The 288358-nt window shown below is 38.6% G+C and overlaps 3 protein-coding genes and 1 non-coding gene across 7 annotated transcripts; 1 reads left to right on the top strand and 3 right to left on the bottom strand.

Annotated features, from left to right (window-relative positions):
- Positions 1-42104: 42104 nt before the first annotated feature.
- On the bottom strand, positions 42105-42211 carry LOC123581741. Its single transcript, XR_006703978.1, has one exon. It is a non-coding gene; the product is annotated as a U6 spliceosomal RNA (small nuclear RNA).
- A 7263-nt stretch (positions 42212-49474) lies between these two features.
- Positions 49475-76066, bottom strand: CA3H2orf73 (chromosome A3 C2orf73 homolog). The gene is given in 5 exon segments (XM_045446056.1): positions 49475-49856; positions 50644-50759; positions 64051-64204; positions 70786-70999; positions 75065-76066. Coding segments are annotated over 5 exon segments (879 nt in total). The 5' UTR covers positions 75091-76066; the 3' UTR covers positions 49475-49487.
- Positions 76067-98776: 22710 nt separating this feature from the next.
- Positions 98777-288080, bottom strand: ACYP2 (acylphosphatase 2). 4 transcript variants are annotated; one of them, XM_045446055.1, is made up of 4 exons: positions 288062-288080; positions 254497-254513; positions 252974-253083; positions 98777-99366 (listed from the first exon to the last, which is right to left on the bottom strand). In XM_045446055.1, the coding sequence occupies exons 2-4, from the start codon at positions 254497-254499 to the stop codon at positions 99252-99254; spliced, it is 228 nt and encodes a 75-aa protein (XP_045302011.1). In that variant the 5' UTR covers positions 254500-254513; positions 288062-288080; the 3' UTR covers positions 98777-99251. The 4 variants fall into 4 exon arrangements, with proteins under 4 accessions (XP_045302011.1, XP_045302007.1, XP_045302009.1 ...); XM_045446051.1 differs by lacking the exon at positions 288062-288080 and adding an exon at positions 273829-274090; XM_045446053.1 differs by lacking the exons at positions 98777-99366; positions 288062-288080 and adding exons at positions 243077-243140; positions 273829-274112.
- TSPYL6 (TSPY like 6) lies at positions 143237-150225 on the top strand. The gene is given in 6 exon segments (XM_045443804.1): positions 143237-143417; positions 146554-146725; positions 146727-146887; positions 146890-146970; positions 146973-147060; positions 147062-150225. Coding segments are annotated over 6 exon segments (999 nt in total). The 3' UTR covers positions 147378-150225.
- Positions 288081-288358: the final 278 nt, after the last annotated feature.

Genomic DNA, 288358 nt, shown 5'->3' with positions numbered 1-288358 from the left:
CTTTCTGCTCCAGTGACATGCTGTTCCTTATTCTGGTCTCAGTGGACTCCCCAGGCCCAGGCTGTATATCTATCTCTCCACCTCTGGCTTCCCGTTTTAGGTTTTCCAGGTCCTGGTGACCTGTGGGGACACTTTTCTTTATTTTCACACCTATGCCAGCACTATCAAAGTTCAACTCATTAGTAAAATAATACATTGTAATTGCTTTACACTCATCATCACAACAATACATATTCAATTTATAATGAGAAAAAAGGTAGAGAATAAAAATCGTACAAAATCTCTCATACGTACTCTTCAGAGCTCCCTTTCAAAAGACTATTAGCATTTTGCTTTAACTTAGCTCTGTGTGGTGCGTCTGGGCGGCTCATGTTAAGCTTCCAACTCGGCTCAGGTTGCGATCTCAAGGTTTGTGAGTTCAAGCCCTGCATTGGGTGAGCTTGAGCCCTGCTTCGGGTGAGCCCCACTTCCCTCTCTCTCTTCCTCTCTCTCTGTCCCTTGGGGCATTCTCTCTCTCTCTCCCTTTCTCTACCCCTCACTCACTTGCGCGCGCTCTCTCTCTCAATACAAAACAAATAAAACTTAGCTCTGGGTAGGAAGCTATCTTGCCCCAACTATGGTCATGTAAGATCTGCCCTGGCTGGTTTAGTCTTCTGGTCTCCTTGCCAGAAAAAATGGAAATAATGTAACATTTTGTCAGTTGGTGAATCAGCAAAAAACAAAACAAAACAAACACATCTAAATAATGATAGTACCATGCTGGTAAGGTTGTGATTAAATTTACAAATGTATACGTATACAAATATATGTAATATATACATATATATATGTAAAATATATACATATCACTAGAAAATTTTAAGCTAAAACAGTCATTCTGCATGAGAGTTTGACAATATCTTATAAGTCATAAAAATATCCATTGCTTTTTTTGAGGTATATTTGACATATTATATTCATTACAGATATATAGTATAACAATTTGATATTTATATATATTGTAAAATTACCAGCACAGTAAGCCTAGTTAACATCTGTCACCATACATAGTTTAAAAAATTTTTTCTTGTGCTGAGAATTTTTGAGATTTACTCTCTTAGCAATTTTAAAATATGCGATACAGTATTATTAACTACAGTCATCATGCTATACATTACATCCATATGACTTTAGAGGTTATTTTGCACTTAAAATAATCTGCTAGTTGGGGCACCTGGGTGGCTCAGTGGGTTAAGCGTCTGACTTCGGCTCAGGTCATGATCTCGCGGTCCTTGAGTTCGAGCCCCGTGTCAGGCTCTGTGCTGACTGCTCAGAGCCTGAAGCCTGTTTCAGATTCTGTGTCTCCCTCTCTCTCTGACCCTCCCCCATTCATGCTCTGTCTCTCTCTGTCTCAAAAATAAATAAATGTTAAAAAAAAAATTAAAAAAAAATCTGCTAGCAGAAAAACTTACAAAGATGTTATTAGTATATCTATTTTAGCCAAAATATAATATTATAATCTATTTTAGCCAAAAAACATAAAATCATCTGAGTTCAATAATGAGGAAAGGGTTAGGTTGTGATATATCTTAAAGAAAAAACTTTCCATTAAAATTATAATTGTAAACAATATATAGAAAAATAGGAAAATTATTACAGTGTAATATTAAATGAAAAAAATATAAAAATAGATTGTAAACAGGTAAAAATATTTAAGAATATGGACTACGGACAGGGAGTGGAAGACAAAACATGTAAGAGAAATCTTTATAACAGGAGGATGGAATGATGAGTGATTTTTTCTTTTTTCAAAGTATTATTTGAATATATTTACCGCAATTACAGTTTTGATGTATTTTTTGTTTTATTACAAAACACAGAGAGCAAATAAACATATGCAATTGCTGATCCCTAGAAGTTTATACTCTGTGTTAGATGTTTGTGGCCTACTCAGCAGCTGCTCCCAGCCCCCTTTGAGCCAGTGCTCATCATGACCCACTCCTGGCCAGTGCAATCCAAAGGGAAGCCTGTTGGACTATAGCTGCAAAAAAGTTTCCTCCCTGATAAAGTCCAACCCACTAAGAAAATCCTTTTCTGCCTTTGTCTTTTTGCTCTGCCTTTTCCCTCTGGAAGTTGTGGCAGCCATCTTGAAACCTCACCAACTCTTTGAGGAGGGCAGGGTAGAATGACTAGACAATACCACTGAGTTACTGAATAAACTCAAGGACAGACCGCCTCAAGACTTTTTGATAACTACATAATAAATGTCTTTGCGGTCTGAACCACTATTAGGTTTTCTATTACTTGAAGCGCAGTGCATTTTAACTGATATAGACTGACAAAAATAAGACTCTGGCACACGGAGCTATCTAAGTATATGGAAACCACAAAGTGACAGGGAACATTGCAATAAATATACAGAATAATATAGAGGAATGTTATACTCCTACAGAAGAAAGCAAAAAAAACAAAAAACAAAAAAACAAAGCAAAACCAATAACCCAATAAGCACTTTTTTTTGTTGCCAGTTTCCCTGGATCTGTCAATATTTCCTGGTAGAAAAAAATATTAATTTATACTTCCGATTAAAATAAAACAAGCACCTAGATACTTTTTTTGGCTTGTAATCTTTTTCAAGCGCGTATATCTCAGGGAACAGTCTTTTAAGGAGTGATATGGTAGTGTTTTTTTCTCCCTCCCTCCATCCTCTGACTTCTTTTATTATTATAGAATACTACTAAATTATGTAAGATGGAGCTCCCTGGGATTCGAGAATGCACTGCCTGGTGGGGCTGGGGGAAGAATGTGATTTCTTTATTGATCTAGTATTGGGAGTCTCTTCAACTCAGGCTCTGTGTCTACTCAATACAAATCTGTTTTTGAAGATGATAATGAGTAATTGAGTTTGCTGAGAAGGAAATTGATTGCTTGAAGCTGGAGAAGTGGGTGACGAAATAGCTTATTAAAAACAGACTTTAGAAACACAATTCTAACTTATCCAACTTTTTCTAAATGGTAGGTGACCCTTAGCTTAAACAAAAAGCCAGGAGACTGGATTCTGTGATTATTTTCAGCGAGGTAGTGAATCCTTGGCTTGGTATAGACACTGAAATGGGATTTAAATAGCACATAAGTGATGAAAGTGAAGACATTCGCTCTGCCCTACAGTGCTCTTAAATGATGATGGGTTGGGGGTGAAATGGCCACAACGTGTTTCATCCCTGCATTGGTGTTGGTTTGGATGCTCTGGCTGTCAGGGGGCAGTGGGAGGAGAGAGGTAAAGGGCCTCCTTCATCCCTTGCTTCTTCATGATGTTCCCTCTTGAAGCTGTTTCAGGAGACAGGGATGCTCTCAGTTCAGATGGCAGTTATCTGCAAGTAACAGAAAACCTGTCTTAGAGTGTCTTATACAGATATCTATTTACTTTTTGTTTTTCCACATAACAAGAAACCCAGAAGTAGGCTGATGCTCATTTAATTCAGCTGATCAAGAGTAGCACCAGGCACCTAGTCTCTTTCTATATATCAGCTGCACCATCGTTAATGTTACAGTTTTCACTTTCATCCTTGACTCCTGATGATGGCCAGATGGCTATACTCTGTAATTGGAATCCAAGGCAGGAAGAAGGGAATGGCAGAGGAGGATGATATTAACTATATCTATATCTATATCTATATCTATCTATCTATCTATATATATATATATATATATATATCTGGAAAGCAAAATATTTTGCAGAAAAATTCAGGAGACTTCTGTTTATGTGTCATTGGTCCAAACTGTGTCACAGGGCCATCCCATGATGCAAGGGGTAGGGGAAAAAATAGCCTGTTACATTGCCAGCCAGAGCAAAATTGGGATTCTGTTAACAAGATGATTCCACAAAAATATAGAAAGAATAGAAACATTCTCTCCTGCTTTGCTAAAGATCATTGGACAGCTTTGGGTTCTTCAAGGGCTCCAGAAGCCATGGTAGAACCTGGTTGGAGACAGTGGCAGAGCCCAGGAAGGAGAGCAGTGTTCATGAAGAGGACACCCTGAGAACAATAACATGACCTCTCTCCTCACCTTTTACTCTCTTCTCCCAATGAAAGCAGTAATGACTCCTCTGATGGCAGATTTTGGAGGAAGGAACTGGGCATACCCTGGTCATTCCTTTGCTTCCTCCTCTCCTTTGGGACTTCCTGATTCTTCTGCTCTTAATCATACAGGAAGCTTAGTGCACAGCCCTTGACCCTGTGGATGAGGAGTAAGATTGTCCAGCTGTGCCTGTGACCGGGGGCAGTGTGGAATAATTGTTGTACAATACAACGATACAGTATTGTTGTACAACTAGCTATGTCCTCTAATTTAGCATTTCTCAGTAAGAAAGCCCATAATTTTCATTTTCAGTTATCTGACACTTATGTCTGTCTCTTAATTAGTATTGAACTCAGATGAGTGAAATATAGGTACTATGTATGAACTCCCTAATACCCCCACATGCATGAGCCTCTAGGTGTTCTCAGACTGGTATGCCGCTGGGACACTGAAAGCTCTAATGATCCACACTGATAACCTGAAAATGGAAGGTACCCTCCAAAGATGTGGTCTCCTTTATTTGAGTAATGTTTGGCTTCCATTTCTGAGACTTTCTTTTCTGCCAGGATCAGGTAGTTGGCCACTTTTAGACCCAGCTGGACTGATAACTCATACAAAGTGAATCCAACATAAGTTAGCTGAGGTTTAAAGATGATTAAGGCAGTAAGACTGCCTCCAAATTACTTCAAGGATGGATATTTAGAGTTAACAAAAAATAAGTCTTCATTCTTGGATTGAATGAAAAACAAACTCCAGAGGAAAGAAAACAGATTTCTGAAAATATCTTTTTCTTCCCCTCATAAAAAGAACATTGGCAATTCTTCATTGTCAAGCAGCTGTGTTTGGAAACTTCTTATTCATCTAGATTTGGGGTTACTTAAGATCCTGTACAAGTCATGACCCGTATACCTAAATCTGATCCAAAAGAAACTCTCATGTAAAAAAAAAAAAAAAAAAAAGAAAGAAAAGAAAAAGAAAAAGAGAAGGCATTATATTCAGGAAAGTTCAGCCATGAGAACAATAGTGAGAATTTCCTGAAGTGTTTTCTAGATCTTACCAGCTCTCTGTGCCTAAACATGCATGTAACCAAAATGTAGTTTTGTGGCTTCTGGGCAACTCTCATAATTTAAAGCAAAACCATTAAACATCAACAGACCCACCCATGTAGAAGAGTTAAATACATTTTCGCTGCTTGGCTGCCCAACAGGATTACTATTTGCCCTGAAAAGACTTCTTTCCAGGATGTATTAGTCCTGTAATGTGGTAGGGAGGCTAACTGAGCAGATCAGAGGGCCCTGGGGTGCCCTGACCTTCCCAGTTCTGATGGAAGACTGGCAGTAGGGCATTTCCAAAGGTGTACCCTGGCCACTCAGGGCTCCAGTAGCCCTTCCTCAAGTTGTTCATGTAAGAGAACCTAAAGCAAAGTTGTTGAAAAATCCTTAAACTGCTCTGAGCAATAGGCTGGAAGCTGATTGCATGGAATGCTATTGGTTTAAATTCCAGATATTGGGGCGCCTGGGTGGCGCAGTCGGTTAGGCGTCCGACTTCAGCCAGGTCACGATCTCGCGGTCCGGGAGTTGGAGCCCCGCGTCAGGCTCTGGGCTGATGGCTCAGAGCCTGGAGCCTGTTTCCGATTCTGTGTCTCCCTCTCTCTCTGCCCCTCCCCCGTTCATGCTCTGTCTCTCTCTGTCCCAAAAATGAATAAACGTTGAAAAAAAAAATTAAAAAAAAAAAAATAAAATAAATAAATTCCAGATATTTAGGGCCGTCTGGATGGCTCAGTCGGTTGAGCGTCAGACTTCAGCTCAGGTTGTGATCTCATGGTTTGTAAATTTGAGCCCTGCGTCAGGCTCTATGCTGACAGCTCAGAGCCTGGAGCTGTTTCAGATTCTGTGTCTCCCTCTCTCTCTGCCCCTCCCCACTCGTGCTCTGTCTCTGTCTCAAAAATATATAAACATTTAAAAAAGTTGAAACTAAAAAGTTGAAAGATGTTTGTCCCAAATAAAAATGTTAAAATTTAACTGCAGATTTCCCACCCAGGTGAGGCTAATGGACAAGTAACCTTGACCTTAACAGTGGTAGCCTAAGTCCTTTTTTCCTTTATTCACCAAAGTGCACCCAACCGAGTAAAATTAGTGTATCCATCAAGGTTTTATCAGAGGAGCACAATCACTAGGGGTGACCTAATAACAAGGGATTTATTTTCAGGGTTTGACCTTATGCAGTGTGGGAGCTGGTTAAAGAGTCTCTGTGAGGCTTTGCTTCTGCCTCTGGCACTGGAACTTGAAGTTAGCAGACAAGCAGTTGAGAAGAAAAGATGGGCGTGAAGGGGGGAAACATAGACACACCAGAATAGGTGGGAATGAGGCAGAGGCTGCAAGGATGGCTGGACCTCAAATGGCACTCTCCACTACCTTCAAGGCTCCAAGTCTGCATAGTGCAGGTACCCTGCAGAAAAAGCCGGCAGCTTCTCTCCCACAGAGAAGAGTGCAGCTGGCCATGGAGCCCCAGAAGCTGATGCAGGACAGCTGGAAGCACTATGGCCAGGCCGCAACAGTGGCCTATGCCAACCAGCGGAGCCACTGAATCTGTAAAGACACACGTGAGTGGCACCAGCGCCCCGTGCAGGCACCAACCTTCCAAGCACCAAAAGAAAATGGCTATTTCATTTCTGTCTTCTGAATCTCAAACAAAATTTCTCTTCTGACCCAAGCCAGCTGTGCAAAGAGAACTCTGGGAAATGTAGTTCTAGCTTAGCTAAATTGACATAATACACATGCATCCCAGAGAGGAATAAGGCATCCGAGTAAACTGTAGAAATAGTAGTATCTTGATTATGTTGCTGGATGGAAAGTTGAATATGCTTTATAATCAAGTAGGTCAACTGAGGGCAGGAAAATGGGGCATTTTCACTTTACACGACAAAAGAATCGGAGATGGAGCATATAAAAGCTAAAAGCCCAGCATAAATTACTCAAAATATAAAAAGATACAGAGAAAACAAATAGACACCTTGAATAGAATCAAAGTGTTGGAGGCGTACAAACTGCCCTAGGGAAACAAGATTCCTTGAGAGGGCTCTAGTAGCAACAGCAGTAGAAGCACCAGCTGAACAGACATTTAGGTCTTCGCTGACATCCGTTTGAATGAGGAGCAGGAATGTGCCAGAGAGTAAATTGGGGGATTTCTGTGCTTATAAAAATCCCAATGAAGGAAAGAGGTCCAGCTCTCCCTGTCAATTCCCAACATCTCTAGAGAAAGCATCTCTGCTAAATCATCCAAAAGGACAAAGTGAGGTAATGTACCATAATCCATGACCTGCCAACATCATCACATCCTTAGTTGTTTGGGGGGTCCCAAAGATGGATTACTGACTGGGTTCCTGGAATTCTTGACACACACGTGCTTGCACACTCTCTCATCCTCTCTCCTCTCTTTCTGTCACATTTTTCAACCCTCATACTTTTCTCTAGTGGGAAACTGGAACCTTGAGTCATACCAGGTGGATAGAAGGAACCAGCCACTTACTTGTGCAAAGGGACATGGCAGCCTTTAAAATGATCACTGTGATAACTGTTAATGACAGACATTCTGAAATGTTTCAGAGACATTTGGAAGATGTGATTTATCTAGAGAGGCTTATGTTATTTGGAACTGTCACTTTTTCTATATATCATTAGGCAGTGCCTCCTGCTAATTGCATGCATACAGTTGCCCTCAAGTGCACTTATCCTTGACCTGCCCACATTATAAATATTTTAGATCTATGTGCTTCTAGTCTGAGAAGATGACTGTGATTCATCCTTTCCTCTCTGGGTTGCAAACCAGGTTGCTCTATACAACTAGAACAGGAAGCCAAGACTCATTATATTTTGGTTTTTATAATAATATTTTAAAGGGAGAAGAATTTTTACTAGCATGAATGCCATAAAGTGTAAATAATGACTGTATATTTGAAAGGGAAATTAATGCCATCAAAACATAAATTATGAGGAAAATAAATACATTGTTTAATTGGTAAAAAGATAGGCTTCTGGGTGACCCTACAAAGAAACTAAATGTTTCCCTGGATATCCCACAGTACCCTCAGAATGTTGTTTCTAGAAGTCAACAGAAACTGGGCCTCTACATTTAGAAAGTATGAGTGCAATTTATATCGACTATTTCAGTTAGCTTCTGATTGATCGGAACTGGAAACATTTTCAGAGCACAGAACATGTATCAACTATTGAACATCTCAGCAACATAAAAAAATATTGACATAACATTAGTACATGATTTCTATTACTTACCCAAAGTATTTCATGGATTATTTTAAGATATATGTAGTTCAAGTCAATTTCCCAGAGATCTACATGATGACCCTCCAAAGGTTTGAAAGTTTTGACACTAAAGACAGAATTTTAAATAAGAACCCATAAGGAATGAAGCCTTAGTTGCTTAAGGCTCTAAATTGAAAGGGATTAAGTTATTTCCAGTTCCATCTGAAATGATGGTTTCTGACAAGTTCCAAAGAGCCGAACAAACCTGCCATTTTGTCTGAATGATGCTCTCTTTGAGGACAGCTTCCTTCCAGGGGTAGATTGCTCACAGCTCTCTTAGTAGGGGGAGCCTAAAAACATAGGCTAGCTTCAGACAGAATCACTACCTAAAGCCTTAATAAGAGTAATTCAGACCAGCTAACGGCTGCAGCGTGTGGATGTGGTCAGATGAGGGGACCACCCTGTCTCCAGAGGTAACTTCCTAGTGACCTTCTTTCTTACCAAAAAAAAAAAAAAAAAAAAAAAAAAAAAGTTTATTAAAACAGGCATGTCTTCCTTCCCCCTCCACGTTCTTCCTTCCTCCCTACAACCAAACAGGACAAAACGGCTGTGTGAATGAATGCTTTGAATGCTTCCTCCACAACCTTTGACATTACCACCTGGATGGGTGAGGCCTATTGTTTCTTTTCCTCCTTCCCCAGCTTGGCTCTGAAAGGACACTGATGCAGTTACTGATAAATTATTCACTGGGACTCAATGACCAGTCCTTAGTTTAATAGAATGGAACGGATTCCTCTCAGAGTGAAAGCAGGGCCTTTACCACGTTTGTGAGGGATTCAGCCTCTTTCTGGCTGCTACACTGGATCAGGGAAGGCACTCCGGTGCCTCTGTATGCTGGGAGGGCATCGGAGCCTGGAAAAGCCACAAGCGTGTTGTGCGTGTTCTCCCACAGCCTGCTCTCTGGGGTACTCTTGGCCTTGAAGGCTTGACTGGAGAGTTCTTCCTATTCCTATGGTTGCCTTAGGAAAGAGCAGGACAAGGTATAAAGCATTTCCAGCACTGCAGAAGGTTTCCTGGATGCACCGGTTTCTAATAGACTCTGGGACCATAACAGACTCTTGATTAACAGAGGCCTCCAGTTTCAGAGAAAATCACAAACCCGTGTGACACCGGTGACCTCCCCTCATCCCCAAGAGAGAACCACCAGCCATTAAGCCCCCATTAAGTGAGCTAGCCCCCCTGCCCCTCACCACCAAAAAGAGAGAGGTAGCCCCTGAGAAGGGGCTGGCAGTGTGAGGGCAGGTGTCATCCCCCACACTAAATACACAAACCCATTTCCAAGTCCACTCTGGAGAAGGAAAGAAGAGCTTTGAATCGCTTATGACATTATGAGCTTGGACAAATTTTAATAACTAAAAGTGACGTGAAAGATATCAGATCTGCCTAAAATAACACTAGGGGATGAAATGGACAATTTGAAAGGACATGGTTGAAAGCAGTGATTAAAAAAATATAAAGCCATTTCTGTGGCGCCTGCATGACTCCGTCAGTTGAGCGTCCAACTTTGGCTCAGGTCATGATCTCACGGTTTGCAAGTTCAAGCCCCACATCGGGCTCTGTGCTGACAGTGCGGAGCCTGCTTGGGATTCTGTCTCTCCTCCTCTCTGTCCCTCCCCTGCTTGCATTTGTGTGCCCTCTCTCAAAAATAAATAAGCATTAAGTATCTATCTATATCTATACCTATACCTATATCTATATCTATCTATAAAGAGCCATTTCCTTCTTCAAGGTAAGGCTCCTCAAATAAACTGGTTACCTAAAATGCATAATAATCTGGTTTCTGCAAATTTTAAGTATAGAGCTAAAGCAACACCACGGAGAAAAAGAGAATGGCCAAAAACCTCGAATATTTCTAGTTTTCTCTCTCCTGAAGATGTTTCACCTGTCCATGAAAAAGAACACCTTGACAGCCTGAGGTTTGAGCACTGGGCAAGGAGTCAAGAGACCAGAGCTCTGGGTCCTGCAAAGGCAAACAAAGCTGCAGGCTTGGACAAGCCCCACTGCCTCTCGAGTGTCGGTTTTCTCATCCATCAGACGCCCTGCAGCACCGGCTCCCCAGCTGTTTCCAATTTCCCCTCAACTTGCTCATGAATGACTCATAACCTGGTCTTTTATAGGGGCCAGAGCATTTGAAACACATCAAATATAGGTTAAATACAATTCAAACAGTTAATCCACATAAAACACCAATTATGTAAGTAAAGAGGTTCCTTCACTCCAGGGTTTGTGTGTTGCTCTGGAGGTCGGATTAAATCTTGTGCACATTCCAAAGCAGAGTTACTAAGTGGACATTGATGATGCAGCAGGAGCCTGATACTGTGGCTGTGAGATGGATCACCTGGGACCCTCAAGTCTCCGCCCCTATCAGCAAGTGGATGCAGGCAGCCAGCCCTCATGCTTCTCTAGCACAGCTGTTTTGCCATCGCAGTATTAAAGGGAGAGAAGAACTACATCAAAGCTCCAAGCAAACGATGTAGTTGTGGCTTTTTTTCCCCAGAAAAAGTTTTTAAAAAGTTAGTTATTAAATATTTCAAATGTATAATAAGATACAGATAAAAGTATAACAGTACACATTTACCTTATCCAGGTTTTAAGATCATTAACATGTGGCTACATGTCCTTAGATTTAAAAAACGGAAGGAAGGAAGGAAGGAAAGAAGGAAGGAAGGAAGGAAGGAAGGAAGGAAGGAAAACATTTTAGTTGGAGTCAGAGATGCCTCCCCAACCTTGGCTGAGGAGATCCTGCCTCTTCCCAAAGGTAATAACATTTTTATTCATGTGCCTTTTTCCTGCTCATGTCTTTATACTTTTTCTACATGTATGTTCATAAATATATGCACATATATAATTGTGTGTTGTCACATTTTACATAAAGGGTATCCTACGGAACGTGACATTTTGTAATTTTCACTTTCATTTAGCATTACATTTTAATCTGTGCTGAAATATGTAGATGTTTATTCATTGTAACTGGGTATACTATTTCATCATATCATGAATCGTATGATGATGAAACCACAACCTGCTGTTCCCCCATCAGAGGATATTAGCCCTTCTAATCCTCACATGACATTCACATTACAAACAGTGCTGCAGCGGACACCCTTGTATATCTGTCTGTCTTCTTCTGTACCTATCTGAGTGGCCAGTACCTGAAGGGGAAATTGATTCCTAGAAGGGTGTTAGCATCTTGTACATCAGTAGATACTGCAAAACTGCTCTTCTAAGTGGCTGTGTAAATGGACACCCCATCAGTAAGATAGGAACTCTCATTGCTCAACATTCTTGCTAACATTTGGTATTACCAAGCTTGGATTTTAGTCGTTCTGTTAAGTGTGAAATGGTATCTGTCTCATTTGTGATTATAACCAGCATTTCCCTGATTACTAGAGATGTGGAAGATTTTTTTCATGTTTATGGGGCTTTAGAGGCTTGTCCTTTATTTATTTTTAAAAGTTTATTATTTTGAGAGAGCAAGAAAGCACAAGTGGGGGAGGGGCAGAGTGAGAGAGAGAGAGAGAGAGAGAGAGAGAATCCCAGGCAGGCTCCCTGCTGCCAGTGCAGAACCTGATGTGGGGCTTGAACTCACAAACCGTGAGATCATGACCTGAGCCAAAACCAAGTGCCGGAGGCTTAACAAGCTGAGCCACCCAGGCACCCCAAGTTTTCTCTTTTACTAACTTTCTATTTGCTCATTTTTCCATTGGGTTGTTGCCTTTTTTCTTACAGGTTTGTATTTCCTTCTGTTGAGATACTAATCCTTTCTTGGTTGAAAATAGGAGTTGCAAAATATGCAAAATGCCTGCTTTTGCTGGTGGATGTGCCTGTCTCTCTTGATAAGAGTGTAACAACTGACACTTGAGCTTGGACTTGGGGATGGAGAGGAGGAATCAGCTTTTCATTTGACTCTGCTTTGTGGCTCTTAATTGCAGGCAAAAGTATGCCTTAGGCCCAGCCTAGCTTACTACAGTAGTGCAGTGAGATTGGGGGCTGAAGCTCCTGAGAAAGTTACTTGTTTTGTTTTCTTCTCTGAGTACCTCGTAGGAACCGATGGCTATCTAGGAAGGGCTTAGGATCCTAATGATCCTAGACCTGTGTTTCTCATGGCTACCTGCACATTCAAATCTCCTGGGGAACTTGCAAAAATAATATGGATAATATGAAGGAGAGAGAGAGACAGTGTGAGTGGTGAGGGGCAGAGGGAGAGGGAGACACAGAATCCAAAGTAGGCTCCAGACTCCAAGCTATCAGCACAGAGCCTGACATGGGGCTTGAACTCACAAACTGCAAGATCATGAGCTGAGCTGAAGTCAGAAGCCCAAGCGACTGAGCCACCCAGGTGCCTCCAGGCAGTAACCTTTTAAAACTTTCCAAGTGATTGTAATGGGCAGCCAGGGTACCGAACCACTGCCTTCAACAAATACCATCTTAACCACGGCCTGTTTTTACTTTCAACACTTTGAAGTTTAAGTCAAGACACCTATCCTCATTAAGAATTATTAATTAGCTCTGGGGAGAGGTTAAGAGTTCTGTAAGCAGATAGGAAATAACTATTAACACATGTATTTTTAAAAGGCCAAGAGACTGATTACTATGTGACACAAAAAGCTTTTAAATCACATGCAGTGCTGAGGTCAGTAAGCTAGGGAGTTCTGTACTCTGCCTTCCTACCCCGTGTATTATTTGATCTCTATTTTGGTCTCCTTGGAAGACAAAGATGTTCAGTTTGTAACATTTTTGCAGCTGGAACAGTGGTCCCTGGAGCCTGAAGCCTTCATTTTATTCTGAGGGTTTTGACGGTGACCCTGCAGGATTTATAGTATTTTTCTGTCCTGACTATCCTTTCTCTATTTTCCAGTTATTCCCTCTACTCAGAATCTTCTCTGCTATGTTGTGCTGAATTTTAGTTTTACAAAGGATCCCTTCAGCGTTGATTACCTTAGATCCTATTCTCCAGGGCACCTGGGAGCTTCCCTCGGCTGCAAAGCCTTCTTTAGGGCCAAACATCTCTAGCACACATAACAGGGAAGAACAGAGGTTCTTGGAAGATGCTGGGTCTCTGTGGACAAATTTTCCAGGTTTCCCTTTGAGGTTGCTTTGTTCCTCTCTCCAGGGAAGAAGGACAAGATTTCCTTTGGGCATTGACAGACTGTTCAGATGCAATCCCAGGGATCTTTGAGGTAAATGAGCAGAAGGTAACTGGGCTGTTTTCAAAAGGGCATGTGTCTAAACTCAAAAGGAAATGTCTGCTGAAAGGAAACACTAGATGCTTATTTTCTCTAATGATTAGAAACTACTGATGAATTATGGAAGGCCCAAAATTTCACATCGTTCCTTCCCTCTATGCCCCCAGGGTGACACTGACTTATGGTTCATTCTTCACCACTCTTACCTCGACATTCAATGACAACCATGCTTTTTAGTCTCTTTCCTTGCAACTGAGGGCATGAGTCTTTTCCTTCATCTTGTTTTCCACTTCATCTCTTAATTTTTTCTTGAAAGAAGGTTACTCTTTTTCTCATGCTAATTGTTTGCTTTGAAACTCGGTTTCTTTTAAAACCTTTTGTGAGGGGTGCCTGGGTGGCCTAGTCAGTTGGGCATCCGACTTGAGCTCAGGTCATGATCTCTGGTTCTTGAGTTCAAGCCCCGCATGGGGCTCTGTGCTGACAGCTCAGAGCCTGGAAGGCGTGTTTCAGATTCTGTGTCTCCCTCTCTCTCTGCCCCTCTCCCACTTGCACTCTGTCTCTCAAAAATAAATAAACGTAAAAAAATTTTTTTAAGTATTTAAAGCCATTTTTTAGTACTCCCATCAAAAGGTTTACCCTCACTCTCTAACCTTCAGTGTTCACTCAGGAGGGCAGATCTGGAAGGGGACAACAAGGCAATTTACTTTGTCTTTATAAAACTTCCTTATCTTTACTTTCTTAAAATGGGCACATATGACTTCTGTTAAAAATCTTAGAAAGTACATTTAGTCACAAGTAAAACAGAAAAAAGTGCACCCTTTGTCAGAATTTATGCAACCCCATAATATTCACATTATGTGATAAATTTATATATTCTACATACACACAAATGTAGATGCATAAATATAAATATGTTAGCATTTATAAAGCAGGGAAGACACCATCCAGACCATAGTCAATAAACTAAAACAAATAGATGTGCCATCATTCAGCAAAACGAAAGATTTGTGTCAGGTCTCTAAGTGAAAGGAAATTCCGAGTTAAGGGTGAAAACACAGTGCTTGGCCCAGCGTGGAGTGCCTTGCTCTGCTGATGGGTAACTGCTGAGGTTTCCTTTGTTCTCATCTGAGAAACTGGAATGAGTTAAAGGCAAGGAGCATGCTGAGCTTGAACTCCTTCCATAGTTTCAAAGTGACACAAGGCATGATTTAAAGCCAGACAGCCTGCCCAGGTTTTTAGTTCTTAGTGGAAGCTGTCTGTCTTTGATGGATTACATGGGACTGGGGGTTCTGAACACCTATTGTGACTGACCCAGGGCTGAATGCAGCCAGGCAGATGGTTTGCTGCATTCCCATAGGTTTTTCGGTTCCAGTCAAAGCCCTTGGATTTGAGTAGCCATGGGATTGACCTAGGACTTGTTGGCTGGTCCTGGACCCCATATCCACAGATAGGGCCCCAAAGTGTTTAGGCTGTTTCCATACCAGACCAGGGCACCTGAACCTTGAGTCTGATAGTCGGCTCTGGGTACTGACTAGGACTTTTGTCCTCCATAGAACTAGGGTTGGGATCTAAGCTAAGTTCCATTGGGAGGAGGAGGCAAGGTCAACCAGGAGTTCTCATAGCCCAGATAGCCTGAGACAGATAGAATCCTAGTCAAACTCCTGTACAGCAGGTAGGTCAAGCTGGACCTGTTCTGACTGTAGCACTAAAGGTTTAGCCAACCCTGGGTCCGCTTTGGTTTTGGCCCAGTTGAGTTGGTGTCAATGCTGCTCTTCCAACTCAAAGTTTTCTTTGAAAGCAACCAAAAATAAGAGAGAATTACGCTTGGAATATATTTTTTACACGTATGTATTTTTGATCATAGTACTTTGTAGCCGCATTTCTTTTTTAGTTGTTAGAAAAAAGAAAAAAGTCTAAATCCTGAACAAACAGGGGTGCCTGGGTCACTCAGTCAGTTAAGCGTCCAACTTTGGCTCAAGTCATGATCTTAGGGCATCCAACACCACATCAGGCTCTCTGCTGTCAGGGCAGAATCTGCTTTGCATCCTCTCCCCCCACCCCTTCGTTGCTTATGTGCACGTGCTCTCCCTCTCCTTCTCTCTCAAAAACAACAACAACAATAATAATAACAATAAGAGAACATTTAAACCCTAAACAGACAACTGCATTAAGTGGTTACATTGGTGGTTTGAAATGATGCTTTCGGTAATTTTTTTTTTTTAAGTGTAACTTGTTTTCTTTGGCATAGAAAATTCCACAGGGACTTGTGAAAAATTATAGGGGCTTCTTTGTGTTCTTAGGCATTAATTCAAAGAATTGTTGATGGATCAATAATGATACAACTAAACTTCTATGAGAATTCATCCTACTGGGGTTTCTTTAAGTTTAAAGGAAAATATTTTGTGAGGCTTACTTGGATGGGGGAGAATTAAGTGTGGATTCATGATTGTTTAGGGAGGGATAGTTTGGGAACTTTCCTAATGACCCCATTCCAAGTGAGGAGCCAAGTCCAGCCCCTGGGACCACACACTCACATCCTTCCGGCTATTCTAGCTGTGGGGGGAAGTCCAGAAGCACCTCCTGTCCTGGGACAACTGGTTAGGGTGGAGACCAGTCAGAAATATAAAGCGAAAGTACCAGAAGCTCTTGCTGTTCATGTCCTAAGCCTAAATTCTTACTTGACTCATTTAACCTCCTTTAGCCCCCTGAATTGATGCCCTTGGAGAACCTGACTTTCCCAAAAGGATAGGGGTTTATTTATAATTATCATATGACCAAATCCACCGTACTGGAAATTCATCATATGCATGCTTAATGTATAAAATAGCTCAACGGTTCAGGTTCATTCCCATTTCATTTCAGCTTTCCCCAAACCTATCCTGGCCAAAATACTGTAATATTTAGAAATGGCCTGGGCACTTCTGTTTTTATTAAGAACAGACGTGCTTATAGTTGGAAAGTCTTTTCTCTCACTGTCTGTGTCCCCCTGATAGCATAGCAGAGATTCAACAAATACTAAATAAATGGATAAAGAACAAAAGCTAGTTTGGTTCCATTTCGAAGCATTTATCAGGTACCTTATATGTCCAGGAAGAATGAATACAAATACCTGCTCCCAAATCTGGCCAATCCCAACCTCACACTTGGTGTGTCATCCAAATAACTAAGAGATGATACCCCTCCTATTGAATCACATGTTCTCTGTGCACAACTTGACGGTGAATGTCTATGTATTCAATGGGGTCAACATATCTATAGCAGGGTTTCTCAACCTGGACACTATTGGCATTTTTGACTAGAAAATTCTTTGTGGTGGGGACTGCCCTGTGCCCTGTGGGGTATTTAGCAACTTCTCTGGAGGCTGGTAGGACCCACCCACCACCAAAAATGTTTCTAGGCATTGCCAAATTTCCTGTGGGGGAAACAAATCACCCTGGGTTAGAAACCATGAATCTCTGTAAAAGAGTAGTATGTGGTTATGCCATCTTAAACAATACTAAAATTACAGAAAAACCCAACAACCCGTTTTTTTGGTGTCGCTCAGTGAAGGTGTTTTGTAATATTCTGCTCTAAGGAACACATGCTGAGTGGACTATTCTCTGAGAAACAAGTCTTTTGTTTATGGGAACAATAAGTGTTGTTTTAGGGCAGAGATTTATAGTTAAAAAACCAAACTAAAAATAGTATTTTATTTCTTTGAACCAGAATAATAGAAAAATGAAGACCCAAATAGTCAAATCCTCACCCTCGTGGACTCTGACACTTACAAAAGTAAAATAAATAAGTACACACAACAAAAAGTTAATATAAGAAGTAAAAGTGGAAAGCAAATGTCTCCCCCTTCCCCAATGCCCCTAACTCTCCCCAGAGCTAGCCACTTTAAACATTTTTTATTTCAGAAAAAAAAAAAAATTACAATAAGGAGGGTTTAAGCTCACCTTTGGGAGGTTAGAATAGATACAGGTATAAACTTGGAAACAGGGCAGTGACTTGAAGCTAATACCAATTCTGAACAAATCAGAAAGGAAGACCTGGGCTTTGAGACTATTCATTATTTATCTACCCTCCCTAGGAAGGGATAGTCTTCTTTTTCCCAGGCTGCACTGGCTGTGTGCTTTAGAAATTAAGCTGTTTTAGTTTAAATCTGATAGGGTTTTCACTCCTAGGGCAAGCTCGCTGAGACTGGTTTCTGGCAGGGAGTTGTGTCCCCATCTTTGTTAAGGCTGACCTGCTGTGATTGTGCCAGGGACTCATTTACGGCCTTTTTCCCTCAGTACACAGGGCACCCACTCTTTCACTGCATTAGCGTGTTGTTCTGAACAGAACAATTCAGCCTTTGTCATCGTGCTGAGGTTCCCCCGCCAGGCCTCGTGAATGGACACAGGTTTCTAGAGAAATGGGCACCCATCGGTACAGTAGTTCCTGTCTTCTCCTTAAAGGTGCCTGTGGATTCCAGTAACTTTCTCTGAGTCGGCTCTTCAGAAAGTCCTGAATTTGTTTGATGTTCTGAAACACTTTGGGCTCTTTATCTAAAAATGTAGACATGATGAAGAATTTCCTAGTATTCTCTAAGCACGCTTTTCATCCAGTGAATGAATCTCTTTATGTGTTCTAGCCACTAACACCCTAAAGTTCAGATGCATACAAGTAAAAGGAGGCATTTGTATGAGGACAAGATTTCAGGACAACAGATTTTTTTTTGACTATTTGTGAACTTTTGTGACATTTCCTCTCTTAATATATTACCAATTGTTCATTCACATTTTCATGCAGTCATAGACATTAATTAAACAATGACTGTATGCAGGAAGACTGTGTTGGGCACTGTGTGGGATACAGGGGTACATGGGAGGGAGCAGAGAAGAGTGGTCCAGAGCTCTGAGTTTGGGAATCAGAACACTCTTTGGCTTTTCCTCTTCTGGGCCATGTGATCTTGAGCAAGTCACTTAACCTCTCTGTGTCAGATTCCACATCTGAAAAATTATTATAAGAATTAATTAATACATGCTTGCAAAGCACATACTGCCAAGCATCTTCCAACTGCTTGTTTGTTCATGGGAAAAAAAACATTTATGTCAATAATTATAGCCTGTGTGGTAAGGAACAATAAATGCTATGAGAAGGCAAAAGGAGGGTGTATTCACACAGTAAGCAGCATTAGCTACTGTAATTAACAAGCTGTGCACCTGTGGTTTAGCACAGTAGGCATGGTTTTTCCAGGCTACCTCTGTTCCAAGTGACTCAAAGGCCCTGGATCCTTCCATCTGTGGCCTTCTAGAGCCTCATAATCATTCACTTCAAGGTACACAAGTAGAAAAAGGAGAGTATGTGTGAAATACTGCTTGGGATGTATTGTAGCGAGGCCTGCCTATTAGTTACCTACTGTTGTGAAACACAGGGCCCCAAACCTAGCAATTTAAAAGAAGCCCTAGTTTCTGCAGGTCAGGAATTCTATAGCAGCTTAGTTGGGTGGTTCTAGCTTTGGGGTCTCATGAGGGTGGAGTTAAGATTTGCCTGGGCTGCAGTCATCTGAGGGCTTGAATGAGATAGGAGAATCCTCTTCCAAGAGGGCTTATTCACATGCCTGTTGGCAGAAGGTCTCCCTTCTTGGCTGGCTGTTGGCAGGATGCCATGTGGACCTCCCCACTGGGCTGTTTGAGTGTTATTACAACATGGTAGCTGGCTTCCCCCAGAGCCAGCGATCTGAGAGGGAGAGCAAGGAGAAAGCTCTAATGCCTTTCTATGATCCAGTCCCAGAAGCCATGTGCTGCTATTCCTGCTATATTTGCTCATTAGAAGAGGGTCGCTAAAGCGTGCCTGGGTGGCTCAGTTGGTTGAGCGTCTGACTCCGGCCCAGGTCATGATCTCACGGTTGATGAGTTTAAGCCCCGTGTTGGGCTCTGTGCTGACAGCTCAGAGCCTGGAGCCTGCTTCGGATTCTGTGTCATCCCCTCTCTCTGCCCCTCTCCTGCTTATGCTCTGTCTCAAAAATAAATAAAAATTTAAAAAAAAAATTTAAGAAGAGGGTCACTAAATCCAATCCACATCATGAGAAGTAGAGTTAAGCTCCAATTCTAGAAAGGAGGGGTATCAAATGTATATTGAGCCCAGAGCTCCAAAAGCCCTTGGAGTGTTCTAAATGGTAAGAGTAGATAAGAGTGTCTTTGGTTATTTAACAGAAGGCTCTTTCAACCATACCTCAGTTGATTTGAATGAGGTGACTTTTGGAAAGACCTGAGGGTAAGGAGAATCAGCCTGTGGTCAGAGGGCTGGCATTTTCAGCCCCACTGCCTACAGCTTTCAGTGAGAGACTAGAGGTTGAGTTCATTGCCAATCATGCCTAAAATGATAAAGCTTCCATAAAAATCCTCAAAATTGTCAGTACAGAGAGCTTCCTGGCTGGTGAACGCATCCATTGGGTAGGAGGGCGGTGCACCCCAGCTCCATAGGGAGAGAAGACCCTTCTGGATCCCACCCTATGTATCTCTTCATCTGGCTGTTTGTCTCTGTCCTTTACCATATCCTTTATAATATGATAAACTGGTAAATGTAAGCAGATGTTTGCCCGAGTTCCGTGAGTCATTCTAGCAAATTACCAAACCTTTGGAGGGGATTGTGGGAATCCCAGTTTATAGCCAGTTGGTTATATGTGCAAGTGATAACCTGGGATGTGCTATCGGTCTGGACTGAGAAGACAGTCTTGTGGAACAGAGCCTTTAACTTGTGGGAGCTGAATGCTAATAACTGGATAGTGTCAGAACTGGGTTGGACAGGATGCCCAGCTCATGTTGGAGAATCAGTTGGTGTAGGGTACAAAACCACACACATACCTGGTCACATAAGTGAGTAGAGCAGTGGAGGAAAACACCACTGGAAAAGAAAAAGAGGTTTCCTCTCATAGCTTCTAATTCCTTCATGGATCCTCATTAGCTGTGTACCTTTGGGCAGTTTGTCTCTATCAGCCTTGGTTTCTTCATTTGTACATGGGAACAATAATATCTCTTTTCATGGGTGTTAAGAGGATTTTAGAAAATGTGTAAAATACTTAGGGCAGTAAATGGTGGCTCCAATGATCAATGGAGCTTCTTCATGGTGAATAAAGAAATAGTCATAGAAAGTTTTAACAACACGCTCAAAATCAGATAGGGGCTTAATTAGAAACTGGACTAGAACCAGTATGAACATAGGCGTAGAGATCTAAAAATAAGACCTGGGTCTGGAATAGAGGTAGCAGAAGAAGCCACCTGAGCACAGAGGGACAGGGCAACACCAGCCCTTGAAGCAGGAGAGGAACTTGAGCTGATCTAGTAAAGAGAAGGATAGGGTCATAAATTCTTGGGCAAGGAGGCGTTTTATGCAAACATATTCTGAGATTCAGTTACAAATAGATGAATGATATAATTAATACAATAGACTTTGAATCAGGAATAGGAATACACTCATTCAGCCACCAAACTCAGTGGTGAAATATCTACTAAAAAGCACCCAGAGACTTTCATCATTCTCAGCTTGTAGTCAGGGAAACAGGGAGACTAAAAAAGATATCACCAAAGAAACACTGTTTTGAAAATATCTGTACAAGAAAGAGGAGAACCAGCTGTGTATTCTGTGCCCATGTTCCCATGGTAGCATGTATCTGTTTGGAGCACCTGTCCCATAAAGCACATGTGTAATTGTGTGTGTGTGTGTGTGTGTGTGTGTGTGTGTGTGTGTATGTGTATCAAGGACAGGTGTGGAGAATTCATACCAAACTCATGTGATGTTGCAGTTGTGGGAGAGATATAAGCACATGGTCCCCCTGTGGCATCCACAGGTGGATGAGAAATTCCCAGGAGCTTTTTGAGCTTTTAGCTTTTATGGAAAATGATCTGTGGAATAGCGTCTCAGAAGTCATTTTGATCAATATAGAAAATATCACCTGGGGGTGCCTGGGTGGCTCAGTTAGTTAAGTTTCCAACTTCAGCTCAGGTCGTGGACTCATGGTTTGTGGGTTCGAGCCCCATGTCAGGCTCTGTGCAGACAGCTCAGAGCCTGGAGCCTGCTTTGGATTCTGTGTCTCCCTCTCTCTGCCCCTCCCCTGCTCTCTCTCTCTCTCTTTCTCTATCTCTCTCTCAAAAATAAGGTAAAAGGCAACCAACAGAATGGGAAAAGATATTTGCAAATGACATATCAGATAAAGGGTATCCAAAATCTATAAAGAACTTATTAAACTCAACACCCAAAAAACAAATAATCCAGTGAAGAAATGGGCAAAAGACATGAATAGACACTTCTCCAAAGAAGACATCCAGATGGCCAACCGACACATGAAAAAATGCTCCACATCACTCATCATCAGGGAAGTACAAATCAAAACCACCATGAGATACCACCTTACACCTGTCAGAATGGCTAACAGTAACATCTCAGGCAACAACAGATGTTGGCAAGGATGCGGAGAAAGAGGATCTCTTTTGCATCGTTGGTAGGGAATGCAAGCTGGTACAGCCACTCTGGAAAACAGTATGGAGGTTCCTCAAAAAATTAAAAATAGAACTACTCTATGACCCAGCAATTGCACGACTAGGCATTTATCCAAGGGATACAGGTGTGCTGTTTCAAAGGCACATGCACCCCAATGTTTATAGCAGCACAATCAACAATAGCCAAAGTATGGAAAGAGCCCAAATGTCCATCGATGGATGAATGGATAAAGAAGCTGTGGTATATATATATATATATATATATATATATATATATATATATACCCACACACAACGGAGTATTCCTCGGCAATCAAAAACAATGAAATCTCACCATTTGCAACAATGTGGATGGAACTGGAGGGTATTATGCTAAGTGAAATTTGTCAGAGAAAGACAAAAATAATATGACTTAACTCACGAGGACTTTGAGACAAAACAGATGAACATGAGGGAAGGGAAACAAAAATAATATAAAAACAGGGAGGGGGACAAAACAGAAGAGACTCATAAATATGGAGAACAAACTGAGGGTTACTGGAGGGGTTGTGGGAGGGGGGATGGCCTAAATGGGTAAGGGGCACTAAGAAATCTACTCCTGAAAACATTGTTGCACTATATGCTAACTAATTTAGATGTAAATTTTAAAAAAATAAAATAAAATTAAAATAATAATAAACAAACAAACATTAAAAAAAGAAAAAAAAAGAAAGTATCACCTGGAACTTGGGATCTCAACTTTGTGCCTCCTGCAAATAGAGAGGCACCCTGTGTAGTAGTGGGGTAGTCAGTGTAATGTTGTGGAAAGAACTGAAGACATGTGGCCAGATGGACTTGGATCAGAATTCACCCTTAGTACTAACTCGTTGTGGGGCCTTTGGCAATTTGTATCTGAGACTCTCCTCTGAAAGAAAATGGTGTGAGAATCAAAGGAGCCATCTTAAATTAAAGGAGCTGGTACCTGGCCTGTAGGAACCACCTAACACACTCCTTTCTCATGTCTCTCTCCTCTTCTGAATAAGAGACTCTTAAACTTCAGAGTACATAAAAGTCACCCAGGAAATGCAGGCCTTGCCTCCCACCTAAGAATCTGATCCAACACCTTTAGAGGGGGGCCAGGAATCTGCATGTTTACCTGGGGCCACAGGGGATATGATGAGGTGATCCAACAACCATATCCTAGAAGAGAAAAGAACTAGAGAAACATAAGAAACAAAGGATAAACTGTCAAGTGAACACCAAGGATTCCTTCCTGGCTATTTTTATTAACCAGGGGATGAGGAGGGGATTGTTGGGGGAAAGCCACATCACTTTCCAGAAAAGCCTGTCACTCAGACCCCCGGGCAACAAGCCACATTTATAGAAAAAGCTTGTCATTTAAAGAAAATGCTTATTTATTTATTTTTGAGAGAAGGGGGGGGGGGGGCGGAGAACGTGTGCATGTGCCTGTTGGGGAGAGGTAGAGCGAGAGAATCCCAAGCAGGCTCCGCGCTGTCAGCCCAGAGCCTGATGCAGGGCTTAATCCCACAGAACTGTGAGGTCATGACCTAAGCAGAAACCAAGAGTTGGACGCTTAACCAATTGCACCACACAGGTGCCCTGCAAGAGCTTCATTTTTAAATTGAATCAATGCTATCTCCTTGTGTAAGGCTAGATAAGGAGATGGGATCACAGAAGCCATGCTTTGCCCAAATCCATAGCTTCTGTTCATTTATTGCTTTATTGTTTCACTTATTCTTCATGAATTGACTGCCTGTTATATGAAGCTTGCATGAAAGTACAGGACCTGCTCTCTGCCCTCAAAAACAGGAGACGTTAAAAAAGGACAATTTGAGTATCTACCAAGACAACAGTACAGAATGTGACAAAAGTACAGACTGAGCGGTAGAGATAACATGTTCTGTAGCTGTGGGAATTCAGGGGATGGGGATCCAAGAATGGTTTACTGGAGCCTTTGGGAACTGGGCTGGGGCTTGAAAAGAGAGTTTGATTTGGACAGAGAGTGAGTGGAAGGCATTCCAGCTTTCCCCCTTCATTGAGTACTTCTTTTTAATTTATTGTGTGGGAAATCATTACATATCCTTCACATACCCTCCTGCATACCCTCTGTTTGTAAATGTGTTACTAAGTTTTGTCGTTGTTGTTCAAACTAGTAACTCTTCCCTTTACTGTTGATGATACTGTTTTCTGGGAAAACTGAATGTTCTTTTCTTCTACCCTAGACAAGAATTTTGGTAAATTCACTTGCATATTTCCTGAAATACATTAATTTTTTTAATGTTTATTTATTTTTGAGAGGGGGGCAGGGGCAGAAAGAGAAAGGGAGACACAGAATCCAAAGCAGGCTGTCAGCACAGACCCCAACACAGGGCTTGAACTCGCAAACCGCGAGATCATGACCTGAGCCAAAGTCTGACGCTTAACCAACTGAGCCACCTAGGTGCCCCTTCCTGAAATATATTTTATAATAAATTTCTGATGTTCTAAAAAAAAAATCTATTAACACGTATAAAACATGTGATTTGATCAGTTAATTAGGGAAGAATTCAAATTGCTTTAATACAGAGTTTTTCTGTTGAAAATCTGTTGACAAACTCTGTTCAGGCTCATCTAGGTGCAGGCCTAGAACCCTGGATAAGTTCACGTGGCTGCAGAGCCGTATGAGGCTGAGATTGTCATCAAGAATGAAGAGCACTGGTTATACATCCAACCCGGATGACCCAGAGGAATATTTTCAACACAAACCCAGGACGATTCTATCTGTAGAACCTGCCACACAGTGGCAACCTGAATTAGTGGACTAAACTACAGACCATTGCCAGGCACCAGGATGATAAAGTCAGTGTTTCTTCCAACCTGATTTCCAAATCAGGTGAAAAGAAAAGGAGTCAGGTTCAGCCTGCTGTGTCCTGAAGGTGCCTGGTTCTGCAGGTCTCTCTAAATAGCTCCAATCGATTACCTGGGATCTGTGGAGATGCTCGTTAAAGAGAAAGCGTCCTAATATGTATTAAGCTCCTGTTAGATGCCGAGTGCTGTATATGTCAGTCCTTAAGCCTCACATCTGCTTTATGTTTAAATACGTTCTCTACCTGCTTGATCTTTTTATACCATAGGTAATATTATTAAATCATTAAATTAAGATCCAAAGATTAATTAAATGGTACATTGATGCAGAACACTAGTGGTTTATTTGACTCGATTGTCCATGCCTTTCTTCTTCTGTACTGTCCAGCCCCAACACCAAGCCCAAGGAGCTGTGAAAACAGACACATGCATCAACAGAGCACTGCCTGTCAACATACTGACACATGGGTTGTTGATAACACAGGGAGATCTGGGTATCCATTAAGGAAATAATGACTGTGATTTTTCCAGGAAAAAGAATATCCATAACATCTTGCACTGTGGTAGTCTCAGGGGTGGGCTGGAGCCAGTTTGTATTGGCTTAAAAGAGCCAGTTGTTAAATTTTCAGGAATTTTGTGAGTTGTTAAACTTGGCCATTATTAGATACTAAACTACATAAATTTTTGATTAAATAAGATATTAAAAATGAATGCCATAAAAACAACTCACTTCCTCGTTATTTTATTACACTTTACCATTATTACCTCTGCTCTAAGGTAAAAATGGTATATGATGGTATGCTATTGTGTGCATGTCTTCTCAGTGCTTAGCAACATTTTGATGGGATCTTGAGCTCCATCTTGGACATTGTAACTACATTAAGAAAATTAATAAATTTTACAAACCAGGGTGTAGTTTCTCCAAGAGAGCTGGTTGTTCAACATTTACCAACCCACCACCGGGCAGTATCCATACAAGTGGTGTCATGAATTCCCTTTATAAGAAAATAAACAGTCCACAAGGACTAATGAATACCTTCTGTAAGCCCAAAGTGCTATCCACACAATAGAGAGTTGTCCAGGAGAGTGGAAGTCAGGAAAACAAAGTCTGTTGGAGTGTTAGTAAAGTGAGTAGTATAGATTCCTTACATCAAAAGAATGCTTGGCCATTCACAAAATTGTGACACAAACTCTAGTGTGAGCTTCACACTGATCCTGTGGTCGAAAAAAAAAAAATCTAATTTGTTGAGCTTACAATGCTCAGCTAATAGAAGCCCTGCAGTGGCCTAACGCTTTTTCCAGAATGCTCAGCTTCTTGGGCTTCAGTGCTATTGGCCAAGCAGTGGCAGCCCTAGCTGGTGAAGTGCGTGAACACACGTTCACAGCAGGTTTCAGGATGTGGTTTCTAGATGGCTTGTTTTCACTAGGTTAGTAGGACTCCTGATTCTGGGTACTGCCAGCCCATTGCCCCAGTGAGTGTCCAGTGGTTTATTCCAGGTGACCTTCACCAAAGGTTAGATTTACCTCCATGGGAATAAGATGTCTGGAAATGAGTAAGACAGAATAATTGGTAGAGGGTCAGAAATGAAAATCATGGCCTTACATGTAAAATCATATACATCTATTTTAGTGCCAAGAGAAGGGGCCATAAAATAAACTCGAAATTTTATGGTAAATATGGTCTTTCAGGTATCTTCAAAGCTTAGTGGGTTGATACTCATGACAGAAACATAGTTAAGATTTAATTGGATATGATTTCTTTTCTTCCATCATCTTCCCTAAAAATTTAGAAACTGATTTATGTTACTGTAAAAATTTTAAACAATATGCAGGGGCACCTGGGTGGCTCAGTTGGTTAAGTGTCCAACTCTTGATTTGGGCTCAGGTCATGATCTCGTGGTTTGTGTGTTCGAGCCCCACATGGGGCTCTGTGCTGGCAGTGTGCAGTCTGCTTGGGATTCTCTGTCTCTCCCTTTCTCCCTCTTCTTCCCCTGCTTGTGCTCTCTCTCTCTCTCCCTCAAAATAAATAAACTTAAAAAAATTTAAACAATATGCAAGGATGTAAAGCCAAAATGGGAGTTGCTTCTTTATCCCTGCTCTCCAGGGATAATCACGCTATGGTTCATATTCTTCTAGAATTGTATCTACACACACACACTCCTCTACATGATTTGAAAATTTTTAGTTAAAAAATTGAATCATACCATGTGTAAGTAGTCTTGTGACTTGCTGTGTTCATAATATATCTTAGAGAAGATCTAGACCATATTTTGAATGTATAATAAAGAATTCCATTGTGCAGGTATACCATAATGTATTTAAAAAGTTCCCCATTGAAGAACATAGAGATGTTCTTCAATTACTTACAACTAAAATAATGCAGTAAATAAACATTCATATAAATATGTTCTTGCTTAATCGTACAGTTGTTTCTGTAGGATAGATATCAAGGAATAAAATTATAGGGTAAAAATATATGTGCATTTACAATTTGGTAAGTTTTGTCAAATTGCCTTTCAAAAGAGTTGTACTTCTTTGTACTCCCACAGTGTTAGAGTAAAGTACCTGTTTCCCCACTGATTCTTTCTAACATTTTATGTGAACAACCTTAAATTTTAGTCCATCTCAAGTGAATAGTTGTATCCTTTTATTTTGCAATTATGTGACATAATTGTGCTTGTTTTTTTTAATTTAATTTTTTAAATGCTTTATTTATTTTGGGGGGAGAGAGAGACAGAGCGTGAGCAGGGGAGGGGCAAAAAGAGAGGGAGTCACGGAATCCGAAGCAGGCTCCAGGCTCTGAGCTGTCAGCACAGAGACCAATGCAGGGCATGAACCCATGAACCGTGAGATCGTGACCTGAGCCGAAGTCAGACGTTTAACAGACTGAGCCACAGGCGCCCTTGCTTGTTTTTGTATTTTTTCTTTGAATTGTCTATTCATGCCCTTTGCCCATTTTCCTATTTTTATTGACTTAATTTGATTTATGTAAGCTCTTTATACAGAACATTTGATATCTTTATGTATTAAGGCTATTAATATTTGTAGCACTAAAATATTTTCTTGTATTTATTTTTTAACTTGACCAAAGCTCTATTTTGGGCCACATTTATATTTTGCATTCTTGTGTAGATAATTCTGATCTGTTCCTTCATAGCTGCTCTTTGGGGTGTTGTTTTGGATATTCAGAGATGTTGACAAGGTAACTAGAAAGCCTTAAGAATAAGCCTTGAAAATTTGACTAAATGTCATAAAAGACAGCATTTTAAAAATACTAGATATTCTATTATATGTGGAAGGAAAGCAAAAATACTTTTCCAGTAAGTTTAATAAATTGTTTTTACAGGCCAGGGAAGTAAATGCAAGTACAAAGCTGTCCTGAGCCTTCTTTCTGTGAGTGGCAAACACACATGCACTGGAGTAAGGGAGCCCGACAGGAAATGGGAAAGGTGTCTTGACATGTACTTTTCGTCATTTGCTCTGGATCTGAAATTTAACACTTGATCATTCTGTTCTTATTTTCCGTGTAAAAAGAAAAGAAAGGATTAGAAATCTGTCAAGTGCCCTGTGTTTGAAAGTGACCACTATTTTCAAGCTCAGGCCTATCTAACCTGCTCTTTGGAATACATATTTTGGAAAACGTGTATAAGAATATTCCTAAAAAGGGACCAAAATGCGAACCACTGGTTGATGTTTAAGTTCTTTAAATAGAGACCAATTGCGCTGTAATTTTGGAAGGAATTAGTTATTCCCTAAGAAACTTAGGGTATACTTACTGGTTTTCTAAGCATTATTTTACCTTTACTTTAAATATCAAAATCTTTACACTCCTTTTGCCCTGAGACAGTTTTTCTTTTTACTTTAAATTCCATCAGTAGCCAAAGGAACTATGAATGTCCAACCAATTATTAAATATCATTCCTCAACCAGATAACTCAAATTTAATTACTCAGGATAACTTGTTTTCAGTAGGACTTCCCAGTGCATTGGTATATGATGGCTTAAAATAGCTCATAATAGAGTGAGAGAAAAGAAAAAAAGACTTCCATAGAAGAATAACAGTGTAGAGCAAAGAGTGCTCAGCTAAACCAGTCACTTTGGAGAACACTGAGTATAAGAGAGAAAAAAACCTTGCGGGAGGATGTTGCACAGTAAAACACAGGCTACAGTGATTGGGAAGGAGGCAAGAAACTCTATCTCTGATCTTCAGTGTCGCCCTGCTATTGCCTTGGCAATGGCAATAAAGAAAGTGAACTTGCTATCTAACACGCAGAAATAAACATGACCTCCTGGCCATTCATGAGACTTAATGTGGAGACTCACAAGAAAAATGGAAGAATAAATTTTGCCCAACAGGAAGAGACTCTGAGGGAGATAAATATATGAGTAGAAATCCAAAAAATTGGACCATGCATGCTGGAGAATATCTGAGTACAGAAAAGAGGAAAGAGGATCACAAGCAGCACAGAGATGGGTAGTACCCTAGTCCATTTAACTTACTGGGTGACTTCATCTATTTGATCCTTACTCCAGGTCTCCTTCAGTCCAAAGGCATAGATCACATGCTGTGCTAAGCTCTGTCTTCATTCATTGGGGAGACACCTACATTTTTGAGGGGGGCGGTGACCTGTTGGCAGCTGTATTTTTTAAAACAAATTTTAAGACACAACCTCCGAGCATTAAATCCCAAGAGGAGCATCCTTCTTTTTAGAAAATATTTATTTATTTTTGAGAGAGAGAGAGAATGAATGCAAGAACAGGGGACGGGCAGAGAGAGAAGGGGATAGAATCCCAAGCAGGCTCCATTCTGTCACCATGGAGCCAGATAAGGGGCTTGATCCCATGGATCATGAGATCATGACCTGAGCCAAAATCAAGAGTCAGACGCTCAACCGACTGAGCCATCCAGGCACCCTGGCAGCTGTATTTTCAGAAGACAAATTATATTAGGGTGAAGATTATTCTCTGAATTAAGGTAGCAGCAGTATAAATCCTAAAAACATCGACAGAGTACATCTTGTGTTCCAGGCAGGCTACACAGTAGACCCTAGAGATGCAGAGTATAGAGACAGACAAGTACATGCTGTAAAAGTGACATGCAAACAGGGTAACAATGGGATATTCAGCTAGGAACAATTTGTTCTGCTTGGGGTTGGTGGAGGTGGACCTTCACAAAATGTGAAATGGGGGAGGTGTGAAGGTGTGGGCCGTCCAGACAGAGGGAACCACATAGATAAAGACCCAGCAGCACTAATGTGTTTGGAATGTTCTGGAAAGAGCAAGTGTCTCCAGGTGTGAGCACAGGGTATTGGGCTGGAGGCATGGCTGGCTGGAAGGAGGCTGCCAGACTGGGGAGTAAGTCCTTCTGACAGCAGTGAGAGGTCTTTAGAGAGTTTTCCACAGGGTTGAGCTGCATGAGACTGAGGTGAAACTGCAGAGACCAGTGCCAACAGTGAATGAACAGGATATGAGAAGCGAAGGCTGACAGGCCAGTTAGGAGACCATTGCTTGTAGATGAGTGGAGTGGTGTGGTCTTGAACCAAGGAAGGCAGAGGCAGTGGAAATAGGAAACAGGAAACAGATGGAAGAACTAGAATTTGGTGACTGATTGGAGATAGGACACGAAAGTTTTTAACCCATTGGGTGACCTATGATGCCATTAACTTAAAGGCAGAAATATGCAAGGGGGAACATAGGAGGCAGGCAGGAGTCTCATTTGGGACATAATGAGTGTTCCAGTTATCTATTGCAAGACAATAAACAACACCAAACTTAGTGGCAAACAACAATAACCATTTTGTGATGGAATGGGTATGGCTCAACTCTACTCCTCAGTCTGGGGCCTCTGCTGAAAGAAAGACAAATGCTGACCATAGAATAGCCGGAGCTGCAGGAGCCTCTTCTGAGTTGACTTTTTCACTCATGAATCTAGCACCTTGGTGGAGAAAACTAGAAGGCTGGGCTCAGCCAGGACCGCTGGTTGGAATGTCTACCTGTGGCCTTCTCTGTATGGTAGCGTTGGGGAAGTCCAACTTCTTACATGCTGGCTTCATGTACCAGTAAACCATGGCCTTTTATGACCTAGCCTTGGAAGTCTGATGTCATCGCTTCTGCCTTGGTCTACTGGTCCTAACAGTCACAAGGTCATGCAGATTCAAGGGGAGGGGACACAGACTCCTCCTCTCAGTGGGAGAGAAAGTTTGAAGTCATGTTTCGAACCACCAAAATCAGTTAGAATAAAAACAAGAGAACGAATTGAGACACAAATAAATGATACAGATCTCAGCAACTGATTGGATATTAGGTCAGGGAGGAAGGAAACCTCAAGGATGAATATACACATGGAAATTTCCCACATTATAATTTTATTACTAGGTGTCAGAGGGCAGACTTGGAATCAGACTACGTGAGTTTCAATACCAGCTCCACTGCTTATTAACAGTTTGGTCATAGGCAAGTTACTTAATATCTCTGCCCCTTTTTCCTTAGCTGTTACCCCATTTTAATGGGTATGGTGATAGTAACCTACTTCAAAGTGTTGATGAGGATCATAGTTAAGAAACATGAACTCGATTTAACAGTACCAGCCAAACAGCACTCTCAATACATATTAGCAGCCATTACTGTTTGCAAAGCATTCCACATGCATTACCTCATGTATTCCTCACTAGGACCTTGTGATGAAGCTGTTTGCATTATCTTCATTTCACAGATGAAGAACCGTGACCCTGAGAGGTTAGGTAACATTCTCACGGTCACACAGCCCGGAAGTGGCAGAGATGGGAAACATGCCTTCCTGCTTCCCTAGACTGAGCTCTTCCCAGAGCAGCTCTGCAGCTCCCAAGGCAGACGCATGCATAGGCCCCTCCTGCGCTCACCCACACCGTGGGATTAGCTTCCTGGCAAGCTGCTGTGTTTCTGGCACTGGTGTCGTCCTCCAGGGAGATGCCTCTGAGGCGGCCTCGGCCCTCGCCCACTATCGGCATGTCTGAAATTTACTAGAAGCAAGATTCCTACAACTGTGACAGCAGGTGTGACTCCCGTAGGCACCCGCCTCCCTGCTTGAAATCTGCAGACTGTTGCATTTGCTCTGGGATGGGCATGGGGTGGGGTGGGGTATGGTCTTTTCCCTAAAGCTGATTGGAACCCAGGATTGGACAGGTTAGGGCAACCTCTGCTCCCCAGGGACTGAGCAGATGCCAGGCCCAGATGTTCCTGTCCCCCTTCCTGGCCAGAAGGAGAGGCCCACAGGGCTGTGGGGGGAGTGTTGAATAAGGACAGGCTTGCCTTTCCTGGAAAAATCCAAGGCAAGCCAGCTGCCTGGTGAAGGCTGTCAGGTCCCCAGCAGTGGTACCTGCAGGGTGGCGTCTCAGCCCCTGGGTGCTCTGGCCGAGCGCAGTACTTTCCCCAATCTCACCCTGCCCCGTCTTTGCATTTGGGGGCCTCAAAATCAAATCAGAAAAAATTCAGAATAGCGACAGATTTTTCTCTTCCTCCTTGAACAACCTACAACATTGGCACATCTGTGAGAAAATGAATCTATCAACTCATCAGAGACCCTGAAACTGGCTGGAAAAGCATAACCATGTCCGCTGCTTTCTGTTAAAGGGCACCCTCTGGGCCCTGAGGAATTGTTCCTGAATTGCAAAGGAGGAACAGATCAAATGCTTGTCATAACACACTGTAGAAAATAAGGACTAACCAGAAGTTCCCATTCATCTAAGGAATCTTTGAAAATCCTGTCTTGGGTGGAGTGACATTTGGTAACAATAAAAACAGTTCAGTAAGGGCGGCAGCCCTGTTACGGCTAAAGCTGACTGGCAGACTATCCCTCCAGGGATCGTGTCTCACCTCTCAAAGCTTCCAGGAAGTTCCCAAGAATGTCAGGAACCCTGTCTGGCCTTGGTGGGTCCCAGCCCACCCCCCATCCAGGCTTGCTCTCCACCCACATCACAAGAGAAGGGGCCTCCTTCATAGAATTTTCTTCTTAAGACCAGGTGACTCCTTCTGCTTTTCCCACAGTTGAAGCTGACCAGGGTCAGCGTGGGGAGAGTCACCAGGCAGAACTACCCACAAATTTGTGTGCGTCCAACAAGTTACCTGGTTCCTGCCTGGATCGGATTCTATGGCTAGAATCCTGGATGGTAAAACCTAAAAACATCACATCAGCTCTGCAGTGACAGATCTGAGTTAACACACTTGCTACTCTTCTTTACATCGGTTTTCTAAAAAAGCCCTAAAATAGGGGTGCTTGGGCAGCTCAGTGGGTTGAGCATCTGACTTTGGCTCAGGTCATGATCTCACAGTTCACGAGTTTGAGCCCCAAATCAGGCTCTCTGCTGTTAGCACAGAGCCCTCTTCAGATCCTCTGCCCCCTCTTTCCCTCTCCCTCTGCCCCTCATGCTCTCTCTCAAAAATGAATAACCATTAAAAAAATTTTTTTTAATAAAAAGCACTAAAATAACAGCTAATATTTGTAATGTGCTGTTAAAGGATATATGTAAAGTACGCTTTATAATTAACATCTCATGATTTCCATAACATCCTTGTAGACATGGTAGGGAATTTTATTTCCTTTCCTTCTTCTTTCTCTGGAAATGTAATTTTCACTCCTTTTTTTTTTTTTTTTAAGATAGCTGGCAGCCCTGAAATATAACATAGGATTTTTTTTAATGTTTATTTTATTTTTGAGAGAGAGACAGACAGAGTGTGAATGGGGGAGGGGCAGAGAGAGAGGGAAACACAGGATCCGAAGCAGGCTCTGGGCTCTGAGCTGTTAGCACAGAGACCAGCACAGGCTGAGATCATGACCTGAGCCCAAGTCAACCCTTAACCAGCCAAGCCACCCAGGTGCCCTTAATATAGGATTAAAGTAGGATAGGATTACTCAGTGTTTTGTACTGTGTGAATGTACTGACAACTGTGTTAGAAGCAAGATGAAGAAGAGAAAACCCCACCAGACTGCCCTGCAGTGGGATGCCCTTCATTGCCATCTATTAATGAATTGTTTTAACAACTCTGGCAACTTTGGTGTTGTTAAAAAAACAAAATTCATCTGTGTAAGTTTAAAGATCAAATTTGGCTTTCTTCAATAATTTATGAATCGAGCATCATTCCATCCAGCAGATAGAAAGGAGCAATTTTGAGCTACAGAAAAGGTTTTTAAAAGCAGAGAGGGAACAGGAGAAATGAAATTAATAGCAAAGAGTGTATTGTTTGAGGCAAAGTCACCCTAGTAGGGGGAACAGACAGGGTCTCTCAGTGGGTTACCTCCTCCAGGTTGGCTGGTTAAAGGTCACATTCCTTAGAGGATTGAAACCGTAGTTATGTTAGATAGTGAGTCTTGGTTTGCTGACATGGGCCTTAACATAAGTGACTCCATCTTGGGCCTGTGGTTTTCTTTTTAACACTGTGATTAGAAATGCCAGCACCATACTGATTTGCTTAGCAAGGAAATTTTTAATATATATATATATATATATATATATATATATATATGAGCAAATAAATGCATTCAGTAGTATTGTTTTTCCTCCCTTCAGAACAGTGCTTCACTGTAACCCAAGAAATTGTCCTAGTTATTGAAACAACCATTTTTATTGGCCTATTAAAATTTTCACAGGTGGTGCTTCTGGGTCATTGTTGGTTAAGTATCTGACTTCAGCTCACATCATGATCTCACAGTCCATGGGTTCAAGCCCTGCATCGGGCTTTGCGCTGACAGCTCAGAGCCTGGAGCCTGCTTTAGAATCTGTGTCTCCCTCTCTCTCTGCCCCTCCCCTGCTCATGCTCTGTCTCTCTGCATCTCTCAAAAATAAATAAACGTTAAAAATTTTTTTTTCAATAAAAACATTTTTTTCACAGGATCAGGACTTCAAAGAAAAGAAACTCCACGTCTTGTCACTTCAACACATTTTAAAGCACTTTCAAATAAATTTTTGTTTCTAGTTTGATCCTTAAAATCACTGGTGACTTAGAGTGAGTGTAATTGTTCTTGGATTACAAAGCTGATATTTATGTGGATGAGGTGACCTGTTCCAAGACCTATCTTGGAGTTAGAAACCAGATTTTCCAGCATTTGGCTCAGGTTTGATCCAAGCTGCCTCCTAGAGATTTTCAGGATTTTTTTTTTTTTTTTGTCTCCTGAGTAGGGATTACTTATAGGTGTAGGAGTCAAAATGTCTGTATATCTTGGATCATTTCGCTTCAGACAGTAATACGGACACAAACCCTATGCAAATTTTTGAAAGTTTTATCTATGTCAGTTTCATCTTACTTTTTGGTAAACTACAGATATAAGTTCTTATTATGAGAGGAATATTATACTGTGACCCAGAATGGTGGTTAAAGTTCTTGTGGCCAGATGGGTGCCATATGCATAAGGTGCACAGCACCATAGGTGAACAAGGGCCGTTAGAGCAAGTGGGGAGCTCCTGGGGAAGCTGGGACATTGTTTGAGAGGTTTTGGACAATCCAAATCCAAGATTTGGAAATCTTGGATTCAAGATGTCCTAAAAGTTGGGCTGGACTTGATTGAACTGCCCTACTGGGCAGAGTTGCAATCAGATTCCCAAGTGAGGCAAGGGTGCACCAGAGAAGGGTGTACCACAGCTAAGGAAACACCCAGGCTGGATCTTGGTGCTCTCCTGACCAGGTTCTGCATGTGGGACACAAAAGATGTGATAGCCATGAAGTGATAACCCACTTCAGGGGAAATCCCCTTGCCCTGGTCTCCTTCTTGGTCTGGAGGACAATGTCTCTAAGAGGGCTGTTATGAACAGATGGAGATCTTCTTAAGAGGACACACACACTTGGGGCCTAAGGTCTGGATCTGGCAGCCGTGTATTTAAAATATTTCCGGGGTGCCTGGCTGGCCCAGTCAGTGGAGCGGGCGGCTCTCTATCACAGGGTTGTAAGATCGAGCCCCATAATGGGTGTAGAGATTACTTAAACATAAAATATTTAATACAATAAAAGGTTTCTGAATTATATCTTTTAAAAAATTTTTTTTTAACGTTTATTTATTTTTGAGACAGAGAGAGACAGAGCATGAACGGGGGAGGGGCAGAGAGAGAGGGAGACACAGAATAGGAAGCAGGCTCCAGGCTCTGAGCCATCAGCCCAGAGCTGGACGCGGGGCTCGAACTCACAGACCGTGAGATCGTGACCTGAGCTGAAGTCGGACGCTTAACCAACTGAGCCACCCAGGTGCCCCTGGATTATGATATCTTTAGAAGGGGCCTGGACTCCATAGTTTTCTATAGGTTCAAGTACTGCCTATTGTCTTATTTTTAATTACTTTATTGAGATATACAGTTGGCCCTTGAACAACATGGGTCAGTACTGCGTGGGTCTACATATATGCAGGTTTTTTGGATAAATATGGTACGGTACTGTAAATCTTTTCCTTATGACTTTCTTAATAACATTTACTTTTCTCTAGCTTACTTTATGGTAAGAATACAATATATAATACATAACATACTAAATATGTGTTAATCTACTGTCTGTTATCAGTAAGGTTTCTATCAACAGTATGCTATTGGTTAAGATTTGGGGGAGTCAAGGGGAGCTTGGGTGGCTCAGCTGGTTAGGTGTCCGACGTCAGCTCAGGTCATCATCTTGTGGTTCATGGGTTTGAGCTCCACTTCGGGGTCTGTGCAGATAGCTCAGAGCCTGGAGCCTGCTTTGGATCCTGTGTCTCTCTGTCTGTCTCTGTCTATGTCTCTCCCTCTCTCTCTCTCTCTCTCTCTCTCTCAAAAATAAATAAACCTTAAAAAAGATTTGGGGGAGTCAAAAGTACACATGGATTTTAGACTGTGTGGGGGGGTTCAGCATCCCAATCCCCTGCATTGTTCAAAAGCCAAGTGTAATCGACATGCAATAAAAATTTGCTATTTTATTTTATTTTATTTATTTATTTATTTAAAAAAAAATTTTTTTCAACGTTTATTTATTTTTGGGACAGAGAGAGATAGAGCATGAATGGGGGAGGGGCAGAAAGAGAGAGGGAGACACAGAATCGGAAACAGGCTCCAGGCTCTGAGCCATCAGCCCAGAGCCCGACGCAGGGCTTGAACTCACGGACCGCGAGATCGTGACCTGGCTGAAGTCGGACGCTTAACCGACTGCGCCACCCAGGCGCCCAAAAATTTGCTATTTTAAAGCGTAGAATTTGGTGGTTCTTATTATTAGGGTGTATGTTGTCACCACTACCTAATTGCAGAATGCTTTCATCACCTCAGAAAGAAACCTTGTACCCATTATCACTCCTCATTCTCCCTCTGCCACTCCTAGCCCCTGACAACCACTAATCTGCATGGGTTTCTGTGGATTTGCCTATTTTGGACATTTTCTATACCTGGAATCATACAACTTGTCTTTTGTGTCTGGCTTCTTTTACTTGGCATAATAGAGTTTCAATGTCCATACTGCTGCATAATCTTCCATTGTATGGGTACACTGCATTTTGTTGATTCATATATAAACTGGGGGGCATTTGGGTTGTATCTGCTTTCTGCCTGTTATAAATAATGCTGCTATGATTATTTGTGTATACATTTTTGTGTGGACACATGTTTTCTGTTTTCTTGGGTGTCTTCCTACAAGTGGGATTACTGGGTTGTATGGTATCCCACATACAATTTGATTTTGATTTTGCCATCCTAATGGGTATGAAGTCATTTTTCATTGTAGTTTTCATTTGCATTACCCTAACACCCCTTGATGTTGAGAATTGTTCATGTGTTTATTGACCATTTGTATAGTTTCTTTTGAGAAAAGTTTATTCAAATCCTTTTCCATCTTTAATGTGGTATCTTTTTTTTAATTGTCGAGTTTCTGAGTTGTTTATGTTTTGGATACAAGTCTCTTAAGTGATTTGCAAATATTTTCTCCAGTGGGTTGACTGTTAACTTTTTTAATGGTGCTTTCTGAAGCACAAATTTTGAAGTTTTGATAAAGCCCAAATTTACCTATGTTTTCTTTAGTTTCTTGTGGTTTTGTCATTATGCAAATCATTGCCTAATCCCAGGTGATAAAAATTTATGCCTACATTTTATTTTTAAGAGTTTTTTGTTTGTTTGTTTGTTTGTTTGTTTTAGTTTACACTCTGACGTTTAGATTGGTGATTCATTTTGAGTTAATTTTTGTTAAAAGTAAAGAAGGGTCCATCTTTATTCTTTTGCATGTACTTATCCAGTTGTCTAGTGCCATTTGTTGAAAAGACTATTCTTTCCCCCATTGAATTGTCTTGGCACCCTTGTTGAAAATCAGTTGACCACAGGTGAATGAGTTTATTTCTGGACTCTCCAATCTCCACTGATCTTCATGTCTATTTTTATGCCAGTACCATTCTACCTTGATTCACGGTAGCCTTGTAGTAAATTTTGAAACCAGGAAGTGTTAGTCCTCCAACTTTGTTCTCCTTGAAGCATGTTTGGCTATTTAGGGCCCCTTGCATTTCAGTATGAATTGTAGGATCAGCTTCAATTTCTGCAAAAAAGGCACCTGGGATTTTGAAAGATATTGTGTTGATTCTGTCAATCAGTTTAGGGAGTATCGCCAATTTAACATTATTTGTTCCAATTCATGAACATGCTCTGTCTTTTGATTCATTTAGATCTTCTTTACTTTCTTTCAACAATACTTTGTAGTTTTCAGTACAAAAGTCTGACACTTTTTGCCTTACTTATTCCTAAGCATTTTATCCTTTTGGGGAGTGGGATGGAAATAGGGCAAGTTAAAATACCACGAAGCTTACTGTTCTAACAGAGATTCAGTCATTTTTAGTGAATAAATGCTCTTCCAATTGTTGTAAGCCTTTGGTTAACTTCCAGAATTTTAAAGTTGATTTCAACAATATTTGTCAGTGTTCTCATTTGTTTTATGGAGGAGTAGATTTTTGGAAGTCTTTATTCTGATGTGACAGAAATCAGAACTCCTCATTGTTTATAACACTGCCTTTCTTAGGTTACCTTCTGGTCTCTGAGGACATTTGAGATATATAGGCAAGTGACTGGCAAACAAAGAGGTATGACACAGAAGTTCATTGGGCTACAGGGCATCCTGGTGGATGTCATATATTAACAGATATATTGGGCCAAAATTCCCATCACTGAGGTCACAGGCAGAGTCGTAAAACTGAGGTGTTGTAAGTTGTTCCTCAGTGAATTAGAAGTGAGACAGCAATGAAGTGTCTAATAATAAGGCACATTTTTCATGTTTCTTGGTGGAAGCTCAAACAAAGAGGTATATTGTGAAATCCCAAATCTAGGAATGACAAATGCATTTTAAGTGTCAACTTTAATCAATCATAATAGCCTGGAGCTCAGTGTAAAGAAGATTCTGTGATCATGGGGCATCTGGGTGGCTCAGTTAGTTGAGCATCTGGCTCTTGATTTCAGCTCAGGTCATGATCTCATGGTTTGTGGGTTCCAGCCCTGTGTTGGGTTCTGCATTAATAGCACAGGGCCTGCTTGGAATTCTCTCTCTCCCTTTCTTTATGCTCCTCCCCCATGTACATGTGTTTGCTCTCTTTCTCAAAAATAAATAAACATTTAAAAAATATATATTTAAAAACAGAAAATTCTGTGATCACATGTAGCCTTAGTGCCAATCACTGCATTGGTCAGTTTCAGCCAGGAAATAGTGGCCACTCAAATGGGGTGAATGAGGAGTTTTAATAAAGGGATTATTTAAGACTCTGTGGCAAAGTTAAAGGAAGTCTGTGAGGGAGGCTGCTGTACACAGGCCAGAAATTGTGATTTCCACTCCAAGGCCTACAGGATGTTCCAAAGGATTGATTGAAGAAATGAGAGTTTCAGTGATTGATCTAGAGTTCTTCTTTTGGCCATTTTTTTAGTACCATATATGAGATTACTTGTTGTAAAATCAATACTCTGTCCTTAAAAATTTCAGAAGTTGTAATTTAAAATGCTTGGGAACATTTTTATAGCAAAATGAATATAACTTATTACTAACTTTTATCAAATATTTAAACTTTCTCTAATACAGTGAGAGATTCCACACTACTAAGGATTTTCACTGTAGACATCATTATCTTGCTTAATTCTCACAGCAGATGAATCCATCCAAGGTTTGAGAGTCCCCAAGACCACCCTGACTTCTGACATCAAATTTGAGGGTTGTCAAGACCACCCTCATATTCAATAATTTGCTGGAAGGACTCCTAGAACTCACTAAAAGCTCTTATACTCACAGTTATGGTTTATTACAGTGAGAGGACACATGATAAAATCAGTAGAGAAAAAAGGCACATGAGGCAGTGTCCAGGGGAATTCCAAGCAAGAACTTCCATTTGTCCTCTCCCAAAGTTGTGGAGTTGTGAGCAGTACTAACTTCTCTGAGTAATGTGTGATGATACACATGGATTATTGCCACTAGGATGTTTTGCTGAGTTTTGGTATCCATAGTTTTTATTGAGTTTGGTCATATAGTCATGGTTAACTGCCTACCTGGCTGACCTTAGTCTCTAGCCCCTCCAAAGGTCCAAGTGATATTGTGTGGCCCAAGATCACTCCCCCCCAGCAAAAATTACATCGTTAGCATAGACCTTCTGACATGGCCCAGGGTCCCAGGTAAACAAAGACACTCTTGTCAAGCAGAATATTCCAAGGTCTTAGAAGCTACTTCACAGGGGTCAAGGGCAAAAGCCAGACCTCTCTTTGGGCAAGGTTCATCCTTTACTACATAAGCATGTACTAAGGTTATAGAAGCCTAATATAAAAACAGAATGCCTATAGACAGGCAGACATCTGATAGGGATTTTCCTTTTGTCTTCATAGCTCAGTGATATTTTTAAGTGTATATAAGAATTACTGTGTACAGAATTTTATATACTGGACATCATGGGCTGTATAGGGGACTTTCATGGGAACTTTGGCTTTATAGGCTGCCTCTTAAAAATACCTTCTCATTATCCCCAACTCCTTCCACAGAAACACATAAGCTCTTGCTGCTATAAAAAAAGAAAAGCAAAAGCAAACAAACAATAGCACCCTAAAAAAATGGTTTTTACAGAAGAACTTAATCTAGAAATTTGGTTTCTGTTAGTGCTACAATTAAGATTCTAGACAAGAGGGGTACAGGGTGGCTCACTTGGTTAAGTGTCCAACCCTTGGGTTTGGCTCAGGTCATGATCTCTCGGTTTTGTGAGTTTAAGCCCCGTGTTGGACTCTGCACTGGTAGCATGAAGCCTGCTTGGGATCCTCTCTCTCTCTCTTTCTCTGCCCATCCCCTACTTGTGCTATCTCTGTCTCTTTCAAAATAAATAAATAAACTTAAAAAAAAAAGATTCTAGCCATGAAAACTGTGCTAGGTCATACATTTTTTCCAATTCATTTGCTTAGGATTGTGAAACCAATTACTGGGAACTCCGGGGACCATTTTGGGGGTATCTCTTTCTGATGCAAAGTTGACTAAAGAATGAGGAAATTGTATGAAATTGGCATTCTCAATCTACAGAATCAACAAGTTAACAGAGCAATTTGAAGAAAATTTTTATAATAGTTATTATTACAAGTAAGTAAAATGTAACATGTTTTTTCTATTTCTCCCAAAATTCACTCCTTCAGAATTGTTCAGTATGGTTATCCATCTTTGATTTTGGTGGGCATGTAACAGTACTGGGCTCTGCCTTCTTGGCTGAAATACTGTAGATGACCTTGATATAATTTATCAACAAAAAGCATTCTCTCCAGAAACCTTAATAAGTTAGCAATGAGTTTCTGTGGTGGGGTTTTTTTTCTTCCTTTTTGACATTTTGACTTACAGTATTTCCTTCACAGGAGCCATGTTTGAGGAAAACAGTGATTCTCACTAATGGCTACATGCAGCCTGTCCTTACAGCATGAATCCAGATAACCAACAAAATATCCTAATACCAATAAATATTTTTTTTTGCATGACACACTAGTAATTAACTCTGCAAATTTGCTTTTTTGAAAAAAAAAATCTTTGTTGCACAATAGATCACTAGTTGCCAGACTATGATTTCACACACTAGGAAAATTACCAAAATTTGGGGGGAATTGACATAAAGTCATCAGATATTTTCTCTTGCAAAATACAGACACTACAAGGGGAGAAAATCCCCTAGAATCTATTGTCACAATTATTTCATGAAAGCATGTTTTTGTGTTAATAAGTAAGTTAATCAATATTATTTGCTGATTTAGTTTCCTTGTTTTTCTGCTTATATCCTACTTTTTCTGTCCAAGTTCCATACCAAGCTTTTGTGTGTCATCCTTGTGCACAGGCCATGCAAACCTTCTCTGGATCATTCCAATTTTAGTAGATGTGCTGCTGAAGTGAACACTGTATCGATCTTTTAAAGGACATCTTTCAGGGGCGCCTGGGTGGCTCAGTGGGTTGAGCATCCAAATCTTGGTTTCGGCTCAGGTCATGATCTCACAGCTTCATGGGTTAGAACCCCCATGTCGGGCTCTGTGCTGGCAGCTTGGGGCCTGCTTGGGATTCTCTTTCTCTCTCTGTGTCTCTCTCCCTCCCTCCTCCCTTTGCCCCTCCCCCACTCACACTTACTTCTCTCTCAAAATAAATAAACTTAAAAAGAAAGACATCTTTAAAAACAAAATAAAATAAATGACATCTTTCAGTAGTAATTTCATTGAAGATGAGCAATTAAAACCATGGCATCTGAAGCAGAATGCCTGTGCTTGAATCCAAGTTTGGTCGGATACTAGCTGTGTGACCTTGGGCATGTTACTTAGCCTCCCTGTATCTTAGTTACATCATCTCTAATATAGCAATATTAATAGTATCTACCTCAGAGGGCTGTTGCAAAGATTATGAGTTAAAATATATAAAGTGCTTAGAACAGTGCCTTGTAAAGTTGTGTTATATAAGTACTTGCTATTATTGCCAAACTGCGTATGTCTTACAATGTCCATATTTTGTCCTCATTCTTGAATTATAGTTCATTTAAGCATGGGATTCTATGTTGAGCAGTATTGCCTTCCACCATTTTCAAGATATTAATTACTTCATTTTCTTCTTGCGTCTCTCATTGTGGATGAGAAGTTTGTCTTTTCTTATGGGTAACAATCACTTTTCTCTCTGATTTGCTTTTAAAGTTTTTCTCTGTACATTTGTGGTTTTATTATTCTATGTCCATGTGTGGATTTAATTTCATTTTTTCTAGCTCAAAATTCATTTTGCCTCTTCACATTGAAGATTCACATCTTTCTTTAATTGTAGAAAATTCTCAACCATTGATTGCATTAGTTATGAATAGATTCTGCCATAAGTGACCTTAAAAAACAACTCTAAATCAAAGTGGTTCATACGAGATGGAAATTTATTTCTTTTTCACACATATTAGGCTATCCAGGTGGTATTTGATGGTGTCAGGAGCTCAGGGACTCTTCTGTTTTATTCTACCATTCATTCTCAGTAAGTAGATTCTCTAATCAAACTTAAACAATACCATTAGTTTTAGCTACTAAGAAGGAAAAGGTGGAGAGAAAAATCTTACCTCCTCCCTTTAAGGACATTTCTGGAAGTTGTACATGCTGTTTTGGCTACATCCCAGAACAGAGTCATATGGCTAATCTAGGTATAGGGGAAACTGGGAAATATTGTCTTTATACTGGACAGCCAAGTTCTCAGCTAAAAGTTGGTGATTCAATGAAAAAGGCAGAGAGGCAGATTGGTTACTGAGAACAGTAACAGTCTCTATCATAGCCATTTTTATTGCAGATTTCTCTCATATTCCCTCTATTGTGTCCTTCTGGAACACTTAGTAATGTTCTATTCTCTGTGCCTCTTTCTTTTTAATATTTCTTTTTATCTTTTTGTGTTTCATTCTGTGAGATTTCTTCAACTGTCTTCCAACTTTGTTTTAAGCTATGTTTAGTCTACTGAGCTTTTTGTTTTTTATCTACTGAGTTAAGTTTTAAAAAATGATATATACTTTTTATCTTTAGAATTTTTATAGCTTTTTTCCCCTGAAATATGCCTCTTATTTTTTGTGCTGTTCTGGTTTTTCTGTATAGTTTTTATTTTTTATGTCCTAAATCATTTAAGCTTAGTAATTTTATAGTCTCTTTGCTCTCTTGTCTGTAATCCTTGGGGGATGAATTCTGCTGACTCCCTCCCCTGGAAGATGGGTACATTTTTTCCATCTTATCTTAGGTATTGCTTTCCATCCTGTACCCGGGATTGTAAAGTGTGACAATGGGCAGTATTATGTTTGTCTGTTGTCTATACTTGGGTCCTTCACGTTTCTCTGATTCTTCTGGTTCTTTGGTTCTCAGGTTTTCTGTTGCAACCTTGGTTTGGGTTTTCTGCGCTATTACTCATGAATACACGCTTGGCTCCCATTTTTTGCACGACTTAGTTTAGGAGGTGTGTTGTCTGGATGATAATCAGTTTGTTTTACCCCCTACCTTGCAGTCTAATCAGAAAGAGAGATTCTAGAGTCTTTTTCACAGCAGCAAAACTCTTCTGGAATCCTGGCTCTATGCTCAACTCCAGTTCCACTGCATGTGGGGCCTTAACCCCCATTGCAACTCCTAAGGTCAAATTTGATTCCACCTCTCTGGTTGCCTTACTTCTTGATCACCACTTTTTAGCATTCTCTTTATTTCTGGAACTTGAGGATTTCTATGTCTTGTTTTAGTGCTTAGTTATGTACTTCAAAGCTTTTTGTAATACCTTATCAAGGCTTTGTCTATGCAGGAATAATGAAGCCTTCCCGCATCAACTTAGTCCATCCTAGTGATAAGAAGTCTAATAAAGAGCATTTTAAATCCCAAAAAGCAATAAAGTGATGATCTCTTAATAAAAATTTTGAAATATTTTCTTTGATACTCCTTAAACTGTCCTTGTTTTTCCATTTGTAATGGGCCAGCACCGCTCTGTGCATTGACATTTGGGGATGAATGGACAGAGCACTGGGAGGCTTAGGTTCTGGCCCTGGCTTTGCTGCTTGTTAACTGCAAACTGGGGGAAACTCCTTCAGTTCTCTGAACCTATTATTAGCTGTAAGATTGATATACATGTTATCATTTGCCCTGTTTCCATCTGATTATTATAAAGATCCAATGAGATAATAGATTGGAAAATGCTTTAAACCTTGAAATACATATAATTAATAGCAATGTTAAGGACTGAAAGCCTTTGGCACATTCACTAAGATATTTAAAAAATAGTAAATTTTATGAAGAACCATGTTTGTTTGTTTTTTTCCTCTCTTTGGTAAACAGAAAAAACAACCCTCTATCCTGATAAAAGCTTTAATTCCATGAAAATACCTAATAAAAGAACTATTTGAAAGCTTTCAAATATTCTTGTGAAATTTAAGAGCACTATTTGTAGCAACAGGCACTTATAACTTTAATAGACTATGGAATTCATTGTGGAGAGACACACCCCAGCGGTTAAAAAAAAAGAGAGAGAGAGAACTGAACCTGGGAATCATCAGTGCATTTTGTTGTTATATGTTTTCTCAAACAATGGATACTAAAAGTTCAATTATGATTTTGTAAAGAACCATAAGCTTTTTGAAATGCAGAAACATGTCCCTATACTTGAAAACATTGAGAACCACTAATCTAGCCTATGATAGTAGTCCACTAACTGGGCTATTTGACCCCAGACCCTCAATCTCGCACTAAAACACATTCCCTAAGACAGAAGTACTATATCGGTCCTCAGTGATGTCTGCCAGTCAATTGTGAGGTCTATTGCAGAGAATTTATAATTTCTTACTGATTAAAGTACCAAGTTTGCAAATGATTTACTTAATATCAGAGACTGATTCAAGATGGCAGACTGATCATACACATCTACCACTTACTGCTCACTAAATCTCATAAAACATATGTAAATAGATACTGATAATAAAATACAGTCTAATATCATTGGAAACCAGGGAAACCTATTATCAGAAGAAATATGTTTGTGTTAAATTCTGAAAGAAATTACCAGAGAACAAATGCTTGGAGGAATAAAACTAAATGCAAGAAAAACCCAACACATGTGGAGATGACTGAGGTCGAGGTAGGTTGGACAGAACTACACACTTAGAGCCATTGGATATTAAGAAGTGGAAGGAGCTCAGGAGCATTTATCAATTTGAAAAATTAGGAACTGCACGTGGAGCAGCAAATCAGTAACCCTTACCTGTTCTGCATGCACAAAGCGCTGGGCTGCTGTGGATGAATTGAATCATACGCTGGGGCTGGAAAAGCAGACCAGTGCTCAAGTAGCTACTGACCTCCAGGAGGATCAAAGATGCTGTCACACAAATCATCCTCAGATCCTGTCTGACTGCAATATCCCAACCCTGTCTTAAAGTCAGACTGCAGTAGACAAAAAGAGTTGACACTGACAGAGATCTGGGAGTCACATAATCAAAGAAGAGTATACAAGCAAAAATCACCAAACATTTGAGAAAAAAAAAACAAACAAACTACAATACAAAGAAGGTGAGGCATCATGCTTAACAAAAATTAACAGAAATAAGAGAACAGAAAAAGACGTTAAGCTTAATTACAATATTTTAAGAGTATCATATTCATAATATAGGAAGAGTCTTATGTATTCAGGAGGCATTTCTAGATATTGGAAATTAAAAAATAAAATACTTATTAAAAAGTGTTTTTCAGTAGATGGCCTGATATAACAATTGACATGGCTGAAAAGCAATTTATTTCGTATACGGTTAGTGTCAAGGGATGCTTGCATTCTTAGTGGTAAAGTACCATGAAAAGGATAATGAGAGGGGTGCCTGGGTAGCTCAGTCAGTTAGGCATCCGATTTTGGCTCAGGTCATGATCTCGCAGTTTGTGAGTTCGAGCCTAGCTTCGGGCTCTATGCTGACAGCTCAGAGCCAGGAACCTGCTTTGGATTCCGTGTCTCCCCTTCTTTCTGCCCCTCCCCCGCTCACATTCTGTCTCTCTCTGTTTCTCAATAATAAATAAAGGTTAAAGAGTTAAAAAAAAAAAAAAAGAAGGATAATGAGAGAAAAGATAAAAGGGATAGAAGATAAATCCAAGTGTTCCATCATTCGGCTAGTAGCTGTTCTAGAAGGAGAGAAGAGAGAAAATGGAGGGGATGGAAATAACAGAAAAGGCTACAGAGTAAAATTTTCCAGAGTGAAAGAAAGACAAGTATCTTCAAATTGAAAGTGTTTTACCCCAATGTTTATAGCAGCACTCTCAACAATAGCCAAATTGTGGAAAGAGCCTAAATGTCCATCAACTGACGAATGGATAAAGAAATTGTGGTTTATATACACAATGGAGTACTACGTGGCAATGAGAAAGAATGAAATATGGCCCTTTGTAGCAACGTGGATGGAACTGGAGAGTGTGATGCTAAGTGAAATAAGCCATACAGAGAAAGACAGATACCATATGGTTTCACTCTTATGTGGATCCTGAGAAACTTAACAGAAACCCATGGGGGAGGGAAAGGAAAAAAAAAAAAGAGGTTAAAGTGGGAGAGAGCCAAAGCATAAGACACTCTCAAAAACTGAGAACAAACTGAGGGTTGATGGGGGGGTGGGAGGGAGGGGAGGGTAGGTGATGGGCATTGAAGAGGGCATCTTTTGGGATGAGCACTGGGTGTTGAATGGAAACCAATTTGACAATAAATTTCATATATTAAAAAAAAAATTGAAAGTGTCTTAATTCTATTACCTCTAGTTTTGTTTTAACCATTCTCTTTGTTTTACTGCAGACGCTTACTCAGTTGGGTTTCCTTTTTGTGTGTGATTTGCAATTTTCGTTTGTGACCTTACCTTCAGTGGGGACTGTTTCATCTGTGGTTTGTAGAAATATCTCTCCAGGAGGGTTTTGCATTTACTTTAGTCAGACAGCTCAGTGGTAGCACCAGCAGGACTAATTTTTATGTAAATTTGGTGTCCTATGAAAGGTACTGTATGTGAATTCATATTCCATACTGGAATATGGTACACATGAGGTTTTACTTTCTCACAAAGATTTTAACTATCTATAGCCGTAGGAAGAGGCAAACTTTCTTGCATCTGCTTGGTCATATGAGTGAAATTCTTCCAGTCTGTCTTGTACCAGTTGGTCAGCTGTTTGAGGGCTGTAGCTTTATGTGGGTTTCAATCTCAGCGCTGTACTTTGGAGGCCATACGTTCCATCTCTGTTCCAATATGAATTAAAATTCAAGTGCCTAGCATTTAACACCTCTCTCTCCATCTTTGCTATCAAACCCCACCCCTGCCCTTTCCCTACACATATACTTAAGCTTATATTCTTTTTGCTCCAGTTCTGCGGTATATCTATACTATTGAAGTCTATTAATCTATTAAAATAATGACATACTCTACACGTGTTGACAAAAGATCTTCAAGAAATATATTGATACACAAATAAGCAAGTTCTCTATTTTGGAACATGAGGGTTTCTCTGTTTTGTGCACTTGGCTACATATGTGTTTGTTTCATTTTATTTAGCATTTCAAGGTGTTTGTAATGAAAGGGGTTCACTATTACCCTTAATCTGCTATATTGCAAGAACAGAAAGTCCCCAATACACAAATACAGAATAATGGCATCCATTCATTTGCAGTCTATTAAAATTTCTTTAGTGGAGGAGAAATGGATAAAGATACACCTATATTTTTTTTTTGTCAACACTACAGATAACAGTGTGAAGCTGATATATTGCCAGGGAAATTTGCTGGGCATATAAATACTCCTTTGGCACAGATATTCCACCTACTTCCACTTGTGTGCAATAGAACATAGCTTCTGATAGACACATTTTGGCACACCAAATGTGCCAAATACAAGAGCTGGTAGAATTAACTACGCCAAACTCATCTAAAAAGCAAAGATTGAGTTAGTGCTAGAAATGTTCTAAGTAAAATAGAAAACAATGTAAGAAATATTTTTATATTCTAGGTAGCCAAATGTCTTTGAATTAATTGTGTGTGTGTGTGTGTGTGTGTATGTGTAACTAGTACCAGGAGAAATGTTTTTAGATTTTTCACACTCTTAATTGTATATAGAGGGACTAAAAGTTTAAGAATAAAGAGGAAAATTTAAGGTTATAGGAGAACATTATCCTTAAACGGAAATTTTAATTATAGTAATAGTGATGATGTAATTACATTGGTCACTTACCGATCAGTGTGCATAATCTCATGCTCACTAACCCTTGAGAAGTTGCTATTATCCTGATTTTACAGACAAGGAAACTGAAGTCTAGAGAGGTTAAGTAATTCACCCAAGGTCACACAAGTCATACATGGTGGAACCAAAATCCAACCCTGCTTTGATCCCAGAGAATGACTATCTCATAGGGCCTCTCCTCTAAAAGTATTATATTTGTCAGTTATGTTCATTTTTATGCAAAACAAAATTGTTTTGTTTATAAATAATATAACACAAAAATATGTCTCATAGCCCACCACTCATTAGAGACCACTCTTAAATTTCTGGTGTATTTTAATTGTCTTTTTTTTCATTTTCCCATTTATGTAAATTGAATTTCTTTAGTTTATTGATAACAGAACAAGCAACTGTGAGGGCTTGTATGGTGATTCTGAAATTTGTCTACATTCCAAGGATTAGATTTTCATCTGAAGAAGGTAATTTATCCTGATTTATTCTGGCTTTTTATTGGTGGATTTAAAGGATCATGCCTGGGGAGAAGAGCATTTACTGCAGTTATTTGGAAGGTGTCTGCAGCCTTCTCTCTTCTCTCAGGACTTCTGGGGCATGCCTTGGCTGCCCCTCTGACGTCTGTTTCTGATAAGTGAGTTTCAGTCTCTAACAGCTCTGGGGAATTTTGTCAGCAGAGACCTGGTGAGATCATTTTGCTTTCCGCTGAGTTTCCTTTCTCTGTTTTTTTGGACTGTTCTGATGAGCATGACCCCGCAGCGTTCCGTAATACCTCTGTTCCCGTAGGAACTATTGGCCTACTCCCTGGTTTTATCTCTGTCTGCACAAAAGCTCCATGTCGCTGGAAAGGAAAACAAAGTTGACATTAACCAGGGCACGCAAGTTGCTGGAAGATGCAGCTGGGAACTCAGTTCATGTGTTAGCTCAAGTCCTGGCAAGGCAGGTACTTCTTTCTCTGCCTCTTCATTGGCTGTCACTTGACTCCAAACCCAAGACAGCGGCATAATCATTATTAGTGAAACTTTTAAATCACTTATAACATAGGGTATGACAGAAAATAAACGAGAAAGGAAACGCAGAAAGTCAAAGAAGCAGAATCTCATTTCTCATTCTCAACAGTTCTATCAGTTGGATTGTTTAAGACTAATCATATCAAATTCATTTCTTGCTCTATAGGGCGACTTGTGGTTCATAGACCTAAGGGTTTGTGACTGTATCCCAAACGCCTGTTAGTTTTCAACAAAATACTTAAGGTGAAATATGAAAACAAACATTTGCAGTTGGAAAAAAATCCAGCAACTATTACATTGCCGTTTGGCTTTGTAAATCTTACATGCATTCCCCTGCCACACCCACATGAGCATATCCAAAAGCTTATCAAACTGCTTTGATATTACCTCAAGTGAATGATTACAATAATTTAAACCAAACTCCAAAGACTGTGATCCAAAATTCTGACATCATTCCTTAGTTTTAACCATGGCATGTTGTTGAGATCTTATCCTATCAGCCATGCTAGTTTGTTTAACTAGACTTTTAGAAAGATGGTTATGACTTGAGAAGGCTTAACGTTCTGCCATAAATCTGTCCCATCCTAAAATATTAAATAATTGATTCTGAATACTCACCTTTCCCCGGATGGGCTCATTGGGACTTTTCCTAGCATCGTATTGATGTAAATAAGAGATGTGTTCTATAAAATTCTTTTGAAGTTCTGCTGATGCTTCAGGAGAGGCAAGTGGAACTGAGCGAAAAAAAAGATTGTGTGAAGTCAGGACAAAAATTAGATTTGTATGTGGAAATATAATCAATATTCATAATCATGCTTTATCAACAATTGTAATAAGAGTAAATTCTTTTAGGTATGGATAAGTATAATGGATGCATCATCCTTTCTCCATGAAAAGAACCAAATCAAAACAATCAACTTAGCCCCATATGTGAATTATTAAATTCTAAAACTAATATTAAATATTACTAAAATTCTAAAACTAATATTAATGCAGTAATGGCTTTGAAAGTCTGTTAGAGGGGCCCTTGGGTGACTCAGTCAGTTAAGCATCTGACTTCAGCTCAGGTCATGATCTCATGGTTTGTGAGTTCAAGCCCCACATTTGGATCTGCGCTGAAGTTCAGAACCTGACTGGAATTCTCTCTCTCCCTTGCTCTCTGCCCCTCCCCCGCCAAAGTAAATAAATAAAACTTTAAAAAAAAAGTCTTTTAGATATGCTTCTTGCCCAGATACTAACCAAAATTTTAGGAAAAGTGTAAGTACAAATCATTTGTCAACTTATATTTTTACTACTGGAAAGGCTATGAGAAATTTATGCAGGAGTTGTTCCCAACTTAGCACTAACAGAATGAACTGGAAAACCCCAGGGCTGCTGTAGTGGTAGCTGAACACGTGATTCTTTTCATTTCCCATTGACAGACATTCTGAAAACTTGTAAGAGTGTTAAACCTTTTAAAAATCACTTTTAAATAATCTTTCTAGCTGGGTGAATGGTATATAGGGGGTTCATTATATTGGTCTCTCTCTATTTTACATAACTCTTAAAATTCATTTTATTTTTACTTTTAGCACACAAGGTTATACAAGGGTCACAGCAACTCTCAGTTTAGTGAGGTAAAATTATGTCAAGGAAAAATTAAAAATTTCTCCCTTTTATAAAAAATTGATACATAAGAGTCTATGTACACCTACCATATCTCTGGAATAACATTCAAGAAACTGATAAAGTGATAGCTACAGGGGGAGGGAATTAGGTGACTTGGGGACAGATAGGGATTCACTTTCACTGTATATACTTTTGTGCTATTTGAATTTTGTATCATATGCATGTGTGTTAACTGTTAAAAAAATGAAATTTAATTTTTTAAAAATCCTGTCTTTAAAATTAGGGAGAATATATAAGAAGGAGAAATATGTTAGTAAATTCATACTTATTAAGCTTTCATGAATTCAATTCAGAATTCAGACATTGATATAAACTAACTTTACTAGCAGGAATGAGGAGTCTTTAAGTATTTACATATTACATTATATGAAATGGCAATCTTTCCTCATTACCAGGGAAAAACTGCTAACTGATAATATTTTCTTGATTTCTTTTTTTTTTTTAAGTTTATTTTTGAGAGAGAGAGAGAGAGAGAGTGAGCATGAATGGGGAGGAGCAGAGAGTGAGGGAGAGAAAGAATCCCAAGCAGGCTCCCCACTGTCAGCATGGAGCCCAACGCAGGGCTTAATCCCATGAACCATGAAATCACATCTTGAGCTGAAATCAAAAGTCAGATGCTCAACCCACTGAGCCAGCCAGGTGCCCCAATTTTCTTTATTTTTAATTGCGGTAAGTTACTCGAAATGCATTTCTTCTTAATCATTACCTTTTTTTTTAGGATTTGTTAGTGCACTAAGGAACAGCAGGTGCCAAAGAGTTATTAAAAATGTGTGGGCAACTATGACATTGAGAAAATTCTAACCATAACTTATACATATTTTTTTCTACCAGTTGGGAAAAGACTACCAGGTTTTGGGTGAATGCCATGGTCCAGCTCACAGAACATTAGTGTTTTTAGAAACATAGTTTGATAACTTCTTGAAAAAAATGAAACAGCTCTAAATTCAGTGATTCATCGGGTGGGGTTAATGGAGTGTCCAAAGCATGGGCTTTGGGATATGATAGACATGTTCTTAAATTCTAGCCCTACCACATTTCCTAGTGGTGTACAAATCACTTCCTTCACTGAAATTCAATTCCCTCCTCTCTAAAATGCAGATAATTATATGATTCCAGAACTGAAAGATGCTGGATCAAATTAGAGAGGGTCTTGTATCTTGATGAAAGAGGAAACCATGAAAGGGAGAAGAAGCAGGACTGATGAACTATCAACTCTGAGAAACCCAAAGGCTTTAGTGGACTGGTGTGAAGGGTTGGTGGCAACTTGGGCTGGATGGTAGGAAGGTCAGGTTTGGGCAAGAGAGAATAAGTGGGGAAGATGTCTCAAAACCTGCTCTTGACTTCCCCCCACATTGCCTTGGGAAGATCATTGCTTGCCTCAGGGGCAAGAAACTGGTGGCAACTACCTAGCCATCTGTTGTCAACTTAGTAACATTCGAACAGGACAGAAATCCCTCCAGGTAAGGAGCTGACGAAAATGGGTGCATGCTGTCCTCTTAGGCATTTGTTCTGCTACCATTCCCCAGAAACCATCAGTACTGGTAGGGTTGAAAACATTAAGAGATTATCTTTTCTTGTGATGCCTCTTTATAAGAGTTTAAAGTAAGGGGGGGAGGTGTGGTGTTCTAACTAGAGAACTGGCCTAGTACAGGGACAGCAAATGGAAATGGTCAAAATTGGTTTTATGGGGTCTGACACTCTCCAGCTTCACCCTCATTTTCTTTCCTTTAAATTCACTGGGAGACACACAAAGCCAGACCCTAGTCCTTAGACTTTTCCCCCACAGGGCTGTTGACCCCTTGAGGAACATGACCTAAGATAAACTAGACTGACACTATAAAGAAAGACAACAAAATTTAAAACATATATTATGTGAGGCAGAGTAATTGGAACTAGTTCTCCAAGAATTTAAAATAAGCATAAAAAATATCCTCAAAGACACAGAAGGTATTATTAATATGAAGCAAGAAGAAGAGGTCAATAAAAAAAAAGAATCATGTAAATATCAGAAATCAAAGAAAATGTAATAACTAAATTAAAAAAGATGCGATCAATAAAGACTCATGAACTGGAAAGACAAACTCTCCCAAAGGTAGCAGCAAAGGATAAAGAAATTAAAATATAAAAGAATGGATAGTAGAATTCAGGAGACCTAAGTAAAGAAACAGAGGGAAGGAAACGGTTAAAGAAATAATGATGATAGGGGTACCTGGATGGCTCAGTCGGTGCAGCATGTGACTCTTGATCTCAGGTCATGAGTTCAAGCCCCACATTGGAGCCTATTTTTAAAACATGATAAATATGCAAGAATTAAAGAAAGACCAAAGACCTCAGGTTGAAAGGGCTCACAAATTACCAAGCAGGGTGGCAGGTCCAGGAGTAAGTTGAGGCAAGTGAGACCCATGGGATGTAAAACTGAAGGAGGCATTTGCATAGTCCTGGGACTGAGTCCCTCATCAAGTTTTGCTCCCTGGGTCTCTCGTTTGCCTCACTCTCCTCCCAATCCTGTAGGGTACATAAGGAAAAACTCACATCCAAGACCCTTTATAGAGAAATATAAGGTTATCTGGAGCAAAGAAAACTCTAAATGCTTTGAAAAAGAGAAGGTAGATTACTTACAAAGGAGGAAAAAGCAGATCTATATTAAAATTCACAGCAACAATCTTGGACACAAGATAATAATTAATATTTGTAAAATGTTAAAGGGAAAAGAATTTCAAGCCTAGAATTTTTATATCCAACCAACCAGTCATTCAACTGTGAAGCCAAAATAAAAAAATATTGGGAGGCAAGTAAGTCCTCAGACTATTTCCCCATAAAACAGATCAACCTCAAAAAATTCCAAGAGGAAGAACTCAAATAAGAATAGAAATAAATCAAGGAGAGTACATAAGATAGAAGAAAATAACAATTTTTTTTTTATTTCTTTAAAAAGACATGGACTAAATAACAAAAAAAAATAAGTATACCCATAACAACTCAGAACTAAAATTCTACTGTTTATTAACATATTAATGGAGATACTGGAGAATATTATATATATATATATATATATATATATATATATATATATATATATATATATGAAAAAAGTAGTAAAATGATTGCAAAAGTAGAGTAAAAACTGTCATTATTTGTAGGTAACATGATTACCTGAATGGATAAACCACTAGAATCAACAAAGTATGAGAGTAAGAATATGGGAAGGTAAGCAGTTAAGTGTATAAAAATCAAAACCATAATCTACTAGATAAGAAAACAAAAAATATGTTCTCTGTGGGAACAAAAACTGAACAATATCAAGGTTTTAGAAACTAACAACTAACTTGCAAGACATCCACAGAGAAAAAAAATTTAACTCTCTTAAAGACATAAAAATAGAACTGAATAGGGGTGCCTGGGTGGCTCAGTTGGTTAAGTGTCCAACTTCGGCTCAGGTCATGATCTCACAGTTCGTGAGTTCAAGCCCTGCATGGGGCTTTGTGCTGACAGCTCAGAGCCTGGAGCCTGCTTTGGAGTCTGTGTCTCCCTCTCTTTCTGCTCCTCCCCTGCTTGTGCATCCTCTCTCTCTCTCTCAAAAATAAATAAACATTAAAAAAATTTTTTTTAGAAAGTCTGAATAGACTTTCCCACTCTGTTAGATAGGATGAGATAGTAGGTTACTATAAAAGTGACCATTTTCCTAAATTACTCTATAATGTTAACACAACCCAATCAAAATTCTACCTGGATAGTTTGAAGAATGTCATAAATTCCAAAGTTTAAATGGAAAAATAAAAGTCCATAAATAGAGAGGTCAATTTTGAAAAGGAAAAGCAAAGAATGGGTATTTTCCTGATCATATATTAAGACAAGCTAAAAATTCAGAAAATTAAAATACATTAGTACTGATCCAAGTCCTAAAAATTAACCAAAGGAACATAATGGAGAGCTCAGAGGCAGACCCATAAGAGAACCGTAACATACAAGTAAGGAAGTCCAAAGCAACAAGGAAAACATGGATTGCTTAGTAGATGGCATCCAGGATACTTCTCCATGGAGAAAAATGGAATATCTCCTCTATTTAACACTGCACATAAAGACAGACTCTAGGATTAAAGACATATTTATGGAAGGTAAAATTATAAAAGCAAGGAAGAAAATGTAGAATATTTTTGTGACTTAAAGATAGGAAAACTCTTCGTAAATACCCAATGCACAATCCAGAGGTGAAAAGTTGATAAAACGTGATTACATCAAGGTTTAGGACTCCTGTTCAGTGAACAGCATGCCAGACAAAAATAATAAATAGTGGAAACATTTTTAACCCAAACACTGAAAGGTATAGGACATCAGTGGGAATGGCAGAATAAGAGCCTTTGAAAAGCTGCTCCTCCATAATAGCAATGAGAACTCTGACAAAAAGAATCAAAATAAACTTCTCAGAACTCTGGAAATTATTGGCATCTGTGTGGCTCAGTTGGTTAAGCTTCTGACTCTGGATTTCAGCTGAGGTCATGATCTCATGGTTCGTGGGTTTGAGCCCCGCAACAGACTCTGCACTGACAAGTGCAGAACCTGCTTGGGATTCAATCTCTCCACCCCTCCCCTGCATGCACTCTCTCTCTCTCAAAATAAATAAATAAACTTAAGATGAAAAAACTCTGGAAATTAACCAAAAGCTCACAACAACCCAAGGAGTATTTATTTAAGAAAAGTGACATTTTAACTTACCCAGTTTTCGTGCTTCTCTCCCCACCTCTACAGAACCCTTAAAAACAAAGAGCCTTGCAATGACAGCGAAACAATATTTAAAAATTAAAGGCTTAAGGAAAGAAATATTTTTCATTTGTAATATTAAATCTGGGATATTAATTTAAATCATAAGTAACTATAAATAATTCTTTCTATGTACAAAGTCCCCTTTTAAATATTAAAAATCTTATCCTGAAACATATTACTCTCAAAGGATTAACAATTGGATTTCCTGCAGATTTGATGTAACAATAGGATCCAGAAGACAATGGAATAATATCCTCCAAGTACAAAAGGTAAATAACCACAAACCCAAAATTGTACACCCAGCTCTACTTTCGCTCATTAGAGTGAGGGCAGTTTAAAGACATTTTCTGACAAAAGAAGAGTGAAGAGTTGGCTACTCCTATACTATCATGGGAAGAACAATTTAGAGATGTTGTAGTGGTCTGTTATATAGATAGCCATAGTTTATTGGTCTCCCATTACTCATATCCTGGTACAGTCCCCTTCTTGTGGATGTGGGCTGGACTTGTGATTAGGTTTAACCAACAGGACGTGGCAAAAGTAACACTCTGCCAGTTCTAGGCATAAACCTTAAGAAAGCCTTTCAGCTTCTGTTTCTGCATTTTTTAAAACCTTGAGCTGCTATGTAAGAAGTTCAGCTACCCTACTGGAGAACCCACATGGAGAGACCACATGTAGAAAGAGAGGCCTGGTCATTACAGCCTCCTAACTGAATCTAGTCCTTAGATGACCTGCCAACTTAATGCAGCCACAGCAGTGCCCACCACCAAGATGAGCCAAAGAATTGCCCAGCTGAGCCTAGCCCAGATTACAGAATCATGAGTAAATAAAATGATGGTTGTCTGAGACAACTAAATTTGGGGGTGACTTGTTATGCAATTAAGCAACAGAAATACTTCAGAAGGAAGTCAATTAAGTCAATTATAATGACTTATCTTTTAAGTAGTGATCTAGAACCTCTCAGAATCTTAAAAATAACAACTTAAAAAAAAACACTTCTTTATGGGGACTAATAAATAAAGGGAGAGGAAAGGAATCTGAGCTATCAGAGAAATTCCTTACCCAGACGTTATATCTATTAAAATTAGACATAACTACCATGCATTTATGCATATATATGAGACTTTTAAACAAACCAACAATAGTAAAGAACATCTAAGTAGGAAAACATCAAAGAAGATATTCAAATTCTTAGTGGTTATTCTACTTCAGAATTCAAATTGAACCCAAAGTAATTACTTAAAAGAAGCCTTGTTATATGAGGATTACAAAACATAAGGCAAAGTCCATGAAGAATGTTTGAAATCCCCTCTCTGTTTCTTGGAAACTTGATCTAATTAAAATAGAAAATTTCTAAACAAGGATACACAAAACAAGTTGGTGTCTAGCCGTCTATATTTTATCAACAAAGCCAGGATTTATTCAAACACACAACTTAATCCTTGTATTGGTGGGAATGTAGCAGCTTTTACTTTGAGAAATCTTAACTTTTTGTGTCTGCTTAAAAAACATTCATCAGTAATATTTTTCTATCAGAAACTCCATTCTTCTAAATGGTATTTATTTTGATCTTATATAAAAATATTAATGTAAAAAATAACACTATAGATGTTCAAAATACAGTGAAAAAAAACTTGAATATATCTATGGCAAGAAATCATTAAGCTACACCTTGGGACAAATAAAGCAACACAAAATAAATCCTACTTTAGAAAATTATTTTTAATAATAATCTGAATTTCAATTAAGAAAAACATTAAAATAGCAAGCGGTTGATAAACAGCCAAAGTTTCATTTAAGTGTAAATGACTTCCTTCACAAATTATATCAGCCTTTCCAATTTATAAAGTTTTATTACAAAAACCCAAAGTGAACACTTATTCTTACAGGGACTCAGATATGATGGAGCATAGCCATTTGTTGAAATGACCATGGATGGCGGCCAGGAAATTGTGTGGTAGTACAAGAATAAAGGGCACTTTCATTATCAGCACAAGATGACATTGCTGAAATGCCAAAGACCAAGCGTAATTAAGTGGGCTGATGGAACAGAATGACCAGGAGATGACTTTTAATTGGTATTATGCATGTTTACATACACATTTTCTATGTCTGTATGCATATATATATATATACATATATATGCATATATATACGTGCATATATATACATATATATATGTAAATCTGGATTGTACAAACTGGTATATATACACATTTTAAAATGCTAAACTAAAATATTTTCTTTTAAGAACCCTTTTCACTAGTACCCAAACACCATCTAAAATATGAATAAATTGCAGGCCTATATTATAGTGTGTATGTTAGTTTAAATTACAGTATGTCTTTAGTTTAATCTGTTGAATAGTATGTAATTATCATTAATCAATCAACATTTGTTGTGTCTGGGTATCGTACTATGATCTGGGAAACAGTAAAGAATTTGGCAATGAGAAATACCAATAAAAGAACTGAGAAACAGAAGAATGAGGAGTAGGAGGGGGGTGGTGAAGGGAGAGGGAGGGTGGGGAAAGGGAAAAGAGAGACTTCCACACCTGTTTTCAAAGCTAAATTCCAACTAAACACATAACTTAGTACAATGCAAAATTAATAATAGAAATAGCTTCCTTTGTTGTCTAGTATGTACCAACATAGCACATAGTACGTTGTGGTAGGCGCTTCACATATTTTTATTTCTCATAACAATCCTGCAAAGTAGGGATTATTATTCCCACTTCATGAACTGAGTAAATAAAATGATGAAATTTAAGTAATGAGTCTACAATTAAACCACTGTAAGTGCTAAATCAGTATTAAATTCTGAGAGTGAGTGTTGGATGATGATAAAGTGACCATGATTTCCAGTTAAACATGGCAAATTCAAAATATGCATTTCCCCCTATTTCCTCCCCAAACACCAGTACAATGATAGTAGAGACATTTAAAGAGCTTCAATCCTTCGAAAAAAAGAGAACCAAAGAAGAACAAAGAGCTTAACAAATTTGGAAGCCGGAAAGCAGATGGTTAAGTGGCAATTAACTTGAGTAGACCACAAAAAGCTGGAAACTAAGTGCTTACGGGGATGGGGTGCGGTCCCAGTAAGGCTCAGAAAATGCAGGTATCAGATATCTCAAGGACAGGGATCACGGCATGTGGTACAAGGTGAAGTTGCAAAGAGAGGACTATCTGAGAAATTCCCAGATTTTTTGTTCCCCTCTCCAGGGAGAGATTTGGAGGATTCCACTCTGGGAAAATAGATTGGCTTGGCAGAACAGAACCACAGGTACTGACGTTGGGGGCATCTCTTATGAAATGGCTGGGCCTTGCCTGGTCATTCTAGAACAAAGCCTAGCTCTCTGGTGACATCTTCTACCATGTCCCATACTGAACCAGAGTAGAAGCAACCACTCCTTATGAGAAAGAACTGGACTTGACTGGTTACTTAACCAAAAAAGTTAAAACAAAGACTCCTAGAAAATTATAAATACCAAACTTAGATACTAGTTATTCTCACCAGTTCATTCACCACATTTTTGTTGGAATGCCAATGCATTTCCTTTGCAGAAGTATCCATTGACTGGAATTGAACTTTGTGTTTCTGTCACAAACCACATCGCTAATATATCCTTTCTAGTTTGTTTCTTTAAAACAGATTGGATGGGGCGCCTGGGTGGCGCAGTCGGTTAAGCGTCCGACTTCAGCCAGGTCACGATCTCGCGGTCCGGGAGTTCGAGCCCCGCGTCGGGCTCTGGGCTGATGGCTCAGAGCCTGGAGCCTGTTTCCGATTCTGTGTCTCCCTCTCTCTCTGCCCCTCCCCCGTTTATGCTCTGTCTCTCTCTGTCCCAAAAAAAAATAAATAAACGTTGAAAAAAAAAAAAAAAGAAAGCATAAAACAGATTGGAAAGTTAAAGACACATTTGAAATGAAATGTGTACAGAATCCTTTAAGATTTTAAAAAATTCACTCCAGCTCCTCTTATTTATAGTGATTTTGTCTACATCTAATTAGCACTTGCAAAAGTTAGTGACCTTTTGGCAAGCCTTTCCAAAGTATTCAACTTTGAGTGTTTTATACAAAGTCTTCTAGTACTCAGATTTTGATATATAAGAATATTAAGTTATGGAAATACAATAACAAGTACACAGGCATAAATTGGTTTAGAAACAACCTTGACTTTTAGAGAACATTTTCTGCCTCCTTGGCCTGAGTTACATGCCCCTTCTCAAAATCCCCCATCATGATGTCATGAGCAATAGGAGACAGACTGATTCCATAGATTAGACTGACAGGTAGGCCATGGTGAGGAATTTGAAATTGATTCTACAAACCATGAGAAGTAACTGGAGGATCTCAGGGAGGAAAGTGATATCATGAGTGTTTTTAAAAGATCCTTCTAACAATGGTGTGGAAAACATTTTGGAGAAAGAGAGGAAGCGGGGAAACAGAAGCTGTATGACATTGGTAAGAAGAGTTGGAGTATATTTTGGAGATAGAGGTGTCCAGATTTGCTGATGGATTGGATAGAGAGAGTAGAGAGTTTGGGGATGACTCCTAGGTTATCAAAACTTGAGGGGGAATAGAAGTGGCATTTATTGAAAAGATAGGTTTGGGGCGCCTGAGTGGCGCAGTCGGTTAAGCGTCCGACTTCAGCCAGGTCACGATCTCGTGGTCCGTGAGTTCGAGCCCCGCGTCAGGCTCTGGGCTGATGGCCCAGAGCCTGGAGCCTGTTTCCGATTCTGTGTCTCCCTCTCTCTCTGCCCCTCCCCCGTTCATGCTCTGTCTCTCTCTGTCCCAAAAATAAATAAACGTTGAAAAAAAAAAAAAAGAAAAGAAAAGATAGGTTTGAAGGGAGAAAATGAACGATTCTATTCTAGCCATCGTAAGTTTGAAAGGAGATGAGCTGTCCAAGAAAGGATGTTAGGTGGGTGGCTAGATAGGAGTTCAAAGTTCAGCAGAAAGGCCAGAGCTAGAGAGATAAGTTTGTTCTAGTTCTTTTGACTTCAACCTTATACTTCTGTTCCTTGATTCACCCGTTTAGGATAGTATCTTGAATACTCATGTTAAATAAGATATTAGCACCTTTCTCTTATACTTCCCATCTTCTATCAACCGGATATGTGCTTTTCTTGGTAAGGCTAATAACACAATTCTGTTCTGTAACCACATTTAGTATTTCCATATTCTGTCTATGTGATGCTAAAAGCTGAAAACTATGAAATAGTGTTTATGATATAATTATGTGAATTTTATTCACTTAAGGGCCAAATATTGAGCTAGGACTACATTTCTTTCTCAGTGTGTTCAATACCTGGTGCCACTTGAAAAAGAATGGTTGTAGTATCGGTGTGAAATAAATCCTCTTTCCTGAGGAAAAAAATCTTTTCCCCTGAAAACTTTGAAGACCTAAATTCTGTTGTGCTTTTGCATCAGTGCTGCTTAATTCCATACTTATTTCTTAGATGGTGACTTATTTTTCTTTCTCTTTATGGGAACTGATAGAATCTTCTTTTTATAGTTGTTGCTTTTCAATTTCATAACGGTGTATAGTTTGTATCTTTTTCCTCTTCATACTTGGAAGCACTCTCTAGACTCTTCCAATGCCTCTCTTTTATATGGGGAAATTTTCCTAGTCTAGAGGCTGTGTAGAATACTGGTAGAATACAGAATTATAGGTAGATTGAGTTCAAATAGCAGTTATTTGCTATGTAACCTTCGACAAGTTATCTAAACCCTGTGCTTGCTTTCTTCTCTGAAAATTGAGAGTATTAATAATATTACCATACTAATATATTCCAGAGGGCTGGTATGAGAATTGAATGAGGAAATATTTAGAAAGTTCCATAAAGTGCCTGGAAAATAGGATGTGCTCAATGAATGTTATGTGTTGATAATTATCTCCACTTTCATTTTTTATTCTTTGCTTTTCTGGAGCTCCAGAAAAGTTGGACCTCCCAGACTGATACTCCATTTTACTTTTATTCTCTCATATTTTTCTTATTTTGTTGTTGTTGCTGTTGTTGTTTTATGCTCTGTGATAATTCCTTGACTTTACCCTGTAAACATTAAAAGAATAATTTTGCATAATTGTACTTTGGCTGTCCATTCTTAAACTAAGACTAGGATAGGAGATGAACTTGAATTACAAAAAAAATAACTGGTGTGGTAGTTGACATCTGGGTTAGACATTGGGCTCAACTAGTCTTAATGTTGGCATAGAGTAGAGTGTTCACGACTGGAGTGGTTATTTAAAAGACAGACTTTTGGGGTTCCTGGGTGGCTGAGTTAAGTATCCAACTTAGGCTTAGGTCATGATCTCACAGTTTGTGGATTTGAGCCCCGCGTCAGGCTCTGTGCAGATAGCACAGAGCCTCGGAGCCTGCTTCGGATTCTGTGTCTCCCTCTCTTTCTGCTCCTCTCCCACTCATGCTCTGTCTCTTCTCAAAAATAAATAAAAACATTTACATTTTTAAAAAATAAATAAATAAAAGATAGACTTTTAAGTAACCCTTGGACTGTCCCCTTCACCCTTCATTCTTGCCTTCTGCTATGCCTGTTGACTGAGCCTACAGCTACTTTGGGGTTTTGTCAGGCAGATTGGCTCTTTGCTGCATTTCCCTCTGTATTTTCTTTGCTCTCTTTAATCTATCAGCAAGTTTTCATTCCTTCCTACACCACAGAAAGTTCTTCTTTCCATTCTCTTCATCTTTATGGGTTGATTGCTTTGTTGTCATTGAATAGACTCTTGGGAGGTGGGAGATTTAGATTTTTGTGTTCAGTCTGCCATCTTGAATCACAAGTGAAAACTTCATTACCTTTCTAAAGGACAGATCATGTTACAGATTATCTAACAGTTCTCTCCATTAACTACCACCCTTGAGGTGGAAATCATGCTGAATATGACTATTTTCCAATATCCTGACCTTCAGTCTACCTGCCCTTTGTATCTTAACTACACTGGCCAGATCACAGAGGCTAAAATAGGCCTGTTGACTACTAAAAGTAATCCTTTGTTGTCTACTGTCATGTTCAGAAAATTATTTGAAGTTTAGCTTATGAACTTTTATATTGTTTTGACTTGGTCTTGCATTTCTTTAACATTTATTAAATCTACTTCAGCAGTAGAGATGACTAAGACATATGGTAGGAAACAGATACCACTTGATTAAATGTGAAAGATTTAGGTTATTATTATGATACTGTCAGGTAAATAACTTTTATATCTGACAATGTTTTAGTGGTCCATGTTAATAGTATTTCCTACAATGTGTGGTGGGATACTAGTCCTGTGAAATAATCTCTTGGAAAAAGAGTGAGGTGGTCAGTAAGTGGGGAAGACATAGCATTCTTTAGTCTTTTTCTTGGAATGAATGCATTATGCTTATGCTTACAATAAGAGTTTTAAGAGTTCTGTGGTTTAAAAAGATCTGTTCAACTTTATAAATTTAGTTTTTGCCTCCACAGCAGTCATCTCTACACGTGTTGGGTTTTTCTTTCATTTAGTTTTGTTCAGGAGGTGCCAGTACATGTAATGCATTTTAATTTGAGAGCGGAATAACCTCAGAGAGTGGGAAAGAGGTTTTATCATAGCTAACCTTACCTATTCCACAAGAAGGCTTTTGCAACTTGCTCTGTTTGACTGGCAAAACCAATGGACATGTTGGTTTTTGAAAGTCACTCCTCTGGGTGCTCTTAGTATCATAAGGTGGTTGGAAGGGGTGTTCCATTCCTTTACTGTGCGACCACCAGTCACCCTTTAAGGGAAAAAAATTGGAAACACAAAATTGGATACTGTAGAACATTTTCATATGCTGCTTGATATCTGTGAATATTTAGTAATTCAATCCAATAAGCTTTTGGATATTCTAGTACGAAATGGAATTCTGAAATCTAGGAATAAGTATATTTTTTCAAGGACTTAAATTTTTAAATGGTACTTAAAAGTGAATTATCATGTATTTTTAGCTAAAATATAGCTGCTAAATTCTTAAGGTACTTTCTATCAACAGATGGAGTGGTAAAAATCAACCAAGTAGTTATATTTCTATATGTTGTACTACCATTTTATTATATATATGTATATACATGTGTATATATGATTTAATCTAAAAATTATGTTCTATACTTTTCATTATGAAAGTACAAATAATGTATTATCATCTAAGATGGTGGTTTTCATAGTTTTTAGTCTGTGATCAACACCATGAAATATACCTCATATCATATAAGAGCACACAATGCATACACATACATAAAACTAAGTTTTACAAGACAACACTTATTCTTACTATATGCTTGACTATTTCTCTATTTTATCGTTTATCTCTTCTATTTCATTTCACAATGCTAGTTGCAACCCACATTGATTTATAATTCACTAATGCCTCAGTTTGAAAAAAACTTTGTTCAAAGGAAAAATACCTCCAATGTTACTGAATTTTTGATGGTAAAACCTGCCTTAGGTACCCGGGAAAGGGAGAATTGATCGATTCTCCATTAGTACATATTACAATCTGATCTCTTAGAAGTTGTGAAAACAGTGAGGGGAACCGTTACTCCACTTAATGCTAACTAAATATGTATTTTTTAAATCTAGTTGATCAGTTAGACCCGAGACAACCTTGAGAGAAAACAACTGTGACAACCAGGAGTTCTTGGATATTATTAGACAACGAAAGTAACTTTGGGTATAATCAGACACCTACCTTGGGCTTTGAGTAAAGAGATCAGGCTTTTAAAAAATCAACCATGATGTTATAGTCAGAGGCTTTAAAAATATGATTCAAGGGGGATGAATATGAGATTCAAATAAGTAAAATTCTGACAGTGCAATTGAAGCTACATTGATATAAAAAGTAAGAGGCATTTGAAAACATCTATCTGGCTCTATAGGGAGTAAGCTCCCAGCTTAGTTTCTAAAAAGACAGGCATGTGTAAAAGAGGTACACAGTATCAAATTTTAAAAAATAATAATTTCATGGAGTCAACTTGTCAGGAGATTGTCAAGAAGCTTAGATAGAAGAAATTCATGAAATATGCCAAAGGCAGCAAAAAATAGGGTTTTCTGTGAGAAAAAAAATCTGTTACATCAAAAAAATCACAGAAGGACTAAGAATTTGGAGAAGAGTACACAGTTCAGAGCTGAAAGTCAAAGCTACTCAACTTTAGGTTCTTCGTTAAGTGAATTACCGTCAACTGAAAAAGACAGGATGAACGGGGACCTAAGAGGGAACTGAGCCCTGACTAATTAAAGAGAGAGCTAGACCTCCCTTGGCAACTTTAAATGAGTGCCGGTTTTTAGGCCAATAACAAATTGTAACCAGGGGTAATGAATAAGATTGCAGAGATCAAAGAAATTTAGGAAGTAGGGAATTTTGGAGACTAGGAGAGATGGGCTAATACCTCATTTTTCAGAAAGAGCTGAAAGGTGAATTATCAAAATTAAGACTACTTGATGTCGATCCTGGGAATTCTAGAACAGATTACTAAACAGATGGTGTCTTCTCACTATCTGGCTGAAAATAGTCACATCTAACTGTTGTCAGAATGCCTGCTTCTTGCAGCCCTCCTCCACTGCACAATTATCATAGTGCTTATTATGCCCCGAGGTCTAAAATTTATAGGCCTTCTCTCCCTTAGCCTTGTCACGATTCTGCAAGTAGATATACCCACTTTACAGATGAGAAAACTTTTGGGAGATTAACTTCCCCAAAGTGTATCCCTAGCAGGCAGCACAGCTGTCCAAGTCAGACCCCTGCCCCCATCTCCGCATGCCTCTAACTTCTGTGCTACACTGCTTTATCAAATCTTCTGTAGAGGGGTGCCTGGGTGGCTCAGTCAGTAGAGTGTTCAACTCTTGATTTTGGCTCGGGTCATGATCCGAGGGTCGTGGGATCAAGCCCTGCATAGGGCTCTGTGATGAGAATGGAACCTGCTTAAGATTCTCCCTCTGCCCCTCCATTGCACGTGCACTCTAATGCGCTCCCTCTCTCTCGCTCTAAAAAAAAAAAAAAAAAAAAAAAAAAAAAGCTGTAGCATGCAAAGCCAGATAAGCACACACCTACGTAACTTATTTGAGAAGTGACAATGTAACAATAAAGAGATTTTAAGTAAGTATCTTGAGAAAGATCTTCTGTAAAAAGGTTTTAAGGAGCACACTGTGTATTATCTTCTTTTGTTGATCAGAAATTTATTTTACTAACACCCAGGTTACTGGATAACTGACTCTGGGAAAAACAAACTGCTAGGACATGCCTGGAAGCATTCAATCATTTCTTGAACAAGAGTATAATGCAAAAGTTCTCCTTAAAGCATGAACTTTAGAACTTTGCCAAAATGGTCTCTTTAGTTTCACAAAATATAAAGCAAAGAATGAACAATGGCTCCCAAAGTGTGACTGATGATTTGAAGACCTCAGAGTTGGTGGAGGTATTCTGATTAGTGTCATAAATTGGATGAATCTTCACTTCAGCAGAAGGAAATCCTACAGTTCAAAAAAATGCTGTTTTTCTCTTTTCTATTTCTGGAGAGCCTGCCCTTTGCCTGAAAAGTCTGGTTTGTTCCTGGAAGAGAGAGAGTGTGTATGGGCCCATGCACATGTGCATACCATTTTGGTCCAACATTTGCTCATAAGAGATTATAAGATTAAAGGGATAGGTGGAAGCTTGTTTTTTTCCCCCCTTTGCCTCACGCTGAAGTAAAAGACTAATAAAAATTTACTGCTCTGTGGACCATCACTTGAAATGGATGGTGAGGGGTTGACATGAGTTATTTATGATGAAACAAGGCAAACCAGGAAAAATCCTCTACTGTGATTGCTTTGTCTGAACTTCAGGAGTCAGTCCATCTTTTGTGGCTTGTGGAAGGGGTTTTGCCTAACAGGATAGCTGCTGTCAGTTCAAAACTTTGAATACAGAGAAAGGAGGATGTCTTCCCTTCTAGCCCAAGGCCTGCCTCCTTTGCCGCCCCAGGATCACAGTCATTGGAGCTCCATGGTAAGGAGACATCTGGAGATTCCTCAGGAGAGGGCTCCCATTAATCCCCACCCCTGGAAGGCCTGTTGGCCATTACACTGTGAGCTCCTTAGCCACATTGGAAACCAATGTGGGACAATCTTTGTTATATTACTGCTATCCCTAAGCCTTCAGAAGTGCTTTAGGAGACACTAATTACTTTTCATTCTTTGGGAAATTAAGGGAGAATCTTTGGGGAAGAAGTAGTAAAAGCAATGGGGGCACCCTGGAGAAGCCGGTTAAGAGAATGCAAGAGGTGGGGAGCAGACCTCCACGGCAGCAGTGTGGCAAAGATGGCTGCTCATAAGAGATCACAAAATCGTGCTTCATGGGTTCCTAGGGAAATGCAGACTTCTGACAACAGCTTTTAGAGAATCACACGCTTTCTTAGTAGAGTTCAATGGCTTTAACAAAATGAAGTGCTATGGGAAACACTGGGAGTTACACCGTAGCTATGCTCTTCTCCATTTTGCTGTGGAGACCAGGAGTGCTGACAATACCTCTTTTTAAGCAGGTCATGTCACCGATAAAAGTTATTCCTGAATTGTGTTTTTGGAATACCAGTTCTGTTAGCATATTAATAGGTGTTATATACAAGATTCCAAAGTTAGATAAATTTGGGAAATATTGGGAGAAGTTAAATAAGTTTATCACAGGATTTCTTAGAGCCTTTATGTACAAATGTGATTTGTAAAGTTTTAAGATCTAAAAATTCAGCTTTTCCAAAATGTATTTGACTTTGGAATTTTATTTTGTTGAGTACATAGGCAGGGCTAATGCTCTGAAACATACACTTTGAAAATAATAACTAGCATAATCTCTTAAAATACCAATACATATATTTTTAATATTTATCTTTTGAGAGACAGAGACAGAGCGTGAGCAGGGGGAAGGGAAAGACAGAGAGGGAGACACAGAATCTGAAGCAGGCTCCAGGCTGTTAGCTGTCAGCACAGAGCCCGGCGTGGGGCTCGAACTCGAGAACTGTGAGATCATGACCTGAGCCGAAGTCGGACATTTAACTGACTGAGCTACCAAGGGCCACTAAAATACCAGTATTTAAAAACACAAGACCACCAAACTATTTTCTTTGAAAGTGATTGAGCCACAGCTCCTTTTTACATTTTCTGGAAGCTCCAATTTTATGTCCCTAGGTCGAACTGTGTGATTGTTTTATTTAAATATCTTGTAAATAAGTAAAATCAACCAACCTGGTGTTAGGTTCGTAAGATATTAGCAAAATACCTAAGACAGCAGTCCATTTAAACATTAGACAACTTTATTTTCTTCATCTTTGTTTTAAAGCCAGTACTACTACGAACCAGTTAATTAAAAACAAACAAAAAACAACTAACCTTTAAGAGGAAACTTGTCATCTTAAATAAAGGAACAAAGTGTACAGATAACCTTATATTTCTCTATAAAGGGTCTTGGATGTGAGTTTTTCCTTATGTACCCTACAGGATTGGGAGGAGAGTGAGGCATTACTCAAGTATGTGGAATTGAGTACACTTAAGGTTCTTGTTCTGTTTTTTAAATAGGACCATTGCCTTCACTCCATGCCCAAATCACAGTCACTCGTAATTCTGGGATGCACCTTCATTCTTCCTTTGTACCTCCTCACTCATACCCAGGAGCAGTCTTTCCTATGAATCCTCTTCCTTCCTTTAACGCTACCTCTACCCTCTCTTACAGGCCTCTGACTCATGTAGCCTTTAGCACCAAATAACAAGAATCCTACAACTCTGCTACTCTGTTGCCCAATCTTGACAGCAGCTTCCAAGACACCTACAAACTAGAAGTAAGAGAAAAGTAGTTGGCTTAACTTTTGAGATTTTTACATTTTATATCTCTCTTCTCAAACCGACTTCTTTTCTTAGTACCTCCAAGGTAAGGATGGGTTCAGTTAACAGCTGGGTTTTAATTCAGCCCTGAATAAAAAAGCTCAGGAGAGTCTTTCATTAACTTTGTAAGAAACATGGGAACCTCACTAACCTGGATTTATGCACTAGACTTACTTCCCCAGTGTAGGCCTGGACTATCAATATCTTTAAATCCCAAATTGCTTGTTTATAAAACAAAATAGCCTTAAAACTGCCCATGTAAAGATTTATTACATGACATTAAAGCATATTTGACTACAGGAATTCCTGCCCCAAGAAGATCTCCCATTCACATACAGTGTCCTGGCATGCCATGTATTTTATGACAAGAATATTTGATGTTACAGAGGTGAAGACAGGTCATTAAAAGAAATCTCCATTTAAGTTGTAAGTTAAATCACAACTGCATATAAACTTAAATGACAAAAGGAACTTTGCAGCTATGATGTTTAGCTTTCCCAAATTAAACATTTTGGGAAAAGGACATTACCAGGATTATCTAGGTGGGCCCTATGTAATCACAAGGATCTTTGGAAGAAGGAGGCAGGAGAATCAGAGAGATTTGAAGATGCCATGCTACTGGCTTTGAAGAGGAAGGGGCCACGAGCCAAGGAATGAAGGCAGCTTCTAGAAGCTGGAAAAGGCAAGGAAGTGGATTTTCTCTTAGGTCTTCCAGAAGGAACCAGCCCTGCTTATAGCCAATGAGACTAAATTTAGACTTCTGAGCTCAAGAAATGTTGAGAATAAACTGGTGTTGCTTTAAACTAGTGTTTAAATTTGTGGTAATCTGTAACATCATTAACAGAAACTAATACAATAAATTATACCTCAACAAGCCTAACTTTAAAGAAAAAAGATAATGGAATATATTTAGTATAACAGTGAATAAAAGTGTGGTTCGACTAAACCAACAGTCCAGGGTCAGAAACACAACTGTAACATTGTAATGTATCTCAGATATCTTCATTTACTTCTTTGTGGTATGTTATCCAATAGTACCTCTTAGAAACTATCACACAGATTAAAGTATATAACTTATATAACTTATATAAACACTTAGCTCATCCCTAGCACTTCATACACTTTAAATAAATGGTAGCTATTATTTTATACAGAGTATCATGGGAAATTTTTATCTTAGAATATGTGACACAAATACAATATTATCGATTTCTTCAGTATCTGCCAAGCACTACTAAGTAGCTATAATCTGACCCAATCTAGAAAAACAATTATTTGGATTCCTTCCTTATTTATATATTGTTTGTATGTGACAGTTATCTGTAAGAATAGTCCCAGGTTACTGCTTTTAACTACTGGATTATAAGAAGTATTAGTCTGAGCTATGTCACATCCTTTACGTAGTCTGTGACTAAATTATCCTGCAAAACAGCTTCTGAATCTAAATCTGTATTTGTATATAAGGAACATCCATCCAACCTGTTTTTCTGGCCCTTTTTGGGGATCTATGTAAGGAACTGGTTCATTCAATGTTCTTGCATTTGTATGAATGAATTTTGCATAATATACACGTCCTCTCCCGACACATGGTTTTGAACGTTGTACACTTTTCCCGGGTTTTTCGTCATATTTGATTTCTTCTTTTTTTTCAGTTACATACTCTATACCAGCATCTTCTATTTTTTTATGCTGTCTGAAAAACAGAATTAAATAGCAAATAATTTATCCCAGTGAGCATTTCCATACTGTGTCGTAACTGTATAAAATAAAATTTAAATATATTTCGAGTATCAGTCAAGACAATTTAGGTTTTATTAATAGTTATAAGGGAGTATTAAAATATGGACGGGTATCTTTTCATTTCAGTTCGTGTAAGAGATAAAGGGATTTGTGTTATTAATGATTATTCATAACAATATACCAGTGCAACATACAGACTTGGATTTGCTTGGAGTAAAGAATGAATAGTGATTTGATAACGTTACAGATCATGTTTGCAGTTTCATTCATGTAGCTAAGTTACATGCTAATCTTAATTCATCTTCTTTAAAAGTTACTTAGTAAAAATCAGTTACCCAGACAAGGACAGCTATTTAACTTTAAAAGTTCACTTGGCAAACCTATAAAAGCTACAAATGACCACTATAATTTATCTTTTCAGGAAAAGAACACTGTATAGAGATCAGATCAGTCAATTCAATCTCATCTCTTTTTGCTTTTAATAACTACACTGGTACCAAAAAAATGAACGTTATTGAATTTTTAAATGTTAAAAAATGTTTAGAAAGAATTTATAGAATTTTTCTCCTTTGAAATAAAGAGTGATAGACATTATAAAAGGCAGTAATTTAAAATCTCACATACTGGGAAAATAAATGGTAAGGATGAAATAGATGAATGTGAATACTTTTTTACATAAAAGCATTTAAAATCAAAGTCCTGACCCATGGAAGATGAATAAATAGAATTCCAAACTTATAGACAAAGTCAGTAATTCTGCTTAGTCTTGGCCCTTAAAATATAATCTCTACCTTAACTTCAAACCAAGGCTGGGTCCATCTTTTCAATTAAAATCCCCAGATGAAGAGGCACTTGGGTGGCTCAGTTGGTTAAACCTCGGACTCTTGATTTCAGCTCAGGTTATGACCTCACAGTTGGTGGGACTGAGCCCTGTGTGGGGCTGCATGCTGACAGTGCAGAGCCTGCTTGGGATTCTCTCTCTCTGTCTCTCTCTCTCTCAAAAATAAATAAACTAAAAAACAAAAACAAAAACAAAACACCAAATAGCTTTGCATTGCATTTACAGTGAATATTACTTCCTTATCATAGCTCTGAGGCCATGTGACCCAGCTCCAACTAATCTCTTCAAAGGCACTCAGACCTCTCTCCCCTCCCTTCTCCAGACAGCCCGCCTACTTTCAGTTCTTGGAAGCACAAGTTTTCCCCCCTCAGGGCATTTGCACACACTCTCCCCTCTGCCTGGGCAGCTCTTTCCCAGCTCCCTGCAGGACTGGTCCATTATCAATCAGGTCTCAGTTTATGAGCCATCTCCTCAGAAGATTTTCCTAGATTTCCTGCTTCCTGCCCTATGTAGTCTCTATTTTAGTACTTTCTTTCATAACACAATTTATAATTTATGTACCTAGATTTTTGTTTGTGGTAAGCACTGTAAATATCCTTTACTAGTCAGTAAGCTCCATGAAGGTGAAAAGACTGTTTCATTCATCATTACATAGCCACCTGGGGAAGCATCCTGTTCATCACAGGTAAATGGACTGCCATGATAATATTTGCATATTTTTGGTGCATCTGTATTTTGTTTTATTTTTGATGTTTATTTATTTATCTTGAGAGAGAGAGAGAAGGAGATAGAATTCCAAGCAGGCTCAGAGCCTGACTCGGCTTGATTCTAGGAACCAAGTGATCACGACCTGAGCCAAAACCAAGAGTCCGATGCTTAACCAAATGAGCCACCCAGGTGCCCCAACTGGAATTGTTTTTCAGTCTGGCTGAGTGTAGCTGTATACTCCCAACCCCCACCCCAATACACATACAAACAATATTCAGCACCCTTGGATTCTAGTTCCCTGAATCCCAACAAAAATTGCCCTCTTTAAAGGGTCTGGAAAAACTGATTACTGGTAAAGTGTAAATAATTTATAAGGCTTTTTCTATTACCTTTCCAGAGACAGAAGTGTTTGTTCAAAGGTCATGATTGATTTATTATAGACTTCTGATGTCAGTTTTTTCTATCTGCTTCTCATGGTTGTAACTCAGCAGTACACTTGTATTGCCATCAGGTCCTTGAACAAGGACTGTGGCTACACGCTTACATATGTATGCATTCGTTCAATTAAAGTATTTGTGATGTGAGTAGCTATAGGTTAACACATAAACATGAACTGTATGATTTTGTAGTAATTTCTTACCAGAAGGAAACACAAAAACACTAATGGGCAGTGAAGAAAGTCAAACCTGGGTTGGAATCCCAACTCTGCCATTTACTATCTGAGCTTTGGTTTCCTCATTTGCATGGTAAGGGCAAAAATACCTATTATGAGAGATGTGACAATAACGTTGAGTAAGTCATTCTTTCAACAGGTATTTATTGACTTATGTGCTGTTCACAGCACTGAGGATAAAGGAATAACAAAACAAAACTTCCTGCCCTCACAGAGGTTACATTCTAGTGAGGGAAGGCAGATGAGAAAGCAAATAAGTAAAACATACAGTCTTTTACATGGGATTAAGTGCTAAGGACACCAATAAAGCAGGGAATGGGGAAAAGGAGTGTATGTATGTGGGAGAGAGCCTGCATTTTTAGACAGGGTGGAGGCTGCATTATGAAGGTGGCAACTGAAAAAAGGAAAGAGGGGAACAAGCTAAGAGGATATTTGAGGAAGAGCATTCTAGCAGAGTGAACTGTAATTGCCAAAATACTGCAGCAGAAGCACCTGTCCTTCTCGAAGGTGGTGCTTCTCGAAGTGTGGTCTCAGGAGTAGCTGCGTTGACATAAATTGTTACCTTGTTAGAAGTACAAATTCACTGGCCCCATCCCAACCTGAGGCAGGTTTCCTGGGAAACTGTTTTAACCAGCTCTCCAGGAGATTCTTATATAGGTTAAAGTTTGGGAACCATTGTTTAGTGACGAACATAGAGCAAATACTCCTGGCTCCAGGTCATATTAAGCTGTAACACCTTGGTCAATAGTTTTCAGAATCTAGGGTACATCAGAATCACCTGGAGGTCTTGTTAAAATACAGATTGTTGTGCTCAACCCCAAATTTCAGATTCAGTAAGTCTGTGGTGGGGAGCCTGCAAGGATATACTTTTAAAAAAAATTTTTTTTTAATGTTTTTATTTATTTTTGAGACAGACAGAGCATGAGCAGGAGAGGGGCAGAGAGAGAAGGAGACACAGAATCCGAAGCAAGCTCCAGGCTCTGAGCTATCAGCACACAGCCCAATGTGGGGCTCGAATTCACGGACGGTGAGATCATGACCTGAGCCGAAGTCAGACGCTTAACGACTGAGCCACCCAGGTGCCCCTAGGATATGCATTTCTAATCGCTTCTCAGTTGATGCTGATGTGGCTGGAGGACCGCACTTGAGAATTACTGCAGATGATAGCATGGAGGCCTATGTGCTGGAGCAGACTGGAGTCAGAGGATAAGCAGCAGAGAAGACCAAATAAAGGAAGAGGGGCAGTTGTGCAGGTCCCATAGGCTACAGCAGAGGCCTTAGCTTTCACTCTACAATGGCCAATGGAGAAGAGTGATCTAACTTGCGTTGTAAAAAAGACCAGACTACTGTGTTGAGGACGCTGCAGAGGCAAGGAGAGCAGCAGAGACATTACAACATCCCGGTAAGAGATGCTAGCAGTAGTTGGGCCAGGGTGGGGGTGATAGTGGAGGTGGTGGATTCTGGATATATCTTAAAGATAAAGCCTACAGGATTTGCTAATAATTTAGTTGTGGGGTATGAGAAGGAGTGGATGATTCGACAGGACTTGAAGAATTTTAGGCTAGGTAATGCATGTAAGGTGCCTGACACACAGTGGGTGCCCAGTAAACAGTGTGTTTTAAAAAGTATCACTGTCAGCGCTCAACTACTAGAAAGGAGAGGTAGGATGGAAGAGGAAAAGCTTTGATGGCCTGAGAACCACCCCCCCCCACCCCCTTCGGGTCTGACTTCACCGTCCCCTAAGGAGGGAAATATTTTTTGTAAGGGGAAATAGAAAACCAAACCCCAGCACTTACTGCCGCTTATCCTCCTTTCCCTCCATGGGCTCCCACGGCCTGACACGAGGCAGCGAGGAGCCTCACGCGAAGATCAGGCACTAAGCCCTGCTAGGAAAGAGGTGCGTGGAGAGCCGCGACTGTGACTCCCGCGTTGCTAAGCGACGGCGGCCTCCAGGCTCTAGGCCTCCGAAAGCGGCGTGGGGGCGGAGCCGAAGCGCGCAGGCGCAGTAACCCGGCTCGGCTCCGCAAAGTAGCGGGTGCGACTGCTTGGCTCGGTGGGGGCTGCTGGCCGGATCTCTGGGCGGCCTTTCCGGACACGCCCCAGGCTGGACGTTTTGTATTTGAACTTGGTCTTTGCTATCGGACCGAGCAGGGTATTTAGTAAGGCCCACCCTGTCCTTGGGGATCGGGAAGGGCGGTTCCCAGAGCCTCCCCGTGGCCCTTGGCTCTGGTGCCGGAGACTGCACCGCCTGCGTCCCCGCCGAGCCCCGCAGGAGGCCTCCCCGGCGTTGCCCACGTCTGCCGGAGCTGGCTCCAAAAGTGCATGCAGGCAGGGGAGAAACTTGTTTACGTGAACCGTTAAATACTGTGCAAGCCATGATTCGCTGTTGTGGGCTGACTAGTCTTTGCTTGAGAAAGCTTGGCTGTCGCTCTTCTCCGTGATTTCTGGCAAATCTTCCTTCACCGACCCGGCAGCAAGCATTAAAATAGAGCAAGGGAACACTCATCTCCTGCAAATGAGGCTCCCCGCGGTGTGTGCATCTGCTCCAGCCTGAGTGGGGTTCAGAATCAGGCGGAGGGGGCTGTAGGCTATGGCAGCAGGTTGGATTAGGGATGAGTAGCACTTATCCAAAAAGAGCAAGTTCCTGGGAAGAGCAGTTGATGACTTGGGTCCACCTTCTGGCCCCGGATTTTCTTACCTCATTTCACCATTGCTTCCCAGTTTCCACTACCAGAGCCAAAAGTCTTTGGCATCAGTCATGGTAACTCTTGCATTTGCCTGGATAATGGGAAAAGAAGAAGCTTTATTCAGTTGAATTCGGCTGTATAACCAGGGTATGCTTACGCGTATATTTTGTAACCCAGAGCCAGTATCAGTGAGTATGTATTTAGTTTACATTTACCTGGAGTAATGTAGAGAGAGCCGAGTTTGGTTCCTGGACTCATTTGTACATATGTGAGTTTAAGTCCTTCCTATGAGGAAGAATATATGAATAGAAGTTTGATAGCTAGTTATCTACCCACCTAAGATGGTAACAATAGTGAAGTGTGTAAATACAGGTATGTGTGTTTGGGAAGTAAGAACTGGTGGGTAAATAAATATGAGGAGAGTGGGTTGAAAACCCAAAAGTGGGGTAGCTAATATTAACTGAGCTCCTGCTTGGGAGCCAGGCATTTGTTGGGCACTGTATTAAACACCACATACTTATGTGGTTTTATCCTAACCATCAAACTCTGGAAGCATAGGCCTTAGTTCAGTGTTTGAATCCTATTCCACCAGTTTGGTAGCTGTTTCAGTTGGGCAAATGACCTAATCTCTCTGAGCCTCAATTCTCTTGCCCACAAAATGAAAATATTCTTAAGGTTGTTCTGAGGTGTGGATGATTCAATACAGGCAGAGTACTGACAGGAGGACCAGGCTCCCAGTCAATCCTTGGTCATTATTAGCTAGGGTTTTGATTGAGCAATTTGATGTGAATATGCTACCACATGTCTTAAAAACTCAGTCAACTCTCTCATCATTCCCTCTAATTTTTATTCCTTTTCTTCAAGCTCCTAAAACCACCCACTTTTGAGTGAGTTGGACAATCCCAACTGCTTGCTGTGAAGAAATGAGGAATTTCTCAACTTGTCCCTTTCAAAACAACAAATTCACCTGCATCCATACAAGCTGACAGTTGTTGGGTTCTATTTTGAGTTGTGTAGTATGAGTCTAAAATCTAAATATATTTATGTCAATCTCTTTCCATTAAGCAGTTCATATATGTGTAGATTTATTGAGGGATATAAGAAGCATTTTTAAAAGATAATTGTGCTTACCACAGAGAAGTCACAATCTAGTTAGGAACACAAGACATACATACTGGAAAAATTGTGAACAACAATGATACATGATAGTATGGAACTGATAGTCACAAGTCTCAAATTTCAGTACTGAGGATAACACAGTATTATAAAACTGTGCTAGTAATTTTTTTTAAAAGTGCTAATTACTTACTGGCACATCTTTTGCAGGGCACTGCAAAATAATGTGGATTTTTATAATAATTATTGTCTTTTTAATGTAGAAAAAGCACTGGGCTACTAGTTTTTTCTGCTAGTAACTAGCTATTCTGACCCAGGAGAAACACTTAAACCTGCCTGCTGTAGATTCTTACTTGTAAAACAGAGGTAGTCAGATTAGATAATCTTTATGATCGCCTCCAGCTATAAAATGCAGTGATTCTTCTGGGAAATTTATGTCTGAAAATCAATGAACACACTAGCTTCAGTAATACATGTAATTTTCTCATTTATGTTAGGTAGTTTGGATTCTTGTCAGCGAAGTAATTCAAAGTGGCTTACTAATATTGTGCAAGTTAAAAATACCAGTGCTATTTGAGCTAGAACACCATATGTGAGGAAACACAATAGGATAGAAATTGCTCATCCAAAATGTTATAGATGCAGAAAATTGTCAACACTTTTTTTGAACCCTAGGAGAATGCCAAAAATAATGAAGGTACAGTTGTATAACCTGATAGGAAAGGAGGGTCCACCTTCCTCTCATTTCATCCTTCAGTGATGGGATACCGGTGAGGATCTCAGAATATGGCATAAAACCATATCCACCTCTACTTTTAGTTTTTTTTTAAGTTAGTTTATTTGCCTCATATATATGTATTGTAAAGATTAAATGAGAAAATAACACACAGAGAATTTACCCTGGAACATAGTAAGCACCCATTATGAGTTGGTTGTTAGTATTCTCCCTATTTTTATAATTAGTAGGGTAGAGGTTTCATCAAGTACATGCATCATGATTATCTTGACTTCATTACCTTAGACTAAGAATTTTATCATACCAAAATATACATTAATTTGGGGTAATGGAAGTGAGAAATGTTAATGTTAGGTTTGTGTATCTTTGAAAATGAATAGATTCAAATGACTTACAGATAGGAAAGGAACGCTGAGTTTTCCTCTGGTCTGAATTCAAAACTAATTGATTTATATTGTACTTTTGAGAGAGAGCTTATAAAACAACCATGAGATGTTACATGTGTTGAAAGGTAAAAGTCTCTAGTATAAATCATATAGAACACTCTGATATAAGTGATCCTGGGTATATGCATGAATATGTTTATATACATAGAATGTGTACATAAAAATATCTCTTGAAATAACAAAAACAATTAGATAGCCGGCTTACTCCAAAATCATTGTTAGAAATCATGAGTTTGGAAATCTACCTGATTGAAGGAAGAAACCTATATTTTATGAATGTGGAGCGTTCAGTCACCTCTATAATTTCATAATTCAAGGCTTATTTTGAAATAACCCACCTATGGTATCTTTTATAGAAGCTGTACAACCAAAGAGTGAGTAAAGAGCTGGTCCCAGGCAGCCTTTAGTAAAGGGTGGTGTTGATGCTAGAGTGATGTCCTCAGTAGAGTGCTCAGGTAGTAAAGATTGGTTGAAAGAATAGCTATGGACATAGGGACCTGGGTGGCTCAGTCAGATAAACGTCCGACTTGGTTTCAGCTCAGATCATGGTCTCACGGCTTCGTGTGTTCATGCCCCATGTTGGGATTCTCTCCCTCCCTCCCTCTCTAGCTGCCCTCCCCCCACTCTTGTTGTCTCTATCTCTCTCAAAATAAATAAACGTTAAAAATAAAAAAAAAAATAGCTATAGACACATTATGTCCTGAGAAAGCAAAGCAAAATGAAACCTGGTTGAGGTGTTACTATTCTCAAAAAGTTAGGAATCCCTAGTCTAAGCTGTCTAGTTTTGATGGTTTTCTGTGTCCTAGCTTATTTTGGGGGCAACTGTCCTTGTGCTCTATGAAGAATTCCAGAGATGCAATCACCTTCCTTGCAGGTCATTATTACATTTTATTATCTAGTTACTGAGAAATCCAACATATATTCCACACCTTGCATGTTCTGGCCTGTTCTGACTGGACCATGAGATTTTAGTTTCGAAAAGTACCTTGCAAATAACAGGTTCTATCAACGAAATTGATGCAGAAAAATCTTCCTTGTATCCTACAAAATACATTGTATGACTTTGAACTTTTCAGTGTTTTTTATGGACATAGTGATTGTTCAACAAACTCCTTAGAGAATCTCCAGCTTTTAAAAATGGTAATTAAAACTAACTTGTAAGCCAAGAAACTTAAGTTCTTCAATTTCTTTCTGCCCAATAAAATCTACCTTTGATCCCTTCAGTGATACAAATTACTATTCTCTATACTTTACTTAGTAGAGGAGAACTAATTCCTATTAAAATTCAGGGCAGAGTTTAAGTCCCAGCTCTGTATTTTTTTTTTAAGTTTATTTATTTATTTGAGAGAGATGGAAACTGCGAGAGTGGGGTAGGAACCTAGAGAGATAGGGAGAAACAGAGAATCCCAAGTAGGCTCCATGTTGCCAGCACAGAGCCCAATGTGGGGCTCAAACTCATGAAACAGTGAGATCATGACCTGAGCCGAAACCAAGAGTAGGACACGTAACCAACTGAGCCACCCCGATGCCCCATGTCCTAACTCTGTTTTTAAAGCTCTGTGATTCTGGGTAAGTTATTTAAATCCCTTGAGCTTTAGATTTGGACTATGTCTCTTATTAATCTTTAAAAAAAATAAATGAATAAGACACCAAAAGATTAGGGATAAAAGAACTTACCTTGTAGGGCTATTATACTAAAGTGTAGAGCTTGCACAAAGTAGGCACCCAATATGTATTGTTTCCTACCACCCTCCCCTGGCCTTACCTATGGTGGAAGCTCCACACCCCCCCCCCCCCCCCACTGTGGGAAAGTGACACAGCAAGGATTTGTTTTCAGATCAGTCTCTTTTTTATTTATTTATTTATTTTATTTTTTATTTTTGGACCAGTCTCTCTTTTTTATATCCCATTGCCTCTACACATAGTTTCTCTACCTCTTGTTTAAGTCATAGCCATAAAAATGGGCCATAAAATTCAAAATAGGGTCTTCCTAAGGTCACTATGGTGTGGGAATGGGTAAAAATAACTAGAAAGAATTAAACTAGCGGATGTTTCAGGAATGGAAGCCTTCAAAACAGGAAGGCTGTGATAGGGGAGGAGAACATTCAGAGATGGGGGGAATGGGGTGTGTGAAAAGTGAAAGTTTGCACAATCTACTTGTGAAACGTTGCCATACACAGTGTATTGTCACAAACATCCTGCAGTTAGGGCTGATGTTGAGGTGCCAGAGTTGGTAAAACAGAAACCGTAGCAATCCAAGAATACGCACACAATCACCAGTCACCACAGCTCCTGGTGCCACAATGTCAGACTGTGGCGAGGAACTGGTAAACGCTGGTAATTATTTTTATATGGATGGGTAGACCCATGATACATTTTATTTTTTTTTATTTTTATTTTTTTAATATTATTTTTTTATTTTTTTAATGTTTATTTATTTTTGACGGAGACAGAGACAGAGCATGAGCCAGGGAAGGGCAGAGAAAGAGGGAGACATAGAATCGGAAGCAGGCTCCAGGCTCTGAGCTGTCAGTGCAGAGCCCAACACGGGGCTTGAACTCACAGACTGCGAGATCATGACCTGAGCCAAAGTCAGACGCTCAGCCGACTGAGCCACCCAGGCGCCCCCCATGATAAATTTTAAAATGCTCTTCTTCTTTAACACAAGTGAAGAGTTAGGAGATAAGCTTCCATTTAAAGAAAAATGGGAACTTTGACCTAAAAGTTGGAATATACCTAAAAAGAAACCACAGGTGAGGTTTTAAATAGAAAAGTACAACACTTTTAATTAATAAGGGTAGTTTACCTCAAATACATCCTAGGCCCATCTTTTTTATATGACATGGCAAATCAATATTTCACGGGTGCTTGCTTTTAAACTATTATTCTAACCTATCCTTTTTCCCTTATGTAATTATACTGGTATTATGTGCTCCAAGTTATAGTTAATTATTTTGGTATTCATAAGATTTTCAAGAGTTTGGAAACTTAGCTATTTTTTTTTTTTTTAATCATCTTAGGGTAAGCAGGGAGCAGGCTAGCAACCTTCCTGATTTAAATTTCCTTTTTTTTTTTTTTTTTGCTTTCTCTGCCAGTGTTGTTCTGAGGCTTTAACAATTAATGGTAAGATTTAAGATTGAGGAAAAGATATCTTACAGGATTTCCTATATTTTAAGAGCAGGAAGGCAGCATTAGAAAGAATCCTGGTATTACTGCAATTTTTTTGCCATGAAGAGAATAGGTAGGGAAATACCATAGTCCTTACATTATCATGGCTAGTTAGCATTGCGGGCACCACAAGGAAGCCTTGTGAGCCACCATTGAAGGTAACAAGCTACCACAATGAGCAAGGGCCTGGCTCCCCTGTCAGAAGTCCAGGGGACAAGTCTGACCTCTCTGTGCCTTTGTCCAGACACAGGGCTACGAACATTTCTCCTCTGGGCTCCGGCAGGGCTAAAGGAGCAGTTGTACACCAAAGGGCTTTGCTAAACTCCTCTTCCTTAAATGCAATGGTTGGACCATGCTAGTGTCCTAACCTCACCCTCATGGAGTGCATTGCATGGTACAAAGCAACTCCCCACATATTAAGTACAGTTTGTATCAGCAGCCACTTTGGTAACAGACTCTCCTGCTAGTCTTTCCTTTTGGTTTTTGTTCATATTTTAGCTCCTGCTTGCTTGTTCGGCCTGCTATTAATATTTATTTTAAGCTATATTTCATCTGTATTAAGACTGTGAAACTGAGAAGCTCAGCCATAAGATCATCTGCTCAAGGGGCTCCTGGGTAGCTCAGTCGGTTAAGAGTCCAACTCTTGATCTTGGCTCAGGTCATGATCTCATAGTCATGAGATGGTGAGATCCAGCCCCACATGGGGCTTAGGGCTCAGCGTAGAGCCTTCTTGGGATTCTCTCTCTCTGCTTCTCTCTCTGCCCCTCCCCTGCTCACAAACACATACTCTCAAAATAAATTAAAACATTAAAAAAAAAGATTATCTGCTCCAAACTTCTATTTCTCTCTCTGAAGATGGGCCTGACTTGTGTAGAAGATAGGACTTTGCTTTGACTGCAATATAGTTTGATTAGTTTGGGTGAGAACAGAAAGTTTCGCTAATGAGAAAACAGAATTATTTTAAATATATTATTTCCCTAATGAATGTTTGAGGTTTTATAAAATAAAATATATAGGAGCCATAAAATTTTATGTTGCCTGTACTTCATCGGGTTATATACCAAAGTTACTATTTTCCTTCTATCATTTTCTACTCATGTCAGAGTTGTGATTTTTCCCCCCTTAGGATTACTACTCTTTAAACTTTCTCTTTTTTTACCTTCTCAAAGAAAATGTTTTATACTTTTTAACTTATATCCATTATGGTCCTTTCTTCTGAAATGAGTATAGATAAAATGGAAATTCTACTTCTTTTTTGATACTCTTTTTGTCTCATTCAGTATTTACAGGAATTTACCATAATGGTCACAAACTGTGCCCTGATGTTGGGACCATTTCTTAATGACTTGACTTTGCATAAGTTTTGTCTTTCTTTTTTTTTTTTTTTTAATTTTTTTAATTTTATTTTTTATTATAAAATTTATTGTTAAATTGGTTTCCATACAACACCCAGTGCTCATCCCAACAGGTGCCCTCCTCAATATCCATCACCCACCCACCCCTCCCTCCGAACCCCCATAAGCCTCAGTTCCCAGTTTTTAGGAGTCTCTTATGTTTTTGCTCCCACCCTCTCTAACCATTTTTTTTCCTTCCCCTCCCCCATGGTCTTCTGTTAAGTTCCTCAGGATCCACAAAGGAGTGAAAACATATGGAATCTGTCCTTCTCTGTATGACTTATTTCACTTAGCATCACACTCTCCAGTTCCATCCACGTTGCTACAAAAGGCCCTATTTCATTCTTTCTCTTTGCCACATAGTATTCCATTGTGTATATAAACCACAATTTCTTTATCCATTTGTCAGTTGATGGACATTTAGGCTCTTTCCATAATTTAGCTATTGTTGAGAGTGCTGCTATAAACATTGGGGTGCAAGTGCCCCTATGCATCAGCACTCCTGTATCCCTTGGGCAAATTCCTAGCAGTGCTACTGCTGGGTCATAGGGTAGGGCTATTTTTAATTTTTTGAGGAATCTCCACACTGTTTTCCAGAGCGGCTGCACCAGTTTGCATTCCCACCAACAGTGCAAGAGGGTTCCCATTTCTCCACATCCTCTCCAGCATCTATAGTCTCCTGTTTTGTTCATTTTAGCCACTCTGACTGGCGTGAGGTGATACCTGAGTGTGGTTTTGATTTGTATTCCCCTGATGAGCGACATTGAGCATCTTTTCATGTGCCTGTTGGCCATCTGGATGTCTTCTTTAGAGAAGTGTCTATTCATGTTTTCTGCCCATTTCTTCACTGGGTTATTTGTTTTTTGGGTGTGGAGTTTGGTGAGCTCTTTATAGATTTTGGATACTAGCCCTTTGTCCGATATGTCATTTGCAAATATCTTTTCCCATTCCGTTGGTTGCCTTTTAGTTTTGTTGATTATTTCCTTTGCTGGGCAGAAACTTTTTATCTTCATGAGGTCCCAATAGTTCATTTTTGCTTTTAATTCCCTTGCCTTTGGGGATGTGTCAAGTAAGAAATTGCTGTGGCTGAGGTCAGAGAGGTTTTTCCCTGCTTTCTCCTCTCGGGTTTTGATGGTTTCCTGTCTCACATTCAGGTCCTTTATCCATTTTGAGTTTGTTTTTGTGAATAGTGTAAGAAAGTGGTCTAGTCTCATCCTTCTGCATGTTGCTGTCCAGTTCTTCCAGCACCATTTGTTAAAGAGACTGTCTTTTTTCCATTGGATATTCTTTCCTGCTTTGTCAAAGATGAGTTGGCCATACGTTTGTGGGTCTAGTTCTGAGGTTTCTATTCTATTCCATTGGTCTATGTGTCTGTTTTTGTGCCAATACCATGCTGTCTTGATGATTACAGCTTTGTAGTAGAGGCTAAAGTCTGGATTGTGATGCCTCCTGCTTTGGTCTTCTTCTTCAAAATTACTTAGGCTATTTGGGGCCTTGTGTGGTTCCATATGAATTTTAGGATTGCTTGTTCTAGCTTCAAGAAGAATGCTGGTGCAATTTTGATTGGGATTGCATTGAATGTGTAGATAGCTTTGGGTAGTATTGACATTTTGACAATATTTATTCTTCCAATCCATGAGCAGGGGATGTTTTTCCATTTCTTTATATCTTCTTCAATTACCTTCATAAGCTTTCTATAGTTTTCAGCATACAGATCTTTTACATTTTTGGTTAGGTTTATTCCTAGGTATTTTATGCTTCTGGGTGCAATTATGAATGGGATCAGTTTCTTTGTCTTTCTGTTGCTTCATTATTAGTGTATAAGAATGCAACTGATTTCTGTACATTGATTTTGTATCCTGCGACTTTGCTGAATTCATGTATCAGGTCTAGCAGACTTTTGGTAGAGTCTGTTGGGTTTTCCATGTATAATATCCTGTCATCTGCAAAAAGTGAAAGCTTAACTTCATCTTTGCCAATTTTGATGCCTTTGATTTCCTTTTGTTGTCTGATTGCTAATGCTAGAACTTCCAACACTATGTTAAACAACAGCGGTGAGAGTGGGCATCCCTGTCGTGTTCCTGATCTCAGGGAGAAAGCTCTCAGTTTTTCCCCATTGAGAATGATATTAGCTGTGGGCTTTTCATAAATGGCTTTTATGATGTTTAGTATGTTCCTTCTATCCTGACTTTCTGGAGGGTTTTTATTAAGAAAGAATGCTGAATTTTGTCAAATGCCTTTTCTGCATCTATTGACAGGATCATATGGTTCTTATCTTTTCTTTTATTAATGTGATGTATCACATTGATTGATTTGCGAATGTTGAACCAGCCCTGCATCCCAGGAATGAATCCCACTTGATCATGGTGAATAATTCTGTTTATAAGCTGTTGAATTCAATGTGCTAGTATCTTACTGAGAATTTTTATATCCATATTCATCAGGGATATTGGCCTGTAGTTCTCTTTTTTTTTACTGGGTCTCTGTCTGGTTTAGGAATCAAAGTAATGCTGGCTTCATAGAATGAGTCTGGAAGTTTTCCTTCCCTTTCTATTTGTTGGAACAGCTTGAGAAGGATAGGTATTATCTCTGCTTTAAATGTCTGGTAGAATTCCCCTGGGAAGCCATCTGGTCCTGGACTCTTATTTGTTGGGAGATTTTTGATAACTGATTCAATTTCTTCGCTGGTTATGGGTCTGTTCAAGCTTTCTATTTCTTTCTGTTTGAGTTTTGGAGGTGTGTGGGTGTTTAGGAATTTGTCCATTTCTTCCAGGTTGTCCAGTTTGTTGGCATATAATTTTTCATCATATTCCTTGATAATTGCTTGTATCTCTGAGGGATTGGTTGTAATAATTCCATTTTCATTCATGATTTTATCTATTTGGGTCATCTCCCTTTTCTTTTTGAGAAGCCTGGCTAGAGGTTTATCAATTTTGTTTATTTTTTCAAAAACCCAACTCTTGGTTTCATTGATTTGCTCTACAGTTTTTTTAGATTCCATATTGTTTATTTCTCCTCTGATCTTTATTATTTCTCTTCTTCTACTGGGTTTGGGGTGTCTTTGCTGTTCTGCTTCTATTTCCTTTAGGTGTGCTGTTAGATTTTGTATTTGGGATTTTTCTTGTTTCTGGAGATCGGCCTGGATTGCAATGTATTTTCCTCTCAGGACTGTCTTTGCTGCATCTGAAAGTGTTTGGATTGTTGTATTTTCATTTTCATTTGTTTCCATATACTTTTAAATTTCTTTTATAATTGCCTGGTTTAGTAGGGTGTTCTTTAACCTCCATGCTTTCTGAAGTTTTCCAGACTTTTTCTTGTGGTTGATTTCAAGCTTCATAGCATTGTGGCCTGAAAGTATGCATGGTATGATCTCAATTCTTGTATACTTAAGAAGGGCTGTTTTGTGACCCAGTATGTGATCTATCTTGGAGAAGGTTCCACGTGCACTCGAGAAGAAAGTATATTCTGTTGCTTTGGGATGCAGAATTCTAAATATATCTGTGAAGTCCATCTGATCCAGTGTATCATTCAGGGCCCTTGTTTCTTTATTGATCCTGTGTCTAGATGATCTATCCAATGTTGTAAGTGGAGTATTAAAGTCCCCTGCAATTACCACATTCTTATCAATAAGGTTGCTTATGTTTGTGAGTAATTGTTCTATATATTTGGGGCTCCTGTATTCGGCGCATAGACATTTATAATTATTAGCTCTTCCTGATGGATAGACCTGTAATTATTATATAATGCCCTTCTTCATCTCTTGTTACAGCCTTTAATTTAAAGTCTAGTTTGTCTGATACAAGTATGGCTACTCCAGCTTTCTTTTGACTTCCAGTAGCATGATAGATAGTTCTCCATCTCCTCACTTTCAATATGAAGGTGTCCTCAGGTCTAAAATGAGTCTCTTGTAGACAGCAAATAGATGGGTCTTGTTTTTTTATACATTCTGATACCCTATGTGTTTTGGTTGGCGCATTTAGTCCATTTACATTCAGTGTTATTATAGAAAGATATGGGTTTAGAATCATTGTGATGTCTGTAGGTTTCATGCTTGCAGTGATGTCTCTGGTACTTTGTCTCACAGGATTCCCCCCTTAGGATCTCTTGTAGGGCTGGTTTAGTGGTGATGAATTCCTTCAGTTTTTGTTTGTTTGGGAAGACCTTTATCTCTCCTTCTATTCTAAATGACAGACTTGCTGGATAAAGGATTCTCGGCTGCATTTTTTCTTTCTGTTGATCACATTGAAGATTTCCTGCCATTCCTTTCTGGCCTGCCAAGTTTCAGTAGACAGATCCGTCATGAGTCTTATTGGTCTCCCTTTATATGTTAGAGCATGTTTATCCCTAGCAGCTCTCAGAATTCTCTCTTTATCCTTGTATTTTGCCAGTTTCACTGTGATATGTTGTACAGAAGATTGATTCAAGTTATGTCTGAAGGGAGTTCTCTGTGCCTCTTGGATTTCAATGCCTTTTTCCTTCCCCAGTTCAGGGAAGTTCTCAGCTATTATTTCTTCAAGTACACCTTCAGCACCTTTCCCTCTCTCTTCCTCCTCTGGAATCCCAATTATGCATATATTATTTCATTTAATTATGTCACTTAGTTCTCTAAGTCTCCCCTTATACTCCTGAATTTTTTTTATTCTCTCTTTTTCTCAGCTTCTTCTTTTTCCATAAATTTATCTTCAAATTCACCTATTCTCTCCTCTGCCTCTTCAATCCGAGCTATGGTCGCCTCCATTTTATTTTTCAGCTCATTTATAGCATTTTTTAGCTCCCCCTGACTGTTTCTTTGTCCCTTGATCTCTGTAGTGATAGATTCTCTACTGCCCTCTATACTTTTTTCAAGCCCAGTGATTAATTTTATGACTATTATTTTAAATTCATTTTCTGCTATATTGCTTAAATTGTTTTTGATCAGTTCGTTAGCTGTTGCTACTTCCTGGGGTTTCTTTTAAGGAGAATTCTTCCGTTTCATCATTTTGGATAGTCCCTGTGGTGGCTCCAAACTGCAGGGCACTTCCCCTGTGCTGTCCGGAGTGACTTGTGTTGGTGGGTGGGGCCGCAGTCAGAACTGATGTCTGCCCCCAACCCACTGCTTGAGCCACAGTCAGACTGGTGTGACCTTATCTTCCCCTCCCCTGGGGCAGGACTCACTGTGGAGTGGTGTGGCCTGTCTGGGCTACTTGCACACTGCCAGGCTTGTGCTTCTTTGATGGGATCTGGCATATTAGCTGGGGTGGATTGGCAAGGTGCACAGGGACAGGAGGGGCAGGCTCACTTCGCTTTTCCTTCGGTGATCCACTTCTGGAGGGGCCCTGTGGCACCGGGAGGGAGTCAGACCTGTCAGAGGGATGGATCCGCAGAAGCACAGCGTTGGGTGTTTGCATGGTGCAAGCAAGTTCCCTGATGGGAACTGGTTCCCTTTGGGATTTTGGCTGGGGATGGGAGAGGGAGATGGCACTTTTCAGTGCCTTTGTTCCCTGCCAAGCTGGGCTCAACAGCTCTCCCTCCCGTTGGTTGTCCTCTAGCCCTCCTGCTCTCCGAGCAGAGCTGTTGACTTATAACTTTCCAGATGTTAAGTCCTGCTGGCTGTCAGAACTCACCCAGTCTGGCCCCTCCACTTTTGCAAGCCAGACTCTAGGGCTCTGCCTTGCCGGGTGGGCTGGCTGCCCCTCTACTGCCCTGGCTCCCTCCTGCCAGTCCGTGTGGCGCGCACCCCCTCTCTGCCCTTCCTACCCTCTTCCGTGGGCCTCTCATCTACGTTTGGCTCCAGAGAGTCAAGTTTTGTCTTTCTAAACCTAAATTTCCTTATCATAAAGTGGTAATAATTATCATGCCTGCTTTCCTCATTGTGTTCTTGTGAGACTGAAATAAGATGGTCCATAGTGTACTGCCTGCCACCTGGCAGGTGCTCAGCCACTTGTCATCTGGCAGCATTGCCATCAGAAAATAAATGACTTAAAAGTTGGGATTTTCTCATATTCCTTTCTGTGCACCCAGCCCCAGGCACAGTGCTTGGCATCAGTAGATGTTTCCTGAATAAATGACAGAAATGTCCGCTAAGTTTTATATGGTCCCCGTTCTTTCTCTGCCAGCCCGCTGGTTTCTCCCTCCTTCTGGAATTTTTCATGGAGAGTTACGGGTACCAGAGACTGGAATCCTGGAGTGTCCCAAGACCTTAGTGTTTATATAAGAAAGGTTTCATTTTTTTTTTAAATCAGACTGCCTATTTTCGGCAAGGGCAAGGGTATTTTTCAACCCCCTTTTGGCTTTGGACTGGACATGCTCATGTCTTCACACTGAGCCTACTGATCTCACAGCTCCACAGTTTGGATCCTCTGGTCCAGACAGTATATTTTACCACAAAATCATTCTCATTTCTGCTTTACTCTGTTTGCAGATACAGTTAACTTACCTGAACTGTGTTCACTCCTGTTTGGAAGAAGGAACTTCCTTTCCCCTTTGTTCGTGGTTTAAAAGGAAACCATTGCTCCACTTCTGGCATCCCTCTCTCCACCCACTTTCATTATACTGGAGAACAAACTTGCTCAGTGGACTGTTAGAACTGGACTTACCAGTAGGTAGGATCATTGTGTTAAAGGTCATTGCTCAGGGATGGTGGACTTCCTGTCTCCAGGAACTGGACAAACCAAACAGGGTCTATCTCAGCTGGCCTGGCCATTTTAACACTCTGTTATACCTGCAGCTGGATGGAGCTGATGGCCCAGTCATCCATAATTATGCAGCTATTTGGAGAGGGTATAGAATTCAAGAGAAATCCCAGGGGAAGTAAGAGGGCTCACTTTGGCCTCCTACTCTAAGTCAGTTTCTGTAATTTAGCTTGTAGTCTTTTTTTTTATCCCATTGTTGAACCGGGTCCTTGTGCAGTTAATGAAAGTATTACTATGTTTGCTATTTGGCTATCATTTCTTGTCTATATCCTTCTTTGGCAGAGAATCCAAAGGTAAGACCAAAGCCATGTGCAAAACCAAATCCTTAACATCATTCTCCATTCAGACCAACCTACTTCACCAAAACGTTTTAGACAGCCACTGTAAGGATCTTTTTCTAAAGACATTTTGCAGTATTAAGAGACGTAGCTTATTCTAATCCCCTCCTATTTGTGCTGTTGATGAGGGAGATATTGCTGCCCCACAGTTATGGGGGTGGTTGAATACATGACACCTGACATTGGACAGATGACACTAGCAACAGTTCGCTAGTCACACTCATAGCCAAGGGGATGGACACCAACCCATGCAGGGCCACACAGGGTTGCAACAAGCACAAAATGAACAACCAGAGGCTGTGGGAGGCAGGCGGGATGAGGTCACCCCAGGTTTCCACTGAGGAATGTGATTGGCTTGCTTGGATAATTTTGCAGGCTAGCAGGGACCTAAAACTTGCTACTCAGGGATAAGCCAGAAGTGCATCTGGTCCCTTGGAAGGAGGGTTGTTTGGCTAGGGGACTTTCCCATGGGAGCAGAGTGGGAAAGACACTTTGCAGTTAGGCCATTTAAGGCCCTCCTGATTTAATCAGGTATCAAGGCAGCGCTTAATACTGGGCCTTAATTTTTTAAGATTTGCCCCACACAGACCACACTAACAAAGCATCATTCATTCATTACCTTGGAACTTTACCATAGATGTGTGTTTGTGAAGTTCTTATTTCCCAGTCAAGTTGTGAGCTACTCAGGGACAGCCAGCACTTAAAAAAAAACAATGCATATTATAGTTTGGAAAAACATGATTTGCAGTAAAATGACCCGTTCTATCTTATATCAAAGTGATATTTTCAAATTTAGTCCTCTGAATACCATTTAATACACTCAAGTTTTGTCTTTGGACGTGATTAATTTTTTAAATGTAGCAAAACTTTTAGTACCACAGGATGTGCTAGGTAGAATTTAAACTTGTGTCAGTGAAGAGTTTGAACTCATGGCTGGCAACGTTGCCCACATACACACATACTGCTGAACTAAAGCCCTGTGATGTGCCAGGGATTGACAGCTCTACACATTTAGAGTTACCCGCGTTTGCTGACATTCTAGAAGAGCTAATGTGGTTTTTTTTCCACTCTGTTTTCAAACAATGGGTAAAACAATAAAACGAATGGAACATTGGCATTCTTTCTAAAATCAGAGTTAAGCTAAGGCCTAACTACCAGAATGCTGATGTCTCAACTGTATTATTTGGGCTGCATATTTTAGGCACTAATGGGGCCCATTAAGAGGTCTAATTGTTGCTACACTGAAGCACTGTTGGGAAGGAGGAAATGTGAGGAGGTCAGGTTGTAGAAATTGAAAGAATTTACAGTATGTCCCCTCAATTTTTTAAAAAGCTAATACTACATCTTTTATTTATCTCAGGTTGAGTCCATTAAACTGATTTCATTTTCTACTTTATTAAGATATTTGTTAAATTCTCCGCAACTATAAACACAAAGCTCTTTCCCTTCTGTTATATACAATTAGACAAGTGAATGAAAGTTTCACAACTTAACTGATTTTTTTATTGTCAGCGTAGTCCATTATGTCTCTGAGATAGAATGCCTTTCTTATACTACTTACAAATAATCCTGTCTAGATCCCTCACCATGCAGAGGAAATGTTGTTGTTAAGAAACTATTCATTTCACTTGCACATGAAAATTTGAAACTAATTTCCTTAAATTCAAATGAGATTTCCATTTTGCTCAACTCTTTGTTGGTGTAGAAATTCCTATCCAGAGATGAACACTGCTTTGAAGGATCAAGTGCTAACTCAGTTTCTCTACTATTAGAGTTTGATTCTAAAACTTTTCTGGTGAAATCACTTCTTATAATTCCAAGTTAGGTATTAGGAATTTGATGTACACATGTTTCCAATAGGTTTTTTTTTCCCTATTACAAAAGAAATACATGCTTATTATAGAAAAAGTTGGTAAACATATACATTAAGCACGATTTGACCTGCTAGAGACAACCACTATTAAATTTCAATGGATTTGTTTCCATTTTTCCCTCATTAGTCTAGAGCTGTGCTGTCTAATATGGTAGCCACCAGCCAAGTATAGCTGTGTCTCCCTAAACTCCATTCTGTCCCTTCTCTTCAGTAAGGCCTCCAAACACTTCCTGCCCCCACACTCTGGAAATTGCCTCTAGGTAGAAAATAATGGCACTTACAGGGCTCACTTCATTTGTTCTCCTTTCCTTGGGATCACGGTCCTGCACTGCCTGTTCTCCTGTGTCTGAAAACACTTGTTGCATATATTTTGTGCAGTGTCCTAGTTGTTTACCATGGAAGGCTAAGTTTAGTGCTTGTCACTACATCATGAATGATAGTGGAAGTTTTTATTTTATGTGTCTCATAATCAGCATATGCTTAGATTATGGGAGTAGTGTTTATAGAGGAATTTAAAACATTTTTTACATATTTTCATGAAGCCGTCGTCTTCTGTTTAAGCCCTTGAGGAACTATTTCTTTTTCTGTGTCTAATTCAACAAACACTCTTGAGCACTTACTATGGCCATGTGCTGTCCTAGGTGCTACAGATACAGCAGGGTACAAACTTAAATACATTCCTGTCCTAATGTAGCTTACACTGGGATAAAGACAATAAATTAGTAAAATAGGGATTATTAGTTAGATGGTGATAAGCACCATGGAGAAAGAAGTAGCTAAGGAGTTAAAGGAGTGTGTTTGACAATTTCAGTAGGTGACCAGGGAAGGGCTCGTTGATAAAGTGACATTTACCCAGAGACCTGGAGTGATACCTGTGGATCCAAGAGAAAAGCATTTAAGTCAGAGAAAATAGGGGTGGAAGGACCTGAATGTAGAGGATGCCTGGGACTATCAAGCAACAATAACGAGTTCCATGAGGCTGGAACAGGTGAGCAAGAGGAAGAGCAGTAGGAGATGAAATCAAAGACATAAGGGGAGGCCAGATTATAGATGATTGTAATACAATTGTGGCTTTGACTTAGAGTAAAATAGCCTGCAATCAGAAGGTTTTAAGCCGAAGAGTGACATGTTCTAAATTTTTTTTTCAAGGCAAAATCAAGAGTCCTAAGGTCAACAAACTGAGCCACCCAGTTTAAATTTCTGTTTTAATAGTATTGCTAAATACTGTGTCAAGTACAGGCTGAGGAAGGAAGAAGCAGGGAGTTTGGTTAGGAGACTATTAGAGGAACAACGGGGACTAGGATCACTAGCCTGGAGGTAGTGACAAGTGGTTGGATTTGAGCACATATTTTTTAGCTCTTTGTTATGGAAAATATAAATAAAGGAAATGATAACGAATGGTCTAATGATCTATGTGCCCACTTTAGTAGTTGTCAGCTCATGTTCAATCTTGCTTTATCTATACCTCCAGCCACTTTCTGCCCCTCCCTTCCTCCTACTGTATTATGTTTTTCTAATGTTTATTGATTTATTTTGAGAGAGAGAGAGCAGGAGGGGAGGGGGAAGTGTTTGCAAAGCCTGCCTGATTGTCAAAATCACCTGGGGGTATTTTTAAACATGCAGATTCAGGAACAAAAGCCAAGAAGATTCTGGTTCAGTAGGTCTGGGTATGAACCACCTAGTAATATGTGTATTTAAAAGGCTTCCTAGGTAATTCTGATAATCAGCTGGTATTAGCAACCACAGCTCTACATCATTAATGAAATTTGCCAGTTTTAATAATTCCAGAATGGATAGCAATTCCCCTATTCCCTTCTGGGTTTCCTGTAGTCTGTCCATAGCTTAAGTGTGTCTGTATGTGTATGTTGCCTGCTCTTCAGAATATGATTTTTACATCTCAGCTAATTTCCCATAATCCATATTTTTTATTTTAATCTGCACATCTCCCCCTCCCCCACAATAGCTCCCTGCTCTTTTCAAAGATAAATTTTCATTATATGCTATCAATGATAAAAGCAGATGTTCCCTGAAAATATTTTTCTATTATAAATAACTTTTAGAGGTGTGTACTTCGCCTGATTCTAAAGGATAATATTCCATTTACCTTAACTATGGTGCTTTTTTCGTAAATTTTAAGGCTAATTTGGTTTACTGTTCATCTTTTAATGAGAAGAATTTGATTACATATTGGTATTTGCCCACAGAGGGTAGGTATCCTTTTCAAGTCTAAAGCCCTAGAATGGTTGGACTCTTCTAATCCAGTATTTTGTTATTTTGCTATGAGATTTCTAGGAGCTTTACTTTTTTTAATTATGGAATACACATATGAAAGGATATACTTAAAAATTTATAAAGTTGAAATCATTTTCAAGTGAACACTTAGGAAGCTACCTGGCCTCACTTCCATGCTTTAAGTAAAGGGACCACCCAGCATGCTACTAACTGTGTCCTTCTCTTTCTGATGTGCTATGACTGAAAAGTTAAATTATCCCAGTTAATAGAGAAAGAATGGTAGTTGGGATCAGAGAACAGAGAGAAAGTTTGATTCTGCTTCTGCTACCTCAGAAAATAGTACCCAAAATGTAGGATTGTGTTCCATTTGTTCTGGTTGTTGTAGATAATGCATCTCAAAAATAATAGGATGTTGTGTCTACCTGTTCATGCCAATTTCCTGGTTAAGCATTGCAAGCATGTTGTTAATCCAGATTACTGTGTACTGAATTCAATAGAAATTCTGTCTTGATGCTTGCAAATGACCAAATGACTGACTGTAATCCTTGCTTTTAATACTTGTTTTGAAACAGAAACTCTATTTCCAATACAATTAATCTCTTGCATGTTCTCTTTCCGTATGCATTTTTAGTATTTGTAAAAAAATGAGAAGGGAAGGGAATAAAAGCAGCAGCCACCATATGGGAGGCTTGTAGCCACTGCTACTTGCAGCGTCCATTGTGCCAACATGGAAAATAAAACTAAAAAAAGAAAAACCTAGTTTGAGTATAAAAGAAGCATCTTGGACATCCAACCAATAATGTATACAGACCTTTAAGCAGCAAAGAGAGAATAAATCATGTCTCTACAATGGGAAAAAATCCACTTTCTGTAGAAAAACCTGAGAGTGAGATCACACACTAAGACTTGAGACTTTCAAGTCTGATAATTCTAAAATTTTATTAAATTTTTATCAGACTTTGGTTTTATTCAAAAACAATTTGAATCAATTAAGAAAAGGAAAATTATCTCTTAGACATAATTCTAAATATCAGGTTAAAAATCTCTAAGCAATGCTTATAAAATACATTTTAATTAAGCCACTAGTTATATACTTGTGTTTCCTCTTGCATATTTTTCATTTTGGCACATAGAAACAAAAGACAACAGAAATCGATTTCAGAAATATTTTAGTCACCATGGACCTTTGTGGAGACCACTATGAAAAATAATTTATTTCCAATAGTACTTTTCATAACTTCCACATTTCAATGGAAATAGTTAAAGGTAGAGTATATGTAACACGGTGGCTTGATGGAAGTAGTCAAGAGAACAAGAAATGAATTTGAGTTTAACATGTATAGAAACTTAGAAAAGAAGACCCCACATACTAAATTCATAGTCGTTTTGTTGTTGGTGTTGTTGTTGTTTGTTTTTGTTTTACTTGAGAAAGAATTCTTCTCAGCAGATGTCTTGCGGAAAATCCTAATGCGTGAAAGAGAGGAGAGCAGAGCTGCTTTGATTGGAGCAGATATGAGTACCCTCAACTAACCATCTTTCGCATGGCCATTCTGTACCTCTCCCTGCGCCACCTCCTGGGAGACTTCTGGCTTACAGGAATCCTGCAAAAAGTCTTGATTTAGTTCAAATTCTTGACTTTGCAAATAACCTAGGCATACAATTAATGGATGGATTGGACCCAGAATGCAGGTCTTTTGATTCCTATTTCCTGCTGCACAGAGTTGCCTATTTTCAATTCCTGCAATTTGTTCCAGCTATAAAAATCTTGTCCCTCTATGTAGTGAACAATTCTTTGATAACCAAATTAACAGAGGCCAGAGAGAGCTACCATGTGAAATATATTCATGATATACCTTCCAAATACAGGCTAATTTTTGGAAGTAGATTCTGGTTTTTTATTGTCTTTTCTGTTGTAATTATGAGCTTAGAGATAGGTACTTCTGAAAAATTCCTTCAATAGACAAAGTTAAAAATATCTAGTCATAAAAATAGTGACCAGTTTCCAGCACAAACTAGTGGGTGTTGCTGTATCTCCTGACACCACCCCCCCCCCCAGACACACACACAAGCCACCTGTTAGCTCTGTTCCTTCAGTGCTTCTCTGTTCTTTGTTAACATAAGTAGCTACCTCTGAAGCACAAGGATCCCTCAGGCAGGATATTCCCTTGAACTTAGAGATTCCCTGTGTCAGATGAAACTTCAATAGCTTCTTCTCAAGCTTAGAAGCACATACTCTTCCTAAGGAAAAGTCTCATATATCCCTCACAGCGTAGTTGCTTCTATGCACCCTACGTGGTGAAGGGTCTATCTTTTGCATATTCCCTCCAGTCAAGAAGACTGCCCTGAGTTTTACTTCATGAGCTAGCTTTTTAAAAGATAGGCATTTTCGGGGCACGGGGTGGCTCAGTCAGTTAAGCATAACTCTTGATTTCGGCTCAGGTCATGATCTCATGGTTCATGAGTTTGAGCCCGCATTGGGCTCTGTACTGACAGCATGGAGCCTGCTTGGTTCTCTCTCTCTCTCTCTCTCTCTCTCACTCTCTCTCTCTCTCTCTCTCTACCTGTCTCTCTGCCCCTTCCCTACTTGTGCTCTCTCTGTCTCAAAATAAATACACTTAAAAAAAATAAAAGGAATTTTTATATGAATTTAGAAAATAGTATTTAATATGTTTTTACAGATCATACCCCCGATTCTGATGCGTGTTTCCTGAAGAGGGTGTGGGCATGTGAAGTGTTGTAACACTTACTGGTTGATAGTCACTGAAGTAGATACCCATCTTCTGCTTAATTTTTTTTCTTGATTTTTAAAATGTCTAATTCTGACTAAACTTGTCAAGGTTTATTATCTAAAATACATAAATTTAAAATTCCCTGTGTGCATTCACTGTGAAATTTGACATAATCAAGTTTACTGGTAAGATGTGTTCTCTGGTATCCATAATACATTTTTACAACTTCCCTCTTGCTTTCTACCCATTCACAAACACTACTTTTAATCATTATTTACAACATTTTTCATCCTGTGATGGAATTTCATTATGTGTTAATCATTAAGTAACCTTGACTAATGTGATTCACTTTGTGCAGTTAGAAGATTGTGCCAGTAAGGTATGATTTTCTTATAAAGACAGTTGGGAAGGGAACTACCAGAGTATAGCAAGGTAATAAAAAGTGACATATTGGTGTCACTTCTGAGATGGTATTTTTCTAAAATCACTTAGCCTTTCTATGTGTAAAGAGGTACCGATTTTGTTTCAAACTTGAGTGTGCAAGAAATGTCTATTTTATTTTCTGTAAATCAAAGCAAATCTCTTTCAAGCCCCATCCTGTCTGACTGGTGGGAAGTTAATTCTCAGTCATCCCTGGGATTGTCTGCTCTCTTCCAGAAGGACCACAGAAAGGGTTTCATGCAGAGAGAACATTCAGGAAAGACTTCTCTGGCTTCTCGTCCATTCCAGTTGCCAGGACTATTGTCTGAGCCACCATGGTCCCCTGTAGCAGGATGCTTTGTGGCATTTTTGGGGACAGGAATCTTGCTGGTACCAGGAGTCCCTGGGCCTGGGACCCCTCTTCTCTGAGTGTTCAAGCTGCCCCCTTCTCAGGTGTAGCCATCCTGCACAGGCGCTGCTGGGGAGAAAAGCACGGGTCTCCATCTCTTAGGAAACCCAAGGCCTTTGGTACCTTCTCCAAGTCTTGGATAATCTCTTCCTCTTGGCTCTTGCCAGTTTGCTTCTCTTTTACCTGCTAAAAGCCTAGTGTTAATCTTTGTCCTCCACTCATAGCATCATATGCCCTCTTTAAAATTCAATCTTGGAAGAGAAGTTGTCTCTAGGACACTAGCACCAAAAGCTTCCCTGAGCTTAGGGAATACAAAGGCTTTTCTCCCTTCTTTCAACCAGGAGTAGGGAAATAAGAGAAAAATTCAAATGACTATCACAATAGATTCTCCTGTATAATATTTGACATGTATAATGCTTAACATGATGACATTAGAATAATAGGAAGGTTGTTTTATTCCTTTGTGTTTGGAAAGTTTTAAAAAATATCTTGGTCATTCCCTGATTTTGTGTTGTCTTGTGTATGGTAGATATCAATATTATTATTATCCACAGAGTTAACCTTTCAAAGGAATGATGTCAGTCTTGCCTCATTTTCTTTTCTCAATTCTACTCTTGGAGAAGGTAAAAGAAAGAGGCCTGAAGTCTTTGTCCATGCCATCGAGAGTAACAGTGGAGATTGGTTCTACAGACAGAATGGTAGTTTCTAATGTGGATTCCTAGGGGATGTGAAATTGTCCAAGGCAGACAAGATGCAGGAGGCAAAGTGAGACCAAGCATGCAGGGCTCCAAGGACCTCCATGCCCATTTCAGTCATACTAGTGGGCTTTTTTACTTACTTTAGGTATTAAATTCCATGTAAAATTTTGTTTTAATGAAGGATTCCATTGGTACAAAAATTAGGAGATCACTGAAGGACATACACATGTATATGCCTACAACATTTGAAGTCCCCTAGTATTTTGAGTTAAAGATCTTTTTTCAATAATTCTATGGCATAGAAATGAACCTTCTCCTTAAAATATCCTGTTGCTTAATTACCATTTACATGTGAAAATCCCTAAATGATAACTCAAGTTCAAGGGATAGTATGATTTAATTGGACTGTCGGTTCCTTTTCTGGTTAATAGGACAAACCATTGTACATAGTTGTTGACATAAATCTTGCTGTTTGTAGTAGTAAAATTGTGGGTTCTTAACAGTTACCATCACTCACCTGCTCACTACACAGAACAATAAAGGTCATAGATGGCATTAGGTTACTCCAACCAAAATATTGAATGTCTCAACCAGAATTTTAAAAATTCTTTATTGATATTATTTTGTGGTTATACTGATCATCATATACATTTATAGCTAACTACTGGTTCTTGTTAAACAAATAACTCAAATTTAATTATTATTCAGGAGGTTTTTAGAATTCAGACAACAATGCTTAATTTTTAAATGGTTGAGCTTTATTTTATACCTAGCCAAATAACACTTGCTATAATATTCATTAAAGATTCCACGAGACAAGTTTAAATATTCATATTAAATATTTTGTAATGACCTTTACAATACTATGTTTTTGCGTCTTAAAAACATAGTCGAGTAAAACTATTTTAGTGTCAGACCTTTTTAGTAACATATATTCTGTTGTAGCTTTCAGAAGAGAAAGTTCTTTTTTTTACCCTACTCTGCTACTATTATTCTAGTACACAGACTTGAGAATATATGGTGTTTGTTGTGTAATATAAGCATTAAAATTTTTATTTCTCTTCTGTTAGTATCGAATACTAAAATTTGAGTAGTCAAGTTGAGAGATGGTTTTTTCATTAGAAAAGTTTGTGCGGTCAATGCGAGAACTAGGACTTCCAACCTTGCTCAGCCAGGACATCCTACAAAAAATAAACAAATGAATAAAAATTAGCACTCAAAGCATCTATGGACTAGCCAAAATGATCCCACCACAGGTTACAATGGGAGTTTACTTTTACTAAGTAACTTTTGCATCTAATGTGAAATATAATTTTTTATATTGTATACATCATGTATCAGAGTACCAGAAAGTTTAACACACAATTAAATAGGAACAAAGAAAAGCTTATAGCAAATTAAGCCCAGTAAACTCCTGATGATTTCATATTTTCCCTGTTTTAAAGCATTCAAAGCCATTAAAATCTAGCTCTTATATGTAAAAGGATAATATTTTTACAAAGAAGTAAATAATAAAAACAATTCACCATTGTTTTTGCTCATTACTCAGCACATGGTAGGTGTGTGTACATATGTATATGTACATATCTGCCATGTGCTGAAAGAGAAAAAATGAAAAAAGTGTAAAGAATGTGATTTCCCATAAACATTTTAGATGAGGAGTGCCTGGTTGGCTCAGTCAATACAGTATGCAACTCTTGATCTCAGGGTTGTAAGTGCAAACCCTACTTTGGGTATAGAGATTACATTAAAAAATAAGATCTTTTTAAAAATTTTTAAAAAATTTTTCTTTTAATTATTTTTGAAAGAGAGAACGTGAGCAAGGAAAGGACAGAGAGAGAGGGAGACAGAATCTGAAAGCAGGCTCCGAGTTCTGAGCTGTCAAGCACAGAGATGAATGCGGGGCTCTAACCCAAAACTGTGAGATCATGATCTGAACCAAAGTCAGATGCTTAAACTGACTGAGCCACCCAGGCACCCCTTAAAAAAATAAAATCTTAAAAAATTAAAATAAAATTAGCTGAACATTTTCTGATCTATTCAAAACTATTTCTTAATACATATATTATCAAAATGGCCACGTTAAAGAGACAAGTTAAATGCTCTGAAACTATTTTTCGGCTTTTATAGTGCAATGGTTTTTCTTTATTAGCAATATACAGGTGTTTATGCATTTGGGTACTTATCTGCGATGCTTCCTTATATAATTCAGGCTTAGTTTAATATTGTTGACCCCCGAGATATTACTGTTAAAGATTTTCCAGAATCTTTCTACCTATTAATAATTAGTTGGGATGACAGATTACATAGGACTACAGGTAAACAACCTGAAGCAGTTTAATATAAGCACTGGCTGTTACCCAGCTGTTGCTGTAGAAACAGTCCACAAGTTTGCCCATATCCCCAAAGTTCTTTCAAGTTGTGAGGCTAGTACCACATACAGCTGTGTACTATCATATGTAACACTCTCCTGTAACCTTGAATTAAAAAATATTTTCTATGCTAAAGTGGTCCGATAAGCTGGAAATTACTCTTAATCAGTCTAGAGAAGAATGCCAATGATTCAAATTGCCATTGAATTATTTAACCCTTTCTTTGATTCTTGTGACAGTTTTACTAGGTAAGGTGAATTTTCACGTTTCTCCTTTCTCAGAAGCTAAGCCCAGTAACACATCTTATTTTCTTCAATTCATTTAAAATCTTCAAAGTTGAAATTGCACATGTTGAAGAACAAAATTCAGTTATTTAGAAAAGGAGCCAATGGCTTCAATTTTACTACTATCTCCTTGAAATCTTTTAGAAAACAAAGGCCAGAAATAATAAAAGCGAAAGTATATTAAGCACTATTTGCTCAGCACTGTGCTAAGTTCTTTATATAGACTCTAACCCTGTAAGTTATAGTCCATCATTACTCCCAAGGTATTGATGAGGAAAGAGAGAAGAGTTAAGTAATTTGCCCAGGGTAGTAGCAGTGGTGGTGATGACAAATGGTCAGATTCTGGCTGTGATTTGCTGACAGATTGGACATGATGTGAGGGAGAGAGGACTGAAGGATGACCCCAGAGTTACTGGTGAGAAACTATTTGGTAATGGTTGTGATTCACTGAAATGGAGAAACCGTGTGAAGAGCAGATTGGGGAAAGATTAGAAGTTCAGTTTTGAGTAGCTAAATTATGGAAAGAGCCCACATGTCCATCGACTGATGAATGGATAAAGATGTGGTACATAAGCACATTACTCAGCCATTAAAAAGAACAAAATCTTGCCATTGGCAATGACATGGATTGAGCTAGAGAGTATAATGCTAAGTGAAATAAGTCAGTCAGGGAAAGACAGATACCATATGATTTCATTCATGTGGAATTTAAGAAACAAAACAGAATGTAGGAGAAGGGTGGAGGAAGAGAGGGAAGCAAACCATAATACTCAACTATAGAGAACAAACAGGGTTGATGGAGGGAGGTGGGTGGGGGATGGGCTAAATGGATGATGGGTATTAAGGAGGGTACTTGTGTTGATCACTGAGGGTTATATGTAAGTGATGAATCACTAAATTATACCTCTGAAACCAATATTACACTGTATGTTAACTAACTAGGATTTAATAAAAACTTGAAAAATAAAATATTTCCTAAAAAAAAAAAAAGTTCAATTTTGGAAAGTTGACTTTGAGATATCTATTAGACATCTACATGAGATGTTGAGCAGGCAGCTGGATCTTTGAGTCTGGCTGGAGGAGATAAAGTTGGAATTTGTCTGCAGGTAGTCAGTACTGAAAGCCGTAAGATTGGATGGCATCACCGAGAAAAAGCATATAGAAAAGGAAAGAGGTACAGGGACTGTGTCTTAGGACACCCCAAAGTTAAGAGCTCAGGAAGCAGAGGAAAAACCAGCAAAGAAGAAAGCATCTAGGGGGTAGGAGCAAAACTGGAAGGGCATCCTGTCCTAGGAGGCAAATGAAACCCTCCACGAATGGATCAACTGGGTCCCTGCTGCTGGCAGGTCAAGTAAGGTGAGGACTGAGAATTGACCATTGCATTTGGCAACACGCTGGTCACTGATGACCTTGATAAGTATAGTTTTGGTAGAGTTAAAGCTGTATTTCAATGGGCTCAATAGAGAATGAGTGGAGAACAATTAGAACCAGTGAATCCAGGACAAGTACTAGTGGGCTTATGAGTTGCAATGACTAATCCACCTAGGATGAAAACTCAATGTATTTAGCTAGTTGAGAGCCTGACCACCTACTTGTAGCTGGTCTTCAACACCATTAAGAAGTTCACCAGCCACAAGTAGGGCCAAGGATAAATCTATGCCACTGCTAGGGGCAGAATGGTCATGCTGTTAGGTGATTCAGCTATGGCTTTGTATCAGATGCAGGAGGGCCACTTTGTGTCATGGCTCCAAGCTTGCCACCCCTACTGCTAGGAGCAATCTTGCCTGACCTGCCTACTTACCGAAGAGTGTTCTGGTCACCTATCACTTGGCCAGCCCTGAGACTTCCCTCATGTGCTGCTCCTGCAGTCAGCCCTTTATAGGTGTGGCTCAGATCTGGGAGATGGCAGAACTGCGAGGTCTCCTAGCTCAAGTGTTTTAATCTCACCTTTTTGTTTCAAGAAGGTTTAAAAACCACATAATCAAACGGTATCAGTTAATTCATTTCAGTAAATATTTAAGTAGCATTGTAAGCAAGGTGATATCCTTGATAATGGAATGCATTACAGATATCTAAAATGAAGTTTCTTTACTATCCAAAATATATAAAGAACTTATAAAACTCAACACCCAAAAAATGAATAGACATTTTTCCTAAGAAGATATACAGATGGCCAGTGGACCCTTGAAAAGATGCTCAATGTCACTCATCATCCAGGAAATTCAAATCAAAACTACAATGCAATACCACCTCACACCTGTCAGAATGGCCAAAATGAGTAACACAAGAAACAACAGGTGCTGGTGAGATGTGGAGAAAGGGGAACCCCTCTTAGACTGTTGGTAGGAATGCAAACCAGTGCAGCCACTCTGGGAAACAGTATGGAGGTTCCTCAAAAAGTTAAAAATAGAACTACCCTAGGATCCAACAGTTGCACTACTAGGTATTTATCCAAAGGATACAAAAATACTAAATTGCAGGATAAATGCTCCCCAATGTTCATAGCAGCACTATCCACAATGGCCAAATTATGGAAACAGCCCAAGTGTCCGTTGATTGATGAATGGATAAAGAGGATGTGGTATATGTACAATGGAATATTAGCCACAAAACAAGAACAAAATCATGCCATTTGCAACAATGTGGATGGAGCTAGAGAGTATTATGCTCAAAATAAGTCAGAGAAAGAAATACCATATGGTTTCACTCATATATAGAATTTAAGAAACAAGCAAAGGAGGAAAAAAGAGGCAAACCAAGAAACTATAGAGAACAAACTGATGGTTGCTAGATGGGAGGTGGGGGGATGGTTGAAATAGGGGATGGGGATTAAGAAGGGCACTTGTTGTGATGAGTACCAGGTATTGGTTTTAAGTGTTGAATCACCAAACTGTACACCTGAAACTAATATTACACTGTATGTTGACCAATGGAATTTAAATAAAAACTTGGAAAACACAAAAATCTGTGAAACTGGCTGCCAAGAGAAGCCAAAGGAGACATGGTGACTAATGCAGTATCCTGGATGGGATTCTGGACCAAGAAAAGGACATTAGTGGAAAAACTAGTGAAAGATCAATAAAGTATGGAGTTTGGTTAAAAATAAAGGAATAAAATGAAATTTCTTCCCTCAGTAACTCACAATCTAACAGAAGAGTTTGGAGAATAATAAAAATTACTATAAAGTAATTCAGAATGTGATGTGCAATGTGATTTTAATGTAAAGGCAGAGGAAATGGTTGGGGTTAATTTCTGGTCAAGGTACTCAGGGACATCCTTGTGATGCCAATGGCACTGGAGCTAAATTATAAAGAAAATAGTATTGAAAATTTCAAATCTTAGGATAGGGAATGCCAGCTTAAGCTTGACAGGAAACTAAGAAGCATAGGGGAAAAAATGGATAATGTTAACCAATTAAAAATGTAAAACTTTAGAGAATGGTCAAAAAAAATGTCTTAAACAAAGCCATAACAAAGAACAAACCGGAAAACTTACCTGCAATTTTCTTACTCTACAAAGAGCACTTAAAAACCAATACATAAAAGATAGCCATTCCATGGAAAAATGGACAAAGAACATAAACATAAGAAATATAAATGGCCAATAAATATGTGAAATATTCTCTTACTCATAATTTTAAAATTATAAATCAAACAAGAACAAGATACCATCTGTTACTTATGAAATGGCAAAGATTTGAAAAATTGATTATATCTAGTAGTGATAGTTTAGAGGCACTTTTCTAGATTGATGGGAATGCAACTCTGTACAGCTTTTTAAAAGGGCAACTTGGGGGGCGCCTGGGTGGCGCAGTCGGTTGAGCGTCCGACTTCAGCCAGGTCACGATCTCGCAGTCTGTGAGTTCGAGCCCCGCGTCAGGCTCTGGCCTGATGGCTCAGAGCCTGGAGCCTGTTTCCGATTCTGTGTCTCCCTCTCTCTCTGCCCCTCCCCCGTTCATGCTCTGTCTCTCTCTGTCCCAAAAATAAATAAACGTTGAAAAAAAAGAAAATTTAAAAAAATAAATAAATAAATAAAAGGGCAACTTGGTACTACCTATCAAAATTTTAAATGTCCATGACTTACAGACGTGCTGTCATAGAGAGGGGGCCCTGGGATGCGACTCTGAGATGGAGATTAGTTTGTAGGGATTGCTCTTGGGTTCAAGAACCGTGGGAGGCAAAGAAAGTAGACAGCATTGGCCTGAGGGGGAAGTTGGGTGAGATGTAGTCTCATTGAAGACCTCGGCCAACACACAGGAGCTCTGAATTAGGGAAGACCCTTCAGGGCTGTCCCAAGGTACAGTGAGAAGGCTGGGTCTTTATATCCCACCCCTCCCCCCATTAGCCAGTCATTACAGAAGAGCTGCCCAGAGAAGGGGTGACTGTTTGTGTTATGACTTCCTTCTGCTGGGGCAACTTCTGAAGAGGGCTGACAGTTGAGTGCCACCTTCCACTAGCACTCCTGGCACCTGGAGAATAAGCCCACATATTCTCACAAGTGGGCAACCAGAATGAATAGAAGATGCAAGATAGAAGTAGTAATTAGTGGGACAAGGGCTCAGGGCAGGTTCGTAAGCAGACTCGTTACATTTACAAGACAGGACAAATCTTATCTGTACAGAAGACAGTGGGTCAAAACACACACACACACACAATTTGATATGAAGAGGCATTTACATAAGATAGCCTGAGGTAAAGTAATTTACTGAGAATTACTGGAGGTGAAGTAGGTTGAGGAATTTAAGTGAAAATGGTGTTAATAATTGTTATGGGAGGGGCACCTGAGTGGCTCAGTGGGTTAAGGTCTGATTCTGAATTTTGGCTCAGGTCATGATCTCACAGTTCGTGAGTTCAAGTCCCACATCAGGCTCTGTGCTGACAGTCTGGAGACTGGGATTCTCTTTCTCTCCTTCTCTCTCTACCCATCCCCTGCTTGCTCTCTCAAAAAAAAAAAATTAAAAAAATTAATAATTGTTATGAGAGTTAATTGCTGAAGAGCAAGGGGAGCCCTTGAGGATGAATAGATGGCCAGGAATGGAACATGTGCCTGTCTGCACTGCGCTGAGCTCTACTTCCTTAGACGTTTGTCCTCTAAGCACAGTGGAAACAATAGGGCCAGGGATCAGTGCTTGGGCCAAAGGCTTCTCCATAGGGACATCCCATCTTAGGGGCAGAGTAACAATTCAATCCGATGTTTCCTGGAGTGAGCAATGGAAGGTAGGACATCCCCCAACCTGGAGTGGACTTCTCCTTAGCCAGCTGCGGAGCTGTGGTCTTAGGTTTACTGGAGTACGGTGAATGAGCCATCTCATGGGGGAGCTTCTGATTTTGGTACCTTTGTATCTCTTCTCTTAAACTGGGCAGATCCTCCACAGAAGGTATGTCCAATATCCGCCTAGAGTCTATAAATTTGGCTATGTGTGTTCTGGGAAGAAGGGTAAGACCTCAGTATTTAGTGTGTAATTTTCACTGAATATCTGTTATCAGCACTTGATCTTTATTCAGCTGTGCCTCTAAGACCCTCTCCAGAGCTTGAAATTCTGGCTTCCACCTGGGTGGGTGGTGCAGCCACTCCCCTGTAAGGGATGGTAGATAATAGCTTATTAAACAAATTTTAAATCCTTGTATTTTTGACCCCACATTTCTGCCCACTTCTGCCCACTGCCTTGGGGAGTTTCCACTGTGTTAAAAGGGCTATTTCTCTGCTTCTCCCACTGGACACTTACCATTCAGATCAGTGTGACCATTAGCTCATTTTCTTTCTAATTTCCCAAGTTTTTTGCCTTGTTTTCCAAAGTTTTGAAGCTTTCTCTCTCATTCTTTGTTCTTCTGGGTGTTTAAACCTTTTTTAAAAAATCAATTTTACTCATACTTAAGTGGGGCTTAGATGGGAGAAGTAAATGCATATGTTCAAAATGTAACATCTTTAATTGGAAGTATGGCTTTTTCCTTTATGTTTAAATCTTCAATCCATCTGGAATTATATGATTGCATTATATGAAAAAGAGATCTTAATTTTGAATGGTTAGATATTTTCCCCAGCACAACTGTTATCAGAGACTGAATCTACGTATATGCCTGAATCTTTTTCTAGACACTCTATTTGACTTCACTGATAGCTTTGGTTAATCCCTAAACCATTACCAAACTATTTTATTTTTAATAAAATTTATTGTTAAATTGGCTTCCATACAAACCCAGTATTCATCCCAACAAGTGCCCTCCCCAATGCTCATCACTCACTTTCCTCTCTCCCCCCACCCCCCATCAACCCTGTTTGTTCTCTGTGTTTAAGAGTCTCTTATGGTCTGCCCCCCTCCCTCTCTGTAACATTTTTCCCCATTACCTTCCCCCATGGTCTTCTGTTCAGTTTGTCAAGATCCACATATGAATGAAAACATATGATATCTTTCTCTGACTTATTTCACTGAGCATAATACCCTCCAGTTCCATCCATGTTGCTGCAAATGGCATGATTTTATTCTTTCTCATTGCCAAGTAGTATTCCATTGTATATATAAACCACATCTTCTTTATCCATTCATCAGTTGATGGATATTTAGGCTCTTTCCATAATTTAGCTATTGTTGAAAGTCCTGCTATAAACATTGGGGTACATATACCCCTATGCATCAACACTCCTGTATCCTTTAGATAAATTCTTAGTTGTGCTATTGCTGGGTCACAGAGTACCTCTATTTTTATTTTTTTGTGGAACCTCCACACTGTTTTCCAGAGGGGTTGCACCAGTTTGCATTCCCACCAACAGTGCAAGAGGGTTCCCATTTCTCCACATCCTCACCAGCATCTAGTTTCCTGATTTGTTCATTTTAGCCACTCTGACAGGCATGAGGTGGTATTTCAGTGTGGCTTTGATTTGTATTTGCCTGATGATGAGTGACGTTGAGCATTGTTTTTGTGTCTGTTGGCCATCTGGATGTCTTCTTTGGAAAACTGTCTATTCATGTCTTCTGCCCATTTCTTTACTGGATTTTTTTTTTCAGGTGTGGAGTTTGGTGAGTTCTTTATAGATTTTGGATACCATTTATCCAATATGTGATTTGCAAATATCTTTTCCCATTCTGTCAGTTGCCTTTTAGTTTTACTGATTGTTTTCTTGATCAACAAGACCTATTGATGAGGTCCCAATAGTTTATTTTTGCTTTTCATTCTCTTGTCTTTGGAGATGTGTCGAGTAAGAAATTGCTGCAGCTGAGGTCAAAAAGGTTGTTGCCTGCTTTCTTCTGTAGGGTTTTGATGGTTTCCTGTCTCACATTCAGGTCTTTCATCCATTTTGAGTTTATTTTTGTGTATGGTGTAAGAAAGTGGTCTAGTTTCATTCTTCTGCATGTTGCTGTCCAATTCTCCCAGCACCATTTTTTAAAGAGACCATCTTTTTTCCATTGGATACTCTTTCCTGTTTTGTCAAAGATTAGCTGGCCATACGTTTATGGGTCCAATTCTGGAGTCTCCATTCTATACCATTGGTCTATGTATCTGTTTTTGTGCTCATACCATACTGTCTTGATGATTACAGCTTTGCAGTAGAAGCTAAAGTCTGGGATTGTGATGCCTCCCACTTTGGTTTTCTACTTCAGTGTTACTTTGACTATTTGGCGTCATGTGTGGTTCTACACAAATTTTAGGATTGTTTGTTCTAGCTTTGAGAATGCCGATGCAATTTTGATTGGGATTGCATTGAATGCGTAGATTGCTTTGGGTAGTATTGACATTTTAACAATATTTATTCTTCCAATCCACGAGCATGGAATGTTTTTCTGTTTCTTTGTGTCTTCTTCAGTTTCCTTCATAAGCTTTCTATACTTTTCAGCATACAGATCTTTTACATCTTTGGTTAGGTTTATTCCTAGATATTTTATGGTTCTTGGTGCAATTGTAAATGGAATCCGTTTCTTTCTCTGTTGCTTCATTATTGGTGTATAAAAATGCAACCGACTTCTGTACATTGATTTTTGTACCCTGTGACTTTGCTGACTTCATGTATGAGTTCTAGCAGACTTTGGGTGGAGTCTGTTGGGTTTTCTGTGTACAGTATCATGTCATCTGTGAAAAGTGAAAGTTTGACTTCTTCTTGGCCAGTTTTGATGCCTTTTATTTCCTTTTGTTGTCTGATTGCTGATGCTAGCACTTCCAACACTATGTTAAACAACAGCAATGAGAGTGGACATCCCTGTCGAGTTCCTGATCTCAGGGGGAAAGCTCTCAGTTTTTCCCCATTGAGGATGATATTAGCTGTGGGCTTTTCATAAATGGATTTCATGATGTTTAAGTATTTCCTTCTTTCTTTAGGGTTTTTATTAAAAAAAAGGATGCTGGATTTTGTCAAATGCTTTTTCTGCATATACTAACAGGATCATATGGTTCTTTTCTTTTAGTAATGTGATGTATCACATTAATTGATTTGCGAATATTTCCTGCAGCCCAGGAATGAATCCCACTTGATCATGGTGAATAATTCTTTTTATATGCTGTTGAATTTGATTTGCTAGTATCTTGTTGAGAATTTTTGCATCCATGTTCATCAAGGATATTGGCCTGTAGTTCTCCTTTTATGTTGGGTCTCTGTCTGGTTTGAGAATCAAAGTAATGCTGGCTTTGTAGGATGAGTCCAGAAGTTTTCCCTCCCTTTCTATTTTTTGGAACAGCTTGAGAAGGATAGGTATTAACGCTGCTTTAAATGTCTGGTAGAATTCCCCAGAGAAGCCATCTGGCCCTGGACTCTTATTTGTTGGGAGATTTTTGATAACTGATTCAATTTCTACACTAGTTATGGGTCTGTTCAAATTTTTTATTTCTTCTCGTTTGAGTTTTGGTAGTGTATAGGTGTTTAGGAATTTGTCCATTTCTTCCAGGTTGTCCAGTTTGTTGGCATATAATTTTTCATAGTATTCCCTGATAATTGCTTGTATTTCTGAGGGATTGGTTGTAATAATTCCATTTTCATTCATGATTTTATTTGGGTCATCTCCCTTTTGTTTTTGAGAAGTCTGGCTAGAGGTTTATCAATTTTGTTTACTTTTTTGAAAAACCAACTCTTAGTTTCATTGATTTGTTCTGTTTTGGTTTTTTTTTGTTGTTGTTTTTTTTTTGTTTTGTTTTGTTTTTTTTGGATTCTCTATTGTTTATTTCTCCTCTGATCTTTATTATTTCTCTTCTGCTGGATTTGGGGGTTCCTTTGCTGTTCTGCTTCTAGTTCCTTTAGGTGTGCTGTTAGATTTTGTATTTGGGATTTTTCTTGTTTCTTGAGATAGGCCTAGAATACCAAACTACTTTAATTCTTATAGCTTTAGAATATATTTTAATGCCCAGCAGTCTCTGTTACCCCCCAACCTCATTATTCCAATTGTCCTTGTTTATCATGAAGTCTATTAGATTTTAACATAATTTTGTCCAGTTCAAATCCCCTTATAAATCTTAAAATACCCTTGTAAATTTTATTTTATTTTTTTATTTATTTTTTTTTAATTTTTTTTTTCAACGTTTATTTATTTTTGGGACAGAGAGAGACAGAGCATGAACGGGGGAGGGGCAGAGAGAGAGGGAGACACAGAATCGGAAACAGGCTCCAGGCTCTGAGCCATCAGCCCAGAGCCCGACGCGGGGCTCGAACTCCCGGACCGCGAGATCGTGACCTGGCTGAAGTCGGACGCTTAACCGACTGCGCCACCCAGGCGCCCCAGAATACCCTTGTAAATTTTAAAATAATTCGGAAAGAATGGTCATTCTAACATTTAATCTTATCAAGAGTAACAGATTTTCCCTATTTCTGTTCAATTCTTTACATTTCTCCTCAAAATTTTGTAGTTTACTTAATTCAGGTTCTTAAATACTGATAAGTTAATACTTAGATATATTTTATTTTTCTTGCTATTTTGAACAAGATGCTTTTTAATCATCATGTTTTTAAACTGGTACATAGGGAAACTAGTGATCTCTTCATTGGAATCGGATGCCTTACTGAAGTTCCTTAGTAGAATAGTTTTCTTTGGGGTTCCGAGATAAACCACCCTATGTACTTCTCCAGAATTCATTGTTAGTCAGGTTTTATCACATTAATTGGATAATTTCAAATTGCTCCTTATTGTAGGCACTAAGCCTTTGAAAGAATTGCTTTAGTACATAAAGAAAGAATCATGAACAGTGTTCACTGAGTCAAGGGGCCAGTATGATCAGAGTAAATTGCTCTGGCTAAAGCATATTTTACCTATTAGGGCAGTAGACTCAATAAATACTGAATGGATGGATGGTTGGATGGATGAGTGAATTATATTTGCTTGAGAGACACTGAAGTATAATATTTATGCTATAAATCTGAATCTGCTCTATGTGTGTATATCTTTCAGGTATTTTTATTTAAGTAACATGATACACTGGTAGGCTTTTAAAGCCTTTTTTTTTTTTAAATAAGAAGGTTCAACTAATACAAATGGAAGAATAAGAATGGAAAGTGGAAAATTCTGTTAACAGAAGTCACGTTACTTGATAAACATGTCCTCCCTTCACTCTAATATATTTTAAATGCTGTGTGTAGAGATTTTGAAAATTAAAATATTTCTGTGAGGTCAATTCTTTTACCAAAATCATGTTGCCTTTAACAATTACAAAGTAATACGAGGACATTTCATTATAGATGCATTTCTTACATGTTTCATGAGGATTATACATGGTTATAAAAATAATTTTTATGGAGTGGCAAAAGACAATGATCTTGCATGTGTTTTAAGTATTATTCAGGTCATCTTTGCATGGAAAAAAAAGAATAAAAAACAGTGCTTATAAATGTTAGATGACCAGGGGAAAATTCCATTCATTTACTAAATTAACTATGTTGTATTTTTCTGTTCTTACTCAGGCAATCACCAACTATTGGTCCCCTCAAGGGCTTCCACAGCATTCTGATTCTTTGGTGCAGATGGCACACATTTGGCTATCCAGTATAGTAAAAGCCACACATTTATGGCCTCAGCAGCCAGCAAAGAGGCCAGCTGTGACTTTCTAAAACACACTTAGGTTTTTCCCCTCCCAGAGACCCTTCTCTGACTACCTCTATCTAAAAAGGACCCTCCCAACTATTGTGTGCATCATGGGAAGTATCACATTCTGTAATTGCTATGTTTATGTAATTCTTGATGTGTTCGTTACATGCCTCCTCCATATTAGAATGCAAATTCTATGAAGGCAGAGGAGGAATCTGACTATTGCATCCCAAACATCTAGCATGATGCCTGATGACAGGGGGCACTCAGTAAATACAACACATCCTGAATGAACCCATCTTTGTCATTTGCCTGCCTTCTTTGGGTCTACAGCTTCCATGCATGAGAAAAGGGGCACATTTCTAAGGTTTTTCACAGTTCACACACAGAAGGGAGCCCTGGGCATGAACTTTTAACTTTTTAATTTTATCTCCCATGAAATAACCCTCCCCCCATTTTTTACACACTTTGAAAAGTAAACAAATAGTTGCTCTTATTACAGAAAAGTGATAAAATTCATGTCAGTAACAAGTAAGGACTATGTTCATCCTCACAGAGGAAACTGGAGGCCTATGGGTCTGACCTAATAACCTGAATGCAAGCACGTGAACCAAGTTTATTTGTGGAATCAGTTCACTTACTTTTGCCAGCCCCCAAATTTTACTGCAGTTCTTGTGATTTTAAGCTTATTCATTGTATACATTAGCATAGTAACTGACTTCACCCAGCGTTTAGGGTGATTATTACAACACCCCTGGAGGTCCAAGTCCATCTTGCAAACGAAGTCACATGACATGCCACCATTTCAATCAAGTTCAGGGCACAGTTGGTTGTATATGCTCAGATGAGTTTTAATTATCAAAAATCCTTAGACATTGTTCTTGGAATCTCAAAGCTGTATAAACACCTATTGTAGTTGTATTTATTCAGGGTTTTAAAGCTTTTTAAAAAGAAGAGTCCTTTCTTCCAACATAATCTTGCATGAAAGCTTAATGCTTATAGAAGTGAGGTGCTTCTCTAAAGCAAGGGAACGGTTGGGGGTGAGGTTCAGAACCTCCCCCTCAGGCCTCTGTTTCCCGGCTATACCTTGAGTACCTCTGGGGAATCCCAAGGGTTCCAAAGAGCTCAATTTTAAAATTACCCTATTAACCTATCACTGAGCAAGGATATATGGGATGGAATGTATGGAGAATCCATAATAAGTAGAAGTGGAAACCAACATAGGCCTGTCTCTTCTATTACTCAAGTCATTGAGTGTTTCCTACAAAATGTACTAAGTTCCTGAAGTGATAGGAAAAATCCCATTTAATATCCTTATTGAAACAAAGAGGTAGAATTAAAGCACTAGAAAGCCAACACTATTAATAATTCATAGCAGTTCTATTTCCTGGGACTGAAGTGGGGCGGCATAATCCTTTCGGACATCTCTGCAGCACCAGTGTAAAACATAGACCATAGCAAGAAAGCAGACAGTAAGAAGAGACAGTTAATGAATTAAGAGCTAATATGATGCATAGTGGAAAATATTGAGTTGCCTGCCCATTTGAAGCTTTTAGAGTATCATCAATAATGGAAGGATGGCACATATTTTTGCTCTTCTCCTTTCTTAAGCATGTTTCTTAGTTACATGTGGACAAATACTACCATAGACTTCATTAGTTTAAAAAATTTTTAACATTTATTTATTTATGAGACAGAGACAGAGCACAAGTGGGGAAGGGGCAGAGAGAAGGAGAGAGGGAGGTACAGAATCTGAAGCAGGCTCCAAGCTCTGGGCTGTCAGCACAGAGTCTGACACAGGGCTTGAACCCATGAGCCATAAGATCATGACATGAGCAAAAGTCAGAGAATTAACCGACTAAGGCAGCCAGGTGCCCCATCAATAGGAGCTTTTTAATGGTATTTAAAAAAAATTTTTTTACCGTTTATTGATTATTTTTGTGAGAGAGACAGACAGACAGAGTGTGAGCAGGGGAGGGGCAGAGACAGAGAGAAGACAACACAGAATTTGAAGCAGGCTCCAGGCTCTGAGCTGTCAGCACAGAGTCTGACACGGGGCTCCAACTCTCAGATGGTGAGATCATGACCAGAGCCAAAGTCGGATGCTTAACCAACTGAGCTACCCAGGCGCCCCTTTAATGGTATTTTAATAGACCGTTGACCCTCGAACAATATTAATTTGAACTGCATAGGTCCACTTACACGTGGATTTTGTACAGCACAGTACAATAAATGCATTTTCTCTTATTTTAATAGCATTTCTAGCTTATTTTAAGAATATAGTATATAATACATCTAACATACAAAACATGTGTTCATCAACTGTTGATGTTATTGGCAAAGCTTCTGGTCAATAGTAAGAATTAGCGGTTACATTTTTGGGGAGTCCAATGCTATATGTGGATTTCCAAGCACATAGAGGGTTGGTACCCCTACCGTTGCATTGTTGAAGTGTCAACTGTAACGTCTAAAACTTCTGCCATATTGTAGCTCATGATCAGTGAAGAGTTCAGTGATTATCAAGGGAATCCTAGCACTTTCATAATTAACCTGAAGCCAAATTACTCTTCTTTAAAATGGAGATAACCCTCACCTTACTGAGTCACTGGATTAAAAAGAATGTATATAAATTGCCCAGTACAACATCCGACACACAGTAAGCCCTTAATAGCAGCTCTTACAGTGTAATTGTTCTCTGTCTTTGCCAAAGACAGAGACTGGCTCTTAAGCAAGCTCTGTGACCGGCAAAGTCACACACTTCCTGTGGAATTCACTCATAAAACCTGGAGTTACTGCTCAGCATGTCATTCAATCTCCTCAATTGGGAGAGTCTGGGAGAGCTACCCAGGCTATGCCCAGGATTCTGAAAAACAGCCAACTGGATCAAAGGGCCTGGGAGCAGAGGAGGCAGAAGAAGCAAAGGCAGTCACTTCTCTGTCATACCACAGTTTCGGGCCAGCAAAGTGACAGATACTCTCTCCTGTTTAGTGGAAAGAAAAGACAGAGTGGCACAGTGGTAATGGAGGTGGACTTTGGATCAGTTCTGCTTTAGTGCAAATCCAGCTGCCACTTCCCCACTGGTCACAGTGGACAAGTACCTTCAATTCTAAATGTCTCATTTGTAAAATGGAGAGTATGTCACCTGACCCAGAGGTGTTATGAAGATGAAAGGAGATAATCTGTAAATTGTTTCAGACAGTATGTAGAAAGTAGTAAACATTCAAAATTTAGCTGTTTTCTTAGGGTACCATAGTAGGTAATGAAAACCATCTTAGCTCTTTTAGAATACATTTAATATAGGGCATTGGGTCCTTGCAAAATCACTATGAGTCATAGACTGGAAGAACATATTTAGAAGGGGCCTGTTGGAGCAACTCTGTAGAATTGGCTGCTCAAATGTGAAATGTTAAAACTGTGATTCTCCTGCAAATATAAACGGTAAGTGTCAAAGATTTCTATTTGACACACGAAGTAATGACATAACCTGGTTCAGAGGAGAATGTAGACATATGTGTGTATATACATTCATGCAATCAGGGATGCTGAACTCAACTGGCTAATAGATATGAAACTGGTTTAAATGCTACAGGGCAGGACTGTCCAACACTGCTGTATTATGAACATTGTGTACAATTCAAAATCTTGAATCTTGCACCATATTAAAGTAAAAATAGGTGAAATTAATTTATCATTTAGTCCAATATATCTAAAATATTTCAGTATATAATCCATACAAACAATTAATGAACAAAATGATAGAGTTTACATACCTTTTATATTGAGGCTTTGAATTCTGATATTTTACACTTACAACATATCTCAATTCAAACTGGCTACATTACAAGTAAGTGCTCAATAATTGCATATGGCTAGTGACTCCCATATTATTAGAGTTTTAGGGCAATAAAAAGAATGTTTGGGATTATCTTTTCTTTAGGGCAAAAGCCAATTATATATCTACCAGAAAAAAAGGTAACTTGCTTTGCTATGAACAAGGAGTATTAGCATTTCTTTGGTTTGCAACAAGTAAATTTCTACCTTAGAGTTGTCAAATAGTGTAGTTAGTAGAAAATCAAAGGGGCATATCTGTAACGTCAGAAAATTGCTGAAAGTTCCCCAAACAATACCCAGAACTTTCCTGAAAGTTCCCTAATCTCCATTGCTAAGCCTTGGACAATTTTTTGTGTGTGATAGGCCCATGAGGGGAACTGCTGGGAATCAGGAGACTGTCACTGAAATCATTGCACTAATGGACATGCTACCCTAGCCACAGTCCAGGCATCAGGAAGTCTCACCAGGATTACTGGCTCCAGCATCACCTAATAGCAGCTAGATCCTCACACTAGCTAAGTGGATGATTCAGGCATTTCTGCTGCTTCTCTTTCCACCTATATCAATTTCAAATTCAGATTTCACATGAGGACTTCTGATGGATGAAACCTACATCACGTTGGAGTCTCTAGCTGTAAAGGAGTGAGGAAAACACGGTTCCTGGCTCTCCAGGGTCTGCAGTAAAGGAAAAGCACCAGAAGGACTATGAAACCAAGAGTGAGCAAGGCAATATACCATGTTTACCGCTGCTGTCATTCAGTTGACAAGAACTTGATGAACTTCTCCATTATGGGATACAGAGGATAAGTACTTTTTTTTTCTGGTCTGCATGACAGCAACATTTTTGTGGGCTCTCTCATATCTAGGGTTCCTCTAAGCACTACAACAGAACTAAGGAACACTAACACTGAAGAGTCAGGTAAAAAAGGAGAAGCAGATGGAGGACAGGTAGAAGGAATGAACAAAGAACAGGGAGGTGTCCAAAAAGTATGGTGTTACAGAAAACAAAGGGCACAGAGTATTTTAAGAAGGAGGGAGAAGTCAACTTCCAAATGCTGCTAAGACTCTAAGAAAAACATGAGCTGAAATGTACTTTGGGGACCTTAGCAAGATCAGCTTTGGTGATGTGCTGGGGGTGGAAGCCACATTAAAGTGGTTTCAGGAGTGAGGGGGAAGTGAAGAAATGCCGACAGCAAGAATAGATCAATCTTTTGAGCTGTCTGACTCTGAAGAGAGGAGAGACACAGAGGAGCTTTATACATCTTTAAGGCTCTGTTTTTGGCAAGCAAGCAGGCCTCAATTCTGAATTCGATGCCTTCCAATATTTATGAGCGCTTTGTCTCAGAAGAACAATATTTGAGGAGGATTGTTTTACTAACACACAGTCTAGGGCGTTTTCTATTCCAGATATGTTAAAATCTACTCCTACGTGAAGCCAAATGAAAAGTGAGTTGGCCAGACTCCCCTGTGTTTTCACCTCTCCCCCTGACCTCTCTACTTCCCCCCAAAATGCTCACAAGGCAAATTGAATTTTGGGGGGTGATGTCATTAGTTGATGCAGGGCTACTAGATAGAACCAAGCTGTGATCCACCCAGAGCAGAGGTAGTTATTTTATACTTTTTTTAAGCCTTGTTCCTGGCTCTCTTTTACGTCCCCAACCTTGTTTTTTGCCCTTTTTCACTCTTTTGTTATAGTTTTACTTATTCTGACAAGTCATTTTAAATTACATTGGGAACAAAGTGAGGTATCAACACATAACGCTGAGGGTTTCTTTTTTCTTCTTGCTGATACTGTTTCTTTGATTTTATAAAGGAGATTACTGCAAAGGAGGGTAGAGATTTATTTATGGAGTTTTGCTTTACAGCCAACTTTACTACTTTTTTCAATAAAGCAAGGTATGCAATGTTCTGAGGTCATAAAGAGTGAGTGAGGAGATGGACTAAATGTATGATGGACCTTAAGAAGGGCACTTATTGGGATGAGCACTGGGTGTTACATCTAAGTATGAATCACTGGGTTATTCTCCTGGAGTTAACATACTACACTGTATGTTAACTAACTTGAACCTAAATAGATAGACCATTAGGCTGTCTTTTAAGGGTATCACCTGTGACACCATATTGCATTACATGTTCTTAACCCTAGAGATGTGGGCTTTCAGAATGCCTTTAAAGATGTGCCCAGAAGTCAAAATATTGAAATTTTTCTTTATTGGGATGTTTCATAATCAGGGAAATGGTGTATGGTCCGAACCTCTTAGGGTTAAAAAAATTATTTTAAGATTTTCATTTTCCCCTAGGAAGGTGTTTTATCTTTAAATCCAAGTAGGTGACTCAGTTCATAGGGGGAGGCTCATGATAGGATAAAAATGCCATTGAAATGTCGGTTCATAAGTGGTCACCTGCAAGTGGGACTTGGATATTATACCCTGAATATTTTTTCAGCACTAATGTGTTCAATGCACATAAGTTTTAGTCTGTTTTAAGTGATTCAGAAAAAAGCCATTCCCTTTCAAAATGTTTTCCTTTTTGTATTCATAAAAATAGATGCCAATTTCCTTTTACAAAAATAAAGAAAAAAATACATATCCTAATATTAATGTTTTTTTACAGATAGTAAAAAATAGTCATTGCTAAATCCCAATGAATGCTTTAGCCTAAATTTTAAAAACTAAAATTGCATGTATTATTGTCACCCCCAAAACAAAAAATTCAAAGTGTGTGCTTGTTAACTGACTTTAAACGTGTTGTATTTTTCACAAAGAAATTTCATAAATAGCTTTATGAATCTTATAAAAATTAAAGGATATCATCAGTTTATTCAAGTTGCCTAGCTAGTGGGAAGTGACAAGGTGAAATAAGAATGGGATTACAGGCTGAGAGGAGGAAGGGAGAAAGACTTAATGGAAGAGACTGAAAGACAGGTAATGATCCTGCCCTAAAGTAAAATTCTCCATAATTTTAATATTGCATTCTAAGATGTGTTCAGTTTCTGACACCATTAATAAAATGATCAAAGACTGTCTAGTCACCAGAATCAAAATGCAATTTAATTATATTCTCTGTTTTGAATTGATAGCTTCTTAGAAAGAAGATGGCTGTCATGTTTAGTTTTCCAAATGACTTTTATATGAAGCTGCTCAAACTAGGCATATAAACCCAAATCACCAGAGAGATGTGCTTGCATTTAAAGAGAATTAAAAGCCTAAGGTTTCAGGACTTAAAATCATGAAGCTGAAGTCAGAAGATAGGTCCTACCGTGGAAGAAAGTGGCCTCCCTGACATTGGGTCTAGAAAGTACTCTGTGAGCCTGGCAATCATGCAGATGAGGACTAATGTTTGGGAGGCTCTTATAATTGGACACTCTTTCCTGCTATGGCTAAACTTGGATCAAAGAAAGAAAGAAATTAGCTAGCAGCTTCCTGTAGAATCCAATGAGGCATCATCACCTTGGTGGAGATGCCAACAGTCTTCAGCGGTCTAGGAAATTGATCCTAAAAACTTTCTCTGAAATGATCAAGTTTAGGAGCACAAATAAATGCTAGCCAAATTCATAGATCAATTTATAAAACAGAATGCTGCATAGTCATTTATATTGGGCACTGTATTTGTCAAATGTATCATCCACTTGTGCAAGAATTTTCCTACTTGAGCTTGCTGAAATGGAATTACATTAGATTGCTTTCTCCAGTCTAGGCATATTTTGGCCTAGAGAATCTACACTGAGAGTACTTTCTTCCCTAGCTAACACTGAAGAAGTGGTGATAATGGATAGCCTTTTTAAGAACTCTTCATCACCCCTGCTTTTCACTTAACGCATCATTGCCTCAGACAGGTTAATAAGGCTGCGGATTTCTTTACGGTTACTTTGTTCCTGTCCTGAGCATATTCTGTGGCCACCTGGATTATGCTGAAACAGTCTAGTCTGTTCTTGTTTCTAGGGCAAAGAGAAGGAAAAACCTATCACTTTTTTTTTAACTTATCACTTATTGTACCATATTTATAAACTACATCTTAAGGCAGTTTTCTTTGAAAGAGCTAATTTTGTTTGTTTCAATTTTGGAAGGCAACATCTCTGCTATTCTCCATAGATTCGGAAAAGGTAGGAGGAGTGAAACCCTTTCTGACCAGTGGCCACAGACATGGTAGGTGACTACAAGAATGCCTCTTTACCACAGAGAGAATTCTTCAGAAAAGGGAATGCACTGAAGTGTCAGAATGTTCTCCATGGCAATCAAGCAATAATACTCTCGTGGCAACATATAGCATAGGTGTGCTGAGTCAGAAAATGTTTCTGTGACCAGGGGTACTACTCAAACTACCCTCAAACTTAGAGACTTGAAGCAGTATTTATCCTGCTTTAAGTCTACAATTTGGGCAGAGAGAGCTCATCTCTGCCACACTCCATCAAGAACACTGAAATAACGGGAAGGCTTAGTCACTCACACGTATGGCAGGCTATCCTTGGAAAACTCCATGAGCTAACATCTACAACAGCCAGGGCTCCTTAGGCATCTCTCTCGAGCACGGTGGCTTCAAAGTAGCCAGACTTCTCACACTTGTATCAGCTCAGGAATCCAAAAGCAATGTGTCAGAGCAGCGTGTGGAAGCTGCATTGTCTATTCTAACCTAGTCTTGATATAGGTTCAAGTGTCCCCTGAGCAGCATTCTATCTGACAGAACCCAGTCCCCAAGGATAGCCCATATTTAGGGGGAGAGGAATTAGGACCCAACTTAAGTGAGAGGAATGGCAAAGAAATTGTGAGCTTGCTTTAAAATTATCACAATAGGGGCTCCTGGGTGGCTCAGTTGGTTGAGTATCCAACTTCAGCTCAGGTCATGATCTCACAGGCAGGGAGTTCCGGCCCCACATTAGGTTCTGTGCTGACAGCACAGAGCCTGGAGCCTGCTTTGGATTCTGTCTCCCTCTCTCTCTGCCCCTCCCCAGCTCACGCTCTGTTTGGTCTCTCAAAAATGAATAAACGTTTAAAAAAATTAAAGTATCACAATAACTTTATATAGCTGAGGAATTACAGGAGAATACACCATTAATTTATTTACTCATTCTTTCAGCAAATACTGCGTTTGTACCGTAAACTAACTTAACATAGACTTTTTAAAAGATTCTAGATATTCTAGCCTGAGACAACTCAAATTTGGACATGATTTTATGCATCAAGAAGGATGTATTTTATTTTAGGCCTGTCATATGAAAGTACTCAAACCAGTACAAAATGTCAGATGATGACAATTCATCCATTTGGAAAGGAGTATAATCTTAGCAGCAAAAAATGGGTTTTTATTAGAACTCATTAAAAACCCAAGAAACAGAGGCATCTGGGTGGCTGAGTCGGTTAAGCATCCAACTCTTGATCATGAGCTCATCATTTGTGGGATTGAGCCCCTCCTCGGCTCCACACTGTTAGCATGGAGCCTGCTTAGGATTCTCTCTCTCTCTCCCTCTCTCTGCCCCTTCCCTGCTCATGTGTTCTCTCTCTCTCAAAAACAAACTTTAAAAAATAAAACCAGAGAAAATAGAAGTATGAATCTTCGTTAGATACAAATACATTCTGGGGCGCCTGGGTGGCGCAGTCGGTTAAGCGTCCGACTTCAGCCAGGTCACGATCTCGCGGTCCGTGAGTTCGAGCCCTGCGTCGGGCTCTGGGCTGATGGCTCAGAGCCTGGAGCCTGTTTCCGATTCTGTGTCTCCCTCTCTCTCTGCCCCTCCCCCGTTCATGCTGTGTCTCTCTCTGTCCCCAAAATAAATAAACGTTGAAAAAAAAATTAAAAAAAAAATACATTCTAAAAAAATTATTTGTTGAATCAATTTGTGTAAAAGCAAATCATCTTTTCTAACTTTATACTTTTAGTGATTAATATGTAAGAAAAGTTTTCCTTGACTTCCTAAACATTCCAAATTGCCTAGCATGTGAAAGGAGGTTTGCTCTCTGATAGACAAGAGATAAAATACAGAATACATAGGTGAATATATTGGATACCATAGGTTCAGCTGAGAGGCACAGTGGAAGTGGCTTGAACAAGGAAGGTCTTCACTTGTCCATCATGGAAGGAAGCCTGGAGGCAGGTAGCTCTGGACTGGTGTGACAGCTCCATGAATGTCAGAGACCCTTTCAGCTTACCACTCAGCTACTTCTGGGAAGTTGTCCTCATTTTCCTCACCCAAGATGGACACTAAAACTCCAACCATCACCTTTTGTTTTCTCGACAGTAGAATGGAAGAAGGGCAAACAAAGGGAAAAAGAAGGTGTCCCTAAGGTAAAGTGCCTGAAGGTGTAGTTTGTAAATATGGTACAATAAGTGAATGTTGTCCAGAAGCAGCCACATAATACTTCTGATTACATTTTATTGGCCAGAACCCTCCTACAAAAGAGTTTTGGAAATGTAGGCAAGGTTAATGTTATTCTGAGTCGCCACTGGTCTAGCCAAAGTCACCAGCATTTCAGAGGAAGAAGGGGAGGGTGGTTCCTAGAGGGCAGCTAGCAGTCCCAGCCACAGGGTGGAAATCATGTGTTCTATTTTGCACTTTAAGCATGAGATGCTCTTAAACACTCAAGTAAACAACAGTATATACAACTTTGGAATGTAGGGGAGATATTGAAAACCTGGGGTTAAAAATCGGGAACTCGTTGGTCTACAGATGATGTTAAATATCTTGGGGCTAGATGGCAACATGTGGGGAATGAATGGAGACAGAGAAAAGAAGCGGCCAGCCAGAGAGGCCGCCAGCAGAATAGGCTGAGAGGACATCATGAAAGAGACAGGTGAAGAGCCAGGACACTCTGGCATCCTAGAAACCCAGTGAAGAAAGAAGCTCAACAAGACCAGAGTCTCCACAGTCTCACAGGCTGCTGGGAGTTTGAGTCTCCAAGCCTGAGAACTGAGATCATGGAGATGGGATGTGCCAGGCTACAGTGCAGAGGTGGAGAACAGAGCCTGTGGGGAGGGGCTGAAGGGGAACCAGGAGACGGAAGAAGTAGAAACAATCAATAGTTTCAGGAGATATAAAGGGCAGTAGCTGAAGAGGAATATGGCATCCAGAGAAACCCTTAAAAAAATGATGGTGGGTATTAGAATATATATATATCTGCTTATGGGAATGAACTATAAGAAAAGCAGAAGGTGATGATGTGGGAAAAGTGTTAATTTCAGAACAAAACCAGGGTCCAGTATACAAGCGGAGAGGCCAAAACAGTGTATAAAAAAGATACACATAGAGTCTAGAGAAGAGAGTAAGATCAGATATAATGAGAGAGAAATCAAGGAAAAATATGTGGTGAAGGGAGTCTGGCAGTGGAATCAAAGAGCAAATACTCAACAAAGAAGATTCTTCTCAATCCAGATTCACCACCTGGGATTGACTGGTGGTGGCTGCCCAGGGCTCTGTGTTGAGCAGATGGGTAGAATCCTTATCCAGCTCACTGGGGGACAGTGCAGTGACTGGTGATGGGTTCCCCAATGTTCTGGCCTCAAACACTTAGTAGCCTACTTTTGAAAGTGTTTCTTTTTCCAAAATAATCTCTACACCCAACATGGGGCTCAAGGACCCCAAGATCAAGAGCTAGCTGCATGCTCCACCAACTAAGCCAGCCAGACCCCCTTAGTAGCTTACTTTTGACATCTTGGACTTTAATGAGTCCAACTCTGACTTTTAATTATATAGTTTTTCACAAAGTTTAATCATTCTACAAGTACTGTTACAATCTTTTCCACTTAATATGAACAGAATTTGCTTTTGTGTTAATGGATCAATATCTACATCATCTTTTTAAATGTTCCTCAAGTCTGGCACTATGTGGGTGGACCCACATCCTATGGTTGGAAATTTAAGTTGTTCCAAGTTCAAAAATAAATATTTACTTGTATAACTCCTTCTTCTAGATTACACTGACCTTATGATCTGGAAGGCATTGTGAAGTAGTGGTTTAAAAGCATGGGCTGTTGAGTCAGAGCAGAAGCCCTCTGGGATTCAAATGACTGCTACCTTAGTTCCTAGCAGTGCTATCTCTCTGTCTCAGTGTCTTTATCTGTAAAATGGGGTTAATGGTATTTCCACTAGATAGAGGTGATACAAAGATGAAAGGAGATAATACATATAAAGCACAAACATCATGCTTAGGGCATGGAAAGCATGCAGTAAAGGTTAGTATACTGAAGCAGGTTTATGTCGGTCCACCTCTATCCTATCCTCAGCACCCAACCCAGAGGCTGGCAAGGAGAAGATGTTCAATAAGCCTGCTGAATGAGTGGGTTGTACACAAGATCTGAAGTAACAGTATTAAAAGGTTATAATCCTAGTCACAAAGATATGACTAAATTGTAGACTCCTGAGCCAAGATATACAAAGTTAACAAAGGGTTTATATCTAAGAATTATTTGGATAATTTTTCTTTTTCTTTTCATTCATTCATTCACTCAGTAGGACAAAACCTAAAATACACCATTTATCATTGGATTGAAAATGCCACTGTGAAAAATACAAAAATATTTCTGATCATTGGTGGTGCTGTTTCACAATGTTGTTGTCTTAAATATGTTTGTTAGAAATCATCATACTTGTATTCCTTCAGCAGCTAATTAAAACAGTAATATCTGCTCGTCAGAAAAATTTCAGTCTGACAGGATACAAAGTAAACTGGAAGCAGGAAGTGAAAGCTCCCCTTCACCACCTCCCAGCCCCACTCAGATGTCTCTACCCTCTGAAGTATATTCCTTGACCCTTTCCTATGCATGTACAAATACAAACATACAAAAAATTCCACATGCATGTACCCAATGCAGGGAATCGTCATCATCTGATTTTAAGCCACAAAATTGCTGCTCTATTTTCATATTAAAAACAAAACCAACCAACCAACCAACAAAGCAAAACAATAGCAGCTTTGAAGCCATTTCTATCTGAAAAGATTGTCACCGTTCTGGGGTTCTGATCTGCTAATCGTTCATTTCTGGTGGTATGCCTGGGAGTGACTGACTCAGTGCTGTTGGTTAATCACTAACAAGCAAGTCAAGTGTTTTGGTTCTGTTAAATAGAAACTGTTCTCTTTTTTAAAAAAAGATTTTTTTAAGTTTATTTTGAGAGAGAGAGAGCAAGAGTGCACCCAAGCAGAGGAGTGGCAAAGAGAGAGGGAAAGAGAGAATCCTAAGCAGGCTCTACATTGCTAGTGCACAGACCAATGTAGGGCTTAAACTCACAGTGAGATCATGACCTGAGCTGAAATCAAGAGTCAAATGCTTAATGGACTGAGCCACCCAGGTGCCCCAAGAAACATTCATAAGAGTACATCTCTTTCTGAAATATTCTTAAGAGAATATGGGGCAGGGGGTAAAGACACCAGACCAGAACGAAGACCAAATCAGGTAGAATTGTGCTCCAGTTCAGAATTAACCTCCGGGATCTTGAAAACTAACCACAGACAGGGTGATCTGCCTACCATGGAACAAAGTAAAGGTTGGAGCAGACAGAGGATACAAGGGAGGATTGAGAGACGGTTGACAATTGCCACAATTCCCATCACCAAAATCCCCAACATGAACACTGATCTTTAGTTTCCCATCATCACTGATGGTAGGATTTGCTGGTCATTTATTGTTGGGGTTGTTTTGTTTTCTAATCACCACCCCCAACAGACATGGGAGTGTAACTCACCTTGGGATTTATAGATGTATCCTAAAGCAATTTGTGAAGGATTTGGAGAACTTGGATATTCTTCTGTTGTTCTTTCACAAGAAATTGTGATTTACTATGTAAGTCAAACTTTGAAGGCAAAAATACTCAGATTAACATAAATTTCATTTCCAAGAGAAGTAGGATCTCCTGGGTAATCAATTATGAATAAAACCACATAAAATGAGTAGCAACAGTCAGTTCAGCTCCTTTGTGAAGGAGACAGGATATAAATAAGTAAACATATAAATGAAAAAATGAAAATAAACAGTAATGAAGTTTACTAATTATGTTGCTTGCTTCTGTTATAACTCATTCATTCTAAGGAAGAAAATAATTAGTGGGTAGAATATCAGTATTTTTAGAACTCTTGTTCAGATGTATTCAATTGCATTTGTGTAATGAGGAAAAATGGAACTTGGTAAAACATTTTCAATAATCATGTAGTTTCTATGTCACTTCAATCTGTATTCAACTCCTTAGGAAATGCTCCCACAATCAAGCTCTCCTTCCTGGTTCTCTCACCAGGAGTTATGCCACTATGACTTTGAGGAGCATCTGGGTGACTCTGTCGGTTAAGTGTCTGCCTTCAGCTCAGGTCTTGATCTCACAGTTTGGAAGTTCAAGCCTGTGCTGACAGCTCAGAGCCTGGAGCCTGCTTCAGATTTGTGTCTCCCTCTCTCTCTGCCCATCCCCTGCTCACACTCTGTTTCTCTCAAAAATAAAAATTAAAAAAATTTTTTTTAAGGAATATGACTTCAATTTTGTCTTTTTAATTATACTTCATGATACCACAGCCCAGGACTAACTTGTACATCACAGAAAATTGAGCACAAGAGTTTCACCAAACTCTAGCTGTGATCATTTCTGCATATAATGTCTTCACCATCTAGTTCCCAGAAGGTGAGGAATCTTAACCAACTGACATTGGATCTGGTCCCCAAAGTCATCCCATACTTACTTTTCCTGGGCATTATTAGGCTAATAACCCCTACCTCTCAGCCTACTGATCGAGACACTGGTATCTACAAAACCTCCATCAACAGTGCCCTGTACATGTGCACTATAGTAGGACCTCAGATTCACTTTGTATACAGGGCTTAATTTGATGAGCTGAATTCAAAAAGTTACCTGTATATGATGTAGCAATCATATTCCTGGGTATTTTTACTAAAGACCTGAAGTAGAGATCTCAAAGATATTAGCACTCCCACCTTCATTACAGCATCATTCACCCTAGTCAGGATATGGAAACAACCCAGATGTCTGTTGATGCATGAATGGATAAAGATGGAGGGATGAATGGGTAAAGAAAATGTGGTATATACATACAATGGAATATCAGTTAGCCTTAAAAAGAAGGAAATTCTACCATATATAACAACATGGGTAAACGCTGAATACATTATACTAAGTGAAATAAGTCAGTCACAGAAAGACTAATACTGCACCATTCCACTTATATGAGGTATCTAAAATATAGTTAAATCCATGCAGTCAAAAAGTGGAATGATGGTGGTCAGGATCTGGAGGGAGGAAGAGGTGGGGAGTTGCCAATCAACTCTCATAAAGTTTCAGTGAAGCAAGATGAATATGTTCTAGAGATATGTTGTACAACATTGTACCTATCGTCAATAATACTATACCATATACACTTAAGAGGTTAGCTCTCATGTTAAGTGTTCTTACATACACACGTGATGTGACATTCAAAGCATCAGAATATATATACCCAGTTGTCAGAAGGGACTTGAGCCCTGTTTTCTGAGCTGCAGTGACAAGCTTAATTATAACTGGATTCTAATACTAAGTCACTAAGACTAATCTTAGGTACTGAATTAAGGTAATAAACTGGAGTTAATAATACAAAGAGTAATCTATTTTTGTTACTTTCAAAATGTTTTTAATTATTTTACTTCATTTGGGGTGCCTGGGTGACTCAGTTAGTTAAGCATCTGACTTTGGTTCAGGTCATGGTCTCGTGGTTCATGGGTTCAAGAACCGAGTTGGGCCCTGTGCTACCAGTGCAGAGTCTGCTTGGGATTCTCTTTCTCTGTCTACCTCCACCCATACCCTGCTGGCACTCTCACTCTTAATCTCTCTCTGTCAAAATAAATAAATAAAAACTTAAAGAAGAAATTTAAATTTAAACCTCCAACATCTAAAATATTATTTCCATTTACGTATGAAGAGACCTAGGCTCATACAGGTAAATTCTTCTCCCTCTTGGTGATGTCTCCTTTTCCACCTGTTATATACTTTCCCCTCTATGATCCTGATGCCTGGTAGATTCTCTTTAAACAACTAGCCAAAAATGCCAACCATGTAATGGAATGTAAACTCACTTTCCAATAACCATCTAATTTCTCCCTTTTTTCTCTCAAATTTCTCTTTAGCATCTTAAGAGTGAAATCTATGCAACATCTCTTCTCCACCCCTCATTAACTTTTCAACCCACTGAATCTGGCTTTGAAGCCCACCCCTCCACTAAAATTGCTCTCAACAAAGTTATCAGAGACCTCCAAATCACTAAATCCAAAGCATTATATACATTTTCCCTCTTTTTTTTTTTTTTTACTTGACATTTCTTCTCCTCTCTGCCCCAGGCTTCTGGGACACCACACTTTTGTCTTCCTCCCACATCTCCCTGTGATCCTTCTCAGGGAGAGTTCCTCTTACTTTGTTCAATCTTTACTTTTCCTGATCTTTATTTCAGCTTCTGCTCCTAATCCTTCTGCTTGCTCTCTTAATCTCTATCTACTCTTTCAATGACTTCATCTAAACCCAGATTAACACCAAAGCTCCAGATTCATATACCCCTCTGCCTGAGTGTCCCCACTTGACTGTACCATATCTACCTCCAGCCACTCCCTTTACTCTCTGACCACACACACCTCCCTCACCCAATGTGCTCTTCCTCCCACATTCTGAAACTTGACAGAACTGGGGGAGTCATAGACTCTCAACATCCCTGCACAATCAACAAGTCCAGTTGATTCTAGTGGTCTTTCATCTCTCTTGTTCATTTTTATTGCCCTTGACTTACATCAGGTTCTTGTCTATTTGCCAGGAATACAGGTCAAGATTGGCTCTGAGGCTTGGGGCCATTACTTAGCAGGTGCAGTGAAAAGATTTGAGATTTGTCACCTTCATTTAAAAAAATTTTTTTTAAGTTTATTTATTTATTTTGAGAGAGAGAGACAGCATGAGCAGGGGAGAGGTAGAGACGGGGGCGGGGGGGAGAGAGAGAGAGAGGGAGAGAATCCCAAGCAGCCTCCGCACATCAGCCCAATGCAGGGCTCGAACTCAGGAAACCATGAGATCATGATCTGAGATGAAACTGAGAGTCAGATATTTAACTGACTGAGCCACCCAGGTGCCCCAGTATGTTACCTTCCTATCATAGTGTTTGGCTTTGGACATCTCCTATTGCTGGAAGACTAGGGATGGGGAAGTGCTTGCTCAGGGATAGAAAATTATAAATCACAACGTTTGCATTTTATCTTCACAGTAGTTGAAGTTTATTTAAAAATAGCCACAAAAGCAGATGAGGTACCAAAGGAATAAGTCAACAATTGGAGGTATTGATGAACAAATAGTTGTTAGAGATCTATTCTGTCATCTACATTAGGCATCTGGGTTACCAAGACTAATATGGCATGGTTTCTATCTGCAACAAAATCATACTCTAGTGGAAAAGTAGATGATTCAAATTTAGCAAGGAATGTATGAAGCATCATGTGAGTACAGAAGAGTTTTCTTTCTGCCCTTACTGCAGTAGCACATTAGGTGGTGGAGGAGGGAGTGATGTCCTGCCTCAGGAGGAAGAGTAGAGCTTCCAGAAGATATGAAAATGCTCTCGCTCTTACAGCAACCTTAAGGGAGTGTAACCCTGGATCCTGCCAGTGGGGATTTGGGGAATTCAGCCAGCTTACACAACCTATGTGATTCCTACTCTCTACATCTCTAAAACAAAAAGGCTGGTATAAATCAGAGGTTGGCAAACCTTTTCTATAAAGAGCCAGAGAGTAATGTTTTAGGCTTTGTGGTCCATATAGTCTGTCACAACTACTCAACTCTGCTCTTGTAATGTAAAAGCAGCTATAGACAATATATAAACAGATGGGCCTGGCTGTATTCCAGTACAACTTGATTTACAAGAACAGGCCGGGGGCTGGATTTGGCCTATGGGATGTAGTTTGCCTACGCTTTGTCTCCACTACCTCTAAGATGCTTTCTAAATTTACCATTCTATTGGTTCCTGAAACAGTAGTTCTCAAAAACTTGATATACTTCATGGTTTTTAAATGTACTTTGTTGTGGCTGGTTAGCTCAGTAAGTTTAAATTGGCATTAAAAATAAGATTTGGAGTCTGATTTATTGTGGGTCAATTAGCTTCGCTGTTCCATGACCACAAACCACACTGGGAACTTCAACAGATTCGTGGTCCTGCCTGGAGCCAGGTAGAGCAATGTGACAAATGCCATCCTCTCCTGCTTCTTTAAAAAAAAATTTTTTTTGATGTTTATTTTTAAGAGAGCGAGACAAGAGTGTGAGCAGGGGTGGGCAGGGGGGTGGGCAGAGAGAGAGGGAAACACAGAATCTGAAACAGGCTCCAGGCTCTGAGCTATCAGCACAGAGCCCAACACAGGGCTCGAACCCACAAACCATGAGATCATGACCTACGCGAAGTCAGATGCTTAACTGACTGAGCCACCCAGGTGCCCCATCCTTTCCTGCTTCTACGAACAAATGCCCCAATGATGGTGTGGCAGCATCCTATTTACACATGTACCAGCACCACTGAGTTCATTTCAAAAAAGCAACTACTTTTCTTTTTCTAAAAAAGTTTAGAGTGTGTGTGCAAGCATGGGAGAGGGGAAGAAAGGCAGAGAGAGAATCTCCAGCAGGGTTCATGCTCAGTGCAGAGCCCAACACAGTGCTCGATCCCACAACTGTGGGACCATGACCTAAGCCAAAATCAAGAGTTGGATGCTCAAATGACTGAGACCCCCAGGCGTCCTAAAGAGCAACTTATTGTCAAAGAAAGTTGTCAACGTAAAAGCAGGCTTTGGGAATCTATAGGTCAAAAGAAATGTCTCATCACCTTTTAATTAAACCAAATTGGTTTTTATGGCTACTCAACAAAAGAAAAACATGCTGCTATACACATAAGCTAAAGCAGAATCACCAAATTACATGGCACAGAAATCACCAAATTACATGGCACCAAATTACATAGCAAATTCCTTCCTTTCATTTGCTAGACATCACTAATTAATTCTAGTGCTTTCCCGCACAGAGCCTAGACGTGTTCTCATAACTCTTCCAAACACACTGAACCAGGATGCTACACTGAGTAGCTTGGCATCCCCGTGCTAGATAAAGCTTCTTGTCATACTGCAACAAAAGTTACTGTGCCTTATGTTTCCTATCATTTTCCATTCCTATCACCAAATTTCTCTTGTTAAAAAGATGTACGTACAACCTTGAATATAGCAGCTATAAAATTCAACAATACAAAATTGAAGGTAGTATAAATTTCACTTAGCAGCTAAGAGTATAATCAGTTAAAACCTTTTATGGAGAAAAACTGGACATTGTTTATTATAATCATACTAGTTGGGTACTTGGGGATTTGTTATATTATTCTTTCTGCTCTTGAGTGTGTTTTAACTTATTTTTAAGTGCCTAATGAAGATAAAAATATCATGGTAGTGATATAGTACATAAAAGTAAAATCTAAGTTAACTAATAGTACACAACTGAAATAATTCAATGCGGCCTTGTTGTACAAAGTTTTGTGCCTTTGCTTATTTAGCATATTAAATTACAAAAGTTTACTACTGAAACCATTTTACTAGTTTCTTAATATGCATACTAAAGGATTTATAGAAGTTTATAAATGCATGAATATTTCTGGAAAAATAAATAGAAACTACCTACCTTAAGTAGCTGCTTCTGGCTTACTTTTCACTGAATATCCTATTGTTCCTTTTGAGTTTTTGTACGTGTTGCATGTGTTGCCTAATTAGATAAATAAAATGTGACTCACTGATTCCACTCCTAAAAAAAAGGATCCTGAGGTAATAACTGAGGAGTGGGTAAAGATTTTACCTCAAGAATGTTCACTGTATATAAGAAAATAGTTCAAGGAATCTAAATATCTAATAATTAGGAATTGGTTAAATAAGTTACTGTATTTTCATATAAAGGAATACAGAAGATGAATTTTTACTTATAAAGATGTTTGTAATATGGTGTTAAGTTTTTTTTTAAAAGCAAGTTACACAAGAAGATTTGTATTATGACCTTAGTTTTATAAGAAAATATATACAGACAGAAAAATATTTGAAGGAGGCACATCAAAATGATAATATAAACCATCTCCTGAAATATGGATAGTTTTCTTTCTTCCTTTTTTTCAAATTTCTCCAACAAATATCAACTTTAAATAAAAGATTATTGATAAAGAGCAATCTTAACACAGAGAGAAATACAAAATTTGGCTTTTGTGATCAAAGCCAAAGTCATTACAAAAATACTGAAATGTTATTGACAATGTCTCTTGTAGAGGGTAGTGACATCCAGAGTTAGACACTACCTGGTATTTCACCAAAGATATCAAGTCTTTTCAGTGGATTTAGTAACTCCAACATGGTAATGTAAGGAATGATTTTCCCCCTGTATGAAAAAGAAATCTTATAATATTGAAAACTGTTAGACTAATACATATAGGTTGTGTAATAAACAAAGGGGAATGGTGGCTGAAATACCTGAACATGGAGACACCAGACATTTTGAGTGGGAGACTGATATGGATTCAATAGGTTGTTGTGGCCATGGCTGGCTGGTAAAGGGTCTTGTGCAGCATGCTAAGGATTTGGACTTTTTCTATAAAGACATGGACCAAGTTGTGTTTCAGAATGAAAACTCAAAGTGTCCATAGAGGGAGTCAAAATTAAAAACAGAGTACAAGTGGAGTGTTTATATTTGTAGTTTCTTTAATTTCTCCTAACAAGGATAGAAAGAACACACTGCAAGTTATTTGTTTCAGAAAAAAATATATGATATGTAAACACAAAACCCATAGCAATTGCTATGTCAACAACTATAATATACATAGTTAGGGATAAGTTTAATGTTGCATTTTATTGTTTGACTAAATATAAATAAGAAATTATATTAAATTGGAACTTATTTTGTCCTTAACACTCTACACTAGGCAAATCAAGCACAGCTTGGATGTTCATTATAAATCAATACGTGCTGACATTCCAAGTTCACCTAAATGGAATGCACTTAGTATGTTAGATTCTATCAATCTGTTTAATCATTTCTCAGAGATTAATATTCCTTACAAAAAGAACCGTTAAATACAAAGGCAATCCCTACTCTGAGAGCTATCAGTTTCTTCCCGTGAGACCCCCTGGAAGCACATCCCTGTGGTTGCCAAAAAAAACCATTAGAAAATTTCCCAGTTCCATCTTATTCCAAGACTTTAGGGACAGTGTTAAAAATGGTTTTCTTTCCTGATCTACTACCAGAGGCTAGAAATAGTCAAGTGGTACTAGCTTCCTTTCAAAATTAAAAACCGTTGAAACCACACTTAAGAGCGTTTTACCTCTAGCAATTAGTCGTCCAGAGCTAGTGCTCAGTCTCCTGTGGGTGGGAGTGACACAGTGAGGCACATGACAGATTAGGAGGGCCAAGGAGTCAGATGTTACTGGAGAAGCATACTTGGATTAGGTTCACGTTGTTCAGGCCCTCTTTTAGAGAATATGGTTAAACTCCTACAATTTAAGGGCTTGTATGAAATTTAACTTGAATAAATACAGAGGACCTGTCCCATCACAGTTAGCCAGGGGAGCCGGATCATTTTAAGTCAAAGGCAAAATATTAAGACCTAGTTTATTTAGGTGGAAAGGCTTTATTCTTCTTTCATATCTCACCTTGCACAGAACTGTAAAACACCACTAGGAACCCTGAAACACAGTCTAGAGAATTCAGGACCACCTCAGCTCCGGTTGCCATGGCATTTTCTACAACTGAGCCTAGTGCCTTCTCTTGCAAACTGAAATAACACAGAGAAGGTAAAAAATATCTACACTGAATAAGCTATTACCAAAATTTAATTAATGTGTTTACCTTTTCCTATTCTGGGACAATAAAGCTAAGAACTATTAAAAAGTGGTAAACAAAACAACAAAAACCTGAAAGGAAAGACATTTGTGCCTTTACTGCCTGTTATTCAGGTTGCACTTGAACACAGATATTTTGGCTAACAAAGGGTAAGGAAATAAAGGATAAGGAAAGCACCACTGATGGTCTTTACCAGGGCAGCACTGACCTGCTGCTGTGGTCTGCGTCATTCTCCTTTATAGCCATGTTACAAAAGCCCTTCTTGGCTTATGTCAGATTTTCTCTCCCTGCAAATACTGTGGCTCAAGAAAAAAGTTTGACTCATTAGCTTTTCCTCCCTATGCTTCCTTTTATATGAAAACTTAGTTAAAACCTATTTGACATTCTAAATAATTTTCAACAAAAAATGTTTAATTTCTCCCAGATATTTCTTTTAGTTTCGGAGAACAATAATGTTATAGTCTCAATATGATGCTGGTCTTTGTGAAGCTCAGGAGACAAAGCCAGATGCTTGTGCATGCGGCAAATTCCTGTTTTCATCCCCCAAATAACCTTTTTTTTTTTAAGTTTGTTTATTTATTTTGAGAGAGAGAGAGAGAGAGAGAGAGAATCCCAAGCAGGCTCCACGCTGTCAGCACAGAGCCCAACACGGGGCTTGAACTCATGAAACTGCAAGAACATGACCTGAGCAGAAACCAAGAGTCCAACGCTTAACCAGATGAGCCATTCAGGTGCCCCCCCAAAATAACCTTTTTAACTAGTGTCAGTACAAGTCTTCCCTCCCTACCCTTTTTGGCTGGGGATGACAAAGAGAGCAGGAAGGCTATTGGGATAGCTGCTCAAAAGTTTTTGGATGTAAAGATTTAGAAATGTCAACTAGTGTCTTCAATGAGATTTTATTTTTTTATATATATAATTATATAATGTTAAATTATAATTATATAGTTATTATAATTTTTTTAGAGACAGTGAGCAAGAATGAGGAGGAGAGAGAGCATCTTAAGTAGGCTCCACACTCAGCATGGAGCCTGACATGGGGCTCAATCCCACGACCCTGGGATCATGACCTGAGTTAAAATCAAGAGTCGGCCACTCAACTGACTGAGCCTCCCAGGCACCCCTTCGATGAAATTTTAAGTTTAAAACTAGTGATTACAAAATCCACAGATTGTATGCCTCCCAAGAGCTGTGTATCCTCCTTTGGATTTTTTTTTTTTTTTTTTGGCATAAAAAGAGAATATTAACGCAGAAGTGATTATATCTTCTGAGGGTGCACTAAAAAGACAGGAACTTAAGACTTAGTAGTTCTCTATCATATGCCCAAACAGAGATGTTAAGGCATACTCTCCACAGTTTGTCATTTATTCAATGACATTTATCCAAAACTGGCTTTGGATAGGCTCTAATTTGGTTAAATTTGAATAGTCACAATTTTTTTTCATATTGTTGTTGTAAGAGCAGCACAAAGAGCAAACCCAAACAGCTTTATGAGAGAAAAGTCTACCTTCCACAGCTCCGACCTTGATCCTTCCTGGGCTTCCAGCCTTCCTAACGTCAATTCTTTGTTCTTTTCAGATGAAAACAAGATGACCCTGGCTAAGCATCTTCTTGTGAAGAGACTAATGACAAATGCAGTCTTTATAAAAGATTCCACAGTTGAAATGTAAAATATTTTTTGCCCCTTATGTCCCAGCATTGAAAATGTCCTGTGAGAAAAGCACTAAGATTATTTCATTTGACTGATTGATCAACTGATCATTCATTCATCCTGTCTAGTATTCACTAGACACTTGTTACATGCAAAGCAATAACACTGATTCAAGATTGTGGAAAGTACAGTCTCTGACTTTGAGAAATTTGCCATCTTGAAGACAAGTAAATGCATTTATCAACAGGGTTGTTGTCCAGCCTGTAAAAACTGGACCATTTGTCTGACTCTTTCATTGTACAGATGAGGAAATTACAGTACTGAGAGGTGAAATGAACCTCCTGAACCACATCATGGGTGTAGACATCACTGGGAGAATGGAGAAAGCACTGGCTATTGAGCAAGCCACTGACTCCATCACTCACTATTTATATGATTTTGGAGAAATTACTCAACTCACTGAGCTAAGCCAGACCTCAAAGGGCTAATGGGGGAAGAGGGGAGGGTGTGCAAGACTGGTGAGCAGGGGAACACAGACTTCCTTCAGGACTGTTTTCAAACAAGTTTACTGTGACCCAGAAACAGGAAGTGTGAAGTGTATTTACATGATAAGGATGAAAGTGAGCTGATGCAGCTTCTCCATGCCTCCCTACTTCCTCACAGACCCTTAACTAAAGGTCAGTGGTCAATACAACCCTCAGGGAGTGATAAACCTGCCAGGTCAAGAAGTCCAGGCTACAGGCCCACGGCCTCTCATACACAGACCTCCACAGTTGGGTACTTGGGTGTTCCATTTCTTACTGCTTGTTTGGGCCTAGCATAGGCCAGCTTTGTCCTACTACACTTGCAAAACTTTAGTTTCCTCATTTCTGATATTTAATTATATATATATACTCTGTAGGCTTATTCTAAGACTTAGGCAAGATGGCCTATGTAAAGTGCCTAGCAGGGTGCCTGACCCAGACAAGGTGCTTCATAGATGGCTTTCTTAGTTGAGGATATGAAAGTAGAATTCGAATTTCTGGACTCTCCAGCCTAATGCTCTTTCAATACACAAAGAATGACAACTCCATTTAATGTGTATTTACTTTGTGCCAATAGAATGATATATTAAAGGGTGAGATAAAACTATGGTTATTTGCAGAAAGTATCACATATCTAGAAATCCTAAGAAATCTGTTTAAATTTATTGGCCTATATGAGTTTATCAGAGTGACTAGGTTTATAATGAATTTACCAAAATTAGGAGCTTTCTTTATGATGTTAAGTGCCAGCTCAGTAATATAATAACAAGGGAAGAAATTCCATTAAAAATAGCAAAATGTTGGGGCACCTGGGTGGCTCAGTTGGTTAAGGGTCCGACTTTGGCTCAGGTCATTATCTCACAGTTCATGGTTTCCAGCCCCGTGTTGTGCTCTGTGCTGACAGCTCGGAGCCTGGAGCCTGCTTCAGATTCTGTGTCTCCTTCTTTCTCTACCCCTCTCCCACTCATGCTCTCTTTGTCTTTTTCTCAAAAAATAAACAATAAAAAATTTAAAAAAAAAATAGCAAAATAAAACAAACAGGAGGGAGGATAAACTTAGAATCGTCTAGAACACTTATAAAGAAAATTGCATGGGGCACTAAAGTGGTTCAGTCAGTTAAGCATCTAACTCTTGATTTCGGCTCAGGCCATGATCTCATGGTTCATGAGTTCAAGTCCCACATCAGGCTCAGTATGGAGCCTGCTTGGGATTCTCTCTCCTCCTCTCTCTCTCAGCTCTTTCCCCATTTGTGCTCCCTCTCTCTTTCTCAAAATAAAATAAACCTTTTTAAAAAAAAATTACAATGGATTTTATGAGCCATATGCAAAGAAAACTACAAAGCTCTTCTGGAATGTATAAAACAAGATGAACAAATTGAGATATATACCATATTATCATGTAGGAAAACCAATTTCAGCAAGTACAGTTATTTACTATTTGTTAAATATTAAAATCCCACACTAACAAAGAAACCATGAATATAATGCTGATCTAGGTCCTAGGAAATCCAAAACAAAGCATACTGCTTAAATTATTAAATAATCAAGGCAGTGTGGACCATACAGAAATGAATCTAGTTTACAAGTATCATAAAATTGGGGAAACTAGTAATTATTTAACGTTTGCCTAATTATACTTTAGTAACTCCCAGAATAACTGGTTAACCAACACAAAGCAAAACATGATTTGGATCAGCTCTTATACTACACACCAGAGTAAGCCCCTAGTGAATTAGAGAGTCAAATATTTGCTTTAACTCTTAGCAAAGCTAGGAAAACAAAGAATAAAATATTTATGAAATCTTTAGAGGGATATTATCTTTGAAGAGTTTATTACAATAATGGAATTGTAAAGGAAAAAATAAATGGCTCAAAAAAATCAAGCAAGAAAATAATATAAAATAAATATAAAATAAAAAACTAACTCGATTAAGAGAAACACGATTGGGAAACATTTGTATTGATTATGATAAAAAAGTTGGCATACATAATTAAGAACTTATTCAAATCTTCAAAAACTAAAACCTCAGGAGATAAATGGTCAATGTATATAAACATACAATTCACTTATGAAGAAATGTATGTATATTATATATATTAACAAGTATATAATGAATATATGATCGAATATATACTTGCATTATATTAAAAATACATAATGTACAATTAATATTCTCAGAAGGATATTTATAAAAGCAAAAACTGAAAACAAGCCAAATACCCGATATAAATTATACTTTATAAACTCAACAGAGTACTATATAGGCATTAGAGGTATAATTACAAAAACTGGAAAAAATTGTTCCTATTTAATGATGGAGGGGAGCCCAGTAATAATTCCACTTACTGTGCATACTGAAGAAGACAAAACTCAAAGTCACTATTGACGTGGAATAGTGGAATCATGGATATTTTTCTGTAAATAAAATGGGGGAGGAAGCAGGAAGCAACTATACTAGTAGTTGAACAATAGTTGTTGAACATTATGGATTCTAACACCTACTATATTTTTCACCATATAGATGAAAGCAAAGAGTAGAAGAGAACAGGAATATCAGTGTCAAACGGCAAGTTATTAGGTTTCCTAGAGGAAGGATCTTTCACTGTACCAGAACCTTACAGAAACCATGTTTCCAAAAGGTGCTGGAGAATGCACCTTTTGTGTATTTGATTTTTGCCACAAGTGTATGCGATTTTTGCCACACCTTTGTCTATGGAACCTTGTTCTGGGCTCTTGGTATCCTGTTTGTCTTCTTCCTTCCAGATGCTTTATTTTTACCGTAATACTTTTTTCAAAAGTTTGCCTGGATTTAGACAAATAAATTCACATGTAAAAAATTAAGACATTTCTTCTAACTCCTAATACATTTTGATTTCTTTTTATTGTCCTTTATCTTCTCCTTTACTGGATTCCATATAACAGACATAATTTGGATCATGAGTTAATAACCAGGAATAACAGACATGGGTTTCAATCCTGACTCAACTGTATGACTTTGGGCAAATCACTCATTTTTAATCCTTGGATACCTTCATCTATAAGATGGAAATAATAATACTCCATTGGGTAATTACGAGGTTTAAACTAAAGGAGTGAATTCATGTAATATACTTGGTATGGTATCTACTTCTAACATTAAACTCTCAACTACTTAGAAAAAGATAGAAAAGCAACCTTAAAATGGTTCTTCTACTTCCTTCAATACATTTTATAGATCACATTTCCTTACAGAGAGTCACAGTTCAATGAAAGAGAAATTCCCATATTTTTCTGTCCTGTACTTGCTTTTTTTTGTTTGTTTGTTTAATTTTTTATTTGAGACAGAGAGAGGGGGAGAGAATGGGGGAGAGGGCAAGAGGGAAAGAGAGAATCTTAAGCAAGCTCCATGCTCAGCATGGAACCCAACACAGGGCTTGATCCCAAGACTCTGGGATCATGACCTGAGCTGAAATCAAGAGTCAAATGCTCAACCGAATAAGCCACCCAGGTGCCCCCTGTGTTTGCCTTTTTAAAGAGGCCCTGATTTCTTTATAAAATGGAATTGTGTGTAAATAAATAAATATACCAAGTTCCCTTAGTCACAGCACCCAAATGAAAACTGTCATTTACTGGAGAAAAGGCAAAGAGGAAAAATGCATCTATTCAATCCTGGCTTTCTGACTTCAATAGTCTAGCAACCTCATTTCAACTACTGAAGGCTGCAGAATGATCAAAATCAAAACCCACAACTGTTGGATAGAGTTCATATTTAAAATTTTGCAAATGAAAACGAATCTCAGTTGAAAAGTGACTCAGATAGGGAGAAAGGGGTGTTTTTAAGAGATTAAATGTTGTGGTTCAGACTCAGAAAAACCATGGTTGGCCAAAAAGCAAGGCTTTCATATTGTGTCTTCATCAACATCAGTGACTGCAGTGTAGGTTTTCTGGAGGTGTGTTTTTTAAACACTCCTTGAAATCCATAAGTATAATATGAGCATTACTTGGACTTTATTTGAATTTATTTGAATTTCAACAGCTACCAGCAGATGTGCTTAGAAGGAATAGGCCCCCAATTCCCAAATAGCACAGTATTTCACATCTATTTTAGACTCTGAAATGAGATTCCAGGAAGATGGTTCTGAACCTTTCTCCCAGCTGCAGAAATACCTCCTCTTGTTACCCTGCTGACCTACACCAAGGGAAGCCACTTGAAAAGATGTTCTTTTGCCAACAATCATGTTACCATTGTAACCCACAAATGGAAAAATAAACTGTTGGCTCCTCTTCAGAAAACCTATTCTCACATTGCCCAGAACCAGGTAGATAAATAAAACCATAGCGTTCTTTTCATTCCTTTCTCATTTTCCAAAATGATCTTGTTATTTTTATAACCTCAGCAAGCTTATAAAATGGGGCTTATCTACCAACAGTGAAGTCATATTAACGTTTTTCAAGGTAAAGGGTTCCAGAACTATCCCCCTCCCCTGTTCCTTGGGACTTCACTCTATCGGCGCACTCACACCAATTTGCTCTCCCTCCTGCCCTCCCCACCCCTCACTTCAGGATGTACAAGCCCTTCTCATTGGAAAATAAAAACCTCTAACCTGAATTCTTCTCTACCTATTGCCCTATCTTATTTCTTTCCTTCACAACCAAGCTTCCGGAGCTAACAAATCCCTATTAAGTGGAAACTCTAGGACTTTGCTTTCAGACATAATAGCAACAACTTTATTGGGTGCCTGTCTATCCCAGGCACTCTTATAGGCGTTAAAATTGTTTTACTTGATTACAAAAATGCAGGACTAATTCATGTTCATTGTAACAAGTGAAACAATACAGAAACAGATAAAGACAAAATCAATCTCATCCCCATCCCCAACCCTCCACCACCTGAACTCCTTATCTTATTTGATACAACCACCACGAGAAAATTGAGGCCTAGAAAGTCTCAGGATGTACCCTGCAGTGTTTAAGAGGAAGAACTTAGGGATCTGACTGCCTGATTCCTGACTTTGCCATTTACTAAGTGTCCACGAGCAAATTACTTCTTATTTCTGCACCTCAGTCATCATATCTGTAAAATGGGGCTAATGACAGTGCCTAGTGCAGAGGGTTCAGTGAAAATGTAATGCACCAAAACACAAAAACATTGTTATTTCTAAAGAAAAAAACTGATTAAAAAAAGAGATTGTTTCAAAATGACAGCTGAGAAGAAAACAGGCATTAGAACAAAATTCTGTTCACCATTCTGTAACTAGTACAGAGTCTAAAAGAGTCTTTTCAAGCAGCTGGAAAAGTTGGCTCAAAAAATATGCTCCTGTAATGATGACACCGTGATGCACTTTGTTTTTCAAGGTCATGCTATTTTTTTAAAAAAAAAGATCCCATATTTCAAATTTTCATGAATTAATTTTATTGATTTGCTATAGTATCAGCTTCTTTATTTTTAATCATTAGTTTCATCCCAATTAAGTTAAAATGATTATGTTTAGCATTTAGATATTACAAACATATTTTATGTAATGTTTTATACCACTTTTTTCAATTTTTTAAGTGGCTCTTTACATCTGTAGGCTGATCACAGTCACCCCTGCTATCTGGCTCCACCACGCCAGACCAGCACCCTACAGACTTTCAGCCCCTTATGGTTTTATCAGGCACCATCATGCATATTTGCTCTTTCTGAGTGCTGTATTCCTAGCACATGATTAAATCACAATTATTGACTTTCCCAGGGTAAATCATTACCCACTCTCTGGTAACTAAAATATTTTCATTCCACTTCTATTTATATACTTTTTCCAAGAGGCTGTAGAGAGATGACTGCAGCTGTAAAGCTACTTGGTTAATCACTCAAAGCCTCTTTTTCACCAATTCCTTCTGCAAACACAGTTTCATGGGCTTTCTATGGGAAACTGAGGAAAGTAACAAAGTGTGTATCTCCTTCACTTGTCTACCAGCATTCTTTCTGGTCTTAAGTAAGTAACACCAGATTGAGGTCCTCAACGTTCTACCCTGGGTGGCCCAGCCCAAGGAACCATGGCTCTGCGTGCCAAATTATACAAACATACTTGCTTAAAGAATTTAAGTCAAGAGAGATCCCTTTCAAAGCAAGGAAGAACTGCTCAACAGGATTTGAAGAGTCAAAGGGAATTAAGACTACACAATTCACAGGCTCTCTTCATTCATCTTATATTAAGTTTATCCATTAAAAGATCATGGGTTTTTTTTTTTTTTCTGTTTCCCAGAGAATTTAAACACTTCACAATTCTATGCTGTGCAGAATTGTGGCTACTATGGACTTCTCCCAAGAAGCCATCCTTCTTTCTTTCCTCATTTTTCTTTTCTTTCTTCCCTTTTTCTTTCTCTATCTCTCCCCCCTTCCCTCTTCCTCTCTTTTCACATTTCTATTTCTGCTTCTGGTTGACTAGACAGTTCATATATTTTGTATTATCTTTCTTTATTCCCCCTTTCTAAAATATATGTGTATATAATATATATGTTCCCCCTTTCTAAAATATGTAATATATATATATCCCTTTCTAAAATATGTATATACACATATATAAATCTAAAAAATATGTAAATATATATTTATGTTATGTATATATTATATTATATTACATATATATATAAATATATATACACATACATATAGCCAGAATGTTTCAAGCCCCAACTTAAAATCCTATTTTGTTCTCTTCAGTAGTTTCTAGTCCATCCTCTAGGACTCAAACAGAATGAAAGACCCCAAGAGAAATTACCATTCACCCTAAACCCAGTATAGTCACCATTCACTTTCTAATTAAAAAAAAAAAAAAAACATACACATTCCTTATTTTTTATCAGCTCCTGTATGTGTAACCTTCTTCTAGGCACTCTGAGAAAAATAGTGAAATACAGGGTCTGTGACATTAATATGAAATTCTAAAAGTATCTGCTTTCCCACTAACTGATTTCAGCAAAGGTGGCATGGCTATGTAATTAACCTTGGCCCTAGAATACAGGCCCAGCTTTAAGTCTCCTGTCATCACTTTAGATCGCCTAATGCCCTGCGTTCATGCCCAGGTCATGATCCCCAGGTCATACCCCCCTCATTTCTCAATGATTTTAGCTCCTGGCTCTTTCTCACTGTGCTCTGGCCTTATCTTTCCATCATTTCAATATACACATCAGTGATCCTTCACACCCTGGCCTCGTGGTTCACTGACCTCCCCACCTGGAATGACCTCATCCTCAATCTGCCTCATCTGAGCCCCATTTGGAAGGATGAGTAAGATTCTGACCAATCCTCTGTGTTCCACTCCCCAACCTCTGTGGCATCCCTCCAGCGCACTCTGGTACTTGGCCCAACAACACCTCAATTCCCTGAGTCTTCCAGTGCATTGATCAGGCCACCTGTTCACTGCCCCTCATCCCTGTATGTCCTCTATTCCTGCAGCTTCAATTCTAAGATCGATTATTGTCATCATTTTCTTGCTCTTCTTGCTTCAGCTCTAAATCTAACTCTGCTTACTCATGCTGCGCCTGTACACTGAATGTGGCTGAAGAAAAATTCCCAACCACGCTGACGTAACTCACTTCAAATCCATGACCTTGAGAGCTCTCTTCTCAGAATCCCACAGCCTCTTGCCTCATCCTTTTAATAATCTTGCTTTCTGCCTTACTTATAACACTGAAGAAATCAGAAGAGAACTTCATAGATTCCACCACTTCTACCCACTGACCAGCATACATACCCTTATCCTTTGCCTTCCTGCAGTTCCTACAGGTGAACTTACCATGCTCCCATCGACAGCCAAGTCCTCCACCTTCTCCACTTAGGCTCCAGATTCCATCTGATCTCATCTATTCAAGGGCATCCATCGAATGATTCTCCTTCCTCTCTCCTACATCATTTTTTGCTCCCTACCAAATCATTGACATCAGCACGTACACATACTTCCTTTTCCCCCACTTTAAAAACACTTTCATTGACCTACTTTCTCCACCAGCTATCACCCCCCCCCTTCTGTAGACCACAACTCCTCAAGAGTTGTGTATACTTGCTACCTTCACTTTCTCCCTTCACATTTCCTCTTAAACCCATTATAGCTAAGCTGTCACCCTCCCACGCTTCCAAAACTGTTCTTGTCAAGTGATGACCCCATTTCTTTATTTCCTTTTGGAGCAAATTCTTCAAAAGAATTGTCAATGTTCACTGTCTCAAATTTCTTTTCTCTCATTCCCCTTAAAACCCACTCCAGCCCCCTCACTCCACTGAAAGTGCTCTTCCTGAGTCACCAGTGGTTCTTTTTGCTGTAAAATCCAATGGTCAATTCTCAGACTTCATTTTACTTGACCTGTCATCACCATGTCACACATGTGAACACAGTTGAACACTTCCCTTTATGCATCAGGCTGCCAGCACACTGCACACTCTCATTCCCTCCTGCCTCAGTGGTCTCTCCTTAGTCTTACTCTCCTTGACCTTATAATTTTGGAGGCCCCAGGGCTTAGTATATCAATACTCACACCCTTGGTGATTTAATATAGCTCTCTGGCTTTAAATATCATGTATGCTGTTTATTCCCAAATCTGTATCCCAGTCACAGACCTGAGTTTCAGATTTCTAATGCTTACTATCTCAACTGTTGTCTAACAGTCATTTTAAACTCCACTCATCCAAAAGTAAGCTTCTGATTCTTCTGTAGAGATCTGCTTCATCATGATCTTCCCCTTCTCTGCTTCTGGCAACTCTATCTTACCAGCTACTCAGGTCAAAATCCATGGAGTCATTTTTGACTTCTTTGTCTCATTTCCCCTACCCAATTTATCATGAAACCATGCTGGCATTACCATCATACTACATCCACCATCCACCTCCATTGCTACCACTTGGTCTGAGAAATTTCTTTCACCTGGACTACTTTGGATAGCCTTCTAAAAGATCTCCCTGCATCTACCACTGCCCCCATCCAGTCTATTCTTCACCCAGGACCTAAAACAATCCATGCAAAACCTAAGCCAGATTTTGAGTCCTCTGTTCAAATTTCTGAAGTGGCTTTCCATCTCACTAAGAGCAGAAGCCACAAGTCTTACAATATCCTATGAGACCCTACTTGATTTGGCCTCTCTCATTCACTCTGCTCCAGTCACAGTGATCTCCTTGTTATTCTTTGAATGCCCTAGGCATGCTCCTGTCTTACGGCCTCTGCTTAGCTCTTCTCTCTTCTTAGAACGCTCTTCTCTATAATATCCTCTAGCCAAGTTTCTCGTCTTTGAATCTTTGCCAAAATCTTACCATTTCAATGAGGCTTCCTCTGACCACCCCTTTTAAAATTATTGTTCCCCACTCCCTACTCCTAGAACCCTCATTCCCCTTATTCAATTCTTGTTTCTTTTCCATAGTACTCATCACTTCCTATTATGTTTTACTGTTTAAGTGTTATTTATTGTCTTTCTCCTCTGTTAGAAACTCCAAAAGGAAAGAAATCTTTGTTCTGTTTACCAATATACCCCAAGGGCCTAGAAGTGTGCCAGGCATAGCACAGGCACACAATAAATATTTAATGTTTAATAGACTATGTATTTAATAGACTATGTAGGTATAGTAGTATTTGTCTCAACATCATTTCAGCCTCATGCTATTTTGTGCAAAGATTACTTTGAAACTCTTGATTCAACTTATTTATTGTTTCTACATCTGTTTAGGTTTTCTACTGCCTTTCAGTCAGTGTCAATGAAATACATTCTGTGAAATAATATATTTCATCCAGGCTTGAAAATGCATTGGCATGATGTTTTCCAACATGCCCTCTGATAGTTCTTTAAATCACTACTGTGACTATTTTTCATTCCAAATACTGTTTACTTAGTCTCCTCCTCCTTTTATTGTTAATCTTTGGTTGATATTCTATTGTTTTTCATTTTTCTCCTCTAATGTTCCTCATTTACTTTTTCTCTTTATTTGGCCTAACTCTGCTAATTTTACACATTACTCAGGTTATACTCTTTGATGAGTGATATAATGCTCACCAGTACTTCTAGTTTCTTTTTTCCTAGACGATAGCACTTACCTGACCTTGTGAAACTAGGCAAGGCCATCTGACTAGCTCTGGCTAATGACATATGCCATTTTTGATGGAAACATTTAAAAACCCATGCATGGGGAGGTGATGGTCTTCTCAATAAACAGGGTCTGGTCAATTCAATATTTATATGGAAAAATGAATCTTGATTCCTATCACATCATTCACAATAACCAATTTCAGATCAACTGTAGGTATAAAAGTGAAAGATCCTGGACAGGGAAGATTTCTTAAACAGAAAATAAAAATCACTAATCTAAAAGGGGAAAGTGATAAATTGGAATATGTTACAATTTAAAACTTCCGTTCATCCAAAGACATAGTTAAAATAGAGGAAAGCAACTAAGAAAGGGAGGAGACATTTGCAATACACCTGTTTCTAAACAGACTTGTATCTAGAATGCATAAAGGATTCCTACAAATCAATATGAAAAATACAGAATACACAACAGAAAAATGGGGAGAAGACTTGGACACCTCGTAAGGAGAGGATATCAAAACACATGAAAAGTTTCTCACTTTGTTACACAGGAGGTAAATGCAACTTAAAACCAGCATGTGATAACATCACACACACACACTAGCGAGGCAGAAATAAAAAGGATGGCACAGGTTATGGAAATGGACTATCACGAGACTGACCCATGAAGGGCCTAGAAGCAGCCTCTGAGTAAATGAAAGCAACATGAAAAATGGCTTTTAGTGTAAAGAGCCACATGGTCCTAGTGGGGACAAGGGCCTAGAGATCTATGGCACATAGAGGCTGGGGTCTGAAGTGATGGCTCGGGCAAAGGCCAAGAAAACAGACTGAAAGTTGTGCTATCTTCTGAGGAGCAGTGGGTGAGGAAGAGAGGGCTGGAGTGGTGGAGGAGAAGCCAGGAGGTGAAGAATTGGAAGCAGTGGAGGAAAACAAAGTGGTAAATTAGGTGAAAGTCAAGGGAGGTCCCTGGTCCCTGAATGTGGCTCTCCACATGAGCTCCCTGGAGGCCAGCCAGCCAGAAATGGACACGGAATGCTCAGGCTGACAGAGCCATACTGCAGGTGGAGCACAAATTTGGGAAGGTATGGCAACACTACCTAGAGCAGAGGAACTACATCATTCAGAATATCCCCAGCTTCTGGGTCAGGGCCTTTTGGAACCACCCACAGCTGTCCACCCTGATTAGAGGCCAAGAGCATAGATGTTTAAGTACATAACCAATATGGAGGTGAAGGGCTTCAGATACCCTAGGATGGGCTGCAAGTTCAAGTTTTTCTAAGAAATCCATAGTGCAGAAACAAGCTCACTGTCAAGGAATATGAGGTTAGAACTCCCAGCCAAGTGATGTCTCTTGCCACTCCAATCAAGACATCATAAGAATCAAGACTTCATCTGCAGCTTCATTGCCTGGTTTTCAGACCACAACCTCCCAGAGTCTGACAGAATTGCTGAGATTATCAAAGAGGACCTCTGGCCAAATCCACTTGAATACTACCTATTGCATGAAAGAGCCCGTCAAGCTAGACTTGGCCAGATAAGGAAGACAGTAGAGATCTTCTTGAGTTCCAAAGTGGTTAACCTCACCCTTGAAAATACTCCCATACAAGATCCCCTACCATTTCCTGCTGGACCTGTGCTTTGGCAACAGCACTGGGTATGCCCATTACTCTTTATGTGCTGACCTTTCAGCATCTTCCTTCCTTTGAACATTCGTTCTCTCAACTTTAACATTAGACCTTCATGGCAGTTCCGTATTAACATCACAGGCTATGTGGCATGGTTCACACTCTTCTAAGCCAAACAAATGATATTATAAATTGCACTGCTTTTATCTACACTGCTTGTTTGTTCCCAGGGCCTCTAGCCTGGTCACTACCACCTGGATTTCTAGCTATGTTCAGGAGCCTGTTTTACTCACTTTGCTCATCACCTGTGGACAATTGCTGGGCATTAATAAAACCCAGGGAAAACAGCAGTGTGCCACTTGGTCTATGTGATTTATGCAACTCCATTGCTCTTCTTGCCCTTCTGGTCACCGACTGCTGCCTATACCCACCCCCTCAGGCTGTTGCCTGCTGGATGGACATTTTCCAGACCATTGTCAGCTCCACTTTCTGATTTTAGATAAACATTGATCTCCAGATTTGGTGGTGGGTCCACGTTTCCTGCCAGCCCATGAAAGACCTTTCTATTCCTCCCCTACAAGACCCCAATTCCTTACCACCACAACCACCACTCAGGAAACCTACAGGCTGTCAGGCAAGTGGTTGAGGTGATGAGTTAGACCCTATTCACATAACGAGGATAATGATAATGTCCTTGGTGAGAAAGTACCAGGCTTTCTCAGCCTCACCCAGGGAATTCATATAAAATCTAGGGACTGTAAGTTGCCTCCATTCTTCACCTTCAACATGATTAAGCGTCACAGGTGCCACGGTGAGTGTACGCTTTGTCTTCTCTTTCTCATTTCCTTCTCTTTGTCTCTTTCTCTCATATCTCTCCTACCTCTTTTTAAAAGTGGTAGCCTCACCCTCAACAAAAACGTTAAAAAAAAGTGTCAGCCCAGACACATCTGCAAAAGCAGGCTCTTTAGTTTAATCTAGCTCTCTTTTCTTCTCCAGAGACAGAACTGGAGTCCTGTCAAGAAGACTACCACAGCTCTTACTGCCCCTCTGCACGCTTCCAGCCCCTCCTTCCCTTAGCAATGCCTATAGGGTTTAAGGGAAGACCAGTCTAGATGGAAAGAAAGGTGTTTCCTGTTCAAAGTGGATGAAAGAACCAAAGAGGTTGTGATGGGTGCCCCATGCAGGGAAAACTGAACTAAAGGCCAGCAGCAGAAATTGCCAGTGAAATGCAGGGCCTAGAATTAAGACTGGGCTGACTGAGAACCTGCAAGGAAGGGATGCTTGCTCTGTGAGTGGTGACAGAAGGGCTACTTTTCTCAGGACTGGGATGGGAGAATTGCAGGTGGCTGAAGTGTTAGCTCTGTTACCTACCCAAGGGCTTTTTAAAGAAAAACAATGCCATGTTGGGTGTTTTCTCTCTTGTCTTCATGTGACCTTATTTATGTGAAAGATTCACTACTGTGCCCTTAATTTCACTCATGTTTAGTAAAATCCTGTTACTTTCTCTGCTTCTGCTTACTGGGAAGATTCAGTCATATAGATTTGTTTTGCTTTCAATTGGGGGAACACTTGGAAGAATATATATCTATTTCTTGTATAATATGGAGAATTCTGTGAATATCCACAAAAGTTTTCACCTTGTTTCTGTTAAAACTGTATCTTCAGAAATACAATTTGAATAACTTGGTCTTGTCAGAGGCTGAAGACTTCAGAGATTGTCGTCTTCATGGGAAAATTACCTACAAAAATTTGTGGCTCTGATTATCTTGACAATTTACCCTGGTAACAACCTAGCAAATGATAGATCGCTTTTCCTAAACAGCAAAAATACTTGTGAGATTGCTCTGTAAAACTGGAAGGGTACCATTGGCCTATTTATTTGTACATTTTATGGCAAAATGAAAGCATGTCAGTCTGAAAAAAAAACAGATAAACTAAAAAGATGGAAAATAACAAGTGTGGAAAAGTACACAGAGAAACCACAATGGTGGAAGAGTAGCCTGACACAAATATTTTAGACAATTGTTTGGCAGTATCTATGCACACCCTCTGATCCAGTTCTGGGAATATACCCAACAGAAATGCATACATGTATTCACAAAGACGTGCAAAGAAGTGTTTATAACAGCACAATCCTAATAACTAACACTGGGAACTACCCCAATGTTCATCACTGGCAGAAAAAATAAACACAGTTTAAATGTTCACACCATGGAATACTGTGAGAAATAAAGAACTGTGCCTACATGTAATAATATGAATGGATCTCACAAACATGATGTTGGATAAAAGAAGCCAGACTCAAGAGTATGTGCTATATAATTCCATTTATAGTTGAAGTTTAACAACAAGTAAACCTAATCTATGGTGATAGAAGTCAGCATAGTAATCACTATGAAGAACAGTGAAGATTCTGGTATTTTACCCTACTTACAAAGTTAACATGTTAGCCTGCTTAGTTAATGGATGCTGAGTCAGAGACAAAGGACATTACAATTCAATAGCCAGCTTCAGTGCTTGCACCAGTTGCTTGAGCCCTAATTCTTATTCTGCAGCATGAAGAAAGCCAAGTGACCCCTGCCCACACAGTGGGCTGCAGAGGAGAGGAACCCTGGGCTTAGGGAAAGTGAATCCTTTATAATGGGAATTAAGCATGTACGCCCTTTGCTTTGAAGGCCGACATTATCTTTACTACATAGAATAGCAAGTAAACCTGTACTTTGTTCCATAGGAGACAATCTCTATTTTTTCAAGGCTGTAAGCAAACCTGCCTTTTGCTCTGGAGGGAAACACTATTTCTGTCTTCCAAGGCTGTTCTCAGATATCCTTAAAAAGATACTCTGAACAGAGTGGCCAAAATGAACAAATCAGGAGACTATAGATGCTGGAGAGGATGTGGAGAAACGGGAACCCTCTTGCACTGTTGGTGGGAATGCAAACTGGTGCAGCCACTCTGGAAAACAGTGTGGAGGTTGCTCAAAAAATTAAAAATAGCCCTACCCTATGACCCAGCAATAGCACTGCTAGGAATTTGCCCAAGGGATACAGGAGTACTGATGCATAGGGGCACTTGTACCCCAATGTTTATAGCAGCACTCTCAACAATAGCCAAATTATGGAAAGAGCCTAAATGTCCATCAACTGATGAATGGATAAAGAAATTGTGGTTTATATACACAATGGAGTACTACATGGCAATGAGAAAGAATGAAATATGGCCCTTTGTAGCAACATGGATGGAACTGGAGAGTGTTATGCTAAGTGAAATAAGCCATACAGAGAAAGACAGATACCATATGGTTTCACTCTTATGTGGATCCTGAGAAACTTAACAGAAACCCATGGGGGAGGGGAAGGAAAAAAAAGAGGTTAGAGTGGAAGAGAGCCAAAGCATAAGAGACTCTTAAAAACTGAGAACTGAGGGTTGATGGGGGGTGGGAGGGAGGGGAGGGAGGGTGATGGGTATGGAGGAGGGCACCTTTTGGGATGAGCACTGGGTGTTGTATGGAAACCAATTTGACAATAAACTTCATATATTGGAAAAAAAAAAAAAGATACTCTGAACAAAGGCAGTGTTTCTGCTTCCAAGAGTGCAGAAACATCAGAACCCATGATAATTATCTCCCAACAGTTTGGGAGTAGGGGGCGGGGTGTGAGTACCTACTGACTGGAAGCGACTATGATGGTGGATTCTAAAGGACTGGTCATGTTCTGTGTCTTGATCTGAGTGTATTCAATTTTTGAAACGTCATTGAGTTGTATACCTATGAAACACACTTTTGTATGTGTATATTATTTTAATAAAATATACTTGAGAAAAACAAAAAAAAAGAAAAAATAAACAAAGGAAAATAAAACAACAAAACCACCACCAACAAAAAAAACTTCATCATTTTCTGGAAACTCTGCTAGAAAATGATTAGCCAATTCAAAAGTATATTTCAGATCCTTCTGGGTGGGTCATGAGTCCATATGTGAGAATTCTAATAGGATCATTTACTGTGTTATATTCAAATGGCTAAATCCCATTTTCTAAGAAAAAAATGTTCAATTATCTGGGTATGGGCCATCAACTTTTAGTATTTTTATTGTTCCTGCTCATTTTGTCAACTGACCTTTATCAGACTTTTTCAGCTGTAAATAGTTCATTTATCATGGATTGTGACAATTTTCTTTTCTCCATCATGATAAGTGTACTCTTTAATCCCCATCACCGGGTATTGAGGAGGGCACCTTTTGGGATGAGCACTGGGTGTTGTATGGAAACCAATTTGACAATAAATTTCATATAAAAAAAAAAATAATCCCCATCACCTATTTTACCCCCCTCCAACCTACCTCCCCACTGGTAATCATATAACCCCTCTGGTTCTCTAGAGTTAAGAGTCTGTTTCTTGGTTTGTCTTTCTTTTTTTTCCTTTACGTGTTTATTTTGTGTTTTAAATTCCACATATGAATAAAATCATATGGTATTTGTCTTTCTCTGACTTATTTTACTAATAAATACTCTCCAGCTCCATCCATGTCATTGCAAATGGTAAGATTCACTCTTTTTATGCTGAATAATATTCTATTGTATATATGTACTACATCTTCTTTATCCATTCATCATTTGAAGGACATTTGGGCTGCTTCCATAATTTGGCTATTGTAAATAATGCTGCAATAAACATAGGGGTGCACATATCCCTTAGAATTAGTGTTTTTATATTTTTGAGGTAAATACCCAGCAGTCTAATTACTGGATCATAGGATAGTTGTGTTTTAACATTTTTTTATGTTTATTTTTGAGAAAGAGAGAGAGAGAGAAAGCATGCATAGGAGGGGCAGAGAGATGGGGAGGTGGACAGAGGATCTGAAGCAGGCTCCGTGCTAACAGCAGAGAGGCGGATGTGGGGCTTGAATTCACAAACAATGGGATCATGACCTGAGCCAAAGGCAGATGCTTACCCAACTGAGCCACCCAGGTGCCCTAGTTCTGTTTTAACTTTTTGAGGAATTTCCATACTATTTTCCCCAGTGGCTGCGCTAGTTTGCATTCTCACCAACAGTGCAAGAAGGTTCCTTTTTCTCCACATCCTTCTCAACACATCCTGTTGTTTCTTGTGTTTTTGATTTTAGCCATTCTGACAGGTGTGAGGTGGTATCTCGTAGTTTCATTTGCATTTTCCTGATGATGAGTGATGTTGCACATCTTTTCACATGTCTGTTGACCATCTGTATGTCTTCTTTGGAGAAATGTCTGTTCATGTCTTCTGCCCATTTTAAATTGGATTATTTTTTGGATACTGAGTTATATAATTTTTTTCTGTATTTAGATACTAACCCTTTATCAGATTTGTCATTTGCAAATATCTTCTCCCATTCAATAGGCTGCCTTCTAGTTTTGTTGTTTCTTTCACTGTGCAGAAGAAGCTTTCTACTTCGATAGTATCCGAATAGTTTTGTTTTGTTTTGTTTTTGCTTTTATTTCCCTTGCCTCAGGAGACATATCTAGAAAGATGTTGCTACAGCCAGTGTCGGAGACATTAATTACTGCCTGTGCTCTTTCTTCAAGGACTTTGATGGCTTCTTGTCTTACATTTAGGTCTTTTATCCATTTTGAGTTTATTTTTGTGTATGGTATAAGAAAGTGGTCCAGTTTCATTCTCTGAACATAGCTGTCCAGTTTTCCCAATACCATTTGTTGAAGAGTGTCTTCTTCCCATTGTTTACTCTTTCTTCCTTTATTGACGATTAATTGACCACCTAATTATGGGTTTATTTTTGAGTTTTCTATTCTGTTCCATTGATATATATGTCTATTTTTATGCCAGTACCATACTTTTTAAAATATTACTGCTTTGTAATATAACTTTAACTATGGACTTGTGTTACCTCCAGTTTTTTCTTTTTTAAGATTGCTTTGGCTATTCAGAGTCTTTTGTGGTTCCATACAAATTTTAGGATTATTTGTTCCAGTTCTGTGAAAAATGTTATTTTGGTAGAGATTGCATTAAATCTGTGTAATGCTTTGGGTAGTATAGACATTTTAACACCATTCTTCCAATCCATGAGCATGTGTCATTTCTTTGTGTCATCTTCAATTTCTTTCATCAGTGTTTTATAGTTTTCAGAGTACAGGTCTTTCATCTCTTTGGTTAAGTTTCTTCTTAGATATTTTATTGGTTTTGGTGGAATTTTAAATGGGATTGTTTTCTTAATTCCACGTTCTGCTGCTTCATTATTAGTGTATAGGAATGCAGATTTCTGTACATTGATTTTTGTATCCTGTGATTTTACTGAATTCTTTTGTCAGTTCTAGTAGTTTCTTGGTGAGATCTTCATGGTTTTATATTTATAGTATCATGTCATCTGCAAAGAGTAAAAGTTTTACTTCTTCCAGACCAGTTTGGATGCCTTTTCTTTTTGTTGCTTGATTGCTGTGGCTAGGACTTCCAGCACTATGTTGAATAAAAGTGGTGAAAGTAGACATCCTTGTCTTGTTACTGAGCTTAGGGGAAAAGTTCTCAACTTTCCCCCATTGAGTATGATGTTCACTGTGGGTTTTTCATATAAGGCCTTTATTATGTTGAGGTATGTTTCCTCTAGACCTACTTTGTTGAGGGTTTTTATCATAAGTGGATGTTGTACTTTGTTGTCAAATGATTTTCCTCCATCTAGTGAAATGATCATATGTTTTTTTATCCTTTCTCTTATTGATGAGATGTATCACACGGATTTGAGAATGTTGAACCACTCTTGTATCCTGGGAATAAATCCCACTTGATCATGGTGAATGATTTTTTAAATTTGTTAGTTTGTGTTTACTAGTACTTTGTTAAGAATTTCTTCATCTATGTTCATCAGAGATAGTGGCCTATAGTTCTCTTTTTTTTTGTGGTGTCTTTATCTGGTTTTTATATCAGGGTGATACTGATCTCAAAGAATGAATTTGGAAATTTTCCTTCCTCTGGTACTTTTTGTAATAGTTTGGGAAGGATATGTATTAACTTTTCTTTAAATGTTTGGTAGAATTTGCCTGTGAATCCATCTTATCCTGGACTTCTGTTTTTGGGGAGTTTTTTGATTAGTGATTCCATTTCATAGCTGGTAATCAGTCTCTTCAAATTTTCTATTTCTTCCTGATTCAGTTTTGGTAGGTTATATGTTTCTAGAAATTTATCTATTTCTTCTAGGTTGTCCAATTTGTTGGCATATAATTTTTCATAATAGTCTCTTAAAATTGTTAATATTTCTGCTGTTGGTTATTTCTCCTGTTTCATTTGTGATTTTGTTTACTTGGGTCCTTTGTTTTTTCTTATGAGGTGATAGTTATTTTCTTTTTTTTTTTTTTAATATATGAAATTTATTGTCAAATTGGTTTCCATACAACACCCAGTGCTCATCCCAAAAGATGCCCTCTTCAATGCCCATCACCTACCTTCCCCTCCCTCCCACCCCCCATCAACCCTCAGTTTGTTCTCAGCTTTTAAGAGTCTCTTATGCTTTGGCTCTCTCCCACTCTAACCTCTTTTTCTTTTTCTTTCCCCTGAATCAGTTATCAAAAATCTCCCAACAAATAAGAGTCCAGGACCAGATGGCTTCCCTGGGGAATTCTACCAGACATTTAAAGCAGAGATAATACCTATCCTTCTCAAGCTATTCCAAAAAATAGAAAAGGAAGGAAAACTTCCAGACTCATTCTATGAAGCCAGTATTACTTGGATTCCTAAACCAGAGACCCAGTATAAAAAGAGAACTACAGGCCAATATCCCTGATGAATATGGGTGCAAAAATTCTCAATAAGATACTAGCAAATTGAATTCAACAGCTTATAAAAAGAATTATTCACCATGATCAAGTGGGATTCATTCCTGGGATGCAGGGCTGGTTAAACATTCGCAAATCAATCAACGTGATACACCACATTAGTAAAAGAAAAGATAAGAACCATATGATCCTGTCAATCGACGCAGAAAAAGCATTTGACAAAATTCAGCATCCTTTCTTAATAAAAACCCTCGAGAAAATCGGGATAGAAGGAACATACTTAAACATCATAAAAGCCATTTATGAAAAGCCCACAGCTAATATCATCCTCAATGGGGAAAAACTGAGAGCTTTCTCCCTGAGATCAGGAACACGACAGGGGTGTCCACTCTCACCGCTGTTGTTTAACATAGTGTTGGAAGTGCTAGCATTAGCAATCAGACAACAAAAGGAAATCAAAGGCATCAAAATTGGTAAAGATAAAGTCAAGCTTTCATTTTCAAAGCTAAGCTCTTCCAGCCAAATAAATAAAATCCATGTATAATTTAGTTCTATTGTTCAGCAAGGATGATGCTATTCTGAAGATGGGCCCTATTATATACTTGCTTGTTAAGATGGTTTTTATCAAAGTTTCATATCCTTTCTTTCCAGGCTTCCCTAATTGAGGTATAAATATTTCATTTGATAATTAAGGGTTAAAAACAATTTCAAAGCCACACCTTTGGCACATACCATAGAAGACTGCCATTAATAACAACAAAATCTTCTGTTAAAAATATAAAGAAAAATTTGGTTTGGTTTTTGAGCAAAATCTTTCCATTTCTGTATATAGCAAGGATATTTGGGGATAATGAAAATTCAGTGTTGAAGATGTAGCAGGTTTCTTTTTTACATAAAGGTATGAAAACATTTAATAATGCACAAAATTAACTCAGTGCTTTTGAAGCATAAAGTAGATTTAATTAGGTTTTTTACAGTTCTCACTATCAAATTCATAGCACACGTTATAGTTTTAAATGGCACCCATATGGACAGCTTGCCCTATGTTTTCCAATGGCAAAATTTTCTCTTTGCTGTTATTAGCTACAAGTATAAGACATATAGGAAACTTTGATTCACATAAAGGAGTCCAAAATTCAACTTTAGTCTGTCTTACCAAGATCGATAGGGATGGGAAAGATGTGTGGTGGGGTTTTTGAATTTAGTATTCAACCGGAATCCAGAGCATCCAACTAATACTGCACTGAATTACAGGTTGGGGCACCTGGATTCCAGGGGGCCTTGCTCTAAATTGTAGGCAAACCATTTGATTCCAAACATACAGTTTTCCTTTTTTTTTTTTTTTTTAGTTTATTTATTTAGACAGAGAGAGAGAGAGAGCGCGCGCGAGCACACAAACAGGGGAGGGGCAGAGACAGAGAGAGAGAATCCCAAGCAGGCTCTGCACTGGCAGAACAGAGCTAATGTGGGACTCAGTCCCACAAACCGTAAGATCATGACCTGAGCTAAAACCAAAAGCTGGACGCTCAACCCAATGAGCCGTCCAGATGCCCCTTCCTCAGCTTTTTAATAACAAATTTGAAACAATTTAATCTAAATCTGAAGCTTTACCTACTCCTTAAAAACAAGTTTTCCACAAAGTTCAGTGCCTGGCTTGCTTTCTCTGTACTTTTCCTAACTGACCCTAGCCACTGTCATAGCTTCTGCCATCACCTTTGAGAAAAGGACTCTGAAACCGGAATCTCTAGCCCTTATGCCAGATCAGGGTCTGACATGTCCATTTGCACAATGTTTTCAGAACTGCTCTCTTCTTTCCCTGTTTCACTGCAACATCTCTTATCTACATTACTGGAAATCTCCAGACTGCCCCTCCTAAATCTCATCTTTCTTTTTCCAACATTCACACTGTTGACAAAGTGACCAAATCCTTTTTGCCCATTTATCATTGTCAGCACACCAATACCTGCAGAACAGAGTCTCAACACCCCATTAGTGCATTCAAGGTCAGTTACCATGAAGCCCCCATCCAATAACCTTGCTGGAGCCCACTCACATGGGACTCTGCTATTCCTCAAGCAGCCCATGTACTATCCTGCTTCTATGCCTTTCCCTCATCTTGGATTTTCTTCCCCATCTCCTTACCTATGGAAATCCTACCCTTCTTTCTGATTTAATTCAAATGTCATCTCTTCCAAATAATATCACAACCCCCCCCCCACCTCCTGCAGCATACAGTCTGTAGTATTGAATTCATTCAAGCTTATACTGTAAGTTGGTTTTATCTTTATATATGTTAGCTGGTTTTATCAGTCTGTTACTCAATTTTGAGTTATTTAAGGGCCAAGGTCATGTTTTAATTATCTCTTTCTGGTGTGATGAATAAGACACAGTCCTGTCCTCAAGTAGCCTAGAGTCCAGCACAGGAGACAATTTACAGTGTGAGAAATGCTAAAATACATACAAGCATAGAATGCTAAGGGACCACGTAAGAGGAATATTTCCCCCAGCCGAGGCTAAGGGCTATCAGGGAAGGCTTACATTATTATAAGAAGTGGCTTTTAAATTCCTTTGTAAGCATCATACTAGACTGTAAGCTTCTTCAGAGTAAGGATTTGTCTTTTCAACTTTGTATCCCTAGGGATACATATTTTATGTCTAACACAAAATAGACACTCCAAAATTATGTAATGAACGTATAAATAAAAGGTGTCCAAGTCATTTACAGTTCGAAGTATGTAGAGTGAATCATATTAGTCTTTTGTGCTTTTTTATTCTATTTATCAGATGGCCAACAAATAGTAATTGGCTAATGAAAACCTCATTAAAAAGTTAATAACCTATTTTTAGACTTGAGGTTTTAGGTAACTGTTAATTGGCACAGCTACCCAAATAATTCCTAAGAAAAAAGAGCCCGGGCAGAGATTTCAGTCAAACCCTTGGAAATACCTTAATTCTAAGTCTCAGAAAGGAGTACATGTGGATGAATGAGCTGTTTTGAAATCATAGATCCAAGTTGTGTCCAAACTGTGATATTTGCTCCTTAATCTCTAAATTCACCTGAGTTAAAAGAACAACAACACACACAAACAACAACAACAGGTTTTGTTACAGCCCTTAACAAAAGATTGCACTAATAGTAGCTTTCATTTATTAAGTCCCTACATCATGGTACCACTGTGCTAAGCACTTTAGGTGCATTATTCTCTTAATTCCCATACAACTCTCCAAGGTATTCCTGCCCCCTTTTGCAAATGAGGAAAATGAGACTTAGTTGAGATACTTGGGTCTAGTCACTCAACCAGGCAGTAGTAAAGCCAGGATTCAAACCCAATCTGACTTCAGAGTTTCATAACTGTATGTGGGTAGAAATATTATGTTTTGTTTTACAGTAGAAAATTATTATTCAAAACAATTTGCCAATGGCTTAGATTTTTTTCATTTGTATACAAAATTTTTAGTATATAAAACACTTTACTCATTTTTAAAAATTAATGAAAGTTACAACAAAGGATAAGTGCAAAATCAGAAATACAGTACTAATACACAATTATTTTTCCTTTAATGATTACCAATATATTATGACCTAATTTCTTTTGAGATCTGAATATCATCACCAAACGTCTTTAAGATACAATGGCATTTGTGACATATCTACTGTTGGTTCAAATCACTTTGTTAAGGCACCATCACAGCTAAAGCCTATTTTTAGGTGTTCAGGTGGTTCCAATCATCTTTTTGTCCCAAAGTAACCAGCAGCATTTGGAAGACAATGCACTTTGTCCAGGAAGACCAAATAACAGAGGTCTTTTTGGGTGGGGAAGGGATTATGTCACTGTCTAGAAATCTTTGATAAACTTGGCTCCTCAGCAATGGCAGGCTGGGGAAAGCAGGCACAGCCAAGCAACACATGTGAGGTCTCAGAAATGTGATGGAAAGAGAAGGATAAAATGGAAAATCTTAAAGGAGAAAGAACAATGGAAGAAAAAAATAGTCATATGAGAAATTTTCAATGTAAGTTGCGTATCCCCAAAAAAACACTGGTGTGAGACCTAAGAGACAGTGACTTTTAGTTCCAGCTTATTTTCCAATCTAATTTTGGGACTTCTGGGAGGAAGTATAATCTCCCTGTGGTTGGAATTTATTACTCATTATGGGATGGAGGTGTACTAGAAAGTCTTTAAGTTTCCTTTTAAAGCTTTGATCCTATTATGCTAGAGAGGGTGCAGATATACATTCCTGTGACTTTACTACTACTTAGAAATATGTTTGAACTTAAGTAGAAATAAATGGGTATCTTAACTTGATCAAATATACCATGGCCCCAAAGTGACCACCATGCTTACTGGGACAAACAGTAAAGGTATTCCCACCTGAGTTAGGAATAAAGGACATTCACATGTCACCATGATTGCTTAACAGTACTGGATGTTAGACAACACAATAAGAGAAAGTAAGCAGAGGTACTGCAATTTAGAGGAGGAAATAAAAGTATCACCATTTGTTACTATTGTGGGAAACCAGAGATATTCAACTGATAAAATACTATCAACCAGAAAAATTAATAAGGTAGCATTATATAAAATTACTACAGAGATATCAGTAGATTTCAGATGAACAATTGTAACAAATTAGAAGCGGAAATGGAGGGGAAAAAATAAAGAAGGAATGGAGGAAGGCTCCATTGACAATAGCAATGGTTAAGGATGAAATACCTAAGAAAAATAACTTTAGAAATATGTAAGATTTATAAATACAATTTTAAAGCACTCCTGAAGGCCACAAAGACGTGTAGAAAAAGAATGGCATGACCAGTTCTTAGATAGGAAGTCTCAAACTCAAAGTGATCAATTCCTCTTACCCAAATTTTAAAAGTTACTCTAATTACAATAAACAAGGCCAAAAATTGAGGAAGGGTGGGAGAGACACAAATTCTAAAATCCATTAAAAAAAATACAATTTGGGGGCGCCTGGGTGGCTCAGTCGGTTGCGCATCCGACATCGGCTCAGGTCACGATCTCGCAGTTTGTGAGTGTGAGTTCGAGCCCCGTGTCAGGCTCTGAGATGACAGCTCAGAGCCTGGAGCCTGCTTCAGATTCTATGTCTCCCTCTCTCTCTGCCCCTCCCCTGCTCATGCTCTGTCTCTCCGTCAAAAATAAATAAACATTAAAAAAAAATTTTTTTTTTAAAAAGCAACAATTTGAAGGAAACTCCAAAAAGAGGCAAAATGAGGGGATGTATTCCTAATACTCATTATAAATTAACATAAAGCTGCAATAATTAAAAGTGTGGTCTTGACACAGTAATAAACAGATCAATAGATTGCAACAGGAAATATAGAAATAGACCCCACTACATACAGAATTTGGTGTAGGATAAACATGGTACCTGAAATCACTGAGGAAAAGACCAACAACTCATACACTGTCTCTAAAAACTCGAGAGATATTTTTCATAAAATGAAGTTGGATTAATGCTTCACAATGTACACCATGTAAATTCCAAAGAAGATTTAAATCTTAGATAATGAAATCATAAAAAACTAGAAGAACATAAGAGAAATTCCTTATTAACTTAGTGTGGGGAGGCCTTTCTATTAATTAAAATCTGGAGACATTAAGGAAAAGATTGATACATACATAAAGGGTAACAGTGATAAACAAATGTAGTTCATGAAAAAAAATCTACATGGTCAACATCCATTCATGATAAAACTCTTACTTAATGAGGCACAGAAGGAATATATTTCAACATAATAAAGGTCATATATGACAAGCCCACAGCTAACATCATACTCAATGTTGAAAAGGATGAAAGTTTTTGCTCTAATATCAGGAAAAAAACAAAGACATAGACTCTCACCTCTCCTATTCAACACAGTGCTACAAGTACTAGCTAGGGCATTGGCGGGGGGGGGGGGGGGGGGGGAGGGGGGGAAGAAGAGATGAAAAAGAAATAAAAAGTATGAGAATTGGAAAAGAAGTAAAAATGTCTCTATTTGCAGATGGCATGATTTTATATATAGGAAATTCCTAGGGTTTTCTGGGTGGCTCAGTTGGTTAAGCATCCAACATTTGATTTCATGACCCTCAGGTCATGATCTCAGAGTTCATGCAACTGAGTCCTGTGTTGGGATCTATACTGACAGCAAGGAGCCTGCTTGGGATTCTCTCTTTCCCTCTCTCATTGCCCTTCCCCTCACTCATGCCCATGCTTTCAAAAGTAAATAAACACTAAAAAAGAAGAAAAAGAAAATCCTAAAGACTCAACCCCAAAACTGTTAGATCTAATCAATGAATTCAGTCATGTTTCAGGATACAAAATTAACATACAAAAATCACTAGCATTTCTACACACTAACAACAAAATTTCTGAAGAAGAAATAAAGAAATCAATCCATTTACAATAGCATCAAAAACAAAATACTTAGGAACAAATTTAAGGAGGTGAAAGATGTCAATGAATGCTAAAAACTGTAAGATAATGATGAAAGAAATCAAAGAAAACATAAATAAATGGAAAGGTATCCTGTATCCACGGATTGGAATAATATTGTTAAAATATCAATGCTATCAAAAGCAATCTATAGATTCCATGCAATCTCCATCATGAGTCCAATGGCAGTTTTTCAGAAGTAAAAAAAAAAATTACTCCTAAAATTTTTATGGAAGCAAAAAAGACCCCTGATAGCCAAAGAAGTCCTGAGAAAGAAGAACAAAGCAGGAGGCATTAGACTCCTGATTTCAAGCTGTACTATAAAGCTATAGTAATCAAAACAGTATGCTACTGGCATAAAAAGAAATACACCAATGAAACAGAATCAAGAGCCCAGAAGTAACCCCAAGCAAACATAGTCAACTAATATTTGACAGGCAAGCCAAAAATACTCAGTGGAGAAAAGACAGTGTCTTCAATAAATGGTGCTAGGATCACTGGATATTCACATGTAAAAGAATGAAACTGGACACCTATCTTTTTTTCCCAATTTTTGTTTATTTTTAACTTACATCCAAGTTAGTCAGCATATAGTGCAATAATGATTTCAGTAGTAGATTCCAGCAATTCATCCCTTATGTTTAACACCCAGTGCTCATCCCAACAAGGGAATTCCTTAATGCCCCTGACCCATTTAGCCCATACCTCCACCCAAAGCCTCTCCAGAAATCCTCAGTTTGTTCTCTGTATTTAAGAGTCTCTTATGTTTTGTCTCCCTCCCTGTTTTTATATTCTTTTTGCTTACCTTCCCTTATGTTCATCTCTTTTGTATCTTAAATTCCACAAGAGTGAGGTCATATGATATTTGTCTTTCTCTGATTTATTTCGCTTACCATAATAACCTCTAGATCCATCCATGCAGTTGCAAATGGCAAGATTTCATTCTTTTTGATTGCCGAGTAATACTCCATTGTGTGTGTGTGTGTACACATGCGCGCGCGCACACGCACACACACACACACACACACACACACCACATCTTCTTCATCCATTCATCTGTCAATGGACATTTGGGCTCTTTCCATAATTTGGTTATTGCCAACAGTGCTGCTATAAACATTAGGGTGCATGTGTATCCCTTGGATATATACCTAGTAGTGCAATTGCTGGGTCATAGGGTAGTTCTTTTCTTAATTTTTTGAGGAACCTCCATACTGTTTTCTAGAGTGGCTGCACCAGTTTGCATTCCCACCAGCAGTGCAAAAGAGATCCTGTTTCTCTGCATCCTCGCCAATATCTGTTGTTGCCTGAGTTGTTAATGTTACCCATTTTGACTGGTGTGAGGTGGTATCTCATTGTGCTTTTGATTTGTATGCCCCTAATGACGAGTGATGTTGAGCATTTTTTCATGTGTCCATTAGCCATCTGGATGTCTTCTTCAGAAATGTGTCCATTTACGTCTTTTGCCCATTTCTTCAATGGATTATTTGTTTTTTGGGTGTTGAGTTTGAGAAGTTCTTTATAGATTTTGGATACTAACCCTATGTCATTTTCACTTCTTCCATTCCGTTGGTTGCCTTTTAGTTTTGCTGATTGTTTCCTTCACTGTGCAGAAGCTTTTTATCTTGATGAGGTCCCAATAGTTCATTTTTGCTTTTGTTTCCCTTGCCTCCAGAGACATGTTGAGTAACAAGTTACTGCAGCCTAGGTCAAAGAGTTTTTTGCCTGCTTTCTCTTCTAGGATTTTGATGGCTTCCCGTCTTATGTTTAGGTCTTTCATCCATTTTGAGTTTATTTTTGCGTATGGTCTAAGAAAGTGGTCCAGGTTCCTTTTTCTGCAAGTTGCTGTCCAGTTTTGTCAACATCATTTGTTGAAGAGACTGTCTTTATTCCATTGTATATTCTTTCCTGCTTTGTCAAAGATTAGTTGGCCATATGTTTGTGGGTCCATTTCAGGGTTCTGTATTCTGTTCCATTGATCTGAGTGTCTGTTCTTATGCCAGTACCATAGTGTCTTGATGATTACAGTTTTGTAATACATCTTGAATGAAACTGGGCCCATATCTTACACAACTCACAAAAATTAATTCAAAATGGATTAAAGACCAGGGGCACCTGGGTGGCTCAGTAGGTTGAGCATCTGATTTCAGCTCAGGTCATGATCTCGCAGTATGTGAGTTCAAGCCCCATATCAGGCTTGCAGCTGTCAGCACAGAACCCACTTTAGATCCTCTGTCCCCTCTCTCTCTCTGCCCCTCCCTTTCTCATGCTCTCTCTCAAAAATAAGCAACAACAAAAAAAATTTTTTAATGGATTAAAAAAGACTTAGGTTTAAGACCTGAAGCCATAAAACTCCTAGAAGAAAATATACAGACAAAACTCCTGGTGATGATTTTTTGGATATGACACCTAAAGCACAAGCAACAAAATAAAAAATAGAAGTGGGACTACATCAAATTAAAAAGCTTCTGCACAGCAAAAGAAACCATCAACAAAGTGAAAAGGCAACCTACAGAATGAGAAAAAATATTTGCAAGCCATATATGTGATAAGGGGTTAATATCCAAAACATATACAAAAGTCATACAACTCAATAGCAAAAAACAAATGACCCAATTAAAAAATGGGTAAAGGCGAAAAACAAATAACCCAGTCAAGAAATGGGCAGAAAACATGAATAGACACTTCTCTAAAGAAGACATCCAGATGGCCAACAGGCACATGAAAACATGCTCAACGTCACTCCTCATCAGGGAAATACAAATCAAAACCACACTCAGATATCACCTCACGCAAGTCAGAGTGGCCAAAATGAACATATCAGGAGACTATAGATGCTGGAGAGGATGTGGAGAAACGGGAACCCTCTTACACTGTTGGTGGGAATGCAAATTGGTGCAGCCACTCTGGAAAACAGTGTGGAAGTTCCTCAAAAAATTAAAAATAGCCCTACCCTATGACCCAGCAATAGCACTGCTAGGAATTCGCCCAAGGGATACAGGAGTACTGATGCATAGGGGCACTTGTACCCCAATATTTATAGCAGCACTCTCAACAATAGCCACATTATGGAAAGAGCCTAAATGTCCATCAACTGATGAATGGATAAAGAAATTGTGGTTTATATACACAATGGAGTACTACATGGCAATGAGAAAGAATGAAATATGGCCCTTTGTAGCAACATGGATGGAACTGGAGAGTATGATGCTAAGTGAAATAAGCCATACAGAGAAAGACAGATACCATATGGTTTCACTCTTATGTGGATCCTGAGGAACTTAACAGAAACCCATGGGGGAGGGGAAGGAAAAAAAAAGGTTAGAGTGGGAGAGAGCCAAAGCATAAGAGACTCTTAAAAACTGAGAACAAACTGAGGGTTGATGGGGGGTGGGAGGGAGGGGAGGGTGGGTAATGGGTATTGAGGAGGGCACCTTTTGGGATGAGCACTGGGTTTTGTATGGAAACCAATTTGACAATAAACTTCATATATTGGAAAAAAAAATTAAAAAATTAAAAAAAATAAAAAATGGGTAAAGGACCTAAGCAGACATTTCTCCAAATCCAAAGAAGATAAACATGTATATGAAATGATACTCAACATCACTAGTCATTAGGGAAGTGCAAATTAAAACCATGATAAGGTATCTCACCTCACGCCTGTTAGAATGGCCATAATGAAAGTGACAAGAGATAACAAATGCTGGTGTGGACATGGAAAAAAGGCAATCCTTGTGCACTGTTGGTGCGATTGTAGATTGGTATAGCCACCATGGAAAAGCGTATGGAGGATGCTCAAAAAGTTAAAAATACAAGTACCATATGATCCAGCAATTCCACACTGGTGAATATATTCAAAGGTAATGAAAATACTAACTTGAAAACATACCTGCACCATCTTTCTAGCAGTATTACTTACAATAGCCAAGACATGGAAACAATCCAAGCAACCACTGATGGATAAATGAATAAATGTATGTGCTATATACATGCAATGGAAGATTACTCAGACATTAAAAAAAAAATCCATGAGGACTTCTGGGGCACGTGGGTGCTCTTTCAGTTAAGCGTCAGACTATTGATTTCAGCTCAGGCATGATCCCAGGTTCATGGGATGGAGCCTTGTATCAGGCTCAGCACTGAACGTGGAGCCTACTTGGGAGTCTGTTTTTCTTCCCCCCTCTCTGTTCCTCCCCTGTTTGCACGCACGCACACACACGCGCACGCGCACACACAAACACACACACCTCTCTCTCTTTCAAAATAGACATTTAAAATAAATTAAAAACATTAGGACATCCCACCATTTGTGACAATATAGACGGACGTTGAAGGTCTTTTGCTAAGTGAAGTAAATCAGAGAAGGCCAAAACCTATATGATCCCACTTTCATGTGAAATCTAAAAATAAAAAACAAACCCATATAAAGAGACAAGACTTATGGTTATGAGAAGAACAGGCAGAAAAGTGGGCTTGATTAGAGCAAAGTAGTCAGAAGGCACAAAATTTCAGTTTTAAGATAAATAAGTACCAGGGATGTAATATACATCATGACGACTACAGCTAACACCACTGTGTGATATGTAAGAAAGTTAAAAGAGTAAATCCTTAAAGTTCTCATCACAAGGAGGTTTTTTTCCCCATCTATTCTTTTCCTCATTATTTTCTTTTTATCATCTCTATATGAGAGGATGGAGCTTGGCAGAACCTGCTGTTGCAGTCATTCCAAAGTGTGTGTATGCGAACCATCATGCTGTGTGCCTTAAACTTACAGTGATGTATGTCCGTTATTTCTCAGTGAAGCTGGAATAAAGACTTTAACAACCTACATGATAAAAAAAAATCCCTAAGTCACAAGAAAAATAACCAACTGGGAATGCATAATTTCATATCAAGCAAATTCCTAGAAGAGTGAGAAAGGATGTACACCCTAGAGCTGCAAATCACTAATCCAGGGATTTGCCAAAGAAGGATGCTAACTTCAGTTTATGTATTTATTTCACCCAAGGTGCCAAATAAATGTTCATTCTGTCACATATAATTCTATTTTCCATTTTAATGGAGGAAGCCAATAGCCACAATGCCACCAGGGCAAGATTAGTAAGATGAGCCTACTATACCTGTCTCACAGGACATCAGTGATGGGCAAGGTCACCTTGCAATTACTACATTCTGGAAGGATTTTCTAATAACAAGCCTGGTCATTTCCATCTTGTTTGATGCTGTGTTTTAACAGCTGCAGACTGCAGTGACTGCACCGTGCAAGTCACTTCTGTAGTGGTGTGCATGAGTTTGCACAGATTAACTTGAATTTATGGAAGCGGCACAGCTGATGTTACCTTCACCAGGTAGGCCATGTAGTCATGGCCTCTGCACCTTTATTGGGCCTATTACAAATACACAGCCAGTTTTTCCCATATACTACTACTACTTCATCTGAAATGTTTTTATATTCTTAATAGCAATGCATTTGATGAGTAAATCTGGTACTATTGAAATAGGGTTTCTCTCTCAAACAAGAACTTCAACTGATCATTCAAGAGAAGAATATGATTATCTCTGAGTCTCTTGACATACATATATCTTTGACTTCATAGAGGGGGTGGGGAAAAGCTTTTGCAGTCTCTTCCAGTGTTTGACTTCAGATAGAAGCAACCCAAAAACATCACAGATTTCAACTGAAGAGGTTTGAGGGAAATCCCAGGATTATTATACCTATAATCCTTTCAGTGAGTTTTTTTCAAATTAAGCCTACCTCCTGAGCACCTGAGCGCATACTTGAAAAATGGTCTGTTAGCGGAAGGTTTCTTTTTTAGGTTCAGTTTCACACAAAGCAGCTGGAAATTTCATAACAGTCCATGAATATACTTGTGTCATAAGAAGGCTATTTCCATGGAAATTGGGATAAGGGTCAACCAGAATGTATTATAAATAGTATCTTCCCATGTGATGCCTAAATTAGAGATCAAATCAACTTGTAATTATTGAATTGACTTAATTAACAGATATTTTTCATGACTTGCCATTCACAGGCATGTGGGGAGGGGATAGGGTGCTCCACTTGGGTATGCCTTGCTCAAAGGGTGAAAAGAATACATTCTTTGGACCATGTCAATGGCACTTGCTCTCCAGCTAACCAAAGGAAAAGAATGCAAATCAAGATTGATAGAGAAAGTGGATCACAGAGTCACATGTAAGAGGTAAAATGATAAAGCTCTTAGAAGAAAAATAATAGTAAATTGTCATGACTTTGGGTTAGGCAGTAGTTTCTTAGATATAATATGAAAATCACAAGTGAAAGGAGGGAACCAAGATGGTGGAGCAGCATGGAAGTATTTTGTGTGTCTCGTGTCCATGAAATACAGCCAGACCAATACTAAACCATCCTGCACACCTAGAAAACGGGTCTGAAGATTAACACAACAATCTGCACATCCTGAACCACAGCATTCAGCAGGTACATGGCACAGAGAGGTGAACTTGAGGAGAGAGAAGCCACGGAGGGCAGGGAGGTGCTTATGCTTGTGAAGAGAGGATGGAGATAGTGGGGAGAATACAGGAAAAACACCCCTCCCCAAAAGTAGCTAGGGAAAAAGTGGAAAATTGGAAACAGCCACAGGGACTGAACTAAAGAAGGGAGAAGGGAGAAAGGAGAGGGTATAAATTCCATTAAGACTGTAAACAGGGGGAGCACAAAGTCTGCAAATCCGCAGCTTGATACCTGGTAATGCTCTGGTGGGAAGGGGGAATCCCCAGGAAGAGAGTGGGATCCAGGAGGTGTTTGGGCCACACGGGGAGAAGCAGTTCCACTGCTGGAAGGACATTTGGTAGAGGCTATGAGGCCACCTGGGCCCAGCAGACCCCAGAGAACAGCCACATTCCCTGGTGCTGGAACAAGGTCGTTGGGGGTGAAGCCTGGTGCCAGATGTGTGTTGTGATTTTCCATAATCCCTGAAATGCTGCTTCTACACTATCTTGTGAACTTTTTCTGGGGCAGGCTGGCACCTGGCCACTGTCTCTGGGCATTGGCAGCAGCACAGTAACACGAACTTTCCTGGGTATGGCCGGCATTCGCCCATTGCTCAGTGAGACCCTCCACAGAGAGGTGGAACAGGTCAAAGCTGCAGTCCCTCAGAAGTAAGGGGCTGGGGAAAACAGCTGCATCTGAGACAAAACTCAGGAGAGAGGTACTGCCTGAGGCTCAGTCACAGACAGTGTAAAAGCAGCCAGTGGATGAAAGCTGAAGACAAAGGACGGGTGCACAATTGCTAACCAGGGAGAACAGAGTTCCAATACTAGAGACTGGGTAGCTGGGTGACCCCATTTTCACCACTCCCGTGCATACACATATGCACCTACAAGCGCCACAACAATCCACCCCAGTAGGCTAGCAGTGACATCTAGTGGAGAATGGAGCCATTACACTAAGCCCCGCCCAACTGGGACAACCTCCCTCCTCAAGAACAGAAGTCTCACCACCTGCTTATTTTATGGACTATAAAGCGCTTCATAGTCTGACTTCTAGGAGAAAACGAAGTAATTTCAGTCGTAATACAGTCTGTTAACAGGTCCATCTATTCAATTTTTTTTTTCTTTTTCACTTTTCTTGTTCTTGAATACAGAAAGAAAAAATTCATCCTTATTTTCAATTTTTATTAAAAATATTTTGGGGCGCCTGGGTGGCGCAGTCGGTTAAGCGTCCGACTTCAGCCAGGTCACGATCTCGCGGTCCGTGAGTTCGAGCCCCGCGTCGGGCTCTGGGCTGATGGCTCAGAGCCTGGAGCCTGTTTCCGATTCTGTGTCTCCCTCTCTCTCTGCCCCTCCCCCGTTCATGCTCTGTCTCTCTCTGTCCCCAAAATAAATAAACGTTGAAAAAAAAAATTAAAAAAAAAAAAATTTTTTAATTTTTTTCTCTACTATATTTTACTTTTGTGTAAGTTTTTTCAAATTCTATTTTACTTCCATCATTTTATTTTAGTCTACTTCAGTGTATTCATTTTTTCAAGTTTCCAAACAATTTTCTTTTTTTTCTTTTTCTTGAATACAGAAAGAGAAAAAATTCATTTTTATTTTTAATTTTTATTAAAAATATTTTTCTTTAATTCTTTTTATACTGTATTTTTTACGTTTGTGTAAATTTTTTCAAATTCTAGTTTACTTCCATCATTTCATTTTAGTCTACTTCAGTATATTCATTTTTTCAAATTTTCAAGCTATTTCCTTTTTTTTCTTCTTCTTTCCCCTTTTTTCCCTAATATATCAAGCCACTTTCAACACCCAGACCAAAACACACCTAGGATCTGGCATCATTTATTCGATTTGTGTGTGTGCATGTTTAATTTCTTAATTTTAATGTTTAATTTTTTTAATTTTAATTTTTTCTACCTCATTAATTCCTTTTCTCCCTTCAAAATGATGAAACGAAAGAATTTACCCCACAAGAAAGGGCCGGAAGAAATGACAGCCAGGGACTTAACTAACACAGAGACAAGCAAGATGTCTGAACCAGAATTTAGAATCGTGATAATAAGAATACTAGCTGGAGTCGAAAATAGATTAGAATCCCTCTCTGCAGAGATAAAAGAAGTAAAAACTAATCAGAATGAAACAAAAAATGCTATTAACTGAGCTGCAATCACAAATGGATGCCGCAGCAGCAAGGATGGATGGGGCAGAACAGAGAATCAGTGATATAGAGGACAAACTTATGGAGAATAATGAACCAGAAAAAAAGGGGGAGATTAAGGCAAAAGAGCATGATTTCAGAATTAGAGAAATCAGTGACTCATTAAAAAGGAACAACATCAGAATCATAGGGGTCCCAGAAGAAGAAGAGAGGAATAGGGGTAGAAGGGTTAAGTGAGCAAATCATAGCAGAAAACTTTCCTAACCTGGGGAAAGACACAGACATCAAAATCCAGGAAGCACAGAGGACTCCCATTAGAGTCAACAAAAACTGACCAATCAACAAGGCATATCATAGTCAAATTCACAAAATACTCAGGCAAGGGGAGAATCATGAAGATAGCAAGGGAAAAAAAGTCCTTAACCTACAAGGGAAGAAAGATCAGGTTTGCAGCAGACCTATCCACATAAACTTGGCAGGCCAGAAAGGAGAGGCAGGATATATTCAACGTGTTGAATCAGAAAAATATGCAGCCAAGAATTTTGATCCAGCAAGGCTGTCATTCAAAATAGAAGGAAAGATAAAAAGTTTCCCAGACAAACAAAAATTAAAGGAGTTTGTGACCACTAAACCAGCCCTGCAAGAAATTTTAAGGGAGACTCTCTGAGGGGGGGGAAAGATGAATACACACACACACACACACACATACATATATACATACATATATATGTATGTATATATGTATGTATGTATGTATGTATGTATGTATAAATACATACATACATACCAAAAGTAACAAATATTAGAAAGGACCAGAGAACACCACCAGAAACTCCAACTCTACAAGCAACATAATGGCAATAAATTCTTATCTTTCAGTATTCACTCTAAACATCAATGGACTCAATGCTCCAATCAAAAGACATAGGGTAACAGAATGGATAAGAAAACAAGATCCATCTATATGCTATTTACAAGAGACCCACTTTAGGCCTAAAGACACCTTGACACCTTCAGATTGAAAGTAAGGGAATGGAGAACCATCTATCATGCTAAAGGTCAACGAAAGAAAGCCAGAATAGCCATACTTATATCAGACAATCTAGACCTTAAAATAAAAACTATATCAAGAGATGAAGAATAGCATTATATCAATAATTAAGGGGTCTATCCACCAAGAAGACCTAACAATTGTAAACATTTATGCACCAAATGTGAGAGCACCCAAATATATATACCAATTAATCACAAACATAAAGAAACTCATTGATACTAATACCATAATAGGAGACTTCAACACCCCACTCACAGCAATGGACAGATCATCTAGTCAAAAAATCAACAAGGAAACAATGGGTTTGAATGACACACTGGACCAGATGGACTTAACAGATATATTCAGAACATTTCATCCTAAAGCAGCAGAATACACATTCTTCTCCAGTGCACACAGAACGTTCTCCAGAATAGACCACATACTGGAACACAAATCAGCCCTCAGCAAGTACAAAAAGATCGAGATCATACCATGCATATTTTTAGACCACAACACTATGAAAGTTGAAATCAACCACAAGAAAAAATTTGGAAAGGTAACCAATACTTGGAGACTGAAGAACATCCTACAAAGAACGAGTGGGCTAACCAAGAAGTTAAAGTGGAAATTAAAAAGTATACGGAAGCCAATGAAAATGATAACACCACAACCCAAAACCTCTGGGATGCAGCAAAAATGGTCTTAAGAGGAAAGTATATAGCAATCCAAGCATTCCTAAAGAAGGAAGAAAGATCTCAGATACACAACCTAATCTTACGCCTTAAGGAGTTGGAAAAAGAACAGCAAATGAAACCCAAAACCAGCAGAAGACAGGAAATAAAGATTAGAGCAGAAATTAATGCTATCAAAACCAAAAAACCAGTAGAACAGATCAATGAAACCAGAAGCTGGTTCTTTGAAAGAATTAACAAAATTGATAAACCACTATCCAGTTTGATCAAAAAGAAAAAGGAAAGGACCCAAATAAATAAAATCAAGAATGAAAGAGGAGAGATCATAACCAACACAGCAGAAATAAAAACAATAAGAGAATATTATGAGCAATTATATGCCAATGAAATGGGCAATCTGGAAGAAATGGACAAATTCCTTGAAACATTTACCCTACCAAAACTGAAACAGGAAGAAATAGAAAATTTGAACAGACCCATAACCAGTAAGGAAATCAAATTACTAATCAAAAATCTCCCAATCAAAGAGAGTCCAGGGCCCGATGGCTTTCCAGGGGAATTCTACAAAACATTTAAGGAAGAGTTAACACCTATTCTCTTGAAGCTCTTCGAAAATATAGAAATGGAAGGAAAACTTCCAAACTCATTCCATGAAGCCAGCATTACCTTGATCCCAAAACCAGACAGAGACCCTACTAAAAAGGAGAACTATAGACCAATCTCCCTGAAGAACATGGATGGAAAAATCCTCAACAAGACATTAGCCAATCAGCTCCAGCAATACATTAAAAAAAATTTTTCACCACAACCAAGTGGGATTTATACCTGGGATGCAGCGCTGGTTCAATATCCACAAAACAATTTACATGATTTATCACATCAATAAAATAAGCGTTGATCCTCTCAACAGATGCAGAGAAAGCATTTGACAAAATACAGCATCCTTTCTTGATAAAATCCTCAAGAAAGTACGGATAGAAGGAGCATACCTCAAGATCATAAAAGCCATATATGAACAACCCAACACTAATATCATCCTCAATGGAGAAAAAGTAAGATCTTTCCCCTAAGGTCAGGAACAAGACCACTCTCGCCACTGTTATTCAACATAGTATTGGAAGTCAGCCTCTGCAATCAGACAACACAAAGAAATAAAAGGCATCTGAATTGGCCAGGAGGAGGTCAAACTTTCACCCTTCCCAGGTGACAGGATACTCTATGGAAAACCCAAAAGATTCCACCAAAAAACTGCTAGAACTTATTCATGAATTCAGCAAAGTTGCAGGATATAAAATCAATGCACAGAAATCAGTTGCATTCCTATACGCCAACAATAAAGCAACAGAAAGAGAAATCAAGGAATTGATCCCATTTACAGTTGCACCAAAAACCATAAAATACCTAGGAATAAATCTAACCAAAGAGGTAAAAAATCTATACACTGAAAACTATAGACAGTTTATGAAAGAAATTGAAGAAGACACAAACAAATGGAAAAAGATTCCATGCTCCTGGATAGGAAGAACAAATATTGTTAAAATGTCGATACTACCCAATGCAATCTACATATTCAATGCAATCCCTATCAAAATAACACCAGCATTCTTCACAGAACTAGAACAAATAACCCTAAATTTGTATGGAACCAGAAAAGACCCCGAATAGCCAAAACAATTTTGAAGAAGAAAACCAAAGCAGGAGGCATCACAGTCCTGGACTTCAAGCTATACTACAAAGCTGTAATCATCAAGACAGCATAGCACTGGCACAAGAACAGACATTCAGATCAAGGGAACAGAACAGAGAACCCAGAAATGGACCCACAAACATATGGCCAACTAATCTTTGACAAAGCAGGAAAGAATATCCAATGGAATAAAGACAGTCTCTTCAGCAAGTGGTGCTGGGAAAACTGGACAGCGACATGCAGAAGAATGAACCTGGACTACTGTCTTACGCCATACACAAAAATAAACTCAAAATGGATGAAAGACCTCAATGTAAGACAGGAAGCCATCAAAATCCTCAAGGAGAAAGCAGGCAAAAACCTCTCTGACCTCGGCCTCAATAACTTCTTACTCAACACGTCTCCGGAGGCAAGGGAAACAAAAGCAGTAATGAACTACTGAGACCTCATCAAAATGAAAAGCTTCTGCACAGCAAAGGAAACAATCAGCAAAAGTAAAAGGCAACTGACGGGATGGGAGAAGATATTTGAAAATGACATATCAGATAAAGGGCTAGTATCTAAAATCTATAAAGAACTTACCAAACTCAACACCCAGAAAACAAATAATCCAGTGAAGAAATGGGCAAAAGACATGAATAGACACTTCCCCAAAGAAGACATCCAGATGGCCAACTCACACCTGAAAAAATGCTCAACTTCACTCATCATCAGGGAAATATAAATGAAAACCACCATGAGATACCACCTTATACTTGTCAGAATGGCTAATATTCACAACTCAGGCACCAACAGATGTTGGCAAGGATGCGGAGAAAGAGGATCTCTTTTGCATTGTTGGTGGGAATTTAAGCTGGTGCAGCCACTCTGGAAACCAGTATGGAGGTTCCTCAAAAAACTAAACATGGAACTACCCTACAACCCAGCAATTGCACTACTAGGTATTTATCCAAGGGATACAGGTGTGCTGTTTCCAAGGGACACATGCACCCCCCATGTTTATAGCAGCACTATCAACAATAGCCAAAGTATGGAAAGAGCCTAAATGTCCATCGATGGATGAATGGATAAAGAAGATGTGGTATATATTTACAATGGAGTATTACTCGGCAATCAAAAAGAATGAAATCTTGCCATTTGCAACTACATGGATGGAACTGGAGGGTATTATGCTAAGTGAAATTAGAGAAAGACAAAAATCATGTGACTTCACTGATATGAGGACTTTAAGAGACAAAACAGATGAACATAAGGGAAGGGAAACAAAAATAATATAAAAACAGGGAGGGGGACCAAAAAAAGACTGATAGATTAAAAATCAAAACTTTGGGGTGCCTGGGTGGCTCAGTTGTTTAAGCATCCGACTCTTGATTTTGGCTCAGGTCATGATCTCACAGTTCGTGGCTTTGAGCCCCACATCAGGCTCTGCACTGACAGTGTGAAGCAGGCTTCCAATTCTTCCAAGTCTTCCTCCCTCTCTGCACCTACCCACCCTCTCTCAAGATAAATATACTAAAACTTTTTAAAAATAATAAAAATAAAAATAAAGGCTTTACCAAGAAAGGTGGAATGATAGAAAACCTCTTAACTTCAAGGAGCATAAAAGTTCATTCCCTCAGCCTAAACATTTTCGTTCTAGAATTACTAAAATTAAATCAAGCACTAGACCTAAGTTACATGTCGAAGGTGAAAGGGACTTTATTTTGCAGCCTGAGCCACTGAAGCCAGAAATAGATATTCAAGGTCAAGCTGTGAGGCAACAAGGAACCCAAGGTGCAGCCCCCAGGTTGTCTGTCCCCAACATCACGTCATGGCCCTCCTCACTCCATCTGCTGGAGAGCTGTTCACCTCAACTACACCCTTTGTAATACAAACCTAAGGCCAGGGAATTTTCACTTGCCATGGGTATGATGAGGCAGGAGGTGCTGCAATGTCAAAGTTCTAATGACCTATCACAACAGGAAAACTAGAAATTGGAGAAAGTTCTAAATGTCTTTGGGTGGGGTACCGGAGCTCCGACTACAGACATTTCCAAGTTATTAGTCAGAGAAAGAAACGTCTCCAGAGTAGAGTGAGTTCTCCAGGCCACAACAGTTTGATGTATTACTTTCTAGAAAAGGCCTTTTTCTTTTTTGATTCTTTGCCTCCAAAAATGTTTCTGTACACATGCAGACTGATGCCTGAATGAGGTATGTTGTCTACTCCCAATTAATACACTGCTGTTTACCTTATTGATCATTCTCTTCTTAGTTACAAGATTGTGGCTTCATTTTTCACCTAAAATTTGGTTTCTAGAAATTCAGCACTGAGGTCACAGTGACACTCCCTCCCCCCACTCCAGCCACGTCTGTGGGCAGTCTCAGTCCAACCCACCTGCATTCAAGTAACCCCAGAGCCCTCTCAAGCATCCACTTGGTGCTCTTGTGCAAGAGCACACATTTAACTTCATTCTGAGAAGAAACCCCCACCTCTAATGACAGAACTCTTGGCCCACTGGAGTCACACTTCCTTCTAGGAAACTCTCTTCATTGCTGAATATATGTGTAATTTTTGTTATATACCCTTTATACTAAGGGATTGTTTTTAGAGTACTCTTCACAAAGAAGAATCCTAAAAATAAAGAAATGAATAAATTCATATGTAAACATATGACATTTAGAAATGTTTACCAGTTTCTTCTTCCCTATCCCACCATGAAAACAGCATAGTTGGCCTTTCAGTGAGCTGTGACTAAGCGTATCTATTTAGAGTTCCCCCACCATACCACTGTCTTAGGTCACCATTAAATTTTAGTTCAGCTGCAGTAAGGCCATGTCCCTTATAACCTTGGTGGCTTAGACAACCCCGTGGTGTTTCTTAGTCATTATAAGTTCAGTATTTCTCGTAGGGACATATGGCATGGTCCCCTTTTTCCTCTTGTTCCTATCAGATACTAACAATCCTATTTCAAGGATGAGGAATATGAGGAGCTGTGGAGTGGTGGATGCTTTCCTTAACCTTTCTAGAAAGCATTTATTTACATCATTAACTTCATTCTAGAATAGGAAAATACATGGGCGGTGCAAGGAGGCTCTGAGTTGATGACTTTATTAGTTCCATTTCTGTTTCTAGGCTGGCTAAGTTTGTTTTAAGATGCCTAAAAGAACAAGACAGAGACCATTCTTGCTCTCTTTATAGGCAGTGAAATGTTACATTATGGCATCTTTTCTTTCAGGCAGGATCCCTTCGAGATATTCCTGGAAAAGCAGCATAGTCCCTGAACATTAGGAAGGCATGCTGACCTCAGGCAACCTGGCAAAATACTGTGGGCAGCAGCGAGACAGAAAAGCCTTACTGTTAGGGGAGTCTAGTCTCTCTCGACAACTAGCTTTGATCTACAATATAGATTCTTTCTGAGTACCTATAACAACAGCACATCATGTCTAAGTCTAGGCATTATAGGAAGATTTAAGGTTTATTTAGGGGAAGAAATTTACAAAGACATTCAGAAATCAGAGTTATGTTTTTTTGCCCATAAGAAATGTTCTATTCACGTGAGTCCCTAAATAGCTTCACAATAAATATGTATCTCTATAGACTACAAATGAACTAGACAAAGCAATAACCAGGTCCTGGCCAATTAAGCCTTTATACTTAAAAGCATTCATAGTATTTCACAAAAATGATAAATTTTTCTATGCAATCACAATAATTTCATACTTGAAAAATACTCAAGTAGTCTTGAATGTACATATTCATTATTTCACTGGAAAATAATGCATCTTATTTGGTAGGTGCTGTAAAATGAACTGTATACTCCCAAAATTTGTATGTTGAAGCCCTAACTCCAATGTGATATATTTGGAGATGGGGGCCTCAGGAGATAATTGGGTTTAGATGAGGTCATGAGCATGGGATTCAATTGATGGGATTAGTGCCCTTATAAGAAGAGAAAGTGACACCAGCACACATATTCTCTGCTTTGTGAGGACACAGCAAGAACACAGCCATCAGCAGACCAGGAAAATGATCCTCACCAAAGCTGACCATGTTTCTAGCGTCCACAACTATGACAAAATAAATCTCTCTTGTTTATGCCACCTAGTCTATGGTATTTGTTATGGCAGTCCAAACTAATACAGGTTTTATTGTTTTAATTAAAATAAAATGTTAAAAATTTAAAGCACATGGGACACATGTCTAAACTCAATTATGAGATACCAGTTAATTTAAATTAGTGAAAGCAATATTTCAAACATAGTGAAGTTTAATTTTGATATTTCAGGTAACAATGATGGATAGAAATATAATCAATGATACTATATGTATAAAAGAATAAAGCATAGATAATAAAATGTAAATGCCTTGCTTAGTTTATTTCTCTTTGTTTTCTTCACTTTCTATACAGAACTCTATCTTCCTATATGCATTATCTATTAATCATTCATCCACCCATTCATCCATCCACAAGTATTTATTGAGTACCTAGCTCTCCTTCAGGCAGAGTTCTAGTGATTGGGATATAGTTGTAAGTAAGTAAGTCTCTTTCTCATTACATTTTATGTTCTAATGGAGGGAGGCAGAGAATAAGCAAACAAATGTTAAATACATAATGTGTCCTATTATACTAAGTGCAATGAAGAAACAAAACCAGGTACAGTGTAAGAGTACAATGTGGGAAAGGAGGAATCTGAGTAATCATTTCAAAAAAGTAATCAGGGTAAGCCTCTGATAAGACCACATTTGAGCAGACACCTGAATCATGTATGGGAATGAGTCTTGGAAATATCTGGAAAACAGTGTTTTATGCTAAGAAAAGAATATTTTCAAAAGCCCTGAGGCAGGAGCATGCTTGGCTTGTGAGAGAAACAGCAAGGTGGTTAGAGACAAGTGACTAAGACAGAGCTTGGCTGGGGACAGAGTTAAATAGGTTGCCAAGGGATCCATTCATACATGCCCAGAAAGTTAGATAATGAAAAAGTCCCCAGAGGAGAGTGAAGAAAGAATGAGGAAGAAGGAATATTTGAGAAGATAATGATTAAGATTTCCCCAAAGTTGGCAAAAAGTCATAGACGCAGGTAGCTGTCTAAACATAAAGCAAGATAAATAAAAAGAAAAGCACGCATGACACATTACAGTAAAGCTGTTGAAAATCAAAGTTAAAGAGAGAATATTAAAACTGAAAGAAAAAAGAACTTCAAAGGAGCAAATATTAGACTGACAGCTGATTTCTCAATAGAATCTAGAAAATGCAGAAGAAAATGTGATTTTCAAAATGCTAAAACAGTGAAGTTAACCCTCAATAATGCAGTAAAAACCAGACATTTTTCAGGGAAGAAATGTAGAGAATTTTCTACCAACAGACTTTTTTTTTCAAAGTAAGTTCTACACCCAGTGTGGGGGGGCTCAAACTCACCACCCCAACATCAAGAGCCACATGCTCTACCACCTGAGCCAGTCAGGTGCCCCCCAGCAGGCTACTTTAAAGACAACAGTAAAGGGTATATTGAGCTCCCACATGGGAGCTCAAAGGTGCTGGAAGGAATCCAAAAACAATGGAAAGGAAAAACATGTGAATTAATCTAAATGAATTTTAACTGAATATAGTAGTAATTATAATAATATATTAGGGATTTTAAGTACATATAAAATGAAAATACAGCATAGCTTACAAACCATATTTGTACCAAAGAAGACTTTAAGGCAAAAACCATTATTAGAAAGGTTTATAAAGGTTTAAGCTTTTCAATAAAAGATAATAATTCTACATTTTTATGCACGTAACACTGCCCAAAACTTTTAAATAAACATTGACAAAACAAAATAGAGCAACAAAAAAAAAAAATCACAGACCAATTTTAAGATACCTCCTTCAGGTACCTCAGACAAAATAATATCTACAAATATATAAGATCTGAACAACAAAATTTACGTATTTGACCTAATAGTCACACCTACAACACTGTCCCCCAAAACCACAGAAAACACGTTGCCTTCAAATATACATAGACTATTATAAAAATCAACCATGTGTGAAAGCAAAATGCTACAAATTCTAACAAATTCAATTCATACAAGGCACATTTTTTGAGCACTAAGAAATTAGACTAGAAATTTCTAATAAAAATATTCTTAGAAAATCTGTAATGCTTGCAAATTAAGAAATATACTTCCTAATAACCCATGGGTCAAAGAAGAAATCACCATGGAAATCAGAACCTACTTTGAAGTCAATGTTCATGAAAATTTATGAGATGCATTACAAGTATTTTAAGAGGAAAATGTATGGTCCCAAATACATATATTAGAGAAAAAGAAAAGCGGAAAGGCATTGAGCTAAACATCCATAATAAAAAGTTACATGGGATGCCTAGGTGGCTCAGTCGGTTAAACGTCTGACTCTTTCGGTTTCCACTCAGGTCATCATCTCATGGTTTGTGAGTTCGAGCCCCACATAGGGCTCTGTGCTGACAGTGTGGAGCCTGCTTGACATTCTCTCTCTCCCTCTTTCTCTCTCTGCCCCTGCCCCGCTCACTCTGTCTTTCCCTCAAAAATAAACTTAAAAAGTTATAAAAGAAAGAAAATAAAAGGATACAAATAAAAGATAAAAAGAGTAATAAGTAAAATAAAAAACACAAGAGAGAATATCTGCAAAAATAAAAACTGTTTTTTTGATGGGGTGCCTGGGTGGCTCAGTCGGTTAAATATCTGACTCTTGATCTCTGTTCAGGTCATGATCTCACAGGTTCATGGGTTTGAGCCCTGTGTCAGGCTCCACCCTGATAGCGAAGGACCTGTTTGGGATTCATTCTCTCTTTCTCTCTCTCTCTCTCTCCCTCTCTCTCTCTCTCATTTTCTCTCTCTCCCTCTCCCTCTCCCTCTGCCCCTCCTCTGCTAGTGAGTGTGTGCACTCACTATCAAAATAAATAAATAAGCTTTAAAAAAACTTTTTTGAAATGACAAATAAGCTTATAAACCAACCCCCTCTACCACCATCATGGAGAATAATGAGTAAGTGCAAAGTGTGCTTAAACAACTAATCAGAAATAAAAAAGGGGAATCAGTAGAGCTTATAGATATTAAAAGATAAAATATTTGAACAACTTTACATCAACAAATTGTGCATTTGTTAAAAAAAAAAGTCAACCTTTATTGTACACACTACAATGTATTTCATAAGAGTCAAGAAAACACACATCTTATAAAAACTGACAGCAAGAGAAGAAACAAAATGTGAATAGCTCTAGGTCTATTTTGTTTAATTTTTTTTCATGTATTTTTTTAAGCTTTTATTTTAATTCAAGTTACTTAACACGCAGTGTTCTGTTACAGGTGCTCAATATAGTGACTCAACACTTCCATGTATCACCCTCTGCTCATCACAACAAGTGTACTTCTTAATTCTCATCACCTATTCCACCCTTTCCTCTGCCCCCCTCCTCTCTGATAACCATCAGTTTGCTTTCTGTAACTAAGAGTTTGTTTCTTGATTTGTCTTTTTCCTCCCTTTGCTCCTTTGTTTTGTTTCTTAAATTCCACACGAGTGAAATCATAGTATTTGTCTTTCTGTGACTGACTTATTTCATTTAGCATTATACTCTCTAGCTCTGCCCATATCATTATGAATGGGATCTATTTTAAAACTGAATAATTAAAAACTTTTCCACAAAGAAAACTGTAGGTCCAGTTGGTTTCTCTCGTTGGTTCAAACCAAATATTTAAGAAAAAAAATAACATCTCTTTTATATAAGTTTTTCCAGTGAATAGAATAGAAAACACTCTCTAGTTCATTTTATGAGGCGAGCAAAACCTTAATGCCAAAGTATGACAAGGGTATTGTTAGAAAAGTTATGGTCCAATTGCAATTATAAACAGGATTTTTGCATCTAAGCACAGCATTAGATTAAATGAATACAGAAATATTTAAGAGAGAGAGCTAATACATAATGATCCAGTTGGGTTTATTTCAGAAAAGCAATTTTAGCTTAACATTCAAAACTTGAGTCAATAACGCAGCTCATCTATAGTGACAGCAGATGGTCACCTATAGTGAGAGCAACAGACCCGTGTTTGCCTGGGAGTCTTTGAGAAGGGGCAGATGTTGAGGGAAGGGACTGGAGCAACGGGTTAGGAAGGGCATAAGGAAATTTTTGGAGAGGGATAAATATGTTCATTATTTTGATTTCAGTGATGCTCTCAGGAGTATATACAAATGTAAAAAAGTGATCCAACTATGTAACTATATATATTTATATAACACACACACACACACACACACACACACACACACCCCACTGGAATATTACTCAGCCATAAAAAAGAATGAAATCTTGCCACCTGCAATGCCATGGATGGAACTAGAGGGTATTATGCTAAGTGAAGTCAGTCAGAGGAAGACAAATACCATATGATTTCATTTATATGTGGAATTTAAGAAATGAAACAGATGAACATAGGGGAAAAAAAGAGGCAAACCATAAAACAGACTCCTAATTGTAGAGGATCAACTGAGCTCGAGGGGAGGTGGGTGGGAGGATGGGTTAAATGGGTGATGGGTATTAAGGTGGGCACTTGTGATGAGTACTGTTAAAAAATCAAAATTAATAAAATGAGTTGACCCTTTTAAAAAATCAATCAGTAATGTATCACATTAAGAGAATAAAGAAAATACACACGATCATCTCAGCAGGAATGAAAAGCACTTGATAAAAATCAACCTTCATTCATGATTTTTTAAAACTCTTAGTTAACAAAGTTATTTCCTTAAACTGATAAAGTATATCTTTTAAACAAAATCCTATAGCAACACATCATAGTTCAAGCTAAAGTGTTGAAAGCTTTCCATGTGATTCTGGGAACAAGACAAAGATGTCTTCCCAGTACCACTTCACCTCTTGCTCCATTATGCCCCTCCTTGATTTGGGGGACACTGACCACAGCCTCAGGTATAGGTCTGAGCTAAGCAGCTGAACAGATTCCTCTTGTCCAGTGATTAATCCAGAGAAGAGAAGGGAGAAGCCCCTCAATGCACTCCAATCCCCTACTCCGAATCACTGTGTGAAAGGCAACACAAGATCTAAATTGGTCCACTCAAAGGAAGACAAGAGTTTTTGTCTGAGAGAAAAGAACCTCTCATTCCAGTGGAGAGCATGGTATAAAGATGTCCTGTCAGGGGCTGCTGCAGCCATTTCTAACACAATAAGGGGAGCCATGGGGGAAGACAGTAAAAAGAATCACAAACAAACAAAACACAGTAAAGAATTATTCAGTTGTGTGTGTGTGCGAAAAATTCCTTTTTTTTTTTTTTTTTTTTTTTTGAGTCAGATTGGTTCTGCTTTTCTATTATTTCCATCCCAAAGCCTCCTGATACAGTTTGGTTACGTAATGTACCATAATTAATTCAAATCAATAGAGAGAATAAGGCAGACAAAAGTCAAAAGAATATATGCTCTCAGAGAAAATACACACAGTTTAAAGTCTTGGTACAAAGTCAGAAATGAAAAATTTCTTTAAAGAATGGCTGTTCTGATTAAATGGCATAATATATGGAAATCATTTAGCACAGTGCTAGACATACACCAAGCTATCACGACTAACTTCAGAGAGCTAATGGGGAGTGCCCAGGGAGGCAGGAAATAGTTTTTTATATCAAAAATATTTTCTTGGGGAACTTGGGTGGCTCAATTGTTTGAGTGTCCAACTTTGGCTCAGGTCCTGATCTCATGGTTTGTGAGTTCAACCCCCTCACTGGGCTCACTGCTGTCAGTACAGAGCCCACTTCATATCCTCTGTCCCCATCTCTCTCTGACCCTCCCCTGTTTTCCCTCTCTCTTTCTCTCTCTCTCCATCCCTCTCCCTCTCTCTCAAAAATGAATAAACATTAAAAGAATTTTTCTTAAAATTTGAAATAATTTGACTGGATAGTCTTAAAGTTCAGATGCCAATGAGGGATAACCACTTTTACTGGAAACCTACATTAGCAACTTTATATACGTTAGTTTTTTCATAAGGAATTCTTCCTCCCTCCTGGCCCCTCCCCCTTGCAAGATAGGTATTATTTCCAGTGGACATATCAAGAAACAAAGTCAGAGACATGAACCGATTTAGCAGCTCATTAAATGGTGATACCTGCTTTCACCATAGTCCCAACTCAAGCCCATACTCATGCTCCATTTCAGGCTGGCTCTAATGGGGGATGAGACTCTAAGATGCGCATTAATTCTATCAACTTAGAGAATGTACATCACAGAAAGTCACTGCAATTCCTGGATGCATCCTATATTTTAACATTTCTTTTGTACATCTCAGACCTGGTTCATAGTAACAAAGGTATTTACTGAACAGATCACAACAAATACACAGATCAAGAGCAAGATTTTCAAGGGGCGTCTGGGTGGCTCAGTCGGTTAGGCGTCTGACTTCGGCTCAGGTAACAATCATGGTTCAGAGTTCAAGCCCTGCGTGGGGCTGTGTGCTGACAGCTCAGAGCCTGGAGCCTGTTTCAGATTCTGTGTCTCCTCTCTCTCTGCCCCTACCCCACTCATGCTATCTCTGTCCCTCTCTCAAAAATGAACATACATTTAAAAAATTAAAAAAAAAGAAAGAGCACGATTTTCAAGTAGAAACCACCCCATATTATGGCAGTCATCTAGAAAATGGTTTCCTAGTAAAAATGAAATTAAACTGGGTTCTTAAAAACATTTTGGGGAGATTTTTAACAGCCCTTACAACTAGATCTAGGAAATCATGAGCTTTAAAAGAATAGATAATTGTACAGTCTTTAGAGCTATTATAAGATAAAATATGGACACAGTTGGATAAACACCAAACGAAAGAAAAAATAAAATTGCTTTTTTTTCCATAGAATAGAGGATGGGAGTAGCAAATGAAAACTACTTAGACAATTCTCCTAAGTATTGCTATCTTGAATGTTTACTTGACCTTTTAAGGAGACAAACCATATCTATTCTCCAAAAGTTATTTTAAGTCAGTATTTAAAAAATGACATGAATTATTAACTAATTTCATATCTAATTATTCTAGTAACCTCCCAAATGTCTTAGCATACTCCACCACCCATGAATCACATAACATACTTTGTTTTTTTTTGTAATAGGAGAATAGCAACTTATATGGTGAGAGATCATGTGTGAAAGGATGCTACTTAAGTTTGTAATTATAGTATGAACGTGCATCGCCGTATTCCACAGTCTTTGCGTATCTCCTGTCGCTGCCACATGATCTCCCACAGAAGCAGGGGCTGCCAAGAGGAAGAAATTAGAGAGGGAAATGAGAACTAGCCTCTTCCCTGGAACTCTCACCCACTCAGGTTAGTTTGTCATGGCTGACCTGGCTCCTGTCCTTGGTTCTGTTTCCCTCTGAGCTCAGTCTATTAAGTTGACCTGACCTACAGCTATGCATCTGACTCTGGGGCCAACACCAGCTCTCAGCAGGTGAGATAGGGTGAGAAATCCTCCTGCCCCTGCCCTGAATTCTCGTTCCTCTGATTTTGCTCTGATTTTATTCTAGTTCCCTTGTGACTGGGTTCTTCCCCTTGTATTCCAGATTCCCATGGTTGGGTTTCTTACTGTGAAGTCTCAATCTCTTTATAAGGGGTCCCTAATACTTCATGGGAGATTCCCACAATACTCAGTGCCTGTTGGACTGGCCTTAAAAAAAAAAAAAAAAAAAGAATTACCATGATATTTGTGCCACTTGCTAAGTAATTTAGAACTTGGCCTCTGTTAGGGCCATATTCCACCAGATCTACACCACCCCCTTCCCTAGCAACAAATGTGGTGGATTATCTACTTTTCACATTGATGTGAGGCAATATAGCATACTAGTTAAGGCAGTGGTTTATTCCCTGGGTGTGAAAGCTAGCACAGCTATGTATGACCTTGAGTAAGATTCTTAATCTCTGTATATCTTGATTTCTTCATTTCCTAAATGGAGATAAAGACAGCAACTACCTCACACACAAATTATCTGTAGGTGTAGCTAATAATGAACACTCCATAAATATTAGCTGTTATTATTATGGTTCCTATCTATCCATCTATGAAATGATAGTAATTCAGCCTATCTTTAGGTCTTGCTTAATCAAGACCTGCCTGATACCCTAGGTCTATTTGTGATCTGCTTCCATACTTGCATGTAAATTCCTTCTTCTTAATTTATTGTAAATGTGATCATTTTCCCAAAAGAAAATGGTAAGGGATTGAAAACCCTTATGTTCCTTTATAATCCCTCTATATTCCTTTCCTTTCAAAGGAAAAGGAGCTAATGTTTACCCAGCCTGAACTTGTTCATACTTCTCTTTATCTATGAGATGCTTACTTCTATAGCCATTCTGTCATCATGGCGTATCTTGAAGAGCCACTGGAGTTTAGCTTTCTGAGCAGATCATGTTCAAATTTTGTAAAAATCAAGTCAAAATGGTGGTAGCTTTGAGTACTGACCTGTTCCATTCCTACAAGGTCTTAACCCTACAATTTTTTTTAATTTTTTTTAATGTTTATCCATTATTGAGAGACACAGAGCGTGAGCAAGGGAGGGGTAGAGAGAGGGCAAGACACAGAATCGAAGTAGGCTCCAGGCTCCGAGCTGTCAGCACAGAGCCCGACTCGGGGCTCGAACGCACAAACCGGGAGATCACGACCTGAGCCAAAGTCAGTCGCCCAACCAACTGAGCCACCCAGGTGCCACTTAACCCTAGAATTTTTAAGCTGTGATCTGAGGATGGAATCTGAAAATACACATGTATGAACCTTTGCATCTGATTTCATTGTTCCAAATACTTGTATAATTTTTATAAAATGTAAGTATTTATTAATTATGAATAATAAAGATTAAATAATATAGCATTCATTTACATGATTCTGCTCTTATTCTATGCAACGTTGGTACCACTATTGATACACGTAACAATACTTTGGGTTGATAAAGTCTTAAAATATCACTACTGCTGATATTTTAAGGCTTTACCACAAGGAGTGGTACATGTATGACACCTTCAGATACAGGGAAGCCAGAATTAGTGTGCATATTTCATAAACTGAATAAAAGAAAAAGTAACTTACTCCAAACTCTTTTAAGAAAGAGTTAAATAAGAAACCCAGTCCTTCAACATCTAATACTTCACTAAACTGTTTTTGGAAAAAAGCAAAATGTATTACTCATTCTTTGAAAAAAGATATTCTAAACATATAGAGGTATTAAGGCTGGATGTAAAATAAAATACATCTGGGGTGCCTGGATGGCTCAGTTGGTTAAGCGTCCGACTTCGGCTCAGGTCATGATCTCACAGTTTGTGAGTTCGAGCCCTGTGTCAGGCTCTGTGCTGACGTCTCAGAGCCTGGAGCCTGCTTCAGGTTCTGTGTCTCCCTGTCTCTCTGCCCCTCCCCCGCTCATGCTCTGTCTCTCAAAAATAAAGCATTAAAAAATTAATAAAATAAAATTGAATACATCCTAATACTAACTGTCCGGTTTGGAACCCTGAAGCAGTCTACCAAATTCAGCTCATTTTCAATATTTACATATAATGGCTTACAGACAGATCTTCAAATTATTTGTACCTTCATCACAATAACAAACTCTTACCCAATTTCATAGATTTGGGCAGCTTTACATTATTCCAGCCAAATGTATTGATAAAAATCCTAAATCAGTTTAGAAAAATGTTATCCTATTTCTTTAAGCATCAGAATGACTGTGCTTCTAAGGGTCAGCCTGTTCTGAAACTCTAAAGTAGAATCACATTTTACACTGTGCTTGTGTAGTTACTGTTAAGTGTAGATTCATGGTAAGGGAGCAGTGAGGGATAAAAGGAGGGGACTAGCCACTGCCAAATCTAAAGCTGGGGCACGAACATCAATCATAGAAGACTCTGTGTTCCACTCTTAGGGCTGAGCTCTGTCATCTCTTCCAGCATTTACTTCTCTCTGTTGTTTCACTTAGGGGTTTATTGCTCCAATGCATCCCGTGAGCCACGGCCTATGAATTCCCCTGTCACTTTTCAGGAGTAGATCAGAGAAGTACCTTTCACCAGGGTCTAAAATGAACACTTCTTTCTTACCACAAATGGCTCAACTCTTCTGGACAGCAACACATTATTGGAGGTTCTATACTATAAATTCTTTGTCCTTCTTAATCCTGCCCTTTCTTATTGCCTACAGCCAGTGATAACAGACTATCGGAGCAAACTAGGGTTTCACAAATGCATATAAAAATTCCAGGTGCTCAACATCTTTATAAGATGGGTCCAGACTTATCCAAGAGAATCCATTTTTACTCACTTAGGTATTTAAATATTTTTTCTTTTGAATTTTGAATGTGGGGTTGGCTACCATCTCCCAAACCATTCAACACGTCATGTGAATTTATGATAACTGTGAATATGTGGGCCACACTGGTGCCACTGTGGGATTTGTAATGTAAATACAAACAGTTAAGAACAGCATGTTTATGGAGCGCCTGGGTGGCTTAGTTGGTTGAGTGTCGGACTTCAGCTCAGGTCATGATCTCATAGCTCATGAATTCCAGCCCCACATCGGTCTCTGTGCTGACAGCTCAGAACCTGGAGCCTGCTTCAGATCCTGTGTCTCCCTCCCTCTCTCCCCCTAACCCATTCACATTCTGTCTCTGTCTCTCTCAAAAATAAACATTAAAAAAAAAAAAGAACAGCATGTTTATACAAGACCTAATTTTCTCACAAACTTTCCCATATTTTCTCTAAATATTTAAGTTAAAGTAGGCATCAAAGTAGCAATTCTACTGGAGTAAAAGAGCAGTTAAATATAGTATGAGAATTTAACACCAGATTACTCCCTGAGATCTTCTGTAGTTTTTAATCCTAGGTTTGCTTTCTTACACTGCTTGGCATCTTCTGGAATGTCACCCTTTCCTGTTGTTGTATACTCTGAAAGTGAATGCTTATTTTATTATTTGTCTAAGAAAGAAATAAATTGGAAAGAAATCCTTAAGGCATTCCAGAGCCAAAAACAATTACAGCTAACTGGAAATCCTTGTCATTGGTTTTTCATTAGCATGAGTAACAGGTTATCCACTTTTTTCCTTTAAAAACTGTCAAAGGTAAAGATCACTAGCAATTTGACTTTTAAATACAAAAGATTAAGGTAAAATGATACCCAAAGATTGAGTGTCCCATAAGAACACAAGCAACAGAGTAAAACCTCATTGTGACAGTGTCCTTGAAACCTGACAAGAGCATATAAGCAACATGAAACATGACAAAACTGTAAAGACATTAGTCCTATCATTTCTCATCTATTAAATGAAAAAAAAAGCATACTCAGAAACGATGTTAATCTCTGTATCATTCCTATTTTAACATACATGCTGCCGAGGCAAACACAAATCAAAACCACAACAAGATACCACCTGACACCTGTCAAAATGGCTAAACTCAAAAAGACAAGAAATAAATGTTGGTCAGGATGTGGAGAAAAGGGAACCCTCATGCACTATTGGTGGGAACATAAATTGGTGCAGCCACTGTAGAAAACAGTAAAAACTTAAAAAAAGAATTACCATATGGTCCACTAATCCTATTACTGGGTATCTGTCTACCCAAAGAAAATGAAAACCCTAATTTGAAAAGATACACGTTCAGGTTGCCTGGATGGCTCAATCTCTTAAGCGTTTGACTTCAGCTCATGATCTCCAGTTCCTGAGTTCGAGCCCTGCATCAGGCTCCATGCTGTCAGCTGGGAGCCTGGAGCCATGGGGGATTCTGTATCTCTCTCTCTCTCTCTCTCTCTCTCTCTCTGCCCCTTCCCTGTTTGCACTCTCTCTCTCTCAAAAATAATTAAATTTTTTTTGAAAAGATATATGCACCTTTATGTTCATTGCAGTATTATTTACAATAGCCAAGATAAGAGTCCATCATCGGATGAATATATAAGGAAGATACTGACATACTAGATAAAGAAAATATTTGATATAATGGATACTCAGATTTTTAAAATATTTTTAAAGAAAAATGATTATAGAATTCTGTTTGTAACCAACCTTTTTAAACACCCTTAATTTTTGTCTTTTCTGTATTATTTAAACAGGTAAAAATATGGTGTATTATTTATTTTTCTTTATTTAAGCACAGTTTACACACAATGTTACATTAGTTTCAGGTATACAATGTAATGATTCCACAAGTTTATACCTTATGCTATGCTTTGCCCTAAGTATAGCTTAAATTACTCTGTTTAATGATGGGGGGGGAAAAAACATACAAGACCCAGTCACAATAACCAGTTCTTTTCTGCTCCAATCACTCTGTCTAGCCTTCTCCCAGCTCACCCCTGCTAGTGGGTTGGAAACTGCCGGAGAGCAAGATATATATTTTGTCATTGTGGGTATCCTTAGCAACTAGTGCCCAGCCCATTGTAAAACACTTAAGTATTACTGAAATGATTGGAACTGGCATTCACTAGGGCCAGTTAAAGAGCCCTGCCATTGCTGTGCCCCAGGTTGGGGGTTTCCTTCCTGCCATCATTAAAGCATGTAGAACTTGTATCCATTTTCAACCACACTGAGGGAATGAATTTAAAAGCAACCTTGCTTCTTCTACTCCATCTTGCCTATATCTGTGCTCCACCAATGTAATCACCAATGTCTATAGGTACTGTGCAATAAAAAGCACTTTCACATTTATTGTTTTTATCTGACCCTTACAACCTTTCAAGGTAGGCAACACATAAGGAATTTTAAAACACATTTAGTGTTTAAACACTATTTAAAACACATAAGGAATAAGAGGTTTAGGAAGGTTAAAGAATTTAATCATGGTCACACAAAGGTCAAATGTTATTTTGCAATCTTACTATTAAGACCACACTAATAATAAGAGCATGTTAACACCAATGTTCCAATGGGGAATCTTAAGACATTCCGCTTCAAACGCATCTCACTTCTCGGATCTGCCCCATCTTTTACTCACCCTCTTTTATTACTATGCATGTGTTTGAAACATGCCCCAATGCAATGCTTTAATACAGAAAGTGATGTTAAGTAAAAAAACAGTACCACTATAATCATGAAATTAAAAAAAACAAAAACAAAAACATGAGTTTCTCAAAAAATCCTTAAGGCCAGTATCTTTGGTAAGGTTTTATTTAAAGGAATTAATGTCTGCCAAATTACTAGGAAAATTGTTTCCTAAATTAAAAATGAACCAATTAATATTATATTTGAGATGAATGAGAATTAAAGTGTTTTTAGTCAACTGGTTTCTAGATTTCTCCCATTAAAAACAATTCTGACAGGAATTAAATTTTTAGTGGCCAATCATACAAGAAAGGACAGTAATCTGGGCTTATCCAGAAGCAGAAAGCAGTTCTCCAACCATATCTAAGACAGTATTGTGGAAGCACTTCAGACTCTTTAAATGTATACCAACAGCCAAATTCTAGGCCTAAACAAACTAAGCTCTCAAACTCCTAAAATTCACTCTGAATAGCAAATAGGAAAAGTGGTCTGAAAAAAGGACAGAAAAAGCTTTTTTCAGATTTATTCTGTAATTTTTGTAAATCACATTTTTGGAAAGAGGTAGGAAGTAAGTAAAATTCTAAATATAGGCTTTTTCTTAGTTATGTAAAGTATTTTATTTCTAACCTAAAAAGAGTAGCTCTTATATTAGATGTTTTCAGTTCTCACCATTTAAGGTTAGTTGAACGAAATTGTTGATGTTGAAAATTCAGTGAAATTCAAATCAAAATTGAGCTAAATGGGGGCTGTAAGACTGATGAGAGTAATTCCAACTTTTGCATTTTTCCCAAGAAAATATATTTTTGCTTTTAAGGAGATAGAGACAGGGAAAGCATGCACTGATACTCCAGTTTGGGGATAGAGAGGATTCCCAGAGTTGTCAGGTGCCTAGAACATCAAGGCTTTAAAGGAAGGTAAAGATAATATACATGAGAGAAAAGAATTCAGAGAAGAACAGGGCATTGCAATTAGGGACAAGGCTGAGAGGGGAAGAATGGTGTAAGACCTTGGGTTTTGTATGGGGATCCTTATTAATGTCCATAAAATGCTTGGTGAAGGCATATGCTGCAGGAACTGGAAACGACAAAGCTCGGCACCCAGAATGAGATGGCAAACCAAGGTGGCCTCCAGAGACACAGGAGGGGGACCATAAGAGTATAAGACCTGGGAATTAGAAATTGTGGGGAGAACTTCAGACTGGCAATGGAAGTAACACAAGTGGGGGCTAAGCTAATTTCTGATTTCTCAACACTAAGGCAATTCCAAGTAATACCTGGTTTACATAGCAAATAATGGTTAGGGGCAGCACACCAACAAATATTAGGTAAACCCATTTGTAAATTCTATCTTTTCTCCTACTTCCACCCTTCCAAACATGAACAATACAATAACAACAGTAGTTTGATCTTTGTTTTTCTTTTAGCGTTTATTGATTTTTCAGAGAGTGATATAGCACCAGTGGGGGAGGGGCAGAGAGAGAGGGAGACACAATCTGAAGCAGGCTCCAGGCTCTGAGCTGTCAGCACAGATCCCAACACAGGGTTTGGACCCACAAACCATGAAATCATGACCTGAGCCAAAGTCGGCTGCTTAAACTACTGAGACACCCAGGCACCCCAATAGTTTGATCTTTGAAGTTCGACCTCAAGTTAAATCCTAGCTCTGCCATTTCCTAGCTGTTAGAAAGTTAAGTGATTAGTTCAAGTCTTAGTCTCAGTTCCTTCATTGAATAAAAATGAATGCAGGACACATCTTGCAATATGGCATATAATAAGTGCTCAATAAATGTGTTTACTGAATGACAAGTTTGCCAGGAGAAAAAGATGTGATGTTAACACCAAGCACATGTGTGGCCAGGCCCTGAACAAATGTTAGCCATGCCTCCTATGTCATTCCATTTTGTGATTACTTGAGGTGCCAGCCACATTTATAAAAGATAGAAAGAGAGAGACAAAGGGAGAAAGGGGGAGGGTGGTAGGTAGGGAGGGACAAAGGAAGTTCTTTGACAACTAATTCATCAAGTTCCATTTCAGGCATTTTACTCAAAATTTGCAATGGCCAGTAGCCAAGAAATACTCTCAATTACTGTTATGTGTTATTACTTTCCAACAAAAAAGCAGGGAACTGATAGTTTATCCATGTATAATTATGCTTTTTCTTAATGAAAATATAAAGACCTATTTTTTTATCAACTGTACTAGTCAGCTATTACCACAATGATCCTACAGAATAAAACATCCCAAATTCATTGGCTTACAATACGCATTTATTCTCGTGTTCATGTCCGTCTGTGAACTGAAGTTTGGCTGGTCTAGGCAGGGCTTGGTTGGGTGGCTCTGCCTCAGATTGTGGGTTGGGCTCAGGTTCATTCTACCTGTGTTCATTGTGGAACAAAGCTGAAGAAGGGGCAACAACTGCCCAGGAAAAGCTCTTCTCAAGGGATACTACCAGTGTGCAAAACCAAAGCCAAACCATGCAAACATACTTAAGGCTTTATGTCACATCCATCAATATTCCATTGACGAAAGTAAGTCATAGCCAAACCTATTATCAGTGGAATGGGACTGAACAATCAGAAAGTACCCAATAGTGAACACTAAAATCTTAAGTAGTTGGGTATAATTGCATTATATGTCTATGTATACATGGAGTTAAATTTATACTAATGAATCTCTAAAAGAACTTATGGTAATTAAGAGGAAATTCTAGAGAGATGAGGCATTAATGAAGGTAATTTCTGATACTCCAATTACTAAAAAAAAAAAATGATGTAACTCAAGCTTGAGATGCTCATTTATAATGATGTAGGAAATAACTTGAGCATATGTTTTACGTGTTTCAATTGAATCAGACTGTCTTATTCAAAATGCTATGTCAAACCACCAAAAGTAATTGATTACACTATTAAAAGAGAAGATAAATCTTTAGTATTTTGTGAGATTTACAGTTGAATAAATATTTGTGACTTTGTAAAATTTTTAGTGCGTCTGCGGAAAGTTCTAATATATCTTGCTTATTTAAAAGACGTTTTCCAGGGCTCCTAGATGGCTCAGTTGTTGAGCGTCCGACTTCAGCTCAGGTCACTATCTCATGTGAGTTTGAGCCCCTGGTAAGGCCCTGTGTGGACAGTTCAGAGCCTAGAGCCTGCTTTGGATTCTGTGTCTCCCTCTCTGTGCTCTCTCCTCTCTCTCTCAAAAATTAACAAACATTAAAAAAAAATTTTTAAAGACACTTTGCAAAATGTATTTATTGATTTAAAAAGGAAACATTAGGGGCGCCTGGGTGGCTCAGTTGGCTGAGTGTCTGACTTTGGCTCAAGTCAGGATATAACAGTCTGTGAGTTCAAGCCCCACATCAGACTCAGCGCTGACAGCTCAGAGCCTGTAGCCTGCTTCAGATTCTGTGTCTCCCTCTCTCTCTCTGCCCTTTCCCCACTCACACTCTGTCTCCCTCTCTCAAAAATAAACATTAAAAAAAATTTTTTTAATAAAAAGCAAACATTAGGTCAACATAAGTGCTTTGAAGTTTATGCATTTTCAACAATCTTAAAATTCTAGATTGAGAAAATAGCAGACATCAAAATTACATTTAGTCAAAGAGAACCAATCTGTTTTCAATCATCATTTTACAAATTATTCAGTGCAAGCTTAGAAAAATGATTTTAATTAAGGAAGATTACACTTGGGTATTAATATGATAAAATATGCTGACATAATATTTAAAATCTATGTGGTGATAACAGAAACAAAGAATTCCTTAGCAATTAAAAAAAAAAACAAGTTTAACAGAAAATCTGATTTCTAGAGTTCCACTGGTCTGTACCTGGAGACTTCAAATGTAACAATATTAGTTATCTATGTTAGTTATTGAAGACACCTTAGGACCAACTGCTTTGGTCAAAAGTATTATAAACTATCTTAACTACTGGATAGGAGAGATCTCATATATTAATTCCAGTGAATGAATCTGTTTTTATTCCTTCAAGCTTTCTCTAACATTAACATTTCTATTATCATACCTATTCTATTGTCATTTATTTTCTACTTCCCCCTATTATTCCTCTTTTCAGATACCTCCAATACATCTGATGTGAACAAGTTTCAAATCCAAACTCCTCCCGGTGGCACCCCAAATCCTCTATTGTGTTATCCAAATCTATTTTCTACTGCCCCATAACATGAGTTCATAACTCTTGCTAAGCTGGTCCAGTGATTCAAAAACATAGTTAAGGTCTATTATTCCTCACTTGCAAAACAGATATCCAGTGCCTCTGTATAATATTTGACTCATCTTTTTTTTTGTTTTAACCCATCTTTTAAGACTTTGCTCAAGTTCTACCTCTTACACACAAGATTTCTTATCAACTCCATCTTTCAGAGAGCTCTTGCACCTCTAATCTTTGTTAGCACTTACTATCTGATTGTGTATATGAAATTTATCATGTAGTTGTCTTGACTTGTTGAACTTCTCACATTATCTTATCCCTTTGTAGATTCTAATGGCTCTAAGTGTACATTCCATGTCCAAGATAAATACTCCAGGCTGCCCATCCAAGATTCATTCTCCTTTTCTTCCTTATGAACAGAATTCAAATTTGGGGGGGTAACAACATTCCTAGTTAAAACACTCACCTTCCCCAATTCCTGGCAGATGGAAATGCCCCTGTGACCAAATTCCTGACCAAAGAAATAAGAGATGTCTATTTTTAGAGATCTCTAAAAAAGCTACTGTTCTGTTAGAAAGGAATGACAACATAAATGATGCTTGGAGGTGGAAGACCCTCATATGATCATAAGGACAAAATGTGACATGTTTTTTATGTCCATAACGTTAAGAGCAGAATAAGTCTGGGGCATTCATGACATCATGATACCACTATATCAACTGTATCAGCCCTAGACTGTATACCTCCAGACTTACTGAGAATAACTCCTATTCCATTAAGCTAGTCTAGTTCGATTTCCATTACATAGAGCAAAATGTCAATCCAAAGTAATCAGTCAGAACACTTTTTATGAATATTTTAAATAATTACCCCAAAATTGCTCAATGCTTAGCACTGTGCTAGTACACAAAAAATGCAAAAACACATATAATCTGTAGTCTGCAAAGGTTATCAATTGAAGAAAAGACATACACAACATAAATGATTAATACAACTTGTGTATCAGTCATTTAATAAATACTTACTGTGCGTATGTATATATATGTAGCATACCAGCAGATGAAAAGTATATCAGTCAAGGACTATTTCCAAGATATTATAAGAGATACGTACACCCATTTTAGTATTTATAATATCATTTGTAAAACCTACCAATAGATATAGATATGTATTTGATGTGTCTTCATAAATAGCTATAAGAAAATGTGCAGGACTAAACACCATAAAAATAAATGACAAATCCTAGTTTCAAGGAAGACGAAACTTTTAATCAATGGCATCAAAACAGGGTTCTTTCGTACAGAAGGTCCATTTGTGAAGTACTCTGAAGAATGGAGGAGATAGAGGTCTGTGGAAATGAGGGTGGGGTGAAGGAGTGTCTGGGTATTAGGGGACAAGAAATAGAGGAAACTAAAAAAATGTAAGGTTTTGGGGTAGGATAATGATGGAAATACTAACAGAAATAAAGAACAAAGAAGAAGGTACATGTTTGGGAGGGTAAGTAACATGTTGAGTTTAGGACAAAACCCAGTCTTGGTAACAAAATAAATAGACGGAAAACAAGCTTTTCTTTAACCCTCATCCAGCTATATTCTATTCTCTATTCCCTTCCACATCCTGCTAAAAGCATCTCACTTTTACCCCATCACCTTTACTCTAAGCTGGCTTTAATATCTTAAAATATGCATCTGAAATAAATACTTAACAAAATTAACAGTGAAAGTCTAGAGATGTGCTGTTGAATGTGGTTGAAATTTCAATTATTTTTTAATCAAATAAATTAAAATTCAGTTTTTAAATTTCAGTTTTCTCATTAGCCACAGGTTGAGTTCTCAAATGGCCACCTGTATGGGACATTAGGAGAATAATCCCATAGTTACAGAAAGTTCTACTGGACAGTGACAACCTAGAGTCTTTCTTTTCAAAGTCAGTAATTAAGCAAGGAAGCCCACTTATTACAATTTTCAACACTTTCCTAGACTAGGTTTGAATATACACCATGGGTCAAGAAAGAGAAATGAGATCTAAATGGTAAGAAATGACTGTCTCTATGAAAAACCTAGAAAAATAAAATAAAAATCTATTAGAAATAACTATTTTCAAAATGGAATGTAAAACAAGTATGTTCAAATTTATATGTATTTGTGCTAACAAATATTTTTTCTCAGAAAGAGCAAAAGGTCCTATTTACAGCACCAACAAAGAATAAAGTATTTTGCAATAAACTTAACAAGAATGTGGAATAACTATATGAGTAAAACTTAAGGTCATTAGGAAGTTTAAAAAAAAAGAGTAAATATGGATATTTATGTTATTCTAGATTTACTGAGAAATAATTAACATATAATATTGTATATGTTTAAAGGCTCATGATGTGATGATTTGACATATATATATAGTGATATGATCACCACAATAAGGTTAATTAATACATCCATTACCTCGCATAGTTGTTTTTTGTGTGTGATGAAAACATTTAAGATCTACTCTTAGCAACTTTCCATTATAAACTATAATACCATTAACTATAGTCACCACATTTTACATAGCATGGGATATTATAAATATGTTAATCTCTCCAAATTAAGCTTTACATTTAGCCTAATTCCAATTAAAAACTCAAGTTGCAAACATTTTTGTATCTTGACAAATTATTCTCAAATGTATCTGGAAGATAACCCACTGTTAGACTAACCAAGAAACTTTAAGAGGTTTTGCTCAAACAGACATCAATCGAAGAAAACAATAAACAAAATAAAAATTAATAATAAACAAAAATTAAAACACACCCAGATCTTACACAGGAAGAAAATACATCAAGAAAATTAAATGTAAATGCGTCAGAACAGTACTGATTATTCATACGGATCATTCTTTATGAACAAACTGGCAGCTCAAATTAGTGGAGAGATGAATTATTTAACAAAGGATTTTAGGAAAAAAGTCAGCTTTCTGTCTCATAACATGGGAGACAAATTCTATATTGGTTAAAGTTTTTAGTGTTAAAACAGAAACCAACGAAGTACAAGAAAAAAAAATAACATGTCTTAGTAATTTTTTTAACTTGTATTTAGAAGGACTTCCTGAGCATGATCGCAAAAGCATAAACCATGACAAGACTAAGAGATTGGACTCATAAAAATGTCAATCTTCTGTATGGTACAACCAACCCCCCACCTAAACAATTATAATTTTCTTAATGATGAGTTTTGTTAAATAATGTATGTACATATGTATATATGTATTTATTTTCTACATCAGTACAGTGGAATGTCACACAGCCTTTATTAATAATTGGGAGATGTATTTATTGACATGGAAAGATATTAACAAAAAAGATTATACCTAAGTATGTGTGGTGTGCTTCCAGATAGTCATAAATTTATATAATTGTAAAATTAAACATCTGGAAGAAGAGACACCAAAATCATAATAGTCACTATCTCTAGATAGAGATTAAAATTTAAAGGTACCCGTTTCAATACTATCTTCTATTTTTTCTAGAAGTAAATACATGTTACCTTGGTAATAAGAAGTGTTTTTGGGGAGCACCTGGGTGGCTCAGTGGGTTAAGTGTCCAACTCTTGATTTTGGCTCAGATTATGATCTCACAGTTCGTGAGTTTAAGCCCCACATCAGGCTCTGCACTGACAGAGTACAGTTTGCTTTGATTCTTTGTCTCCCTTTCTCTCCACCCCTCACCCGCTCCTGCATGCTCACTCTCACTCTCAAAAATAAACATTAAAAAAAAATTTAAGAAGTATTTTTAAATTCTTGTGGTGAAAATAGCCAAGACCTTAAAAAAAGAAAGAAAGAAAAATAACTTCTATTAAACTGTGGTTATTTCTAGGAAGCAGGATTACACTTGATTAATATTTTCTTCTTCTCAGACTTTTTGAATGCTTTTGTACAAGGATATATTTACTCTTTCAATAAAAATGAAGTAAATTTGATTTATCAAATATATCTGGCTACTGTGCAGCTACTGATTACACGCTACTTTATAAAAGGAAACTTCCTCAGTCAATAGGTGAAGTGCCCAATAACGAATGGACGTGACATCCCCTGTTTCACATTTTGTGTCCAGGTCACGTATAATAAGCTGTGTGTACAAGGTCAAAAATTAAGCCATTTTCTTTGTATTCTTTTAGTGTTCTCACTCCTCTTTTGATGCTGGCAGCAGGAAAGCTGGTGGCAAAGGCCTGAAAGACAGACTACTACTAATATGATCATAACTGGGTTATTCTAGCCCCAGTAAGGCATAAAAAATGCATTCTTATTCAACAGTGCAGGCAAAGGGAGATTACATCTGAAGATCCAGGGTGACAGGTGAATTCAAACTAAAATTAAAAAGCAAAACAAAGTAGAAATTCTATGTACGATTTTATGTATGTTCTAGGACAACTGCTTCCTGTAATGTTAAAGGCAATCTATCCACCTGGTAATCCAAAGATCATGCTCCCCCTAAGTATATTATCCGGAGGACCTAGCTAATTTTCCACAAGATTCCTGCATGTCCAAACATAAAGGTTCCAACAATACAGAGATCAGTAAGACAAACTCTCCAGCTTCAAATGATAAACCATCTAGGAGCGCCTGGGTGGCTCAGTCAGTTAAGCATCTAACTTCAGCTCAGGTCATGATCTCACAGTTTGTGGGTTTGAGCCCAGCGTTGGGCCCTGTGTTGACAGCTCGGGGCCGGGAGCCTGCTTCAGATTCTGTGTCTCCCTCTCTCTCTGCCCCTCCCACGTTCACGCTCTGTCTTTCTCTCTCTCTCAAAAATTAAACGTTAAAAAAATTTTTTTCTTTAATTTTTTTAAATGATAAACCATCTAATAGGTGCCTCTCCTGAAAAACTACACAGCCACACCATCACCACTACTACTATACCAAATTCATCCATCCATCCATTCATTCTTCATTAGTTTGTTCATTCATTCACCTACAATGAATACCTATGTGCCTGCCAAACACCATGGCAGGCAGTGGGTGCAGCTTACAATCAGCCTCTTATCAAATGTAAACATATTATGCTCTTGATTGAAATCCTGCCAGATCTAAATTAGCTAACAGTAAATTCAAAAAAGAAGAAAAAATGCAGAGATACTGGCATCATAAAGAATACAGGTTTGCTCTGAATTTTCAAGTACGGATCATGCTCTACCCTTTTGGTCCATTAGAGATGGAAATAATGAGTCGTACAAGAGAGAAGGCCCTGTAATGCAATCCATAGAGAAATGGCAGGTGTCAGATATCTGAAACATGGAAAAAGTAGGAGAAAAACACTGATGAGACTAGGGTTAAATTTATTCTTTGGTAAATGAATCGCTTCTATTTTGTTTTATTTAAAAAAATACTTAACGTTTATTTATTATTCAGAGATAGAACATGAGCATGGGAGGGACAGAGAGAGGGAGACACAGAATCCAAAGCAGGCTTCAGGCTCCGAGCTGTCAGCACAGAGCCCGACAGTGGGCTTGAACTACAAACCACGAGATCATGACCTGAGTCAAAGTCAGATGCTGAACCAACTGAGCCACCCAGGTGCCCTGAATCACTTCTATTATTTAGAAATTAAAAGCAACCAGTAACACATGAAAATGTGAACATTATAGTTCTCAAAGTAAAATAAAGTTATATACTGAAACATAAAACTAACAACACTTCCCAGAGCCAGCACTGGACATAGAAGACACCAAAGCCGAGCTTCATGGTCAGTGTTTCAGCCCAGCTAAGCAGATCTGGATGTTCACAGCCTCAGCAGAGCAAAGGCTACAAGCAGTTAGAGTTAGCTCTTAAAACCTAGGACATATCCAAATTGTTTACTCTATATATAAATATATATATATATATATATATATATATATATATATATATATATATATATATATATATATATCCCATTGTCAGGTCTTAGACATGAGATTTAAATATGGTAGTGCTATGCTTTAACAGTGGATCTAAAATTGAGAACCTATTCACAAATCTATTTAAACAGAAATTTGTATTTGGAGCCCCAAGTCTTTTTTTAGTAACACTGAACTATTGAGTACCCCCTGGCAGCATCTCTCAAACTAAGAGCTATGGCTATAGTATTAAAGGTCTTCAAATTCTTGATGATGTTTTAAAAAATATTTGTCTTTAATTTTTATAATTTTTTAAAAAGGAATATAAAGATAGTCTGCATCTTTTGGATGATCCCCATGCAACTGCATACTGCCATAAGATCTTTATGCAGTAGTTTGTATGTACAAGGGGGTTTATGTCAATGACATCAGGGAAAGCTGTATGCCTGAAAGGTCTCAGGGTCCAAATAAGCAGAGTAGTGAGAGAGCCCAGTATCATCTTTGTGCCAACCTGTGTCCATTTATTGGAAGTATGGCCCTAAGTATGTAAAAATTTTTCCATTGCTAATTCTTGCAACAATTACATCACATATCTATTTAATGAAGATGTCAATTAGGCTAACTTTATCTTCAAGTGATGAGGCTTTACAGAGTTGCCAAGTACTATATCTTTAATGTGCTGTTCCAAGACTACTCACTGGCAGAGTTTTACTCAAGATGAAGCTTGATTAGCTTAACTTCCAATTACAGACTTACAGGTATTAACATTCTTTGAACAACATACTTACATACACAGCCATTTGTTGAGTATTACCAAAATCCAAATACAGAAACAGATGAACCACACAACTAGGCCTGTGGTGATATCTTTCTGCTATAACTCCCCAAATCAACAGCTATTTCAGCAAAGGAGCATCACCCATCCCATTAAATCCATGGGGATTTGCATTTAACTGCAATGCTCATTTGAACTCTAATGGCATCATAGTCTGATTTATATTTAATATACTATATGAAACTAAAACAAATTTACATTAAGAGCTGTAAGCATAGGGGCACCTGGTTGGCTTAGTCAGTTAAGCATTCGACTTCAGTTCAGGTCATGATCTTGGCAGTCCATGGGTTTGAGCCCCACCTTGGGCTCTGCACTGACAGCTCAGAGCCTGCAGCCTGCTTCAGATTCTGTATCTATCTGTCTCTCTCTCCCCCTTCCCCACTTGTGCTCTCTCACAAAAATAAACTTAAAAAAAGGGTTACAAGCATAAAATATATTGTAGTTTTAAATTTGTACTTATTAAATAGCATAATGAACAATATAAGTAAAATGAGCAATTTAATGTAATAATTTCAATCAGCACTGGAATTTCACAGGGATTTTATTTTTTTCTTCAACAAGGTAGGACAAATCCTTCTGCTTGAGGAACTCTGCTTTATGGCACATTAGTCTTCTCCAGGATTTAAGAGAAAAGAAAGAACATTACCATGGTTCTCTGTTGGCAGCTTAAATTTTATTTCTTTATTTCAAAGTCAGTTTCTCTGTGTCTTGGCTTCTGCTTTATTACCCAACTTCAAAGCTCAAAGTAACTTTGCAGGCCATCTAGAGATGGCCAGAAATGGTAGGACACAATCAGGAAAAGGAGTCCTTTTGTAACAGTCACTATACTAAAATGTAATTGCTTTCATTTTTATCTCAGCTGTTAGTTTCCGCAGAGACAGGACAGTGTCAAAGCCTATCACAACTGGCAGGCTTAATAAATGTTTGCCAAATGACGGAATAAGCCATTCCAGGTTATCTTCTCAATTCCTCTTACTCCAGTCTGGCTCCAAGAAAATGTGTCAGAACAAAGTCTTAATATAGTTATTTTAACTATATAAGAAACACTCTACAAGAAATGTACTTGATGTTGACTGATCAGTCACATAACCTCTGTAGGAGGCTCTCCAAATGATCATTGACAATCCTAAGATGACACTAACAGTTATATTCAAATTTTCCAAAGAAAAGAAGCATGAACAACATTATCTCCCTTCCACAATAATCATTAACTATGAAGTAATGAACATATCAACCCAGAACAAGAGTCCAAAAGCTAAGAGGGAATTAAAATAAGCTATATAGTAAAAGGCAGGATTAAAAATGTTGTAAAATATATTTTTAACTTACTGGTTCACAAAAGCGAAAAGACTCCCTACCTCCTCCCAGATATATTTTAAGAAAACAGATTTTTTAAGAAAAAACTTTCTGGGTGGTACTAACCTAGAAGCCAGCAAACATTCCTAGCTTCATTCTTAAGAACTGATGAAATACATCTGCAAAAATAAACAGCTTGAAAAAGCTGAGCTTGCCAAAAAAAAAAAAAAGTGTTTTTGTCATTTCCTCAATAGTTTTCTTTAATAAAGGAGAAATCCAAGTAAAAGCTAATAAACTTTATATTAGGGATTGCCTCAGTGAACATACATGCCCTCCACATACACACACAATCACAGAATAAAGTGTGACAACACAGTCTGATAAACGGCTAATCCTATAAAATTTTATTTATGACACAGAATATCACTCAGTACTATATGCAAGTAACAATTTTCTCCTTAATATTTTTCTATAACCAGAATCTATACAAGCCCTGGAAAAAAAATCTCCCTTTCCTTCCAAAGTTTAAACCTAAATTCTTATCAACAGGTGGTCTCATGAGTTAAGTCAATCACTAAGCCCCATTTCAGTTTGTGCTTCTGTAGCAAAGAGGCTTTGGAGCTAAGAAAGTCATTTCTGTTGTATCCCGCTATTCTGGACAAAAATTAATTTCCTGTCCAACCCTAGGGGTCACATGACACTAAGTTAATGAAAAGTCACGTACAGATCAAGCTCCAACAATTAAACACACACACACACACACACACACACACACACACACACACAACTTCCCATTCACCATTCTAAGATTTAAACAAAAAACTATAATCATCTTAGGGAAAAAACATAGTTGAAGACTGTTACATAAACTGAAAATAAGAAACCCAAGATTAAGGACAGTATAGTAGATTGCAATTTATACCTTAGTACTCCAAAGATGAGTGGGGAACATGAAACATATAAATCAGTATCAGGACCGAGGGGGCAAAAGGAGGGAGGGAGAGAGATGGAAGACAGGAGAGAGGCAGAACCACTTTAGAACTGTATGGAAACGTATCAATACATTTTTTTTTTTAACTTTAGAGACAAAAAAAAAAAAAAAATTAGAGGGTGGAGTGCCACCTCCAACCAGATCACATGAGGTCAAAGGAAAAGCAAGCTCAGCATCTCCTTGAGCTGGAAGAGCTAGAAGCGTACACAAACCACAGAAGGAATAGAACCAAGAAGATACATTTTATGGATCTGTGTGAGGTCCTGGAACATTCTGTGTTGCTGTGGATTTCAGAAATTCCACAGGACTGCCAATTGATTAGACTTCTCTCTTTAATCTATCTTTTGGCCAGTACTCTAACTGTGTGCTCAAGATTGCCCAATATTGAATTCACACAAAGAAATTGAAAGCTAGGTTTCAAAAAACAGACTAAAACAACACGATTATAGAAGACTGACCCCTCCCCCAAAAAGGGAAAAAATCCAAATTGATAAGAAGTATGGTTTGTGATTTATATGTTTCATGTCCCCCACTCAACTTTGGAGTACTAAGGTACAAATTGCTATCTTTATTACTGCAAAGTTGTATCAAATATTTAATCCAAGCTACCTAAAGACCTAGTTACCATTATCTTTAATTTAGGTTCATCTCTACATCAATAAAAACATATGTAAGATGCCCAGTGATCATTAATTTTATGTGTCAACTTGGTTAGACTCCACAGTGCTTGGTTGTTTGGTCAAATACTAGTCTAGGTGTTGCTGTAAAGGTATTTTAAAGGTATATTAACATTTATAATAAGAAGATTTTAAGTAAAGCAGATTATTCTCCATTGTGTGGGTGAGCATCATCCCATCAGTTAGAAGACCTTTACAGCAAAAACTGAGGTTTCCAAGAGAAAAAGAAATCCTGTCTCCAGACTACAACTTAGAAATTCTGCCTGAATTTCCAGCCTTCTGACTAAGAGCAGCAATATCAACTCTTACCTGAATTTCCAGCCTAGAAGCATATTTTACAGATTTCAGATTTGCCAGCTCCCAAAATAGTAAATCAATTTCTGTATTTGTATAGAAATATATATATATAGAAATATATACACGTGTGTGTATAATACCTGAATTTCCAGCCTGGAAGCATATTTGACAGATTTCAGACTTGCCAGCTCCCATAATAGTAAATCAATTTCTATATTTGTATACATATGTAGTACATGTGTGTGTATAATAGTATACTAGTATATTATATGTATGTATGTATGTATGTTTATGTAAACATACACACACACACACACACACTATTGGCTCTGCTTCCCTGGAGAACTGATTAATACAATGCCCAAAACTCTAACAAAATATGAATCTATTTCATTTTTCCTAACATTATTCAAATTTTCTAACTAGCAGCCAAGATTGGTTATCATCAAATTTTCAGGGTTTTCAAATCACTGAAAGAACCTGCATTAATAAAGAGAGAACCTACAAATGTTCCCTCTATGGCCTCTAGCTTTTATTACACTTATGGAATACTACATGGCAACGAGAAAGAATGAAATATGGCCTTTTGTAGCAACGCGGATGGAACTGGAGAATGTTATGCTAAGTGAATTAAGTCATACAGAGAAAGACAGATACCATATGTTTTCACTCTTATGTGGATCCTGAGAAACTTAACAGAAACCCATGGGGGAGGGTGGGTGATGGGTATTGAGGAGGGTACTTTTTGGGATGAGCACTGGGTGTTGTATGGAAACCAATTTGACAACAAATTTCATGTTTAAAAAAAATAAAAAATAAAACTGTCTTGCAAAGCTGGTCATAAAAAAAATAAATTCATTCTAAAATAAAATAAAAATAAAAATTAAAATTAAAAAATAAAACAGATTGCACCCCCTAGAGGGGAACATTTAGTTTGCATTTCTAAATTATATTTTGGAACAATTAAGTCAATTTCATTTCTACAATTATGGAAAAAATTACACAGATTTGATTAAACTAAAGTGAAGTGGGTTGATACACCTGTTTCAGGGAAACAAAAAAGAGACATCGATAACCATGAAGAATTTATACAATGCTAATAGGCACCTGGTATAAATAAAAGATGACATCTCTGAAAACTATGAGTCTTAGGTCTGTCAAAGCATAAAGGATAAATTATCTTGTTTTCAAAGTACCTTTTAGTGTATTAGTTTTGTATCACACACAATAGAGATATCACTAATTATACCTTCAGCAAAGGGACAGCAATCTAATTAAATGAAAACACATAACATGTTTTGGGTAGAAACATTTTAGAAACATCATAGACTTGGGGAAGAAAAAAAAATTTTAACTGAGTAGGAAAACAATCCCAGGTCATTCTCTGGGTGCATCCAGCAATGACAGTAAACAACAGATCTGCAATTCATGACATGTGCCTCTAATTCATAATGTCATCCATTACAAATATTTAAGCAAACTATTTGCAAACAAGTAAATTACAATGACATCTTGGGCCCAAATTCCCAAACTTTAAACCCAAATGCCTTCAAGATTAGGGGGGTGAACAGAAATGTGCGAAGTGTGAGGTGTAAGAGAGGGGTGAGGAGGCAGGGAGTGCATGCCCCAATCATAAAGATAAGTTTATATTAAAATGACACAGTAACAACTTTATTCCTTCCCAACAGAATGCCTCAGCCCCGGGTGGAATTCAACAAATAGCTGCCAGTTTGTGATCTTTGAAGTAGACACAGTAAATTAGAAGAGTAAATACATGAGTTAGTGAAAGAATAGAGCCATAAATATCTAGAAAATATACTCTAAAAAGGGGTGCCTGTTTGCTAAGTACATGACTCAGGATTATTGATATCTATTTAACCCTAAAGCAAAGCCTGCATCATTTGAAAAGTACAAAATTAGCTGCAGCTGAGTATCCCTGACCCAATTATGTGAGTCACTTTGGTAAATCAGTATAGGTTAAAAACACTAGGAAGATAAATCTGTACAGATTACAGGCACTAGGAAGAGAGTTAAACTTTGGGGAATAGAAGAGAATTTCAGGAGAAGGGATTTAGGCAAGGAATGAAGTTATCAAAAGAGATTACTAGAAAGGAGATACCTGGTGAAGTAAATCTAAGTCTCTACAGAAAGAATGTTGAGGAGATGGGTCCCCACTATCTCCTGAGCCCTTGTGAGGAGATGAAAGCATCCCAGGCAATAGTGGTAGGACTGCTGCCTCATCTGGGAAGAGAGATCAACTAGAGGCATCTCAAGAAAGGGGAGGAGGGTGGGTGGGTGGTAGGAGTGGGTGCAAAGAGGAGATATGCAACCAGTATCATAAGAAGATAGGCAAAGGTTTTGTAAGAAACCAAGGATTAAAAAAAAAAAAAAAAAAAAAAAAAAAGCAGGCCTGTCTGTCAAGAGCTGAGTCTTCACTTTCTCAAAAATCTGCTTCTCTCTGGGCATTATCTCTTCAATGCAAACTGGTTTCCTTTGCTTCTATATCTTGCCTTTGACCAAAATGTCCTCTCCAGGCCCAGGTGCAGTCTCACAGTTTTTGAGTTTAGCTCCCACAGGTTATTGGCAATATCCACCATGGCCAAGAGACTTCACTCACCACACCTAAACATGATTGGGAGAGAACACTCCCCTGGCAAGAAAAAGGCAAAAAAACTTCATAGACGTCTCAGGGACTTAGCAGTTTGAGCTACAAAAATCAGAATGGACAGAATAGGCATCTTCAACCAATTCCACGATAATGGAAGAAACAATACAGATGGGTTAAGAATGTTTAAGGGGATACACACAGAAAAATTATAAAAATTTCAGGGGGACGGGCTAAAGGAAACATGAATTCTGAGGTCAAAATTCCAATGGAGGAAGTAAAATGCCTAGTACTGAAAAACAAACTAGTCAATGGGAAGATGACATAAAGGAACTATCACATGATGAAGCAAAAATTACAAAGAAATGTAAATTAATGTAATGTATATATATGTATATAATGTGTATATATATATATAATGTAATGTATATATATATTATATATAATATAATGTATATATAATGTAAATATAAGAGCCATGGGGGACCAATCCAGAATTTCCAGAAGAGAAAAAAGAACAGAAGCAATAAGCAAATAAGAAAACTTTTTTGAGCTGAAGGAAGAATTGAGTTTTCAGATCAAACAAGTTCACCAAATGCCAAGCAGTTATAAGGGAGGCAGGGAGGTGGGGAGTCACACAAATGACAGATTATGGTGAAGTTTTTGAACTCTAAGAATAAATTTTTACAGACTTCGAGAAAGAACAGAATACTTACAAAGATCAAATAATCAGACTGCCAATGGATCTCTCATACACCATACTGGACCCTAAAGATGTATATAGACTTTAAAGAAGGACTGCATTACAAGAATACTGTCTCCAGACAGTAGACAGTATATAACATTAATGAGAGAAATTTCAGATTTACAGTGATTCAGGAAATAGATCACTCATTTGCCCTTTTTTGAAGGAAACAGGGTACTAAAAGAGTACTCCAGGTTTAACATGTAAAAAAATTAGTCAGCATAATATCCCATATTATTAGAAAGAAAAAACAAACCATGTGGCCAATTAAACAGATGCAGGGAAAAAAAATATTGTGACAAATTCTAGCACTCTTTCATGATTAAATACCACTCAACAAACTAGGAAGAGAAGGCAGCTTCTTCAACCTAACAAAGGACATCCATGAGACACCCACAGCTAACATCATACTTAATGGTGAAAGCTTGAAACTTGTCCCTTTAAGAAGACAAGGATGTCCCATCCCAACACTTGTGTTCAACACTGTACTAGAGGTTCTGGCAAGGTTAATTAGGCAAGAAACAAAAATAAAATGCATCTAGACTGAACAGCAAGAAGTGAAACTATCTCTATTTCCAGATGACATCATCTTATATATAGAAAATCATAAGGAACTGGGGCACCTGGGTGGCTCAGTCAGTTACATGTCTGACTCTTGATTGCAGCTCAGGTCATGACCTCATGGTTAATGGAATCCCAATACACTGACAGTGCAGAGCCTGCTTGGGATTCTCTCCCCCTCTCTGCCCCTCCATCACTCATGCTCTCTTCCTCGCTCTCAAAATAAATAAACAAACTTTAAAAAAGTGAAAATCATATCACATCCATTAAAAAACTATTATAACTAGTAAATGGACCCAGTAAGGTCAGAGGATGAAAGATCAAACAAAAAATCAATTGTTTTTCTATATACTAGCAGTGAAAAATGTGATAATAAAATTAAAATAGTTACAATCACAACAGAATCAAAAGGAATAAAATACTTAGGAATAAATGTAATAAATGAAATGTAAGACTATGCACTAGAAACTACAAAGTATTGTTGAAAGAAATTAAGGAAGACCTAAATAAATGGAAAGACATCCCATGTTCATGGATTAAAATACTTAATATTAAGATGTCAATACTCCCAAAATTGAATCTGTAGTTTCAATAAAATCCCTATTAAAATTCCAGCTTCTTTTTGCATAAATGGACAAACTGATACTAAAATTCACAATGAATTTCCAGGGACTATGAAGAGCCAAAATAATAATAATAATAATGATAATAAAAATAAAAATAAAAATAAAAACCTTGAAAAGACTTAAGTTGGATGACTCACACTTTCCAACTTCAATAGTCTAACAAATTATGCTGAGAAAACTGAATACCTAGAATTAAGGTAAAACTGAATACCTAGAATACCTAGAATACTCAAAGAATTAAGCTGAATCCCTAACTTTATACCCTATGTAAAAATTAACTCAAAATGAATAAAAGACTTAAATATAAGAGATTAAAATATAAAACTGGAAGCTCTTGGTTGTCTCAGTCGGTAGAAGAATGTGACACTTGATCTCATGGTTGCCCCATATTGAGGGCAGAGTTTACTTAAAAAATAAAAAAATATTTAAAATATATATTCAAAACTCTTAGAAGAAAAAACTTGGTGTAAATCTTCCCGATTTTGGAATAACCAAGGTTTCACATATGTAACACCAGAAGCACAAGCAAAGAAAGACATTATCAAATTAAAAATTACTGTTTCAGAGCACACTATCAAGAAAATCAAAGGAGCCCACAGAAAGGGAAAATATTTTTGCAAACTCTGTATCTGATAGGGGTCTAATATCTAGAATACCATATATAAAAATGCTTACGACTTAACAAAAAGACAAATAACCTCATTTTTTTAAATGGGCAAAAAATGTGGCTAGGCATTTCCTCAAAGTCTATGTAGAAGTGGCTAATAAACACATGAAAAATGTTAACATAATTAGCCAGCAGGGAAATGAAAATCAAAACCACAATGACATACCAGTTCATACCCACTAGGACACCTATTAAAAAAAAAAAAAACAAAACACGAACAAGTGTTTTTGAAGATGTGAATAAATCAGAATTCTCATACATTGCTTTGTTAAATGGTGCAGCCACTTTGGGAAACAGTTCAGCAGCTCCTCAAAATGTTAAACATAGGGTTACCAAGTTAGCAATTCCAATCCTAGGAATACACTCAAGAAAACTAAAAACTTAAGTCCACACAAAACCATGCACACGAATGTTTATTGCACCATTATTCATAACAGCCTAAAGTAGAAACAACCCAAATGTGAATGAATAAAAAATGGTAAACCCACACAATGAATATTACTCAGCCATAAAAAGGAATGAAGTATTGATTCATGCTGCAACATGGATGAATCCAGAAAGAAGTCAGACACCATATTGGCTCATATTGTAGGATACTATTTGCAGTAAATGTTCAGAATAGGCAAATCATAGGGACAGAGCATAGGTTAGTGGTTGCCAGCATTTGAGTGTACAGGGGAAGGCAGAGTGACCACCAATAGGTTTCTTTTGCGGCTGATGAAAATATTCTGGAATTAGATAGTCATGATGCTTGCACAATTTTGTGAATATACTAATAACCAACAAGTTGTTTTCTCTAAGCAGAAGAGGAAATCAAAGATTTGAAGCATGAAAAAGATTTAATGCATAGTTGCTGGCTTAAAGATGGAGTGGATCATATGATTCCACTCCCATGTGAAATTTAAAAAACAAAAACAAGCAAAGAAAAAAAGAGACACACACACAAACCAAAAAACAACCTCTTAACTACAGACAACAAACTGAGGGCTACCAGAGGAGAGGAAGGGGGGATGGGTGAAATAGGTGATGGGGATTAAGGAGTGTACTTATGAGGAGTACTGGGTGATGTGTGGAACTGTTCAATCACTGTACTGTACACCTGAAACTAACATAACATTGTATGCTAACTACATTGGAATTAAAATTTTTTTTTAAAAGGTGGAGTGGATCATATCACTCCTAAGAGCTGAAAGCGACCCCCAGAAAAATGCCAACAAAAAAAGTGAGGATCTCAGTCCTACAACCACAAGAAACTAGATTCTGCCCAAAACCTGAAAGCACTTGGAGATAGATTTTTCCACAGTGCGTGAAGAGTGACAGGAACCTGGTTTCCAGCTTGGTGATACCTTGACCAGAGAACCCAGCAATGCCATGTCAGACATGTGACCTCCACGACTGTGAGTTGGGTGTTGTTTTAAACAACTAAATTTGTAGAAAGCTGTTACATATTGATAGAAAACTAACAGACTCCTCCTCCAACAGTGGCTGGGTCTTGGTAAGTATCAGTCACCACTTTTATCAGTGAAAGGAAGGCAGGTTAATGCCCCTGGGGGTAACCAATGGGAGAGTCAGTAGAGAAGTCTCTCAGTCTCTTTCCAACCTAGTGAACAGGATAAGAAAATAATTCTGAGATGCATTCTTCCTAGCTCCCCCAGGGTCCTGAGAGGTAAAGTGCCCCTGGTGGCCCAGGGGTAACCGGATCACAGCTCAACATCAATTGCTTATCAGCTGTTTTTTTCTTCTGTTTCACTCTCCCTTTTCTGTCACTGCTTCCTGGGATTGCCTCCCAAATAAATCAGTCACACCCAAGCCAGGTCTTAGGCTCTGCAGGGCAAGCAAAGCTAAAATAACCTCCAAGCCTCATTATCCTCATCTGTAATGTGGGGGTAATACTACCTAACATCATTAATACTTTAATGCAGTGCTGTTAAGAGGACTTTACATCCGGTGATAAATGTAGTACTCTCATCACAGTGCCTGGCACACAGTAAAAATTCAACCAATTCTACTTTGTTCATAGCAAAACAGCTAGTGACAAAGTAAAATGTACAATGGCATGTTTTTACAGGAAACCAAACAGGTAATTTTAAATAAATGTGAGGCTATCTTACAGCACAGTGTTTCTTGACGGGGGCAATTTTGCCCTCCAGGGGACATGTGGCAATGTGTGGAGACAGTTGTGATTGTCACAAGTGGGAGCTGTTACTGGCATCTAGTGGATAGAGGCCAGGGATGCTGCTTAACATCTTATAGCACATGACAGCCCCCTCACAATAAAGAATTATCTGGCCAAAATGTCAACAGTGCCAAGGTTGATAAACACTGTCTAGCACAATATCCTGATTACAATAGGAACCTCTTAAATATTTAATGTAATTCATCAAACCTCTAAAAAAATTTTTTTAAATAATCCTATCACAAGAATAAAATTAAGTGTTAACATAATGTCTATGTTGACCACATAAAGAAAACCTAATGAAACATACCTCCATGGCTCACTTGGGAAGAAAGGACACATCTTAACAATAAAGTGGGTTAAATATCAAGGAGTGGCAGAAATTTCTAGATACCCATATAATACACATTTAGCCTTTCTTCCTTAGTAAGAGAACCCCAATTTTAATTGACATGCCAATATGCCCAGCTCAAAGAATTTATTCACCATCCTTTTTTGTGACTATGTCACTGAAAGAGGCTCCCCGCAAAATGCTTTTAAGCCAGGAAGCATTCCTTTTTGCCTTTGCCCCTTCTTCCTTCTTGCTGCCTGGGCTGTGGATGTTAGAGCTGAGCTGTGGGGGCCATCCTGCAAATGTGAGGAACCCTGGAGGATGGAGTCTATGATCCTTATGATTAAGGAACTGCCAAGTCAGTCTTGAATTGCTTGTCTCTGGACTTTTCTTACCCAAGGAGAAAAAAAAAAAAAAAACCTCTATTTTACATGGATTTTCTGTGACATGTAGCTAAGCCTATTCCTAACACTTACTCAAGAGATTAAACCTACAAATCATAGTCACGAAAGATGACTGAATGTCAAAGAAGCTATATTTGAAATATCATCTCTCAGTTAATTATCATGCCAAACAAAGAAGTCTAAGCACCTGAGAAGGTCTGCTGTGGTACAAGAGGGTGACTGAATCTGTCTGTGGTGTGCATAGCCATCCATGTTGGAAGCACTTCAGGAATCAACAAGAATATTCTCAAAGAAGCTAATAAGGCTACCAGAAGAGAATCATCAACCTGTAGACAGCTGCATACAATGTTCAGTGAAGACCAAAATCTGCTACTGAAAATTTAACTAAGAAGAAAACAGTGATACAATTTAGCCAGAATTTTAAGGTCTCTATTCAGACCTAGTTTGGGGAGGTCCCCCAAACAAGCAAAATGCATATGATTCTTTTTCTGCTTCTACTTGCATATTAATTATCAGAAAACACAACTTCCTGGGATACCTGGGTGGCTCAGTTGGTTAAGAATCTGACTCTTGATTTCTACTCAGGTCATGATCTCGCAATTCATGGGATCGAGCCCTGCATCTGGCATCCTGGTAGCATGCAGCCTGCTTGGGATTGTCTCTCTCCCTCTCTCTGCCCCTCCCTGACTCATGTTCCCTCTCTCTTTCCCTCTCTTTCTCTGCGCCTCCTCCCATGCATGCGTGATCTTGCACACTCTCTCGCTCTCAAAATAAATCAACCCTCTCCCCAAAAAAAGAAAGTACAACTTCCTAAAATAGCTCCTAGGGTTTTCACTAGTGTTACTAACTCAGAATATTAACAGTTTAAGTAATACCACAGTTGAGTGAGCACCCACTATGTGGATGGCATTTTAATACAATATAAAGGCTTACAAAAGATAAATCATTTCTAACCTAAATATTTTCATATCTAGTTAGAAATATCAAACAAACATCACACAACAAAATCGATTGTAAATTACAGAGCAACAGGAAAAGAAAAAATGTTAGCTTATAAATAGACTATAGGAAAGAAAACAACGAAATTAAACGCTATGGAAAATTAGAGGCATTGGCATTGATAGTACTACTCTATACATAGGATATGAACTCTATCTTTATATATTATTATAGTAATATGGACTTCCTGATAAGAGAAAAAAATCAGTGCATTTAAGATTTGAATCGAATGCTTTATGGATGAAGAGTCTGGGTTGAACAAAAGATTTAACTCGATAAAAATGTACAGTTAATTTTTTTCATCTCTAATTATTGATGTCTTACTTCCTATAGAATTGACCAAAACCCATTATACACCATGCCCAAAAGAAAATGCCTATGGGGTGAAAGGTGATCAGTCTTGTGGTTTCATATATCATGTGTATTTAAAACTCTGGTTTTTAATCTTTTTGGACACAGTACAAATAACAGCAAAAGAAAGGAATGTTTTACTCTAATTTTTAAGCGAGTGTTAAATGGAAATATTTCTATTTTCTCCAAATTCATAAGGTCAGCTATTTTCTAATCCATTACTATTTATCACTTGCAGATAGAAAGACAACAACGCAATTACAAAACACACAAATTGCTTCCATTGTTCCACCAGGATGTGCTGTTTGTGTAATAATAGTTGTTGATCATTCCAGGCTACATTCCAGCCTATATTATAGGCTAAAATATATCAGGTTAATTTTTACTGGTAGAAGTTCACATAATTATCATTAAGTGAAAATTTGGCCTTTTGAGTAATACAAGAACACACCTTCCAGGAAACAAACAGAAAACAAATTTTGATTTATTGCATACATTTTCTCTTTGAGCACTCATTGTGAGTGTGCAGGTTTCAGGAACTAAGTGCACAGCAAACTCAGAGTGGAGGCCCCCCGGAGACTCTTCCCAGTCCTACCATCTATAAATGGCATCAAGTTGAACAAGTTCCTTCACCTTCCCTAAATTGCCCTTTCCTTAACAGTTAAAGTTTGATCATTACCATTTAAAGAGCTAATGTAAAAATTAAATAAGAATATTCATTTAACAGATACATAAGCATTCAGCAAATGGTACCTTTTATTTCTATATTGCTATTACCTTCTACGTTGCTATAATAAAGCTTAAAAGTGCACCTTCATAAACAAGGAATATAGACCGCTCCTCCTCCTTTTTAAAGGACAGCAAGGACCTCATTAAGTCTTAAAACAATTTAAACCAAGTCCTTCTCTGGCAACCAAATGTTGATTATGGGAAAGGCTTTGATCTGTTCTGTTGTGATGTTTAAGTTACATCTGGGTGGCTTGGTGGGTTAAATGTCTGACTTTGACTCAGGTCATGATCTCACAGGTCCTGAGTTTGAGCCTCGCATCAGGATCTGTGCTGACAGCTCAGAGCCTGGATGGAGCCTGCTTCAGATTCTGTGTGTCCTCTCTTTCTGACCCTTCCCCACTCACATTCTGTCTCTTTCTCTCAAAAATAAACATTAAAAAAAAATTAAGTTACAACTGTTTTATTTTTCAAACATTTTTCAAAGTAAGTACTAATTGAAACCCAGCTTTCTTCTTCTATTTTAAAAATACTCTAATCTTTCATTTTTTTTAAGAGGCAAAACACAACTAAGTGGCACCAACATCTCTTTACTCATAACGCAACTTCCCAGGTTTTTGTTGGAGTCAGAACCTTACATCTATAACCTTAAATGCTATCTGCATTTGTATTTTGAGCAGTGCTCAGAACTCTGGATTTTACAGACCAGTTTTGTTTTTTGTTTTAATTTTGAAAAGTACCGTTCTGTTGACTAGTTTTCACCTTTCAAATGTTTAAAAAATTAAAAATAGGGATAATAGGAATATTTTATTAAATAGAATAAAAATAAGGATACTGGGAAAATATTTAAATTATCACCTACTATCTAAAGCGTTTAATTAAAGAAAGTATATTTTAACACCATACGAGGAAGGACATACTTTCAGAATAAGGAAAAACCTTATGGAAGTATGTCCTTCCTCTTTATACTGTCAAAAAGTTCTTTCCCAATAAGCTGGCCACTCTCTATTGATGTATAAATGTACACACACTCATTCAGATATTGTGCTAGTATTCTTTTTGATCTTTGCCCATCTGATGGTTGGAAGAAGTTCTCTAAAATTGAATTTCTGTAACTACCAGGGACATTTCACCTTTTGCACATATTTGCTGATCAATAATTTTTGTGAACTACCTGGCCATTTTTTTTCTATTTCGATTTTTTCAGGTGTTTTATTCAAATATTTAATATTATCTTTTACTTACAACATATATTCGTATATATTCAATTCTATTTTAACAATTTACTTTTTGACCATAAATTTTGTTTATGGTGTCCCTTGGCATACAAAGTTCTAAAATATTTGAAGTCTACCCTGCATATCCTTTATATTTTATTTGCCTTTCAGTTTATAAGGCCCTCACTAACTCCAGTGTAGACATTTGGTAGTTCTTTGATGTTTTCATCTTTTACATTCAACTCAATCTAGATAGGATTTACCTGTTAGAAGGAAGGAGGCTAATGTTTTTCTAAATAGTTATCAACGGCCTCAGCATTGTTTATTAAATAATCAATCTTCATCATATTTAGGAAGCGCACATATTAGTAAGTGCACTTCTACTTCACTGACCTAATATATTTGGATTAGTATTACACTGCTAAGACTGCTACAGGATTTAAAATTTTTCATTCCTCCAGATGAGTTTTAAAGCCATTTTGTCATTTCATTTAAAAAGCATCCATGGGAGATGATGATTACTGTATTGGTTAAGATGCTCTGGTAATGAAAACACTCAAAGCCCAATTCAAAGAGGTTAAAACAAGGAATTGATTGGCTTTCATAACTGAATCAAAAAGCAGATCAAATTCCAGTGGTGCTTGAAACAATGGCCCATTAATGTCATTAATAACCCAGTGTCTCCATCTCTCAGTCTCCAGCTCTCTCCCCATGATGTCACGTTCATCTTCAGCTCTGTTTCCTTGTGGATGTAGGATGGCTGCCAAAAGCAACCCGGACCACTGCATCCTCAGTCACAGCTAGCTGAAGACCAGGAGCCACCAGGAAACAGTTTTTGGTGCGCCATCACCTGAATCCTGTCATCAACCCATTGTTTCTTGGGTTGTTTTTGTTTCTGTTTTTTAATCAATCACAACTAAGAAAAACAGGATTAAAATTATTTCCTTAGATTAATAAGGGGCACCCACACTACAATTAGAATTGCCTTAGGGGTAGGGCACCTGGGTGGCTCAGTCGGTTAAGCATCCAACTCTTAATTTCAGCTCAGGTCATGATCCCAGGGTCATGGGTTTGAGCACCATGTCAGGCAGTGTGGAGCCTGCTTAAGATTCTCTCTCTCCCTCAGCCCCCCTCTCCCATTCATGCTCTCTCTAAAATAAAAAAAATAAATAATAAATTGCTTTAAATGCGTTAATTTAAAAACTTTATGTTTTTACTCTATTTTGGGGAGAGAGAGAGAGAGAGAGCATGCACAGAGGAGGGGCAGAGAGAGAAGGAGACAGAGAATGTGAAGCAGGCTTCAGGCTCTGAGCTGTCAGCACAGACCCTGTTGTGGGGCTCGAACTCACGGACTGTAAGATCATGATCCAAGCTGAAGTTGGATGCTTAACTGACTGAGCCACCCAGGCACCCCTAAATGCATTAATTTTAAACGAACTGATAATTTATAATTTTGAGACTTTTATCCAAAGACATTTGCTATCCAAACAGCACCCCATTTATTCAAGTATTTTGCTTTTGTAACATGTATTTTAGTGAGGACTTGTAGTTTTCTTCATATACATACTATACATGTATATGTATATATATGACTTCCTGAGTCTACCTAAATTTTTATTTAGGGTTCTATCATGAATGGGATCTTACATTATGTTATATTTTCTGCCGAGCTGTATCAAAGTTCACTGGTTTACATACTTGCCAAATCCCGGGATTACTGCCCACAGACCCAAGCAAAAGAGTGCCTGCCCTGGCCTCACACTCAACAGACCCCCCGCCCCCCCCCAAAAAAAAGACACAAATACACTTATTAAACAATGCATGAGTGCCTGTGTTACTCAGGAAGTGACACTTAGAGGTGACAAATGTAACCCACAATGCTGAAAATCCACTCTTATGACTAACACTATTCAGGTCCCTGGAAAAGATTTCTCCACAGTTCTTGCCCTATGTCCTCAAAGTTAAAAAAAAAAAAAAAAAAAAAAAAAAAAAAATCAACTTTTACTAAATATTCCTCAACTGTGACTTTTGAGACAGACCGTGCTCCTAATTAAGAATAGTTTTATTTTCATGAAAACCTAAGATTAAATTATAATAAGGTTAAATTTTCACATGATTAAATGTTAAATCTTCATTTAAATGACTTAATTTTTAGATATTTGTTAATTATAATTTGTAGTGCATCTTTGAATATTAACATAATTCTAATTATTTTAAAGCATAAATAACGTTTTTAGAAAATATATTTGAACATGTAATCTTTCAAATGTTTGCAATTGATTTAATTTACATATTTGATGGATACATCTGAAATATAATTACATTTTTAAATATTAAAAAACATTCTTTTTAATTTTTATTTAGTTTTGAGAGAGAGACAGAGCACAAGCAGGGGAGGGGCAGAGAGAGACAGACAAAGAATCCGAAGCAGGCTCCAGGCTCTGAGCCATCAGCACAGAGCCCAAAGCAGGGCTTGAACCTATGAACCTGGAAATCCTGACCTGAAGTCAGATGCTTAAACAACTAAGCCACGCAGGTAGCCCTACATTTTTAAATATTTTACATCAGTACTGTGACTCGAACAAAAATTAAGTGAAATTCTTGATCATAACATTATGAAACATAAACAAGGGAAATCTACTTTGTAGAATAAATTATGAGTTATATATTATTTTACATTAGTACTCATCCTAAAATTCTGACCCATGATCACAACACCCAGGCTTGCATGATAATTTAACATAATCATTTATATATATACATTTTATGTTTACTTATTTTCAGAGAGAGAGAGAGAGAGCATGCGGGTGTGCACAAGCAGGGGAAGGGCAGAGAGAAGGAGAGACAGAATTCCAAGTAGGTTCTGCACCATCAACACAGAGCCTGATGCAGGGCTTGAACTCCCACACCATGAGATCACGAGCCGAGATCAAGAGTCAGAGGGTTAATGGACTGTGTCACTCAGGCACTCCATCATTTTTATATTTTGCTAACTTATAGTCATGTAGACAGCATAATTTACAATTTTGACTCATGTTTTTAATTTTGTTCTACTGGAAGGTTTATCAAGGTAGGGAGGTAAAACATTTTATTTAACAGCTTAATTTAAAATTCAACATATAAACCTTTGGTTTATATGGAAACCTTTGGTTTATATGGTTATATGGAAAACCTCCATTTTTCCTCTCACCCACAGTCTAGCAACAATTAGGGGAGGGCACGGTCTGAAGTTTTATGTGGCCTATTCATGGCTGGGTCAGGGATCAAATGATATCAGGGTAGGATGGCGTTGACAATCCTGTCACCTCCTGACTCTGTAGTCCTAGCAGAAGGTGGGCTCTTTCAGCATTTCTTATTAATCCTGCTGGGATCATATGCTCCTCCCCCAGATCTATCATGGGACCCAAAGAATATAGTGCCATGACAAGACCAGCAACATCTCATACCCTCCCCTGTATCTGGGAGTTGGCATGATTACATGGAGTGGATAAAAGTGATCCTCTCAAGAAAAAATGCTGGCAGTAAACAAAATTAAGTCCCCACATTAGAACCTAAGGTAGATACTTAATTTTACAAATACATTTTGCATTTCCTTCTTAATGAACTCATATTAATTCCAATTGTTTTTCTATTGGTTTTTGTGGATTTTCTAGGCAAACAAGGATATAAAATAGTGATAATCCTGTCTCCTGCTTCACAAATTTGTTACTTCTTTTCCTTCTATTGTTTTACCTTAAACTCTCAAATCAGGATTCAATGGTGGTGGATAGCAGATACCCCTATCTTATTCATACCATGATTTGGATTTGCCGTTAGTATTTCATCATTAAATATCATTCTGACATTGGCTTAAAATATTCTTTGTCCTTTTCATATGATGTCCTTCCAGAGCTAGATGGCCAGTTCTGCCTGGCAAGTTCTGGGAATCTGGGTCTGCACCAATGTGGACATCACCACTCTATACAAACAAGCCAAAACAAAAAAACCACAATTCTGAACTGGATAAATAAACTGCTCAAAATTAAGAGTCCCTGCCAGTTGTAGGACTTGGCATGACTGAACCTGTTCCACTCCTCCAAGCCTGAGACCATCCAGAAGCAAGGCTGTCCAGGCACCAAATGGTGGGCACAAGTGTTACCTTCTATTTTTCTATTTCCTTTGTTATTTTTAGTGGAGGAACAGAAGTTTATGATTGGCACATAAATAAGCATTTGGTGAGAAGACTCGCCAGATTTTAAGATTTATGGCCTATGTTTTATGCAGTTTGTGTACATGTTTATTTGATTTCACAACTACAACAAATTCTAATGTAAAATGTGCCTACCAATGGGTGAAACGCTGTCACTAGTAGTCGGGACAATCAGTGGTGACAAACTGCTTTGTCAGTCACAGACAAATGAGGTCATCAAGTGATCTTGGACAAGACAGGGATGGTGTCTATTTCATTTGCCATTATATATCACCATGGAGTGGTGCACAGAAGTGCTCAGCAAATTTGTGATGAATTTAAGTGATTCAAAGATGTATAGAACAGTTTTCTCAAGTTAGACCATTGGAAAATGGGTGTTACAAAATTCAAATTACTTATAACTTAAGTTATTGTTGCCTGACAGAAAACGGTGCTCACCATGTGAGGAAATTTCTCTAACTCTTCAACTACTTTAAGCAGTAGGCATCATTATCCTCAGGCTGTCCAGGTGTTCTGAGGAATTAAGGGATTTGCAGAAGGTCCTGAAGCCAGGTCTTCATTTGATTCCCTCATTCCACTCTTGGGTGCTAGCTTCTATGAAAAATGAGCTTGGATTGGTCCCTGACCATCCAATCTAAAGTGCTCTGCCTCATTTACCCTCCATCATCCTATGTATCTCCTTCTTGTCACTATTTATGATTATCTTACTTGGTTACATCCTAATTACCCAACTCCCTTGATGTCAGAGTATGTGAGCAGATAATTTACCCAGCTTGTTCACAACTAAATCATGGTGCCTACAACATAGTAGGTGCTCAGTATTTACTGAATGCAATGAATAAATGAGTCAATGAATGAATGCACTCAAGTGATTTTTGTGAAACTAGAGAAAGGTTAACCTAAGTAGAGAGAACTTACAGAAAGTCACCTAGTGAGGTAGAGAGCTAGAATTTAAGAGCACATGGTTACTTTGTCCCATATTCCATGATTAAAACCCTCTCTCACTGTTTTCAAATATGGTGTTATTCATACACAAGCTACATCATCAAACTCTATTCTTTCAAATCCTTTCCACTAAATGCTTTGTATTTTTTCTAGAATTATCAACACACAAGGAATATAAAAAGATCACTTGCTCCATTATCTAGTATCCAAACAAAGCCTGGCCCAGAAAACAGAAAAGAACATCACAGTCAAGAACAAGTGTCGATTCCATCCATCAGTTCAACTGTTTTAAGAGCCCATAGCTAAGGACCTTGAAGTTGTAGGTTTGGGCCACAGCCTTGCTTTATTCAGTGGGAGCTACAGAGTACAGTCAGTCAAACATCTTGAAAATACACTTCTTTGTCACTAGTATTTGTCATTGTAAAACACTACATAAAATAAATGAGATGAATTAGAGTAAATCTCTTGTCACTATGTGATAAACAACTCAAGCTATAAGCTCTAACCATAATATAGCAAATATTTGAAAAGATGTTTATTGGGAGTTTTTCATGGCACCATAAACGCTTTGATGTATCATGATAAAAATCACTATAAAACTGTATATACACTCCAACAATAGGGAACTAGTTAAAGAAACACTGCTAAGTCTACATGACAGAATTTTCATAGCCAATGAAAATCATGTTGTGGAAAAATATTTAAGAAGTGGGAAATGCTTTCCGCTCATCAGTCATGGTCCTTCCAGGGAAGAGAAGGCACCCTCAAATGGGGTGACCAAGCCAAAGGACTGGGCAAGGATGAAAGAAACCAATAGAAAAGGTGAAGCTCCCAGGGCTGGCAACAATGGAGACCTGCTGGTGTTGTTTGGTCATCTGCATATGCCTACAAAGCTTAGAACAGGTATTTCTCTTCCCTTGTAATTCTTACTGGGATGCAGATGTATGTGAAAGAAGGTTGGTGCCCTTGGCTACACATTCCATTGAATGGTTTAAGGACTGAGGTCATAGGCCATTGTTACAAAGTCTATTATCACCTCATATAATCCATGTGATAGTAAGTAGATGCCAGTTAGTTCAACTTTAAATGCTGAGGATGGTCAGGTAACTTGCTATCAAGCATCACAGTCCAGGCCAGTCAATTTATTCTTTTTGGTGAATAATGACAGCTATTGGAGGGGTGGTATAGTTAGCTACTCTCACAAACTTGCTACCAGTAATAGAAACAGCAGTTTTCAGGCAAAATTCAGGCACACATACAGGTTTTTATTAAGCATGCATTAGCAAAACATAAATGTTATAAAAAAGACAACATTCCCCAAGCAGCTTCTACAAATCCCTCTGCCATTCAGATCACTATATGACACTTTGCTAACTAGCTGCTATTTTATCAAGAACACGTTTGTATTAGTCAATTAGTGACTTGTTAATTGGCATGACAAATGTTCAAAATGAATTACCACTGGTGGAATTAAAGGCATTCAAAACACGTGGATTAGCACAAATGCCTTAGAAACACTCCCCAATCTTTGTCCAAATATAGTATAAAAACACAGGGACTTTTAACTTGTACTACTAGGTATGACATGAGGGGTTTGATTCTGTAACTGATCCCATATGAACTACTGGTTTCAGAGGAGTGTGACTACACCGTCTTTTTTGCCCCGAGAACGTAGTATCTGTCTTTAATAAATTTTGTGTATACAATAAAGTCAAAGCACTTAACAAAAACAGAGCACTGGATTTATAGACACTTGGAATGAACTCCTTTGGACTACTTGCTAATGAATGCCTAATAAAAACCTGTATATGTGCTTCAATTTTGCCTGAAAACTGCTGTTACTATTACTGGTAGCAAGTTTGTGAGAGTAGCTAACCATAGCACTCCTCCGATAGCTATCATTATTCACCAAAAAGAAAGGAAGAGTCAGGTATGTCTAAATTGACAGGCTCAATTTGCAACAAGTATTATTGCTAGGCAGGCCAAATCCAGAGGACATTGAAAGAGTGGATAGTATTCTTATCCTTCCAGAACAATCAGTTTATTCAGAATTGATTTACAAGAATACTTCATTCTATTGTTTAGAGTAAATACATTGATTTCTTCAATCAAAATTTCCTCCCTTTCATTTTACTTAATTCATTTATTATAACAAACTTGTAGTAAGTGTTGGCTCATCAATGTTCTTCATCAGGGGTCAGGAAACTAGCCTGAGGGCAAAACCTGACCTGCCATCCTTGTGTATATAACTCACAATCAAGAATGGTTTTTATGAATTAACAAGATTAGGACTGCAGCATGATGTGTAACAGCCAAATTATAGAAGCAGCCCAAGTGCCCACCGATAGATGAATGATAAAGATGTGAAATATATAATGGAATATTGCTCAGACATAAAAGAAGAGAAGGAAATCTTGCCATTTGCAACAATATGGATGGATCTAATGCTAAGTGAAATAAGTCAGAAAAAGACACGTACCATGTGATTTCACACATATGTGAAATTTAAGAAACCACAAACAAATGGGGGCACCTGGGGGGCTCAGTGGTTAAAAGTCTGACTCAATTTTGGCTAAGGTCATGGTGTCACAGTTGGTAGGTTTTTGCCCCACATCACACTCTGTGCTGACAGTGCAGAGCCTGCTTGGAACTCTCTCTCTCTCTCTCTCTCTCTTTCTCTTGCTCCTTCTCCTTCTCTCTCTGCTCCTCCCCTGCTCGTTCTCTTCTCAAAATAAATAAACATTTTTTTAAAAAAATTTTAGGGGCGCCTGGGGGGCTTAGTCGGTTAAGCACCCAACTTCGGCTCAGGTCATGATCTCGCAGTCCGTGAGTTCGAGCCCCGCGTCGGGCTCTGTGCTGACAGCTCAGAGCCTGGAGCCTGTTTTGGATTCTGTGTCTCCCTCTCTCTGACCCTCCCCCATTCATGCTCTGTCTCTCTCTGTCTCAAAAATAAATAAACGTTAAAAAAAAAAATTTTTTTTTAAAAGCCGGAGCACCTGGGTGGCTCAGTCGGTTGAGCATCCAACTTCGGCTCAGGTCATGATCTCACGGTTTGTGGGTTCGAGCCCCACATCAGGCTCTGTGCTTGCTCAGAGCCTGCAGCCTGCTTCAGATTCTGTGTCTACTTCTCTCTCTCTGCCCCTCCCCTGCTCATGCTCTGTCTCTCAAAAATAAATGTTAAATTTTTTTTTTAGTTTTTTAAAAAAGCCAAACAAATCAATGAAGAATAAAAGACAAACCAAAAAATAGACTCTTAACTACAGAGAACAAACTAATGGTTACCAGAGGGGAAGTAGGTGGGGAGGTTCGTGAAATAGGTGAAGGGGACTAAGGGTACATTTAACATGAGGAGCACTGAGGAATGTATAGAATTGTTGAATCACTATACTGTATACCAGAAACTAATATAACACCATAAGTTAACTATACTGGAATTAAACATATGTATATATTGGGAAGCCAAGTGCTTATTTGGACTATTTTATTAGAGCATATATTAAAAAATAAGTACATAAAGCTATCCAAAAATAAAGGTTAAGAAAAAAGACTAATAATCATGACATATAAAAATTATGTGAAGTTCAGATTTCAGTGTCCATAAATAAAGTTTTATTGGGACACAGCTTCATTCATTTGTTTACATATCTATGGCTACTCTTGAACTATAAGCACAGAATTGAGTAGTTGTGACAGAGACTATTTAGCTCATGAGGACTAAGATACAAGTTATCTAGACCTTTACAGAAAAAAAAAATTGCTAAACCCTTTCCCTTGATGATGGGGATACACCATTGAACCAATCAGAACACAGGCTAAATTCTCATGGAGCTTAGATTCTGGAAGGAGGTAGAGAAGAAAAAAAAAAAACACAAAAACATCCAATGCACTTAGATAAAGAGGTGAAAATAAGGCTGTGTGACATAGAGTGACAAGAGGCCTACTTAGATGGGGTGTCCCACAAACCTCGCTGAGAAAGGGACACTGAATGAAGAACTAAATGACAAGGAGGTAGCTGTGTGGAGATGGGACCCTCCAAGCTTGCAGTATTAGGGGACCAAGAAGATGGCCAATGGAGCAGGTGCATGACCAATGGGGAGAAGGTGATAGAAGAGTGTATGTACTGCTCATGCCTCTACAGATTGTCAGGAGAGTAACAATTGGTGAGAGCCTCTGAAGAGTCATTAGCAACCAACCACCACCTTCCCATCAAAAGGGCAGACAGGCTAAGAATTTGCACCCTTTCCCTCCATTCACACTCCCAAAAGAGGCAGGAACTCATCTGCACAATTACCCCTTCTACTTTCATCTCTAAAGCATCTGGAGAAGACATGAGCAACTCAGTGGAAATCAGTCAAGGTAACACATCAACCTTGCAAAGCGTCCATGAGCTAGCATGGTCCATGAGCTAGCAAAGGTCCATGAGCTAGCAACCACAGACAGAGAGCTGAGGGGTGATGGCAGCCTAGTTCCTCACTCCCTCACCCTCACTGTTCCTAATGCGTATGTGGAAGTGAACTTTGTCTCCACACCCATTCATGGACAATGGGTTATGCACACTGTTGTGCGCTGAGGATTTGAGAAGAAATTTAACCCAGGCCATCACTTCAGTTGCTACAAATGTATTCGCAAATAAAAGCATGTGACCACACAACTTCCGTGTGAAAAGTTTTACTTAAAACATGAAGACTTTTGTGTTATCCCTTTGCAAACATACATATATAGAGTATGGTTGGAGGAAATATGAATTTTTCAAACCAATATTCCTATTAGTACAAAGAACTCAGCACCTTTAAGAAAAACAAGCTTCTCAAAAGAAGAAATGTAATTAGAAATGTATTAAAGCTTAAAAAGCTGTTTTTAACTTGTTTCCTAAGAAACCAAAAATAGAATTGACAAGTTTAACTTCCAAAGAAGCTTAGCCCTACTTACTCTATTATTAAATTTTCCAGTTCAGATTTTTAGAATCATTAACTTAAGGGGTGAAGAAATCTCTTACATGAAATAAAATTAAGCCCCCCAGTTAATTTTGTTTGTAATCCCTCTACTCATGAAAACTGACCTTCATGAACAAAGAAACTACTACCATTGCTCTCCAACAGGGTAATAATGTATTTAGCAACCAATAACACATTGCAATTCTTACATAACCACAAGTGACACCACTACAGTCTGCTAAATTTATGCAAAAAAAAAAAAAATTCCTGGCAGCTAAAGTTACTTATTTTTTGTAAATTCAGTCATCAGAAATGAAAACTCTCAGAAAATAGGTAACAATTAACTCATCCTTGTACAGTATTTCCTATTCCACTTGCTATCTTCAGTGTGGGGGAGGACACTGGTGACTGGAAACTCGACTTCTATATTTTTACAGTTCTTTTAAGTAGTTTCGTGACACTGAAAGGGTCCATATTGGAGGCTGGACAGAGCAGACATGAATGGAGGCCAGCAGGAAACCTTGGGAATGTGAGATCAGCCCATAAGCCTCTGAAGTCAGTAAGCTCAGCCTCATGTACCCAACTCTACTCCCTTAACAAGCTGTAGGAAGATGAGCAGTAAAAGGTTAACCATGAGCAAGAACCCTCCTCTCACCCTTGACTGCATAACTATGTTCCATTCCATGAGTTCAGAGGCTTCAGATAGACTCAAGAGACAAAGACATCCTCTTGTCCTTTTTCCAAAAACAAAGAAAAGAGACATCCTCTCGTCCTTGAGCTTATCCAAATCCTAACCTTTCTCTCTCAAATCCCTACTAACAAACCCTGCCCTGAAGACTTTTCAAAATTTAGCTAGACATGTGAACATGCTTCCACCCATTACAGAGATTAGGTCTGTTCTGTGATGAAAAGTGTTTTGGGGGCACCTGGGTGGCTCAGTCGGTTAAGTATCTGACTCTTGATTTTGGCTCAGATCATGATTTCATGGTTTGTGAGTTTGAGGCCTGCATAAGGCTCTTTGCTGACAGTGCAGAGCACCTGCTTGGGAATCTCTCCACACACACACACACACACACCCCCGCCCCCGTCCCGTCCCGTCCCGTCCCTCCCCTGCTCACTGTCTCTCTCTCAAAAATAAACTTCAAAAAAAAGTGTTCTTAATAAAATAGAAGTGCTGCTTCAGATTCTGTGTCTCCCTCTCTCTCTGCCCCTCCCCCACTCGCTTACATGCTCTCTCTCTCTCAAAAATAAACGTTAAGATAAACTTTTAAGGGGCACCTGGATGGCTCAGTCGGTTAAGCCTCCAACTTCAGCTCAGGTCATGATCTTACACTTCCTGAGTTCAAGCCCTGCATCGAGCTCAATGCTGACAGCTCAGAGCCTGGAGCCTGCTTCAGATTCTGTCTCCCTTTCTCTCTCTGTCCCTCCCCCACTCACTGGCACGATCTCACGCTCTCAAAAATAGAGATTAAAAAAATAACATAAAATAGAAGTGGATTCTGGGGTAAAATTTCTCTACTATCTATAAATGACAATCAAATATCATTAAGTATCACTCAATTCTAAAAAGGAGACAAATCCGGAGCTGGACTCCTCACTGGGAGCTGATTCATGGAAGGATGAAGAGCAGCTGAAGCCCTTCCCAGGCTTGAAAAGAAAAGAAGTGAGGCAAATCACAGGCACCTGCAAGGGCACCCACCCCGCCGAACGCCAAGTGCTCCTAAGCATACTCTTGGAGAATATAACACTCACCTAGGAGTGAACATAGAGAGCTCGGAGTATAGAAACCGACTGCTGATTCACTTAACCTGAAGTCAGATGCAGCCACACTGAGGGCATGAGGGAAGGGAAAGGGGAGTGGAAGGAGTAGGAGAGTTACCTCTTCATGTATCGTAAGAGAAAGTCAACAGATTTCATCTGTCATCATAGAAAGTCAACAGAGTGCCTAAAATGATTTAAGACAAACCGTTTGTATTATTTAGAAATTCAAAGGAATGCCCAAAATCAATAAAAACAGTTGCTGAGAAGATGGGATGGTTGAAGACAGGAAGCTGCTATTTGATATTTTTAGCACTTTTTGACTTTTAAAACAAGGGCAGCTATTATTTTATTAAAAAACAAAATTAACTTATAAAAACACAAGGCAGTAGTTTTTTTTAGGGGAAAAAACTATTAATTTTTGGAGGCCTTTCCTGTGAGCTATTTGTCAAAAATGTCTAGAGTAGCATGGATATAGCTGTTAGATCATAGCTAGTCTGAAGTCAACTTCCTAGAGGTTGAAGACTATTAATTTTTCTGATGTAAGAGTCACATAAAAGTATATTTATGTGTATTTAGGTCAGCGATGCCCATAGATTAGAAATGGAAGTGGCAGAATGGGGGAGAAGGGAAAGGCTCTCATGGCCATGCCCCCAAATTTACAGAAAGTGATAAAAGCCAGGCAGACCTGGGATGCCTGGGTGGCTCAGTAGGTTAAGGGTCTGACTCTTGACCTTGGCTCAGGTCATGATCTCGTGGTTTTGAGTTCGAGCCCTGTATGGGGCTCTGGGCTGACAGCGTGGAACCTGCTTCTAATTCTCCTTCTCCATTCCCTGCCCCTCCCCACTCTTGCTCTCTTTCAAAAATAAATACATACTAAAACAAAAACAAAACAAGCCAGGAAGACCCAAAGTCAAGAAGAAAATCATAGAAGAACTAAAGAACTCAAGAACGCGGTGGCCATTTGGCATTGGCACAAATGACAGTAAACACATTCACTGGCCCTGGAAGAGTCATTGCTGAAATGACAGACTAGAGCCGTTCAGGCAAGGCTAACATCTGCAAAATAACTCCCAAGTGGGGGGGGGGGATGGTAATAAGAGATAAATTAACACACTTTAGCACTTTAGAAAGAAGAGTATCTAAAATGGTTTAAAGTAAATAAAATTCTGCAACATTTCCTAATTGGCTCTTGAGGCAGCAAAGTCAATCTTTACAAATCCAAACAGGTTTAAAGGGATGGAAACTAGTGCCAAAAAAAAAAAAAAAAAAAAAAAAGGCTTTGGCTCATCTTACCCATGTTACACCTTGGTTGCCCATTTTATATGCCATTTAATTAAATGTGTACAATACAAATTTTGCCTTTAACATCCTTACCTATCCAGAAAATTCCAACACTTAAGATTTTATTTCTAATAGTTACAGATACAGTCAGACTACAACTAATGTATTATCTATAATAATCATCCTCCCTGGTACTAGTGTCTTATCATCCATGTTATATTTTTCTGACAGGTTTTATGTTCATTTTCACGGTTCTTCTTTATTAAATGGAGTTTCTTACTTTAATTCAATGATTATCATATATTTTTAAATAACTGCAGATAGATCATCGATTCTACATCTGTCTAAATATTATCCTAGTAAAATGTGTCAAGTTTTATTAATAACACTTCCCTTGGTAATATCCCATTACTTTTTACAGTCCCTAATTCACCATTCATGTTGCTTTTTTCCTTTAGTGGACATTCTGATGTAGCAGATTTGACAGCGGTTTTGTCTGGGGCATGTTCGGATGGAGCCAAGAGCAAAGTGGACAGTTATGAGAGGTGTACACAAAAATATAAAAACACTATTATAAATTATAGTAATAGTAGGGGTGCAGAAATAGGATGGCTTGTGTCTCTGGAATGGCACAGAGACCAGGAAAAGGACAGTTTGTTTCATATAGAATATGGTAATTTTTTACAGATGGCTTATTTTTTTTAATGTTTATTTTTCAGAGAGAGAGAGAGAGAGAGAACAAACAAGCAGAGAAGGCGCAGAGAGAGGGAGACATAGAATACGAAGTAGGCTGCAGGTTCCGAGCTGTCAGCACAGAGCCTCATGTAGGGCTCTAACCCACAAACCGCGAGATCATGACCTCCAAAGTCAGACACTTACCCGACGCCACCGAGGTGCCCCCAAATTGGCTTGTTATTTAGAACTTACCCAAGTATTCCATACTCAAAACAACACATTAGGGGCACTGTGCAGTCTGAACTATTCCCCTGTTGTCACGTGTACCTAAGGTTCATTCCTGGACACTGTAGTTTGGCCCATGCCACCTTGTCTTTTGTGGAGCCCCCTCCTTTCATTCTCCTCTCAATATCCAAATTCTACCCGCCCCCAGAGTCCAGACTCCATAGTTTCCACCTCCTCTGCCAATAGCTATCCTTTGGTCTTCTGAGTGGCTACCACACTTCTTTGCCATTTGACAGAATATTCCCTATATTGGTAATTAACTTTCACAGGCATAGGTTTTATTTCCTCAGGTAGACAGTAATCTGCTCAAGATCAAGGAGTTTATCTTTTTTCCTAATTTCCTAAAGTGCCAAGTGCAAAGCTTCACATGGCAGGTGCTCAATATATAAGAGCACTCAATGACTGATTCCAATTATGTGTGAACCACTTCTCTTAGGCTGAATTTATTTTGTCTGAACACAGTGAACTTCAGAAATTTCTCTCTAGCCTCATCATGCCATGAATGAACTAGTTTCCTCAATTAAAAAAAATGCAATCTTCAAGTGTGCCTATTGTTTAGAAAAGAGGGTCTCAGAGACGGATTCTGGGTAACAATATCCTCTTGTAACATGTAATAAGGATGAGTCACTTTAAGCTAGACCAGAGATCATTATATTCTAGAAATTGCCTCTTCACACTGTGATTGATAAGGGGAAACCATAGACTTTAGGTGTACTCAATCAGAAGTATATCCTGATCAATCATAGATGACTCTGTGGGCTTTAGTCAATACCCTAGTCATTATCTTCCCTACTCAAAATGTAATCCACAGACAAGAAAAATGCACATCAGCTGGGAGCTTGTTAGATATGCAGAGTAATAGGCTCCACCTCAAACTTAATGAGAATTCTATCTTTTAACAAAATCCCTAGGTGATTTAAAAAGCAGTGGAGTGGGGTGCCTGGGTGGCTCGGTTGGTTAAGCGTCCGACTTCGGCTCAGGTCATGATCTCGCGGTCCGTGAGTTCGAGCCCCGCGTCGGGCTCTGTGCTGACAGCTCAGAGCCTGGAGCCTGTTTCAGATTCTGTGTCTCCCTCTCTGACCCTCCCCCGTTCATGCTCTGTCTCAAAAATAAATAAACGTTAAAAAAAGTTAAAAAAATAAAAAGCAGTGGAGAACCTCTAAATGAGCATAGCTGATTGCACAGGACTTTTTGGACGCAGACATCAATTAGTATGGGATTTTCATCCTTTCAAAATAGTCTGTACCAGTGACTCAACACAGATTCCTGGACACTCTACCCCCAGGGTTTCTGGTTCAGTATGTCTGGGGTGGGATCCAAGAATAAGCATTTCTAACAAACTTCCAGATTATGCCATTGGTGATGCTGCCAGTCCAGGAACCACAGCCACAGGGTTACACTGTCCAAATATGACAGGCCACCTATTCTGGGAATTTTGCTTTGAGTGTACTCCCAGTAGAAGGGAGAATAGTGAGCGAGTAGACAGGGAAGAGAAAGAGAAGGGACAGCAAAATATTTCATTTTTGTTACAGAAAGGTAGTTAACACTCCTTTGTACACAATCAGGTAAAAATAGGCTGAAGCAATTACTATAGCAACACCTGTGCTCTCCACAAAGTCTAGCAGCAAAAGGAATCCCATCTTATATAAATTCTATTTCAACATTGAGACTTATAAGAAACAAAAACCATGGGAAACATCCCCTTCATTAAACATTAAGTGACAACAATACAGATTTAAGATGAATTTGAAAATGACTCTTTGAGGCCTGGATTTGCATTTTTAGGTCAAGCAAGGAACTAAAAGGACTTATGAGTTTTTATCAACATGGCTCTAAAACAAGTAGAAAAAGAAAATTGAGAAGTGTTGAGAATATGTACACATTTTTAAATGTCTTTTAAAAAAATCCAAATAATTTTTTTTAAAAAGACTGTCAAAATTGTAAATAGAACAAGATTCATGTAAACCAAAGAGCTCCACCTAGAGTCTGAAGACAGGTTCACATCACTTAGATCCTCAAATGATGAAGCACTATTTACCCATATTATATATATATATATACTACTTTCCATTGATGTTGAAAAAATATTTTCACAAAATCTTTATAAAAAGGGTAACTTTCTCAAGTGTGAAATAATGTTAATTGAAAGGAGAAAATAAATTTTTCTAATCCTGTCTGTAACCTATTTTTCCCCTCTACTATTTTATAATTTAAAAACCATTCTCTTAAAGCAAGTTATTAAAAAGTGGGAATAGTGTTCATCACAGCACAGAGAAGACAGCTTTAAAAAATGCCTCTTGGGACACCTGGGTGGCTCAGTCGGTTAAGTGTCCGACTTCAGCTCGGGTCATGATTTCATGGTTCCTGAGTTCAAGCCTCACATTGGGCTCTGTGCTGACAGCTCAGAGCCTGGAGCCTGTTTCAGATTCTGTGTCTGCTTCTTTCTCTGACCCTCCCTTGCTCCTGCTCTGTCTCTCTCAAAAATAAATAAATGTTAAAAAATTAAAAATAAAAAAATGTCTCTTACCTGAACTTGCTGTATGACCTTGAGCAAGATGACTTCCAGCCCTAAGTTTTCTCATCAATAGGGGTTATGCAAAATCGGTGGTTCTCAGCCCTGGCTGCACATGGGAACCCTTTGGGACCAACAGAGATAAATTGATGCCTGGTTCCCAGCCCCAGAGATTTTGATTTAGTGAGTTGCTCTGACGTGGGGCCCAACCTCGTTGACTTAAAAACAAAACAAAACAAAAAGCTGCCCAGGTGATTCTAACATGCAGCTGTGGCTGCATCAGACCAGATGGTCAAGCTCTTCACCTCAAGTATCTACCTCGATAGGTAGTAGTTCTCAAGCTTCAAGTGCTTTGAGTCACCTGAAGAGCTCGTTAAAACACGGACTGCTGAACCCACCCCAGGGATTCTGATTCAGTAGGGGCCCAAGAATTTCCATTTCTAACAAGCTGCCACATCATGCTATAGGTCCAGGGTCATGTTCTAGATGATGACTTCAAAATGACATTCTCCAAATTCCGAGTTATTTTTACTCTACCCTAACGAACCACAGTATATTGTTAATTAGCCTCCCGGACTCTAGTCACTCTTCCACCATGGACCGCGAGATCGTGACCTGGCTGAAGTCGGACGCTTAACCGACTGCGCCACCCAGGCGCCCCACGTTTTGTCATCTTAAAACACCTTCTAGCTGGGGGTTGGGAGAGACTGCTGCTCCTGGGGATTAGCCAATTCTCAAGAGATAGGTTCGGTCAGCCTTGAGTACACCTTTAATATGCAAATTTACCCATCCAGACCCCTACATGTCCTCTATCCTACCCAGGCATCCCAGGAGGCAATATTGGTTTCCCTAAACACCCCAGGGCAGCTAAAACTCAAAGCCTTCTGGAATTATTCAAACTAGCCAATCCTAAACTGTTCACCATGCCCTGTCTTGCCTTTCCCTCTGAAACCCTAATAGCAGGCTCTGGCTTAACCTTCCCCTTACTCCCTCCTGCTGGTGTTTTCCCTGTGACCCCGGGTAGCAGGCCATACCTTCAGTCTCTAGGATCTGTAAATACAGTAAACTTGTGTTTTCCCTAAGCTCCTCTGTCTTCCCTTGTGGCTGCACCTGACTAAGCTTCTCATAAAAGAACACAAAACATTTACCTTCTGTACCAGTTGCTGAAAAAGTTGATACAGCTAGAGATGGCCAATGGCACAAACACGCAAGTGTACCACAGGCTTCTGGGAAAGTTTGCTTCCAAGACAAAAAAGAATTGACCCAGAGCCATCCCTTCCTTCAGCCTTCAACGTGGTGCGATGGAAGCTGGGGCGGTCACTTTACACCCGTGAGGGAAAGAACAAGAGAAGCCTTCAGACCAGAGCCCTGACAGCGATAACGAATGAGGCACCTGACTACGATATCCCCCACTCCGACCTCCAGCCTCCTTTATATCTGCGAAGAACCAACCCCTGCTCCTCTGAGCCACCTGTTGATCAGGTTACCAATCACTTACAACTGAAAGCATTCTCTCCAGGTGGAGGTGGGGGATACTAAGCAAGTAATTGTTCCTAACAGCTCTAATAAGTGCCATGAAGAAACAGAGCGTGGAGTGAGAGGGTTTCACAGAGTGAGTGGGAGAATAATCAGAAAGACTGGGAGATAAAAATACGCATCCGTGCCAGGCAGAGGGAGCGGCTTCTGTACAAGTCCTAACGGAGGAAGAGTATGGTGTGGTGGAGGGACTAAAGCCAGCGAGAGGACAGTGAGCGGCAGAAGATGCCGGAAGACAGACAAGGCAGGAGGGGGCGCACTTGCGCCTGGCGCCACCCCACCCTCCCCTTGCTTCCCCACCTCCACTCCCCCACCCCAGCGCTCCATTCCTAGGGCCCACCCATCTTCTTCCCCAGTTAAACTGGACTTGTCGCAAAACCTTTAACCATCTTTGTACCCCCAGCACCTAGCAGAGAGACATGGGAAGACACGTAATATCTGCTGAATAAAAATCATCATGACAATATTTTTATTAAAAATCATCCCCAAAGCGTTGATCCAATAAGGGGCCTGATTCATAACTATTTTTTGAGGCCCCTTTCTGCAATTAAGTCCCACCACCCATGCAGGTACTCCTTCTTCACATGATTGACTGAGATGCTTGTTCCAATAGAACCTTAATAGGGTTAAAATATTAGGTGAACTTCAATAAGTCTCACAGCTCTATAATTTCCTGATTTTGAGGATTTTCTAAAATCACTAGGATCTTGGCTTTAATACCCCAGCAAAAGAGAAACAGAAGCAGAGAGAAATAGTTCCATTATGAATCAAAACCATATCTGTATTTTTTAGAGTGGGTTCATAGATGACTTTATTTCATTTCCATTTATTTCTTAATTTTTATAATTGTCTTGATTCACTTCAATTACCTAAATCTATACAACTATGTACTTACAAAAGTACATAGAAGAAAACTTCCGCATCCATGAGTCCTTAGTTTATTCAGTATTTATCTGAAAAATACTTCATGGTTTTTATCATTAAAACTGAACCACCAGTTTACATTTTTAAAGGCATGTAGCTTGGGGCACCTGGGTAGCTTAGTTGGTTAAGGATCCGACTTGGGCTCAGGTCCTGATCTCAAGGTTAGTGAGTTTGAGCCCCACTTCAGGCTCTGTGCTGACAGCTCAGAGCCTGGAGCCTGCTTCAGATTCTGTGTCTCCCTCTCTTTCTCTTCCCTCCCCCACCCCCAAGAATAAACGTTAAAAAAATAAAAATAAATAAAAAGTACATAGCTTTTGTTTGACTCATGTCTAGGAGTTAACACTTAAGAAAATACAGTATAGGGGAGCGCCTGGGTGGCTCAGTTGAACATCCAACTTTGGCTCAAGTCATGATCTCACGGTTTGAGGGTTCGAGCCCCACATTAGGCTCTGTGCTGACAGTTCAGAGCCTGGAGCCTGCTTCAGATTCTGGGTCTTCCTCTCTTTCTCTGCCTCTCCCCTGCTCGAGCTGACTTTGTCTCTCTCCTCTCTCTCAAAAATAAATATTAAGAGAATTTTTTTACATACAACATAGGGATAAGCACACGATGTCAGTGTTGTGGTGGGGAGGGCAGCGGAGAGAAGTATATTATTGGTTAGAATTGTTGGCATAGGGCAGTAATAAAAAGTAAACCAATTTTAGTTGGTTTTCTCGTTTTCAGGTTCCCTACACATATGTACCCTTATTGCCTGTACCAGGCAGATGCTCCCACTGCCCTGCCTGGTGCCAAGCTGCTTGTCCCTGTCCCCACCACACCCCCAGACTCCATCCACAGGCAGCCTTCTTTTCACCATACAGTTCTCAGTTCAGATGTCACCTCCATGAAAACCTCTTCCCTGGCCATCCCATCTGAGGCAGGGAAACCACCACTACTCCTTTCACAGCATTTACTACTATCTGAAAACATCTAGTTTAACTATTGTTTCTTTTTTTTTTTTTTTACGGTTTTTTTTTTTGTTTTTTTTTGGTCAACGTTTATTTATTTTTGGGACAGAGAGAGACAGAGCATGAACGGGGGAGAGGCAGAGAGAGGGAGACACAGAATCGGAAACAGGCTCCAGGCTCTGAGCCATCAGCCCAGAGCCCGACGCGGGACTCGAACTCTCGGACCGCGAGATCGTGACCTGGCTGAAGTCGGACGCTTAACCGACTGCGCCACCCAGGCGCCCCTACCTATTGTTTCTTTATCATGGGTCTCCCCGCAAAAGAAATTGAGCATCATCTCTGGCTCATGGCTGAATCCCAGCACCTGGAACTGCCTGGTATACCTATATAGTAGGTACCAAACAAATAATTGTAAAATAAATGAAAAAGATATACACACATAAATATGGATGCTCACTGCAAACAAGATTCATAAAAGCAAAAAACTACAGGGACACCTGGGTGGCTCAGTCAGTTAAGCATCTGACTTCAGCATCAGGTCATGATCTTGTAGTTCGTGAGTTCGAGCCCCGTGTCGGGCTGTGTGCTGACAGCTCAGAACCTGGAGCCTGCTTCAGATTCTGTGTCTCCCTCTCTCTCTCTGCCCCTCCCCCACTCACTCTCTGTATGTCTCTCAAAAATAAATAAACATTTTTTAAAAAGCAAAAAAATGCAACAATATGAATGCCCAGCAATAGATGAATGATTAAATTAGGATAGATCCATACAGTAGAATACTCTGCAGTGATTTAAGAAGAACATTTGCTGCCATGAAAAGATATTCATGGTATTGTAACAGTGTTGTATGGTGACAGATGGTAGCTACACTTGTGGTGAGCACAGCATAAGTATAGACTTGTCAAATCACTATGATGTACACCTGAAACCAATGTAACATTGTATGTCAACTACACTTCAGTTAAAAAAAAAAAAGATATCCACAATACACAATACTGTGAAATGTTTAAAAGTTGCAGAATAATACGTATACCATGATCATGATCCCATCTTTGCTAATGATAAAGAGATAAATGTAACCATATGGGCATATATAGTTGTGGGTTTTACAATAACAGGATTATACCGTATGTATTTTTAACATATACACATGTTTTTACACACATAAGAAAAAATGTGTAAGACTAGGATATTAGAAAGACAGGCAAGGCCTACATCTTTTAGCCCATATAATTCCATATCATTTGAATTTTTGGAACACTTGTAAACCTTCTGCAAATTAAAAAAAATAACACTTTTATTTTGTAGTGGGTAGACTGAAATAGGCTTCAAGCTGTTGAAAAATTGAGATATCTTTTTAAAAAATATTTTATGCTCACATTTTCTTATCTAAGTTAACTTTAAAATATGTAAAAATAAATACTTTAAAAGTATATTTTATTTATTTTATTTTATTTATATTTTAAAAAGTAATTAATCTCATGACTGCCAAAACTTGGAAGCAACCAAAATGTCTTTCAATAACTGAATGGATAAACTTACTGTGGTACATCCATACAGTGGAATATAATTCATCAGTAAAAAGAAATGAGTCAAACCCATAAAATGTGTAACACCAAGAGTGAACCCTAAGGTCAATGGTGGATGTTGTGTGATTACAATGTGTCAACACAGGTCCATCCTTGATTAAAAAAAAACCAACAAACATTCTGGTGAGTGATACTGATAACGGGGGAAGTTACGCATGTGTTGGGGAGGGCATACACAGGAAATTCTTATGGCTTCCTCTCAATTTTATCGTAAACCTAAAACTGCTCTAAAAAAGCAAAGTCTTAAAAAAAAAGCTTTAAAAACTCAACATTTCTGTACTTTAAAATTTAAACTATACAATTATCATCTAAAATCTGTTTTTTGAAATAAATTCCAACCCACCACACACACCCCCACCCGCCCCCACCCACACCCACACACCAAAAGGAGGGAGAAAGGGAGGAACACTCAAGCCATGAAAAGACAGGGAGGAATCTTGAAAGCATATTTCCAAATGAAAGAAACCCATCTGAAAAGGCTGAATACTATGTAATTCCAGCTATATGCCATTGTGGAAAAACTATGGACGCAGTGAAAACATGACTGATTGGCAGGGGTTAGGAGAGTGGGAGGGAGGAATAAAAAGGTTGGAACACAGGATTTTTAGGGCAGTAGACATATTGTGTATGATACTATAATGGTGGACATGTGTCATTCTACATTTGTCAAATCCCACAAAACCTACAACACAAAGAATGAACTCCAATGTAAACTATAGGCTTCAGTTCATAATAGTGTATCAATATTGGCTCATCAATTGTAACAAATGTGCTACACTAATGTAAGATGTTCATAATATAGAGGCAAATGGGGGTGGGGTGGGGGCAGAGGTGAGGGGATATATGGGAACTCTACTTTCTGACACAATTTTTCTGTAAACCTAAAACTTCTCTTAAAAATAAAATCTAGGGCGCCTGGGTGGCACAGTCGGTTAAGCGTCCGACTTCAGCCAGGTCACGATCTCGCGGTCCATGAGTTCGAGCCCCGCGTCGGGCTCTGGGCTGATGGCTCAGAGCCTGGAGCCTGTTTCCGATTCTGTGTCTCCCTCTCTCTCTGCCCCTCCCCCGTTCATGCTCTGTCTCTCTCTGTCCCAAAAATAAATAAACGTTGAAAAAATAAATAAATAAATAAATAAATAAATAAATAAATAAATAAATATCTCTCGGGGCGCCTGGGTGGCTCAGTCGGTTAAGCGTCCGACTTCGGCTCAGGTCACGATCTCACTGTCCCTGAGTTGGAGCCCCGCGTCGGGCTCTGTGCTGACAGCTCAGAACCTGGAGCCTGTTTCAGATTCTGTGTCTCCCTCTCTCTCTGACCCTCCCCCGTTCATGCTCTGTCTCTCCCTGTCTCAAAAATAAATAAAACGTTAAAAAAAAATTAAAAAAATAAAATAAAATAAAATATTAATTTTTTAAAAGTTCATTACTGCTGCATTATACGTTTCTTAAATATTATTATCTTACTAAATTCACATATCTAAAATGTAAACTTTAAAGCAAAAACCAGGGATTTAAGTAGTTTTCATAGAGATGCTATGTTCCAAAGGAAAATAAATGACTTGGTATTTGGGGTCTAAAACCTGATGTGAGAGCTCCAGCTCCCCTGTAGATATTTTGTTATGTTTTTAATTTTCCACTGGAATGATTTATATCAGTCAGGTCACACTAAAATTTTTTTCCCAAAATTACAGCTCCTCAATGAATTTCTGTCTCTTAGCAAATGTCCAAGTCTTCTGTATTGCAATAGAACATGCAATGGAAAACACACCCACACCTATACTCACACAGAACCAAAGAAACTTTCTTAATAATCCCATGTATTTGTAGAAAAAACTTTGATGATAAGGCATAAAAAATATTAGTTAAGTGCCTTGAGATTATCAGATGAAAAAGGAAAAACTGGTAATTTTGGTTGCATAGAAATTCATGCCACTAATGGTCTGCCTGAGAACAGTTATTTTTTTTTTTATTTTAAATAACTTTGGGGCGCCTGGGTGGCTCAGTCCGTTAAGTGTCCGACTTCGGCTCAGGTCATGATCTCACAGTTTGTGGGTTCGAGCCCCAGGTCAGGCTCTGCACTGACACTCAGAGCCTGGAGCCTGCTTCGGTTTCTGTGTCTCCCTCCCTCTCTGCCCCTCCCCTGCTCACGCTCTGTCTCTCTCTCTGTCTCGCAAAAATAAATAACAGGTGAAAAAAATTTTTAATTTTAAATAACTTTTAATCTGACACTACCTGTTTACAAAATCCATTGCTTCATTCCAATCCACTGCTGTAACAACTAGAAATTCAAAACAATGGCATTTCATAGTTAAAGCAGAACGTTGTTAAAATTCCTATTTCACACAAATGCTAAATATCTGTGGAAGAGACAAACATGACTATATTGATGAACATGCCTCTATTCTACTTCTAACTCTTAATATATGGACACATTTTAAATACATGTATATTGTCAACTCTGCGTAGAATCATAGAATCTCAGTTGGACAGGACCTATGAGGTCACCTACACTGACTTACCATCCAATGAGTTAGATCTTCTACCACACCCTTGACTTGTCTGATATCTACACCATCAGTTGGTACTCTTTCTATAAAGGGACAGAGAGTAAATATTTGAGGCTTTGTGGTCATCCAGTCTCTGTTACAGTTGCTAACTCTGCCAGTGTAACACAGAAGCAACAGAAGACAAAACATGAATGAATGGGCTGTGATCCAATAAATCTTTATTTACAAAACAGGCAATAGGCCAGATCTGGCCTGAAAGCCATGTTATGCCAATCCCTCCCAATTATTGATAAAATTCCATTAGATACATTAGATACCTTTACAGGAAAATTCTTTGTCAAAGTGAATTGAAATAAACAAATTCACCCATTACTATAACCAAAATTATCACTTTCTAGAACAACATAAAAGACTTATCTTTTCCCATGTATCAGCCCTTCAAATACTTGAAGTAAACTATCATGATTCCCTCAAGTATTCTTTTCTCCAGTCTAAATACCTCCAATGCCTTCAAGCATTACCTATATTGTGATATAGTTTTCCAGACCACGTAACCATTTGATCACTCTCTTGAGTACATTCTCCAGCCCATCAATGATGCTTTCAAGTGCAAACTACACATACATGACATATGGTTTTAAAAATATATAGCAATCAACATGTAATTTTAATTTTAGAATTTGGCTGTGTCCACATGCAAATGTTTTTAGTTTTTTGTGTTTTGAGGGCTTTTTTCCCCCAGAATTTCCATTTAGTTTTTAAGAAAAATATATTTTGTACAGATTTAGTCAAAAGTTTATGCCCAGCTGTGCACTGACAGCACGAAGCCTGCTTGGGATTCTCTCTCTGTCCCTTTCCCACTCACGCGTTCTCTCTCAAAATAAATAAGTAAACTTAGGGAAAAAAAAGTTTGTGCTCAGAATTATAACTCTATACATTAATTTTAAATGGTTACCAATGGGAAAAGTAGCTTTGATGAAACAATAGACTTAGGGACAACTGGGTAGCTCAGTTCATTAAGCGTCTGAGCCTTGATTTCAGCTCAGGTCATGATCTCACAGTTTATGAGATGGAGCCCCGAGTTGGGCTCTATGCTGACAGTGTGTAGAGCCTGCTTGGGATTCTCTCTCTCCCTCTCTGACTTTTCATTGCTCTTTCTCAAAATAAATATATAAACTTTAAAATAAAAATAAAACAATAGACTCAAATGGTTTCTATGTATCAAAAAATGTTGGCGAATCTTACCACCACAATTGGAATCACATAGTGCAATTTGCAAAAGAAAGCCATCAGTCATTCTTTCTGACCAAATGAAACACAGAAGGGGAAGAAAATACACACATCTGCAGCATGTCCTGGGATCTCCTGGCACCTTTCCAAAGAGCTGCTACAATCGTAGCCAAGCCACCTCTAAATGATGTTGCCTGTTGAATTCCACATTTCAAAAGCTTCGGATGAAAGCACACTCATGTTTTTATAAGACAATTTAATTCTGATTTTCTTATGTCATAGCACTCTTAAATAAATAAAGTTTTTTAACAACCAGAAGAAAATAAGGCAATATTTATTTAACCATAAATATACCACATGTAGTCTGACCTTGCCACCTATTTATGTAACTTCTCTTTACCGTGGTTTAATTTTTTGATAATTCAGTACTTTAACCAATACTGCACACAGTACATGCTAGAGGAATGAATTCACTCTCTACCATCTATTTTTATTTGTAATGGCATCCCAATTTATAATGTTGGTGAAGCTTGATTTACATTCTCTGCTGCATGCTTCCTGTTTACCTATCATCAAGAAAGCTCTCCCTGGTAATCCCATCCATGTATATAACTTCAAACACTATCCACAGAGGGACAACCACCAAATTTATTTCTCTAGCCCAGTTTCTCTGCAGGGATGACCCATATATCCAAGAGCCTAGTGGCATTTCCACCTGGCCAGTCCAACTGCCACTAGAACCCCACGTGCAGAGATGGAGTCCTATGGGTCACCTAATGAGAGCAAACGTTTATTTGTTCTTTATTCTGGGCCAGGCTCTATGCTAAGTGCTTTCTGTGGATTTTCTCACGTAAGCTTCACGGTACAATTAAACATGGCACGCTCATGTCCTTTTACATGAAACCCCATTAAAATGATAGCATCGGGTCACCTTGGTGGCTTAGTCAGTTAAGCATCTGACTTCGGCTTGGGTCACGATCTCGCGGTTCGTGAGTTCAAGCCCCGCATCAGGCTCTGTGCTGTCAGTGCAGAGCCTGCTTCAGAGGTTCTGTTTCTCTCTCTCTCTCAAAAATAAATAAAACATTTTAAAAATAAAATAAAATAATAGAATCAAAATACAAAAAATGTAGCAGACATCATTCATTGCCTACCCACTACCCATTATCCTCCCCTTCTTTCTGGCCAAGAGAACACCAATTTTGTTCAGGAAATCAATATGCCAAACCAATTTCCCAGTCTCTTTGTAGCAAGGAATATTTATATGACCCTATACAAGCCAGTGAAATGCCCGCAGATGTAAGCTTGGGCAAGTTTGGGGAAAGCAACACAACCATTATCCCTTCTTGCCTTCTTCATGTCTTAATTATGGATATTCTGTACAGCTGCACTTTCCCTTTTTCTGACCACAAAGGAAAGGCTGAGCAAATCTCAGAAACATTGACCCTGATACTACCAAGCTACTGAACCAAGGCCAGTAACCATCTACCTCCAGACTTCTTGTTACCAAGAAAAATGAACCCATTTGTTTTATCCTTTCTTAGTTCTGGTTTTCTATTAACTTGCAGCTAAAAATAGTTCCAGCTGATACAGAACTATAACCTGAGCAAGAGGTTTCAACAAATTAGAAGGAAAGCGGATGGAGGATAAGTAACTACACAGAAAAACCAAAGATGCTTCGGCCTAAGTGCCTGCAGAACCAAAAACAAGGAGAAGCTAGTCAGCTTACCTCATGACTACACAGAAGACTTGGGATCTGGAGGCACCAGGAAGGAAAGACAGGACCTACAGATTTAACATCTGGGAGGTTTCCCAACAAAAACATCATCTCTCCCTCAGAATTTATGGAAAATTTCCTTAAAAGTCTGTTTATTCTTGGGGTGCTTGGTGGCTCAGTTGGTTAAGTGTCCAACTTCGGCTCAGGTCATGACCTCGCAGTTCATGGGTTCGAACCCTGCACTGGGCTTTGTGCTGACAGAGCCTGGAGCCTGCTTCAGATTCTGCCCCTCCTCTGCTCACATTCTGTCTCCCTCTCAAAAATAAATAAACGTTAAAAAAAATTTTTAAGTCTGTTTATTCTTGGCTGTCTGTTCATATTTATGAATAAAAGAAGAGGAAAGAGAAACAGTGCAAAAAGCAGAAGGAAACAAAATGAAAAAACGCACACACAATACCATCAGGGAAATCTGAAGAAAACAAGGACAAGACTCTATGAGGCAGACACAACAAAATTAATCGGAAAGTTGGAAGACAAAATTGAGACAGTTTCCAGATAGTAAAGTTTGGAAGCTAGCACAGAAAAAGAAAGAAAAGAAAAGAAAAGAAAAGAAAAGAGAAGAGAAGAGAAGAGAAGAGAAGAGAAGAAAAGAAAAGAAAAGAAAAGAAAAGAAAAGAAAAGAAAAGAAAAGAAAAGAAAAAAGAAAAATCAAAGAATCATGTCCATAAGCAAGTTTCAGAAGAGGACAACCAAAAAGAGAGCGGGAAAGAAATCTTCAAAGACACAGAAATTCTCCTCCTCCCAGAGCCCAGCATTTCAAATGAAATTAAAACATGCGCTCTGGCAGAGGACTTAAACACAGAAAAAGAGGGATACACTGAATATCTAAAACATTTTCTGAGGAAAATAAACAGATATATTTTCCAATCCCTGGTATGAGAAAGACATCAAATCTCTGGGCAGTCTCACAAGAAGTCATGGAGTTATGCCTTCAAAATTCTGGGTGGGTGATGATTTGAGGGCTTGGGATTTTAAAACTCGAACAATCCATCAAGTATGAGTGTAAATGAAGGCGGTTAAGGGTTCAAACTTTTTGTGTCTCTCGTATCTTTCCTTGTGAAGCTAGTGGAGAATTAGGCTTCAACAAACAAAGGAATAAGTCCAGGAAGATAAAAATATGATTGAGAAAACAGGAACCCACTCCACAGGAAAGGGACAAAGGGAAGCATGAGAATGACAGCTGTCCAGCAGGCACAGACCCAGACTGGGGAGAAGACAAGCCTCAGGGAAAGTGTAACAGACTTTTCACTCTGACATTTGGAGTTAGATCTGCTGTAGAGTTTAGAAAAATATATTGATGGGTATATAGAGTTTCTGTTAGAGAAAAATAGTAAAAGTCTTAGAGACTTAGAGAAAGACTTAGAGAAAACTCTTTCAACAATGTGAAACTGCTATTTTGTGGCTCAAAATTTTGTCAAACATTGGTAGTTTCATATTGCTCAACCTAACTTACAGGTGCATGATATGATGTAGGAAATTTGCTTTAATACTCTAACAATGAGAAAAGTAAAAGAAAAGTTGGAGGAATATGTGAAATAAGAATGCCATAAATTGTTATAGAAACCAGGTAACAGACACATGATGCTCATTGTCCCATTCTCTCTATCCATGGATCTGCTTGAAAATCCCGTAATAAAAAGCAATTTAAAAAGGACAATACCAAAACGTGCCGAATTTCAATAATTTCTCAGACAGCTGAAGGAAGTTCCACTGAGCAACAGTCAGATGAAATTTGGTTAAAGAACCACTGGACACAGAAAAAATAGTCAGTGCAAGAGCCTATCTACACTAGAACTTCACTCACAGTGGGTCAGGAAACATCGCAGAGGTCTCACATCCCCCTTCCATCCCTTCCTTTCTGCACTGACTCTGCTGATTCCAGGACTGAACTGTGCAACAAAACACGGCTCCTGCAAGCTGTTCCAATTCCTTACACCCACAATTAAATAAGACAACCGTTTCTCACTGCCCATCAATTTCCTCCCAGCTCATTTCTCATTTTGTCTGAACTTAGGTTCGGGATTCATCCTTCTATTCACACTCTTGTAAATGCCCTCAAACCCTGCTCTGTCACTTCTGCTCCTTATAGCTGGCAACAACCAAGCCCTGGATGAACCCCACTTCATGCCTCTACTGTATACATATCCAGAGAACTAAGTATTACGGGAGAAAAATCACCTAAACCAACTGACAGGCTTAATGTTATATTTATTATCACAAACTGTAAACTGGCAATTTTACTATCATTGCCATTTTAAAAGCAGCAAAATTATTTTCAAGAAGCAAGGTGTAAAACTGACAGCCAATTTCACAACAAAACAATGCATGTTAGACACTGTAATGTTATCCACAGGGTACTGGAAAAAATAACTGCTATGTCAGAGTTCTACATGAAACAAAGATATTTTTCAAGAATGAACGTAAAATAAAAACACGTAGAGACAAGCCAAAACTGAAGTAACACATCACCAGCTGCCCAAATGAAGGAAAAGACTAAAGAACATTTTTTGGCAGAATGGAAATATTCCTACACAGAAGCTCAGAGAATTAGGAAGGAAAAAATAACAAAACAAATGGCAAATATATAGAATACCCCCCAAAATACTGACTTTTAAAAAATAATTTCTTATGAATTTTAAAATAGGTCATTAAAATTAGCATCTAGGGGCACCTGAGTGGTTCAGTCGGTTGATGGTCTGACTTCAGCTCATGTCATAATCTCATGGCTGGTGGGTTGGAGCCCCACATGGGGCTCTGTGCTGACAGCTCAAAGCATGGAGCCTCCGGATTCTGTGACTCCCTCCTCTCTCTGCCCTCCCCTGCTCGCACTGTGTCTCTCCCTCTCTATCTCTCTCAAAAATAAATAAACATTAAAAAAAATTAGCATCTAAATAAATAGTGAGTTAAATGAACTTAAATAAATAGCAAGTTAAATGCTAGAGATGTTGCATTATTAGGAAAAGAGTAAAGAGATAAATTAATATCAAATTTTGAGCAGTTATGGTTGTATGTTGTATCTCTAGGAACTAATAAAAGAAAAGAATATACAACTTCTAACAGACAAAAAAACTGGAATAATAAAAAATAATCAATTTAAATAAAGGCTAGAAAGAAGAAAAGGAAAACAGAACTAATAAGACAAGGGGGAAAATACAGTAAGATACACATTTAATTCTAAACATGAATGATTCCATTAAACTTAAATGGATAAATATACTAATTTAAAAACATGAGATACACATATAAAATATATTGAAATACACTTGAAACTAATGTAACATTGTCCATCAACTACTTCAATAAAAACAAACAAAAGCACACAATGAGAAAGAAACATTGAAATTAAAATAATGAAAAGATACTCTATGCAAACATATATATAAATAAAGTGTACATATCTCTGTTAATACCAGATAAAGTAACTTTAAGGCAAAAAACATTATTAAAGATAGAGAAGGACACTGGATATTTTAAAAAAACACATACCCAGAATGTCATTTGTTATTATTTGAAGAGGAACCAAAAATGAACTTATAGACTATCCAGAAAGCAATGAAAAGAACACTTTTTACCCAACCTATGTAACAAACAAAAGCTGTATTTAAAGGCAAATGCTTAATCATCTTCATTACTGACTTAAAAAGACTAAAATTAGGGGCACCTGGGTGGCTCATTTGGTTAAGCGGTCTAACTCCTGATTTCAGCTCAGGTCATGATCTCCCAGTTTTGTGAGTTTAAACCCCATTTCAGGCTCCAGCCTGACAGCATGAAACCTGCTTGGGATTCTCTCTCTCATTCTCTCTGCCCCTTCCCCACTCACACACTCTCTCTCTTAAAATAAATAAACAAACTTTTCAAAAAATATCTTATTAAAAAAGAAAAAAAAAGACTAAACCTAAAGGGAACTACAATTCATGATGAAGACTTAAAGAAAGATCAACAAAGAAATAAAGAGGGAATTAGTAAAGATGAAAGTTGAAATTAATGGCTGAAAAACCAAAAAAAAAAAAAAAAAAGGAGAAATGATTAATAAATCCAAAATGTTGTTTTAATTTTTTTTTAATGTTTATTTATTTTTGAGAGAGAGACAGACAGCACGAGCAGGGGAGGGGGAGAGGGAGACACATTATCAGAAGCAGCACAGAGCCCTATGCGGGGCTCTAACCCACAAACTGCGAGATCATTATCTGAGCCGGAGTCCGACTCTCAGCGGACTGAGCCACCCAGACGCCCGCAAATGTTTTTTTTTAATATATCAACACATAAATCCTTTCTAAACCCAATTAAGGAGAAAGAAGAGAATCAAATTATATAAGATTAGGAAAATTTCAAAGAACATATAACCGCAAATACAAAAGAGATTTTTAAAGTATAAAATCCATGACAAGCAATTTGAAAACCTAGAAAACCTGGATAATTTCTTAGGAAAACATAAATGAATCTGGGAAAAGTGGAAAATTCAAACAACCAATTACAATACGCTAGATTGGGGGACACATGGGTGGCTCAGTCTCTTGAGCAACTGACTCGATTTCGGCTCAGGTCACCATCCTAGGATCATGGTATAGAGCCCAAAGTCAGGCTCCACATTGAGTGTGGAGTTTGCTTGGGATTATCTCTCTCTCTCTCTCCCTCTGCCCCTCTACCCTAATGGTGCATGCTATCTCTAAAATTAAAAAAATAATAATAACAGAAAGAAAAACAACCAAAAACAAAAACAATTGGTAGCCCACCATTGAGAAGGTACAAGGACCAAGTGATTTCATAACTTGTTTCAGCTAACTTAATAACAGAAATTCCAATATTATTCAAGTTATTCCAGAATGAAGGAAAAAATCGAAAATTTCCCAATACATTTTATGAAGCCAACAAAATTTTAACACTAAAACATAATATAGTAAAGAAAATTTTTTAAAAGAAACCATAATCCCTCTTATAAATATAGATGCAAAAATTCTAAATAAAATATTAACAAGTAATATTCAGCTATGATTCAAAAGAATAACACTCTGTGACCAATCAGAGATTAATTCAAGGAATGCAAAGTGAAATTCAATGTGATAAAGTACATTTAATGAAAATCGACAGCAAACTATTCTACTTGGTGAAACAAAACCATTTCAAATACAATCAGACAGGGATGCCCACTATTGCTATTATTCAACATTGTCTTGATGGGTCTGGCAAACGAAATGAAAAAAAAACATTATTTTTTGCTAGTTACACACTTGTGTACTTAAAAAACCCAATAACTATAGTTTAACCCTCCCCCCCAAAAAACTTAGTAGAATTAATGAGAATATTTGATAAGGTTACTCTGATGTAAGATAAATATACAAAAGTCCTTAGGCTTTCCCTATTATAGCATGGGAAACAGAAATGGGAAAAATATTCCATACACAGTCATGAAAAAGGCAATAAAATATTGTTATGGAATGAACGTGTCCCCCCCACCCACCCAAATTCACATGTTGATGCCTAATCCCCAATGTGATGGTATTTGGAGGTGGGGCTTTGGGGAGATAGTTAGATCATGAGGATGAGGGCAGACACCTCATGAATGGGATTGGTGCCCTTATAACAAGAGACCAGAAAGCTGACTGGCTCTCTTTCTGCCGTAGGAGGACGGAATGAGAAGTTGGTAATCTACAACCCAGCGGGGGCTCTCACCAGAATTCGACAATGCTGGCACTCTAATCTCAGACTTCCAGCCTTCAGAACTGTGAGAAATAAAGTTCTCTTGCTTATAAACCACCCAGTCTACAGGACTTTGCTACAGTAGCCCAAACTAACACAAAGACTTAGGAATAAAGTCAGCAAGGAAAGCACAAAATCCTAATGATGATAGCCATAAAACCATACCGAAGGATAAATTTAAAAATCTGAGAAAATGAAAAGACATCCATATTCTTAGATGGGAAAATTTAAGAACAATTCTCTTAATGTCATAAAAGTGTGGAATTAAAAAGCAAGTAAAATATGGACTCCTAAAGAGAAAAGGAACATTAGGTAAAAGCTAAAAAAATCTGAATAAACTATGAACTTTAGTTAATACTAATACTTCACTACTGGTTCATTAATTGTAACATAAGTATCGTACTAATATAAAATTTTAATGGGGGAAAGTGGGTGAGAAGTACATGGAAACTCTTGGTAGTATCTTCACAATTTTTCTGTAAATCTAAAACTTCTAAAAGATTAAGTTGGGGCATTTTTAAGATTTTATTTTTAACTAATCTCTACACCCAATGTGGGGTTCTCACATCCCTGAGATCAAGAGTTGCATGCTCTACTGACTGAGTCAGCCAGGCACCCCTAAAGTTTATTTTAAAAAGCATATTTGTAAGACAAGCAGGGAAGTTTAAAAAAAAAAACAACTATAGTTTCAATTAAATGGATAAAAGCATCTTAAAGTTTAGAGAGAAAATAAATGCCCAAGAAAGCAAATAAATGAATAAAAAAAATAGTGAAGGGAAATAACCTATAAAGCCGGTATAATTAAATCAATATGGAGTATTAGTCTAGGAATAGGTAAACAGATCTATTAAGGAAAGAGAACAGAACCCAGAATCCAGAAACAGAATCCAGTTTACATGTGATTTTAATACATGATAAAAATGTATTTCAATTTGATGGGGAAAGAGCGATTATTTAAAAATAGTGCTGGCACAACTGACTGTTACATCATGGTAGAAAATAGTCCCCAGTCTCATATTCTAAATAAAAAACAAATTCCAGATGGAATAAATGCTTAACATAATAAATAAAGCATCAAAAAGGTAGAAGGAAACTTAGGGAACAACATTTATGATCTGTTTCTTAACCAGAAAGAAAAGATAACTATATGTGAGTTTATAAAAATTAAAAACAATTCGCGTCGCAAAAAAAAAAAAAAAAAAAAACTATCATAAATAAACAAAACTAATGAATAGGCAAAGGATAGAATTGGGAAAATACTTGCAAAAGAGATTACAGATAATGAGTTAGTAATCATTACCAATATACAAAGAGCTCTTAAACATTGGCAAGAGACAAGCAGCCCCACAGACAAATGGGTAAAGGATGTGAAAGGGAGTTAGTTCATGAGAACAAACCCACATAGCCACAAGCATGAAGATGCTCAAAATAACCAGTAATTAGAGAAATGCAAATTACAGTGAAAAAATACCATATCACTCTACACCCAATCAGATCAAAGAAAAATTAGACAGCAATAATACCAATTGCCCACAGGATGAAGAGAAAAAAATGTAAATTGTTTACAGCTGTTTTGAAAAGCAGTCTGACAAATATTTTTAAAATTAATAGGACACAGATACGTCAACCAACAAACTGCACTTCTGGGAATCTATCTCCCAAAAATAAAATCACCAATAAAATGTTTATTATAGCATTGCTCTTATCGGAAAAAAAAAAAAGAGAAAAAAATGAATTTTCAGAAATAAGGTAATAAAAAAGGGTGCACTAACACTGTTAGACAGATTTTCTGGGATGTATTTTTGTTTTGCTTTGGTTTTTTTTTTTAATTTTTTTTAATGTTTATTTATTTTTGAGAGAAAGAGTGCAAGTGGGCGAGGGGCAGAGAGAAAGGGAGACACAAAATCTGAAACAGGCTCCAGGCTCCAAGCTGTCAGCACAGAGCCTGACGTGGGGCTCGAACTCACAAACTGTGAGATCATGACCTGAGCTGAAGTCCGACACTTAACGGACCGAGCCACCCAGGTGTCCCTGTTTTGTTTTGTTTTTTAATTTCAGTATAATTGACATACGGTGTTATATTAGTCTTAGGTGTACAATAGAGTGATTCATCAATTCTGTACATCACTCAGTGCTCATCATGAGTGTAATCTTAATCCCCTTCACCTATTCCACCCATCCCCTTACCTGCCTCCCCTCTGGTAACCATCTGTTTGTTCTTTATAGTTAAGAGTCTGGTTTTTGGTTTGTCTCTTTTTTCTTTGTTCATTTGTTTTGTTTCTTAAATTCCACACATGAGTGAAATCATGTGGTATTTGTCTTTCTCTGACTTATTTGGCCTAGCATTATACTTTCTAGGTCCATCCATGTTGTTGCAAATGGCAAGATTTCATTCTATTTTATGGCTGAGTGATATTCCATTATATATATACCACACCCTCTTTATCCATTCATCTGTCAATGGCACTGGGGCTGTTTCCATAATTTGGTTATTGTAAATAATGCTGCAATAAACACAAGGATATATATATATATATATATATATATATATATATATATATATCTCTTTTTGAATTCGTGTTTTCATTTTCTTTGGGTAAATAGCCAGTAGTGGATCAGATGTATATGAGAAGGTGAATATGGAGACAAACATGGGAGGAAACCCACCCAGTTGCCAATATAGATTACTTGTAGAACTGAGAAGGAAAATTGGGTGTGCAGGGGTTGAAAAGAAAAATTGGGTAGCATGTATGATATGATTATATTTATGTTAAGGATATTAATCAAAAATGGCTACAACATGGATTAGGATATAACATGATAGGCATGAGAGTCAATCCTCCATGCAGCTTGCATTCTCAATACCTCATAGTCATTTGGCACTTTCTCATCCATTGAACTGTTTACATTAGAAGTCTCAGAATTTTTTCTTGTATGCTTGTGTGGTAATCCTACTGATAATTATTGTTTTTCATTAACTGTTAAAATAATTTTATGAAACTAAAATTGTAGACCCCACTTTCCAAGTTGGGGTACAGTTTTACACAAAGTATGTACTTATGCATAAAGAAATTAGGAAAAATAAGGAGTCAGTGGTTATATATTTACTGATTGATGAATGTCTATAAAATGAAAAAACTAGTTACAGAAGAATATGCATCAAGTATTCTATTTCAGTAAAAACAACCAAACCCTAAATAAATGCTTAAATAGTTTTAAGTGAAAGAGAAAGCTTCAGAAAGTATTCACAAAGCCACAGGCACAGGTGCCATCAAGGGGAGGGAAGCAGAGGAGAATGGGGCAGATTACTAGCTTAATTTTATTTTTATCTCTCAGCATCTTACTACTTCACTTATTACAATAATCAAAAAAGTATTACCCTTGAAATCTAAAAACATTAATGAGAACAAAAATAAATTGCAAACAATAAAATGAATTAAATTGGGTATGATAAGATCCATTGTGTAGATTAAACGAGAAAACCTATGTGAAGTGTTTAGCATATTGTCTAACATTGCAAATACTCAATAAATGTTAGCTCTTTTTTATTATGAAAAAAAAAAGACTACAAAGAGTAGTGGAACTTACAAAAAAAGAAGGCTTTTGAATGTGACAGGGCACTTTTTTCTATGTTACTGAATCTGATCTCTTTTGGAATACAAGGATTCATTATCATAACCATATAGCTCACAGAATACACTTTCATCGACAGCAAAAATAAAATTACAATTACATAAATAATATACTTAATAAAAAGGAGAGGGCAGCCTTTTTGCCTTGAAGTCTACTTTAAGAACTTTAAGAACCATCCAAAGTCACTATGCTTCTTCACAACTACTTTGGATAAGAGATATGTGGGCCCAGGATGCTTCTCCCAGGTTAGAAGAGACAGAACTCAATTCAAATAGACTAGAGAGTGACACTATTATTCTTTTTGAGGGCCTGCCCAAGTGGGCAATCCATTCCTACATGTACAAATCCCATTCCCAGATCTGAGGACATCCTTGCTAGTATGCCTAAAAACATGTGAGTTGAGTTATATCCACAAACTGAATTTGGTCCATCAATACTGTTCTTACTGTCCAATGAAGCATTAAAAAAAGTTCATAAATTGCATAAGTGCATTATTAGTCTTGCTACTTACATGGAGTTGACTTTCTCTTCGGGGCCTTGCACTTGGCCTGTCACAGTCCCTTTGCTGGTATTCTTCACCCAGCCAACCACGCCTATTTTCCTAGCCTCATCTTCTGTGTACTGGTTTCAGGAGAAAATATGAGAAACAAAATCCAACATCAAAAACTGACTGATAATTTTCTTTCCTAAAATATAGTCTATGCCAAAAATTGTGTAGCTGACCTACAATCATACCTCTGTTCACAAGAATCCTCACTTAAGTGGTATTTTTTAGTAAATTCCGCTTTCAGTAAAGACAAGCACATTATAAAACAATAAACTGACAGTGGGAATTACTTCAGAAAACAGTTTCTGTGATGTGTTTTGGGATCCATAAAATTCAGTTGCATTGCCCCCATGCCTGCTAACAGTGAATTACATTGTCTGGTTCCAAAAGATGATCACTCTGAGATTTTCAATCACTGAGGAAAAATACGGAGTTATGATCAATACAAAGAATTCAATTAAAAGATTCTGATGTCTTCCATTGGCTGTGGACTTGCCACACACACGTTGTTAATTGTCTACAGATAAGTTTATTTCTCCTATTATTCTTAACAGTTTTTAAAAATTCCTTTTCTCAGTTCCAAATTCAGTTATGCCACTGGCAAATGAAAACCTAGCAACATTTTGATTTTGAACTATTTTAACTATATCATACTAAATTCTTGTAGATCTCATCTACTGGAAATTTTTAAAAACATGGTCTTCTGTTTGGAGGTCAGAGTGACCAAGAATCTATACACTCTACATCCCCAATTAAATGAAGCAATACAACCCAAGATGGTTATAGCCAGAATTTATGTTGGAGCCAGTTCTGAAAATAATAATGAAAAGAGAGAGAATCTGAACTGTGGGGGGAGGGGCTATCTCAAAACAAGGAGACTTTACTGGTTGGGAACATGTTAGAACCCTCAGAGGTTAAGAACAGACAGGTAATAAGCTAGTGACTGCCAGCTGAAATAGTAGGTAAAAACACATGCACATTTAACTTTTAGGAAAAGAGTATATTAACAAAATTAAAAAATGTAAAGCAATAAGGAGTCTTAACTTCTAAAAACCAAGTACCACTTCCTTATGCAACATGAGCATTTTTCATTTTGCAATTCAAGATACAGACATTTGCCTGGAGGGGGTTCTTCGATCCAGAACAAGGGGAAGATCCCATACTTTATATTCTATACACCTAACCAAAACATTTAATTTGATTATCCCAATAGAAGTACTTTTGAAATTCATACAAAACATTAACTAAAAACGAGGCAGGCTGAAATGTTTTTAATAGACTACTTTTAAAAGACAGCTTTAATCAAAAACTTCAAGCAGTAATTTGGAAGAAATACAAATACTTCATTTGCTGTCAAGGATGGAAAATAAGCAGTAGGCTAGCACTAAGTAGAAAACTGCTCTATGTCTGTGAATAGAAATAACAGTAAGGAGAAAATGGCAAAAAAAAAAAAAAAAAAAAAATAGTGAACAGACTTACTGACTTACCATTCTGAAGCAAACACCTGTATTAAAAAAAGATGAAAAGAAATGTCAGTTTGTCTACCTTTAAAAAAAGGTATATATTTCCTGACTTAATTTTTATCTAGTCCATTAAATAGTAAGTAAATGAAATGAACAAAACCTTTTACGTCTGAACATATTCAGAAAGTATTTTTAAAAATCGTTTTCTTTTAAAATAAAAATGAAAAAGGAAGACTATTTTTGGAGAAAGATAGTAATATTCTGAAACCAAAGAATCATGAAATGCCACACTGCATACTCATTCCATTTCAAAAAAGTAAACAAAACAAACTACTGATCACAAGGACAGTTGAGTATATTTGGCATAAAATTTATACATCCTCAGCTTTTAGAATTTCTTCTTTAAGTGCAAGGACTAAATTCAAGTTAGAATGTAATAAAAACATTTCTGTTTCCATTTTAATTCCACATTCTGGAAAAGGCAAAGCTACGGGGATGGGAAACTGGCGAGCTGTTGCCAAGGGCTGAAGGAAGAAGGGGTGCTGTAAAGGGGCAAGAAGGAACTTTCTGGGGTGAAGGCACTGCTCTGCATCTCTTCTGTGGTGAGGGTTACAGATGTGTATGCATTTTTCAAAACTCATTCAACTGTACGCTAAAAAGGGTGAATGCTACTGAATTTAAATTATACCTCAACTGAAAAAAATATTTTTTTCAACGTTTATTTATTTTTGGGACAGAGAGAGACAGAGCATGAACGTGGAGGGGCAGAGAGAGAGGGAGACACAGAATCGGAAACAGGCTCCAGGCTCTGAGCCATCAGCCCAGAGCCTGACGCGGGGCTCGAACTCACAGACAGCGAGATCGTGACCTGGCTGAAGTCGGACGCTTAACCGACTGCGCCACCCAGGCGCCCCTGAAAAAAATATTTTTTAATACATTGGGAAATCATAAGCGATAGATCAAACCAATATTCAAAGAGGCCACAAGATAGTGCTTCCACCTACAGCAACTGAGCCTGCTTTAAAAGAGATAGAAGGGATCAATGGCTTAGATAATCTTATGTATTTTGTAAGCAGATTTATAATAACAGGGGGCATCACTTGTTTCCTGACAATAGCATATTGTGGTATCAAATGAAAATGAAGGAAAAGCATAGTAAAGCAATAAAGACAGGATACATCACAAATGGAATTTTTATAGGGCTATAAAACATAGTTTAAAAGATACATACAAAGTGAGGAGAAATGATGAGTGGCAAGTATTGATCTGAAGGGGAATCAGAAAGGCAATTTGTTAGATAGAGGGAGGGAAAGAGAGTAGCTTGCAGACATAAAAGGAACTGGCAGAACTTTCAAAGAGAAACCTGAGCTAAACCAGGCCATGTAGAAGAGAGGGACAAAACAGGAGAGAAAACAGGCAGCACTGGTGAAAAGTGTGCAGTTGTTTTATCCTAAGCATGAGCAGATCCCAAAAGACGCTGACCAAGAAGACTTGAAGGTTTTGGTCCAGGCTATATTGAGGATATTCCCCTGAGGTCCTTCTCAGTGAGCACCCCCGCCCCCCACAATGTCAGCATTATGAAAAGAAAGCCAGGCAACTGAAGTAACCAGAAATGGAAAACATCTGGCCCAGCTCTTTGCTATTCAAAGAGTATTCCAATGCCCTGCAGCGCCAGCAGAACCTGAGTTTTTTAGACAATCAAATCTCAGGCCCCTCCCCAGACCTACAGAAACAGAAGCTCTGCAGGTGGAGTCCAAGAATCTGGTTTTAACATGCTCTCCAGGTGATTCTCATGCCCACTAAAGTTTAGAACCGATGGTTGGCACTACCTCAAAGAAAGGCCTGGGAAAGGTTTGAAAAGGATTTTTATTTCCGATCAAGAATTGCATCATAAAGGGGAAAAGTCTCACAGGGTCCTGCAGATCAGATGCATTTCCCAGTGACGCTGTTCAAGTTCATGTTGGTAATAAATCATGACCTTGCATAGCAGTGTTGCTTCACCTATCTTACAAGTCAGCAGCACTACATGAAAGAAGCTACAGACAATGAAAAGGCAAAAACACCTCCCCTGGTGTCAGAGCGGCCCAGGTCTCCTTAGACTGTCACTTAGCTAAATATCCAAAAACATGTCATTGCACTCCCTTTACAAATTATTTCTAGCCCCAAACTTCACGTAAGACTCACTAAAATAACAATAATAATAATAATAATAATAATAGTTCTGATTCAACTGTTTCTAGAAAAATGGGTAATGGTGTTTTCATGTCCTAGTCCAAATTATCATAATCTCTCAACAGCCCCCTTAACTAGCCTCTGTGCTTCTAGTTCTGCTGTCCTACAGTCTAGTCTCTATAAAACACCTAAGGTGATTGTCTTAAGTAAAGTCAAATCACTTTCATCCCCAGCTTAAAACCCTGTACTGACTCCCCATTACACTCAACATAAAAGGTATCCTGGTTACCACAGCCTGCAGACTCCCTCTGATGAGTTTGTCTACCTCTTATTTTAGGACTCCTCTCGTGGCACACTCCATTTCAGCCGAATTTGCCTCCTTTGTGCTCCTCAACATGCCAAACATATTCCTGCCTCACAGTCTTTGCATGTATCATTCCCTCTGCCTAAAATGCTCTTTCCTCTGATCTTCTCATTATTCAAGTCTCTGCACAGATATCATCTCCTTAGAAATATGTCCCCTGACCAATTCACCGAAAACAGCAATGCACCCCATGTTTCCTGTATAGGCATAGTACTGATTACATATGACATTACAACGCATTTATTTGCTTTTTTAAAAATTTCCTGCCTTCACTGTAAGTTCTATTCTGTCTTGTTCACCACTGTGTTCCCAGAACCTAGACCAGGACTTGGCACACAGTTGTTGAATAAATGAATGAAAGACAAACCAGCTGATACATACTTAAGTGAAATATTTAACTCTCCTGTAATAATTTGCTATTAATATTGCAAATACACATATCAGCATATTGATTAGACTTTATTTCAAAGTGATGATGAATTTACTGCATTCCAGAGTTGAAAAGAATTTCAAGAATTCTGTGTTGATTCTAGCAGAACATTACCTAAATGATAATACATAGCACTGTGAAAATTAGTAATGGGAAATTTCACTAAAATGGATTCGGGAGGTTTCAGCAGAGGGAGCTCTCATGCCCTACTACTGGTAGTCATTTGCAGACCCAACAGGAAAGGAGAGACTTGACCTTACACGTACTGGACCATGCACGTGGATACTACTTTACTACTCCAGCCCAAGAAAGAAACATTTCCTCAGCACCACCCCTGTCTCATCCAGGGCAATAGCTCAGCCAATGAGAAGCACCATATTTGTAGCTCCCAGTTTACGCTAGTGGACTTTCTGTTTAACAGCTTTCCCAACGTACCCGTTTTCTCCTTAAAAAAATCATGTGTTCCTTTGTTGCCCAGGCTCACCTAAGGTTGTGACCCAGCTTGTTTGTCCTGACTTATAATTATCTTTTATTCCCAAATAAATCCATTTTTGCTGGCAAAATAACTGGCAGTTTTAAAGTTAACATTACCTGTATACATACATAGTATATATGATACAAAGGATAGTGAGAAGCCACTAGATAATGCCTAGGTTGACCAAAAAAAAAAAAAAAAAAAAAAAACGAATACAACCACAAGAATGGAAAAGAAAGAAAACCGGTCATCTTATAGAACTTAGAGGAGTAAGATCTGGTGGTGATTTTTTTTTATATTTCTATTTTTTAAAAATTTCCTTAATGTTTATTTATTTTTGAGAGAGAGCGCATGTGCACATGCGGGAGGTGGGGAGGGGCAGAGAAAGAGGGAGACATAGAATCTGAAGCAGGCTCCGGGCTCTGAGCTGTCAGCACAGAGCCCGATGGGGGCTCAAACCCAAGAGCTGTGAGATCATGACCTGAGCCGAAGTCAAACCCTTAGCCAACTGAGCCATCTAGGTGCACTGCTGGTAGTATTTTTAACTGTGAGTGATAAGGGCACACACATATTTATTGAACAAATCCTAAAATGCTAGAACTAAAGAACTGCCATTTAAGTATAAGAGACGTAACTTTAGGCTAAGTTCATATTGCTTCACAAACTGGGTCAAAAATGGAAGTGTTGCCCATTACTTTAGGCAGTGACAGATGGACAAAAAAAAAAAAATCATAAGACTGAAATAAATCTTTCATGTGTGAAAGATTTAATGTGTACTTAACAGAAATTTAGCTTGTCTTGGTTTCTGATCTAATGTTTTGAGGTTGAAACCATGGAGATCAAAGACTCTGTAATATGTCCTTCTGTGTCCCTACTTGGGAAAGAATACAGAATGTAATAATTATTCGGTTAAATTTATTTAATATATGAACATCTGTGGCAGACACTGCCAGCTGCCTACACAAAATCCATCTTTCTCTTCTACCTTTCTAACAGACTCTGATTTTACTTGGGGCAGCAACATGCCTTTCTGTATTTCCCATCTTCCTTGAAAGAGGAGTGGCCCTGAGATGTGAGACAGATTGCTGCTTGAGGATTTCAGGAAAGCTCATTGACAGGACTGACTCAGCCAGGGGTTTTGCCCGTATAGCCTTTCCTCTCTCTTCCTGACTGTAGAATGAATATCATGATGGAGCTAGCCTTCTTGAAACCATGAGGGAAAGGACAAGGACATTATAGTGGCCTTGACCCTGACCTGGCCCCTGAGGGAAGGGACAGGTGAGGAATGGGGAACTACTGATAAAGGGAATTGTGAGAGAGGGGCCCTTTTTTGGGGTGGCAGAAATGTTCTGGAACTAGATAGTGGTGATGGGTACAAAAATATTCAGACTATTGGAAAAATCACTGTATATTTAGTATACTATGAACACTTTAAAAGGGTGAATTTAATATTATGTGAATTATATCTCAATCTGTCTCTATCTGTAGAACAAGGGCAGTCATTCTCCAACTCTGGTCACCATACAACATCCCTGACTCTTCCTATCACTCCACAACAAAACGCTCTGGGGAACAGATCATCTTGACATACTGCAGCCAGAACTCTGGTTGAGCTCTCTCTAGATTTGATGACCTATGTCTAGAGGAGAAAGCTTCTTCACCCCTGTAATAGCTCCTTCTTTGAGAAGGAATATCTATTAGTGTGACACTCCTGACCATTCTACCCTGTCCCTACTCCTCACACACAGACTTATCTAAGTGTTACGTTTGGAAGAAGAAACAAGCATTGCCCACGTGCTTTCTCTTCTTGCTTCTCTGGGGAGTACATTACGCTTGGGGATCATCACTTCTGCTTTGCTTGTCAGGGGAGCCCTGCCTATGCCTGGGTAAGTGTGTTTAATCCTGCAGGAGAGATTATTACAAAGTCCACTTACCTGAAGATTTCTGCTTTACTCTCTGTCTTATTTGTCAACAACTCACATAATGAAGAGAGGTGTTATCCAATGGGCCCCTTAACCATAACCCTCCTTTTAAAGGCTTACAAGGAATGTGCATCAAGAGGTGGCAGGACATCCAACCCATTAACTTTGTGAAGCAGTGAACCATGCGAGAATTAACCATTCAAACCTCCATAATCCACTTTGAATTTCCTCAGAATCTTTCTGAGTCCTGATCCCTGGTTTGAAGCACGCTGTGCAACAGAGGGAGGTCCATAAAGAAAGAAAAAGCCAATGTGGAGATAGATTTTCTGCAGTTTTACAGCACTAGCTGGAACACAGCACTCTTGGGACAGGGCCTGTGTTGGAAGAGATGCTTCTATGGGCTCCCATGGCCTCTCTGCACCCCTTCCACCTCACTTGTTAAAGAGAAGGGAAGCTGATATGACACATGCAGCATTTTTTCGTTGTTGTTGTTGTTTTGTTTTGTTTTGTTACAGACACACTGCTCTGGAAACTGGGACAGACATCAGCCCCTTCGGTTATGAAAGACTCCAAACACAATATGCTGCTGAGTCGAGGCTCGATTGGCTGTGATGACGGTGGAAAGATGTGTCAGTGAGAAACTCTGAGGTGAACATTTGCAAAGTGAATCTTACTTTAAATTCACAAATACACACTGCTATTTAAAGAAACCATGATGAATTTTAAGCATCAGCATCCTTTCATGTAAAATCAAATTTTCATATTGTAACGTACCCCTTCATCCTGGGATCTGACTGCATGTGTCAATTTTAAATGCAGGAAGTCATCCAGTCACTACCTTACAAAGCAGCCCTTACTGATGTTAAACATCTTTATTTTTCAGAAAGACCTTCCTTTAACCTTTCACCTTCCATCCAGGGTTTGTCCCCTGGAGCCACACACCATGGCATCTTTCACATTGTTGAAATAGCTGTCACACTACCGTTTCTTCTCCAGGCCAACTATCCCCAAGCACTTCAATTTAATTGAAGACACTTTTGAAGTCCTGGCCATAAGCACAGTCATAGGGGCTATAAAAACAAGCCACCAGCTTGACCCTGAAAATACTATCCTTTTTGATTAGTGAGAGGCACAGATATGTGTACACAAATAAGTGTAGTTGGAAGCAGAATGGATTAAAGAGAAGTAAAAACAAGAAGTAGAACGGGACTATAAATGAAATGCTATAGGAAGAAAGATGAGCAAGGGAATTAGACTTAACCATATTTATGTTTCTTGGCTTTAGGGACTCAAATTTTCAACCTCTAGGACACAACTTCTTCCTATCTACATAAGGAAAAATGTGTACATCCAAATCATGTGGTGTCTGGCAAAACTATGTAATAACTCATTCCAATTTTTATGTTAAGCAATCTTAAAGAAAATTACGTATTTCTGTAGTTATATAAGCTACTCCTATTCTAAATCTGAGTTAATATTGTCAAAAATAAACTGTTGAACTTCTAAAGCACAGGTAAACCAACAGATTGCCACAATCCATTTCTACGACTGTCATTAGTGTTCACCAAAGGCTGGTAAAGCCTCTATACACAGCTTAATCAATTTCCCTCCCAAGTTTTCAGATTATGTTACAGTTTCAGATATAACTGTAATTAAAGATTAATAGCAACATTTTAAACCATGCCATAGTTACAAATGCTTTAAAAACACAGGTTAGTCCCCTGCTCCCCTATCCCTGCTTCCATAGCCCCCACTGCAACAGAAATTGGTGGCAAAAAAAAAAAGAGCTTCTTGAGAACATGGAGATTAAAAAGTAGAGGATGGGAAGGGAGCAGGGAAAAGTAGCTTAACAGTGGAGAAACCTGACAAACACTTATCTCAGCCAGGTGATGGAGGCTGAGATACATACATAAATAGTAGGCACCCTTGATATGGTGTGATGAGAATTGCACTTGACCTCTGGTCTTCCACTCATCCATAACCCCAGTCTTATTATGAGAAAAATACCAGACACATTGTACTGGGGAGCTCCCTACAAAGTACCTAACCCCAAAGTACACCTCAAGACTGCCAAAATCATTGAAAACAAGGCAAGTCTATGAAACTGTCAAAGCTTAAAGACATCTATGGAGACAAGATAACTAAATGTAAAATGATATCCTGGATGAATCCTGGAACAGAAAGAAGACGTTAGGTAAAAACTTTAAAAATCTGAAGAAAATATAGGCTTTAGTTAATAATGATGTACCAATATTGGTTCACCAGTTGTGACAAATGTACCATACTAATATAAGATGTTAATTAAAGAAACTGAGGAGCACCTAGGTGACTCAGTTGGTTAAGTGCCCAACTTTGGCTCAGGACATGATCTCACAATTCGTGAGTTTGAGGCCACATCATGCTCGCTGCTGTCAGCATCAAGCCTGCTTTGGATCCTCTGTCTCCCTCTCTCTGCCCTTCCTTGTGCACTCTCTCTCTCTCTCCCTCCCTCTCTCTCTCTCTCTCTCTCTCTCTCTCTCTCAAAAATAAATAAACAGGGGCACCTGGGTGGCTCAGTCGGTTGGGCATCCGACTTCAGCTCAGGTAATGATCTCGTGGTCCGTGGGCTCAGGCCCCACATCAGTCTCTGTGCTGACAGCTCAGAGCCTGGAGCCTGCTTCGGATTCTGTGTCTCCCTCTCTCTCTGACCCTCCCCCATTCATGCTCTCTGTGTCAAAAATAAACGTTTAAAAAAATTAAAAATAAACAAATAAATAAACAAACAAACAAACATTTGAGGGGCCAAGATGGCAGAGCAGCATGGAAGCTTTTTTTTTTTTTGGCCTCTCTTGTCCCTGAAATGCAGCTAGATCAAAACTAAACCATCTTTCACACCTAGAAAACTGATTTGAGGATTCACACAACAATCTGTACAACTGGAACCACAGAACTTGGCAGATATGTGGTGTGAAGAGGTGAACTGGGGGAGAGAGAAGCCACGGAGGGTAGGGAGCTGTTTTTGCTTGCAGAAAGAGGACAGAGACAGTGGGAGAGTACAGGAAAAGCATTCGCTCTCAAAGCAGCTGGAAAGAAAGAGAAAGAGTGGAAACAACAGCAAGAGACTGAACAAGAAAGGGAGAAAGGAAAAAGAGGGTTTAAATGCCTTTAAGACTCTATAAACAGGGGAGCACAGAGTCTGAAACTCTGCAGCTCACTACCTGGTGGAGCTCCGGTGGGAAGGGCGAATCCCCAGGAGCAGACAGTGAGGTCCTCAGAGTCCTCAGAGCACAAGGGGAGAGGCGGTTCCCCCACTGGGAGGACATTTGGTAGAGGCTGTGGGGCCTCCCCACAGGCAAAGTTCCCAGTGGACCCTGGAGAACAGCCGTGTTCACTGGTGTTGGAACAAGGACATTAAGGGTGAAGCCTGGCGCCAGATGTGTGTTGTGATTTACCATAATCCCTGAAAATGCTGCTGCTGCACAATCATGTGAACTTTTTCTGGGGCACACTGGCACCCAGCTTCAGTCTCTGAGCATCTACAGCAGCATGGTCTCACAAATGTACCAGAGGGCAGGCTGGGACACAGCCATTGCTCAGCAAGACCCTTCCCCAGGGGGTCTGAGAAGGTCAAAGGTGCAGTGCCCTCAGAAGTGAGGAGTTGGGAAACACAGCCCCATCTGAGGTAAAACTTTGGAGGGAGGTACCACCTGGCAGGCTGATGGCTTGGTAAAGGACAATGTAGAAGCAGGGAGTGGACAGAAGCTGGAGACAAAGGAAGGGTGCTTGATTGCCAGCCCCTGAGAGCACAGAGTTCTGATACTACAGACTGAGTAGCTGGGTGACACCATTTTCACCCCTCCTGTGCATGCATATGCATGCCTACATGGGCCACAATGATCCACCCCAGTAAACTAAGCAGTGCCATCTAGTGGGGAATGGAGCCATTATACCAAGCCCCATATAACTGGGCAAACTGCACTCTAGAGGAACACCACAAGTCTCTCCACCTGCTTAGTTTACAGACTATAAAGGGCTTCATAGCTTGACTTCTAGGGGAAAGTGGGTATAATTTCAATCATATTTCATTCTGTTTGCTGGTTCATCTATTCAGTTTTTTTCTTTTCTTATTCTTGAATAAAGAGAAAAATTTTATTTTTATTTTGTTTTTATAAAAAAGATTTTTAATTTTTTCTACTATATTTTTTACTTCTTTGTAAATTTTTTAAATTCTATTTTACTTTCATCACTTCATTTTATTCTATATTGTTGTATTCATTTCTCTTATTTTCAAATGTTCTCCTTTTTTTTCCTTTTCTTTTCTTTCCCATTTTTTCCTATGAAGCTTCTTTCAACAACTAGACCAAAACACACCTAAAATCTAACATCCATTATTTGATGTTTTTGTGTGCTATTTTTAGTTTTTTAATTTTTATTTTTTTTCTTTTATTAATTCTTTCTCTTCCTTCAAAATGAAGAAACAAAGGCATTCACCAGAAAGAAAGAACAGGAAGAAGTGACAGCCAGGGACTTAATCAACACAGATACAAGCAAAATGTCTGAACCAGAATTTAGAATCACAGTAATAAGAATAATAGCTGGGGGGCAGAGGGGGGGCGTCTGGGTGGCTCAGTCGGTTAAGCATCTGACTTTGGCTCAGGTCATGATCTCACGGTTTTTGAGTTTGAGCCCCACATTGGGCTCTATGCTGACAGCTCAGAGCCTGGAGCCTGTTTCAGATTCTGTATCTCCCTCTCTCTCTGCCCCTCCCCCACTCTCTCTCTCACACACACACACACACACACACACTCTCTCTCTCTCTCTCTCTTTCAAAAATAAATAAATAAATAAACATTAAAATTTTTTTGAAAAATAATAATAGCTGGTGTTGAAAAAAAAGCATAGAATCCCTTTCTGTGGAGATAAAAGAAATAAAATCTAGTCAGGATGAAATTAAAAATGCTATCACTGAGATGCAATCTTGAATGGATGCCATGGTGGCAAGGATGGATGAAGGAGAGCAGCGAATCCATGATAGAGAAAACAAACTTATGGAAAATAATGAAGCAGAAAAAAAGAGGGAAAGTAAGGCAAAAAAGCATGATATAAGAATTAGAGAACTCAGTGACTCATTAAAAAGGAATAACATCCTAATCATAGGGGTCCCAGAAGAGGAAGAGAGAAAAAGGAGTAGAAGGTTTATGTGAACAAATCATAGTGGAAAACTTTCCTAACCTGGGGAAAGACATGAACATCAAAATCCAGGAAGCACAAAGAACTCCCATTAGATTCAACAAAAACCAACCATCAAAAAGGCATATCATAATAAAATTCACAAAATACCCAAACAAGGAAAGAATCATGAAAGCAGCAAGGGAAAAAAAAAGTCCTTAACCTACAAGGGAAGACAGATCAAGTTTGAAGCAGACCTATCCACAGAAACTTGGCAGGCCAGAAGGGAGTGGCAGGATATATCCAACGTGCTGAATCAGAAAAATATGCAGCCAAGAATTCTTTATCCAGCAAGGCTATCATGCAAAATAGAAGGAGAGACAAAGAGTTTCCCAGACAAACAAAAACTAAAGGAGTTCGTGACCACTAAACCAGCCCTGCAAGCATTTTAAGGGGGGACCTCTGAGGGGAGAAAATATGGAAAAAAAAAGACCAAAAGCAACAAACACTAGAAAGGACCAGAGACCACCACCAGAAACTCCAACTCTAAAGGGAACATCATGGCAATAAATTCATATCTTTCAGTACTCACTCTAAACATCAATGGACTAAACACTCCAATCAAAAGACACAGGGTAACAGAATAGATAAGAAAACAAGATCCATCTATATGCTGTTTACAAGAGACCCATTTTACACCTACAGATACATGCAGATTGAAAGTAAGGAGATGGAGAACCATCTATGATGCAAATGGCCACCAAAAGAAACCTGAAGTAGCCATACTTATCAGACAATCTAGATTTTAAAATAAAGACTGTAACAAGACAAGAAAAAGGTCATTATATCATAATTAAGGGGTCTATCCACCAAGATCTAATAGTTGTAAACATTTACGCCCCCAACATGGAAGAACCCAACTAATCACAAACATACAGAAACTTTTTGATGATAATACCATAATAGTAGGGGACTTCAACACCCCACTTACAGTAATGGACAGATCATCTAAACAGAAAATCAACAAGGAAACAATGGCTTTGAATTACACACTGTACCAGATGAACTTAACAGATATATTCAGGACATTTCACCCTGAAGCAGAATACACATTCCTCTTGAGTGTACAAGGAACATTCTCCAGAATAGATCACATATTGGGGCACAAATCAGCCCTCAACAAGCACAAAAAGATCAAGATCATACCATGCATATTTTCAGACTACAACACTATGAAACTCAAAATCAACCACACAAAAAAATTTGGAAAGACAACAAATACTTGAAGACTAAAGAACATTCTGCTAAAGAATGAATGGGCTAACCAAGAAGATAAAGAGAAAATTAAAAAGTACAAGGAAGCCAATGAAAATGATAACACCACAGCCCAAAACCTCAGGAACACAGCAAAGGTGGCCAAAAGAGGGAAGTATACAGCAATCCAGGCTTTCCTAAAGAAGGAAGAAAGGTGTCAGATACACAACCTAATCTTACATCTTAAAGAGCTGGAAAAAGAACAGCAAATAAGACCCAAAACCACCAAAAGATGGGAAATAATAAAGAATAAAACAAAAATCAATGCTATCGACACCAAAATAAAAACAGTAGAATGGATCAATGAAATCAGGAGCTGGTTCTTTGAAAAAATTAACAAAATTGATAACTTAGCTAGTTTGATCAGAAAGAAAAAGGAAAGGACCCAAATAAATAAAATCAAGAATGAAACAGGAGGGGCACCTGGGTGGCTCAGTCGGTTAAGCATCCGACTTCAGTTCAGGTCATGATCTCATGGTCTGTGAGTTCAAGCCCCATGTCAGGCTCTATGCTGACGGCTTGGAGCCTACTTCCAATTCTGTGTCTCCCTCTCTCTGCCCCTCACCCACTCACACCTCTGTCTCTCTCATTCTCTCAAAAGTAAATAAACATTAAAATAATTTTTTAATAAATAAATAATGAAAGAGAGATCATAACCAACACAGCAGAAATACAACCAATAATATGAGAATATTGTAAGCAATTATACACCAATAAATTGGGCAATCTGGAAGAAATGGACAAATTCTTAGAAACATATACACTACCAAAACTTAAGAAGAAATTGAAAATTTGAACAGACCCATAACCAGTAAATAAATCGAATTAATAACCAAATATCTCCCAAAAAATAAGAGTCCAGGGCCAGATGGCTTTCCAGGGAAATTCTACCAAACATTTAAAGAAAAGTTAACACCTATTCTTTTGAAGCTGTTCCAAAAAATAGAAATGGAAGGAAAACTTCCAAACTCATTCATAAGCCAGCTTCATAAGCCAGCATTACCTTGATTCCAAGACCAGACAAAGACCCCACTAAAAAGCAGAACTATATACCAATTTTCCTGATGAACATGGATGCAAAAATCCTCAACAACATACTAGCCAACTGGATCCAATAAGACATTAAAAGAATTACTCACCACCACCAAGTGGGATTTATACCTGGAATGCAGGGCTGGTTCAATATCCACAAAACAATAATGTGATACATCACATCAATAAAAGAAAGGACAAGAACCATATGATCCTCTCAATAGATGCAGAGAAAGCATTTGACAAAATATAGCATCTTTCTTGATAAAAACCCTCAAGATAGTAGTGAGAGAAGGATTATACCTCAAGATGATAAAAGCCATATATGAAAGACCCACTACTAATATCATCCTCAATGGGGAAAACTGAAAGCTTTCTCCCTAAGGTCAGGAACACGACAGGGATGTCCACTGTCGCCATTGTTATTCAACATAGTATTGGAAGTCCTAGCCTCAAAAATCAGATAATACAAGAAATAAAAGGCATCCAAATTGGCAAGGAGGAAGTCAAACTTTCACTCTTCACAGATGACATGAAACTCTATATGGAAAGCCCTAAAATTCCACCAAAAAACTGCTCGAACTGATTCATGAATTCACCAAAGTCATAGGATATAAAATCAATGTACAGAAATAGGTTGCATTCCTATACACCAATAATGAAGCAACAGAAAGAGAAATCAAGGAATTGATCCCATTTACCATTGCACCAAAAATCATAAAATACCTAAGAATAAACCTATCCAAAGAGGTGAAAAATCTATACACTGAAAACTATCAAAGTTTATGAAAGAAATTGAAGAAGACATTAAAAAAATGGAAAAACATTCCATGCTCATGGATTGAAAGAACAAATATTATTAAAATAATACTACCCAAAGCAATCTACATATTCAATGCAATCCCTATCAAAATAATACCAGCATTCTTCAGAGAGCTAGAACAAACAATCCTAAAATTTGTATGGAACCAGAAAACACCATGAATAGCCAAGAATCTTGAGAAAGAAATACAAGCTGGAGGCATCACAATCCCGAACTTCAAGATGTAATACAAAGCTGTAATCATCAAGACAGTATGGTACTGGCACAAAAACAGACACTCAGATTAATAGAACAGAATAGAGAACCCAAAAAAGGACCCACAAATATATGGCCAACTAATCTTTGACAAAGCAGGAAAGAATATCCAATGGAATAAAGATAGTCTCTTCAGTAAGTGGTGCTGGGAAAACTGGACAGCAACATGCAGAAAAGTAAACCTGAATCACTTTCTTACACCATACACAAAAATAAACTCAAAATGGATGAAAGACCTCAATGTAAGACAGGAAGCCCAACATCCTAGAGAAGAAAGCAGACAAAAACCTCTTTGACCTCAGCTGCAGCAACTTCTTACTCAACAAGTCTCCAGAGGCAAGGGAAACAAAAGCAAAAATGAACTATTGGGACCTCATCAAAATACAAAGCTCCTGCACAGTGAAGGAAACAATCAGCAAAACTAAAAGGCAACCAACGCAATGGGAGAAGACAATCAATCTTCTGACTTATCTGACATATCAGATAAAGGGTTAGTATCCAAAATCTATAAAGAATTTATCAAACTCAACACCCAGAAAACAAATAATCCAGTGAAGAAATGGGCAAAAGACATGAATAGACACTTCTCCAAAGAAGACATCCAGATGGCCAACTGACACATGAAAAAAATGCTCAATATCACTCATCGGCAGGCAAATACAAATCAAAACCACAATGAGATACCATCTCACACCTGTCAGAACAGCTAACATTAACAACTCAGGCAACAACAGATGTTGGCGAGGATGTGAGAAAGAGGATCTCTTTTGCATTGTTGGTGGCAATGCAAGCTGGTGCAGCCACTCTGAAAAACAGTATGGAGGTTCCTCAAAAAACTAAAAATAGAACTACCCTACACCCAGGAATTGCACTACTAGGTATTTATCCAAGGAATACAGGTGTGCTGTTTCAAATGTTGATAGCAGTGCTATTGACAATAGTATGTAAAGAGCCCAAATGTCCATCAAAAGATGAATGGATAAAGAAGATGTGGGACGTGTGTGTGTGTGTGTGTGCGTGCTCACGCATATATATATACATATTTACACATGCGCGTGCTCACACACACACACACACAGGAATGTTACTCGGCAATCAAAAAGAATGAAAACTTGCCATTTGCAACTGCATGGATGGAACTCTAGTTATGCTAAGTGAAATTAGTCAGTCAGAGAAAGACAAATATTATGACTTCACTCATATGTGGAATTTAAGATACAAAACAGATGAACCTAAGGGACAAGAAGCAAAAATAATATAAAAACAGGGAGGGCGACAAAACATAAGAGACTCTTAAATACAGAGAACAAACTGATGGTTGCTGTAAGGCTTGTGGGTGGAGAGATGGGTTAAATGGGTAAGGGGCATTAGGGAGGACATTTGCTGGGATGAGCACTGGGTATTATACATAGGGGATGGATCACAGGAATCTACTCCTGAAATCATTATTGCACTATATGCTAACTAACTTGGATGTAAATTTAAAATAAAAAATAACAATAAATTTAAAAATTAAAATTTAAAAAATTTAAAAATTAATAAAATAAATAAATAATAAATAAACATTTTAGAAAGGAAGGAAGGAACAAAGGAAGGAAGTAACTGAATCCCTATAGTATCTTCTAACTTATCTATAAATTTCAAACTATTCTAAAACAAAAGATTTATTTTTAAAAAAGGTAGAGGAAGAGAAGCAGCAATGGAAAGCAACAGCACCCAAAGGCTCTATATGTAGACTTTGCAGATCCACCTGAGAAGTGAATCCACTATTGGTAATAATATCTCTATGAGTGTATTTTCCTGAATTTCAAACAACCAAGTTATAAACTAATTCTTAGAATATGATGTTTGTAAATTTTGCTGTATTTGAGAATAAGGCAGAACACCTTTGACCTCTAGAATGTTTTGACTGCCTTTTGTCACCAAGTTAAAATCAAACTTTTTTTATTGTTTATTTATTTTGAGAGAGGGATAGTGTGGGGGTGTAGCAGAGAGAGAGAGAGAGAGGGAGAGAGAGAGAGAATTACAGGCACTGACAGCCTAGAGCCCAATGCACGGCTCAAACCCATCAACCACAAGATCATGACCTGAGCCGAAATCAAGAGTTGGACACTTAAACAACTGAGCCACCCAGGTGCTCCTTAAATTCAAACATTCTGAACAGGCATATAACAAACCTTGATTTTCGTTGGAAAATATTTTCTGTCCATAAACTCCATTAAGCCAGTGTAATTCATTGATCAATTTTCCATCAGGACAGGATAATTAAATCATTTTCCATATTTTCCATATTCATTTTGATATCATTGAAACCATCTTCATTGGGAATATTTTCCATTTAAGTATTTTACTAACAATTTTATTTATCAATCTAAATTGTGTCCATATAAAATGTTCCCAATCATTGCTTCTTCCATTGTAAATTTATTTTTATAGCTATTATTTCCAGCAAGTCAGCTTTCACTAAGATTTTATTATTCCATACTTTTAAATTAAAATTTAATCTTAAAATGTTTCCTTTAGAGGCACCTGGGTGGTTCAGTTGGTTAAGTGTCCGACTTCAGCTCAGGTCATGATCTTGCAGTCTGTGAGTTCAAGCTTCCTGTCGGGCTCTGTGCTGACAGCTCAGAGCCTGGAGCCTGCCTCAGATTCTGTGTCTCCCTCCACTCTGCCCCTCCCCTGCTCACACTCTGTCTCTCTCTCTCTCTCTCTCAAAAATAAATAAACATTTAAAAAAATAATAAAATGTTTCCTCTAATTATTATCCATTTTATATTAAAATTAAATTTTGTTTTTATTATTATCAATAATTTCTATATAAGCATTATGACTTAGACAAAAGGTTAATGGTTTGTATTTATTTCTTACATAATCTGTAAGAAAACTGTGGGTTTTGTGAGACAAAGATATAGACTAATATAAAGAAATAGTGGCAGTGTCAGCAAGCAACAGAGACAGAGTCAAAGATCTGACTGTTTATGGACCAGGTCAAACTTCCTTGGAGCCAAAAGTCCTCAGGGTCATAAGCCATAAAAATGTCCTCAGGGTCATCCAGACTGGTCCAAATGGCTGAGTCTAAATGTCCTGTATCAGTATATATATATATGTGTGTGTGTGTGTGTGTGTGTGTGTGTGTGTGTGTGTGTGTGTGTGTGTTTGGTGCATAAGTTAGGAAGAGGCAAAATAAAGGTGGAAAAGGTATTGAAAGGAGAATCAATGAGTTATAAGTGATTAAGAGCATGGGCTTGGGTATCAGAATGTCAAGGTACAAATCCTATCACCACCACTTAATTTGCTCTGTAACCTGGGAAAGTTACTTCTCTATGCCTCAATTTTTCTACCTGATACATGAGGAAGATGTTGAGGTCACAGGGTTGAGGATTAAATGAGATAATATATGTAAAATATTGAGTATAGAACTTGGCACATCCTAGGTTCCAGCAAATGTCAGTGTATATGTGTGCAAATATCTGACTCTGAATTTGTCACATATACTATGCTTTGATAAACCAATAGTATGTATGTACTCTTCCATTTAACATACCACAAACTATAGGAGTTAGCCCTAGAGATGATTTTTTAAACCCCACTCTTCATGTGTAGTTGATCTTTACATGCTATATACAATTGATCATTATATACCACATAACACCACATACACAAAAGTACAATTATATTGTTAAAATCAAGAGAAATACATTATGCATTAACACAAAACACTGCATAATGGAAACATGCAGGTTTTAGAATTTGAGAAATGCAGGACCAAATCCCATTTATCAACTCAGGACTTGTCTAAGTTAGTGAACCTCTCTGTATCTGTTTTCTCACTGTGCAAACGGGAATAAGACATATTTCTCACAAAACTGTGATAAGGATTAAGTTAACAATAGTAAGATACTCAGCACATGGAACATACCCTATAAATGTCACACCTGCGCATGTGCACACAGGCACACACACATGCACACACACACACTCCTTAATTAGTGCCATTTCTGTCCAAATGACCAAATATTTTGTCATAAAATATTTTCATATTTTATGTCCTGTGTTTCAAATGACTTATTCTGGCAGTTTCCAACCCAGAATACCAGATCCCTGGGCTTACACAAAGACTTACTATAGGTACAAGGCCTTAGATAATTTTAAGAAAATCAGTTTCCAGATCTTCAACATCCACATGTATTCTTTCCTCGTGTTGGCCTGTCTGAGAAAGCACCTGTGTCTGGGGTGGTTCTCCTTTCCTACAGCCCTTTGCACAAACATCTTTGAAAGGAAATCCCTTAATCTCATTCTGTGCATCACCCCAAAGCATAAAAACCTCTAGAGTACCAAAATAGAGTACAGTTTCTTTAATCAAGTTTCCATAAACACCTCCAGCTTTCTCCTTAAGAAATAAGTCTCCAGTACAGATTTTCCTTTTAAATTGAATAACATTTATCATGTTTTTAAGTATAGTTTTATTATTTACATGAACTGTATTCTATTAGTAATCATAATAGCAACTCAAGCCAGAAGAAAAAAAATTATAAAGCTTTATGGTCATAGGAAATTAAGAAAATATATTTAAATGTATACGTGCATATATACACATACATACTGTACATACATATTGCAAAAAAGCTTGATAGGATGATCAATAACAAACTCTCAAACATAACAATGGGATAAAATTCTGTGGGGGAAGTGGAATGGAAATCAAACTCAAAGAGGAAAAGGTATGATGTAAAATTTTCCAACGCTAAAAAAACTTTACTTTAAATGATGGCAATTATTAAATCACTAACTTATTTATATTCCATTAGATAAATTCCTGAGTGACTTAACATTTTAATTTTGAACTAACAATAGTAAAAATCAGCCAAATATTACATCCTTTGCAACTAAATTTTTGATGAAACAAAAACTAGATAACTGAATTCTGTTAAGAGCTACACAGAAGGGGGAGAAAGGGTAATCTGGCAAAGCGAACCCTCAAACATCAAGTGTCCCTTCTGAAATTCAAGCCCAATTTCAGTGGCTTGAAACGAAGACCACTAGTTCAAATGCTCTCTCTTCGTTTCCTACCCAACTTTATTCTTTCCCACTCCGCCCGCCCCCCAACCCCGCACCTCCTCACTCCGCGGGCTCGGAAAGCCCAGCAGTCCCCTTTCTACCTCCCCTCGCCCCCTCCTCACACCCACAGCGTTCTCTGCTCTCCCTCTCCTCTCCCACCCCAGGTCTTCGGCGCATGCGCGCTTGGATGCAGTCCCATCCGCGGCTGCTGTGTCACGGCCGAGCGGAAGTCCCGGCCACAGCGGGGAGGGCGGGGGGGAGGCGTCCTTAAGATGGGAGGCACTTTTCTTAGCTTTTTCCCCTTCTGCCCAGAACACCTCTTTGATCTCCCACTGTCGCGGGGAGGTGGGGGCCGTCCCCTACCCTGCACTCTCCCGAACACCTCGTAGTCCACGGATTTGAGTCGCCTGGCGGCAGACATGGCGGCGAGTCCTCTGCCGAGGAGCCGGAGTGGGGTTCGGGACGCGGCGACTGCGGCGGCCAGGAAAGGGAGGGGGCACATGGGACCTCTCGGCGTACCCCGCGCCTGTCACCAGCCCGGGACGCGAGCGCGCCGGGGTCACGCGTCGGAAGGTGGCAAATGAGACTGCGGGTACTGGGATCGGGGGCAGCTAAGGACGCTGGACGGGAAGACCGTTCGGTCCCTGGCCCCGAGGCCTCCCTCTTTGCCCTCCCCTCCCTTATGGAACCTGACTGGCTTCCCCGCCGGTTCCATGTTCCCTGCGATTTAATTAACCTCCGGGCTCGTTTCTCAGTGTTGGTAAATAAAAGCCGGATGCTGTGCCCAGATGTCAATAGTTTGGTAACCAAACGTGATTGCTTTTGAAATGAAAGATCTGCCAGCTTGTTGATTGAGGGCACTTGGTTATTGAGTTAATTCTTATTAAATGTTTGGGCGACTGCCAAGTGTATTTGGCGATTTTGAGCCAATTCTTAAGGTAATGTGTGCACATTTTCATCTCTTCTGTTGAGTCAGAAAGGTTTGGGGCCTGAATCCATATTCAAGTGGATTGTAGTATTTTCTGGGATAAGAAACTTGAAAACTCTAACTTCTTTTATGCTGGTGGAAACGGAGAGTGGGGGGGGAAATCTTCTTGCCTGCCGTTCACTCCCATAGCTTTTTTATGGTCTTATTGTTGAGCGACATCCCAATTGCCTACAAGGTTAAGGCAGTTTGTACTTAGAGAATGCACTTTATGGTGAGCTGTTATGAAGTCTTAATTTAAAGCAACCCACCACTGCGAAGAATCTGGATACAGCTATTGATAATCTGCTGCCTTCTAGAATTCCAGATTTTTTTACTTGTGAGAATTTGCATTTCTCAACATAATTTGTTGGCTTCAATACCTTTACATATTTCTCTGCATCTGGCCACAGAGTTAAAATAATCCTCTACAATATGATTCAATATTATGTGCCAATTCTAGTAGAGAACACCAAAAATCATCTAAAAGTTGGTTAGAATTTGGTTAAAACATTTTAAAGTAAAATTCCAGTATTCTGGAAGTGCTAATCCAGGTAATTTATGTAATGAAGATCCTGGTTTATTACAGAGACCTGACAATTATGTCTACCTCTCTTCCCCGTGTTTATTCCATGCCCACTCTAGAATCTACATAGATCCTACACCATTCTTTTCAATGATGTCTCTATAGAGTTTCTACATTGCATTCTAAACAAAACTGAAGGCCTTCAGCCTTCACTAACCTCTTATTACCTGCTTATCCCCATCCATAAATTATTCTGTAGTTTATAGGTAACCTACCGTCAAGGCATTTTGAATTATTCTGCTCTCTGAACATACCTTGACCTTTAAAAAAAAAATCTTTAGGGGCACCTGAGTGGTTCAGTCAATTGAACATGGGACTCTCGGTTTCAGCTCAGGTCATGATCTCACAGTTCGTTGAGTTCGAGACCTACATAGGGCTCCTTGCTGACATGCCAAGCCTGTCTCCCTCTCTCTCTGCCCCTCCTCTGCTCATTATGTCTCTCTCTCAAAATAAATAAATAATTTAAGTAAAAAAAAAAATGTTTTGTAAATCTTTGCTCTTGGATCTACTTTATTTAGACTACTTCCTCTAATTCCCAAATCTCCCCCTATTCCTTTTAGTTGCCTGTGCAAGTGCTTACCAGATTTCATCCTAATTATTAGTGTCTTCTTCACTAGCACTGTGCCTTCTAAGAAGTAAAACTCAAATTGGGTTGAGATCCTGTCACTACCACTAATCCTGTCACTGATAAGCTTGACATTTTCTTTTTCTTAATCTTGGACTTTTCCCCACGTTTACCCAAGAGTGCCCCTGCCAATTATTATGTAGCTTTATTGTAATTTTAGAATGCTATAGCAACAATTGACATTTGCTTAGCTAAAAAATTTACTGTGTCCGCCAACTACAGAACATTAGCAAACAGACATTTTTCAGCATGGATTGCCAATAATATGTGATACTAAGACTGTAAAAATTTTAAGCAAATATCACTAATAATTAAGCTAATTTTAAATAATAGAAACATCTTTGCATAGAGAAATTTTTTTCAGTAGGAAAAAATAATCTATAACCCTAACACAATCTTTATCATTTGTAGGTTCTCTTATACATATATTCTAAGTAAAGTCATAATACAAATTCAACCTTTATTTTTTCTTTTTCCATACTATAGTCTTTTGAATGAATATTTTACTAGTTTCATGATACTCTGTTAAGTGGGTATAACCATAAATTTACCTAAGTCCCTATTACACACTCAGATTGCTTCTAATTTGTCATTACCATAAGAAATATTGTGAGGGAAATATTCATGGACATAGCTTTCTTCCCATATTTTTAAATTATTTAGAAGTTTGAATACCCAAACTGTTTAAATATGTAATTTTCTTGATACATATTGCCAAATGGCTTTCCAAAGGGCTGCACCAATTTAAATATACCACTACCAACACTACATGAGCGTATGACTGTTTGGTTTCTGACACAAACAAATGTAAGCAGGTGCTTCACATACAATATATGACTCAATTAGAAGAAAAGTTTTCATTTTGGAACCTGAGCAATAGACTTCAGGTAACTAGGCTTTTTGTTACTGATTGAAATTAAAACCTAGGTCGTGATTTCAAGGTTTGTGAGATCGAGCCCCACATCAGGCTCTGTGCTGACATCTGAGTCTGGAGCCTGCTTTGAATTCCATGTGTCCCTCTTTCTCTGCCCCTCTCCTGCTTGCTCTCTCTCTATTTCAAAAGTAAACATTAAAAAAAAATTTTTTTTAATGACCAGGCCACAGAACTTGTAAAATAGGGACAGACAATATAGTCTCTGTACCCAAATGATGTTTGAACTGAGTAGGTCTCATCTATAAATCTCTGTATTATCACCACGAAGGGTCAGTTGAAAGTTATTCCTAGAGTGATTTCTCAGAAATTTGATATTAAGGTATAATTAATTTCAGGCACAACCAAAATTACTTAATCTATCAACATATTTCTACCACTGAAATAGTTTTGTAATCATTATGTTAAAAGAGAAAGAGTCAACAAAATATAAACTATTAACTTTCACAGTTGAAGAGGCCTGAACAAACCAATTCCATGATTCCCTCATGGAAGGAATACTTTACAGACAAAGAAATGGTTAGATAATTAGTACTAAACTGGATTCAAAATCATTAGACACCAGATTGTTAGTCACATGAAGAAGTAGCTAGTTTCCCAGAAGAGGCTGTAATCTCATAATTTATCAGGAAAGCATATTTCTTCTCAGAAGGAAATTCTGTCCCAGGTTTGAACCAATTCTTCTTTATTACAGTCCAATTTGATATTCAAAGCTCAGAAGTACATTTACCATTAAAGTCATTTCCCTCTCCTAGCTTGGTACTGTTAGGCTAGGTATGGTTGATTCCTCCCCTTGCCTTAGTTTCTCTCTGCCTAGATGAGAATTGGAAAGAACTTGTACTTTTGGAATTCAGTGTGGGCTCTCCAGGATTGGTAGATATTCAAAGCTGATTAGTTCTTTTGAAGGAATCTTTCTGGGGGGATTCAGAGCTTTTCCCCACCAGGAATTCCTGACCTTTGCTGTCTTGGTAAATGATGTCCATACTTTGCCTAGGGGCACACATCCCCATTCCATCTTCTGTATTGAATACTACACCTCCAACCCCTTTCTGCTTAGACTAGCCCCCAACAAGAAGGCTATGTGGGCTGGGATCCCTTTTAAAATAAACACAGGACCAGATTCCTCCTTTCCATTACATCTAATTGTGGGGACTCATACCCCTGTCCTACCACTGATAGAAGGTGCAGTTTGCTCTGAATGTGACCACCTCTGTCTGCTCTCTTGGCAGGCATCATTCAAGTATTTCCAGCCACAGCCTTTCCTCTTTACTTTCTGCAGTCATGGGTCAAATGCCAGTCCCTTCTAGCTCCAACGAGTAAATGCCAAGCTCTCAAAAGAAGGGGTTCTTTTAAAGACCCCTTTAAAGACCCCTTTCACCAGGTAGTGAAAGGAAAACACCTGTTTTTCTCTCCCTTGGTGGGACCTGGGAGAAGAGAGAAAGCCACAGCCTCCAATAACTTTCCTGGAAGAAATCCTGTCTCGAGCCCGAGGTGGGTGTTGGGCTAAGGATCTTAAAGCCAGTTTTCAATACCCCTTTTACATGACATGGTAGTGCAGTACCTCATCTTGAAATGTGGGTATAACTAGTGCTTTGTTTTCAGTCTCAGGTCTCAGCTAAAACTGAGACAAAAGTCCCATTTTTTAAATCAACAGAATTCAATGTACAAACCCTGTTAGGATCGTGATTTTGAAAGTTCAACAAGACATTTTTGAGACCAAACACAGGTTGACTGTTAAATATTATAGGATTATCTTTGTTATATATAATCATGACATTGTGGTGTATTTTTTAAAGGCCTTATCAATTAGAGGTGTATACTGAAATCTTTTAGGGTGTTATGAAATGATATTTGGGACTTGCTTTCAAATCCTCCAGGATTGGGGGTAGGACAGTTTAGAGAGAATAAACTTAGTAAATTGGTGATAGTAATTGCAAGTAAGTCATGGGTATATGGGGATTCATTATACTATTCTCTAATTTTGTGTGTGTTTTAAATTCTTAAAGTTTTAAAATAAAATATAAAATTTAAAAGAGTCCCTTTAATTCTACAAAATATGTGCTCAATAATCTTCAAAACTGTCAAAGTTATGAAAAACAGTGAAATCCTGAGAAATGACCAAGAAGAGCCTAAGGAGACATGATGGTTAAAGGTAATGTGTATTAAGGATGGGATTCTGGAACAGAAAAAATTTTCGGTAAAAACTGAGGACATCTGAATAAAGTGTGGACTTTAGTGAAACAGTAAGGTATCAATAATTGGGTCATTAACTGTGACAAATGTACCATCTTAATATAAGATATTAATAATAAGAGAAACTCGGTATAGGGTATAGGAGAACTCTCTGTACCATTTTAGTAATAGTTTTATAAATCTAAAACTGTTCTAAGATTAAAAATTTACTTTTCAAAAGTCCATTTTAATATCCTGTTATATATTTTCATAATAACATTTGAAAATAATTTCTCACTGTAGTGAATAACAAAATTATTAGTTTAATTTTTTTAATGTTTATTGACTTATTTTGAGGGAGAGCGTGTGTGCATATGTGAGCTGGGGGGTTGGGGGGCGCAGAGAGAGAGGAGAGAGAGAATCCCAAGCCCACGAACTGTGAGATCATGACCTGAGCCAAAACCAAAAGCCAAAAACAGTCAGCTCAACCGACTGAGCCACTCAGGGGCCCCTAGTTTCAATAAATCGGTACATGATTTAAATTTTTCGTAAATTCCTAAGTCAAGCTAAGATAGAACTGAACAGTTGACTCTCAAAGCACTAAAGCTGGTCTTAACCAGTATAAAGAAGCACAAACAGATAATTAAATATAATAATACCTCAACTAACGAAAAGAATGTGTTACAGAAACATAGTTCATTTCCAGAAGAAAATATATAAAATGCATGAGAAAGTTTGAGATGTGAAGAAATAGTATGGAAAAATACCATTATGCTTAGCACCAAGTGCTTTAGAAAACAGGAAATATGCATCTGTATGTCTCGACTAAAGAAAGGATACAGTTAAGATTAGATAAAGAAAAACTAATCACCAGTACTGCTGCTTGGACACATTACAGAGGCAACAAATGGCAAAGCCAGTTTATGTACAGAGTGTGCCCAGGCTCTGAGTCTTAGCTATAGCACCAAGATCAGGAAGGGGAAAAAGCGGACGAACACTAGCTCAGAAAAAAAGTAGGCAGCCCAGGCCCTTCCCTTCCTAATACTTCTCAACCACAGACTTCAGGCAGTCTCAGATTTGCTTTTCCTATGAAAGCAAGGAGCCTATCTGGGGACATTCTTTCTAATTCCTCCTTAGTGTGCACACACATACACATACACATACACACATGCATGCATGTGTGCTTATTGCCTGAAAGGTATAAAATCACATTTACCCTCAGATCTGGACTAGTGATATCAAGGGTTCTCCTGTCTTTAAAACCTATCTAATGGGGCGCCTGGGTGGCTCAGTTGACTGAGTGTCTGGCTTCGGCTCAGGTCATGATCTCACAGGTTGTGGGTTCGAGCCCCGCATCAGGCTCTGTGCTGACAGCTTACAGCCTAGAGCTTGCTTCTGATTCTGTGTCTCCCTCTATCTCTACTCCTCCCCTGCTCATGCTCTGTCTCTCTCTCTCTCTCTCTCTCTCTCTCTCTCTCTCTCTCTCCTTCAAAAATAAAAAAAAACATTTAAAAAAATTTTTTTAATGAATAAATAAAACATGCCTATTTTGGGTGCCTGGGTGGCTCAGTTGGTTAAGCGTCCAACTCTTGGTTTTGGCTCAGGTCATGGTCTCAAGGTTCATGGGTTCGGGCCCCTCACCCTGCTCTGCACTGACAGTGCAGAGCCTGCTTGCGATTCTCTCTGCTCCCCCCCCCCCCACCACTCTCACTCTCTCAAAATAAATAAATAAACTTGAAAAAAAATATTGAAAAAAATAAAACAAATCTATTTCATGATGCCTTGGTGGACAACTGAGTTGGTATACAACATCCATTCCAATCTCTTTCTAGGTTGCTTTCCTGTTTTGTAGAGCTGGAAAGTTTAAAGTTACATCCATCCCATAGACATTCTTGGAATTGGGATTCCTTACATGCTAGAGGATCAACCATCACAAGTACAATGCTAGATGCGGAGCAAGGGCATGAATGAGAGGCAGAGGCCATCTGCTGCTGGTTCTGTGATGAGCACAATCATAGAGGAATTTTAGTTTTTCTGTGGCATTGTCACATAACTGCAGCTTCTTGGACACCAGGAGGCAAGCAGGGAGCAGGACGTTCATTTCACTAGTTAATATCATAGCAAGTGTGGCAGGTTCTAGAGTCACAGTTCCCTGGATGTGGCAGTTTCCTGACTGTACCAGCTTCCTGATAGTGGCAGGGGAGATAGTTCTAAAGCCAGCAGCTTCTCAATTCAGCACATTTCCTGACTGCAGAAGAATCTACTTAGTAACTCCCTTGGTGGCCCAGTGCTGCAGTGAGAGTCAATCCTGAAATGTCAGCCTCAAACTGGTTTTCAATCCTGTCTGCACATTAGAATCTCCAGGGGAGCTTACTAATTATACACATACACATGTCCAAAGGTTTTGATTCAGTATGTCTGCAGTGGATTCCAGAATCTATATTCTCAAAAGCAATCCAGATGCTTGGGGTACAAAGCTAAGGCTGAGAACAACTGGCCCAGAGACTCTTTCTTTAGGCCCCTCAGCAACTTCATAAGCCATTTAATGCCCAATGTTAAATCCATTTCTGTTTAAACTGTCTATAATGAATTATTTTTTCTGTAATTGAACCATGACCAATGCAATGCCTGGGGACAAAATCTTCACAATAGGAGTAGATCAAAGTTTAAGCATAATGTAAGTTCAAATATGCCACCCCCCCTCCTGTCAATAAAGCAGCATTAAAATTTTTAGTGCTTACAAAGAGAAGAAACAAAAATTATAAGAAGAAACTAGCCAGGAATGGTAATAAAACTAAGCCTGGAGTGTTGAAATATAACTTGCTATTGAGATATAATAGCACAAAGGTTTAGGCAACCTATATTATATTCTATAAATTAGTTGCAGCATACTTATTTATTTTTATTGTCTACTTGCTTATTTTGAAAGAAAATTAGTGAAATAATAAATTTAAAAGAACCCTTTCAGAGCCCGAATTGTTTAAGTGAACTATGATTTCTGGTGTGTTGCTGCCACCTACCATCTGTCCAAGGCAAGGCAGGTCATGTGGATATGCTATTCAGTCCTTCAGGAATGTTAATACCAGCTAAGTTCTCTCATTTCAGTGTCACACTTCCAAAATAATTTTAGGAGCATGCTAAACCCCTAAATGATAAGCAGTACGTGTTTTGGGGGCTCTTTACTCAATATATCACTTAAATATGAAAGTATCTTGACTATTAGATATGGATGTTACAGGAAAAACAAAACTTACAAGAAAATTCATTCAGTTAAAGCTGATTGAATTCCTGCTATGTACTAGACAGGCATTGTGGTTTACAGTATACTTGTCTACGGCAACCTTTAAGTTTTTCTAATATTTATTTATATTTGAGAGAGAGAGCGAGAGCAGGGAAGGGAAAGACACACACACACACACACACACACACACACACACACACACAGAATCCGAAGCAGGCTCCAGGCTCCGAGCTGTCAGCACAAACCTGACGTGGGGCTCAAACTCACCAACCATGAGATCACGACCTGAGCCAAAATCCAGAGTGGGACAATTAACTAATTGAGCCACCCAGGCACCCCTCTGCTTAATTCTTCTGTTGTCCTAAAACTGCTATAAGAAGTAAGGAGCATAGGGGTGTCTGGGTGGCTCAGTCGGTTGAGCGTCCGACTTCAACTCAGGTCACGATCTCGCGGTCCTTAGGTTCGAGCCCCGCATCGGGCTCTGGGCTGATGGCTCAGAGCCTGGAGCCTGCTTCAGATTCTGTGTCTCCCTCTCTCTCTGCCCCTCCCCCGTTCACGCTCTGTCTCTCTCTGTCTCAAAAATAAATAAACGTTAAAAAAAAAAGAAAAAAAAAAAGAAGTAAGGAGCATAATTTAAAAAGAAATAAAGAATTACACATGCATTACCCAGCAGTTATGCAATTATAAATTTCTCCCAAGGAAAAAATTGGGCAGGGATTCAAAGATATAAATAAAACAATTGTCACTGCAAGTTGTTACAGTAAAAAATTGGAATTGGAATCTACTCAAATATCCATCAGTTTTTAAATTTAAATAAATAATTCTTACACAGTCTTAGAGAATGATGATGCTGATCAGGGCTTCTTATCAAGAATTCAGGATAGGCTTCAGAGGTTCAAATGCTGACCCTCTCATGGAGTCACTTGTGAGTTCTTTGGATGTCCTGTGAGGCCCTCTCACCACAAAGCTCCCTGATACGGGGAATGCTATTAAAGTGACCAGTGGTACTTTGAAATTCCCTTGCCCTTGGGGGGGTTGCCTTCTTTGGACACTTGATTCCAAGAAGGCTTAAACCCAAGTAGCTTGCACTCTTTGAAAACTTTCAAGAGCCTCCTAGGACCTACAAAGTCCAAACTTCCTGGCACGGTATTCTTGACATTACATTATGTGGTTTGAGTTGACTGTTCCATACCCATTTCTCATTCACAAGGGGTTAATTATTTGTTTGTTTATTTATTTGGAAAAAACTAGGTACTTTCCTGTATTATTGTCCCTTACAAATATATATTGTTGTCCCTTACAAATAGTCTGATGATGGAATGATCAATCCAAACCACAGTTTCAAATATCATTCTTGGCATGCACACCAAATATAACACAAATTAAAATGTGGCATGATTTTGTGCAATTGGTGGAGGGTAAAAAAGGAAAATCTATTTTAATGTGACACTGCAGGACATTCTTTGGTACACTGGTTCTAACACTGACCATATAAAGAGGAAATCAAAAGGTATATTTTGGCTCTGCAGTGAATTAAACCTGAGAAGACACAGTAATGTAAATGGGCATTTGTTCTTTACACTTTTAGAATAAACTCATAGACAAATCACAGAAGACAAAATTGTGATTACAGAAAAGAATGTGTTAGCCACCCAAAAAATTTATAGCTAGATTTGCTGCCAGGGCACCTGGGTGACTCAGTTAAGTGTCCAACTTTGACTCAGGTCATGACCTTGCACTCTACGGGTTTGAGCCCCGCATCAGGCCCTGTGCTGGCAGCTCAGAGCTTGGAGCCTGCTTCGAATTCTTTGTCTCCCTCTCTCTCTGCTCATCCCCTTCTTATGCTCTATCTCTCTCAAAAATAAGTAAACATAAAAATTTTTTTAAAAAAACCAAAAAACTAGATTTGCTGCCAACAGAGTTTGGGAAGTAAAAGGGAAGAAGAACAGGTGAAAGGTACCATCCAAGCAAGAACATCCTTAATGAGAGATGGTCTTCTAGTTGATGGAATGGTAGATAGAGGTTCAAGAATGTTGTCGGAAATTAAAGAGGTGAAAGAAACCAAGATTCGTGACAAAATTATGTCGGAAGAAGAGAGGCAGCGGCGGAGAGAGGCAGGGCAAGTGAGCTAAATTTGCACACATCATGATATCTAAATCAAGAAATGCTCATTCTGAGACATCAAGGTAATCACGAAAAGAACTAAAAACAGAAACTACTAAAAGTAGTTACCTCCAGAGACCAAGGTAAAGGACACCACAAGGAAGCAATCAATCAAATCCAGAATATGGGACATTCTGCAAGATGACTGACCTAGATTCTCTAACAAATCGATGGCATGGGGGAAGAAATGAGCTACAGAATAAATGAAATTTAGGAGACAAAACAATCAAATTCTATGTGGAGCTCACATTTGAGATCCTTATTAGAATGATTTTGAAACAATTAAGAAACTTTTGATTATGAACTGGGTATAAGATGATGGTATAAAAAATCAATAATATTTTTAGGTATAATAATGGCATAGAGGTTATATTTTAAAATACCTCTGTAGTTAGAAGCATCATGAAGTATTTCTACATAAAATAACATGATACCTTGGCTTTGCTTTTAAAATACTCCAGTGCCAATCCCCCATACCCCCCAAAATATAGGATAGAGAAATAAGACTGGCCAAACATTGATAATTGTGGAAGCTGGAGTCATGGGGTTCACTGTACCATTCTCTCTGCTTGTATGTATGTATGTATGTATGTTTGAAATTTTCCAAAATAACAGGCTGCTTTATTTATTTATTTATTTATTTATTTATTTATTTATATCTTAAAAGCAGGTGTCTTTGAGGAGTATGATAGGATTTGGGGAGCAATGGAGCAAGCAAGATTGTTTTATGTTTTTGATCTATTCAATAAATATTCATTGAATCCCTGCAATGTTTGAAGCACCATTTAGGCACTTTTGGGAGAGGAAAAGAACATATCAAAATTCCTGTCCTACTAAAGCTCAGATTCCTGTGAGAAGGAAGAAGAAACAAACAAAAATTACATACAGGGGACACCTGGCTGGCTCAATCCAAGGAGTATGCAAATATTGATCTCAGGGTCATGAGTTTGAGCCCCACATTGGATGTAGAGATTACTAAAAAAAAAAAAAAAACCCTGCAGACAGAATAATTAAGTTTTAATATGTTACAAGTGGATAAGTGCTATGAGGAAAGAGTAAAATAGGGTAAGAGAGATAAAGAGTAAGGCCAAGTTTACAGTTTTAAATAACATGGTCAGGAAAGGGCTCTTTGAAAAATTTAACATTTGGGGGGGTCCTGGGTTGCTCAGTCCACTGAGTGACCGGCTCGTGATTTAGGCTTGGGTTGTGGTCTCACAGTTTGTGAGATGGAACCCCACATCGGGCTCTACACTGACAGTGAACCTGTTTCTCTTTGCTCCTCCCCTGCTCATGCTCTCTCTCTTTCTCCCAAAATAAATAAATAACATGAAAAATCTTTTAAAAATATAACATTTGAACAAAGACTTGAAGGAGTTGATGGAGATTACAAACCCTTCTGAATTGTTGACTTTTAATTATGTCCATGGTTTAGCCTGATAAAAAGAATTGAAGATTTCTTTAAAAATGAAATAAAATCCTCCTGCTCCTCACTGCTCCTTCTCTACCTAACAAAATCTTCTTTTTTTAATGTTTATTTATTTATTTTGGCAGAGAGAGAATCCCAGACAGACTCCATGATGTCAGCACAGAGCCTGACCCACAGAGCTCCATCTAGTGAACTGTGAGATCATGACCTGAGCTGAAATCAGGAGTCTAATGCTTAGCCAACTGAGCCACCCAGGTGCCCCTCAAAATCCTCTCTTATTCTTCAGGCCAATTTCAAGAGATCAACCTTCATGAGGTCTTTCATCCACTGTCAGAATTAACTGCTCTTTTGTGTTCTCTTGTACATGGCTAGTCACAGGTATTTCATTCCCCTGTATCATAGAGCCTTTTATGGCTTTACGAAGCATTTTCACTTTCATTATTTTATTCACACCTCATGATGATCTTGAGTAGTTTTTATTTCAAGATCATTATTATTCCCACTTATCAGATGAGAAAACTAAGGCTCTCAAGAAGTGACCTAACCCAGATTAGTCAGACACAAAGAGTTCAAATTCCAGACCACATCCTCTGTATGCAAACATTACTTCTTGACCTCACTCCACTGCCTCTCCATAATTAGTTGCTTCTAAAGTTCCTTTTTTATGTTAAAATTAGATTTGAATCAAAGTACTCTTTGCATGTGATATGAAATTAGGTAGTTTAGAAAACCTTAACAGGAAAAGCAAGCCTCCCACCTAATCAATCCCCAGGGATTTTAAAGGACAATTTTTTTCCAGCATTTCTATTTTTAATTCTTCTAGTGGCTCTAAGTGTTAACTCTAGACATTATGCTTACACCTTTATACATTGATCTTACCACCTTTAGATATTATTTGTTGACTTTCTCCTATGAAAAGGGAGGATTTTGCTCGTTTGCATTGCCCTAACGTCTCAGGTTAGGTTCCCCAGGACACAGACACTGAGTCAGACTTGTGCGCAGAATGCTTTGGTGACAACCCAGGAGGAGTGAAAGTGGCAAGATTGCGGGGAGAGGTGGGGAGGGAGGTAACCTGCTGTGCCGCTGCAACAGAAGCCTCTGCCCATTTCAGGAGCTCTGGGGCAGGAAAGTTGTCAGCAATCAATACTTCCAGCCACTGGAGAATGAGCAGCTTGGTCCTGAGGTGGGTGGGGATGTGAGCAGAGCAGCATGGTGTCCACCACAGCTCACCCCTACAGTGCTCTGATCCACTTTCTTAGAGTAAACTCACTCTATTTTCAATTATCTCCCTCAGATTTATGGTTGGTTCCTTTGTTTGGAGAATGTTGGTGAGTTGGATTACATCCCTTGCCTCTTCTGCAAGTGCTCTCAAAATCATATCTGAGACACACCATTTCTACTGCCAATTCCAGATTCCCCTTGCTCTCAGCTAGCACTTGTGCTGGTCTAAGTGGCTTAGCTGGAGTGGTGGCGAGAATCCTTGATCTTCATCCCTGAGGGGTCTGAGTCTAAGGAGCCAGGTCTACTCAGTTTAGGTTGGCTACACTGACTACTTACCATCAAAACTGGGCAGGTGAGAAAGGAGGGATGCCCTGATGAGCCAGGTGTCCAATGTATTCTTCTCTGTCCTCCATAAAGCTGATATCTCATTCTCTCCTGGTGCCCATTATTCCTTCCTTATTCCTTTCCTACCCTATGTGGTTTCCTTCTCTATTCTTCCCTTTCACACATCTCACATACTGAGAAGTGCCTATGAGACATGTCTAATCCATTGTCCCCTAGGACCGTAAATTCAACATCTTCAAAACTAAATTGATTTTTCTATCACCCACTAAACCTGTTCCTCTTCTTTTGTCCATCCAGCCCCTGTGTTGGAAAACCTGGTCCATAACCTCCACCTCCCTCACCCTATCTATCTACCAAGTTCTGTAAATTCTATCTCCTACACAGCTTTTTTTTTTTCAACGTTTATTTATTTTTGGGACAGAGAGAGACAGAGTATGAACGGGGGAGGGGCAGAGAGAGAGGGAGACACAGAATCGGAAACAGGCTCCAGGCTCTGAGCCATCAGCCCAGAGCCCGACGCGGGGCTCGAACTCACGGACCGCGAGATCGTGACCTGGCTGAAGTCGGACGCTTAACCGACTGCGCCACCCAGGCGCCCCCCTACACAGCTTTTAAAGCCATTCTCTTTCTCCCTCCCCATGGTCACTATCCTCATTCAAGGACTCATCATTTGTCACCTGGACTATTACAAAAACCTCTCAACTGCTCTTCCTTTCTCCAGTCTCCCCCATAGCCTCCCACCCACATCACACCACATCTTTCTAAAAGATATGCCATTTTGCTACTTAAAACTCTTTTCATGTTTAGGCCCTTTACAACTTGGCCCCTTCCTACTCCTCCATTCATTCCCCCTCCATCCTCTCCCACACCTACTTGTTACTTGTAGCTGCCCAAAGGTGACAGAACCCCTTCAGACCCTTACCTCTGTACACTTTTTCCTCTTGTCAGACTCCACTTTTCTTCTGGGATTTATTTCACTCCATCCATGACTCTTCCTGAAAGGTAGGATTGGGTGCTTCTCTCCCAGTGGTCACATTGCAATTCTTCCGTACCTTTACTTATTTACTTGTTTACTTACTTATTTAAAGTTTATTTATTTATTTTGAGAGAGCACATGAGTGAGTGGGGGAGGGGCAGAGAGAGAGAATCCCAAGCAGGCTCTGCACCATCAGCACAGAGCCCAATGTGGAACTTGATCCCACAAACAATGAGATCATGA

Source organism: Leopardus geoffroyi, chromosome A3 (assembly GCF_018350155.1).
Source record: "Leopardus geoffroyi isolate Oge1 chromosome A3, O.geoffroyi_Oge1_pat1.0, whole genome shotgun sequence".
Classification (NCBI taxonomy): Eukaryota; Metazoa; Chordata; class Mammalia; order Carnivora; family Felidae; genus Leopardus; species Leopardus geoffroyi.
Note: the sequence above shows the minus strand (reverse complement) of the source record. Positions and strands in the feature narration are given on the sequence as shown.

Excerpts from the sequence above, each read along its gene's own strand:
- ACYP2 (XM_045446051.1), bottom strand. The coding sequence starts at position 273,967 with ATGTGCCCCCTCCCTTTCCTGGCCGCCGCAGTCGCCGCGTCCCGAACC. Across the intron at positions 99,367-252,973 it reads GAAGAGAAAGTCAACTCCAT|GATGTCCTGGCTGAGCAAGG; the intron begins GTAAGTAGCAAG and ends TATTTTTTGTAG.